General features: G+C 41.0%; 6 protein-coding genes and 1 long non-coding RNA gene across 21 annotated transcripts; 3 read left to right on the forward strand and 4 right to left on the reverse strand.

Annotated features, from left to right (window-relative positions):
• Window positions 1-5,865: 5,865 nt before the first annotated feature.
• PWWP2A (PWWP domain containing 2A) lies at window positions 5,866-43,480 on the reverse strand. 2 transcript variants are annotated; one of them, XM_067566568.1, is made up of 3 exons: window positions 42,591-43,480; window positions 26,447-27,414; window positions 5,866-8,269 (listed from the first exon to the last, which is right to left on the reverse strand). In XM_067566568.1, the coding sequence occupies exons 1-3, from the start codon at window positions 43,385-43,387 to the stop codon at window positions 8,256-8,258; spliced, it is 1,779 nt and encodes a 592-aa protein (XP_067422669.1). In that variant the 5' UTR covers window positions 43,388-43,480; the 3' UTR covers window positions 5,866-8,255. The 2 variants fall into 2 exon arrangements, with proteins under 2 accessions (XP_067422669.1, XP_067422668.1); XM_067566567.1 differs by lacking the exon at window positions 5,866-8,269 and having other exon boundaries at window positions 24,570-27,414.
• Window positions 43,481-81,562: 38,082 nt separating this feature from the next.
• Window positions 81,563-85,725, forward strand: FABP6 (fatty acid binding protein 6). The gene is made up of 4 exons (XM_067566694.1): window positions 81,563-81,668; window positions 82,606-82,781; window positions 84,603-84,692; window positions 85,598-85,725. Exons 1-4 carry the CDS (start codon window positions 81,602-81,604, stop codon window positions 85,649-85,651), a joined length of 387 nt encoding a protein of 128 aa, XP_067422795.1. The 5' UTR covers window positions 81,563-81,601; the 3' UTR covers window positions 85,652-85,725.
• Window positions 85,726-96,808: 11,083 nt separating this feature from the next.
• Window positions 96,809-137,412, reverse strand: CCNJL (cyclin J like). Of its 3 annotated transcripts, none has more exons than XM_067566561.1 (6): window positions 136,930-137,412; window positions 136,058-136,173; window positions 119,356-119,566; window positions 101,168-101,467; window positions 100,182-100,341; window positions 96,809-99,242 (listed from the first exon to the last, which is right to left on the reverse strand). In XM_067566561.1, exons 2-6 carry the CDS (start codon window positions 136,133-136,135, stop codon window positions 98,804-98,806), a joined length of 1,188 nt encoding a protein of 395 aa, XP_067422662.1. In that variant the 5' UTR covers window positions 136,136-136,173; window positions 136,930-137,412; the 3' UTR covers window positions 96,809-98,803. The 3 variants fall into 3 exon arrangements, 2 of the variants coding, with proteins under 2 accessions (XP_067422662.1, XP_067422661.1); XM_067566560.1 differs by having other exon boundaries at window positions 136,058-136,170; window positions 136,930-137,408; XR_010923330.1 differs by lacking the exons at window positions 96,809-99,242; window positions 100,182-100,341; window positions 101,168-101,467; window positions 119,356-119,566 and adding an exon at window positions 129,678-129,842 and having other exon boundaries at window positions 136,058-136,170; window positions 136,930-137,289.
• LOC137165327 (uncharacterized) lies at window positions 137,296-192,404 on the forward strand. 7 transcript variants are annotated; one of them, XR_010923334.1, is made up of 3 exons: window positions 137,296-137,417; window positions 186,096-186,217; window positions 192,201-192,404. It is a non-coding gene; the product is annotated as an uncharacterized lncRNA (long non-coding RNA). The 7 variants fall into 7 exon arrangements; XR_010923335.1 differs by lacking the exon at window positions 137,296-137,417 and adding an exon at window positions 142,538-142,602; XR_010923336.1 differs by lacking the exon at window positions 137,296-137,417 and adding an exon at window positions 169,664-169,807.
• Window positions 158,004-160,514, reverse strand: C1QTNF2 (C1q and TNF related 2). Of its 2 annotated transcripts, XM_067566697.1 has the most exons (3): window positions 160,271-160,514; window positions 158,740-158,766; window positions 158,004-158,544 (listed from the first exon to the last, which is right to left on the reverse strand). In XM_067566697.1, exons 1-3 carry the CDS (start codon window positions 160,512-160,514, stop codon window positions 158,153-158,155), a joined length of 663 nt encoding a protein of 220 aa, XP_067422798.1. In that variant the 3' UTR covers window positions 158,004-158,152. The 2 variants fall into 2 exon arrangements, with proteins under 2 accessions (XP_067422798.1, XP_067422796.1); XM_067566695.1 differs by having other exon boundaries at window positions 158,004-158,766.
• On the reverse strand, window positions 184,116-200,082 carry SLU7 (SLU7 homolog, splicing factor). Of its 5 annotated transcripts, none has more exons than XM_067566559.1 (16): window positions 200,013-200,082; window positions 198,353-198,535; window positions 197,453-197,606; window positions 196,208-196,288; window positions 194,861-195,025; window positions 193,710-193,778; window positions 191,690-191,737; window positions 190,938-191,069; window positions 190,355-190,452; window positions 189,422-189,489; window positions 189,088-189,227; window positions 188,254-188,415; window positions 187,693-187,797; window positions 187,473-187,547; window positions 187,031-187,144; window positions 184,116-186,195 (listed from the first exon to the last, which is right to left on the reverse strand). In XM_067566559.1, the coding sequence occupies exons 2-16, from the start codon at window positions 198,520-198,522 to the stop codon at window positions 186,016-186,018; spliced, it is 1,761 nt and encodes a 586-aa protein (XP_067422660.1). In that variant the 5' UTR covers window positions 198,523-198,535; window positions 200,013-200,082; the 3' UTR covers window positions 184,116-186,015. The 5 variants fall into 5 exon arrangements, with proteins under 5 accessions (XP_067422660.1, XP_067422658.1, XP_067422655.1 ...); XM_067566557.1 differs by lacking the exon at window positions 200,013-200,082 and adding an exon at window positions 199,760-199,908; XM_067566554.1 differs by lacking the exon at window positions 200,013-200,082 and adding an exon at window positions 199,341-199,883.
• A 183-nt stretch (window positions 200,083-200,265) lies between these two features.
• Window positions 200,266-205,781, forward strand: PTTG1 (PTTG1 regulator of sister chromatid separation, securin). The gene is made up of 7 exons (XM_067566563.1): window positions 200,266-200,303; window positions 200,622-200,686; window positions 201,843-201,949; window positions 202,610-202,788; window positions 203,422-203,515; window positions 204,736-204,888; window positions 205,604-205,781. Exons 3-7 carry the CDS (start codon window positions 201,862-201,864, stop codon window positions 205,681-205,683), a joined length of 594 nt encoding a protein of 197 aa, XP_067422664.1. The 5' UTR covers window positions 200,266-200,303; window positions 200,622-200,686; window positions 201,843-201,861; the 3' UTR covers window positions 205,684-205,781.
• The last annotated feature ends 82,577 nt before the right edge of the window (window positions 205,782-288,358 follow it).

Below are 288,358 nucleotides of genomic sequence, written 5' to 3' on the forward strand. Positions count from 1 at the left end.
TCTCATCTGGTGGTAAATTGGGAATAGCTCTTGACAAGAGTGATGCCAGTTTCTCACTGGCTGAGGTGAGATCTGGGTCCAAAGCATTCTGCCCAGACTGGGTGGTGCTATCAGACAGACTAACATTTCACTGTGGCTTTTCTAATGAGCTCTACCATAACAATACAGAAAGGAAACACGACTGGTATACAAGTTCCCAAGCTTTTATTTAGCTATGCCATCCCTAAGAGATTGGTCTGATAACAGTTCTAGCACTGGCTTCTGCAACTGAGAACCAGTTGCATTAAAATGCTACCTTTTGACCAGAAGGTGAAATTAGCACAGGTGTATTTAATGTGCAGCATTAATACATGGGTCATTCAAGGGCTTTGAGTCTGCTCTGGAATAAGCCCAACATGGACTTCCTTGTTCATGTTTAATTCTTTTTACGTGAGCAGACCTCTGCTCCAAAGGCTGTCATTGCTAGGGAGTATGTTTTTCAGCTCAGGCTGTGACTCGCTGTGGGTTTGTCAAGGAAACCGTCTCTCAAGACACAGTAAATTGTCAGACTCTAGCCTTGTGTGACTTTAAGCCATCAGCCTATCCTGGCAAAGCCACGCCTGTACTTATTAAACATTTAAAACAGTTGAAAACTATTAACCTCTCACTTCTAATTATGCATGTATGTGGTGGGTAATCTTGCCAACTATAACCATCACCGTTTTCAACTGTGACTCATACTTTCGTTTTCTTTCTCTCTTTAACAGTTGGCTCCTTGAGAGAGAATTTAAAAAGCAGATACTAATTTAACTGAACATGTGGCTTGAAATAGGAGGTTTGCCTTTTTTATTTCTACTAAGGCTAAGTCGTCAGTTTGTTCCTGGGGAGGATTAGAAAGTCTCATTAATTTCATTTTGTACTACTTGTCTGCATCATGGTGGGTCCTTCAACCCTTCTTTAGGCGACTGGATTGACTAGCAGTCCCATATAAATGTGGTTCCAAAACTACCAGCGTGACCTGTTATCAGCCAGCTGCAGTACAAGAAGCCTTTTCAGACCCCCAGCATTATCCACCTTGGTTGAGCTGATATAAGTATTTACACATTTCTTCAAGGTTTTTTTTCTAAGCAGCTTCTGGTATTAGAATGTAAAATACTGTGTCTCCTTTAGCTACAGCCTTGGCTGGAGGAAGATATGTTACATCCCGCAGTAGCTCGAGTAGTATAACACAGTAGCTTCAGCCTGACACATCAATCAACTGAGGGTGGCAAAGATGGGATTCTAATCTATTCATTAGCCTTTAGTCTGCTTGCTGCTTTGTGGTTAGCTGCTAGAATAGCTTTCTGAATGTACAGCATCTAGACCTATTTCATTCCCAGACTTCCGTTGACAGATACCCAGTGGCAAAATCTCCACCAAAAGCAGTATGGGGGTGGGTCGGAGGGGAGGGAGAGGCTGCATTCTGTTTTTCTCAGTGCATTCTCAGTGTAGCTTTTCCCAGTGCATCGTCTTTTATACTTAGGGCATGGGTTAGAAATATCCAAATAGTCAAATTTCAGTGTGGGGATTTTAGATTCTGCTGTTTCTCTCAGTGGGGATTCAGTTACCTGTAAAAGAGAGGGTGCAAGTTCAATCTTAACTACGGTGACTACTATGCACAATACAAATGTATAGCTGTATTCCAAAGCATGTTACGGAGTTAACTAACACAGGTAGCCTCCCTTCCCCTCTCCCACTGCATCTGCAGCTCACAACTTGCCCCTGTGCGGGTAGCATTGTGCCGCCTGAGGTAGTATCACATTCACTGGGCCAAGAAGCTGCTGCTAATGGATGGTTTCTGACGTGATCTTGCAGTTTTACTGGAAATGTATCATTTTGAATCAAAGTATGGCGCAGTGGCCCATTATGTGGTGCCTTTTTCTGCACCATTTCCCTTTCCCATGTGAACCCAAGGAGCGACAGTACCTGGATCCAGTGAAGCAATGCTGGTATTCTTATCTTACATTCCCCTGGGTGGATTCTTCCTGCTACACATTGGATTCCACACGTCCCTAACTGTTTCCCTGCTCATGTCTCAGGGCCCAGAGCATGGGCATTTAGCAAAATGTGGGCGTGTCCACAGCTCCTTATCAGTAATTATTTAGACAGCTGCATTTTGAAAATTAAGTCCAAGAACACTCAGCTGGAGTCAGGCTGTCGCTGAAGGACTGAATTTCAGAACTGCCACTGTTAATCTGGGGCTTTTGAAAATTCATCCTAATTTCAGAATAGCCAAAACCAAAAAAGCACATCTGCTCCCTGTTGCAAAGTCAAATTGCCCCCTTTGGAAATTCCACTGCCTGCCTGTGTTTCAAGCTGGGCTATGAGTCTGTGGCATAAGCAAAGACAAAAAGCACTGAAACCGGGGTATGGGATAGAGGCGCACAAAAAGGAGTTATAAATTAGGCTGCAGCCAGCAGAGAAAATATGATAGCTGCCAGTACTCCGTCTAAAAGAGGAAATCAGCTTGTTCCTTTTTCTTGCAACAAACAGTATGCTGCATCTCGACATCCACTTCCTTTCAAAAGTCGTCATTACAGCCTTGCTGCATGAAGAGGTAAGTGGGAAGAAGGTGACTGACAAATCCATCTGAAAACAACTTCAGGGAGGACAAGTGAGCAAGAAAAAAAAAAGAGGGAGTGGCAGTTAATAGGAAAGTTCACAATGGCCAGTTGCTATTCCAACAGCTGCTCAGAGGGCTGCTGCCCCTGCTATGTAGTTCTGTTGACATTCTGTTTCCTTGCACACACACAATATTTGGCAGCTTGTGTATTTCTCTGCTACCAGAAGGAGCAGGAAGAGAGAAAGATGGTTTTCTGGCAAGTGCTCGTCTGCATTAGGGCTGCCCTTCCATTGCCAACCCCAGGCTAAATCATCTTGAGGAGATGACGGAGGATCCTTCAAAAGAACAGGAGTAAGAGCTACTACCCTTGCAGCTGGAGGGGAGGGCATGGATGAGGAAAAGAGGGCATGGAAATGGCTTTAATGTATCTCTGCAATCACCAGGCTGAAATCACCAGGAGCAGATTGCTAGCCTATGCTGAAGAACTAGCCCCACCCAAGATCAGAGGAGCACAACTGTAATGTAAAGCCACCTTTGTACCTACTCCCTCTCCTGTGAGTTCCTTAGCTGCATCTGAGGGTATGCAGGAAGATTTCCATCATGCAAGTCTGGTACTCTTTTGTTTACCAGATGATTTCTAATTTGGTGCATGGAGGTCATGCAATATTCTCTGACTTTTACCATAGCCCCTCGCTTCCTATAACTGTTCCTGCATGACTGAAGGCCAGCATTGATGGAATCCATTTTCCCTCTTCCTTGCAGAGGAATCAAATTTTACATCCTTATATCTGCTTTCCACTAGCTAGCTGGCAAGTGCTTATAAAATCTGCCGCCATCATGAAGTTCACTAAGCAGCTGTCACACACACTACTCTGCCCTCATTTAGCATCACCTGGTTGATGCTTCCCGGGAGCAGTAAACGGTATTCCTGAGTGCAGGCATCTACACGACCTCATCATTGGTAGGGACTTTTATACCTTCATTACAGTCCTACTGTAGTGAGGATTAATCAGCAGAATAGCAGTAGAACTCTGTGAAATAGATACAGTTACTGCTCTCCTGGGTTCCCTGGCCATGCAGCATAAGCTCCTACAGTGAGGAGCTATAGAGCCAATGTCATAAAGGAGAAGTTATTAGTGACCAATTACATTTTAGCAGGATTTCGTCTCTACACCATGATCCTAATGAGAGAAAACCAAGACAGGAGAGACTGCTGCAAGAATGAATGACTAATGAGAGAAGAAGGAAGATGGGAGTTCCTGTAATCAAAACAGGAGTAGAAAATGAAACATTTATCAAAGGAACAGAAAAATCATATCCCCTATTTATGCTCCACGAGAGAGGAGAAGATATGATGCACTTCACAATTACACTGCGCACCAAAATGTCTGAATAGCATGAAGGATAGAGCCAAGGTAGCGATCACGACAGACTGGGTGCATCTGCACAATCATTTAACTCCAACAAATTCATTTTTTAAGAGTTAGGAAAGGTGTTTGGCTGACTCTATTCCCAAAAAGTCACCAGCTACACCCTATTACACAGTTGCTCTTTCACTTCAGACAAATTGAACACTTAAAGAGGAAAATACTTAGGATTAACATGCTTAATAAATATTTTTAATAGATTTCTTACCTGAACAGCTTGCTTAAATAAAAGATGTGCTAGTTTTACCTAAGTATGGACAATTTAATTTGCAGGAAGTGAGAGCATTTTTTTTTCTTTTACCAGACAGTGCAGCTCCTATAGATTCTGACATTTGAGGAGATATAAACAACTTAACCCTGCTTTGACCCCAATGCTACAAATACTGTGCTTTTTTAAATGAATTACCCATCATGGCATAACCAGTTCACCTCCTTTGGGGAAAATTAATACAACTCAGTGTGGGGAGTTTCCTATCTAAATGGAGAAAGACTCCATTACCCCTACCTCCAACAAGTAAGAAACCATTGATTGATCAGTTTACTGAGCTTTTTTGTCAAAGGCCTGCACTCTTTCCTGTGTTCCAGCTGCTTTGTGTGACGCTGTCAGCGCAAGCAGAGCTTTAGCTGGTCACCAGGGGATTCCCCACTCCATTGGCGGATTCATGGGTGGCACAGAGCTCTTATGCCACTCCCTATTGCTGTGGCCAAGGCAGGGGGTATAGTCATAAGTGTCCTCTGCTGCAGCAACTCCCATGCCAGGGTGTACTGCCATCTTGAGCTGTACCCCCCTGACTTCAGCCATGGATCACAGTCATCGTGTTTTCTTTGTCTCTGCCTCTTCATGGTGCACAGTATCTTTTCCCATTGGCTATGCAGGGGCTTTTACTATTTCTTGTGGAAAGCATCCCATGGGTCAAGGAAGATTTAACATGCCCAGCCACCATGGGCTAAACTCAAGGTCAGACTGAGTGTTAAGTCAAGTAGGAATTTAGTCTGGAGGATGCACACACAAGAACAGCATCCTCACTTAATTCAGAAAATGTAGCAGACTTAAGATGTAATCAAAACCTGTTGGTTTAGGAGCTCTGGAATAAAGGAAAATTATATCTTAGAAATGTTGTTCCACATCATTTCCCTGCAACAAGTGCTGAAAAAAATCAAGGCTTTATTTGAATAAATGTTACACAACATTCTTGAACATTTACCTCTGAGCAAACCTTAAAAGTGAATCATATAATTTTTTTCCTCATTCAAGTCTACAAAATGAAGGAGGCATAGTGACCATTCAATATACAGACAAAAAGGTAGCATGGAGCAAAGCTTAAATATTAAGCAACTGAAGCCAAAAAGTGAAAAGCGATACATTACTGTACTTCTCAATCATTAAAATATCCCTGACAGTTTCATTTCAAAATGAAAATCTGATTTCAAACAAAATGGCTGCACTACTTCCATGAAAACAAACTCATTTTTATGAGCAAATACAGTTAGCTACCTTGTCTATTTTTTAAGCTTTCTATTTGCTTAATTTACCCATATTCTCAAAGGCCGAGACCCGCATCTCTCACACGATCATGTTCTGTGTGCTTCAACGGATGTGCTAGTGCTCATGAAGGAGAGGCACTCAGAGCACTGGTTAAGAGTCAGATGTCAGATAGGCAGGCACTGCTGGCTTCCACACACAACATCAATCATTTCAATCCCAACATAGAATAACCCTGCTGTTACAGTCCTGGGCCTTTTTCCTGAGCAGAAACTGGCTTGTGCCATGTTGTCTGGTGTGGTTTTGTTTTCATGTGGATAAAAACGACTCCCCCACTGGGGATAAGACCCCCCCACCCTCCCCTCCATCTATTTGTAATACAATCAGGGTTTTGTCTCCAGAGGTAAAAGGCTAGCACATTAACACACTGCACCCTGTCCCCCTCGCTCTAAGACTACATCTACACTACGAGTTAGGGGGTGTGATTCCTAGATTGCCGGCATGTACTAGCACTGGCTGTCATCGAGCAACCGCGGGTAGAAATAGCAGCGAAGCTGTGGCAGCACGGGGAGTGGCAGCAGCGCCATGGCTTAGCTGTGCTGAGTACAAACATGCTTGAAACTGGTGAGCCCAACTAAGCGATGCCTCCGCTGCTACTAGCTGTGCTAGTGCGGTTACGCTGCTATTCATACTCATGCTAGCTCAATGAGAATTAGCACGAGCATGTGTTCGCAAGCTGGGAATCACACACCTGGCTCGTAGTGCAGACATAACCTAAGAGTAAGATGCCTTCATTTGTAATAAATCCTGGTCAAATTTTGGGCAGTGGAGCAGGACCAGTCTGCTGACCCTCTGCTTTGACTACACTAGAAAGGAAGAGTACTGTAGAACAATAATTACTACCCTCTATTTTTTAAAAAATCCTGCAGTTTATTCTAAAAAGTGGTACAATTTGAATCGACTGTACAACAATGTGCAGCTAAAATAGTTTTTGAAAGAAATAGGTGCTATGGATTCGATTTCTGGTTTTATAAATAAATTATGAAGTTACCACTAATCAGACTAAAATAAGTAGTAAATGTCTCATACAGAACTGCCTTCAACTATATGTACCACCAATATATCTTTCCTGGATATGGATTATGGTTTCCCCTGCTCTGCTAAAAGTATGGATTTGTTACCAAATACCAAAGCAAGGAGGGAAAAATATACATCTGTGGTTACCATGATTTGAAATTAAAGTTACTTAATTCATGATCCATGCACAGAGGTTATGAAACCATATTTGTGCTGGTAAAGATCCCTTTGGAAAAGGTGCTCTCTTTTCAAAGAATTTGTACAAAGATATCTTACATTCCCTGATGAGATCAGAACATTAATAAGTAGGAAAAGCGTTTAGTACAAGCCTTTGCATTTCCATGGAAAGAGGAACTTGTACTTTATTAGATCTTTAGATTATGTGCACATTTCAATTTCTCCAAAATAAATATTTACTCTCCCAAGTCAGGCAACCAGTGAATCCCCTTCTATCATTAAGACTAGCACAGGAAACCATACTGTCAATAAAATGTGCATACAATGTTAAAAACAGTCAGTGGCAAATAAATTAACAAGCCAATATTCTAGCAATATGCTCAACATTCACTAGCTTCAGATGAAATAACGATTACTAAACATCTTTTGGAGAAAAGGAGGAAGAGGATAAAAGATTTGACATTCTAATTTTGATTTAAAAGTATCCAAAGACGTTGATGCAATGCAAATCAAGGAGGGGGCTGGACTCTTGAGGTCCCTTCCAGCCCTACATTTCTATCATTCTATGAAATCAACTACCATTAGAAACACTAATGGAAACTTCTTGTACTAGCTGCCTGCATGAAATCTATTCTGTGCTGAAAGGGGAAAAAAACCCAATGACCCAACAAACGACTGCTATCCTATCTTAGTAGTACCCATTCTTGACCCCCATACTGCTATAGGAAATCTAAATGACTACACTGTCAGAGATGTAGCCCTTCTTCATACATATTTCCAACAAGCCTCAGTTCCCAAACTGTTACATCAGCATAAGTAAAGTACAACCATTTTCGCAGGGGAGGATTTTCCCATAAATTAGAGATATATAGAGTTGCTGTGTCATCCTGCCTATCATCTCTCTGGGAAACATTGGTCTCATATAACAAAACTGTTCATATTTTACAATACAGCTGATTTCAGACATGCTTTAGATCACAGGTTACAGCTCTGCTAATACCCACACTAAATACTAACTAAGCCTTGTGAATGGAAAATGCAGAGCTAGAGTTAAGAATCAAAACAAAAGTTCAAAAATCTTTCCAGGCAATTGGCTCCATCACTGGGGCCTGTCAAACATATCGATTAGACTGTCACATTTTTTTTTTAAAGTTATTCGCAGTGATTCTTCATAGCAATAATTCAAGTGGTTTCTTGCATGTATACTTCGTATAATCTCTGCCCATTTCATGCGTCATTTATTGCAAAAAAGTTCTATAAAATATTTCCTAACACATCTTTTTAAACTTCAAAGAAAATGTACAATAGATACAGGTGCCCCAGGAGGGTTTGTGAGGGTGGTTTTGTTTGTTTAACACATTCATCCTGCCCTCCCTACCCTCCCAATGTTTAATACTTGGTGAACATTTCAGAGGGAAAATATGACAATTCAGTTGCAAATTTCTGTCATTCCTGATGAGCTGGTATTTTTCCTGGCCATGTGGTGAGCTTCCATAAAAACAGCAGGTGCCTAGTGTCTCTGAGCTGAAAAGGGGAGAGAAAGGGAAAACGGTTAAACTTCTTCCAGGGTATTGCAAATTTGGCAAGCAGAATCTGAGATGATCGGAATAGTTATTGTTTCACCTATTACATTTTGTGCATTCCAAAGTAAGGGAGGCGCTGGGATGGGGGGAGGGGAGACGGCTGGACACACGCAAATATTAAAATTGTTATAAAACATATGCAAGTGAACAGACCCTTCATCTGTTTGGAATTAAAGCCCAGGCCATCTTCCCAGCCCATTTTAAATATCACCCACTTTCAATATCAAACATTAATTTAAACATTTCAGAGAAGCTTAGGGGTAGTTAATCAAATGAGAATTATTCTAGGACCACGTTGACTGATATATAACTCAAAGTGTCAATACATTTGTACCTGGAAGATATAGTACAGCTACAAAGAACTAAAAGTATGCAATGGAGCAGCGAAAATAAAGCTACTGAACACTCTGCCTTTCAGCAACCACTTGGTCTGCAGTTACCCAATATGACACACAGATTAAAATGGCAACTGAATAGGAGCAGTCCAAGCAACAAACAGTTCTTCTACAACACCATCACCAGTAGCTAAGCATTTAGAGTATTACAAAGATTCAGTGTTATAGTATAGATGCATTTGCCATTTCTGTATGGTTAGGAAAGCGAAGGAGGTTCCAGCAAAACCCGAGTGCCCAGTTGTGCTGACTCTGTTTACAATCCTGCTGGAGCTAGCTCAGTCTAGAAGAATTGCTTTAGATAGATATACATACATTTCCCACTTCCTCCAACACAATGCCTTAAAAAATACATCCTGTTTAACAGAAATGACCATGGGTGGGCCTAAGCCCGGAGGCTGTTGCTGAAAAGATGTAACATCAGAGTAGAGAGGGAATCTTGAGAAATCACTTGATGCACTGGGTGTGGGATGAGAAGAGAGAGATGAAAAACAGAAGGATAAAGATCCTGTCACAGGAGTGGGCAAGGGGTGTATACTAAAGAATTTCTCAGTTTGAAGTTGCTTACTGTGCCTGGAAAGTTGACTGTAATAGCAGCATGAAAGTTTGAAAAACAGTTCCTTTTATGTCCTCTGCCCTGCAGTAAAAAGGAAGTGATATGGAGTAGGAATTTGGGAGTGTTTGGGCACAAAGGGGAGGAAGTGAGGAGCAATTATGAGGTTTAACAGAATTGTGGGTCCAAGCTGAGATACATCCGATTGCTGCATCTTGGCATGTTGGCTAAAATTATCTGTTGTCTTAGTCTTAATATCAAATATGTCCTCCATTTGGGTACTATGTTCTGTCCTTGCAGGCAAATCAAGTCCACATACCCTTCAGAGATGAAAGAATTGAGCAAGTACAGCTCCTGCAAAGAAAAGGATGCTAATCTTACACTTCCACATAAGGAGCAAGTGCTGATTTTTACAAAGTGTATTTTACAACTGAAATCAAATGACATTTACTGTTGATGCAGGTCACTAGGCTAACCATTGTGCATGGAGTACTAAGAAAAAATTACATTTGCTTGCCAAAAATATTAAAAAATGACTTTATAATCTCAAAAATATGACAGGCTGCCTAACACCCAGTATTGGCCTTGCATTTCAGTGGCAGGCAGGCCCCGGGCAGCACAAGGTTTAGAATTAGAAAACCATCATATTAATTAGCATCACTGCACCCAGGAAATCTCTCTGATGGAAACCTCCATAAGTATTACAGAAACAAATTATTGTCAGAAATATCAACAATACTACCAAATGTTAGATTACAGTTTTACCCCACACGTCTAAATATCTTAGCTCAAAAAACCAACCAGCACAAACACATATGGAAGAGGAACCATGTGTCTTAAAATCAGTCAGTAGATGAACAGCCACTAAAATCCAGATTCCAAATTCAGCCCTCATTTACCCTTGAGCAACACTGCCACCATTAGTTAACTAATTTCAGGGGCATTGCACAGGAGTAAATGAGAGCAGCAGACTTGATTCAATGATTCTAAGCTGTACATTAACACTTCTCTTTGTTTAAAGTAAGTAATGGGCAGATGGCGTTTACAAACCATGTGGTTTTCTACTTGCCTTTAATAGTGCTACAGAATGTTAGTAGCAGTTCTAATTTAAATTTACGGCCATATGCTTCCTTTAAATGCTGCTTAACACAGCATTTCGGACGCTACAGGAGCACATAAGTTTGCCTTTCACTTTCTTATACCTGGCCTCCCAACATCCCAGGTGACATTTTCATAATATCTTATCTTCAGTTAGTAGAATGAGTTAATCAGAAATACATGGAGCTCATGCTACTGCACAAGTCAGCTCATAGAAGATACTTCCTAATTCCTTGGTGCTTACAAGTCGAAGTGCCAGGATGCCCTGATTAAGGGATGGACATCTTCTCTTGTCAGAGTTTACATGTCATTTCCAGTGACTCAAAAAGCATTAGTCTAGTCTCATGTCCTTTAGGATAGTTCACAGGCTTCTGTAGTACCAACAGACCACAAATATTCCTTAGATTATTTTAAAAACAACCCAAAGTATGTCTGGTTTACTAGACCTAATGAAAAGGGATAATATTGGATCAAACTCCTCCAAGTCCATAAACCCAGGGTGCCACCAGAACCCTTTTTCTCGTGAGGTAAAAGCAACGTACAAAATCAGCTCTATTTATAATGTCAGAAATGCTCATCAATGTCTTAAAAAAAATCTTCCTGAAAAAATGCATAAAAATATATATATGTCCATATCAAACATAAATACCTTAACAAGTAGCAAATACTAATTTAGATCTCAATTCAGGAAAGCACTTAAGCATCTGCTTAACTTTCAGCATGTGCTTTAAATTCCATTGACTTGAATGGGATTAAGGCACATGCATAAAGTTAAGTGCTGCCCTGAATATGGATGTTCCCCTGGATCAGGGCCTTAGAAAGAAAATTGTCAATTTTTAAAATGTGACAATCAAACATTTTCTTTGAGCAGTGGTTCCGAAACTGTAGTCCATGGACCACTTGCTAGTGGCTTTCAGAGATCTGGCTGGTCACATGTTTTTAATTCTCCTTCTTGTTTCCAGCTGCTAAATCACATTAAAGGCAACTTAATGACACTAAATACTTTCCTAATTTTACTTGTTCAGCTAAACCATTGCTGTAGTAGCCACAAGAATGTTATGTAACTGCCAATGGCCGGGGGAGGCAGTCCATGTCATCACAAACGGAAGGCAGGTGTCCATAACACCGTATCTATTAAGATGTGATCCACACTATGAAAAAGTTTAAGACCCTCTATCTTAAAAGACATAGTGCTCATTTTGTTATTAAACATTTCTACCTTTACCCAGATCTCTGTTGTTATTTTAATATGATCGTATAATGCAAATCTGGAAGCTAGTCTGAAAAGGAAGTTTTCTTGAGTAAATTGAAGCTAATATACATCAACCTTATCACTAAGTATATGCATCAGTGAAAAAAGCTGAGATGTACCGACTGTACATGAGGTACAAGTGCACCAAGTTCAAATGGAAGTAGGAAATTAATTAAATGATGAATTCATCAGCTCTAGCCTAACTTGTTTTGGGGGATGATTAATTGATGACATAATGCCCCATTCACTTTAGGCGGGGCTTAAAACAGACAGACCTGCCAATTCACTGTTAACTTCAATGCCCCCAATCTGAATCCACAGTGGTCTGTCAGATACTGTAAGGGAGCAGCAGGACTCGTCACTGTCTGATGTAATATGCTGCCATTTGTTGAGACCTATGGTAGAAAAAACCAAGTTAACAAAAAAAGAGCATTCATTCACGATGGTTTAAAAAAAATCACAATTTAGTTGCCTGTCCTCCTGAATTTCTTCAAGTAGATTTGTTTAGCTTTGCAGAAAGCATGAAACTACATGAAAAGGTATTGAAAACCAAATGGAAAATAAGGAGGAATCACCCACTTAAATTAGACTGGAGCTGTAGGGCTCAAGTCTCTCTCATAGAGATAACAACATTTAGCAAACAGAACTAGATTCTAGCAAGCGTATTTTCATATATTATACATATGGAAGGACTTTGTGTTAGACCCAAAGTGACCTTTTTTGAATTTTATATTAGATACAATAATTATCTAGAATAACAAAGTCACAGGGCTTGCTTCACTGTGGACCTGCATCTCGTGCTGTCATTTACACCTGTCAAGGAGCATAAAGCACTACCTGTTGATTTGGTAGCATTTTACACCCCCTTCGCACTGGTATAATTCACAACACAAGGAGCAGGACAGAAGTGAATCAGGCCCACGGTATTTTGGTTTTTCACTATATTCAAAAGCAGAGTGTGGCAATTAAACAGCTTATTTGCCACAGTGGCAGAGTGATTGTTAACCTGCATCCATGGTTAACCATTAGTATGCTCACTGTCCTAGATTCTTCTCGCTTCCTAAGACAGGACATTACAAATACATCTGCTGCTCTCCCTTGCAAGAGGGCCCACAGAAAGGACACTAATTTGTTTTTCAGACCTTGAAAATCCTATTTTAAAAAGGTAGGAAGCTGAGATTGTGTTTTACCAAAGGCTCTACATACATGCACACAAAACACTTCACAATACTGTACATTGTATTTGAACAAACCACCAAAACTTGTATCCTTAATTGTGGTAATTTGCTTAAAAATCAACAGATGGCAAAAAACTATATCACAGTTTCTGTATTTTGCTTCTCATTCTTTACTAAGAGAAATCATATAGAAAGCTCCATGATATTTATTTTTTTAAGAGAGCATGTGGTCCTTCAAACAATTCTTCAGTTGAAATTAAAAACGTTCTGCCTAGGATACCAATGTTTGTTGAAGTGAATATGGTCTGACAGAAAATTATGACCACACATGATGAAAAATCAAATGGGGCAGTTGCTCTCTTGGGAAACAGGGGCACAGATTTCAAGCAAAGATCCTTAATAACAAGACAAGTAAAGGAAAATCCAGAAAAAACATACTTACAAGAAACAATGCTTCTGAATACAGTAAAACTTTGCTAATCTACCCACGCAAAAACTGATGGCCCCACCTCACTCCCACTAATGATTTAATAGTAGGTGTTTTAGTGAGCTCTCATGTTACCACAGTAATATGAAGTACTATAATAAATAATTTGCAGTGTCATTGTTTTCTTAGGTTTGTTCATTTACTAATTTGCAGAGTTCAAGATTTTGCAATGGGTCTCCCAGTGGTTAATGAAAACATTTTTCAGTTTTCTGTGAAGTGATTATGATCCAGCCCAACTTCTAAATCAGTGTTTTATTAACCTCAGTGAGAAATTTCCCTTGGGATGCCTTATCACCAGCCCACCCTATGTACAACAAAATTATTATCATTATTAAACATGTATATTGCCGTAATACATAAAGGCCACAACCAGGTTGAGCACTACTGTGCCAGGTACTGTACAAACAAAAAGATTCACCGAGTCCATTCCTAACAAGCCAGTTATATCAAAATAATTCTTATCATTGCAGAGTTTATCTTCTTGCTGCCTCAAATTCTTATTCAAAAACATTGGAAGAACAAAACAGCAGTATTAGCTATACTGCCACCAGCATTACTGAAAAAATAGTGTAGACCAAACAACAAGGAAATCAGTTGTGATTCATTTTTTAGATCACTTAGTAAAAGATTCCTTATGCTCCAGCAAACAGGTTTAATGAGAGCTACTGGTAATGAGAAAATAGTGGAGTCAAAAGGACGAACTTTGGCTTTTTGTGGCCTTGTCTACACATAAAAGTGATTGATTTAGATTTAGAAACCAATGTAGTTAAATCAGGGCAACCACCTTATAAGGTACCCTTAAATTGGTTTGAGAGTGACTTACATTGATTTACCATAGGTCAATAAGGAATCTATGAGTTAAACTGATATAAGGACTTAAACCAATCTGAGAGTGTCCACACATGGGGGCTGCTCCAATTTAACTTTGCTGGTTTCTAAATCAATTTAGTTAAATCAGTACAACTTTTGTTTGTAGACAAGAACTGGCATAGCAAAAGTCACAGGCTTGGTTTACACTACAGCATTAGATTGACATAAGGCAGCTTACGCCGACCCCCTAATTATGTCAGTGTACCTAGTACAGCCTTACTCCCACTGATATAAGTGCCCTACTACACCAACATAACTTCACCCCCCCCTCCCCCCCAGTGGCACAGGGCTTATGTGGGTGGAGCTGTGAAATTGACAAGAAAGTTGGGGGGGGGCTCCCCGCTCCCCACCAGCTGCTGCCAGGCTCCCATCTCCAAGCCAGACTGCCCCTTGAGCTCTTGGCTCCCCACCCACCAGAAGGAGCATAGCTCCCCCTCCTTTGCTCTCAGCACCCCACTGGGAGCATTGCAGCTGCCCAGTGGGGAACTGAGGAGAGCAGCTCTGCTCCTAGTGGGGAGCAGGGAGTCAGGGGCAGCATGGAGCCTCAGGACAGCCTGGCTCCCAACAAGGCATGGGGAGCCCAGGGGGCAGCCTGGCTGGGCATGGGGAGCCGGGATCCTGGGCAACAGCCCCGCTGGGAGCAGGGAACCCAGGCAACTACCTGGCTAGGAGCAGGGATCCGAGAACTTCAGGGCAGCACCCAGTAGAGAGCAGAGAGCCTCGAGGCAGCACCCAGGCTCTCCGCCCTCCACACTGCATCCTGGTGAGGATGCACACCACCGACAGAAGAAGCGGAGTGTGGACGTGAATCACTACAGTAATTACTGTGGTGACTGCAAGTCAAGCTAACATAGGTTGACTTACGTTTTTAGTGTAGACATGCCCACAGTCTCTTTAAAACATACTAACTACAAAATGAAACCACATATGTGCAGTCATACATTTCCTGCTCTCCTTCCAGGTCCCCCAAAACAAATACCATAGAGGAACATTTCTTATTCTGAGGAATCACCTGTCATGAGTTATGCAAAATGCTGACTATTGATGTCAAGGACAATAGGTACAAAGAAGGGCTGAAAACTGGAGTTGCTGAAAAGAATGAAGTGTCATTGGATCCTCAGAGGACAATGCTTTTACACTTCTAAACTGTCTGTGTCCTTAAATGCCATGACCCCTGTGAATGCAGTTGTTGATCTGTTTTATCAATTATTTCATTCAGTGGGTTTCACTGCATCGTACAATCAGTGATTTGCAAATCTCTGGTAGCAAAGAGATTCTGACAGTGCAGCACTTGACTACTCTGTAGCAGACTTACAGTGGTCTAGACAGCACGGTGGGACAATTTCTGTGGACTGCTGGAGACTATGGATAAAAGTACACTATACTAGAAAAATTTAGTATCATTATCAAAGCAATTGCAAGCTACTGGTGCAGGACTCGTATAGACAGGGCTTAGGCACTTCTACCTCTGTATCATATGCACCTGCTCTACCTGACCATGCCTACACCTGTAGCTTAGCATTAGTGTAGCTGCATCACTGCTCACTATCACTGTAATACAGGTTCTAATTTTTTTTAATGTAGACTCTCTAGAGGTGGCCATGTATCTAATGATGGCACACTACTTATTCTGTCCTTCCAAGCTGAAGCAGAGACAATGGTAGTCAGCAAGGGGAAGAGGCAGAAAAAGCAGTTCAGAATGATGAGGCAAGTAAAAAACCTCAATATCCCTCCTACTGTGCCTGAAAAAAGGAGAGAGAGGATCTGAAAAGAGGAAGGAGCCCTGGTTCTCAAGTGAAAGCCCAAGAATTTAAAACAGCACTTACAATTACCAAATTGCTGGTTTCTGCGTAGAGACCTAACAGTAGTTTTGCTACACATAAAACCACACTGCAGGAGAAACAGTAAGCAGAAAAGGTCAGGCTGTTGCATTCCCTCCCCCACTAACTTAGAAAATGTAGTGCTTTTAACTAAATTGACAGTCAACCCACCAACAGATTCATATTTCCTTACTTTCCATCAGTTGTGACTCACTCAAACATACATACTAAGAAGAACTTCCAAAACAGCAAAACCAGCTCTGTGATATAATCCGAAAACTATACTGACAGCTAAAAATAAAAGCCTGGATTTTCCAAGGAGTCTAAGAGAGTTAGATGCCCAACTCCCACTGAATTTTAATGAGAGTTAGGCACCCAATTCCCTTAAATGTCTTGGAAAATCCCAACAAAATATCATGTTAGCATGATATTCAAGCCTACAAGTAATCACTGGCCCCAAACCATTTTTATTTTCATTCTTAAAGGCAGCTTGCAAAGAAAATAAAAGTGTTTGTGCCCTTTTTTCTCCTTTTTCATGTAAAAAGATAACATGAAACTGTATTTGTTTTTGAGAAGAGTCATTTTTCATATCAGCTTTTGTCTCCCTTGTTTTTCTGGAGGACTCAGGATTGAAGTGGGAGCTTCCTCAGCCCTCCACTGCAAAGCTTTCTTCCCCACTGTCTTCCAGGCAGAAGTTACATGAGCGTTATCAACACCACCACCTCTGCCACCAATCGGAAGAAAAATCTCTTCGCCTCACAATTGCTTATGTTTCACTCTCTTTTGATGTTAGAATTCCACAATCTACCAAAAAATCCTCCAGCAAAAATATGCCCCTATACGTAGAACCTCAGAGTTACGAACACCTCGGGAATGGAGGTTGTTCGTAACTCTGAAATGTTCATAACTGAACAAAACGTTATGGTTGTGCTTTCAAAAGGTTACCACTGAACATTGACTTAGTACCGCTTTGAAACACTACTATGCAGAAGAAAAATGCTGCTTTCCCTTTATTTTTTTAGTAGTTTACGTTTAACACAGTACTGTATTCTATTTGCTTTTTTTCTTTCTCTCTCTGCAGCTGCCTGATTGTGTACTTCTGATTCCAAATGAGGTGTGTGGTTGGCTGGTCAGTTCGTAACTCTGGTGTTCGTAACTCTGAGGTTCTACTGTATTTCTAATTAAAAAAGGAGAGAAAATAACTTTTCACATGGGAGAGAAACAAGGTAGGAAACTTAATGCATAAAAAAGGGCACAATGAATTTTTTCTTTACTTTGCCAGTCACCTTTAAATTAAGGTTTCACCGATGTCCCTGACCAGTTGAAACCATGTGACCTGTTAGCAAAATGCAACTGGTCCATTTCCAATTCCAGCAGCTACAATGAAACTTGCTGCACACATTCACACTCCTGTGAAAAAAATTCTCCTTTGAGAAGGTATAAGTTTCTTCCATTACATTCCAAACAAATAAATCTGAATCTCTAAAAGGTATTAAATCCAGGATCCTGTCCAGACAGTTAATTAAAATTACGTTACTAGTTTTTATAATCATTCGTTGATTAAAATAAATTAGTACATAAGATTAACTTTAGTGCTAGATATTTTAGAAAAACAGATTCTAACATGCACCTTATTAATATCGACACTGAAATGAGTTTTGGTCTCAAAAAGACCAAAGAACGTTAAATAATGTGCAATTCTTTATGAAGTGCTTATTCACATAGATGCCGGTGTAATCTGAAGATATAGTTTCTACCTTTATTTTTTATTGGTCCTTAAAAATAATTTCTTCAGTTCTTGATAGAACCACCAGCTAAGACATCATTATACCTTACACTCAAGCTAACACTTCTTAGACAATCACCTACAATTTGGCTCATCTTCAGAGGAACTATCAGAACTTGTTCACCTTATCTATAATTTTGAAATGCTGGAGGGGCATAATCAAATACCAACAATAAATATAAATATCTTTTCCAGAGCCCAGCAAAAGGTCTATGCACAGTTAGGGTCAGAAAAGCAATAATATAAAATGGCAACTTCTTACTCAATAGAGATTTGTGCTGTGTATAGTTAGAGTAAGTCAGTCTGCTCTATTTTATACAACTGTTACCACTGCAAAGCAAAATACAGGCGGGAGAGTAAACTGGATTTTGTTCATGTATCACCATCATTAAACTGAGTTCCAATTACAGAATCTATTACTGATGATAATGTAGGAGCAGGGCCTGAATCTGCTTCCCAAGAACTAGAACAGATCGTGGAGTTACCAACAAGCCTTGGGCTACCCGAGGACCACATTAGGGACCACATTAGTGATTCAGAGTCATCATTTGATCCCTGCTCCCCCATTGCTCCAAACTATACCTAATGCCGCTTACTTCCCCCTCTGCACCAGATTTTTTGGATTGTGGATTGAAGAAGAAAATAAAGTCCCATCCAGCCTCGACCTACACAGGAGAGGAGTAACAACCCTGAAGCACCAGCTCTCCCCCATCACACACAGACCAATGATGTGAGTACCCTACACAGATGAATATGGTGTCTTAGCCCCTTTACTTCCTTACAGGAGATATAAGGTGACTCACCACTGAGCCCAGTGTGCCTTTCAAATTATATATCTGTTTATATAGTGCCTTAATGTTTCATACAGATTATTCCTATCCGACCTCCCATCCTCTTGGAGGGGTTTTCCTAAAAAAAGCAGGATACCACTGAAATTGACCCAGGTCCAAACAGCATTAACATGTGCTAAGCTGATCCATGGTCTTCTTGGTAGCAGCAATGTCCCCAAAGAATAATTGTTCTACCTGCTGAACCTGATTCTCATGGAACACCATTTTGCTTGGTTTAGAGTTGGGGTGAGGACGTCATTGTGCTGAGCTGATAAGCCCTCTTCCCTCATACAAACACCTCCCTTCTGCACACCCATACCTGGAACTCCTGCCTCCTGTTCACAGAAAAGTAGAGCATTTGGGCCATAGTTTACTAAATAATAAACTAGTATTGTCAGCACTTCAAAATCAATATAGCAGCAGAGCAACTGTGTTATCAGTTAAATTCTGATCATAAAGTTGTAATTGTTAATAACATAAAATCCTAAGCAGTCGGGGGAAATAAGTCTCATTTTGACTTGTAAACCGTGTATTTGATGTGAAAAATACTGATACAGATTCATAATAGTTTAGATAATTAACATTTAAAAGAAAAGTGAATTAAAATGAAATTTCAGAGTTTGGTTTGGGGGTTGTTGGGTTGTTTGGTTTTAAAGAAAAATATGTCACTGCTAGGAGACGGCTACCATGTTAATGACATGCTCCTGTTCTTATCAGTGGAAAGGACCTCCTTACTTGGCAGATAGGACAAAGGATTCTGTTCCCATTAAGTCACTGGAAGGGAGAGTTTCAAAGTTGTTTTAAGTTCAGTAATAAAGAACATGCTCTAGCTTATTTCATTTGTTTAATTAGCCAACATACTTACATAAAATAGCAGTTACATTAAAATAACTTTGAAACATTCTGATTTCTAGTGGTTTCTAATAGAACCTGTATTTTCTCAGCTCTTGACTCATGAAATTAAAGTAACTGTCGGTTGGATAGCTAATAATTTATTTTTAACACTGTCAACTTTAAATCTACCCAGTTTAAAATAAGGTTGAATTACAAGTAGTTTCAGATACTACACCTATTCCTGAATTACCCTGCCAATTTTTGTGGACTTCTCAAACAATCACATTTTCACAATTTTAAAAAAAGTTTCTCTCTCCTTCCTTAATATGTGAAAGATTTACACAAACAGGGGAAATTCTATACAAAACATTGTCAATTTTTTCCTCTAATAATATAATAATCTTTAGTTTACAGTAATATTAATTTTTTAAAACAAATAAAATCTATTTTCAGGCAAAAGGCTGTTTTTTAAAATTGATGTCCCTTTGAAATATTTATACATTTAAGAAGAAACTGTTCAGTCATTTTTCTTCATAATTAGATGTAGCAACTGGAATACTACTACACAGCTTGCCTGCAATAATAGTTTATGACCATAGCTCCAAATACTGTCTCCGATAGTTTCTTCCATTGTTGATAAAGCAGCCCTTTAAAACGGTAAACTTGGTGACCTCCACAAACCTCCTATCAAACCCAAAACTACAGTGGCATTCCTATTAAGGACATTTGGATAAGCCAATTCATAAGAACACAGGTAAAGGACTTGTCTTCACTTGAGATTTTTTTACATGTAGTTTTTTAAACCTTGAGTTACATTAATTGCCAGTGTTTGTGGCTAGTTCTTAAGGTATATCACAAATGATGTAGCTGGAACAAACATTTGGTTGAGTGACTAGCCCAGCCTTTATAAAAGGTTTTAACTACCTGAAGTTAACTGTTAATCAAACCTCAAGATAAAAAAACTAATGAAGTGGCATACTAGCGCCTTGTTTTCACTAGGATTTTACCTTGTGTAAACAAACACACCTTTTTCCCCTAGTTAATGCACACCCACAGTAGCAAACTACTCCCCCACAAGCAACTCAAGCCACTCCTTACAATATAATTCCTGATCCTGTGTGCTATTCAGTGTTGGTCTCCTAGTCACACCACACACAGTTCTTATGGCTAGCCTTACAATACCTACATGAAAATAAATAGGAACAAGGACGCTCATCTCAACCTTTTGTCCTTGTAAATGTTGTGCATAAGGATTCTCACCTTCATGTTTACCAATTTATTGCACAAATAGCTAACTCCCCATAACAATGGACTGCTGATATACCTGTCACTTCCTGTTTAGTCATTTGCATGACAATGTGTATTTGGTGTTCCTGTTCATATAATTTGCCTATATAACATCAGGTATACTTTATGCCCCTTCTTGTAATTATCCATTTGAATAAGTTATAAATTGTAAATGAAAGGAGATGGGAGCTGAACTAACACATTGTGCTTCCATGTTTGTTCTTGTTTATTAGCTTCGGTTCCTGATCTCCTCAGGAAAGAAACCAATTCTATTTCATATACCACCACAAAACACCACTGAGGACAATGAGTAATGCTTCAAGAGGCCATCATGATACACCTTCTTACTGATACCCAGGTCCAATTGAGTGCTTCTATTGTACACCCATAAGCAAAAGCTGAAGCACAGCATGCAAGTAAAGTCATGTGGAGTTTCAAAATTTAAGGAAGTGTGTGAGCTTGCATTGTACATTGCAAGTCTCATGTGAATTTGCAAACACTTGTATAGTGCTTTAAGGTGAGAGTCTGTCTGGCTACATTGAGAACATGCCTTTTCCCCCCCAGATGAGGTCTTATCATACCCTGAAAAATTTTACTGAAGTTTCTTAGACCTGATAAAGTTTGGCCAAATAAAAATTCTTTCTATGCAGTAATTGACTGAAGAAACTGTTTTACTAGCCCAGTATTAGAAGATAAGTAGCATGAACGCTGTCTTTTAAATATCTGTTGCATAGTCAAAGTTGATGATCCAATTTAAATGTTGACATATATTGAAAGTTGTAACTCAGAGAGATTTAATGAAATAGAGCTCTTAAACATTTAATTTCCTGTAGAACTGTGCTCAGCAAGAGATGCAAACAACATTCACATTCCATTCCATATGCGGAAGAATGACCATTTTTTTACTCCAAACCTCTGAGGCAATGGTACTTACTGGGATGCTTCTAACCTAGTTTTAGAGGATTTCAAAGCAAAGTCATGTTTTGTCTCCACACTCATGACTGCCTGCCACCTATTTTCTCGCTTGAATTAATTTGGGAATGTACTGAATAAGAATGGAAGAACTGCAAACCCCATAATCCATTGGCTGCGATGTATTCTCTTAGCAGTGAGTTAGTCGACTCACCACTACCCTTTACTGCAGCACCACACTTTCCTTCATAATACACAGGTTACTCAGAGCTGAGCAAATGTTACATTTTCACTTCAGTGCTGGTTAGACCTCAGCTGAAGTACTATGTCCAATTTTGGTCACCCACTGTACAGAAAGGATGTGGAGAAACTGGAAAGGATCCAGAGGCGAGCAACAAAGATGATCAAAGGGATGGAACACAAGCCACATGAGCAAAGGCTGAAGGAACTGGGAATGTTTAGTTTGGAAAAGAAGGGGTGGGGAGGGACATGATAGTAGTGTTCAAATACTTAAAAGGCTGCTATAAAAAGATGGAAAAAATAGTTCTCTCTTGCCACAGAGGGCAGGACAAGAAGTAATGGGTTCAAACTACAGCATAGCAGATATAGATTAAATCTCAGGAAAAACTTCCTAAATGTAAAAATAGTAGGACAACTGAACAGACTGCCTAGGGAGATTGTGGAAGTTCCTTCGCTGGCGGTTTTCTAAAGGAGACTGGATAGCCATCTGTCTTGGATGGTTTAGACAACAAATCCTGCACACTGGCACGGAGTTAGACTAGCTGACCCTTCAGTCCCCTCTAATCCTATGATTCTCTGTGCACGGTCATTACAATTACATAGCTTAATTACACAAGATGCACCATCCTGGCACGAGAAACAAATGCTTCTACCATCAGTTATCTGTGAGTCATTAAAATGGTCTAAAATGGATTTAGAAATAGGAGATTGTGAATGTACTGAAAATCACAGGTACAGTACAGCATGTGCTCACAATGGAGACATCCATTGAGATCAGGAGGCATATGAAAATTTCTGGCAGTTACAGAGCAGGGGGCATTGGATAACCTCAAATTTTCCATCACTTAATAGTCCCCAATGACAGGGTAATAAGATAAGAGCTACAGCCGTCTACAGTTAAAAAGTTCACAACAATCCCTAACATTTGTTCCACCGCTAATTCAGCTAAAGCTTTGGACAGAGAGTACCCCACAGCTACTTTGTCATGATTTTAAAAGAGGACAGTGGTGAGAGTTAGAAGTACACCTAAGCAAGCATTTTAGGCAATTCATATGAAGTGGTGTGGTGCAAAGAACTGTTGCGTTTTAAGTTACGAGACCGAGACTAGACCAGACTAGAGAACAATTTTTGTTCTTAATATTACATGTGCTAGATTTGGGCTGTCTGTATTACAAAAAGTTGTTAATTACAGAGATAGTGTGTCATGCCCACCAGTCATTACATAAGACATGCACACAAAGGTTCTTGTGAATTTAAATTTAAAATAGATTGTTTCTTTCCCATCTCACTGAACTCTGAGCAAACTGACTATATACACTAGTACTATGCTAATCTTATATGGTATTACAGAAGATACTATTCAAAAGTTCTAAATATTTTTAAAAGTTGCAGCAGGTTAAATATTCAAGTATTTTACCTCAAATCTTTGGCTCATAACATCAGAAGGTTTTTATGTGGGATCAGTTCATTTTGAGCTGCCCGACAAACTAGGTATCAATTGGCTCTATGCATATAGAGATGTCTAAAAAACACACTGTGAATTTTTTGCTTCCGAAAACAGCCTGCTTTAAATAACAAAGTAAGGCTTATTAACTGAAATACTGTAATTGTTTCTGTTTGCAGGAAAGAATATATAAATACAAGAGTGAATCAGGATTTCACATTATGAAAATTTTTGTTGTGTGTTTATTACATTCAAAAAGCATTGACCGACCTCTTGGAATTTGTTTAGTTGTTCAGAGAAAAAACCTAGTATAGCTGGAAAATTATTTAGCATCTACCACACAAATTGTAGTAGGATCCTCATGAAATATGAGCAAAAACAATTTGGACCAGCATATGTAAGTGTGTGTGTGTGTGGTTTTTTTTTTAAAAACACTCTAGATATTCAATAGTTACATGAATTTGATAGAGTAACTGAACAAGATTGGAAGAAACTCAGTGTTTTGGAAACCAACTGACTTGACAGTTGCAAGGCAGCATATTAATCTTCTAAAATTACATCACAATAAAGGTTCTTTAATGGGTTCAATCATTAAATCCTTACACTGTGTATTTTAGTTTTACAACTAAATTCATTTTAAGTTTAAATTTGTATTCCTCATCTCTGCTTTGCCTATATGGGCAAAATGGAAAAACTTGGGATGGGAACTGTTCTGGAATGAAGGCAGCCAAATTCTTCACAAGATCATGCAAAGCTGGAACAGGAAAAATGATACTAACTCAAATAGTCAGGTAAAGACCAAAACTAGAAGGGAAAATGTAAATCAACTGCATGAAAATGCCCAACACTGAGCAACAGACATGCAAGAGTAGCTAAGAATAGTGGAGATTGGGTTTGATTAGCTTTTCACATATGAAAAAAAATGGTGATTGAAAACATTTCCCTAACGTGCAAGTCATATTTTCTGTCTTTATTCAAATCTATGGAACAGAACTGAATTTACGGAGAAATTACTTGACAAGCTTTACTAAGACGAGCCCTCTACAAGAGCCAGTTTTGGGGGAAAGAGATGAATGCTTACTCTCAAAATCAGAGCCTTAAGTATATACCAATAATACTTTACACAGATGATCTTTTTAAAGTGCTGAATGAGAAACTCTATAAAATGTAAATTCTATCTCCTCTAAATATTATGTACACAAAAAACTGAACATCCTAAAAAATTTTTCAAAGCTTTTTGAGAAACACACACAAGTAATTCAGACTTAGTCAATTTTATTTACAGTTTTTGTACATTTCAGAGCATTACACAATTACAGATTTTCATTTTCTGACCTGCAAACAGATACCTTAAAACGAAAATATTAAAAAAAATATGAAGTTAGATACATCCAAAATGCAACAATTACACATATGACAATTCACAAAGTGTAATTTACTAGGACGTATCCTAAGAATTTAGGAACAACCAGTCAGAAGAAAATCTGACCAATTTCGGCAATCAATTATTTACACATTCAAACAAAACCTCTCTTGCTCTAAACTCCCAGGCAAGTGGCCTGGAAGATTTTTTCAGTGGAAGAAAGACAGGAAGTTATGATTCACACCTATGCAGCATTAACAGCCCTTGATCCCAAAATACTGAGTAACTTTTCAGTTTTGCCTTTGGGCAACAGGCTTCCCCTCAGCTTGTCAGACCCTGAAGTGTGGTACTTGTGCCCATGTGCATAGAAAGGCTGAGTGTTTGGAAAAAAGTGGTCACCAAGACCCCATTTTATCTGGCCTTTAAACTCTGTTTAAAGTGTTAGTTAAATTGGTTTCTAACATGATTTAAGCTGGCCAGCATGGATGGAGCCAAGCACGTTTTTAAACATGGTTTGAACTCACTTTGGCCCCATTCATGCTGACCAGCTCAACTGTATAGAAGCTACTTAATGTAGAAGATCCGAAACAAGGTTTAAAGGCCAACATAAACAGGGCTTAAGTTTCTGCACTTTCCCTGGTGGGCCACCCAGGTCACAGCTACTACTTCCATCCTTTGTTTACCCTTTGCCACATAGTGACTAGGTACATATCGGCTAGAAACTACTAAAAATTCCCTGCAAATAAACTGCCTTTCAGCTGAGGCTATGGCTCCTACGCATGGGATGTTTAAGGAGTTTTTAATTTAAAAAAAGATTCTCTCACTTGAAAAATACTGAAGTTTTCACTTTAGGTTAATTTTGATTGCATGTTCAATTTGTTTAGTTTAACCTTTAAGAAACTGCTACAAATCAGAACAATTTTAGTATAAAAAGAGCAGCCAACTGAGTGCAACTTTTTAAATTGGCCACGTCCTTCATGGTAGTTCTCTAACTAGGCTATAAATTTTGTGGAGCCTCCAAATTCTTGCCTACCTTACTTTCCACGTTCACGTTTCAAACTGTGTCAGCAGGGCCCGAACTTCGGGAGTCAGCTGCTTAGCTGCCTTAGCGGCCTCTGTGATGGCCTTGCGGTAAAGGCCCTTTCTCTTCTTATTAAAGCGCGACTGAAAGTTTTCTAAAAAGGGGGATAGTTGTGAAAGAGCAAGAAAAGATGTTGTTGGGGACCCAAACCACGAAATGCGGGCCTCCTGTCGGACTAAAAGGCCATTATCTTTCCGGCTCACAGTTATAGTAAGAATACGGGCTGGCCACCAAGGGAAGCCATAAATCTTGGCCCAAACAATGTCCCCTACACATATGGTCCTGCCATCTGGTGTGACACATTTAGAGACGTTTTTGGAAAAGACTTTCATTTTCAAGGAATTACTGAGCTTTTTCTCTTCCTTTGAAGAGGAGGAGGAGGAGGAGGAGGAGGAGGAAGGTGCATGCATGCTGCCTGGAGGAAAATCAAAGCTTTCAGTAGAACTACACTCAGAGTTGGTGGATTTCAAATCATCTGTGCTATCACTACTACACACTGATGCACTGGAAGAGTCAGATTTCTTTTGATTAAGGGTCATGTAAACCGTTATATTGCTTTTGCTGCCTCTCTTGCCCAATGTCTGATGTTCATCCTGATCAACAGTTACATGCATTTCACTTGTGTCCTGAACCTCACTGCTGGCCTCTTCAGGGCCTTTTGAGGGGCTCTGATTTTCTGAAGGGGCCTCACCTGCTGAGCGGGTGGAGGAGCAGCGAGACTGGGGCTTAGCTGACATCTTGCCACTCCGTATTTTCTCAAGTCCTGTCTTGAGAGATGAATCGTTTTCTTCATTCCGGTACCTTTGTGGTTTTAAACGCAATCGGGGTGGGAGAGAACCTGAGCAGGTGTTCTGAAGACGCCGTGTGAAGTGGACCTTTGAATGTGCATTTTTGGAAGTGGAAGTTGCACTCTGTTTCTTCTGTGCCTTCTCTTTGGCCATTTTCAAAACTTCCCGAGCTTTTGCATGATCCATGTTTTTGCTCTGGAGAACTTTTTTAGTATTTAACTGAGCTTTCGAAGTATTTGCTTGAGCAGAAACTTTAACTACTTTGCTTCTGCTGTGGGCAATATTTGAAACTTTAACCACAGCATTCCTTTTCTGACTTTCATTTTGGTTTTTTCCATCTATTTTATGGTCAGTTTTAAGTTTTTTATTCACAGTAGTTACACTCTCATTTCTTCGCTTTTTATGATCCTCATATTTTGAAGAGTCACTTGCATTGCCACTTTTTTTAATTTCTTTTTTTTCTGCCACAACACTGTTTTTACATTTGTCACACAAGACCTGCCTGGGTCGTAGCTTGATAGCATTCATAATAGAAGTGGGTTCCTCCCTGTACATTTTCCGCTTGGGCCGCTTAATTTTTCGGGGCGGAGGCTGAGGTATTGATTGGTTATATGTGTCCCTGATAAATAAAGGAGGAGGATATGGCGCTCCCTCATGGAAAAGGGGAGGTGGTTTAGAAGTCCATAGGCTTTTAGTGAGGCTAGGTTCTGATGGCTGAATGGGAGAAGAGTCATCAGAGGCTGCACCACTGGCTTCACACTTCACCAGTGTCTCATCTTGGAATGGTTTACTTTGGAGCTGCATGGCTTCAGGTTTATCCTTGTATTCCCTTTTAGGAAATATGGTCACAGGGATTCCATGGGGTCCAAACCTTAAAGAAAAAAGATAATTTTAAGTGTTTTCATTTTTTATTACACTGAAAAAATTTTTTTTAAAGATGCCCATGCTAAGGAATTGCTATTTTAAGATATATTTTAGCTATTAGTCCAGAGTCTAGAATGTAGTTTTATCTCTCTTCAAAACAAGACGCTGGTCCTATAGGTTTAACAACATATAGTTAGTATAAGACACTGAACACAGGCTCCAGACTCAGACAAATCTTAAACCGTGGTAATTTCTGCAGTAGCTACAGTTTAAGTAATTGCCAAAAGTAGCCCCAAACACCCATTATAGTAGTCCAGCCTCAAGATCACACTAATGGAAACAGGGTATACTTTGTCATTCTACAGAAAATGAATGCTGAGAGATAGCTAATTCCAAAGAAGAATGGATTTATGACTTCTCCAGAAAGTCAGCACAACTTAAGTTTCATACTAATTCAACTGAGGCACATAATTCCTGCAAGTATTTTATGCAATACAAAAGTATTTATAACAACTTGAACTTTTTTTTAATTATCAAAGCAGATTCAGTATCTTTTTAAAGTATTCAATATATACATGCTAGTACATAGCATGCATTATACATGCTGTTATAGTGAATAAAATAAAATGTAAGTGAAAACAACCTTCATGTTTCATACACAAGTTTTCCTTAAGAACAATATTTGATCATTTGATGCAATATGTACAGTCTGAGACAGGATGCCAAGTGAGTCTTGATCTGTTCCGGCAAAGACATCCTTGTTACTTCAATACACTTGGTATAAATATGCTCTCCCTTCTCTTCCCCCACCTCACACCATGCCTTAAAGCCATTCTATTTTTCTCAGCTAACTCTATTCAAATGTTAAGATTTGTACCATAGGTACTGTTTGTACTGTAGGTACTGTCTGTAGCTTGCATAATTCCGGTTGACTGCCACCAAATTTCACTGGCAGTGTGGACCAGGCCTCTGAGGGTATTAACTCTAGCTAACAGTGCTGTTAACACAAGCCCACAGATAAGAGGCTATCATGCAGCATGAATTAGTGTTAGCTGAACCATTCTTTCTTTTCAATATGAACTAAGTGCAAAACTGCAGTAAATGAAGTTAGGTATTTATAGATCAGTGTCACTTACCAATACATTTTAACTAAATGCAAGTATGCAGAACACCTCAGACTGTTGTAAGTAGCAGGCTGTTTGAACAAATACTTATGCCTTCCATTTCTTGCTACTTTATTATGAAATGGGGCATTGTATATGATAGATTGACAGTGTAAACAGCACAAATCTTTACTGATTTACTCTACTACATACTGATTAAAGCTGGTAAAAAAAGTTGGAGCTTATAAACAAAGCAAATTTAAGACAAAGCTGAAATGAATATGCCCCATCCAAACTCACATGGGCCATTATTCCTGCCAGTTGTAAACCATATATAACAGTGCAGAGAAACAGCAATCAGATCAATGGAGTTTGGTTTCCACAAAAGTCAGTGGTGAAAGTAAACACCTGAAAACATACAGAAAACTAACATTGACATAGTCATGACTGTTACCGACACACCAGCTACTGTTCTGTTCATCTGACCTTTGAGCTATAAGGGAAGAGACTGAGAAGAGTACATGTTAACAGTTTAAGCACTACAGTGTACCTCTACACATGCTAGTACTATTTTCCCTTCCCCACAAAATAAACTATCTTCCCTTTGAAATTCAGTTCAGAGGGCTCACTCTGCTTATGAGATATAAAGTTTAGAAGCCCCTCCATTAATTCAGAATAACACTGTTTATTTAACTATTTCTCTGATGCATTATTAAAGGCTTCAGACACTATATATACACACCTAGGAAAGGACAAATACCTCTACAGTTTTCTGGAGAAAGAATACACCTGGCATAAATCCACCTCATTTTTGAAAACCTAAGCTTCTAACTGGCTTAAAAGGTCCACCAAATGGATTATTATGTTTATCAGTTCAAAGAATACTTACATTTACACAAGTAACACTCTGATCCTGTTGAGGCTTAGAGGCAATTTATTCACAGCAAAGTTCAATTTTAGGAAGATATTTAGAGTTTCAACTAACCTTCATTACATTCACAATACTTAAAATGGAATTTTTGACTGAATTATTTAGTCACTGCTATTAAGAAACTTTAATTTCTTCCATACCTGTAAGGAAGATCTGTGTACACTTTTTGATCAATTAGATTAAGATAACAGGGCTTGAAAAATGCATACAACAGATATTAGCCCAAGAAGTAAACCTATCGAACAAGATAAGGTATGACATTCAATTGCATGTCCTTGGTGCATGGAAGGTAAAATAACAAGAGAGCTGTACTCTTTATAATGCAACTAAAAGCCCTAGATAATTTTTCCATTTAATTATTTTTAAAACGTCGTTTTTCTTGAAGATAAAGGGTTTTTTCCCTGCATGTTTTCCAATATGTTCTCTCTTTACACCTCTTTCCCTACATTCTTGTAAAGGATTGGGGCTTGTCTTACAGCCCTCTCTTCTGGCTGGACCCAGGCTTACTTTTGCTGAGCCAGCACCCCTCCTGTGGGAATTCTGCCTGGAACCTTCTCACACAGTCTGGGGAAGGTCATATTTCCAAGCATTTTTTTATTTCAAGTCTCCTCAACAAAACAAGATCAAAACTTCCAAGTCTATTCCTCAACCCCTTAAATTCCTCAGCCCAGAAGTTCCTGGCTCTTATTTCAGAGCCTTTGTGATAACAGGACTTCACTTCTGTCCATTTTGTTTCTGATCCTCCCAACAGTAGCTCCAAACTCTACTGGATATTGCAGCTCCCTCTCTCCATTTTTTGTTCCTCCTTTTATGAGGATCAGCCTATTAAGCTCCAGGTCTTTTCCCAAGTATGGCAGGTGGGGTTAATCAGCCAGCTAGCTGCTGGCCTCTGACCCCAGAGGGATGGTATCCCTTTACTGTCATAATTATGCTCTTTACCACCTTTCCTATGTTTTGTCTCTTCTATTTCTTCCCTCCCAAAAAATTACCTGCACGTTCTTAAAAATCTACTTTTCTATCTTATACCATGAATTCCTCACTCTCTGTCACATCCATTCATTCCACATCTACCCACACCTTCATACACAGGTTTCTGGTAAATGTCAGTCCCAAAATGCTACTAGACCAGACTGAGATGAGAGACCACAATTGTCAACCAGCAATACCCAGACAAGAAAGCACCACAAAGTAGCCGTTTCTACGTCCCCCACCCCACCTACAATCCTGGGTCCAGATTTATATTTTCCTAGTCCCTAGTTTAGAGCGGCTTTTGTCTACTGCCTCAGTGAGCCAATAACCCAGCCATTTTTCCTAAAGAGGACAGCAGTTTGATGATATGATGCTGGATTATTCTTTCCCCAAACAAACAAAAACATTAGAGGGCAGCAAATTAATTTAGGAAGAACTATATTCTGTTGTGTTGCAGGGTTTCACTCCCCATCTGCCATTAAACTTTTTTTTAAAACTGGTGGGGAATAGAGGTCTACTTACCTCCAATTCCAAGCACACACCATTTGGAAACCTCCCTAACAGCTGGTTTTGAGCTGTCTCTCCTCTTAGTTTTTTTTGTTTCCAGCAAGCACTGCAGAACCATGGTAATAAACACTGAAAGCTAGCTTTTAAGTCTCATCCATTAACAGAGGTCAGTCAAGTTTATAGAGTTGAAAGATACGGCTCAAACTTAGACAGTTTGTAACAAATAAAAAAACCTCACCTACCGATTTCAATCACACTGGTTTGATCTTGTTGAAAGACGGTCAAAATAAGAAGCCTCAATTTAGGGTCAGCTTCACACTCAGTAACCCATCTTATTTTGGTCACCAAGTGCTTATAGGGAAGTATTCTATTTGCTATAGTATCCATCTAGCACCCAGAAACAATTATTTTAAAATGCCTTTGTAAAGTATAAGCTCTTCAAAATAGGGATGGTGCTTTTTTGGTTTGTCTTAAGATCACATATTACCTAGTCATCTGTGGATGATGCAAAAACAAGTAATCATGATGCTCACTGTTCCTACTTCACAAATCCTATCCTCTTCCCTCTATTAAAATTCTGTGAAACTTAAAGGCCAGTGACGCTCAGGACCCATAGGACAGTTCTGGAGAAGTGTTTTAAATAAAGGTACATGTCAACTTAAGAGCCCATTGTATTAACTCACTTGAAAGCTGTGGTTCTTCATTATAAAATGCAGTGCTTATAACCGATGTACCAGCAACTGTATTGCTTAGTATGCTGTAACTTTCTACTGTCAGAACTAGTTTACAGTATTTTAACATTAGTCAACATTTCTCCCAATGTTTTCAAGGAAGGCATAAGACAATACCATTGAAGATTCCACACTTCTAGTACAAAGCGTTCAACGGAGCCAGGGTTTGGCCCTGAACAACTTCAGTGATGTAGCTCCCTAGCCAGTTTGTAATAAATGTAGAGTAGCAAATACTGCAAGTGATATCTTTAGTTTATACTCATATGCAAATACAATGGAAAAGCTAAGCAAGAGCATTCCATACAAAAAAGAACCTGTCTCAGGTACAATATTGCTTTCTACTAAACAAAATGCCATCCGTCAAAGTTACCACCAGTTTCTATGATCTGCTAAATACAAAAATAAAATTTATTCTTCGTGCTATAATTGACAATGCAATCAATGTAATTATATCAAAATGACTGATAATCTATAATCTGCAATTACTCCCTAGGTCCTCATCTACAGAGCTGGATACATCTTGTGCTAGAGCTTCTTATGTAACTGAGCTGTGCTTGGCACAGGACTTGAGAAGGGGGGAGGAGGGAGGGCAAAAGGTAGTTTAAGAATATTTAAACCAGGTACTAATCTAGGCCTAATATAATTCAGAGCAGATCCAAAACTGTTCTAAAACATAAGGCCTATGGGCCTTCAAGATGTGTTCCAGGCCCTTCTCTGCCAAAAAGCCACCTATATCAGGAAGGGATTGATACAGAAAATGCTATGCCAGTTCATGCCACCTATCAAGGGATTCCCCTGAGAGGACTGATTAACCTGGCTTTACTGAGGCTTTGTGACATAGTAGGAACCATGATCTGTCCCTTAACCAATGTATAGCTGATGGCAGACTTTACTATTCCTATTAATATTTTATAGTAATGTGCTGCCATGTTTAAGGAGTTTGATATATCAGTCAGAAGTCATTTCAGTCTCAGAGATGATGAACTAGGTGAACTAGTAGGGATTTTATGGGCTGAGGGTATGGAGAGATGGCTAGAAGTGTTAAAAACAGGATAAATTGAGAGATTTAACTACCCCAGAGAAGGGTGAAGAAACATGATTCAGAGATGAAGAAACAGAAGCAGGGCACAGCCCAGGTTACCTGTACCAAAATAAAGAAACTTATTGGAACATAATCTGCCTTACTTTTAAAAATGAAGACCATTTCTGACATTGCCAAGTTTTTTGAAGTTATCACTGGTAAAGTACTTCCTAAGGTTTTTTTTGTTTTGTTTTGTTTTTTAAGAAGTCTTGTGAGCTGTGAAAGTCAATGAACATATAGAGCTAATTGTGTGGTCCTCTGTAATTATGTTAATTTTTCCTCTTCATAAAAGAGGATGAATTTAAGTTTTGCTGGAGTGAGCGACCACCAGTATGTTAAATATTTGAGCCTTTGCCTGTATGTGAATCAAGTCAGCATAAAGCAAGGAAGTGTGGGTTAATACAGGTTATAAAAGCTCTATGATTATGAACCTATTTAGGAGTTATTTGTAGTGTTCTTTAGCCTAACATATACACACAAGCATTTAAACACACAATGGAAAGGAGGTTTACTTGAATGGGTAGGACTTAAGTGAACTCTTCCTCCACTTGCAAACTACATTTGGGGGGTAGGGGAGGAAAAAGGAGAATGGAAGAAAAAAAGCCTGCAGAGAAAAGCCAACTAGGCCAGTTCTAAATCTAATGACTGAATGAGAGCCATGTTCTTCAGTCTCTTGAAAAGACTTATGATTTCATGTTGACTTGGCATAATAACTCTTATGAGAATGCATGATCACTAATCAAAATCAGCACAGGAAACTGAAATTTCAGGAAAGAATCAGATATGATTTAATTCATAATTTACAAGAGGAGTCTACTCATCTCGGATGTGTTATCACCAAATCAACCTAAAATGCCTTTTAATCATAAATTAAAATGCTCATTTATGGTTTTTTGTTCATACCAAGGACAGTATTCCTTATATGTATTCTGTAAAGCCAAGACAGGAATCATTTGGTTTAAGGTTCAAACATTGTGTAGCATATTGGCTGCTTGATAAAGTATTTAGCACCATTTTATTCTAAGCATCTTTGACTATTTCATGCATCATCTACCTCATTAATTGAAATATTTTACTCAGAATTTGAAGGAATTACAGAGTTTAAATAATAAAGCTCCAATTTGACTGTTTATGCACATCAGTATTCCACAATGGCTATATGTGTTATATATTATGTAAGCTATTTAACACCACACATACTACCCTGAACAGAGGTATTCAGAACATACCACAAATATTTCACTATTATTCTGTTTAGTGTAGAATTTAAGTGTCTACCTAAATATAGGCTAAGTATCCACCAGAACGGCTTACTGAATAGGTATTCACAGGAGCTGAACTATTTTCTCAGTAGTTTATTTCCATCCAGAGTAACATGGCACAAGAGTTCACAGTTCAGAAAATACAATATTTTGTTTGGTCAAAACTCCAGAACCATGGCTTGCACCCGCACTTGGAGTTATCTCCATCTCTGTAGAAACAAGAAATAGTGAATGGCCAATGCCTTTTACCATCCCAGACATTGCTTATTAGATCTGCTAGTAGTAATATGATGCATGTCCAATGTAGCCAATATTGGACTGATTAACTCTACATGTAAACAGAATACTTATGGGATAATATATTCCATTAACATGTAAATGACAATTACAACAAGTCTTTATTGGGTATAACTTCTGAGCATGTAAACATCTTCAAACTGATGTCAGAAGATTTCACAGTTAAATATAGACTTGAGTGTTTTAATGAAGTTACATCAGGGATTGACAGTTACACCGTCAGAGAACCTGAATCAATATCCAACAGGATTTTTTTTGAAGGTCCAGACTAGGCTTCACAGAGCACACTGAATTCGAGAAAACACTGTTCCACTTGCAGCTGCATGCTCGTAGCTCCCCTTAAGTACAGAGAAGTCAGTTTCTTTCACTGCATCATTCCCACCCACAGAAGATCCTGTGGGTCTGCTGCTGAAAACAAAGTGACAGGCAAGAAAGCTCACTGACCAATCAATAGAAAATACTGATTTAACCACAGCTAGAAGTTTTATTACTTAAGAGTGCAACCCTGAAGCTAGAAACCCCTCTTTGAAATAGGGGAACCCCATGGGCAGCCGCCAACTACGGTTTCATGAAACCGCAATCAGCCAGTATAGACACTCTCAGCCACATCCAGAAAAGTCTGAAGGGTCTATGTGCGGGGTTGGTCCAAACCTGATTCTTCCATAGCAGTGGGATCGTAGCCCCTCCCATCTCCTTCTAGAAGAATTTGAAGGAAGCTCCATGTAAAGTTTTCTGCAGCTTCATCTACACATCAGCAGGTCTGGATAACAGATTACACCAGGGTAAAAAATACATGCCAATTTTGAAACTGGTTTTTATTTTAAAACTTTAGCCTGGATACTAAATACAGCCATTATGTTCTGTCATGAGACAGTGCTAGGAACTCTGGACTGATATAAACAACCTTCACACCAATAAACTCAGGCCGTTTTTAAACTGGGGTTGCAGATTTAACAAAACCTTTTAGTAGACATTCTTCAGTTCAAAAGTTCAAACACATTGCACTGATTACAGCCATTCTACCAATAAAGAATCACTGGTGTATATGCTCAACCTTCACTTCACCACAGTGTAATTTGTCTGAGAATTTCCCTTTTTAGTTAAAATATCCAACACTAAATCAGAAACGCAGAAAACGCTACCATGCAGTATTTCTAATGATATGAAGATTAATGTCAACTGAAGTCTTTCCATTTGAACTTTTAGCACCATATTTATTTGTGCTCCAGAATGGCATAAAGCAGTCGGAACATACCAGGTTGTACACCCAACTTTCCCCTCCACCCTCCTGTCCCCACATTCCCTCAAGGAAAGTGAAGCCAAATTACCCTCAGGAACCATGGTGGCATCCTATGCTGTCAGAAAGCAGAAGAATACTATAAGAAGAAGATGTTTGCATTGGCCATATTTACTAAGGGCGGCCTGTGTCCTCAGTCCAACAAACAAGAGAAGATAGCAGTCTTTGTGGGGTTCTCTGTAGATTAGGCCAAGTCTACATCAGAAAATTTTGTCAGCACAGGAGTGTCCGTTAGTGATGTGATTTGTTTCTAAACCAGCTAAAGCCCTAGTGCCTAGATATAAAGTTCATTTTGCTTTATTTTGTATAGCTATCCCAGCAAAACTTAAATTCAGCCTCTCTCTTATGAAGAGGAAAAAGGAACACCCTTTTTCAAATGCAGTGTATGTACAAGATTCTAGTGAGTTTTTACTGTATGGGAAGCTTGAAGAGTCTGCATTTATTCAATTATTAAAATTAACTTGTCAATAAGAACAATAAAGAGGTCTGACAGAATACATATCTTAGGAGACTCATTTTAAAATTAATTTTATCTTGATAAATGGATTTATTTAAATTTCCAAAAATATTGCTCTATACTTGGAGGAAGTGCTAGAATTTTGGTGAGGATGTGCTGTAATTTTCATACCTTAGGCTAGAGAATGTCTTTTTTAACTGAAAAACTCAATCCAATCACAACTGATACTTCCATAATTCTTTTTAATTATTTGCATTACAGCAGGGCTTGACAAAGCCCAGGTGCCAGGTCGCCATGGCACCTAGCAATTTAATTCTGGTGCCTAGTATTTCTCCCAGTGAAAGACTGGGTCCCGGGGGGAGTGGCTGCCACGCTCCGGCCAGGGCGCCACTGTGTCCATGTGGCAACAGGGCTGGAAGGGAGCACAGCGGCTGCCGCGCTTCAGCCACAGTGCCCTGCTGCTGGGCCCACATTGTGGGAGAGGAGCAGGGCGGGGCCAGAGTGCTGCAGCTGCCACGCTCCAGCCACAGCGCCCCGCCACTGGGCCTACATTGTGGGAGAGGGTCAGGGGGAAGGGGCGGGGCCAGTAGGGGAGAGCAGCCCCCACGCTCCAGCCAGGGTGCCACTGCATCCATGTGGCGGGGCCGAGAGTGGAGAGCAGCTGCTGTGCTCTGGACACCGCTGGGCCCACGTTGTCCGGCTCCTAGCTATGATGCAAATTCGTCAAGCCCTGCATTACAGTAGCACCCAGCGGCCTGACTCCAGAGAACAACTGGGTGTTTCCATACTTTTAAGTCCCCAGAGAGAGATTGTGAACCTTAAGCTATGGCTACACTAGTGAGCTTGCAGTTGTACCACTGTAAGCTCTCTGGATAGCTGCTCTGAACTGACAAGAGAGAGCTCTCCAGTCAGCTTAATTACTCCAGTCCCCATGACTGGCGGTAGCTATGTTGGTGGGAAACGCTCTCCTGCAGACATAAGTGCCGGGGGTTTGGATGGCATTAAATCAGCATAAGTTATGTCACTCAAGGGGGTGGCTAATTCACACCTCTGAGCGACATAACTTGTGTACACTTAAGAGGTAGTGTAGCCATAGCCTAAGTAACATTTTACAGATCAGGCAGGGAAGGGAAGAGAAACAGTACTAGAGAGTCAAAAGATGTGCAGATCTTCTCCCCCTCCAATTTTTGAGACTGAATATTAACTTTGTTAAACTTAAATAGTTCAATAAGATTCAATAAGGTAGTATCAACCTGCACAGTAATTCCTTCCCACATCAAAATTTAAGCAGTTCTTCATGACAACATGAGATTTGGACAATTTGTTGTTGTAGTATTTTTCAAAAGGATATACATTGGTTTAAAGAAGCTGAATGGAGAAGATGCCTTCAGGGACAGTTAGGTAAAAAATCTCTCTAAAGACAGCCTGCCTACATTATTACCACAACCTTTAGATTCAAAGTTCTTCTATGTGAGTAGGAGCAGCATAAGCACTTCTGAGATATCATTGGAAGAGAACACCATAACAAAGCAACAATTATTAGTAATATTACAAAAATAATTAAAGATTTATGAAGTTCAGTTAACTGGATAAATTACATTATAACTCTGCTTTAAAATCATTCCAATTACCATCTTGTTCCTAACCAATAACCATTTGACATAACTTTGTCAGTCAATATCTCAGACTAGTAGAGATTAATGCTCTCTCTTCTAAATTCTGGTATCTAAAGCTTTCAAATGGCAGAAGACTGGTTTCTAGCTTCCATGGTTGCTTTCTCCAGAGCTGCCATGATAAAATTTAAAAAAAAAAAAGGGGGGGGGGGGAAGGGGGAACTACATCAAAATTGTGATTTTTAAGCTTCAGTACATCATCATATACCAGGGCTAGAAACAAAAGCTTGGCTTACTAACATAAATACTAAGAATTCTATCTATCTGTGATTGTTCATGAGAAAATAGAACCTAAAAAAATTAGACATGAGGGACAAGTTAAGACTTTTGGCGGGGCGGGGTCAGTGATGAAGGATTAGGTTTTAAGACCCAGCCCAATGTAGTTTTTAATTCTGCAATAGTGTTCCAGCAGGAGAAAAAGCACTTACGCACCCACCACCTGTTAAAATTTGGAAGTGCTATACTTCCTAATGTCTGGTTCCCCCAGATGCGGAGTGAGCCATGCGGCAATTCTGAGCCAGCAGGTGGCATTAATGTATCTATCACATACTAATACAGCTGCACGCAGTATCATAAGACACTCAGGATGCATTGCATTCTTAGAAATACATTAATTTAAAAAAAGCCTAGATGGCAATTGATATTACTATAATTAAAATGTTAGCGAAAACATTTCTATTCAAGTTCACCGTGTCCATAATCAGTTTCTATTTTGATAGTCAGGTGCACTGCCCATCTTATCCACTAGGATGATACCACCACTTATGCACCAGGAGGCGCTCTCATGCATGACCTTCCCCAACCTATGCAAATGATAGCTTAAAGGTAATGGCAGCAGCACTACTGGAATTAAAATCAGCAGCAGGCAGGAGTGTAAGCAGGAGGAGAGGGGGCTCAGTGATGCTTCTTCTTGAATTTCCCAAAAGACCTTTTAGAACATCAATAAAACTCCCTGTAATAAAATATAAGAACTAGGTCCTTTTGGGTATGAAGAATATTCAACTGGAATGATCTAGGGAATTGGACTGGGACCCAGGAGACCCAAGCTGAATACCCAGATCAGCTTCTGACCTACTATGTGACCATGATGAAGCTGCCAAATTACTTTGTGCCTCAGATCCCCATTTGTAAAAGTGGGTATAATATATCCTCACCTCACAGGGACATTATGTTGATAAAATTCACTAGTGATTAGGGCACTTGAACTACAGCAATGAGGGCCATAAATACTTAAATAGGACATACTATTTATAGGGTACACCAACAGAGTGTTGATGTTTGTCAATTAAAAAAATGTAATTGACAATGTTCCTTTTACAAGTGCACTGTTGACCTTGTTTAAAACTCTACTGGAATAAATACAAAGGCTAGCATTTCATTTCAGCAGCGGAAACAGAAGAAGTTCAGAGAACAACAAAAGTGGTTAAAGGCATTTTGGCAGTGCTTTCATCCCACAATAGAGTAAAATTTAGAGGGGCAATAAACCTGCCTGCAGGAAATACATATTTTTACATACAAGTTAACCTTCAAATTCATTGCCATATGATAATGAGGCAAACAGCAATCTCATTTCCATTCCATTAAGAATGCAAGTGCTATTAATCCCCACTCCGCAGAGCATCCAGGGGACTGGACTAGGTGACCTGACGAGATCCCTTCCAGTCCTACGATTCTATAAGCTGATTCCCCCAACCCATAGTTCATTGTGGGTAAGGTGAGATAGCACCTGTAACTGAAAATGTTGGTCACCATATTAAAAAAAAAAAAAAAAAGAAAAATTGACTAGATTGGCTTTTTCTATCTTTACAAAAATGTACTTGAATTTCATAGGAATTGCTAATTTTAAGATCTCTAGGCGTACCAGATGGTGATGGCCATGTCTGCACTGGGGAACTTTAGAAAAATTCCCAAATTCAGATGAACTAGTGGGAGCAAAGCTTCAAAGGCCAGACTTTTTCTCTATTAGGATTTCCACCATTTCAAGTGAACCCATGTTAGAACTTGTGGGGCTTTTGTTTTGGTTTTCCCCCAGTGTAGTGATTCTTAGAAGGCCTGTAAAAAGCTGCAACATTCAATAGAGATTTCCAGAAGCAAATTAAGGTTAGTCAAAACTAACTGATGTTTTAACAAGTCCTGCTACAAGGAATTATACATCTCAAAATGTAAATGTAGATACCATCAATTACATCATAATTTTCTGATATTGACAGCAATGCCCTTAGGCAGTAACAGGCCACCAAAGCATAAAAATCTAGATATGCTGATGCAGCAAGACAAAAATAGCAGAAGCTGAGTTTATCTAAAAAAATGTGTTTACAAGTTAAGTGTTCTATAGGTAAAAAGTGCCTAGCAGATTTCTAAAGTTAACTTACTACTTTATTCTTCTTTTGGTGATTTGAGTCCAGACCCTCACTTGCCCAGCTCACATTCACTAGCAAGATATTGCAAAGCCTGTACGTAAGGAAGCCCAATTCTCACTCCTAGCCACTCCCAAGTTTTGGTTTTAGGAGTCTGAACTGTATCTCCCACATCCACACGCAGGAGAGCCCATCCATGAAGTCCTGGATGCACAGAGGGGCAGACCCAGAAGACATATCTCCTCATCAACCCATTAGAAGAAGTAATACAACCTTTAGCTGTACTACCTTTTCCATAAAGCCCCTCTGTGATGAGGAATGCTTCCCCCTACCTTTAACAAAGTTTTTGGGGTAATCCTGGAAGCATGGATCCACTGAAGCCACACTACTAAGGAATCAAGGAGCACCTCCTCATCCATATGGAGCCACTGTGCTTCTATGCAGATGGCTCTGTGCCTCAAAGGGATATTGGAAATCCACATGTTGGAGGATCCTCAGTGATGAGACAATTTTTGTACAAGGAAACCCCAGGCATTTACATCTCAGGGGATGCACTGGGTAAAATGTAAGTGTTTAATAAGGCGCAAGTAATTTTTTTGTTTTGCAGGAGGGGGAAGAAATCAGATTTTCCTTACTCATACGTACAGGATCCAGAGTCATTTAATGGCAAATGCTTTGACACCCACATAGTGCAAGTGACTGAACAGAGTGAGAGCCAGCAATTCTGAGGGTCTGGACTTCAGATCTACAAAAAAACAGAATTAAAAAATAAGTTAATTAGATGTATAACTGAATGTGCCCATCACCTGTGTTTCAATATTTCACACTAGAAAGTTACAGGCTTACAGATCAGCCTCAAATCAACTTAATAAAATGTGAAGGTGCCTTTAGACTTTTCAAACCATAGAAGATTAAGTTGTGAGTTGTAGAATTAGCTTCCATCTTTTTTAAGATGCTTCTAACTGGTTCATGGAACTTAGAAGAAGCCGAAAACCTCTCTAAACATCGGCCCCAAAAGACAAGCTGGGCCCAGAGCATGAATGCATGAAGCCATTGGCCCCCTGTCTAAAGGAAACACTGAGAACAGCATAAAAATAGAGAACTTGTATTAATGTTAAGAAATTATCTACCTATGTCATGACCACTATCTTAGATTACTAGAGGTTAAACCTTTGAAAACAGAATTGCAAATGTTCTTATGTTGTTTACTTTTGCACTTCATTTAGCACATGCTAGGACAACAGCCCAGTCAGTTTTACTTTGTTCTGTACTTGCTTAATGCTGAAGTATTTAGACTACAAATACTGAAGAAGGGAAGAAGATTGTTATAGCTTTAAATACTTTTCTTAGAATTTTATGAACAATTTTTACTCCCGTCAAGTTGGGCAAGCTTCCCCAAAAATTCCAAAATGCTGGACTTGAATTAACAAAACTGTCTCTTCAGGCCCAGACTTACAAGGTGGACACTGGTCCCTTAGAAGGGAAAGTTTGGTTCATAGGAAACACTAAGCCTCTCTCTATATACAAGGAGCAATCATACTAGTAAACCTTTCAGGGCTCCAATAATCTTCAATTTGAAGACTGCTGTAATCCAAAAGGTGACAGTGTGCTTTTATAGGATAATATAAAGCGAATCGGACAATGCAAGTTGTGCGTTAGAGATGAATACCCAAAACAGAACTCTGGATCTGAACACCTCTATGATTTGGGAAAGCTCAAGCTAATTCTCCTCAGTTCAAACTCATGACTGTTACCAGCAGGATGGGATTCAGAAGGCCCAAAATGAATCCTGAGTTAGAGAGAAACGACCATGTGCTCTTCCTTCTTCCTGCCTCATTTTCCAATTCCTACTAGGCAACAACTTTTTTTTTTTTAATTTAAAAAGGCAGCACAAAACCGGGAACAGTTGTTGGTCAGTGACCAGATTTCATCCCATTCTTATTACTAAAAAGGAAAGGGCCTCTCCCTTACCTTTAACCCAGTAGTAAGGCCAGAGGACCAGACAGCGTGCGTGGCAGCAGCAGAGGCTACATCGCATCGGAACTGGCGGTCGGCGGAGGTGTTAGGCATTGTCTCAATGCAACGAGGCGGTGGGGGCACCGTTCCTGCCCACCAAGGCCCGGCCTGGGGCTCGGCCTGCGATAAGGGCCGGGTTCTTTAGCTAAAGAGTAATTAACACGGGGCCAGTTCCTCCTCCCTCACACAGCGAGACAGAGCTGAAGGGGTAAAACGGCTCCAAGCACCCTGCCTCCGGCTGCAGGAAGGATGGCGAGCCAAGGGCTACTTCTGTGCAGAGCCCCTAGGTCCCCTAAACTCCATCTCTCAGCGGGGAGGGAAGGAGGCGGCTGGCGCAGAGGTGCGGAGCCCGGGTCCCGCTCTCACCCTCTGCGGAAGTCCCTGAGGGCCTCGGGGTCAGGGAGTCCCTCGGGGATCCCCCCGAAGAGCTGGTTTCCCCGGCCGGGAGAAGCTGTTCTCCCGGCCGGGCGGGGCTCGGGCTGGCTCCCCAGCGGCATCTCACCTTTTGGAGAGGTCCATGAGGACCCCGGAGAAGAGCTTCTCCCCCAGCCGGAACGACACCACCAGCGCGTCCTCGATGATGTGATCCAGGGTGACCCGCACCTCCGAGCCAGGCAGCAGCGAAGCCTCCGCCTCCCCCCCGGCCGGGGCCACCGGGGACGGGGAGCCGGCGGCCGGGGACTCCGGCTTTACAGCGGCAGCATCAGCAGCATCCGGCTCCTCCTCCTCCGGCCGGCACGGCTCCTCCCCGGGCTCCGGCTCCGCGGGGCCCCCAGCAGCCGGCGGGCAGGGCTGCGGCTCCTCCTCGGGAAGTTCAGGGTGCCCAGCGGGCGGCGGGCAGGGCTGCGGCGGCGCCTCCTCGGGCTCCGGGCTGGGCGCTCTTCTGGGCTCGGCCTGGGGTGAACCCAGCTCCCGTTCCTCCGGCTCCGTCCTTTCAGCTTCCGGCTCCTGGGTCCTAGCCGGGCTCCGGGCGAGCTCCACGGGCGGCGGCTCCTCGGCCTCCCCCGGAGCGGGCTTTCCCCCGTCGGCCTCGTCCCCATCAGGCACCGCCGACTCCACGGCCTCGCTGACAGCGGGGAGGGGGTCTGCGCCGGCCTCGCTACCTGGGATGGGCTCCATCTCGGGCTCGGCCTCACCGGCTCCCCCGTCGCCCGGCACTGCTGCAGTCGCCGCCGCCTCCGCAGCCATGGCCGCCATTTTCTCTGCTGCTTCGCCGCCGCCTCCCTCCAGCAGCGGGATCGATAACCGCGGCCTTCTCCGCCCGCCTGGGAGGGAGAGCCCGCCCACTGCGCTCATCATTGATATTTGATTGGAGGCTGCGGCGCGATTCTAAGCTCCTATTGGAGACTGGAAAAGTCCATCAAGCCGAGCGGAAACTTTTCATTGGCCAGTAGAGACTTCATTCATTCAGAGGTCGGGGAAGAGGAAGAAGGGGCAGAGTTTTATACCTCTAAAGATCAAAGGGGCCGGCCTATGAGGCAGTTGTGCGTTCCCATTGGCGCAGAGAAGACTCCCCTTCCCCTTCAGCCCTCGGAGAGGCTGTTAATTGGTGGAGAGTTACATCCATCAAACTGAGATTGGGGAGCCCTAGACCTGGGGGTTCAATTTAAGGGGAGACAAGGGCAGAGAGGTGGTGGGATTCAGGTTCTGTTTAAGTCACTTGCAGTTAGACGGTGGTACCCTCATAGTCAATATTATGAGTCCATTGAGACAGGGATTGTGCCTTCCTGTCTGTAGAGCTCCTAGCACTTTAGTATCCCAATGGTGACTCAGGGCCTTAGGCGTTGCCCCAGCACAAATAATAATGAGCTCACCAGCTCTTGTTTCAAGGCACCCACATTGGGAGGGTGAGCAGGACCCATTGCAAAAGGGATGGCAGATGGAAAGAAATGGGAACAGAGAAGGAAAAAATATTGAAAGTCAAATTTGGGTGGTCAAATCGGAAAAGCAAAAAGTCTGGAAGAAAGAGGATTTAAGGGGATGAGAGAGGGAACTATAATATTTTCTAAAAGGTGAAAAATTAGAAACTAAAAGTGAAGAGAAGACTCAGTGTATCAAAGGAGAAGTGGAGAATAGGGAGAGAAGGGAGAAAAAAGCAAATAACCCTTTTATATTTTACAGACAGTTTGACTCGTGTGATACTTTGAATCAACACTAGCCTTTTCTTCCCAAAAAATCTGAAAATTTTGCCAGTTTTGGTCATTCCTTCCCAGATTCAACCCCCTTTGGATGCTATAAAGTGACCATCATATATTTTAGAAAATCGATGAGGATGTGGAGGGATGAAATGGAGGAGATAGCTGGAGGTTTAAAGGACAGAAGGAGAAGATCTGTGAAAGGAAGACAGAAAGCAAGGGGGGAAGAGATAGACCAGAGAGATGCTTAGCGTGAATGTAATTTGTAGGCCTTAATCCCCTCAAATGCAATTATAGGGGATAAACTATTGGCAGAGAGTGAAATTTGTGGAAAAGCAATGACCTGAATCTCTAATGTTTTGATTTAAAAAAGAATGTATGGTTTTCATAATACTTTTATATTTATTCTTTTTGAAGGATTATGAAGTGGTATACAACTGGCTTATAGCATCCCTGAAATACAGCCGCCTCTCAGCTGGAAGGCAGTAATTAGACAGGCAACTGACATAAAGCAATGGCGGTGAGGGAGTAGTGAAATTTTGGCAAAGGATACTGGAGCAAACTCCTTTGCAGTTTCAAAGCCTAGTTGTATACACTGCCTTTAATCTTTCTACACTGGGAAAATTGAGTTTCACGCAGTTATAGCACTACAGTAATAGAAGTAATAATAATAATCTTTCTTATAAAACCTTATAAACCAAGAGCTGGAGTTTGCAACCTCCCATCACAGCAGAAGGGGCTGGAGAGGTCTGTATGTAAACAGAACCTGATCATACAAATGCTGCCAAACATAATGCATGCTACCACATACGTAGTCCCATTGTAGTCCCAAACCTGATTCACCAATTGAGTGCCCTCCATCAGGTGTAGTGACTTGCACAAATGCAAGGAAGGCATAAAACACCATTCTGATTTGATAATGCTTTACACTCACTTTGCACTGGTGTAACTGCCTGTACAAGGTGCAGTGCAACAGTGAATTCGGTCCTAGTGCTTGCGGCATCAGGCTCATATAGTTTGTAAAGGGCTTATGCATACATAAATTTCTAGAGAAAGAAAAAGCCTTAAAAATGTAGGTCCTGAGTTAAATGAAATTTTGAATTTTGAAATTGAATAGCTCAGTTTTATACAATCTACTATGATCTCGGGTAATCTATTTGTAGGGATGTGTGGTTGGAACAAAATATGTGTTTGTGGGGAGGTTAGTACTACAGAGTAGCATATTGAATTGCAGTGTTTATTCTCCATCATGCATGGATCTTTGTGAGTCTCTATCAGGGAGAAACAGTAGATGGACTCATGATTGTATCATTTGTGGCTAAAAACAAAACCAAGCAGACTTGGGGCATTTCCAGAACCACCCAACATTAATATTAATGCCTAAACCATCTCTAAACATTTTGTTGGCCATATTTTTAAAGGCTGCATGCTGTTTCCTGAGGCCATCATGCTTTGAAAGATGGCAACCATCTAGGAGCCCCCAGGGCTGAATATGTGTGTTGCCAGTATTCTATAGAATAATGAGATTTGTATCTGAATTACCAATACCTGAACTTCAAAACCTGCCCCGGTGCAATAATTTCAATTTCAATTCAGATGTAAGATCTCAGTTTTGCATTTTAGAATTGTTCTGTATATTCTGGGGGGTGTGCTGGGGACAAAATAACACTGGCCCCAACATTCAAAGGCTATGAATGATTCAGAAACATCTTTTATTTCAGAGGGACCCAGGAGCAGAGAGTTGGTCACAGAAGGGGAATTAGGTCTCTGTTCTTCCTTCCTATTTTGTTGCAGCTCCCCAGGATTGTGACAACAGATGAGAGACTCCTAAAACACAGATACCCTTCCCCAAAATCAGGAACTGACCATCTTACTCAACTGAGCAATAGTAGCAGGGCAAGCTATTACTCCACAGTGAAAGCTGCACGGATTAATAATTTCCAGAAGCCTGTGATTGATACCCAGGGAGCCTGGCAATGGCAAAGCTGTAAGAACAGCACTAATGCAAGTGAGGCCAAAACTGTCATTGTTTTTATCTGAAAACAGCATGGTTAGTGTGGATACACTGTACCATTGGTGCTTCCAACAGTGAAACCCCATCAGTTCAGTTAGCCACAGTTCATTTCTGTAGTGTAGCCAGGGCCTAGTAGAGCAGGATGGCAGTAATTTCTAAGCCTACAAGAAGTCACCAACTAATACAAAGAGGTTACTCAGCCATTGAACTGATGGGACATTGAGCTCCAGGAGCTCAGCCCAGCAGGCTCTTTGTTATGTTAAATTGAGACTTGCAAAGGATGGGAGTACAATGGAAGAATTCCTCTTCCGAAAGGAGAGTTGCTTTCTGAAATCACCCTGCTTTGCCAGAAGTGTTGCTTATGGCATACAACAACCATTAAAATGCTAACAGTGTCATCATTTATACCTGATAGAGCCTCCAGCAGTCCTGAGAATGAATGTAAAAGGATTTTTTACAGGTTCATTTACATTTCAAAAGCCAAATATGTATGCCACTCTGATCTAATGGCAGATGCAGAAATACAGTAGCATAGGCTATCCCTCTGTTTGGAGGTATGTTATGCCAAAGGTTAAGTGGTGACCAGAAGAAACTTTGCTTATTATGAAAAGTTCCAGAGAGGTAGCCGTGTTAGTCTGTATACAGCAAAAACTTGCTTGTTTTATAATTTTTGTCCCCTCGGGTGCATCCTTGACCATCATTTTCCTGTTTCAGCCTGCTCTTGCATCCTGTCAGAAACCTAGCCTGTAAGATCTCTTGGAATAGGATTATCTTTTTCGTTACCTGTTTGGACAGTGGCTTACATAGTGGGGCCCCATTCTGTTCTTGGAGACCCTAAGCATTACCATAATGCAAGTAATATCGAATGGCAAAAATGGAAGGAAGAGATTCATGAATCTCAGGGAACAAAATTGATTTGTTTTTATGGGGAGAAGATAGAACCCATTTTTGCAAATCCATATGTTTTGCACATTGCTGTGAGTCACAATCTCGTATAGCAGGAGACGATTAATGGCCCTGCACTCTTGCATCACAACCACCAGTGGATTTTCGAACTCCAAAATGGTTTTCCGCTGACTGCTAGCAATCTGGCCTTGCACGTTTCTTCACTGTGATCACCACTTGCTTCTTCACTGCCTGTGAAGAAGACAGCTCTCACTGCGATGGAAGGCTGGGGCAAACTTGGCACACAGATCCAGGAATGTGGCTGGGTGCATCCAAAAGTTCTGCAGCCACTGCTTGTCATTTCAAGCCTGCGTTACGATGTGATCCCACCAGTTTCTCAGGTCCAGAAGCAGCACCACCATCTACAGGTGCTCGGTGAATGCCACCAGCAACCTTGAATTGGTTTTTACTATGTCCCAAGGCAATCTGTCCTCGAAGAAATTGTCATGTTCTTTGCTGATTTGGTTCTTCTTATGGTTCTGCAAATACTGGAGGATCATGCTTGCAATGGTTGTGACAGTAGTGTAGAGCTGTGCAGGCCATGGGATCATGGGATTTTTTAAAAGGGCATGAAAATTATGGGATGACATTATGGGATGGAGGCAGTTGCACGATGGGAAGTTGACCTTTTGCTTCCAGTCACTCCTGTGCAACTTGTTTCTGCTGCACCATTCATTGCCAAAACTTCTCAAAAGACAGTGAGCTGGATGATAGCACATTGCACACTGTGATACCTACCCATGCGGCACTGCACCATGCATCAACACAAGTGGAGAGTATGTGCAGCGCTCACTCAAAAAGCCACGTATACATGCACACAAGTGATATACTAATTGCAATGGCGTTATGTCCACAAAACTTGTGTCAACCATAGTTTGCAGTGTAGACTTGCGCTGAGTGAGTGAACATCAATGTAGTGTTGTTGTGAGAAACAAATATGAGTGAGTTTAGTGTGTGTGTGAGAAAGAAAGAGTTGGTTGTGTGTATATGTCTAGGAGTGTGAGAGTAAATGAGTTAATGGGAGTGAATGCATGTGTGTGAGTGTGAGTTTGTGTCCAGATGTACATACACTGTAGCAACACTGGCATAGCTTGTCATGACAATAAAGTATTACTGAATTGAACTGTATGTTGAAAAAGAAAGCTAAGGAGTGTGTGCATATGTAAGAATGAGTTACTGTCTGGGAAGTGTGTATGTATGTGCACTTAGGGCTTATCTAACCTAAGGAAATTTGTACTGGTATAACAACATAATTGCACAGATGTAAACCACTCATATAGACACACTGCACTGGGGTAAAACAGGGTGTGAACTAGTGCAATTTACCAGGGTAAATTACACTGATGCAGCACATCTACACATGGCAACATCACTGGGAAAAATACATCGGTGCAAATAAGACCAATATAGACAGGCCCGAGATATATGTATGGCTTTATAAGGGGTGTTTATGACGTGAGGCGAGGCAAGGCAAAGGGAGGTAATAGGTACTAGTGTCATGGCAAGGGTAGATTAGTAGATATTTTTTCTGGGGCATGATGTAGACTAGAGCTGCCTCTACACTGGGAGTTTTGCTGGCATAGCTACATCAGATAGGGTGTATGGGTTTTTTCACATCCTTGACTGACACAGCTATGCCAACAAAACTTGGTAGTATAGCCCTGGCCAACACTAGAAAATCTTTGCTGGCATAGCTATACTGTTATAGCTATACTGGCACACCTTCCTAGTGTGTAGATACAGTTTAGGATTTAAGGTGTGATGTTGGCACGATAGCTACCTTGCTTAGGCTCCTGTAGACCATGAAATTTCAGTTAGGCTGGGCCTACTTATAAAATTAAGCTACCAAATATTAATAAGTTGCATATTGCAGAGTATGTGAAATGGTAGCTGGAGTCCCTTTTGAAAAGGGGTGGTTGTTTCTCATTGCAACACACCCATGCGGTCTTTCCATTCTCAAAGAATGTCTGGTATTTCATTAAAATAATTGCTTATTAATTGCCTCTCTTGTCTGGACCATCTTCCCTAATGAACTTATCCTTTGGGAGTAACTCATCTATGCAGTAAACAGAAATGTGTTAAATGCAGGGCGTGCTAGACCTCCAGGGATCCAGATCTCTCAAAATATCTTATGATCAAAGCCCATGACTGGATGCCACCCCAGGTATTGCTCAATTTAATCACAACCACTCCAATATCCCTTTGTTTGAAGGGTGGAACACTGAAACTAAACAACAAATCTAGGTGGATAGCGCCTTTTAACTAAGTAAAACACATGGGTCTCTCCCTCTTGTATTGTTTTCCCTCTGAGTCAGTATTACATCAATTCCCTGGCATTGTATTAGGACTTGTCTACAGTAGGAAGTCGATTGGAATAGCTATTGCTGATTATAGCTATTGTAATCATTTTCCGCACATAAATAAGCTTTTAGCGAGCACTGTGCTGTTAGACTTGAGTTAAACAAAGGCATTTAAAGCTTTCATGGCATCTTCCACAGGAATAGTCATGTTTAACTTTGATGTTCTTTTTGGGTAATTGCAATCTGTCTACTTACATTGTCCTGTAGTTCAGCTGAATACTGTAGTCCAGATACTGAACTGCACCTTAGCTGTGCTCAGCACAGCTCAGGAGTGGAACAAAGATGGATTTTAGGGTGTCAGCCAGACTGGTCCTGAAGGCAGTTACACTGGCTGCTCTTGGTTCTAAGGAGCCATTCTGGTAACTGGAAATCACTAGGGCTTGAGGATCACCTGACTAAGTTCGCTTTTACCTAGCCCCACCCTCTGCATCAGGAGTTGGGAGGGGGTAGGCACTGGAACCACTACAGCACTTCTGCGCCACCCTCTACACCCTGTGATTCCCCTATACATGTGGCATGCTGTCGGAAGTCTGTAAAACGGCCTACTTGGATCAGAGGATCTAGCCTTGTATTCTTCCTCTGCTAACCTGTTGTGTGGTGTTGCTCTGCATTGTTGAATAACTCTTCCATTTCATTGAAGATTCAGCTGCATTTAATATTTTGTGTAATTTGCATAAAACACTTGTATTCTTTAGGATGAAAGGTGCTATGCTATAACTGTGGTGCTAATGACAGCTACAGTTAAGTTTGCCCAAAGATTTACTCTCTAAGCCAGAGGTTTTCAACCACGGGTATGTTTACCCCTGTGGGTACTTCAGAGTATCTAGGGAGTACGCAAGAGGATGGGGTCGACTGCCCCGTGCTTTGGGGGGCCCCGCTCCAGACCCGGCAGGCGGCGGGCGGCTGCAGCCCGCCTCACGGCTGGGAGCAGGGACTAGGCCAAAGCTGGTCTCTGCTGCCCCGTGCAGGAGGAGGTAAGTGGCATGTTCCCCCACCTGCAGGTACAAACAACCCCTTCCGGGGGCAGCTGGGGGTCGGTGCCATCTTGTGGAAGCTGGGGACCCCTACTGCCCTGTGCAGGAGGGAGGGGGGGGCACATGAAGCTTGGCCCCTAAGGCCGGAGACCCAGGATATGCCACTGGAGCTAGGCAAGAAAACCATTAAGGGGTACTTCAGGTGAAATCTTGAGACTGTAGAGGTACAGTTTCTAAAAAAGGTTGAAACCCCTGCTCTAAGCTTCAATTTTAAGATTCTCATAACTTTGTGAAACTTCCATATGCTGGATAGATTGTCTCAGGCCTGGTGTCTGCCTGAAGAGAAAGTACAAAGATCAAGAAAGATGTATGGGCAAGTGCTCAATAGTCAGATTGTATGCAACCTGACGTCTGCCCCCAATAGCTATGCAAAATAAATATATAGCTTTAGTTAAATGGTCACATACTATATTTCAAGTAATACAATATATCAGACTATTTCTTTCTGCAGCCTTGTGTATCCTGTAAAAAGCTTGCCTTGTTCTTTTTGAATATTATATGGCAAATGCTCAGTACTCACTGCATATCTTGTTTGTAAATCACTTTCATAATCGCTTTTATTTGGCATATACACTGTCATAGAAAATGCTATGTGTGTATCTAAGGTTGTAGAACAATGTGTGATATTGTAGTATTTGAAAAACAGTATGTGATCAGGTATTTAAAGACTATCGAAATGATCACAAGCAGAGGGACAGAGTTCTGGTTGCACATGCAACCTTAACTTTGGCACTGTCGGAGTGCTTAATATTGTAGCTTTAATGTTCTCATATTAATTTAACTTTTTAATTAATGGAATAAATATAATGATTACAACTCTGAATATATTATCTTGCTCCATTAATTTTTTTTTTAATTTCCTTAATTGTTTAAGAACACAATATGTGAGAGATCTGGAAATGTTTGTAGAGAATGATGCAATAAATAGCTATCAGGTATATTATATGACTAGCATATATTTATTTTGGGTTCCAAAGACATTACAGGAATCCAAGAAACAGTAATATTTATTCCTGATCTTGCATTTTCTTGTATGATATATATTGCCTCCAAAGAATTGCTGAGGATGTGTGGATATACTGCATCTTTGATTCCTTGATTCCTTGTAAAACATTGCTTTTTTACATTTTTCTCTAAAAACACAGTAAGCTTGATTTTCAGGTGGGCTGAGCAACCACAACTCCAGTTGAAGTAAATAGGAGCTGCAAGTACTCATGCAGCACCTCTGAAAATCAGGCCCATTACATGCTGGCCATCAACTATTACTTGGCAGGAGAAACAGCACTCAATGTTTTGCTAACTAAAAACACCATTATCAAAATAATAATCAGGGTGTGGCTGAAACACCAGATTTCCAAAAGCTAGCATTAAACCATGTTACTTGCCCGAGAATCCTGCATAAAGTGGATTAGTCTTATTTAAAACATCTGACATTTATTGTAACTATTATTTAACTGGTTAGTCAAATAGTTTGGTTTATGATCAGCTGTTCCCTGGAGTTTCAGTTGAACATAAATTACTCATCAGATAATGCTATTCACAGTTACTAAAATAGTCCATGCTGCTGCAGGTAAATAAATGAATAGGAAGCTCTCTGTGTGAATTGTCACCATCATCTACATTTGTAATGATGGGTTTACCAAAAAGCAGACAATCATTCAATAAGCTCTTGTGCCGGGTACCTCCCTGTAGGAAAATTCACATGTACACAAGTGGCTCCTCAGAAAGGCAGCATAGGTCTTTTTTGGTTTTGTATTTATTAATTATAATTCTTTATTCTGGTTTCCATGATGTGCTGGAAGGGGATTCTGGTGGCTCCTGGGAGCATCTTGAAAAAAATTCTGGATCACCAAATTGAAAAGGAGATTGGATACTATTGGACTAAGGTTGGATATTGTTAGACTATTAAAACACTTCCCAGGGAGGGACAGACTCATGCCACCCCTGCAACTTCTTCATCCTCACACCCTGCATCAAACTGGACACTATGTTTTATAATCAATACACTATCTAAATATTTCAGGAACAAAGCATAAACATTCCCATCAAAGTGCCTCATACTAAGTTTGTTTGGCAAGTGGTACTGCCTCCTTCCTCGGCTCAAGTTAAAAGAAAGCATTTTTGTTTATGAGATAACAAATTAATAGATTCCCTATTCCCTTTCCTTTCTGAATGTGCATGAATCCTTGTGGCACAGCCTCTAGGAGACATTTTTGTGGGAGCCCTTTGTTAAAACGTTGGAATTCCCAACATGAACATATGGATCACTTTTCACGCGATATTAAAACAAACATATGAGTGAAACCTCACCACATTCATGTGGTATAATACTCATTTAGCAATGACTTTATTTGGAGTTCTGGATGCTCAGCACTTTTGAAGATCAAGCTTCCAGTTGGCCACTGAAAATCATTGGCACCCAAAATTCTGGCCACTTTGAAAATTTAGGGCTAGTTGACTTGCCCAAAGTCATGCAGCAAATTGTTGACAGAGTTATAAACAATGTCCAGGACTTCTGGCTCCCAAGGCCAGCTCCTCAGCTGGTGTGAATCAGAGTAGCTCTATGAAAGTTAATTGACCTAAGTGGATTTACATCATCTGGGCCCCAGTTCCTTTCTCAGACCACTAGCTTTAATTCCCTTATTTCTGTCTCTGTACCTGAACCTCATTAATAGCTGTTATTAATTCAGTCTAGCATTTTGTTCTGTCTTGTTCCTTTTGTCATAAATATTTTTCTTAATCGTCTATGAATTATATTCAAGATAGTCATTAAACAAGCTCATCTTATTTCTAAATAAAGTAATTTGACCAAGGTCCTCAAGTATATTTAGTTCTGTTGCATAATTCTTGAGGTCATTTATTCACACTGTCCTTTTTGAATAATTCTTTTTAATTTTTAGTGGAGTTAGTAATTATCTGTCCCCCTATAAATGTTGCATTGAGCTGGCATTTAAATTGCTCATTACAATCACTGAATCTTAAAGTGCTTTGCAAAGCAATAATTTATATAATCCACATTAGTTAAATGTCTTCTCCACACCAACTTTATAAGAGGAGAAGAGAGAGAAAGGGGAGGAAGGGAGCATTGTTTAAATTAATACCTTGCTCTGGGTCTCCCAGCATGTCCTGTCTTTATCCTGGAAGTGAAATGCATTCACATTGGTATTCAATTAATGGAGCTAAGACTGATGCATGCAGAATTACTCTGAGTTGGAATCAGGGTAACTGGTATCAATGGATGGCCAGAGGAATGTCAATGAGAGAAAAATTTACATGGCAACATTCTTCCCAGCAATGGAACAGATCAATCTATTGATCTGTCTAATCTAGACAAGGACTAAGACTGTAAACTCCTTGGGACAAGGGCTTCTTATCTGTTTCCTGTATAGGGCCAAATACATTGTTAGCACTTAAGTAATAATGAGTAATTTTAAAATATTTTGGGGGAGTGGCATATGGCTGGAGGGACTGATAACAGAACAAAGCCCTTAATCTCTAGATCACAGGTTAGAATTCAGCCTAGTAAATAGTGACCAAAAACTGTAAACAGTTAATGGTTTATGGGAAACGACTTTGAGTCAGTGTTTTCAATCTATTCCCTAATGGACAGATGTCCACATCACCAAAACTGACCCACTTGTTGGTAGTTTCAGCAAATAAATCAAAGATTACCTGGACATGATACAGGTAGGTACATCCCCTGACAAGGAGGAGACACATTAGCACTCGAAAGGAAGCTTGCACTGCTCATTTCTGTGATTTCCTTCTTTTGTAGTTACAGAGGATTTCACTCTCCAGGGCCCTGAATCTTAGACATTTCACCAGAACGAAATTCACCAAAAAAAGAAAACTTTAGAGAAATGTGTGCACTTCAGGATGATGCCACTGCCCAGCTGGGAGTGGACATATTGATGTATACCCTACTCATTGCTCTGCAATATGAGCCTTCATGTTGTAATGTCATTCCTGACAGTGTTACCTCTAAAAAGTGATTGTTCTAGGAATTCTGTTGCTGAATCAGCCAATCAATCTCCTGCTGCTGACGCATCCTTTTCAGAAATAACCTGCTAGAAGTAGTGCTTCGAACATGCAAAGGACAAGCAATGCCAAAGTCAGGAGTCGTATTTGTAGTAAAAGAGTCTCTTTGGATCTCTGAATGTCTCCCTTTTTGACTGACCTGCTTCCCCCGTATCAAGTGGCATATTAACTGTTTAATATCACAGATCTACATTCTGTCCTTCAATGAAACGAGAGGGCAAGAACCACTGACATTGCACTACTCTGTCTTTTATTTATTAAACTACTTTGTGTGTAGGTCAACTTACTTTACATGCAGTTTTGCATGTGTGTGTGTCCATGCGTCAGTTTCAGTGCTGGTCAACAGAACTGTATCAGACTTAAGTTCTCTATTTTGCATAGAGAGGGCATGGCTCAGCACTGCAAGATTGTACTTCAAACCTGAGCTGGAGGGACTGCCCTGTGAGTGAACTTCAAACTCATTTCACATAGGCTGCCAAGCACCCATCAGATGGGGGGTTTCACTGAACAATTTATTATTATTATTTCAATCTGCCTTTAAATATAGGTGCAAGCTCTTGGAGCAGGGATTGTCTCTCATTATACTTTTGTACAGAGCGGGCCACAATGGGGACCCAACCTTGGTTGCGGCCTGTAGGTGCTATTAAAAAAAAAAGGCGTTGAAAGGTTGTGCACAGCTTTCATTGTCACACAAGTTTGTTTGTACCGTCTACTGAAGTCTTGGTTTATTATTTCTTAGAGAAGCCCTCTCAGCAAATTACAAAAGCTCCTTGTGTCCTGAGATCACTTTTCTCTCCAATTGTGGAAGCACATAACTAGAGGTTGTAGTCTACATCTGCAGTCTCACTTTTTTAATATGGAGACCAATGGAGCCTGAACTTTTGGCTGTGTCTTCACTGCAAAAGAACGTGTATGTTTTACATTGAGATAACTAACCTGAGACAGCTATCAGTGTAAAATCCTAGTGGAGATAAGACACCTTAGTTAACTTGATGTAGCTAGTGGATGCTAACCCTAGGTGGAAGGGTATAGTGTTGACCATGACTGACTACATCAGGGAAAAAATGACAGTGCTTTCTCCCCTTTCCACTAAGATTTTACAGTGAGATAGCTATCTTGAGGTAAAAACACATCTCTTTGTAGTGAAGACATAGCCTGAGAGTCCACAATTAACATGGTTAAAAATATAAAATGTAATAAAATCATGAGAAACCAGATGAAAACACTGTACTCAGCTAACTGGAACTTGTGGTCTGAGCATAGGACTGTGACCTAGGAACCCATCTCTGACATTGGCTTTCTCTGTGACCTTTGCCAACTTATTTAATGGCTGCCTCCGTTTCCCCACTAGTGAAACAAGGACAGTAATGCTTCCGTCCCCTATAGAAGCATTATGAGGATTAATTATAGTTAATGTTTGTAAAGCAGCTTGAAAATGAAAAGCGTTAAGCATTACCATTAGCAAAAATCCAGTAACTGGGTAACTGGTCTTTTAGGTGCAGCTAGTTCTATAAATTACAAATTAATTTCTCTTTAAGTTTTTCTTTAAACTCTCATCTTGCTTGCTAATTTCAATGTGTACAAGACTGGCCAAAGTAAATCTGTTCTCTCTGGCTATCTTAGCCATATCAGCCAGACTTTGTAGCACTACAGTTTAAATGTTACACAGGGACTGATTACAAATCAGAGAAACAAGCACCTGAGCAAGGTTTAAAAAATATTATGACAAAGTTCATTTTATTTGCCTTTGCCAGCAGATTTTCAAAAGTATTTTTACAATCAGTCACTTCTGTGTTCATTTTGACTCTGATATTCACACATATTAGAGTGAATAATGTTGTCTATGCCATTTACATACTGTGCAGTTTGGCATTTTTCAATTAGTATATTTTGTAACTGGATCTTCTTCTCAGTTCACAACCTGGAAATCATTTTTAGTTTTTTGCAAGTCATGCAAACAGACAGAGAAGTGGTTGATCTAAATGTCCTTTGCATTGCTAAAACTCCCTGCTACCTTGGCTAAGTGCGTTGTCCAGTTAGTCTACAAGTTATAGCATTGTCCAAATGGATGGGGGAATGATGGTGTGTTCCACTTTTTTTTTTTTTCAGGCTTCTCTCGTGACCTTGACCTCTTCCTCAGACCCTTCCCCTATTTTCAACCAGCAGCAATGAGAAGTGTGGCTATAAGATAACTCTTGACAGCCAGCACTAACCAGTTCAAGCACTGGGTTAAAAGAAAAATAGCTGGCAGTTAGGACTGAGACAACTATCATGAAAGGAAAAAAAAAATCACTCTGAGTTGGATGCTTCCCATGCTATATAGTCACAGTGACACAAAGACATTTAGGATCATGTTCATCCCTTCTGTAATTCCTCTGACTTTGAGTTACACCAGGGATTAATTTGGCCCTTACAGTCTCTGCAGCCAGACAAAAAGTTTGCAAATAACAATTGGCGAGGTCATGGCCCATTTGTGCACGCTAGTGTCTCAGTGGTGGATGGACAGATTTAATCCCTTTATCAGATATCCCATTGTCCTGGCTAAAATTAGAATGAAAACTTGCAGTTCACAGTGTTCAAAGACCCAGATATTTTATTTCTGCCACTTTTTTTTAAAGAGCACAAAGAGTCCTCTTTTTCCCCTTATGTCCTCAGGCTTCATCCGACATGTATGATTTACCAAGCCAAGAAATTATGATATTATGACAGACAAGAACATTCAGCACTTTTATGCTGAAAATATACATCACATTTGCTCCTCTTTTCTCACAACTGTATTTTTGTGCTCTTAATGAAAATAATAAATGGTCGCTAACGTGCAAAGAAAATGCCTAGCTTATCAATCTAAACTTACACTTGTTACGGGGATATACCTGTGCACTTTGTAGGGAGAAAAGTTATGAAAATTGCTGTGTCAATCAATGGATTTTGCTTGTGGAGGGTGCTATTCCTTTACCTCCTTTGATCAATGGTAACATCCTGCTGGACATCTGAGACTAAGAGCCTCCCAGTTCTGGCCAGCTCAGGGCCACACTAGCATCTTGTCAATCAATACCCTGAAAGTCTGCATCTAATAGTCATCAAATGGAACAGAATACAGCTACCCCCATCGTTAAGAGAGAGGTGGATCTCACAAAGACTGTGCAATGCCCTCTCTTATGCTGAGCAGCTTTCCGCTCACATCAAGAAGTACCATGCTAGAAGTTGGCATGTCTAGGGCCTCCCCTCCTTATTAAAGACACAATCTGATATAGTGAAATTCTTGCAATAGTAAATGATATTTCCCCATGACACGAATTCAGTGTAAGAGGGTTTCATTGTGCATAGGTCTTTTCCACTCAGAGTTAAATCAGATTAAGTAACTGACACATTCTTGGTTTGGCAGCTGGGATCCCAGATAAGTATTGCTTATCCATTTAGATCAAAGCCCAAAAATCTCTTGTCAGGTCAATAGAGAGATTTTTCCATGATAATTTCACCATCGGCATGCTGTTTCTACAATAAACTCAGTTTGATTCTAATTTCCAAAGTTGCCCAACATGAGTCAGATCTGGTCAAGCCAAATTAAGATCTGGAATTGATCCCAAAGGATGGAAAAAGATGAGTCAGTTTACAGAATCTTAAGCAAGTAGAGATGGCTGTCACAGGTTGGTTGCTTGAGAGAGAAGGCCCATCCCCTGAGACTTGGTCTACACTTACCTCGGCAATTCGGCAGCAGTCAACGGGAATTACACAAAGTACGCAAAGAACTTGCGTAACTCCCGTCAGCTTCTGTGCCTCTCTTCTGCGTGCCGTCTTCACAGCACTGCGCCGATGGGAACCGCGTTCCCATCAACACAGTGCTACGCCACTTGAGGAGGTGGTTTTAGTACGTCCACTTCAGGATTGACTGAGCGGGTCTTCACTGACCACTCAGTCGATCCAGATAAGTCGATCTGACAGCGGCGACTTTGCTGCCGTCAGTGTAGACATAGCCTGAGTCAAGGTCAAGTGTAACAGGATGACCGGAATCTTCTGTGACCCACTCTGTTAGCAGACATTGGAGTAGCTCTCTGTGGAGATGGCTGGAAGAGGACTTGGAGGGAAACCCTAGTGCCACAATGTGCCTGATCCCTTTTAGAGGGATCAGGTCCAAGTCTCCTCAGCAAACCCCACCACCTGCTCAGCAACTCCAGGGCAGGTTCACATAACCCTTTTTTCTTAGGAAGGGGCTTGTGATCAGTTTATCCTTACAGTTCTGTATGTTCATTGAAGAGTGAGTTCACAGCCATCAATCTCAGCAAGGTTTTAATTTGACCTATGACAAGGTTCCACCCAGCTTTCAACCCAGCATAACGATCTTCTTTGCCCAATGAAACTAAAATGGTGACAACTGGTACAACCCATCCCAAACAGAAAGAAAATAAAAAATTAACAAATTAAAAACTATACAAGATTAAACTACCTACATATATACAGTGTCCTTTTGTCAAGATATTTTCCTAGCACAAACCCAAATGGATTTTTTATTTCCACCCAAATCTCTGTAGGGTTATTCACTCCCTGGTGGACTTTCTTTCAAGCAGCAGGGAAGGGTCCTTCTAATCAGCTCCTGAGGAATGCCTATTGTTTCTGTGGAATTTTGTGGTTGAGGCAGACCCTGCACATTCTGTTTGAATGGTGGATTCAGCTGCGTAACAACTTTTCCAGTCTCAACTTCCATGGCAACATTCTCAGATTCGGGGAGAGGGAGGGACACCTCTCTGACGTTCTGTTCCTCATCCTGCAAGCACTTTCATCTGTGTCCAATACGTAAGGGGTTTGAAATAGGCCAAGACAGAAGCAGTCCCAAGAGCATTTTTCAACTCTGAAAATGCTAAATCACATCCTGCTGAGCACTGAAATGGTGATTGGTTTGGTTTGTTTTTAAAAAAATGATTTGCTGCTTGTCAGAAACATTCGCAAACAAATAGGGATCAGTTCTTCAGATCCACAAGAGCTTTAGCAGCTAAGATTCCCCCAAGACCTGGTTCTCAAAACGGGATTCCATCATGCCACATCTTTTCCTTGCTGAAAAGCTACCACAGCATATAGTGGTTACATGGTTTCTTCCCCTAGAGGCAGGACAGCTCATCCACTGCAAACCAATTGCCTACAAACCATGTGTCTCACTTGAGCCATATCTTTTAAGGGAATTTCTACAGGCTGAATTTGTAAGACACTTTTCCTGGCATTGATTACACAGTTATTATTAGCTATAATGAAATCCAAGGCAAATATGAACTCATCCACTATTTCAGCCAACCCAATTTCTTCCTCAACTTCCAGAGGTCCAATCTTCAAATCCAATTTTCCCAGTTTTCGGACAGGTTCCCTTGTCAGTCACTATCTCAGTCTGAGACCAATTAGGTGGCTTAGTTCTGCATCCTTGATTCCCTAGCCTTTTTAGCAGTCTGGTTTAATAACTCTTATATTTGAGCCAGTGTCAATCACTGCTGAGCATTTTACAGACCCTATTACACACTCAATAGCCAAACTCCCATTACTGTTCAATTGTCCAGATCAAAATGAAAACTGTGGGGCTAATTCTTGTACCTCCATGTTTTGCCCCTTTAGCTTGGTGTTTTCCCATTTCCCAAACAGGCTTTCATTAGACCCCTGTGACAGTCTGTCTTGGTCTGTTTTAAATTTATAAACAATCCTTTTTGTGGCCAGTTTTGTCACAGCACTGACATTTAACTGAATTGTTTCCTTTAATTTTTGCATTATTGCCAATTTTCCTTGTTTTACAAATCAAATTTATCTGTTTTTCTAATCATTCAGTATGCTCCTGAACCAAATTAGACTGCTCTATTTCATCATACATATCAGACACAGAGCTGAACATACAGGGCTAATGGTAATCAGCTTCTGTCTTCCTCTCTAGCAACTGCTTCCTTTCCTGGTATATTGCTGCAAGAAAAGACTCAAGTTCTGTGGCAAATCCCACTCTCGGCACATCTTTGGCCTCCTTTTGCTGATGTTCATCTGCAAGTCCAAGTCCATCTGAACATCTGTAAATTGGTCCATTGCCAGTTCACCATGGAAGACCTTGTTGACATCTGGATGTGCCAGGAACAGAAGTCTCTGCAGGTCCTCTGCCAGATCAAGTGGGGTTTCTTCCTTTATCTTCCTTCCAGCTCTTAGCTGTGCCCTGGCCAGCTCAGATTGATGACTAGCTCCAACCCTCATGTCAAGGGCTCGTACCAGGTCTGGATAACTCAGTCTCTTTCCTGGGGTTAAATTCTGCAACACCATCAGAGCTGACTTTCTGTCCATCCCTTTCTGTCCATCATCGCAGCCATTCATTTGAGCTGTAATGTTGAATTGAGAGACCAGCTTCTCCTCTCTTGGCCTTGATGGGTTCCAAACAGGATAGAAAACTGTTGCAAGTGTCTAATCTTACCCAAGTTCTCTGACTGGTCCAATTCCAGCTGCCTTCCACTGTGGTCTGTGACTCTTTGATTTCCTTTTACAGCTGAATTTTTAGCTCAGTGAGTCCTTGCTGCGGCTCATTTCAGTCAGCAAGTTCCAAATTGGCCGAAGCCTGTTTAGTCTGTGCTGTTTCATAGGAAATCTTCTGGTCTGTGGCAGTCAGTTTGCTGGTGACCTAATCCATCTGTTTTACCATTCCAGCCTGGCTGTATTGCAGCTGGGGTCTCTGGCTAAGGGGATGTTTAACTGTGGTGTAGACTTTTGGCCTTGGGCTGGAGGCCAGGCTGTAGGACCATGCGAGGTGGGAGGGTCCCATAGCTCAGGCTGCAGCCTAAGCCTGAACTATCCACACCACTATTAAACAGCCATTTAGCCTGACCCCAAGTCAGCTGACACTGGCCAGCCACAGGTTTTTAATTACAGTGTAGGCATATACAAAGAGATCTCATCTCAGTTTGCAAGACATCTCTGAGCCCTTTCTAGGAAACCTCCAGCTCATGTTTTAGATCTTCACTTAATTCCTTTTGCAAAGATTCCAGCTCCTGTTTTAGATCCTGTTTTAATTCATGCTGGCCATTTCTGGTTTCTGCAAGTACTTCCATTATTTGTTCCATCTTGGTTCAGCAGGAGTACCAGGCTCACAATCCCTTTCCTCAGTGGAAATTGGGTCCCACTGCTAATACCACTGTTGTTCCTTTTCAATCTGAGCAGCTAGTCAAATTTTGAGGCCCGTGGGATGTTCCAGTTGGCAGTAGAAATTGATAGAGTCTGGTATTTTTTTTGATGCAATCTTATTTATTTACAAGGAATGCTTAAAGTCCTGCTTCTCCAGACCCCCCTGTCAAGAAGAAAAGAGAGCAATTTCTTAGCTTATAGTCAGTCCCACGCCTCATCAGCCAACAGACCCAAAAGCGCTCTCTATAGCTTTTTCCAGGGTCACACTGTCTTTACAAACTGCCACTTGGCTTTCTTGCCTTTTGCCTCTGCCTCTTTCTGTGTGCTTGTCTGTTCTCAGTTTTTGTGCGTTCTGCTCACACACACAAACTCACATCGATCAATCTCAGCAAGGTCTTAAATCGACCCATGACAAGGTTTCACCTAGCTCACCACTAGTGTAATGAGCTATGGGATATCCTCCCACACAGAGACCTAGGAGACAGGAGGACTTGCTAGCGCAATGACACAGCAGAATCTTGTTAGAAACTGCCTAGTGCCTGACAATCATGCTACAGCCCTATTTAGGAGCCAAGTCAAAACAGAGCACTCACTCACACATTGGGTATTGTATGCAGAGTCAGCTACGTTACTGTCTGATTACAACATTTGGCAGAAATCTGTAATGCAATGACAAATCCTCAATTATAACTTTAATTTTCAGTCTGGTTTCTTACAAAACAAAATCTATTGCTTGCAGCACTTTTCACCTTACATTGTTGCCACATCATTACTTACTGCTATTCTTCACTAATGCAATAAATCTGACGACTTAACAGTGCATAAATCCCTTTGAGGACAGCACTGACTTTTTAAATATTCATTTCTATGCAGATCAGGGACATCCCAGTCTGGCTGTAATCAGAGGAGGAGGAAAAGAGACAAATAATCTCAGAGCATGACTATTCAGGAAGCAATTTCTCTCAGAAAAATAATCAAGAGTGGGTCTTAGGAAGACTCAGTACTATTTGTAGCAAAGTGGGTCCGAGTTTAGGGGCCAGGCAGCCCTTAACACAAGGAAGAATGATGTGGACTTCTTTGATTCCCACAATTGTATAACTGCTCCTTTCTATCCCTTCATCTTCCAAACAGCTGCTTCTCCCCTGCAATGCTGAAATGCCAGTTGTTTCTCTCTGCTAACTGCTGAGTAATGTAGTGTGAAAGGAGCCAGACTGACAAATGATTTGCACTTGTCTGTTTATACCCACAGTGCAGGTACAACACACAGAGTGACAGTGCCTCTTGTCAGGAATGTGCTTCAACCTTGACCTGCAGGGACAAACCAGAGGGGTTGGAACATCCAGGGCTATTATTCAGTTCTTGGCTGCTCTGCCGACTGTCCATTAGTGTCCGCCATGGTGGTGAGTTGGGAAATTTGGAAAAGCAATATGTATCTGGGTTTCAGGCAGACAGGCCAGCTAAGGATTAGTCACATAGCCTGTTTTTACTTTGAATAGAAAAGACCTATGTGCTATGAAGTCTTTTCCCAGTGAATCCATGCCCTGGGGAATTGGACTGATACTACCAGACTTATCTCAGACAGACTACTGAAGAGCCATCTGCTAGTAAAGTTTGTGCCACCTGGGATTCAAAGGTAACTAACTTATAGTTGGGTGAAAGGTTCTATACCCCCTTAGCAATTCCCGGGGCCAGTCAACCCTCCTCAAAGGGACTATGCTGTATCCACACAGAGGCAGGAAACTGACGCCCAGAGTTCTATGCTTGCCTGAAAATGATGCTAATAAAGCTGCTGTCAATCAATGCTGTCCCCAAAGTGTGAGCTTCCGCGGGTATTTTTTAAGAGAAACACTTAAAGGATTCGTTTGGTTAGTGAAGGGGAAAAAGAAAACAAACCAAACAACACAACCCTTCACTAAACGCATGCCTGACCCTATGAGGGGAAATGAGAGGGAGGCCAGAGAAGCCTTAAAGCTGGACCTGATAAGCAACGCCACATGAAAAATTCAGGAGAAAAAGAGTGCGCTGCTTGGATCACACCTGTATGTAGGTCACAGTGACTTAAAACAGGCAAGGCACTGACTAGGTAAAAATAAACCTCTTCAAACGCGCCACATACGTAAGTCAAGAGTTTGATCTCGGGCAAAGGGCTCAAAATACGCTACTGAGAAGATTCATTGTATAGTGCGGCTTCGCTAGCTTGGTGCTTCCCTGATGTCACTCCAGGCAGCAGCAGAGAAGCCTTGGACGTGTGTTCGCTGTCCTATCAGTGTCTGCATCTGAAAACTTACTACCCCTTTTCAACAGCAGCAGAGCAGCTGCACTGGTCCTAAGCTGCTACCAGAGCCGTTCACCTGAATGCTGCATAGGAGGCAGGGAACTAGTTTGCCAACATCCAATGCGCACAAGGTGTCTAGTTGCTGGAGGACCATACCGCGGTCAGTGTGGTGTGTGTGTAGAGCCCAGCGGTAAGATCAGGTGGGGCCTCAGGCCTTGGCTGTCTGACTCAGCATGTCTCCCTCCTCTCTTTGTCACACATACAGCGAACCATTCCCCCAAATGCAAGGCCAGGAAAGAGCACAAAGCTGGGTTTTAGCTCCTTGGGCTTTGGCTGCCTCCATATCAACCAGATCCAGCTTAGATCTGGTCAACCCAAAAAAGTTAGATCGACCCAGCTACATCACTTATGGGTGTGAAAAATCCACCCCCCGGAGCAACATAGTTAAGCTGACCTAACTCCCAGTGTGGACAGCGCTAGCTACTGTCTCTCGGCGTGCCTACACTAAAGTGCTACAGAGGTGCAACCTCAGCTGTGCCGTTGTAGCATTTCAAGTGTAAACAAGCCCACACGCTCCTGAGCATTAAGCTAGCTTCAGCTGCCTCTCTCTCCATCTCCCCATGTTTGCCTACAACTCTGGCATCCCTCGCTCCCACGCTGCAAGACCAGAAATATTCCCCAGCTGGATTCCACTTCTTTGTGAACTCTGCTTATTGACCCCAGTCAGTTTCGCAGTCCCAGGCTCCCCTGCAACAGCTGCTGCTTATGGAACTATGCCATGCCTTTTAGGAGAAAGTGTCTTTTTGAGGAGGCTGAAGGCGATGGAAAGCAAATCTTCTCCCTGAGCCTCTGACTGCCTCAAATCAGGTGGCGGGATGGGTGCATGCACAAATAATCCAATAAACTCTCCATTGCAGGAGAAGCTGGAGACAAAGATGCAGCTGCACACAGGCAGGCGCGGAGAAGGTCTAAACGCCTCTGGCCATGGGAGCCTTTTCTACACGAGGGCTAGGCCCAGTGGCACTGCACCAACTGCAGCAATGGAAAGAAATGTTTTTAATTAGAACAACAGCAACTCCCTCTCACCTCCCCCCGCACAAGTGTGGACAATGCTTGAGAGTGTAAATTACTTGTAGAAAAGCCACATGTCCAACACAGGAAAAATGCAGATTGCTGCTGCTGAAGTCAACAACAGAAAGCTCCTGTACTTCCGTTTAGATTTCGCCTGAAAATCCTTATTGTGTGCTTAGGGTTACACATCACTCTCAATGCAAAGCTATTTGTATGACAAACAACGTATCAATTGTTTCTAGGCCAATGCTTGGTGATAGCAGTGACTTGAAAGGTTTGCATAACAAGAGAGGTGGGGCATGTGTGTGTGCTGAAACATTTTTCAGATTCCTTTATTTCATTTTGTGTGTGTGTGTGTGCTAGATTTAGTTCTGTTTAAGATCGTTTTGTATAATGAGATAGAATAAATTATGGGTTTAAAATGACAGGTTATAATAATACCACATTCTCAAAAAATGGAAGTCCTGTATATAAGAGATGGTTGACATTTTCCAAAAGGTTTCATAGTTGAAAAATAGCCTCTTTTCTCCAAAAAGGAAACTGTTTGCAAAAATAAAATACAATTTTTAAAAAATTGACAGGATTGAAATTTTGAGTGTTTTTGTGAAATTTTCCACAATATTTTTAGCAATTTTTAGTCAACATTTTTAGTAAGTCATTTTCGAAACCATTATTTAAAATTTTCATTTTCCAAAAACATGAGGGTTCTGGTAAATGAAAATTTTCAAAAACGATTGAGATAAAACATTAAGGAAAATTTTGCAAAAAATGGAAAATGGCTCCCTTTTGAGCCCTGCAAAATGGTAACAGATTTGAAATGGCAACATGTTTGCACATTGGTTTTGCAGTTTTTGGAGTGTATTACTGTTCCTTCTATAGACAGAGGGACAGGGCAGAGAAGAAGAATCTATTGTTGTCACAGTTTCAGGGTAACTGCACCCACACTGCCTCTCTGTGGTCCACTCCAAGAGTGCCCTGTCAGGTCTCAGGTCTCCAGATGTCACCTGTCTGGATAGGGATCATTGTCCAACTCCCTTTTGGCAAGGTTTTTAAAGCTGCCTAGCCCCCTGCCATGACCTGAAGAAGAGTTCTGTGTATGCTTGAAAGCTGGTCTCTCTCACCAACAGAAGTTGGTCCGATAAAAGGTATTACCTCACCCACCTTGTCTCTCTAATATCCTGGGACCAAACCAACTACAATAACACTGCATAGCCCCAGGAAGGCAGTCTGCCTAAAGGCCAGTGCCTGTGCATTGCTTTCTCTCCGAGAATGATGACAGCATTTTCACCAGCAATTACAAGTCACCATGCAGCTCTTACTAAGCAAGCACATTTATGCTTAATGTAAAACCATTACAGAGAGAAAACCTAATAAAAGCAAAGATTTAAACACACATTAAACATACCAGGAGTCACCTATCAGTCTTATGGGGTCCCAGCAGGCCAAAGTCTTTCCAATCCTTCTGCAAGGCTTGGGGCCCTTGCTGTCCTGTCCGTTTGCTGAATCAGAAAGAAAGCCTGTCAGTTCAAGCTCAGCTTTTTATACCAAAAACTTCCTTTGAGGCCTGGTCTACACTGCCGGTAGCTGTCGTATCTCCCATCGACTTACTAACTTTCACTTACCGCGGCGTCTCCACTGTGCTGTGCCGACGGGAAATGCCCTCCAGTTGATGCAACCTTATGCTTTTCACGGGTGGATTTACGACATCGACTGGAGCGCACTTCCAGAATTGACTGAGCGGGTCTCCACTGCCCGCTCAAATCCATCCCATGGAATCAATCCTACAACGCCAATACAGCCCCGGCAGTGTAAACATACCCCGAATCTCTGGAAAACCCATGCTGAACCAGTATATACAAACCTCCAGCAGGTGGTGCTTCTCTGGATGGTTTACAATCCCAGAGATAATCACCCCCACTGTTTTTAGTTCCTGGAGGAGTGATGGTAACTCTCCCCTATGGAACAGAACACAATCGTACATAAACCAGTCATAAATGTAATGCAATGGTCCCCGGAGATACCACATAGGGTTACAATATTTCTCACAATTGTGTCCCTGCATCTTCCACCCATGCAGGTGTCAAACTCATTCTGTGGATGAGGCCATTTTTATGACGGTTCATCGGCTCAGGCATAAATGTAGGCCTCTCAGTGCAGAGTACAACTCCCATCTACGACAATTGGGGTCTTGCACAAAAATCAAGGACCCAAAAGGGCTATGATAGAGTAACTAAAGTCAGCGTTATTGTCATTGTCTAATGGTTTGGTGTTTTGTCAGTAACACTCAGTGGGAAATATGCTCCGCTTTAGGAACACCTCTGTTTCTCTCCTGTGTGTCCCTTCCTTTCCCATCCTCCTTTCTCTGTCCCACTTCCCCTTTTTCCCCAATTCCTCTCCCCAATTCCCATCTCATTCCCTGTTTCATCTGCTAAAATGATCAGCAACAAAATACTTCATGCTGACAATTAAAGGATCATCATTAGGCTTGAGAGAATGTGATCATAACAGCCCAGAGAGATGAATGGGGTGGGTAGGGAAGACGCTACCTATGCCAACTACAGAGCTTTTCCCATCAGGGTAGGTACTCCTCCTCCCTGAGAGGCGGTAACTTTGTCAATGGGAGCAGCTCTCCCATCACATAGTGCCATCTATACCAGGAGTTCGGTCAGTATAACTGCACTTCTCAGCAATGTAATTATACCAACATAAGTAGTGTAGACCAAGCCTAAGGCACACAACATGGCGTTGGTGTATGCTGTGTTCCCATTTGGAAAAAAAACTTCAAAAACAGACTTCAAAGAGAAACTGCTGAGCTTGAAATCATCTGCACACTTGACACAATCAAACTGGGTCTGAATTGGGATTTGGAATGGTTATCTCATTACAAGAAGTAATTACCTCTGATCACCCATTCTCACCTCCTACTCAATGGTTGTAATTAGGCCTCAAGTACCCTGCCTTCATCCACCTCCCCCATTGTTGTCACTTCCCTTGGGTATGTATATGTTGCCTCCTATATATGTTGCCCCCAGTATGATTTCTATTACTTGCATCTGAGGAAGTGGGTTGGAGCCCACGAAAGCTTATGCCTGCTGAAATTAAATTTGTTAGTCTTTAAAGTGCTACAGAACTCTCGTTGTTTTTGCTGTATACAGACTAACATGGCTACCCCTCTGGAACCCTTTTGGAAGGTTATCTTCGCAACCATGAGGGCTGGAAATGCAAAGGCCTGACTTCCAGAGGTGCGAGCACCAGCAGCTCCAAATGACTTCACTGTTGTCTGTGGCATACATAACTAGCTTCACTTCTCTGTGCCTCAGTTTACAAATCTGCAATGGGACATTATGAGGCTTCATTAATTCATGTTTTCTAAAGGGCTTTGAGAGCCTCAATGAAAGGTGCTTTCGAACAACTATTAGATAATAATCCCTTCCTCCTAGGACAATGAGCACAACGTTATTGGTCAATAACGCCCATCCTGTGATTTGATCCTATAGAAAAGACTCTATAGAACAGATCACAAGGATGCCTTTGCAAACGTCTTTGCCATGTTACCCACCTGAGGAGGGTTACCACAGTATAGTTTAGCCCCTCCAAACCTGGCAGATCCTCAGATATCCATGGGAGGGTAGGGCATCTGTATGGAGGCCCCATGTTTCTGACAAACAGGGAAGGCTGAAGAAAAGGCAGCCCACATGGAACTCGGGCAAAACACTGCTTCCATTGGCAACCTGGAGCCAAACACAGCCTTTTGCCACCGTTAAAGAAGGTGTCAAAGTGGGATGTGAGTCTCTCTGATTCTCAGATGCCTCCAAAGCATCAAATAAAAAAAGAAGAAACCTCTGAGTTAGCTGTGAGGCTGATTGCTCTTTGGTAAGGGAGCAATATAACATTATAAATAAATGTGTTTCAACCAGCAACTCTGTTATGAACTAACAAAACTCCTGCATTGTGCAAGGACAGATCTTGCATTCTTTTGGCCCATTTTAAACCCCAAGAGCCACTGCAGTGTGGTACATGTGGCAAAGTAAGCTGCAGCCACCTTACAAGTGGCAAACTCATGCACAGCAGTAAAGCTGTGGGGCATTTGAATGTTTATTAACATGCAGAGTTATAGTTGTACCATTAGATGGCACTATTGCCTATAACACACATTCTCTGAGCAGCTGTTCCTAAGGTGGTGGCCACCCTGAAGAAATTCCCCCTAAAATCCTAAATCTCCTTCACAAGGTTTAAGTAAGCGACTTAGAAGGACAGTTCTGGCCACGTGAGCCCCATCTACATGAGGCTCTATCCCATTTTAAAAACCAGCTTGAATTCTGTGTAAATGTTGCCTGTGAAGACTAAGATTTTCAGAAGAGCTCAACACCCATGTAGGCACCAAAATAAGTGGCCAGATTTTTAATAGAGCTCAAGATGTCAGGGCTCCTCCAGTGATGTCAAACTTGAGCACCCACATCTCATGAGAGTGGCGTAAAGTCATTACATTTTTTTAAAAGTAATAAATGTAGGGTGCTTTTTAATTGCCTTATGCTTTCTGAGCATTAGGGTGCACTTGGGTCCCAGTTTCAAGCTTTTCTTTGAAACCATGATGGCTAAAAACTTTTTTTTTAAATGAAAGTTAAGATTCCCATGTGGTTGCCTGATTCCAGCAGCAGGGGCTTTAAGAAAAACACCACTTACCGCAAAACTTGGCAACTTAGAGGTTAGCACCAGCATTGTTCCAGTCACAGCAGTGGAGTTATTCCTGACTTACACCAGAGTAAATGAGAGCAGGATAAGCCCCTCCATGGAGATGACATACAAACAATGATTAACAGCATGAGCAGATAGCATTACCTGCTGGCTTGGAGCAGGTAGGGAAAGAAGAGTTACATAGGGTGTATGTATTCTCCTCATTACAGAAGCACATGCATAACTCCCATTAAAGCTTGTCCATCAGGGGAAAATATAAATGAATTGGGGATAACGTGCAATGACATGCATGCATATGTTCATGGGGATATATGCATAAACCCAGAACTTAAGACAATGTTTAGAAAGAAAGAACTTTCCTTTGGCTCTGCTACAGAAAGAAATAAGGATATATTGCTTTTTGCATCACGTTTTCAAACTCTTTTCCCTCCTGATTAATTAATTGTGTTGCTATTTTAAACCTGGCACAATATTAACATTATGTCCATAACTTGCGAAAAATGTACCTGTAAATATACTCTCTTGTCTGTTGTTGAGGTTGGCTGTCATTCCAAGGCAGAACCCTTTTGCCTGGCTTCTCAAGACAGCAAATGGCTTGTTGTTACCAGCAAGTAGCTGTCTGCTTGACCCTCCACTTTGAATGAGCTGGGAGGGGTGAGGTTAGTGAAAGGCTCAGGAGAGACTAAAGAACATCGCTCAAAAGTAGGATGATGGTGCAATCAAAAGAAGGAGCAGATAAATAGACAAAGATTTTTAGATATGATAAGGCTGATTGCAAAACAGATATTCCTTCAAATGAAGGCTAACAAACGTAATGTTAAACTTTAATATTCCTCCTTAATGGGATGCAGTAAAGTGCAACCTAAGGAAACCTTCCCTAGTGTGGCAATTTTAAGTATGGGGTTTATATGCACAAAATGCCAGGCTTTCCAAATGCAGTATGTGTAGGTTACTATGCTGCACTGCAAAAAAGTCAGTTCAGATGCAGGGCAATATGTTGGAAATACTGTTATATCTATGGGAAAGAGTGTTATCAAGGAATTAGAGCAGGCAGCTGTGTGTCAGGATTTCTGGGTGTTATTCTGGTCTCTTTGTGACCTGGTGTAAAGTACATAACCGGTGTTTAAAATACAGAGCTATCCCTTTAATAATGAAGTGCTGGGGCAGAGCACTCTGGAAAGCATTATGTATATAAATATGTTATGTTAATTCCATTCATACTGAACTCTGAGTGACCTTTACCTTAGTGTGAGCTCCTCTTACATGCTGAGTGGGTAATAGGGCCTTTCCTTAGCTTTGTGTACTTGCTTCAGTAACTCTGGGTGACCTACATTTAGAGATATTGAAGATGCATACCAAAAGATTTGGGCAATCCAAATATAGAAATAGAACTGACTGAAATTCAGAATTTCCCTGCTGAAGAAAATTCTGCCATTTCAACATTTGTTTTCATCCCATAATGGGACAAAGTTGAAAGTTCAAAATTATTTATAAAGTCTGAAATGTTATTTTGGAAATGTAAAAAATTATTTCATTTTTATGGAAATAAAGCACTTCAATATTTCTGAAAATGAAATGTTTTGGACCCAGAATGCTTCCTTTTGAGTTATTTCAACATTAAAGTGCATTCCTTCCCCCATTGCACAGTGGGTCAGTGACTGAGATGTGGGTGCTCATGCTTCGTGGGTAGAGCAGGAGCCGGTAGTCAGGAATCAGAGCTCAGAGTCAGAAGCCAGATGTCAGAGCCAAGGGTCAGAGCTGAAGTCAGAAAGTAGCTCTCAACCTTCCCAGACTACCGGACCCCTTTCAAGAGTCTGATTTGTTTGGAGTACCCCTAAGTTTCACCTCACTTAAAAAACTACCTGTTTACAAAATCAGACATAAAATGACAAAAAAGTCACAGCACACTATACTGAAAAATTGCTTACTTTCTCCTCTTTAATCATATAATTATAAAAGAAATTAATTGGAATATAAATATTGTACTTACACTTCAGTGTGCAGTATATAGAGCAGCATAAACAAGTCATTGCCTGTAAGAAATTTTAGATTGTGCTGACTTTGCTAGGGCTTTTTATGAAGCCTGTTGTAAAACTAAGCAAATATCTAGTTGAGTTGATTTACCCCCTGGAAGACCTCTGTATATCCAGGGGAACATGTACCCCTGGCTGAGAACTACTGATCAAGAGTGAGGCGAGACGAGGTAAGGTCCAGGGCAGGAGCAAGCAGGTGCAGGTACTATCACAGCCATGGGCGAATGCTTTGAGTAGCCGCTGAACAGCTGCTGCTGCTGCTGCTGCTAGCCTTAAGAGCCCATCTGCTCCCTCTATTGAGAATCCAGGGATGTGCCGGCCCACAGAGAAAGGCCTCTCCCCCAGCCTAAGGGGAAGAGCTACCAGCCTCCGATCCCACTGCTCTCTCTTCCAACCAAACAGATTGTGCAGTCAATCAGATAGCCTGCTACAGGCCACCTGTGTTTGTTAGTATCCCAGAGAGCGGCAGTACTATAGACCCTGATTCCTGACACATCGCCTTATGGAAGTTGTCACTTGGGCTCCCACTCTCTTCTATGGGCAAGATCAGGTGCCAGGCTGGCAGTCTTAGATCTAACAAGGTGATTTAACAGTTAGCACTGTTAATCCTTGATTTCCCTTTGTGTACTCCTAGCCAGTGGGTAATAATACAAATAATTGACTTAAAAATAAAGAAAGATAGAAGACCCATAACTTGTTCTTGATCATTTTTCAGACCTCTTAATTTGCAATGTATACTGTATATATATTGACTTTTATATAGCTGGTAGCATTTTTTGTTACATTTTAAAATACTGATTAGCATGGCTCTGAGTAATATAGCTCCCCTTACTTTCGTTTCTATAGCTAGAGCAAGTTAAAGCATGTTGTTATGTACCGTTCTTCCTGTTCATAAAGTTAGTGCAAGACTGGCTTTGTGCATATGTGCCTCTGTAGGGTACAGCATCTCTCCAAGAAAGCCTCAAGCTACCAGAACACAACATCATGCAAAGCGAACCATCAGTGTTGCCCAGGGTATCAGGTAGAGCATAACATTCCCTGGTTATTCCACTTAAATGTTCTTTGCTGGAATGCTGCTGGAGGGCCCCACAACTGCTAGAGAGAACTAGCATTAATGCCATTAAATGTGTGAGTGAATTTAATGCCCATGAAAATGCAGCACTCAGAAGGCTGGCTTCACGGGGCTGTCAAACAACCATGAAGTCCCTGGTCCTGCTGCCGCTGAAGTATATGCATTGTGGTGGGAACAGGATTTGGGTCCTAACGCATCACAATCCTGACCTGTAATTTACCCGACTACCCCAGTGCTAGGTCTCTCTCAGGCACAGGCTACTGATCAGATTGTGAGCAATTTCAAGATGCTGAAGAAAAGTGAAGAAAAGCTGAAGAAAAGTGAGATTCAGAGACACAGCACCAAGCACATTGCAACCAAGACAGAATATGAATCTGCTTCAGATGTCTAGAGGTGGTGAACTAATCCTCTGCATTCCCTAGCCTTAGAGGCACCTAACAGTAGCTGAAAGTGCAATGCATGCTCACCTGAATGACTCTTCAGTTCTTGTGGTCATACAGTCTTTGTTCTTTTGGTGATAATTGGACCTTGCCTCCCATCAGAAGTGTCTGCGCAAACTGAGATTTCACTGAAGATTAGCCCCCATTTGTAGCTGACTTGTTCTGATGTATCAGCAAGTAATATTATACAGATATGATCAAGTAATAAAATCTTTAGAACACATCATGTGCACTGTGATAAAGAGGGAAGGAGATCAGTATTACACCTTATTTATGGCAGAAGGAATGGGTCATAATGTGTTATCTTAAAGAATCTCATACGTTAACTTCATCTGACTAGAATTTTGGTTGCTTTCCATTAGGTACCTCAGTATAGTATAACAGTTCTAGTATAACAGTTTGTGAAACAAAATAAAAAGATCCAGAAGTTGCATCTCTCATCTTATTTGCTTGTGCTAGTAGAAACCACTACAGTTAAGGTTGAATTTTATCTTCTGTGCTAGCTGACCCTTTTCAATTATTATAACTTTATCAAACTAATTCAACCTTTTGGGTTGAAAGGTTCCGTATTTGTTACCAATTCAAAGATTGGATTTTTTCAGAGAAATCTATATAACTTGATTTTTGGTTGCTCTTGTAACTCAAATTTGTACTCCTATTGGGCATTTCCTGGTTACGTGACTCAAAAATGGTTCGGGCTAGAAACTGCAAGTCTGCTTGTGCTGCAGTTGTCATTGAAACTTAAAAATTAAGCTAAGCCCATTCTTGCTTTCCATGCGCAACCAATACAGTACTTTCATCGGTTTGGATGGGTATTTTAAACGTCTAAGGAATGCAGACTCAAGCCCCCCCAGGGCCAATTCAATTCCCAAAGAAGTCGAGAGGATTAATTTCTTTAATTTCAGGGGACTTGGATTGCACCCTAAATTTGTAGAAAATTGGGTCAGTACGCCTAAAAAATAGGCACATTATTAGCTCAGTTTAGCAATATTCCTGTCTTTCAACTCCAGAGACTTGTTTACATTTGGTGGTTACCACTGAAACATTAGACTTTTTCTACTCTTTTGGTATAATTAGACTGTTAAATATGCCTCCATTAACGCTGCAGTGCTAAAGTGATTTTGCAGGGCTGAGAGGACTTTAAATATCTTTAGGAACTTTGAGATACATCTAAACGCTCTGATCCAGATGGTCCCCCTCAATGGAACTTACCTCTGTGGGGGTCTAGAAACAACAGGAGGTTCCCTTGGTATCAGTGTGTGGTAAGGAATGAGACACATTTCCCTTTAATCCTCAGGGAACAACCAGGGGCTTGGTTTTCTGCGAGATCTGAGCCCCAGGTTTCTGCATTGTTTCCCATTTCCTCCTAGCTCCCTTTTCCAGTTGCTTCCTTTGGACACATCCCACCCTCAGAGAGCCACATCATGAAAGAGGATGGTAGGTAAATTGATGCTGACCTTGTCATTATTAATTTACCCACAAAAATCCTGCAGAACGGGCTAAAGCATTTTGGTAAAGTGCACAGATTTTGCACAAACCATAGCTCCTACTAATTTAACCACATCTCAATAATTACTTTTCTACTGCTTATGAGTTTAGAATAATAACAGCTAGCACTAAATTGATACTTAATAAGGCAAAATTATAATTGGACTCCCATGGAATTACACATTATATTAACATCGAATGAGTTCATTTTGAATTCATTATGAATTACTCTGAATACCAAAGGAATTAAAAATCATTAGCAATTGACGATAAAGGGTTGTTGAACTACAAGATACAGTGGTATTAAGAATGTACATGTCTTCCTGATCAAACTTCATGCTGACAGAATCATTTAAGGGTAACTATGTTTTCACTGGAGATTTCCCAATTTTATTCTGAATCTGACCTCCTTTGTTCAATTGCCTTTTGCACTTAAAAAAACAATCACACGTCCTCCTTTGCTTACTAATGGAACTGCTTTTCTTATCTTTGTTCTGCCTCTGAGTGTATCGAAGATGGCTATAAAACATATCTGAAAGGTTAATAAACCCTTAAAACACAGGGGGAGACATTCAAGGGCATGGTGACTCCAACATGAAAATAAGAATGCAATGCCGTTATTTTTATGGCTTTGTGGCAAGTAAATTCTGAAAGTGAAGATATGCCAGGTCTTTGATTCAGTTGCTGAAAGTTCTCTCAGTTCCCAATTGAATTTATATTCTGTGCTGTTTTGAATATCATAGGGAGCTATGTTGGAGACAGTAGAAATGAATCGCTTGCTTCATTTCATTAGGCACAAGCTTCCACAGCAATGTTACTTCAGAATTCCCATTCCCACCAACTGCTGGCATTGTCCACACATAATTTCAAGTCAGAGGCTTCCTTTGGATGACAAACTCAAGCAAACTTTCTGCAGACCCCAACCTGTATCACACTTATTAACATTTTCAAAAGTATAGGCCCAGATTTCCAGGCAAAGTGAATGACACATCCACACTGATCACCTAATTGATTAATCAAATCCATCCTGTGCTGAGAGACAGGACCAGGCCTCTGCACCACTTAAATCCCTTTTAAACCCCCTTGGGCTTAATCCCACTTAAACCTTGTGCTGTCTCTCTGTCCAGAGAGGATTTCAGTCTGATATGCCCAGGCATATCAGTATTTGTGTTCCCACATGACCAATCAGACTGCTAGCTGGGCATGAGTTTCACAAGCCCCTGACTCACACTGTCAGGTTAGATATTGTTATAATTTAGGTTCATCTGATTGTTCATGCTTCACTTTAAAAATTCGGGGCAAAATCTCGCTCAGCTGAAGCCAGTGATAAAATTGCTATTGACTTCGGTGGAGCCAGGATCTTACCCTGACCCCATCACATTTGATTAAATCCCCATGAAATTACCATGTAGTTCTTGATTTCCTTTCCTGTCATTGCTGATCCCAAGGTATTCCATTAGTGTGTCCATTGAGGTATTGCCTTTTTAAACAAGGGGTTGTCCTATCTGATGCTTAGTGATGTCATCATCCAGTTTGGTGACATCACAGTTACCAGGGGAACAACTGTCATCTTTGAAATATTCTCCACCTCTAGCTTAACTCTGAGACAAGCAAAAAAGCAACTTCCTGCTGTGTGACTCACAAGTTTAACATGGCTCCTAACCTCTTGGCCAGAGGAAGACTCTCTTTAGCTTAGCTGGGAGAGTTGCTACCATTAGACAATGATGATCCCACTTTGAGATTCAGCTATTGTACTGTGCCAAATGCAAATATTCTATGCCAAATGAATTCCTGCTATCATTCCCTTAGAGTCAATGGTGTTATACCCAGGATGAGTTTGGCTCAGGGAGCGTGAATTGACTGGGTGCAGGACTATGCTAATTGGTTCAGTCTTCTCTGATAGTTGACCACCAGATGGCAGACACAACCTCTTACAGAGTAGGATACTCTCCAATCTACCTAATGAACAACAATAACTAAAGCCAAGGGCAAATGGAAGGTAACAGCCAAATGCTGGAGACCAATCTTCAGATTTTACAAGAAGCAAATAAACTGACAGAACATTCTGCCTAACTCCATAGTACTCCAGTCCTATGGGTGATACAGCACGTCCGTCTCCCTCCATGGAATCCACTCATCTTTCCGTTGGGCTAATAGCAAATTATATCCAGTTGTATTTGATGGGGTTCTAACAATGTGAAACAAGGATATTTTTGTCGGATGGTACAGAGGTCTAGATTATGAGGGCTGGGCATGCAAACTGCCTATATTCCTGAATAAACAGCTGAATACATGTAGGGTAACTGATGTGTGTTCTGATAGGAGCATTAAAACATGCAGAATGTTATTTTAAGAAATATTTTTGCCATAATGATGATTTCTGCATCCCCTGAGACGTTTAGTAGAGCCCTGCACGGGACTATTGTTTAATTCCGCTCCCACCTGCTCCTGCTATTATGGCAGCAGGTCTTGCAGAACCACAGGATTCCAGTCCCACTGCAGGGCTCTACCATTTTGCTCTGTGTTCATCTCTTCAAGGATGAAACTCATCCCTGCACAGGGAAGTCAGAACAAAACCAATGCAGCATTTAAGTCCCACTAATGGCCTTGGGGGGTGGGGGCAGGAATCATAGAATTGTAGGACTGGAAGGACTCGAGAAGTCTTCTAGTCCACTGCATTCCAGGCAGGACTAAGTATTAGACCATCCCTGGCAAGTGTTTGTCTAACCTACTCTTAAAAATCTCCAGTGATGGAGAGTCCACAACCTCCCTAGGTAAATTATTCTAGTGCTCAACTACCCTGACAGAGCATTGTACATCGTCTAAATCTAAAATTGTTACCTGAAGCTAAAGGGATGGAAACTTGGATGACTACATTTAGCAATGGTGTGAGCATAGCTGTGATGCTGGAAGACCAGGGGCCAGCTCATGCCAAGTTGGCTAAGCCTCACTGGATATTGATAAATACATAGCTAGAAATCAGTCTGCCTCATCTCTGTGTTAGTATTGTTAAAAAAGATATTAGAGTTATAAGAATGTGTTTAGTGTTTAGACTTTATGAAATGCTTGTAGGATGAGGCATGTATTAATCTTACTTATGTAAATCTGTGCCCCATTTTATTAGGTAATACATAAGTGTTTGCTCTAAAACTGTAAATCTCCACAGTCAGGTGAGAAGCATTACCAAGTATGAAATACTAGTTTACCACAAGAAATTTCATCTTTGCTCCAACAAAAAAAGGCCTATAGACACCAGACAAGCCATTGTGGAACTTCAGGGGACAAAAGCCTTTCTTGATTTCTCCCCCCATACCCATCAAGTGGAAACATGCACAAACACTCGTCTCATCAGCTTGAGCTCCAGGGGAAGGGAATAAAAGTTCCTGTCAAGGAGAAATTGTTATCCCTATGCTGCATGGACTTCAGGGAGAGGGCAAGACTTCTGAGCATAAGCAAGGGATCCCTGGCTCTTTAGGTTTTGTTAAAAGGACATAGAGCTTGCACATTACAGCAGCTTCTATTACTTTTTGAAGCCTAAGACTGTAGCTCATTAGTGTGTGCATGTTTACCTGCTTTAACCTGGTAATTAACTCTCTTTTCTTTTTCCTAGTTAATAAAGCTTTAGTTAGTTTATTATAGGATTGGCTACAAGCATTATCTTTGGAGAGAGCTCTAAAGTGCAATTGACCTGGGCTAGGTACTGGGTCCTTTGGGGCTGGGAACAACCTGACTGTTGATGTGATTTTTTGGTGAAAGGGACCATCTATCACAAAGGCAGGCCTGAGTGGCAAGATAGACTGGAATGCCCAAGGGGACTATGTGACCCCATGTTAAAGCTGTTATAATGCCTGAGGAGTTCATACTTGGTTGAAGTTTAATTATAGAAAATACAACCAGTTTGGGATTTGTACCCTGATTTGTAGCAGTCTGCCCTGAGGCTGGCACTCATATTTGTGAGCTGCTCTAGCCAGCTTGACAATAGTGTCGTTGAATCAAAGGTCCTATGCCCTTTTAATCTAGGAATAAACGTGGACATAACTCAGTATTTGGGAGAAGATTCTTTTATTAAATGCTTCATTCTCAAATGCAACTGCATTCAGAGGTGCTGGAACAGCACTCCCAGTTCTGGCCCCTATGACTGCATTTGTTTTGTTGCTCTGTAAAAATGAATAAAGATTTAATAAAAATAAAAAATCTAGGGCCATATGATACAGGAAATCCTGTGCAGTTATGTGGATGTCAGCATTGTATATAGCATGCCAAGAGTTGTAGAAAGCTAATGATATAATTTAATGTAAGTAGAGATAGTTACTCAAGGAAGTCATGTACTATATAGTCTGGTTATCTTTCCCAACAGGTTCCTAGAGCTGGAGTGCTTTTCTTTATCTGTCAATTGATCTGACTTCCAAGGTCTTTATAGTATTACTACACTAGTGAGATTGCTCTCATAAATTGTGTGCAAACAGAAAAGGTTCATGGCTTGAGTTCATTTACCTCATCCCTTGGATCATCCAGAGGAGACTTCCATCTAGAACAGTGTTTCTCAATTAAATTTGGCCACGGAACCCTTTTGAACTCGATAAATAATTGCGGAACCCCCCAAACTCTTAACAGCATTTTTACATATGGGGCCAAAAAAAATGTCAAAATAAGCAAATTATATACAGGTCAGCGTTTCTCAATTAAATTTCCCCGCAGAGCCACTCAGACTCGATACCCTCCGCCGAAAAATCCGGGACATCTTCCCTTTTTCGGAGGCGCAGAGAACAGCTGCTCTTGGCAGCGCGATATCACTTTCTCGCGGAACCCAGTTGAGAAACACCGATCTAGAACATGGAGGAGGAGCATGTGCAAGACAGAAGTCTGAATGCTTGGCTGTGTCACTGAATGACATTGTGGAAACCTGGAACAGCCTCATTAGCTGGGTTTTTGGAGAGTGAGTTGACAAATCGGATGGGGAAAAATACAGCTCCTAATCAATAACTATTTTCCAATTTTTTTCCATTTATAGAGCACACAAAACATATAAGGAGAAGACAAGAGCCTTTACTGAGGCACTTGCAACTAAGATGCTCTAAACAGTCATTCAAAACAGCACCGAGACTAATGCAAATTCCCTGCATACCAATTTGAAAGAAGCAGTTCCTCCAATGGTCTCATTGTCATTTTCCATCATATTAAGGTCTTGTCTTCATCAAAAAACTATGCACTGGTGCTGCTATTCTAGTGCAAACCCCTAGGCACTGGAGTTGGATTCAGGAGAGCTGGGTTTGACTCCTGGCTCTGCTACTAGGCTGCTATATAAAACTTTGGCCCAATCACTTCACCTCTCTCTGCCTCTACTGGTGCAGCTGAGTTAAAATTACAATGAACAGGGGCAGCAAACAGTTACAGCCATCTCACAGAGCATTGTTGCTATTTTTGTGTACTAGAAGGGCAAAGGGAACCCTGGCTCTCAAGCAGAGCTTCCTCATTATTTCCATGAATCCTGTGTTAGTAGACCTTACAAATGATATGAAAGCATTCAGTCACTCACTCGGTGTTCTCATATGCCCCTGTGTTTTGAATGCTAGCAACAGAACATGGAGAAAATTCACAGAGGAGAAGGACATGGATAAATTCTCTTTCTCATATGGCGACATACTTTTTTTTATTACACTCAGACAGCAGATGGCACATCTTTTGTGATGACAAGAACTTTACTAACCAGTCACTCCACAGCATGGCACAGTTTGAAGCTGAGTGAATACTGGGGAGGAGGGAACGGCCTATGCGGAAGAATTTCTAAAATACTTGTTTGAATGTTTTTCACAAATTCACTTTGATTCTATTTATGCCACTCTCATGTTCACTTTTAGCATCTATTCTAGTAAATTACTTTACTGATAGGAACATCATCCAAAGTAAGCAATTTTAAATGGGACTTCAACTTGAAAAGTCACATTTCCATCTGAACGTTTTGTATTTTCCATTGTTATAAATAATACTTAGCATTACTCTCTATCAGACTTTAGCGGAGGAAATAAGTGATTAAACCAGAAACAACCTGAATTTCCAACTAAAAAGCTTGATTATCTGCTGTGTAGATATTTATTGCGTGTTCTATATTCCACTTGATGTCTATAATACATGAAGAACAAAGGCAGAATGTGTGAGATCCCCTCCAACAGAGACCGAAGAGGAGAATTTTGCTCGCAAATGGTACAGGCCCTTACAATACAAATAGCAAATATATTTAAGGAATAGGACCTGATCCAGGAGACCTTACATTAACCAAACGCCTTAAAGGACCGTAGTGTATAATTTCTGACACTGGCAAATTAGGATTTGTGAATTACTAGGGATGATAGAGGGAGGTTGTCATCAAATTATTATATTGTAGCAATATTGCCAACTCTTGCAATTTTATAACAAATCTCATATTTGATGTTTTTCTTAAAGCCTCAGCTCCTAGCGCTATGACATAAAATTACATGATAATCTGTTTTATTAATTAAAAAAAAAGCAGCAAGGGTCAGCATTTTCTTGCACTTGAAATAAAAACAAGCTGTATAAACCAAGGACAAGGAGTCATAATGGAATTATAAACAGGCACTTTCATGAGGGTCAATAACACCCATGCTAGTGACTCACACACTATTTCAATCAGAGGGGTGTGGACTGGTGGAATGATCAAGGGGTGGGATAAGTAGCTTGGGAAGGTTTATAAAGTGAGAGCTTTTGAGCCTGTGTGCATCTTCATCACAACAGCTGCTCTACTGTGCCAACCACATCTTGAAGGTAAAATGGCTTTCACAGGCAAATATGAAGTGGAAAGTGAAGAGAACTATGATGACTTTGTGAAGCGTATTGGTGAGTATGTACTGGCGACTTTTCTCAACGAATCCTAACAAGTTTTAATAAGTGACTAGATAAACAACACAAAGGTTTGAGGCTTGCTCCTGCAAGGTGCTGAGGTCAGTGGCAGCTAAGGGTGCTTGGTTCCTATTGGACAGTGCTCAGCACCTTATTGGTCAGCCCCTTACTGCCAAGCAGGTTATACCTTCATTGATTTATTTTCGTCTATGCAGCTTCAATCACATCTTCAGAGTATCATCTACAGCAAAGCTCATTCCTACTCCCACAAAAGTCTTATTGAGTTTAGTGGGAGCAGAATCAGGCCCAAAGGTACTGGTAATACAATGAATTAGGGGGCGCTGATATTCAGTCCTCATGCTCCACTTGTGCTGGTACAAATTGTGACTGCCCTCTACTGGAGTAGGCTCCTATGTGTGCACTACCCCTATGAACATTTAAAAAGCTAAGGTTGGTACAAGCACCTGCAATATCCATTAAGATTACTGGGTTCTGTGAGTTTAAATGTTTGTTTGTATTCAGGCACTAGCACGGGTGTTTAAATGGCATATGCAAACATTAGACTGTAATAGGTGCTTGTTCCTACAAAGTACAGACCCAAGTTTGGGCACATGTAACTTCATGCACATACATGGGTATAGACTGGGTAGATACAGCTGAAAAATTTACCACCCAACCATGAACACTTTCCAAGGAAACTTTCTTGCACTCTTGAGCTGTATCTAGCTGCAGGGTTGAGGTTTCACTGCTTCCAGAGTATGCTTCCAGCATTTTGAACTATAAACTTTGACACCAATGTGAAAGAGTGGGGATCCACTATAATCAGTCATGAATTTCTCAGTAGAGCAAAACACATACCATTGTTTTGCTTAAATTCAGAAGAATATATGATTAATGGGCTATAGCTTTTAAAAAGTGTGTTTCCATTGGGTAGGTATTCCTAGTGATGTCATTGAAAAGGGAAGGAATTTCAAGATTGTCACAGAAGTGGTACAGAATGGAAATGAATTCTGCTGGTCCCAGCTCTATCCAGGAGGCCAGTCCATGACCAACAAATTCACCATTGGCAAGGAAGCAGACATGGAGACCATGGGAGGTAAAAAGTTCAAGGTAAATTAATTTAGTCCTTTGGTTTAAACACTGTTTCAATAGTAACTTAGTTGCCTTGTCTATTCCTTAATTTAGGGGACAGGGGTCCATAGCATCTGGTACCACATCTGAGGGATTTTATTGTTGATGCCATAGCTCTGATATATAAGAAGGGATGCCCCATATTGTTTTTCGCCTACCCCCTATATTTTTTAACATAAATCTATTTCTAAATATCCCATAGAAGCTTCTAAATCTCTTGATTTTTGAATTGGCTGCCCATTAGCCTGAAAGAGTTTAGTTAGTACTTGAACATTAATAGTCACACAGGAAAAAAAAAGGGGGGGGGGGTAGAATGACTGCCCTAGCAAGGGCTTCAGGTGAGGTGCCTCAAGCAGGCACTCTGCCTCTCTTAACTCATAGGAACAACTGCCACGCCATCCTTCACAAAGGTTCATTACCATCTGCCTTCCACGCTAGACTCCCTCCAGTGACTGGTGCAGTGAGTGGGGGAAAAGTCATAACCCTGCCTTCTTTCCACTGCCTAGTGCTGACAGAAATGCTAGCTCTGTGGAGTCCATGCACACTCTCTCAGCACCAGGAATCCCATGGTGCTTGGGCCTTAACCAAAGGAATGCATGGGTGCTCTCATTTTCTTCTTTGTAAATCCATGCAACCTGGCCCTGTACACTCCAATGCATTTCACTATATAGACTGCTACTATAGTAATGATTATTTCTACTTCCTAACAAAGGTGACAAAAATTTAAAAGAGGCACAAAGTAAGCCTCCCATTGATTAGATAGGAAGAAGGATGACCTGGTCTTCCAGGTAGTCAGAAGATAGATTTAATACCTGGCTTTGTCACAACCTTCCTAAATGACCTGGAGCAAATCACTTGCCTCAATTCCCCATCTATAAAATGGGTATAATATTTTCTTGTCTCAGAGAAGTGTTGAGAGAATGAACTCATAATATCTGAGCATCTCTAAAACAATGACATAAGTACTGTACCTAGATAGAAGCATTATTCTTTTTAACAGATGGGAAAGCCAACTATCACATGAGAAAATCTATGACCAAACTGGGAACTGACCCCATATTTATGGGTTTGTCAGTCATCACATTGTTTCCTCTGCATTCTGACTTGAGCTGTGCAAGAAGCCAAACAATCCTGGCTTTACATTAAAATACTGCAAATTTATATATTTGGATGAAATGTTGCAAATTCTGCCCTTCCCCCTTCTCTTGTACTACAGGTACTTTAGCCTGTGGAGTCTTTTAGGGTGCCAAAGATGGAAGTGGGGAAGTTAAGACAAAAATGGTTTTCACTTGAGAAATGCTGCCTTCAATATAACACAAAATGCAAAGCTGACAGGTGGTTTCCTCACGTCTGTCAAAGAAGTCAGCTTGTTTTTTATTTTGCAAACCACTTTTTCTAATTATGGCTGACTGGTCTTAAGTCACTTTTGTGTTACAAGATTGGACAAGCCTAGCCATCGGTAAGAGGCCCACACGATGAGGACTGGCTATGAAAAGAGTACTCCGTAGCCCTTCTGTCTCTGTATATAATGTTTCCGTTCAGTGATTGGCCCAAAGAGAAGATATGTTTCTTGCTACTAGTGCTAGTTTGCTAGCTTGCTACTTTGTCTTAAGCTCTGAAAGCTTATATATAGGAGCTATATTATTAGGATTCTGGTCTTGTTCGTGTCTGAGAATATATAATAGTGCCTGGAGCACATGAATTCACTCGCATATTATTTTCTTTAGAGGCTGTTGAAAGGCAGTTATGCATGATAAAGGCCAACAAATCAAGACAATTAAAAACACATTTCCTTTACAGGCAACTGTTTACATGGAAGGTGGGAAAGTGGTTGTCGATTTCCCTAACTACCATCATACTGCAGAGATTGCTGGAGGAAAACTTGTAGAGGTAAGTCTCTAACCATCCTCTAGAGATGCTCCAGGAAACTTACAAGAACATTACCAGGTTAATTACAGCACAGAACATTGGGCTTTATCTTTACAAAACCTACAGCACCACTAGAAGTGTTTCATTCAATTTTAGACTTAAAAAAACCCTAAAACACAAAAGGCAGGATTTTAAAGCAAACCTTCCCCCTGCAGTTTGTGTAGCATAAATCTCAGAACTGAAATGGGAAAGTGTTTCATTGTTCCATCTTAATGCAAAACAATTTTTTAAATTTCTTTGATGGTGTATTAGATTTTTAAAGTGTCATTATAGGTCTATATAACCCAGATATTGTTAAACACAATTTACATTTATTTTGGACTTTTTAACCTGATTTTTCTCAAGTTCACAAGTTTTTTCTTGACTAACTTAGCTGACAACATAAAGAACACATGCTTCAAGAGCTGAAATGGAAATAACACTGACTGAAGTCTTCTATCTTAATCGTGAAACTTTCTGTAGATTTTTTTTTAAGACTACCTATAGCCCACTATGTCAGGACTATATGCTATATTTCTGGCATAGTGTTCCACACGATGGTTTAAAAGTTCTACAGAAAGTTTACAATTTACTATTAAATTCTGTAGGGTTGTAGAGTAATTTTTGTAAAATGATTTGTTTTTCATCCCTATTAAAGTCTATGGGAGCGTGTTATAATGGGAAGAAATAGTTTCAACCAGTTCGGAAAAATCCCAGTATCCCAGGATGAAGTGTATTAATAATTTAGTTTTAGGTACATTGTTTATTAGGTGACGATATCTTGTCTCAGCGAAGGGTATACTACATGCTCTAACAGGTCTTTTCCATCAGTAACTCTGCAGTTCTAGTTATCATGTTCAGAGTTTTTGGTTTGTTCTTTATTCCAGATCTCTACAGCTGGAGGTGTAACGTACAAAAGAATCAGCAAAAAGCTGGCTTAAGGAGGAAAACCTATCTTCCAGTCCACTGAGAAATGAGTATCAAGACAATCAATAAACAAGTTTTAGAAACCCCATCTCTTTCTATGTCTTTATTGCAAACAAATGAGGGAACAGTTGTTTAAAAGGGAGACTTCAATTTTTCCATTTAATATTTTTACCCTTTGTGTAGCTAAGGGTTCTGGTACACACTTCTAGCCAAAAACATAAGATTTAAACCAGAGAGCTCACACATGTATAGTGACTGTGCTTCAGCCTAATTCTTTCAGGATTCATTTTGCGCATGACATATGCAAGTGGTGTCTACAACCATTTGGTAGCTTTCTTGTTTGACCCCTGACTATGCCTGAAAGGCAATACTCTGTCCAAAGCCGCTATCCCGGTAAGAGCAGAGGAAAGATTTACCTAGTCTGTGGCTAAAGAGCAGAAATGCAGGAATTTTACATACCCGAAAAGCTACATTTGAGCAGCCTCATTATCAACCCCTTCAGTATCAAAACACAATAATTTGGCTAGATACAGTGGCAGGAATCAATCTGCTAGCATTGCTACTATGCTTACAGTACTGTTACTCCTCTTTACCCAAGTGGTTAGCCAATAGTAGTAGGCTTGTGGGTTGTTGGGGGGCGGGGTTGGTTGGTTGGTTTTTTTTGGTTTTTTTTTTAGGAAAATGTTTGGATTCCCTGCCCGCTCTTTTCCACATGGTTTATGTAGAACACTTTGTCCAGTTATGGGCAAATCCGTTATCTAGTTCTCTAGCATCCAAACAAACTTAGGTTGACTCCAGATTTTGTCACTCAGCTTCCTTTATTTGGCATACAGCAAAACTGTGCTGAGTTGATCAGACTCAGGCAGAGGGAGTGGGTATAAGGCATATCACACATCCAAAGTTTCACATCTCATTGCATTTATTACACATCACTTTGCAGTAACCAATCCCTGTGCTGCATGTTCTGTCCATGCTTGATCCCCTCTTTACATTCCTAACTTATCTTGTCCATTGTTAGTAAATGGTTCCTTGGGTGTTCTCCCTCTTTTCTTAGCTGGCTCAGACATTCTATGATTTATCATTCCTAATTCTATGCTCCAAGAAATGAGACCTCCCTCCACGTGTTAATTATTCCTGTCAGGCGAGGTCTCAACTACTGAGGAGTAATTGATAATGGAGTCAGATATTTTTTATGCAAAATCCTGTTTCCATGAACTCAGTAGGAATTAAAGACAAGCCAGGTTTTTTGGTCACAGTTCTAGCTAAGCCCTCTCTTGGCTTTCTCTCAGGGTTGCACTGCAAGTGCTTCTCCTGCCAGCTCCTTGACTTTTTGACTGCTTCTCTTCACCTGTTTCTGCGCATGCACACATACACACTCCTCAGTAATATTCAGTCCCCTGTGTTTCCATTCTGCCCTCAGTGAAACCCCCAACACCCAAGCTTCTCCCCATACTCACCTTTGGCTCTTACTGTTTCAGCTCTCATACTGCAAAAAGCTTAATTACTACTTACGTTCGTCCTGAATGAAGAGTTCCAGAGGGGTAGCTGTGCTAGTCTGTGTTTAGCAAACCAGCAAGAGTCCTGTGGCACCTTATAGACTAACAAATTTATATGGGCACAAGCTTTTGTGGGCTGATGAAGTGGGTTTCTGCCCACGAAAGCTTATGCCCAGATAAATTGGTTAGTCTTTAAGGTGCCCCAGGACTCTCACTGTTATCCTGAATGAAGGGTGTCAATCATACCCCCTAGCTTCAACGAGGTTTCACCCAACCCCCATCATAACACTTTTCAAGAGACCCACAGATTTTCATGGCACAGGCCACATGTGGCCTATGACCGGGTTTTGCTCACATGCGTTACTTAGTCTGTTTCCACGGCTGAAGTACACCTTGTTAGAAAAGTTGAGGAACTTCAACTGGTGAAACATGAGTTACAGCTGAAAGCAGTGCATGCATGCAACGTTCTTCTACTGCTTACAACAAATAGCGGACTTTACAAGCTTCAGTTGAAATTCAGTCTCTTCGATCATACTGTTAAAATGATGGCAGGGCACTTATTTATTCTCCCCCTCACTAAGAATGGTCCTTCATATCCTCACTATCCTCCACCCCCCAGCCTGCAGGCTTGATTTCTGGAGGCAGCTCCTCAGTTTCAGAGCACAACTATCAACAATGGGGACATAAATCACCATCACAATTTCCCAGGGCTCGGGGGGTCAGCCTTCTACTGCAGGTCCCCTGAAGCATTCACTCAGACACTCTGTCAGCTGTACAAAGCATTACTTAACTTCATAGATTGCTGCATGAAAACTTGTAATTCCACAGGGGCTTACAGAAGTAAGTCCTTGAATAATGATTTCAGTTTTTATGCATTTCACTGTCAACTAGCTATTAACTAGCAGAGGGGAACAAAAGTTAAAGGTCATATGATCCACACACTTAAATAAGTTTTAAAGCTACTGAAGACTGAGAATAGCTCACATTATTACTGGAAAAGAATGGTATATGAGCATAGGAAATACATTATGTAAACATGAAACTGAGTCACACAACATACCTTAGACACTTGGACATGGATACACATAGAAATACAGTTGCAGAGTGGTGGGAGTTAAAGAGAGAACTCATAGCCACATTATGCGTTCGGATCTTCATGGAAAGTTAGAATCAAAGGGCCACATTACCTTCACATTGGCGTAAATCAGGTCCATTTATGTTGATGCTGCTTTATCAGGGTAAAATTGATGTGAGAGGGTAAAGGTGGGCACCTAGCTCATGCTTCTCTCTTATTTAGTTTGGAGATAGTGAGAGTAGGTAGTGTTCGTATTTTCCAAGAGGTTTTAGGACCTGATACAAAGAACCTGTTGTGAAAAGATGCCCAAGTGAAATTAACTTTTTGATCCAACTTAAGACAATTAGATGAATTTGAACTCTGGTTAGGAATATTTGGCCAAAATTCCAGTACTGGCAACAAGAAAATGTTATGTCAAGCTAATTATAATTCCACTCACTCTAACCACAGATTCTGGAAATGACACTTTATTAGAAACAGATTGAGAACCATGAAGGAGGGAAGAAAATATACTTACAAAAGAAAAATTAAAAATTCCATTTTACACGCTAACGGGCTGTAACCAGATGAATGGAAAGGCAATCACTATTCCTACCCTCTACATTCAAAGATGGTTTTATATTTTTAATTTTGATGTTTTATTAGCCATGTGAAGGCTCCTGCTATTGAAGGAACATTAACATGCTGTGAAGCAATTAAGAAAGGGACTAGCAAAATCCCTGCAGGCGATTGATCCAAGTGTGTATGGGAGAAAACTACCTCTGAGAAATGTTACACCATGGGAAATCCACTTTAATTCTGAATACTAACTTCTTTGGGGGGCAGGAGGAGCAGGGGAGAGTGCTTGTTCCATGCCAGGGGCCGTGGGATTCAGATTTGACCAGCATTCTCAACAATGGAATTGGAAGCATTGGTGGGTATACTAAGTTCAGGTATTGAGCATCTAAATTAAAACTTGGAACAAGTTACAGTGCATTTCACAAACATTACGTTTCATAACATACCTCTTGAAGGTGGTTAAATATCTCCATTTTACAGGTGGGTAAGCTGAGGCATAGTGTAGCAACTTGCAAGCGGGCATATAGCATGATATGCCAGATGTCTCAATCTCTGTTCTTAACTGACCCAAGACAACTAATCAAATTCCTTAAATCTGAGATATCAGACATTTGGCAAATTATGGTCTCATAGTGAGAGTTAAGGTTGCATCTTTTTGTTATTGTTGTTTTACGTGGTCTGTACCTCAGTGTCTCTCCTTTTTTGTAAGCATGCCAGTTTTTAACTCAATTCCAGCCACTAATTAATGTGTGCAGAATAACCTCCAATTTGTACATTGTTGAGTGTTTTGGAAGTTTGGGAAAGCCAAGACATTGGAAAAACCTAATTTCTCTCTTCCCCCCTTCCCCAAGTGCACATTTGTTGCCTCCCTGCTGCTGCTGCCTGAGCTGAAACATTAGGACACTTGACACAATCAAACTGGGTCTAAACAGGGACTTGGAATGGTTATCTCATTACAAGAAGTAATTGTTACTGTTCACACATTCTCACCTCCTAATCAATGGTTATGAATAGGCCTCAACTACTTTCCCATTGTTGTTCCTTAGCCTTGGATATGTATATATATATATATATATATATACACACCTGCTATCTGATTTCTATTCCTTACATCTGACGAAGTGGGTTACAGCCCACGAAAGTTTATGCCTGCAGAAATTAAATTTGTTAGTCTTTAAAGTGTTACAGGACTCTTATTTTTTGTTTTTAATTAGGACACTAGAGATAATCAGCCACTCCTAGCCTCCTTCCCTCCAGGTCATTTGAAGACTTAGGGAAAGTCATTATTGCCCTGGTTGTCTTGGCAACAGCTGCCTCTGATAACCAATTTCCCCTCAGACTACCATAATGTTATTAAGAAGGGTCGCAGGAGGAGCTGTAATCATAACAATGTAGGGCTGGAAAGAACCTCAAGAAATCATCAAGCCCAGCCTCTCGCACTGTGGCAGGACCAGGTAAGGCATAGGTACTAACTACTTATGCTCCAGTGGTTCTCAACCAGGCGTACACGTATATGCAGATGTCTTCCAGGGGGTATGTCAACTCATCTAGATATTTGTCTAGTTTTACAACAGGCTATACAAAAAGCCCAAGCAAAGTCAGTACAAACTAAAATTTCATACAGGCGATGACTTGTTTATAACTGCTCTATGTACCATACACTGAAATGTAAGTACAATATTTATATTCCAATTATTACTGAACAATTGCTTACTTTCTCATTTTTACCATATAATTATCAAAGAAATTACTGTGCTGACACTTTTGTATTTGTGTTTGATTTTGTAACCTCCAGTTCCTTTTCAGCAGTACTTACCCCCTTGCCAGTTGGCCCTAATTTTGTAGTTGTGCGTTTTTCCTTCCTAAGTAAAGAATTTTGCACTTATCTTTATTGAAATTCATCTTGTTGAATTCAGATCAATTTGTCAAGGTCTTTTCGAATTCTAATCCTATCCTCCAAAGTACTTGCAACCCCTTCCAGTTTGGCATCATCCACAAATTTTATAAACATCCTTTCCACTCCATTATCCAAATCATTAATGAAAATATTGACTAGCACCAGACTCAGGACTAACTCCTGCAGGACCCTCCCAGATTGACAGCAAACCATTGATAACTCCTCTTTGAGTATGGTCTTTCAATCCGCTATGCACCCACCTTATAATTAGCAAAACGGACCATGTCCATTTTTGGTCAATTTCATAGTCAGAGGATTAAACAAGTCAATTTCAGTTTCAGGTGTTCACATCTGAAATTTCATGGTGGTGTGACTGTGTATGTGGAGGTCATGACCCAAAAGGGGTTCCTCAGAGCTGTTGTAGTGGGTTCACGAGATTGCCACCGTCACTTCTACACTGCCTTCAGAGCTGGGCTCTTAAGGAAGCGCAGCCGTGGAGCTTCTTGCAGACAGGAGAGGTACCTGGAGAGTGGCTATACAGGGGAAGAGGAAGGCCATCCATCCCCACACCCCTGGGACTAGTAGCTGGAGCCCAGTGCGCAGTAGACATCACCAGCTGGGGTGCCCCCAGCCCTGCCCTTCCTCCTCCCCTCAATAGCTAGATTTCACAGGGGAGATCTGATTTCATCATCCGTGATGCATTTTTCATAGCCATGAATTTAGTAGGGCCCTACTCACAATAATGACGGCAGATGGGTTGGATAAGTTTCTGTTCCATGCTTTTGGAGTTGTAGTGTGGTAAGTTACACTGTTTCTTTTCAAAGGGTAATTGTTTGGTGTTTTCCTCAAAACATGTTACATGAAAATACCTGAAGAGCAGCTGTAATTTTGGTGTTCCATGAGACTGCAGTATACATCAACCATGGTCACTCTGGCTTGCAGAATGATCCTCAGTAGACTATAATGAACCATATCAAACTCAAAGAAGCATATTGTTTATAGGCTTCTTACCAATTGAAATTGCTTGATTGTGTAGCTTTAGAAAAAGCAGGAAATTGTAAATATGAATCCCTATTCAACTTTGAGTTCCTTTTAAATGTCATTCAGAAGTGGAAGTAAAAGAGTTTGCATAAAAAAAATCATATTTTGTTTGAATGCAGTTTAATTACTTTCAAAACACTGGTTGGCCTGACAGTGAATAGTGAAATATGGAGCTTCACAAAGATACTGGCAAGAATATATAGTGAAGACAACAAATGTGTAAGTGCTTTATTTTTAAAGAACTAAGGACATCCACAAGCAGAAAAGCTTCAGGGAACATTAGTTAAGGTTACTCACATGGATGATCTATACAAAAATTAAGAAACACAAAATTAAGGATTAAAAGGTTGTTTGCAAGTGTGTCAAGCACTCTGAAATTAGGAAAGGCCAAGATGTACATTAGTGTTTTGATGAGAACAACCTTAAACCACGAACTTTTGTTTGTGAATCTAAAATAGGATTTGATTTACAGAGGGCCTGTGACAAGACACAAGTGATTGCCCAAGATTCAGGGTGGCAACTGCAGCTAAACAGCATAATTTTGTGCAGTATAAGGCCTCAGGGTCTTGAGCATTGCAACTTGTTACTATTGAGAGAAGAGGGGATCAGCTAGGACAGTGGGATTTCTATCCCATTTGTTCCCCAAAGTGCCATTAGGTCTATATGCTTCCTAGTAAGCTAGTAGATTATGGTCACATTTTTAGGAAGATTCTATTAACAATTATGCTTGCTCTCCACTCCCCACTTACTACTGTAAAGTGGTGGCAATAGTAGGTCTGAACCCAGATTGTGTTGTATTGCTTGAACCTGTAAGCTGCTCCAGCAGAGAGAAAGGAAGAATGCACCTACCATGTCATTAGTGGTCTGAGCACAGGACAGGTATACACCAGCAAAACTCCATTCCAGTTCCAGCTTTCTCGTTGGCCTTGGGCAAGTTATGGAACCGCTTTGCTGTAGTTTCTGTATGTGCAAGATGGGGGTTTAACACCACTCGTACACCTCACAGGGTAACTACGACGAGGGACGATTTAAGTCTGGAATCAACAGAGCATTTTATACTCCATGGCAAGACAAATTCCACAGCTCTCAAGAACAGAAGTTAGCAGGAGACACTGTAACAGACAAAGCTGAGTGAAGACAACAGCAACTCGTTATTGGAAGGGTTTGGCCATTAGTATATTCTATCGTCCAGCAAAGCTCTAAAAACAAGAAAATGATTTTCCAAAGCTGCCCCTGGCCTGTTGTAGGAAACCATATGCTGGCATGGGAGCACACTCAGCTAGTCACTTAGATTTCATGTATGGGGTGGGGTGGGGATGTGGTTTCCGTTGCTAGGCAATGACTATGTGCATTACGGATAATGAACAATTTTGCCAGTTTTTGTGCTGATGCTGTCACATTTCCATCTGGAGTCAGACACTTCGCCATATCACGTCTAGCCACATGACTAAGCCCAGGTGTTCGTTTTGTTATGCATTTACATAGCTTCTTTCCTTTGAATCCCCCCCTACCCCCACTGACTGCCAATTTGACACTGCACAAAAGTAGAAATGGCTAAAACTGCAGGAGCCTAGTACTCACTGTCCAGTCATGTCTTCAGAGGCTCTAGGCCTATGTGATATTCCAAAGGCCTAACTCACCACCCCTGTTCTCCCTTCTCTGCAGTCCCATCTGCTTTTATACCAGCAGGCTGTGGCAGACTAGAGGTTGTATTCCTTAACTGCTTTCCATGCTTGGCAAATTAGTCTTCAACTCCATCTCTTGGTTTTCCGTCCATGTAGAAGGGTCACCAGAGGCTACAAAGCCCCAGAAATAGGCTTGTACCACAATCCAGAGGTGAGGGAGTAGGGTCACACATACATAGAAGGGAGCTGCGGGAGAAGTTTAGGCAGGCTCGCTACTAAAAAAGATTTGCCAATATAGCTGTTCTGGCAAACCCGCCTAGTATTGATGCAGCTTGATGTGCTTTTGCCAGCATAGCTTATAAACTATAGCTATACCAAAAAGCACTTGTTTTTCAGTGTAACTCTATCCACAGCAGGACATCTGCCAGTATAAAAATATCACAAAAAGCCTCCACTCCCCAACTGACACTCCTATACGGCAAACGTTTCTAATGCAGACCTGATCTTAGTGGAACGGGGCAGTTGCAGGAGATCTAGTTCATCATAGCTGAGAGAAAATGATGTAGCCCTGTCCATGCCACTGAACACCATTTAGAAGGTGTATGGAGAGGTGATTTTCCCTTAAAAGCAGAACATTTGCTTCTGCTGAGGAATAGTAAAACTAAAAGTAAGAGCAAATTAAAAGCTTAGTCTCAGGAATTGATTCTTGGGATCCATATAGGATTGTGAGACTATTTGAAATTGATTTCTTGGGGATCTGACAACATTGTCACCCCCTACCCCACTCTGGTTAAAAAACACAGCTCTGTCTCACAGTGAAGGTGGAACCAAATGATGTCACTGTATTCACAATTCTGTTGGTAGAACCTTGCCACAGTAGGGGGGGGATCTGCTTCTGAATGAGTCCCACCAGCTGGATATACAGGACCATAAAAAGATGCAAAGAACTGATGCTCTTTCATGCACGAGTTGGGAGAATGCAGTATGGAAGTTTGAACACCGTCAAGGTAATTCCACACACAGTTATCCTTGCTGGCTCTAAAATGTGTCTCGTGAAGACAGAACTGCTTGGGAAGTCACACAGAGCATTTCACCCCCACCACAAAATTAAACCCATTTTTTTAAAAGTTGTGGTTTTGAAGAGACCTTGTAAAGTGCATACCCTGCCACAGATCAGGGAGCAAAAAAGTTTCTCCTGTTGACAAAAGATCAGATGCTCAGACCCTTTGCAAGGCAGACTGATTTGCCAGGTGAATAAAGCAGATTTGAGGATTTATTGAAGTGTTTTTTAAAGCAGGACACTCACCTCACCTTGTCTTTTACACTAAGGAGAGACACTTGACACCTGCAGTAGTACTCAGTAATTCAGTGCCACTATCCAACTTCAAAAGAATATATAGGCAGGTGATGAGGCAGTAGAGAGATGCTCGTTAGAGGGTGACAGAAGTTAAATTCAGGGAGAAGGAAATTTCTTGCTTATTATGTTTCCTGTTGTGACTTAAGACTGCCATGAAATTTTACCAGCCCAGGTACACATTACAATTCTACTGCCCCTTCTGTGGAAATTGTCAAGAGTGAATCTCACCTATCAAAAAAATGTTCTTACCCTAAATGAGGGGTAGGGAGAATTTTGCCAGGATGATTTAACAGATGACCAAATTTGAAATATTCCAACTTCCGCAAGAAGTTGTTTAAAGACATTATGTTTTTAAAAGAGTGAATGACAATGAATGAGATATCTTTATCCTTTTGCCTTCTCAGTGCTGTCAGTCAGTAAGTACCAAAAGTACCGTGAGGGACAGATTCTGACATTTATAAGAATTTAAAAAAAAAAAAAAAAAAAATCAAAGACTTTATTTAGCAAAAATATCGCCATGTTCAAGCTCATAATAAAGCTATAGCCCTTAATATCTGCTGGTAAATTAATGCCACGGGTTTGATGAACATTATTTTTGATCAAGGCATATTAACCAACTTTTAACGAAATAACTTTATATGAAGTATTTTGGACAGTTGCTAGGAGAGAGAGATCAAGCTGTGTTTGGGAAGTAGTCAAAACCATTATCTCAAAACATTAGCTATTATAGACATTCCTTGTTCAGTTTTCTATGTTAGCTCCAAAGCATAAAGATCTCTATTAGTGAACTCATTGTAGTCTTCCGTGCTTGATAACTATTGGAAGGCTTTTCCACGTATACACCTACTGCAGATCAAGATTCATAAGTGTTTCAAGAAAAAAGAGCTAACTTTGCAACTCACTTCTATCTTAAAAAAATTACCAGTGCCATTTCCTGTTTTGTGAACCAAGTTATCACTTTCTATTCACACTCAAAGCCCTTTTGAGTTTGCATTTACAGCAAGCTTCACTGCTACCTCTATGCGACATATGCTTGGAAGTTACAACTTTATCAGCATGTGAGTATTTTAGTGCTTGGATAAGTTGTGACTGACTGCAGTAAAAGGCACAGGGTGGGCTTTGAAGAAGCTGTTATATTCATTGAGCTTTAAAAACTCACCCAGCTTTTTGTGCACCTATGTAAGTTCCTTTAAGTGCCATGACGACAGAATCAGATTTACAAACCACATTACAGTTGATTGAGTTTCCCTACTTTAGCTATTTCCAGAGGTGGCATGTTTTCATTAAAGACAAAAGGAAATTCAGACACAAAATTAAGTGTGGCTTAAATGCGCACTCTCCTGGAAATTAATGGCACTCCTGCCAGCATTCAGAGGCATTGCAGAAGATATGTCCTCCCAAAACAAGAGGCAATGTTGGGCTTCTTAGCTCATGTCTTCCAAGAAACATCTATATGCTTCTTCAAGAGAGTTTTGTTTTGGTGCTTGCACTCCTCCATCCAATGCACAGGACACAAACAGAGCAGAACTGAAAGAAGCCACGGAAAGGACATGCATCGAGAATAGTGACTATGAAGGAAAGTAAGAAATTGCAGAGGCATTCTCTCCAATTCAGAATTTAAAAAACAAACAAAAAAACAAACAAAAAACCCACAAGCAGTTTAATAGGGTACCCAAGAAATGTATTGGTCACATCAAATTGAACAATAAATTGTCATTTCATCATATGCCTGCAGTCCCTCTGTATCATTTCTAATTGGTCCTTAGGTTGCTTCCCTGACTCATTTCTTGCCTCCTTGTATGCTGACACATCTTACACTTGGAACAGTGCCTCACTTCCCGAGTAATAAATAGACCCTCCCTGATCCTTTGCAATTTTTTTTTTTGGAAAGCATTGCTGCGTACGTTTCCTAAACTATGGAAATACCATTTGTTAATTCATCTTGTGTATCACACTTGTCAAAAGTACTTTTCATTTGTGTCCCAGGAAGCAATGGCAACAGCTATAGCTTCTAATCATAGATAACTGACCAAGGAACTACTTTTTGAAAGGTATGGGCAACAGTTCACTGGCTCCCCTTAGGAGAAAAGGACTGAGAATGCAGACAGTATTAACAAATAAGTATGTGTATGCAGGTCTTTTGTTTATTGGACAACCTTCAAGTTAGCAGTGGAAATGGTCACTAAAGAATGGCTGCAGTGTAACACAAGACTTCATATTACCAGCACTATACAGAGGTTACAAAAAAACCCACACTGGATTCCACAGTCAGAACTGCAATAGTACCACAATAGTCTCCACACATTTAAGAAGTTCTGTACAATCTGCTGAATGGCCAAATGACTATAAGTAATTAAGATATTTCTACAAGGTTTTAGTGTAAGTTTCATATAAATACACAAAACAGCAGAATAAAAAAAAGTGAACTAAATTCTCTAAGTTGCAAACTAATTTCTGTAAGGCATTGCCTCTTCAGTTTTGTTAGGATTTGTAGTTTTGTTTTTTTTTAATTAAATGAAATAGATTTAAAAAAAAACTCTCCTGGCCTGTTCTGCTAAGGACACAATCATCTTAATGTGCGACATAAAACTGCAATATGCAACATTTTAAAGGAGGAGACCACCATACTTACTAGAGAGATTTTCCTTCCATCCCAACACATTCCTTAAAAATTAAATTACCTAAAAATATAACTTAAACAGCATTGTCTAACATGTGATATTTAAAAAACACAGCATTTGCCACAAAGAGTAAAAGCATATTGCACATTGTCTATACTGCTGTCCTGAGAACCTTTAAAAACCAATACTGGCTTTCAGCAACTACAGGATGGTGGTTGCATATCAAGTGAGTGTTTTACACCCAGGTAAAAGTCTCCATATGTTACTTGTCACTATCTACATTATTACACAAATCCTACATTGAATTTTTAACCAAAACACAAAAAGTTCCAGCTCAAAATGATTTTAAAACAAACCTTTGGATATATGGTATAGCAGGTGTAGTTCTCATTTCAGTTAAATGACTAGTACTCTTAACCCAGTTTTGCTACATTGCTCCAAGATGGTATGTAAAGACCAAAACTCTGTGCAGCATATCATTGCATCCTTAGAATAAAGGCATAACCATTCCTAATTTTATGGTAGAATTAACCAGTTCCCCTTCTCCACCCCATCTTCATTAGTACAAGTTCTTCAGTCCTCAATTTCACTTTGTTCACAAGACATTAAGCCCAAAAATACTAAAAACGGAAGGCAGAGTCCTTCAGTGTATATATAAAGAAGTTTTTCCCAAGGGGATTTCTTCAAGTAACATTGGATCCCTGATGTAGCTTGTAAACAATTTTACTAAACAAATTATATCCAGTCATGTAAGGCAGCAGCATCTTAAAAACCCTAAAGGTGATTTAAGATTGAGGTGTTTTTTGTTTTTACATGAAGGCAGGGCAAGGTTTTGTTCAGTGGCATAGCACCTAGTTCCAAAAGGTCTTTAAGGCAAAAGAGGATTTGACGGTCATCTGGGTTGCTTTCACTCCAGGTCAAGGAAAAGGAAAGCAACATCCTACGTGCAGATTTTGCACAGATTGGGATTATTCATTCAGACAGCATCAAGAAGCTTCTGTATCATCATTTTTATTGGTAGTTTCCAGTGGGATAAGCTGCCATCAGAGAGACTTTTGAATACACACCCACTTTCAACAGTATGCTCCAACAAGAATGTTATTTGACCAGAAGTCCCTCCAGGCATTCCTGCTCAAAATAGTCCTTTAAATCACAAGCTTTAGTATTTGTAATTTATTGGAGTCCGCTGTATGGAAGACGAAGCCAGTTAGCCCTGCAGGTTGTAACTTCTTACACAAGAAGCTTTTCTAAGTGACAATCTAAAGTGAAGTACGTTATTGCATTTCTGTTTCTCTCAGTCTCATTAAAAGCCAACAGCCCAATCCTTGCAGGAATGGCACCCACACTAAAAAGAGCCTCAAGAGCAAATGTCTTTTGAATGAACGAGTTGTAAAGATGTTCTGTTCCTTTATGTGGTTTTCGCTGCAGATATGCATTTGGCTCACATACCATGGGGCCCTTTGTTCAGACTTTACTCACATCATTTTTCTAGAAAGTCATCTGTCAAAATACCTGGCTGTGTATGAGTGATGTCCACTGAAATAGCTATTGCCATAGGACATGGAGATGCAGTGTCTAGGTTCTGTTGCTATAGCCACCTGCATCGTGATAGGTGCTTGGATGGGCAGAGTCTGCACAGAAGGTTGAAGGCTGGCCTGCAGAGCAGAGTAAGAATGCAGGGAGGTGCTAGCACTCCCAGAGAGCAGGTTGGTGGGCCTGTGAGCCTGTAAGGAGTCACGGTAAGCAGAGCACAAATCCTGCACTGGAGTCTGGAACTGGGAAAGAGCAGTTGAATGCTGGGCTAGTGGGTGATAACTGGATTGCTGAAACAGGACCTGAGTAGGGGTTTGGTGGGTCACACTTCCCACGACTTGCTGCTGCAATGTTACCTGTTTTTTCACCTTGCTGGCTTCTTTGACATCATTCTCATAATATCTAGAGAAAACAAAAATTAAAGCACAGTTTGGTCAACCAAATGCATGCTATCGGAACAGGATCTAAATATTTGAGGAGTTTCTACAAATTGATTCTCAATTGTCCCCTTGCCAGCCTGTTCCTATACGGTCAGTAGGAGTTTTCCCATTGACCCTAATGGGCATAGGATTTGGGCGCTTGTTAGCATGCCCCAGTCAGAGATAAAAAGAACTTACTGTGCTCAATGTTTATGTCTTGTATGACCTGTAGGCACTCTGAATAGATTTTACCATTTCTATCTACTAATGGTCATTCTGCACCATTAAAACATTCAGTGGGCACCTTGATATGCTTTGTCTATAGAGTGAAGATATCTTTTAAAACATGCAGCCATATTGTGTATCAAGGCCCCATAAATGCATAGTACTAATAAGGGAATCCTTTCCAGTCTCTGCTAGCAGAACTTGCGTGTGTCCACATAGATCATGACAGGGGCCCACATGTCATGATCTACCACAACAGTGACAAGTGACAATCCTCTACTGGAGAAACGGAGAGGAAGAATAGTTCTGTAATGTCTTTTTCAGTAAGGGGCATATTGTTATCACTTTACAGCAATATTTCATACACTAAAAGTGTTATAACATTGCAAAGGATGGATAGCTATTTTCACATAAGCTATAGTAGAAGTCAAAACTTTGGGTGGGTAGGCCACACAAATGTATGAACAAATTACCATTCTGGTTGATGCAATGGGTATACTATCATTGCATCCATATTTAAAAAGTTTGCCCCAATCCCCAACTCTTCTGATATTGTTTGGAATGTGCTAATCTCATGTCACCTTGATTACAGAGAAACTAAATGCCATTTGGAGTCTTTTCAGCTCTACTTTTTTGAAAAGTAATAGAAAGTCTATTAAGAGTTTGAAGAATAGTTACTTTGGTCCAGTAGTCTTACATTAGCATCATTTCAATACACTGTGCAAGATGCTCCCATGAATAACATGTTAGCAGCTGGAGCTGTGTGGTCCAGGAGGGAGAAATCTGCATACAGATGCGTGAGGCGCACACACAAGCAGCAGCAATCAGAGATGGTCGAAAACTGAGGAAAGCATAATCTAAAGAAATTAAAAAGGAAGTTATGCTTTGAGCTATCACCATTCACTACAAGTTCCATTCACTCTGCCCACATGCAGCAAGTTGGACCAAGTTAATCCTATAGGCCAAATGCCCACAGAGTAGACAGTTAAGTCTTCATCTCTGATGACGGGTCCTCAGAGTGGCAGCTTGTGCCCAGCAAGTGCCTCCTCAAATCAGGATGGAACATTTCAAACTATGACCCTGTTGTGGACTTGTATCCCTTGCAAGCCATTCCGATCCATTTCATTTCATGCAAGTTGAGTGCATTCTCTGGCTCCTAAATCAAGTTTCTAGGGAAGGACTCAACTGGAACAAGGTTGGGCCACTTTACTTTAACCCAGTTTTTCAAGTATCAAAAATAAACCTTAGTTCAAATCCTGCAGCAGCCAAGACAGCGAGACCCAACTTTCGCTTTTTAGCAACTCTCCAAAACACCTCACTCAGCCTCAGAAAGGAAGAAAAAATCCACAGCCCCCACGTCTAGTGACTCTTGCTAGGGCATCAGAGAAAAGTTCTAGGCTGGGCAATCCCAACTTGTTTACACATGCTTGCAAAGAGGGCCATAAGGACTCTTCTAAGGGGAAGAGTTCTTCCCCCAAAAGTGCCTTTGATAATATATGCCATTTGCAGTCTATAGCACTACAAAAGGAAAGAATGCTCTGGGCAGGTATTTTTATTGCACCTTTATTGTGCCAGTTTTAAAAGCCTATGTCTGCTGTGGATTTTTGCCTTTAGCCCACTGGAAGACCACCCAAAGGTAAAGCTCTACATACCCCAGTTCTCACAGTTGGACTGAGAGATTACCTTGCACTGAAAAATCAAGAAAGTAGTAAGCATATTTCTCCATGAAAGCTTTGACTTTGGTCAGGGATGTGATGGGCCAGCCATTGTGAAGGTCATTCTCACCAACGGAGGCGAAGAGGTAGTAGTCAATGTAGTGTGCTGGAGTTGGCAGGCACAGGTTCCAGTTGAAGCTTTCCAAGAGTAGCAGTTCCATCTTGAGCAGGTCTTTTTTGTTTAGCGCCACATTCACGTTGCACATGTAAGCCAAGTTATTTAACTGCTCCAGCTTTGGAACGCGATCCTCCTTTTCTTCAAATTTGCCTTTAAAAAAAAAAAGGAAAAAAGAAAAAGAAAGATGGATTTCAAAATTTACTGAAAAACTCACCCCCGGTCACCAAGATTCAAAGGATCCTGGCACTAGTTGTGCATTCGTAGGCATGTAGAATCACAAATCCATCATGCAGCATGGGAAACCTGCTCTTCTAGCAGGGCTAGCCAGTTTTGTGGACTCAAACCCAAAGCTCAGCAGGGGTGTGTATTCAGACTTGCAAAGGTCTGTGCAAACATTGCATTTGGTCTATCTGTGCAAAACAAAAGTGTGCAGCTCTGGTGCACTAGGAGCTCCAGAAACATTTATTGGGGCAAGGGAAGAAGGCAGGAAATCAGGCCTGATCAAATCTGGTCATCTGAACAAAAGGTGTCTTGCAATCTAAGCTTCTTTATCTTTAAAAGCAACTTTAAAATGCCAAATATCAACGCTAGATACATGCAAGTCTAGGAGGCGCACACAATTTAGCACAAGAGCAACAAACTTTACAGTGATGGGTACACACCTGCACTGTTATGAATTTGTGTCACCAGTGTTGTCTTTCCTTAAAGACTTTGTGAAACTGACCCAGACAAAAGTACTGGGAACCTGAATTAATCTCCTAAAGGATAAGCCCACCTCCCCATGAGGACTTATATCACATTCAAGGTTTCGGAACAGAGTCAGACACAAAAAAAGTGAAGTTCTTTGGCAATTGAGTAATATTTTCCCTTCAAGGATCTCAAAAGGAGCTGGTTTCCATAATACTGAACATTTAAGATTTTTTTATATTGTATTAATATAAATCTATAAAACAAAAATAAATTATAGAGATTTTTAAGTAGCGCATCTCAGCAAAATGCCTAGCACAATGGGACCCAAATCCCTGGATGGGTCCTTTAGGTGTTACTTCAGAAGAGATGATTGTGGTAGATTAAGAAGTGCTTTAAAAAGCAGCAAGAAATGTGAAAGGGAGGGAGAAAAAGCCTGAGTAAATTCCTCTCCCTCCAAATCCATCCAAATAAATCCAAGCAGATTTTAAGTATGCTTTTTAGAATAGTGCTGAACAACATCACTGGCCCTTACCTACACTTGCTGCTGTTATCCCATATTCAGCTGTACCCAGCACTGACTCTTCTAGTCAGCAATGAGTAGTTTTTGTAGTGCAGATCAGGTTCAGATGGTTGTAACTGTTTAGATACAAAAACCCCACCTAAAGAAGTCACCATAAAGAGGTTTATAAAAAGAAACACCTACAAAATATAATGCAAAATAAGAGGACACAAAGTGCAGTGAGAAAAGGGAAAAGAACAAGACTTCTCTATTTGTTCTCCTCCTTCTGATAAATCCCTACAATTTTTATTTTAGTATTCAAACAACTATCAGTAGCTAAAAAACGTGCACAGCAACCCTTCCAATCAGAACAGCCTCAGGATATGGTTAGACAAGAGCTTTAAAATTTGATCCAGAGATCAAATATCAGCAAGACCTGTAACACAGTTCTTCCTTTGGATACACGCAGGCAGGTCTCTGCAGTGCAAGTGCAGATAATCTAAGAAAACACTAATATGCTTCTGGAGAAAAGTCTCAAGACACCAGAGGCCTCTTTTGTTAACTGAAAAACAAACAAGTGGTCTAAACCACTTGTTCCTTAAGTTTAACCATCCATCTACTTTTCTCTGCTTTAGCATTTGCTTTCTGCTTTAAAATGAAGTAATCCCATCTTTCAGCCATCTTGAATTAGATCAACTGCATCTGCTTAACAATAATTTATCTACTGAACATTTGTTCGGGATCTTCTAGAAGCAGATGTTGGAATTCATTAACATGTTTATTCATAGCAGAAAGCTTGGCAGCACATCCTGGGAGATGCAAATGCATTCTGGAGGAAAACCGTATTTCAATATGAAAAGAGACTCTGCCCCTATTTCAAGACCCTCAAAACCTTATTTAAACTGCACTGGATTTCAGGAGTGATCAAAAATCCAACATAAGTGCGTAGCTGAGAAAAGTAATCTGCTAAACTGTGACATTTAACTTTTCAGATAGACCTAAGTTTGTTTAATTTCTTTGGATTTCTCATGGAAGAAGACAGTAAAACACCTCAATGCCTGAGCATGCTGCAGTGTTTACACAGACCTATCAGGAAAACTATGACATTACCTGAAGTAAAAAATTTGCTTCAAGAAATCAACTAACACACATTTAAGCCATTCTTTTCATGAATAAGGTGTTGAAGATGAGTGCCTGTATATCACGTTAGCCAGAATTACAGCTCTTTCTAGCGCAATGTGTCCCTCCTGTTTTCTTCTCTAGCAGCACTGTGATTCTATGGGTCTCTGAATAAGTAGGTACCAAAGTATACTTAGTCCCTTCTGCAGTGCTGGCCACCTAAATGAGAGAAGCTCAATACTCCAGCTGCTACATTAGGTCAAATTACAAGCTTAAAGACAATCCCGTAAAGCCCTCACTCAACCTGTCATATGCCCTGCAAGGTGCCCTTGTCATGGTAAAGGGCCAGAGAACATCCCCTCCACATCAACCTGAAAAGACAATACTTCACCACTTCCCTCTGCCCCATGGATGAATAGCTAGAGTGGGAAAGAGACCCAGATATTTAAAATCCATTAACAGAGCTTTAGAATAAGATGCATTAATGAAATGTTATGACTCAGCCTCATGAGAGCTGGAGTGTGTGGAAGTACAAAGTTAAAAGAAAAGCAGAGGCCAAGGACTGAAGAAAACCAGTCAAAAGAAGTTTTCAATCAGAATTGTCAGTACTACATGAAAGATGTATAGCAACAAGCTCAAGGTAATCACTGAACAAACAGCTAAAATAAAATTTTGCTACTGTACTCACAAAATACTGAACATGTAACTGAAGTGATGTAGCTCATTCTCCTACTGTTTCTCATTTGAATTTCTATTTTGGATTTTTTAAAAGCCACTTATGCTAAGAGAAAAAAATCTGGGACAAGCAAACTTATCAAGAAATGGGTCTCTCCGTACTAGTGAGACCTGCTTTTACTTCATAACGGAAGAGATTCAGATGCCAAAATTTCCAAACAGGTAACTAAAATTAGGCTCCTAAATCCACTTTAGGACTTAGATAAGTTGCTTATTTTCAAACATGTTGATCACGCAGAAGTTCCCCCTCTTTGCCCAAGATGGTCTTAAAGACAAATGCACGCATCTTGCAGTGGAATTCTCCTCCTCCTCCCCCACCCCCTAAAGTGACCTCTGAGTTAACTGGTAAAGATCTAATGACATACACTTATTTAGTGTGCCAAACTGCAATACAATAGGTAACCACTCACATCTCCATAAAATACAAAATGCCCAATAGCTGTACTCAGGTTCAAAATTCTTTAAACACCTACAAATATGCTAGCTTGCATTTTAACCAGTGTTAAGGCCTGCCCTACTCTAGGAAGAGGTGTGTGAGCTAGCCAATTTTTAAATAAAAGCCTAAGCGTATCCTAAGAGGGCTTTTCAGTCATGTTAAGCCAACTTCATGGTGCTAACCTGATTAAAAGCCATATCTCCCCTTGCTGACCCATCAAGACAGGGCCATAGTGACTTTCACATGAAGTGAGGCTTCAGAGCCAAGACTGAAATGTAGTAGCCCCATATCCCAGTTCCTTGTTTCCAATAGCCACTAATTTATATCTCCCTCCCCCTCTGTAAGCCATTTAAAGGCCATTTATTCTGACAAATTGAAAGGGGCTTGGTGAAAGGCCTGCAGTCAAGTGTAGAAAAACAACATTTGGGGAAACTCAGCAATTAAAGAAGATCCAATATTTAGAAGGAAAATTTCTTTGGATATGTTATATGAAAGCTATATGCACATGCTACAAAAGGCAAGAAACAATTAAAGCCCTCAGGCAGCTCCAACTTTGCCCTGCTTTTGCAGAATTTCTCTGTTTCTTCCTGTCTGGTAGGGCCTCATTAAGATCAGGTCATTGAAAGGTTAGGAGAAGTATACAGTAACCCAGTAATTAACATAAATAATTCCTATGGGATTAGGAGAGAGTATTCATTTTAAGAGCCAGGATGGCTGTGCTGCACTCAACTTCTTTAGACTACATTTACAAGTGCACCAGATTGTGGCTTTCCCTAGAATTAGTCATCTACTACTCAAAAGTAGTTATAAAGAGCACTGCACTGCCACTAGAAAAGCACATTTCCAGAAAGGATGCCGTATCTCACACATTTAATTCTCAGTATGTGACCAATTAATGGATCCATGACTAATAACAGAAGGGTTATTTTGGTGTCAAGTTAAGATTGCAATAATTAATGCTTTCTGCACTGGAAATTTTAAACATAGTTCAAAGGCAACAGTAAACAGATTCACTTTTTTTAAAGTCTCTCTCTCTTGATAATTTGTTTGCTACAAATTCAAACCAACTACTTTGATGTATGGTTACACATAGAGATCAATGCTTCTACATACCCTAGTATCTTCCCTTCACCAATCCATTTTACAAAATATCAGGAAGAACCTTTAAATATCAAATCTGTATGCTACACAAATTTGATTGTTATTTTATAGACAAAGAACGTGTTATAAACCATGTTATGAACACTTTAGGAATGTCTATAGCAGGGGTGGCCAAACTTACTGATCCTCTGAGCCGCATACAACAATCTTCAGACGTTTGAGAACTAGGGTGAGCCAGCCAGCCCTCGGGGCTTCAATCCTGTGGCGAGGCTTGGGGCTTCTGCCCCACGGGGCGTGCCTGCTGAAGCCCTGAGCCCCAGCAAACACCTCCCACAGGGCAGAAGCCCGAGACCCCTCTCCCTGCAGGGCTGAAACCCCAGCAGGCCTGCCCCATGGGGCAGGAGCCCTGAGCCTCAGCAGGTGTCTTCCTGCTGGGCAGAAGCCTCTAACCCTATCACCCCACTGCAGGGCAGAAGCCCAAACTTCCCATCCCAGCCTGGTAGGCGGAGTATAGGGAGGGGGCTTAGAGACATACCTAAAAAGCATCAGCAGAGTCTGTGCAAATTAAAATTTCATACAATTACTTGTTTATACTGCTTTATGAAACAGATTTCAGTGTAAGTATGATATTTATATTCCAATTGATTTATTGTATACTTATAGGGTAAAAAGGAAAAAGTAAGCAATTTTTCAATAATAATGTTCTGTAAACACTTTTGTATGTTTACATCTGATTTTGTATACAAATAGTTTTTAAGTGAGGTGAAACTTGGGTACGCCTCCTTCGACCTCTCAGTCCCAGATGTTTTCAAAAGGTTGTTTCTAAATTGCAAAAATCCATGACTGTACAACCTGGAAGGGATCCAGAAAACAAAGTTCTGTCCTGTTTGGCTTTAATCAAGATGATTTATTACATGCTTTAAATTTAAATGGTAGCTAAATTCAATTGTGATGTTCACATTTCAGCTGTTTTGAATACTTTCACTTTTGGTTCTTTGGCACTGGTAGTTTAAGTTGGGTATTAAATAATAAGTAGCCACCAGAACAAATCCATGACCTACAATATATGGATGTTAGCTGGAGGAGTTGAAGCAACATTCTAAAGACAGCCCTTCAAATTGTCACATTGCAGGTAGATAACATGGCAGAAAGTTGAAGTCAAGGCAGAAGTCCTATAGGAAACAATATTCTGTAATATTAAGTTACTTGAGCTACTCTCCAATACAACATCCCAGCAGTTGTATCAAATCATATATAGGTATGTGTTCTCTTACCCTAATTTCAGCCTGACCCATCAAAGTGGCATCTCAATTCATTGAACACAGGGAGCAGTTTACTTCCACTCTGCAGCACTACATTAGATTTATTAGGTCACAGTCAGGGTGAAAAGTCACAATATAGATTTAAAAAAAAAAACAACCCAAAAAAACCTGTTTATAAGTCACTAATCCTAATTTTTTCCCTCTCATAGCCTTAGTTATTGATGTACATATTTTGTGCTTGTCCTTTAGTTTCATACTAGAACCACAAGATCAAAATACAAGATTTATAGGTAAACAGCCTGGGCTAGATTTGCAACTAAATGCCATTTTTGGCAACATTCAGTACCTACAAATCAAGAAAGCTACAGTGTTTCAACCAGGCTATACTTCATCACTTTGCAGACAGCCAGTGGTACTTCAGCTCCTGTGTCACTTAGGCCTGGTTTACACTAGGAAATTAGGTCGGTATAACTACATTGCTTAGTGGTGTGAAAAATCCACACCCCTGAACTACATAAAGCGACCTAATCCCCTGGTGTAGATAGCGCTAGGTCCATGGGAGAATTCTCCTATGGACCCAGCTACCATGTCTTAGGGAGGTGGATTACCTGCACTGACAGGAGAAGCCCTCCCATTGAGGTAGGAAGTGCTTACATTGAAGTGTTGTAGCGTTTTAAGCATAGACAAGCCCTGAGGCTAGCACTTATTTTGGCAAAACTTTTGTCACTCAAAGGTGGGGAAAAAAAAACAACACTCCCAAGCGACATAAGTTTTGCCGGCATAAACGCTTGTCTGTGCAGCGCTATATCAGTGGGCGAACGTCTCCCACCAACATAGCTACCGCCGCTTGTTTAGGTGGTTTATTACATCAGTGGGACAGCTCTCCCCATGGCATAACCTGGTGTACAAGTGCTCTTACAGTGGCACAGCTGTACTGATACAGTTATGCCACTGTAAGCTTTAAGTGTAGACTAGCTCTAAGATACCTTTGAAAATCCCACTCTGCAGTGCCTAAATATTTGCTTAGAAGCCTGATTTTAGACTCCTCTTTCTGAAAATGTTGGCCTGTGTGTAAAGAGTTCCAATTCCTTTGTTAATGCACTGAAAAACCTAAACAGCCTTTGATCGTTAATCCCAAAGCAGTTTTATTTTGAAGTGATAAAAGTTTGATGCCTCTAAAGAAAAGATTTAATTAAAAATACAGTGTTAGTCTCTGATGCTGCAAACACTTATGCACATGCTTAAACTTTAAGCACATGAGCAGTCCTATTGAATTCATAGAACTACTTGAGTGACCAAAGTTACATACCTGCTTAAGCGTTTGCAGGATTTGGGCTTTAATTTTCAATATTTTGTTCTTTGCCTATAGCAGTTTTGTAAAATTCAAAGAAGATGCCCTACCAGCAGCGTTCTTAAGAAGCAGCCTGTGTAAGTAAATTTTAATCTAAAGTTACAATAGCACAAATTGTAAATTAGGTGGATAAAAGCCTCAACCTGATTAAATCAGATTTAAATCACTCCACTCTGTTCACAATCAAGGGGTTTTCCCACTGTGAAAAACTTGCTCTCTCTTAAAGAAAGAAATATGTTCAGCTAACTGGAGTGAAAGCCTAATGCAGTGTTGCCAAGAGGAACAGATTTAAGTCAAAGAGAAATGAACATTTCATTAGCTCATCTGTCTGCCAAAAAGGATTAAAACTGCCTACTCATGCTGGCTTTTAACTAGGAAATGATAAAGGTTTAAAAGGGGCACCACAGTTGTCAAAAGGTACCCTGAAGCACTGACTCCTCTATTATAGGAAGCAACAACTGCTACGCAATCCTAGCTGTAGTGCACAGTTCAGAGTGTTTACTTGGGGGACTTGCAGGGGGAGAGGAGAAGGAAGGTGTTCCTGGGGTTTCGCACCGTGACAAGAATAAAAGAGGACATACAGACAATTAGTTTTATTAGAGTTTAAGAGTCCAACAGAGGAGTGGGGTAAAAAGGACTACTGATTGCCAGTTTAAAGAGTCATTAAAATGTAAGTGCTTTTCATCCCATAAATACCCAATTCAATGAAACCAAGTGGGGAATACCCAGATCAAGCACATCCAGCCAGGCCCAAAGGAAACACTCCTTCAGTGCTACCAAGTGGTGTGCATCTGAACACTGATTGACTGCATTTTTACTCCTATTCTGACCTACTAGATGATGATACACACCTGAATGCAAGTTTTCCCAACTACTCTCTTACTGGCAAGACAGAGTACTAGCAGCTCACAATAAGATCGCTACTTATTGTAAAATAACCTGCTCAATTTAACATTTCTGCCTCTTCCTCCCCCAATGCCATTTGTCTCATTTTCCTGCTGCATCATGTCATAACCTAGATCAGGGGTGTCAAACATCCAGCCCATGGGCCAGATACGGCCCACCAACCTTTTTGGTCCAGCCCCTGGCAGCAGCGCATGCTGCTGCGACATCTTGCAGCGTTGTACTCTCTGGCAGCGTTGCGTGCTGCTGCCAGAGAGTACGCCAGCATGAGACCCTGGCTGGGATTATTTAACTGAGGTTAGTCCTGCTTTGAGCAGGGGGTTGGACTGGATGACCTTCTGAGGTCCCTTCCAACTCTATGATTCTATGAGATCTCACGGTGTTGCACGCTGCCATGACATGTGTACTCTGGCGGCAGCGCGTGAAGCGCTGTGTGCACGAGACACAGCGCTCCAAAAGTGCCTAATATTTCGATTTATGATATGTATGGCCCACTTGAAGTACATTTAATTCAAATCTGGCCCACCATAGCAAATGAGTTTGACACCCCTGACCTAGATGGCAAGCTTTCCTGCCTATCTGTACAGCATATGGCACAATGTGGCCCTGATCCTTGTCTGGTGCCCCTAGGTGCTAGAGAAATACAAAGAAGACAACAAAACCCTATGTAGGGATAGAGCTGCTCCTTTTATGGTATCAGGAAGATTTCAGGTTTATAAATATGTGCTGACTTAGAAAGGTGAGTGAAATCATAGCTTGATTTTTGCTGTGAGAAATTAAATGTGGAGGTTCCCCAGAACCTTTGTTTTATTGTGTGCTTCTTGCTACCCTTCTAAGTGAAGATACTTCAGTCCCATTAACATGCAATGTTTCCAACTCTCATGATTTTATCTTGAATCTCACGTTGGCTGTCTTTTTTTCAAGGCCCAAGCTCCTGGAGTCAGGTGAAAATGTCTGTTTACATAATAATAAAAAAAAAAGTTATAATCGTCATGGCTGTGGTGAAAAAGCTTGAAAAGGGGAGCCCTAGACATTCAAAAACCAGAAAGCACACAAAGAGATGCCAAAATGTGTGCGTGGGGGGAGGGGGGCACACCAAGAGGAGGAGAAGGTATGTTAAATCTCAAAAATTTTAAGTCAGTCTTCGGATGTCTTGGGACCTGACTCATGATGTTTGCATGCCAGAGGCTGACAAAATAGCTCCTTCAGATACAAGCCTCCAACTTACTGGGTTCTGCAAAAGTCAGAGCAAGGCAAGTGCTCTTACCCCCTGTGAGATGTCCTTCCTCTCAGCTATATCCATACATCCAATTGTTATCTTTCTTCAAATGCCTAGTGTGCCAGAAGCAGGGGTCTATACAGTTATTTCTTTGAGTACAGCATGTACCTTCTTCTACTTTCAGTAATCAGCTCCATGCACCTGGTGTTGATTACAAACACAGAACAGCTCTTCAGCCAAAACTACCAGGCCAGCATTTGGAAGTGTGTGTATCAGTCTTCTGGAGATGTGACTCCACCCAGTAACCTCAGCTCTAATCATTGCTCATGTTGAGATTATCAGTGTATTGTTCCTGAAAAATCATTCAACTTCCTGCATTTCCTTATGACATTTTGGGGTGTGGAGGTGTTAAGGGATAAATTGTGTCACTGCAAAAGACACTCCATCCCCCATCTCCTCAGGAAGTGTCATCTTGGGGAAAAAATAGAACGATAAATGAAACATGACATAGAAATTTGATTTTGTGGAAGGAGATAAATTCCAAATATTTGGAATTTATCAAAGAGCTGTAGGGGCCGCATAAAACATTAATACCTAGCTCATAAATAGCACTTTTCATTTACTCTCAATGTACTTTACACATTAGGTCAGTATCATCCCCCTTTTAAAGATGGGGAAATGGCTTGCTCAAGGTCACACAATGAGCAGAGCTGAAAATTCAACCCACATCTCTAGACTCCTGCTCCATGCTCTGTTCAATAGGCCAGTTGTTTCCCCACCTGGGATGAGAGGGGGGATACAGCATCACTTTAAAATGGAAACATACGCTTGGACAGTTTGTGCCTAACTCGTAAAATTTATTCAAGTTGTTAGCAAACAGGTACATGACAAGCGTCACTCATTAAGGAAGAGTAATATCTGCAGCAGCTGTCATTCAGCCCAACAGCTCCTCCTGTAGAACTCTTCCTTCTTACCATAGTACACAGTAATGCAGCACAGGCAGGGAAGCAGGAGGGGCCAGCACCAGTTACAAGTCACCCACCTGCTGTCTCCTAGCCCTGAATCAGAGCAGGAACAGCATGATCTGTTGATGACTTGGGGAGGAAAGTGTACACACAGAGGAAGACTACCTGATGATGAAAGAAGGCTGAAACGTGCAGAGGATTGAGGAAGACAGAGGACCAGGAGTGTGACAAAACTGTAGATAAAGGAGAGAGACTGAGACAGAAAGGAGAAACAAGTAAAAACACGGGGGTGGGGGGAGGGGCTGAATCAACAGCAGGAGCATATTTATGAAACACACAGAGCTACGCAAGATTGGGCAACTATGGAAAGCCGCCCCCTAATACTGATAGCCACCACTTAGCTGGGTAATTCAAAATAAGACTCTGGTGCCTCTGCATCTCTCTCTCTGAAGGAGAGTGTGTTTCACTCCTGGGAAGGAATTTAAAGCCTGGCAATTCTAAACTTCAGTAAAGTAAGGGCAATGAGGTTGTACTTACCCCAAAAAGGAGCATTAGTACCCTCAGGGCACCACTGCATTTAGTTAGCATTTTCCAGCTGGGCAGCAAAGCTAAATTTTCATAAGAATGGAATGTTTATGGGGGGATAAACTAAAGATAGGGAAGAGAATCAGGGACACAGGCGGCGAGTTATATGTGCCTGTGTTCCACCAACATTAAGGATGGTGGGCCTGGCTCCACCAACATTCATGTGGTGCTGGGGGGCCGGCCGCAGAGCCTCCAGTGGTGTTTGGCTGTGGAGGTGCAGAGCACAGCGGCCCCCTGTGCCCAAGGCAACCCGGCCTTCCTGCCTCTCTTCCCCACCCCGACACATGCAGCGGCTGGCCAGGAACTGCTCCAGCGCTGGCCCCAAACAGTGTGGTATGGCAGTAGCTGCTCCCCCCTCCCGGCCCCAAGCCTTCTCCTGTCCCTCCCCCACATGGCACAGCGCCCTGGCCAGGAGCTGCTCCTGGCCCCAAGCAGTGCTGTGTCGTATGACAGCACTCCCCCTACCTACTGGCCTGGCCCCTTCCCCTGCCCCTCTCCCACATGATGTGGGCCTAGCACCCTGGTCAGGACCCCTTATGGGCCCCACCAAAAATTACACAAACCTGGTGCCCATGGCTAGGGATGGAGAACACTAAATGAACTTTATTTACCTATGTTTATAAACACTCTGCACCTTATAGGCTTATAACAGTTTGACTATAATGAGGCTGGATGACCTATTGTCAACACAAATTGTTTCCCCACTCGAGGAAGCTTAGGATTCTCCTCAGAGTCCTTGACATGCAGAAGTCATCCTGTGGTGAACACACTTTTTTCTGGTTGGTGAAGACTTAGCCAGAGTGGTAGAGTTAGGGGTTGTCTACATGGGAAAGTTTTACCAGTTATACAGATACAGCTATATTAGTGTAACAGTTTTATCTTCCAGCATAAGAGTGTGGGGTGTTTTTTGGTTTAGCTTAAACCCTCTCCTAATGGAGAAGCTAAACTAAAAAGCAACCACTTACACAAGAACAACACTGCTCACATGAGGGGAGGGAAGAAAGGGAGATGTTATACTGATAACTATTATTGGTTTAAATTCACACCTTGGGTTATACAAAAAAACACCATCACCATGGTTTCTTTTTTAAATTCACCCAAACAATTTTGGGGGGGGGGGGGGGGGGAAGGGGACAGGACGGGGAAGAAGAAATTAAATTCACAGTGAACTCTTATGTGCGGTCCTACCTAAATTAATTTCTAACCAGGTCCAAAGGGCAGCAAACAATTTACTGCACTTTTATTTATATCGCACTAGCACCTACATGCTCCAATCAAGAACTGGGTCCTCCTTGTTATATCTGTTTGTACAGTACTTGTCTGCACTCCCAAAGAATTACTGTAAGTGAAAGAAAAACCACACAACACCAAACACGTTAGAAGCCAAACAGACTGCCTGACCATGTGTCAATAAAGCAGTTTTGCCAACTGGATTGAATAGGGCCTGTGGAAGCTTTTCTTCAGCTCACCAACAACATATGTCAGGTGCACTGAAAAGCGAGCCTCACTGCCTTAGAGCACACTCATGAGCAATGCTCTTTCTCAGCCTTTCAGTCAGAAAACAGCTTTCCCTCTCACCCACCCCTCCTTCCAATCGCAACAAAAGAGTCTGCAAATGCATCTTCCCTCAGACAGCTGAGACTTGCATTGCTCTAGCTTTTGGAAGGCAGCCCAAAATCCTCCTTGCTGAAAGCAAGCAGCTGAGCTGCCCCCAACAAGGCACAGGGCACTTATGCATTCATGATGGTTGGTTGCCATGCTGTCACTAATTACTATTCTCCAACTTTGCATAGCAAGGGCGCCACAAAGCAGAACCCACTGAATGAACTGCCAGCAGCTCTACATGTGCAGCAGGGTGGGGAAACATTGCCCATATCTGATCTCAGCTCAGGTACTGTTAACATGTTCTCCCCTTTTGCTCCAGTTTCCTCTATTTTCTGTAGTGCTAACTCAGCTCTTGGAAAGCACACTGGAGGAGTTAAGAAGTTGTGTAAACTCTGTAATATGGTAACAGCATGTTAAACAGAGATTTGATTACTATTATTCCTGTATCATGTCTCCTTAAACAAATAACTCACATTGTAATGATCGTTTTGTTTCTGACATTTACATGGCAACGATTTGTGAACTTGTTTCTTAAATAAAAATAGTAATAAAAGAAGTTGGGTAAAAACCCCCCGAGAAGTTAGTGGAATGTTCTGGAAGCAACACAGCACTGAATATAATGGAGAAGCCAACAAGAGATTGCTCAAGGAGTTTGGCTAAACAAAACAAGTTACATTGCAATAAAAGCAGAAGCCTCAAGAGGAAAAAGAGGAGCAATAACTATAAATTGTATGGGCGGTCAAAGCTGCCCTGTGTTAGCTCATGGAAGGAGAGCTGTTGCCTAAAGCCAGCTGTTGAGGGTTAGCTCTTCAGGGAAGAAAGGAAAGCAGGATTTTATACTGATAAAAGCAGAATTCTCTTTAGGGATAGTCTAAACACAAGAAGTTGTGCCACTTTAACTCTACTGGTATAGTTAAAGCTGTGCACCCTCCTTCCCCTTTACTGGCGAGGTAGTTACACCAGTATAGTATCTTTATGGCAGAATAACTGTGTCCACACTAAGGGCTGGGCTAGTATAAATTAATTATATTACAAACAAACAAACACAAACAAAAAAAAATAATCACATTCCTAATCAAAATAGCTACACTGGTATAGAAATTGGTGTCTGTAAGCCAGGCCTTAGTACACTATGGAAGACAGGTTTTTAGTTTATGGTGTGGTTTCGGAAAGTGTTGACTAGTTGTTTCATTTACTGCAGCCAAGACAACAAAAGCAATCTAGAAACAGGGCCAGCCTCAGCCGGAGTTTTATAGAAAAATCTTTCCCAGTCCTTGCACTCTTTTCCCAGAATAAGGACCACTGCAATGCTGTCTGAATGGGCACCCAGGCAGACTGATGCAGGAATCAAGTGCCTTTGATTCCATTAACTGAGAACTCTGGAATAGGTGTCAATTTCAGTAACCCTAGTGCAGGAAGGCATTTAACTGCTGCTGAAAGCCATTTTTCGGCAACAGGCTCCCTGTAAACCAGTCCTGAAGGAGTCTCAAAAATCACACTTTTAGAAAGTGCTGTGAAGGTTGTGTCCCATTTACACTAGTACTCATTCGTTTGCAATGCTGACTCAAAGGGAACAGCAACAATCCATGTAATTAGCGTGCACAGGGCTGAGTATTAGCCCCTCAAAACTGCAGAAATCTTCTCCATCTCTCCCACATTTGAAGCACAAGTGGCAAGCAGGCTACAAACTACTTGATTTGTTAAGGGACACGTATTTTTGGTTATAGTGATTTCAGGTTCCAATACAATTTGGCTGAGCAGAAAATGGACTCATTGTTCTGGAATTGCAAGATCCTTTTGTTAAATGTCTTGTAACTAGAAAGCTACTTTATCTGGTTATAAACACACAGATGTAGGCAAGTGTGCATGGTCTACATAGTTTTGTTTCCCCCTCCCTCCCCCCAAGAACTGCATCACTTAAAGTGCTTTTCATTAAAGCTGATAGGAATTTTTATTTATTTATTCACACAATATTTACTATAAAAATGTGCAGGTTTTTAAATCGATGAAAGAAACCCACAAGGCTCTCTGTTTATGGCAGCCTAAAATCCTAGCCCAAACTGGACACTTTCCACAGAATGTCCATTTTGATGAAAAAGTTAATCAAAAACACATTTCAAATGAAAAAAGTTTTGACCAGCTCTACTTTTCATGCAGATTAATTATCTTTGCTTCATGCAGTCATTTAGACTCCTTTGTTTTGAAGCAACAACAGTTTTGCCAGATGGACTGAAAAATCATCTTCTCATTGTTTCTTTAAGCTTCTCTATTCTCTGCTGAAAAGCTGTGCAGCTTCTTACAGCAATGCTCTGCTGGAAGTTATAATAGAGATTACCACACCTGCAGAAACAAGCCAAGGGAACAGTTCTCTCTCTTCCTTGCTACAGTGGTCTGAGCTTGCCAGAGGTCTAGATGTAGCTATACTGATATCCAGAGGAACCACACTACAGGGTGGTTTAGAAGGTCAAAGTTTCCTGAGATTGGTGGGGAACTACTATCTCAGGCTGATGCTTTTAAAGGGTTTGTCCACAGAGGAAAGTTTACTGCCATAACTCCACTCATGGAGGAATAAGAATACCCTTTTCCTGGTTTAGCTTGTGCTACTTTGACGATGATTCAATTTAAAACAAAAAAAAGCCACTTTTATTCTAGAAGGAGAGAGTATCCATAAGGGAAGTTATGCCAGTATACTTTTGTGGGTAAATTTCCCCCAGTAGACAAGCTTAAGATTTTAGTCATTTAAGGCCTCATCAACATGCAGATTTTGTTCCAGTATAACTATTTTGGTAAAACTCGTGTAGACACAGTTAAACAGGTATAAAGGTGATACACCAGAATAGCTTATTCCTGTACAACTATGCTGACTCTGGAAAGGGATTGTACTGCTTTACCTATATTGATAGAATTGTTACATTTAGAAAAAGCACTTACTTATGTAGGTTACTCCCTCCTTACAATGCTCAGAGGAGTTGCAAAAAATTTTCCTCTACTGCTGTCATAAGGCAGCTTGCAGGTTTCCTTTTGCCTGACTACAGCTGTGATGACCTGCAAATATTTCCCCCTCTTCCTGGTTAGGTGACCTCTGTTTTGCTTCTTTACATAAAGGACAGCGTCAAAAGTTTCTCTGCTTGTTTTTAACCCTAGAAGTTTCAGGACTATGAAGTCTAATCTTTCCTGCTTGGGGCAGGAAATGAGGTAGGGGTTCTTGCAAGGTATACATTGTTAGCAGTCACATGTTGAGTGAAGGGGTGAGTATGTCAAATCTCTCCATCCGGTCTCCATAACTTCAGTGACTACCATTAAATGTGTGAAGTCTTTCCCCTAAATCTGAGTGTAGAACTATTGAAATGATGCCTTCCAGGCTAGACAGTTTAAAAAAAAGGCAGAAAAAAATCAGAGCTTTGAGACCTTCATCCATCACAAAACAAAAGAGCTATTACTATATTCTCTTACCCTCAGATTAAAAGGTGACCTGCAAAGTATGTCTTCACTGACAGCAGCAAATTTGCCACCACCAGATCGATCTATCCGGATCAACTGAGCGGTCAAGGAAGACCCACACAACCTATCCGGAAGTCGACTTGTTAAAAACACCCCCTCAAGTGGCACAGTGCAGTGAATATGCCATGCACAACCAAAGTTAAGAAGTCAACAGGAGTTACACAAGCTATGCAGAGGAGCTTGCATAACTCCTGTCGAGTGCTGCTGAATTTTAAGGTAAGCATAGACCAGACCAAAGTGCTTCAAACTGGCAGAACTTCAGCAGTTGCAAGCTCCTCTTGCAACATAATGAAGTTATGCAGTACTGGCGATTAGAAAAGATGTGTTGTGAAGTTCAGTCCTGAGCTTGCATAAGTTCTCAGGGGTATTTGAATCTGCTATTTTGTTTCAAACAAGTTAGACTGAACCAAAATACCAGGTTCAAAGAAAAAAGGTTGAACTAATTCCATCCAATACAATGGATTCCATGGATTCCAATACAATCCATTCAATACAATGGATTCTTCTCCATTCCAATTGTAATCAGCTTTTTCTGTAAGGTCAGTCAGCAACAGAGTCCATCATTCACCAATTTCAGTACTGTATTTGTAAGATGGTACAAACCTTCATCTTTTTCAGAGCTAGGAAAAAGGGCAACACCTCTCACTAGATTTAGAAACATATACCAAAGTCTGTGGTCTGTTCCACCACAGATCGGGCCCTACCAAATTCACAGTCCATTCTAGTCAATTTCACAGCCACAAGATTTTCAAATTGGTTAATTTAATGAATTCAGATGTTTTCATCTGAAATTTCATGATGGGGGTCCCAACTCAAAATGGGATTGGGGGAGAGCAGGGTTGGAAACCTGTTGGGGGAGAAGCGCACGCGGGTGGCAGGATTGCCACCTTCACTTCTGTGTTGTCTTCAAAAGCTGGGCTCTGAAGGTAGCAGTGAGATGAGTCTGATCTTTTCTGTCCTGCTGGGAGTGCCCCAGCCCCACTGGCACTAGCAGCTAGGGGCCGTCCCAGCAGCATCAGGGAGATCAGAAGTTTCCTCCAGCTGCAGGATCTTTCGGGGCTGCTGCCCAGGCCCAGAGCTTCCTGCAGCATGAAAAGGTACCAGAGGTAGGTCAGCACACCCAGGGCTAGCAGCTAAAGGCCCCAGCAGCACAGGGGAGATCAGATTTCACCAGGAAGGGCCAATTTCATGGTCCATGACATGTTTTTCATGTCCTTAACCATAGTGTTATGCTATCTTATGTCTCCCTTGTAAGGTAGAATTATCCTAGCACAATTCATTTCAGGAAAAACTATAAGTAGGATCCTAGTGGCTGCATCTGTGCCATTCATCATTTGCATAGCCTTGAGTGCAGAGGTGGTGCTGAACAAATAAAGCTATCTTTGTCACAAGCTCATTTTCAAGACAGACCAAAAAACTTAAACAAGCATGACAGCTCACTTAAAATGTTACACAGCAATGAATATCCATTTGATTATAGCACATATTATGTTCTTATCATTTTTCTAGCCAGGTTCTGACTCAAGTCTCCAGCAATGCATCTATGGAAACAGCACTGTGAGCAAAAATTCTCCAATAGTGCAAGTGTTTAGGATTTATGTAGAGCTATCGGCCAGGAACCCTGAACTTCCTTGCCAAGGAAAAAATCACATTTTTAAAGATGGCTTCTTAATTTCCCTGAAATGCAAGAGTTTAACACTTCAACTTGTTCTTTATTTGGTTACTAAACAAAGCTGCTTTAAACTCTTAATATGGTTCAGAGGTACACTGGCAAGCACCTACTGCTGCCATAGAGTGCTTTGGTAGCCACCTTCAGTTCAGACATTAGGAGGTCCTATTCTCCAATGTACTGACTGGTCCCAGCTCGCCTTTGGTCTTCATGGAAGCCAAGCATTGCACAATTTCAGATCCAAACTGACCAATTCTAGGAGAGGTATTCTTACATTAAAATTATTCCCTGAATAATTGAATGGAGAATAGAAGTGTGTGTGTTACATAAACAAAGCAACCTTCTGCTTGATCAGAAAAAAAACAAACAAACATGTTAATAAGCAGCAGTTAACTTACTTGCTAGGAGAAGGCAGGCAATCGAAATGACATACAGTTGCTTGACAGTAATATCATAGTGATCCATAAAGAGGTCCAGCAAGTAGACGGCAAGGTGCCGTGCCGTAGGGCAAAGATTACAGCGGCAGCTGAGGACAGTCAAGAGGTCAGTAAAGTAGCGGCGCATCCCAATCTGTGGTGAATGGGCCTTATAGACAGGCAGTTTCAGTTCCTACAGGAACACAACAGGAGGAGAGAGGTATTAAAATAAGTATGTGTGTTTCAGTGCTAGAATGCCCAAACCAACATCTGCCACCTGCTATGGTAAGTGCTTGGGCATTAGTGCCAATGTGTTTTGAAAGTCAATTATCTTCTAATACATTCGAGTCATTCATTCACTTTCCTTAGTTATTGCTGGGTTAAACCAGAATTTACAGTGCACAATTTAAGTATTGCTTTCCATAAGAGAACTCCAACACTGTCCAGACTTAGTGGAAAAACTACCACAAGGAATAACTGACAAGGGATATTGTCAGGTCAAATTTTGCACCAAAGTCAGGTTCTGTACTGTATTTCTTAAGACATAAAGCTAAGAACGGTCTCCATGATCATTTTATTTTTTTTGTGTGCACACACATTCCATAGAGCACCTACACTTTGCTATGTCTTTTGGAGAAGAGAGTTTTGTTTAATTAAAAAGCATTAAAACCAAAATATTGCATAGTTGAGGTAGCACGCAGAAAGGAGAACATTGATTAGAAAGAAAATAGTTTATTTTCATTATGCAAGGAAAAAAAAATGCAGAGAAGTGGCATTAATGGTGAGTGGTTAGAATTTAAATCTTTAAAGTTTTACAATTTGGGGTGTTTTCAGATGTGAGTAGTTTAATGTTAAAGAGCCCCTTATATTTTATTTGACTAATGTTTTCTACCTCATATATCATGTGTAAAGTTTTTATATTACTCAAACACCAAGGCCTCACATGTAGTTCTGTCTTCATCTATAAAAGGGAATGCCATACTGCAAAATCAAGTTACATGTTCTGTCTAGTTCCAACACGATCTATTTTATTAATATAAAGAGATTTTAAATAGGATTCTGCACCCAGAATAGACAAGGGAAGTGTGATGAAGGGTTCACCACATTTTTCAGCCAAACACATTTTTCCTAGTTTAGATGTGGCCACAAGGTAAGAAGGTAGAAGTTGCTGTACTCAAATCAGAATGGGATGTGTATTCAATGGATGGGAAACTGACATTTCAGTAACAATGTACATCTTGTACAAAGTGTCAGCTTGTTTATACAGTCTGTGCCACTTAACATCTGTTTAGAAACAGAGGCACTACCCTATAGGGCTGACGCAGTTATACTGGTATAAAAAGGATTATAATAGGATAGCTTATTACCCTAAATTAAAATGTGTGAACTAGGTCTTAGAGAAGCATTTGTAAGAAAACACATACTCTGGTAGAACTATTAACACCTACGGTATGTCTACACTAGAAATGCTGCAGCTGTGCTGCTGTAGCATACACACTTACTACAATCACAGAAAAGTTCTTCTACTGCTGTAGTAAAATCCATTTTTACAAGAGATGGGAGATAGAAGAATTCTTCTGTGATCCCAGCAGTATCTACACCAGGGCTTTGGTCCACTCTACTACATCACACAGGGTATGCAGTTTCCCACAGTCCTAAGTAACATACTTAGATCAATCTAACTTTGTAGTGTAGACCAGGTTTTAGTCATTTTACAAGCTGTATCCTCACTTAACACTTGGTGGAACACTGGCTTATAGGAACTGGTGGCTTGCTGAAATGTGTAATGGAATCCTTTGTACCTGATTAAATCCTATTGCCTAATAGCCATTGTGCAGATTTACCTGCTGTAACTATCCTACCACCATGAAATTGCTTTATAATCTTTAATGGACAGCATTAAGAGGGACTAAGACACCAACCTTCAAACCCAGGATAGTGACTGCCCCACATGCCTGCCTTCCTCACTGAAAGGAGACATTCCTTGAAGAGATTCTACTTATCAGAAGAAAATAGCATGACAATTAGCCTCAGAGGGGTGCATATATCTGGAAACTAAGAAAACTCCATACCAAAAAGCAGCTTACAAAGACAGCTAACCAAGTCCTGTTATGGATGGTTGATTCTCATGCCTTTCTAAAGAGAGGAAGCAAGAAACTACATTCCAAACTCAACAGCCACATGCTGTGGACAGGGAAGTAGCCTTTTGAAACCTGGAGCAAACCTCATTGGAGGATTATAAAAATATCCCCGACCAGTAACGATTTTTTTTTTTTTAAAATAAAAAAAGAGAATGCAACTTTTTTCCCATTGTTTTATAGAAATAAAAAAAAAACCCACCAATGAGAGTCCACAATTTTTTTATTCTGGGATTTAAGGTGGCCTATACCCAGTGTTTCTCAACAATCGGTCTATGGACCAGTGCCAGTCCCTGAGATCTTCTTGACACAGTTTAGGAAGACAACGAGCCAGTCCCTGGTATCAAAAAGGTTGAGAAACACTGGTCTATATAAACTACGTCTGGTCCCAGAACAGAATCCAATACACTCAGATCAAGTGTTTGGTTTCAATAGCCATAGACTCAATTTTAATACCAAAGAGTAGCTCATTTTTTCCTGAGAGAGACAGACAGAATGGGTGAGATAATATCTTTTATTGGACAACTCTGTTGATTAAAGAAATTTTTTTTTTAAAAAGTTAGTCACAGTGCATTATTCCAGCCCAAACAATTTATAGGAAGCCTGGCTACATTTCTAGCTATCAAGGTTCAGTGTTTTTCTTCATATAAAGAAAATTGTTTCAAACAACTAAATCTCTTAGCAAAGTTTTTTTGACTATGCATATTGAAGTCTTAATTTCTTGACAAAGCAGAATCGAATTTCAGCAGAATAGAAGAACAATGGACACAAGACAGATAAAATGTGAGCAGCTGGGGTTACCAAAGCATTTACCAGAAAGTTATTGGCATGCCCAGAATTTGCTGTTGTTTAGTGGCAGAGTACCAACAAACATATGACCAGGGTTTTGACCTGTTCAAGACTCCACCACAGTCGAGCCAGTCCTGCCAGGTGAGCATGGACAAGCCCAAAGAGGAGGAAGAAACCTTGCAAAAGCATGTGCATGCATTTTTCCTAACCATATTCAAACCTAAAGATGCTGCCCAGTCCCTCCCCATCATAAGATTTAGGTATTGACTTTTCATTCTTTTGCTCACATAAGAAGAGGTAGTGGTACAATAAACAGGTGCAGTTGGCATGTGCTTTTTATTCCTCTGTTGGGTTAGGTGCAGCACTTTGTTTATGTGAATCCTCCTGAGAGCACTCAATGGGGAGGGGAGGGGGGGGGGGAAAAACGACACCACGACGATGACGACTTTCACTCTGCTATCCTCTCCTGCGGGTTTCTAGGGTTGACAGCCTTGTTTCTTCTTCCATGATAGGACACTTTCCCATGCCACTCTGCAAGTTCAGCTGGCATCACTGAAGCAAACAGGCTAGCAGCATATGTACCCAGGTGGCTTTAAGATACCAGGAAGAGCTTTGCTCTGTGCCTGTGTCTAGGGAGATGTCAGCTAAAATCCTCACATCTGGGCTGCCAGCATTCACTGCCATTGCCCTAACCACATAGCCATGGAATGGAGGCCAGAATTTTATAGCTTCATGCAACAGGAAACCTCCCCTGCTAGGCCTTTTCTTCCCAGGGTTGGAGCTGGAGAGCGGTGCTATCCCAAGGCACTCCAAAGCTGAAGTGTCAATAAGCACCTCTAATTAAAAGTTTTTATGGGAGTATGGGAAGGAAGTTTTGAAATGTCTTTCCCTTTCTGTTGTGACTGTAAATCCAATGGTACATCTGTCTGTTTTTATTAGCAACTTCTGGCATGGTGACTGTAAAGGATGAACCCTTCACATCTGCAGAACCCCTCACTTGATGAGAAAGAGGACGATGACAACCTAGGAATTTTCTGTGGTCAAAGGGCTTGCAGGGACTTGCGGCTTGCAGGGACAACACTACTGACAGCAAGGAACAAAACAAAAACACAACACAAAATGAAGAACATGCAAAAGGCCCAGGAGTCCCAGCACGACAAGGAGCGAGAAATGCACCAGAAGGTAATGGGTCTCTTCAGACAGCAAAACCAAAACACTCCAGAACCTGGTTGACCTACAGGTCCAAACATTGCAGACAGCCTTTGCAGTCACTGGAGAACTGCATGATCACTGCTCCCCAACACATCACGTGGCATTACGGCCCACATCCTTACCCCTACCACGGCATGCGGGGGGGGGAAAGCAAGGAAACTACAGCTTTACATACCGGTACCGACCTGAGAAAACCAAATTGGTGAATGCGTAGCCACAGACTACACTGAACTACCATTTTGTTTTCACAAACAGACATATTTACTTCCTTTTCAATAGTAATTTTAAAAGTTTCACTCTTAAGTTATATTAGAAATTTATAAGACATGTATTTGTCTGCACTTTGATTTTGCAAACTAAATTTTTAAGAGTTCTGTTTTTGGAGAATCAATGTCTTTTCATTAGTTCACAACAAATATTACAGAATATACACCAGCAGCCAAGAAATAAAATAGTACTTGTAAATGCACATGAAGCACCACTCAGATCAGAGCAGCAGGAAAAGCCCAGGGCCAGGAGTCTTTACAGTGTTCAAACAGGCTCAACAAAACAGATACCAGCAAAAAACAAAAGACATGTAATTTAAATTATCTGAGACTGCAGGAGAGAACACCACTGTGGCTAACTGTGAAAATGAACCTTTAAAGCCTCCCCCAAATGCATGGTGCTCCATATTGGGCATGGGCTGTCCAAATTCAGCCGACAGCCTCTCCACTCATGACAACTTTTCTTGCTTTGCCTCACACATTATTCAGTAGACAATATACACCTGTAGCCATTTTTTTGGATTTTTTCCACAGAGATCTAATTTAGTGAGTAACCACCACCAGCATTCTGCACCTATCCAGCCAGTAGATGAATCTTTCCTTGGTGCTATCCAAATATAGTGTGTACTATGGCTTTATGAGGTATCAATGGGTAGGCTGGTTTCCCCAAAAATCACTATTGGGTATTTCCACATTGTCAATGGTGAGCCGCTAGTCAGGAAAGAATGTCTCAGTTTTCAGCTCTCTCAGCCGTCGTGTTCTTAAAGATGTGAGCATCATGTGCCTTCCCTGACCAGCTCACACAGATAACAGTTAAGTGTCCCTGGTGATCCATTTGTGCTTGCACAACTATGGAAAAATATCCCTGTCTGTGGATCTATTCAGTAGCAAGGTGGGCTGATGCCAAAGTAAGGATAATGCTTTTCATTTATCACCCCACTACACGTTCAGGAACTTGGTTGCTGCAAATCCATCCACTATTGCTTGCACATTGCTAAGAGTCACAGTTCTGCTTAGCAGGAGATGATTAATGGCCCTACACACTTGCATGAAACAATTCCAAAATGCTGCCGGTCAGAGGAAATCAATCTGGCATTACAAGCGCCACAGTGTGATCGCTACTCGCTTCTCCACTGTCATTGCATCTCATTCTGGTATCCCTGAACTGGAGAGTTGGGACAAACTCAGCACATAAACCAGGAATATGGCCTGTCGCATATTCAAAGCTCTGCAGCTACTGTTCATTGTCCCAAACCTGCATTATAATGCAATCCCACCAGTCAGTGCCTGTTTCTCACACCCAGAAGCAGCAGTCCACTGTGGCGATCACCAGCAACCTACAGTTTTTCTTCACCATGTCCATCAACAAACTCTCCTTGAAGGTATCCTCCTCTTCTTCGTTTTGATCCTGGTTATTGAGGTACTTCCTGAAGGTCTGCAAATGCAGTAGAATTGCATGTCCTGTATTTGCAACATTCATGAGAATAGTATAGAGCTCCGTGGGCTTTATGCTTCTGTGATGCACAGACTGAAAAGCACCGCGTGGATTTGAGAGGTTAAAAAAAGAAAGTGCATAAATCATTATAAGTGGAATATATTATGGGATGAAGAAAGTTGCATGCTGGGTACTTGAACTAGCTCCCAAAATTCTCTGGGCAAATCATTACGACCCAACAAAACATTGCAACGGTCCCAAAAGGCAATGAGCTGGACAGCAGCACATGGCATATTGGGAAACCTACTGCACTTTGCATTCATGCAAGCGCACTCCCGATGAGCACACGCTGCACTGACGCAAGAAACCAAGCATGCATGTGCTTGAGCAATATACAAACTTTGGCAGCTGTACAACAATGTACATCGACTGAAGTTTGCAGCATAGACATGGACTTGGAATCCTGAAGTTTTAACAAAACTTGCAGTCTTTGGTATTGTGTGTGGAGCAGTTGCTGTTTGTAAGGGTGTATCTTCCCTATGAAAAAAGCCTTTTTTCAAAGGTGTATTATCGCCTGGTATTAGCCAACACTGAACATTTGGGAAATGGGAATAGTTTGAGCTGGCTTCCCTCCACACATATTTAAGTATTCTCCACCCTACAAATTTACGAGTTTTCTACAGTCTAGTAAAACTTTTCTTTTAGATGCTGTTTCTTCATATTCTTTGACCTGTTAATTTACGTCTGTTCTGACAACTTTGTGTTTTGGCTACCGTATAACTGTTAAGAAGCTGCTGCTTTCAACATTTCAGTGGCTTAAAGAAGGTAACAGACGGCTTGAAAATTATTTAATTATCTTTGTTCAACATATTTATCAATGTCATTCTCTGGAAAAGAAAAAAAAAAAAAAAAGTGGTAAAATACAGAATGCAAGTGTTTCAACGGGATCACTGACTAATCTTGAAATCTAAGAACACCATCTGTCTTGTCTGCTGGTCCACTAAAAAGCTAAAAGTCCAGAATACGAGCAAAGACAGTTTATGATCTGACCTTTCAGAGAAGGAAAGCAATGAAAATATTTTTAAGTGACGTTAAAGAGGACAAGTCTAGGTAATCACATCCAAAAAACAACCAGCTTGACTTTAACCATTCATTCATCATGGAAATACAGCTCACCACATGACATAACCAGACTGCTTCAGTTGACACCACCCGTTGTCTACGGGCATATTTACACTTAAACTGCCACTGCACCTCTTCAGCGTAGACACTACCTGTGTCAGTCACGGGAGAGGCTCTCCCATGAGTGTAGGTAATTCACCTCGAGAGGTGGTCGCTAGCTTGATGGAAGAATTTGTCCATCGACCTAGTACGGTCTACACCGAGCAGTAGGTTGGGATAGCTACCTCTCTCAGGTGTGTGGATTTTTCCAAACCCCATGAGACAGTAACTATGCCAGTGTAAGTTCCCTTAGCTAAATAGGAGTCAGGTGAAGTCTTGCCTATCGCTGTACTGAGGATGGAGCGTTAACTGGTCTGGGCTAAGGCACTTCAGAACAGATTACAGAAATAAAAGAGCTAGTGCCTGAGTTGTAATAAAATGAGAAATCCCAGTGGGAAGTTTGTCTCCAGAGATTTTTGAATCACGATGTCAAATTTAGCAGTAAGGGAGTAAAAACAGACTCACTCTGCACCAGTGTTAGCCATGTGCTAATTACATTTATTTCATTGGGAAGAACCTATCTATATAATGATAGCAAAATGCATTTCTATGGTGAATTGGCACCACACAGTTCGGTCAGTTGTGACAACATTAACAGAATGAGAGCAGAGTACAATACTTTTTCCTTTTCAAGAGCAGCAGCATCTGGATTTGCAGTCAATGAAAAGCCAGATAAACAGTGAGAGATTTATTCCAATTGAGGTATCTGCTTCTTAGACTTTCCCCACATATCAAACACCAAGAGAAATTTCCAATGTTAATTCCTTTGCCATGCTCCTTTTCCATCCTTTCTCCCAACGGTACAGATATTAATGAAACATCCAGCAACTGACTCAATACCAACAGACGATTTAGCGAATGATGTGATGGTTGCAGTAGTAAACCATTGCTCAAGAAAACAAAATGGAATTCATTAGGCTGGTTTGTTTAAAAAAATAAATTGACATATTTCCAAGAAACACTCATAGCTATCATCTCTCAACAAATGTACCAACAATGTGGGGTGTTTGCCTTCGTAACAGAACTTGGTTTTCTATAACGTTAAATCAATGTAACTGTCAAAGCAGTCAAATTGGATAGCAACAAGGCCCTGATCATTAATACATGAATAGCTATTACACACAAGTTTTAGTGAGGACAAAGTTCACAGTGGTATCCTTGTGATTCCTGCATTGTTTTGTGACAGGCAGAAGGATGGCATCCATTGCTCGACGTTTGCTGTAAGAGTCAGATATTAAGAGAACGGATACTTGAAAGAAGATTTGGCTTCAGTACTATGTTTCTAAAATGTAGTTATGGAAGAAACAGCAACTACATTTGAAGGATGGTATTTAATCCAGTGAAAAAGTTACCTAAATTTACAGTGTCACCGCCACGTCTGAAAACCAACAATAAAGATTCCCACAGTGTATTCAAATCAGGGAGCCAGCAAGAAACAAGTCTTCACCAATTTTTTTAGTTCTCTGTATGCTGGCTTTTCCTGTGCACGGTACGTCTCAGTAAATACTCTGTTGCACTGGATTCTCAGATTAATTACAACAAGAATCTGTGTGTCATAAGAAATACTGTAAAACTGTTGCCAATTAAGAAGCAGAAATGCTTAATTTGCAGGTAAGGAAAAAATCCTAGATAAGGTTATCTTAAAAGTTCATCTTCAGAATAGTTCAACTTCTTCCTGTTTTCTATCTTACCCAGCTGGGGGAGAAGTTCTAATTTTGTCTCCTTGAATTCAATTTCTGCATAGAGCATGAGCACAAAAAGTCAGGGGTGAAAAGTTAACTCCTCTGTAACTGACACTATTTAAACAAACAATCCTCTTGTCAGGAAATGTTTGGAGAATAGCACAAAGGCTTCAAGGAGTTGGGGATCTTTTGTTTCTGTTTTTGGGAGGTGGGTGAGCATGATCCTTAAATTTAACCTAAGCTACTTGTCTTCCAAACTCATTTTTGGCTAATATTTCAATATTAAGTGTTGCTTGCATGCTTATTTAGAAAGGGCTATATAACATGCCATCAAACTCAAGAGGGTGCTCTGCAATTGATGGCATACCATTTCCTACCAAAACTAACTTTAGCATCTGCATAAATTGCAATGCTGCGCCTTTAAGTTACAAAAACATTTACAGATGCTTACAGAAGCATTCTGGTAAGTGTTTCTATGATTATAAAGTTGGGAGTAGTTTAGTGAATAGGTCAGTAAGGTTAAGAGTCAGATAACTATGTATATGAAAGCTTGTTAGTGGCTTGCAGTTGATGCTTTTGGATTTTACAGGTCACAATGCAGAGATTATGCAAACCATGCCCAATGGGAAGAGACAGAGATAACTGACAGGTCAGTGACACTTCAGAAGGGACCATCAGGATTTGTTTGGTCAGAAGGCAGGAATGTGCATGAAAATTCCTCCAAAAAAACATGTTTTGCCCTTGTCTGCATCAGACTCCAGCTACATTACTGTTCTATCAGTTCACAGCTGTAGCACAGACAGGTTCTAACCATTTTAGGGGGACAGTGCAGGGTTTTTACCTTATCATGGGGCCACAATTAGATACTTTCTGCACTTTAACTTTTAGCCTTATTATAACTAAGTCACCCATTTGTTGTAGATTAGATGGGCCTAAAGGGCAGAGAAACAGTACTGTCACTTCAAATTTAAAGGAGTCCTCCAGTTCCATTAAGAATATTTTTAGTATTCTCCCCCCCAATTTCTAATCAAGCAGAGTTCTAGAAGACTATCGGGTTAAAGCCTCATAACAGGACCTGAGCTCATTCCCATTGCCCTCACATAAGCAAAGGACTGGGAGGGACACTAAGCTATTACTGTTATCCCTTAAACAGGATTTCAAGCACAGCTCTCTTCTGTCCATTTGTGGTGGAAGTTTAAGATCCCATGGCACATTTTGACAAGGACACTGACCAACATTCTCCCCACTTCAACAGGATCTAATAAAGGGTAAGGTTGCGTGCAAGCTATTGTTCAACAACTACCCTTACTGATTTGTGAAGTGTGCCACTCATATCAATAGAAGTATATAAAAAGATTCTATGCAGCACTGACACTCCTACAATTAAAAGAGAGGACAGAGACATCCTTTTGAAGAGTACACACAACTCTTTGTGAGTAGACCAGAACTTCCCACATCCAATAATAAGCAATGACAAACAAACGCATGAACCTACTGGTTTTAAAATTAAGACAGACAAGCTCAATTTAACGAAGAGAAAGTTAGTCAGAGACAAATGTGGAAGAATCTCAAAAAAACTTTACTCGTGCAAACATGTGGTTCTTGTCTAGTGACTTCAAATGGCATCATTGGAGAGGGATGTTCCATGTCTAATGTCTCAACTCCACATCAAGTAGCAGATTCAGGTTTTTTCCTAACTGCCAGTCCTTCAAACTCAGCCGGACCTCTGGAGAAACAAAAGCTGAGTTCTTTCCAAAATGTAGTTACAAGTTCTTAACAATTCAGTACTATGCTATACCACTGCCAAACCAATAAAGCTAATATGTGTAAATATAGGATTTGAAACCCATCTAGCTTTTACACAGCTCTTTTCATCAGTAGATCTTAAAGTGCTTTACAAAGATAGTCTCAGTACCATGATCCCCATTTTACAGGTTGGGAAACTGAGCCACAAAGAGGGAAGTACCAAGCCATGATCACCTAGTAGGTGAGGGGCAGAGCTGGGAACAGAATCCAGGTTTACTGAGTCTTAATCCAAAGCTCATTCTACTGGATCACACTGCCTCCCCTTTGGTAAGAAGTTGCCAATTTACATAGTCACTTTAAGAACAGAGCCATACCTTCAGAATTCCCTTCCCCCTCCCCCCCATTCATCTAGCAGAAAAACTACCTCAGATCATAAGTATCATGTTTTTCACTTCAGATCTGCACAGTACTGCCAGATTTCTGCCCATTACAAAGCCTTTCAATATACGCAATTAAAACTGCCGACTCCACTGCTTGACATCTATGCCAAATACAGACATTTAAAAAATGAATTTTTGGCAGCCTACTAAAGACGACAGACAGACAAGGGTTAAAACATTGTTCTTATGTAAAAGAAGATATTTATGGTTGAATGCACTCACACAAGGAATTTTTAAATTACAATATTACCAAACATTCTAATTTCAAAGGACAGTTTAATTGCTACTATGTTTAAAAATCCACCACTTCATGAGTTCCACTTTGGTATTTTAGAGAGAGTGTTTCATTACATTCTCCTTGCTTAGTTTAAATTATTCAGACACTCTGCAGTTAATCTGAGGCAGAATTAGAGAAAGGAGTGTGAAAAATTAAAGATGAACTTTGAGGAAAGATGAAAGAAAGCGAGATCATGAATAACCATGTACTTTAATAGGACACCTGTTCTTTTCAGCTCCATACATATGCTGCCATCTATACCATAAGCAAACTAAAGCTAGCAACCAGTAATGCTATTGTTACAACTTTCAAAAGCTGGAGGAGTTTTTAAAGTGGACAGATTACATTTTTGTTGCTTGGCTGACAATCCTTTGAGAGACCCTAACACTAGGAGTTGCTCACTGCTGATTATGCCTACTTTCATTCCACAGATGATTTAAATTAGAGGGGCATGTTAAAAGCAAATGTTAACATTTTTTCAGTTCATGGAGATGAACAGAAGAGACACAGTGTGTGTCAGACATGCTGCATCCTAGAAATCCTCTTCTAGATTTTGCTTTTAAGATCTGGAGAAATTACACTGCCTTTTGCAATGTCTTAATGTCTGCCAACCCTTCGAAAAAAAAAGGAAACAATTGCCTGGCTTATTCGGTTGTGATGTTTGAACCACGCTGAATTCAATTATCTGTGCCAAGCACCTATAAGTTATTAAAAAAGCACCTATCAAATAACGTTAGTTAAAGGGTGAAAAGTACAATAGTGGATTTAAGAGGCTTCAAAGTTGAAATGATGAATTACTGTAGTCTCATTTTTAGCAAGATCTTGCATAATTAATAGAATGGGGAAGCCAAGTGTTTAAAGATTCCAGAGAGTGTGTGTAAAGAACACAGGGAAATATTCCCTCCTATTCATTGGGAGAAAGATGAGGGCAGTGTGTTTTTCATGAAGAATGATGACCATAAACCTGCTGCTTGCAATACTTCTGACAACTTATTTTATTACTATCAGGGTTATCTGTTAGCTGGGGAAGTAACTTTTACCTAGAGGAAATAGCTATCCCACAGACACTGTAAAGACACAGAACTGTTTGTTTTCAGCAGAAAGCACCAACTCTGTTGAACTATCCACCTGGCTGGAAAGTCCACAGACCACTCATTCGCAAAGCAATTAAGACTGCCTTTGAAGGATTAAGTTACAATACAGGCTCTTAAAGCTTGCATGCTCAATGGGCTTTGTGAAATTCAACCCTGCTCTTACTTACACTGCTTTGAGAAGCCATGTAAGAGGTGAATAAAGGAGGAAATACAAGCAGATCTACCGAGTACTTTTAAATTGTAGGAAATGTGCATATCCTGGAAGGAAGAAAGCCAACATAACCACAAACATTGGAGGTTGAGGGACAACTCAAAACTGTTTCCAAAACAAGCTCAGATCATCTTCTAAATAGAATTTCTCCCCCTCTTTTCTAGCATTTAAGATGCAAGGAAAAATACTGACTTGCTATTTAACAGTCTTTCTAGAGTAGTTGTTCTTAACCTTTCCTGACTATTGCACCCCTTTCAGGAGCCTGATTTGTCTTGTGTACCCACCCCTAGCATCACCTCACTTAAACTACTTGCTTACAAGACATAAAAATACAAAAATATCACAGAACACTATTACCGAAAAATTGCTTCCTCTTTCATTTTTACCATATAAAAGTCAATTGAAATATAAAACATTGTACTTACATTTCAGTGTATTGTACATAGGGCAGTATAAACAAGTCATTGTCAGTATGAAATTTTAGTCAGTACTAGTGCTTTTTATGTAGCCTGTTGTAAAACTAGGCAAATATCTAGATGAGTTGATGTACTCCCTGGGTCAAGACCCCTGTGTACTCCCAGGGGTACGTATACCCTCTCTGGTTGAGAGCCACTGTTCTAGAGTACTTATTACTCCTAAAGCAGAGGTACAAGTCTACATAGAATTGAAGCATCAGAAGGCCAATTTCTACAACATTCTATCCATTTGGCAGATCCCAAAAATCTCTTGCAAGCTGAAAGAATTAAAATGCAAGTTAGTCTGCTAGCACACTTGGTGTCAGTCCTTCCACTGACTACCACTGCACAGGCCCAAAGTGACTTAAAGGTCATGGACACCAGCACATACTCTCAACTCCCTGGCACAATGCTACAGATGAACAAGGTAGAAGAGAATGCGGAGGAATGCAGGGCAGAATCTGCCTTCTATTTCACCAATGCTCCCCCACCCCTTCAAGCAGCGCTCCATGGCACAATCCTGCAAGTTGTTAAGTGTTCCGACTCCAATGCAGAGAAGCCATTAAACTTGTAGTTAACGTTGATTTCAGTGGGACTAGTAGTGTGCTTTCAAGTGTTCTGGATCAGGCCAGAACACTCAAGACCTTGCATGATCAAACCCTGTGTAGCCTAGCAAGATACAGCAGATGCCTACCTCCAGAGCAACCAAAACATTGCTTCTTGACCAGCCAGCCAGCCAACCTAGAATGCCAACTCAAAGGATTTTTTTCCTCTGCCTTATGAGAGCCCATCTCTACAGCACAAAACTTCCCAACACCTCTAAACCCAATTTACACTGGAAGACTTCAGGCATGCTATGTACATCAGGTGCCTGCCCTCAAGCACAAAACATTACATACAGCCAATGAATACACAGCATGGACTGTAGTCCTTCATGCAGTAACACCAGCTTTCAGAGGCCCTAATTATCCTCAGAGTACACTAATTCCAGTTTGATTTTTTTTGTACATTATGTACAGCATGGTCATAGGTATACTATGCTAGAAAAGTTTTTGTGCTTTTATACCTTCCAAAGAAAGGCTCAGTTAGGTTTAATTTTAAAATCATTTTAAAACAAAAAGACACAGGGAGAGAAGTTAAAAATCTTCAGAAACTTTCCTTCAGAAATCCTCATGTTTCTGAAATGGGAAATGTCTTCTCCACATTAAATACAAACTACAAGTGCATTGTCCTGAAGAGAGGATAATCTGCCAAGAAATTTGCACTGCAAGTCACGTGCTACATAAAGCGTGTTTCTTCCCAGTGCCAAATACAACCTTTACTAAATTTAGTTTGTTTCCTTCTCAGACTCACCTGCCTAGACCAAGACTGATTTGTTGGTGTGTTCTTCCCTCCTCCTCCATCCCATCCATGACCAGATTAACATGCTGTGCCAGACCACAATACTGGAAGTGTTTAGAAAACCCCTCAGTAGATCAAGAGGGAAAAAAAAAAAGCTTTGTTTTGTGGTCAACACCATCTGCTTTACCATTTTCTACAGAGTATACCACTAGACTCACAGGAATCAGGTTGTCACAGAAAAGCAAGATAATATTTATGCTTTCTTTGTTCTGTGCTACTGTTGAAGATTTTCCCATCACTGAAAGTTAATTAGTTAAATGCACTGTTTTCTTCCAGAACAAAATTAGATGTGTCTCATCTATTTGACTAGAAACATGCTAAATCTAACTACTGTTATGTATTTAAAAAAAAAAAAAATTCTCTTCCCAACTCCCACCCCAAAAGTATGAGGCAGTGACATCACATCCTACTTGCAGGGTTGACACATTCCTAGTTTAGATTTCTCTTTAAGGGATTTTTTTTTTTTTTAATTGCAAAAAGGCTTGCATCCTATTTACTTCTTTATTATGTAGAAGGAAAACCTGAAAGGTTGTTTGGGGGTGGGGGATGGATATTTTTCTACTTAAATATCATGTATAGCCACTCATCTTTCAGGTTATTCTGAAGGACCTTTTGGGGGGCTCAGTCTGTTTTACTGTGAGCTCTCATTCCTTTCAAGGATTAATTTTTCCAAAATGTTAAAAGACAAAATTGTACACACAACAGCCTTTTTCTTTCTCAATACACTCACACTCTGAGCTCTTAAATATCATTTAATTAAGTTTTTTAACCAGAATCTTTCAAGCGAGACAGGGCCTGAACGTCTCATGCAAAAAACACAAATACACAGGAGAGTTCAGGCTGTCCTTATAAGTAAGGTAGTGAAAGAAAAGTACAAGCCCATTTTCCCCCTTTGCAGCTTCACCTGCAAACTCAAACAACCAGGCCTATTCCTGTCATAGCAATTGGCATCTACCTAGTACACATGAACAAAGAAAAGATGTTAGCACTCCAGGACAGTCCAATGTAACTATGTCCCAAAAGTAGGCTGAAGTATACTTTCTAAAGACAAAATTATGCCACTTATACAGGAGGTAAACATGCAGGCTTCAGAAAAAATTGACATAGCAAGTAGTGTGGGTTTCAGTAAAAAGCTTTCAGACCAAACAGAATTTTCAATGGATGGCCTGAAAGCTTGTGTGGTAAAACTCACTCTGTTTTCTAATAATAACCTATCTACTTTGTCCATTTCATAAGGAAATAGATGGCTGACACTGGGAAATTAGTTTAAGAAGCTTTACAAACAAGTTCAGTGGGTTTTTTTCCCTCCCAGAAAAGAAACAGCTGTTGATCTAGATCTATTTGTATCAATTATCTCCCCACCCCACTTCAGAATCAGGACCTGTCCCACAATGTGACAGCATGAGAACAAACAACTCACTTGCCAAAACCTGACAATGATTAAGTCACCTGATGGAATTTACTGTTAAACGTCTGCTGGAGAGACAAAAGTAGTAGAATATCCAAAGTGTTAATTTTGTTAATGGTAACTTAAAAGGGAGTCAAGTGCAGATAGTTAATCTTTGCTGTGATCTCTCTTTCATGTTACCCAGTTAAATGCATTTAGCCATTCTTTAAATGTTTGAAGAGTACCTAAGGAAATGCAACATGTAAATAGACAATGCCTTTCTAGCTACTCAAAGCAAGTGCTTTTTTAAATTAAGACGCAAGACAAAACACAGCATAAGTCCCTTCAAATACTGCCCACATATTGTTCATTTAGATATTTTAATACCGCACAATTTTTATCTTCTTTAGGATCACACATGTAGATGCAGTACTAGCTTTATCAAAGCAGACAATTACAATCTGTTATCTCCCAACTCCTCTGCAGTCTGCCAAGGAGCAAGTGTTTGTAGTAAAACTGCCTCTCAGCCTGTATCTGTTTGAAAACAAGTAGAGCTACTTCTTCTGACCTTAAGATCTTTTGATTGCATGCAGCACAGTACCAGTATCCCCTTTTTATTTAACACACTGAGTCATCAGCAGCTTGCCTAAGTTAAAACTGCTGAACAAAAGCAGGCAGATATTTTTAGCCTGCACATAGGTTTTTTGCAGACTTTAAATTATGATTAAAACATTTTTATAGGACAGATAAGAGTTAAGTGTAGCTTCTCCTTTGATTAACTGAACTAGTGAAGACAGTTACTTCAAAATTTAGAGCCACAGCTTTAATATTTAATTGTTTTCCTTACAAATGCTTACTGGTGCTGCCACAGCATTTTTGCTGAATCGAAAACAAGCAGGGGAAGGTGAGGGACAGGGACTGAAGTCCAACCTTAATTCTCAGAGTCTGATGAATGTCTGCTGCAAGCTCTCCTTTCCACCACTGCTCTTCCATCCTCATTCTTCCCATCCAAAGGTGTGGAAGAGAGGGATTTAGTAGTAACTCTGCTAGAAAGGAAACAAACCAAATCAATCAAGCAGATTGTACAGACCTATCCAGTGCCATCAGTTTTTCGTAGCTGTTTAAGGTTAGTTATTCGCCATCAGACTGACAACAGAAATAAACCACTTGAGAACAACCACTGATTGGCTTTTTGTTCAGAGAGACAAAAATACAAGTTATTCAGGGTCATCAGGAGGCCATCAAACTTCTGATCATGCTGCGACCTGTAGGTTCTGCCAGTTATAGGCCACTGCCAAATCCTTCCAGAGGGTTTTGGCTCCAAAAACATCTCAGAGCAGCACTGCCCCGGAGAGCTTCTCCAAATACCCAATAGCAGAAGTGTTTCATACACTTGCTTCCTTCCTGTAAAACAAACCACTGGTGCCTTTACCCTCAGACACCATTATTCTCCCATTTTTAGGCTATTAAAGGCTTCCTTCTAACCGCCTTTCCCAGGTAAAGTTTTGGGGGTTTTTTTAAATAGGGTTTTTTGGGGAAGGGGAAAGGGAGACAGAAGGAGTCCCTGCTGGAGAAATCCTAGGGAACTTCTTCCCACCTGATGAAATCAGGGCAAGAAGTGCCCTGCTGCCCCTGACTTTACCTCTCCTGGATGTAGCCCTTCCCCCAGCCGGTTGTGTAATGCAATCACACTGGGGTTTCCAATACTCTTTCAATGTGCATTTCCAGCCTGCGGATTGTCTTTTAATTAATAATGCTGCAAAACTTCAGGAGCGGAGCCTGAAAAATGCAACTTGTGTTACCTTCGCTGTCTGCCTCCCTCCTCTTTGGCGCACACAACACCCTCTGGTCAGCAGCCTTTGTCCTGCTCCAACATCCTGCTGCTGCAGTGGGAATTCTACAGCCAAGAGAGAAAAACAAACAGCCCAGACCCCAGCTCCTGGTGCTAAGGGTCGGAGAGAAAAGATGGGAGGGAGATGCACCCTCCCCCCCGTGCACCACGCAGGGACAAGAGATACTCAGCCTGCCCAGCCCCTTTTATTATAGCGCCCAGCCTCTCCCGGGCCGCCTCCCCCGTTGTTCTCTTGCCCCCACTCCCCGGGCTCTGCTGCAGCAGCAGCAGCAGCTGCTGACACTCGCAGCGGCGTTCGCGGGGGATTACAACACCGCCCCGGCCGCGCAGGACGCAGGCGCCAGCCTCCACCCCGAAGGACTCTGGGGACTGAAGTTTCCTTTGCTCCAGCACCCAGCCCGCGCGCTGGCGGAGGCTAGGGGAACGGCAATCGGGCAGGTGAGGCGTGACGCGGCTCGGCGCGAGCGGCGGCGGCGGATGGCCCCGCTGTGCACGTGCTTGCTGCTTGCATCGCACCCCTGCTCTCCGCACTGCAGGGCCGCCAAGCCCGGGTGTGTGAATTTCTTGTGCAAATCATGCGATGAGCTAATGAACTTATTTGCGAACAATCCGCATCTGCTCACGGCCTGCAGTGCCAGTGCGGGCTCTGGGGACTCTGTAAAGTCAGCTGCAGGGCACACACTCTTTTGCCAGCCGGGAGCAGTCGGGAGTCAGCCAGCCCCTCTCCCCGTTATGAAGTTGGCTTTAAAATCATCAGGGTTTTATGATAAACGTTGGGCTCTTCTTATTAGCCTTCTGGTTTTTGAGACCGTAGGACTCATGTTTTGGTGCTTTTTTGGGGGGGAGGGGAGCCATGATGGTGAGAGTGAGAACCTCCCCCCACCATGGGAGCTGAGATTTTCACATGATCACATGACTCAACAAAAAGCACCAGGTATCTCTAGAGCTGGCAATAAATAGTGACTGTCCTGCCTCTACTATGATCCGAGCAGAAGGGAGAGAAAATTCCTCTAGAGATATCAGGGCTCGCTCAGTCTCTGAGGTTCCATGCTCTTCTTGACCTCTGTGCAGAGCCTGCTTGTGATGCTTACCAGCAGTACCCACGGGCATGAGGTACCTCGCTAGCACCTGCCCATCGTGTGAGGAAACCTTTTCTGTGCCTGCCAGGGGTCAGCGCCACAACTCCACCAGCTATGGGCAACACAAGCACGCTGCTCCTGCCATACACAGACCCCTCTGTCTCTTTCCAGGTTAGTGATAGGCACGCTCAGCCCCCGAGCCCTGTCTGGAATGCCCAGCCCCTGTTCTGCTGGACACTCACAGAATTCGCAGATTGGCTGCTCCCAAAGGAGCTGCACCCCAATTTACCAGGTACACCTCAGGTCACTGCTCTGCTTAACACACAGCAACTAGATATATTTAGATTGAAAACAAGTAAACATTTATTTAACACAGTACAGAGATTCAAGTGATAGCAAGTATCGCTACTGGCAACAAATAGTTACATATAAGAAAATCATAACATGCATTCTAGAACCTAGACTTACTTAACTACATACTTTCATGTCCTATGCTCACTCAAAGTCCCTCCTGCATTTTACAGCCAGGTTTGGCTGTGACCTTCTATTAATAAGAAAAACACGCTGTTAGCTTGCCTCCTCAGTGAAGTATGCAGGGTATACCTTTGCTCCTCCAGATGTACCCCAACAATTCATTGTTTGTACTCATAAACAGGATTCTGTCCTGCAGTTTTTCTTCCTGTACATTTTCTGCCTTGAAGATTTCTCAAGCTCTTGATTAACATTTGGCTCACTATGCAAACACCCAGATGCCCACTGTGAGACATACAATGTCCAGTACACACATGACCAGACAGGAAGGTCTGTTACCCCCTTCTTGAAAGGAACCTGTCTATGACAGGTCACTTCCTGGTTACCTGCCTTAAGAACATAATTTGTGATTTCTTTCTGGAAGCAGTGTCAGCTGAGACTTAGCTAGGTTCTAGTCCCAACTCTCTCATCAGTTATCTTGACCCAGATCCTTAAAGGTCTTTAGGTGCCTAACTCCCACTGAAATAAATGAGGGTTAGGTGCCTCAATACCTTTGAGTATCTGGGCATTGTAAAGTGAAGGTAATAGAAATTGTCTGCCTCAAAGAGGGGAGTATAAGGCTGTATAGATCCGGTACTGCAACAGCTACCAAAGGATTAATGGATAGAACAACTATTTTCCACCTGTGGCTAATTATTTGACTAACATGCTGCAGCTCAGCCAGGGTTGGGCTGGTACTAGTCTGGGTCAGTATATGCAGGAAGTGTGTGACCACTAGAACCTCTAAGAACTGCACTGGAATGAGCTGTTCTTTCAGAGGGATTTGGAAGTAGAGGAAGGTAGAAAATTCAAGTACCTTAGGGAAGCAGCAGTACATCTGAAGGAGCAAAACTTAGCTACTTAGTATGGGTTGAAAGCCAGAGGAGTAGGAGGGTCTGGGTTCCCCTACCTGCCTCCAAGGAAAAAGATTTAAAGTTCTCTTGATGCAGAATGAGATTGAAGACATGGTACAAGATCACTAGCCTGTTATCTGTTGGATTTCTTTTCCGTCTGGAATGGGTGGGAATGTAAGTGACCTGGTTTGGGGGGAGGCTGAGTTGTGAGAAGGGGCACACCACTGCATGCCCTGAGTGGGTGTTGATAGAGGGTTATTGTTGAAGAGACACCACACCTTGTCGTAAAGGGTGTTCTAGCTGGTAAGTGACACCTCTGCAGAGGATATGAAGGCTTGCTCAATACTAAGGGTTATGAAGTATAGGAAAAATATCAGCAGAAGTAGTGAGCTTTGAATTTATTTTCTTATGGTTCCCAACTTGGGGCATCTTTCCATAGGCTGCAGGAGAGAGAGCTTGTAGGGAAAAGACTCTATCTCCAGGTTGGGTGTGGCTGTTTCCCCAGCTGTAAAATGGGAATAATTATACTTGGCTTCTTTTATGAAGTGCTTTGAAATCAACTGATAATTGTTATGAGGTGGGTTTACTTGTTATACACTTTTTTCTTTTATAATGCCAAGCACCCTGGGGTCCTGAATTGTATCTGGGGACTATAGGTGATGATATAGCAATAACACAATATAGGGATTTTGACTTTCTTTAAGTTCAGAGATGGAACTGTCCCACATTTCTGAGAGACAAGGTGGGTGAGGTAATATTCCTTATTGGACCAACTTCTGTTGGTGAGAGAGACACGCTTTTGAACATATGCAGAGCTCTTCTTCAGGTCAGCTCTGTGTAAGCTTGAAAGTTTGTCTCTTTTTTCCAGCAGAAGTTGGTCCAATAAAGGATGTTACCTCACCTATCTTGTCTCTATAATCCTGTGACTAATACAGCTGCAACAACACTGAATACCTGCCAGATGGCAACCATAGGTGGGGTTTGGGCTTGTAGTCCTGGTGCAATGTCCCACATCCAAGTGGGTGGAGTTCTATCCCCAGGTCCTGGAATTCCATGTTCAGGGAGCTGGGATCTATTCCTCAGACCCCACATCAAGAAGCTGGGATTTTACTTACATTCTAACAGACATTGCAACTGACAGCATTAAAATCCTTCAACTTTATTAGCTTTCTGTTCTACTGGCTTCAAGGAAAACCAGTAGTTGCAGCAACCAATAAATCATTAGTTTATTCCAAAATCTAGTTCCCAATCAAAATCATATAAAACATTTTATTTCTAAGTAGAAATTCTACTAGGCCAGGCAGTGAATTCTCACACTTAGGGAGATGGGGTTCCATTCTTACAGCTAGAGCTGGCTGGAAAAACTCCAGTTTTTCATAGGCAATTAAGGGTTTTTTGTGTGTGTCACCAATTTTTTGTTTTTTCCATTGGAAAAATAGGGGGGTTCGTTTATTTAAAAAAAAAAAAAAAAAAAAGCTTTCAGTAAAAACTATTTTTGAAAATAAAACACTTTATTGAAGGATTTTCAGTTTGACATCAGAAATATTCAAGCAAAATGAAACCTCTGGTGAATCTTCACTGTGGTTGAAAAGTTGTTTTTGTTTTACAAGATGTTTCAGTGGAAAAGCTTTGACCAGTTCTGTTTAAGACAGTTGGTCCCTGCTGTTCTTATGCTAAATATTGAGCATACTTTGGCTGCTTGATTTTAACTTCCACTGAAAAACAAAAGGAGTCCACTAGTATTTAGTGAAGTTAACTATTAATGGCCTGTAAGAGTGCAGTTGAGAGTTGGCTGCTAACTATCAATCAGAAATTCACCCCTATTTTTTTTTTTTAAGTATCTCTAAATCTGCTGAATGAATCTGAGTCATTCTGTTGTCACTGGCTTAAAATTCAGCACATTAAGGAGCATGCTGAATCAGCACCTGAGTTATCTTTTTCTAGTGGTACAAATGTGAAAAATTAAGTACTAATAGACCTATTTTCCTTCATCAGTACTTTGTAAATAAAACTCTGGAGTGTCTGTCTAATATTTCCATCAGTACTATTTTACCTTTTTAAAATCTGGTTTTATATAGCTATAAAGGTAAATAACCAAAATCTCTAAAGATTCAGGATAAAAATTGTTCTGTAAAATGTTTCAGTCCAAACTTTCAGTCCAAACAACTGCCCTCCTCTCGCAGGGGCAATTTTTAAGGGATAAGGGATGCCTGGACAGGAGCCCTGCCTACCATGCAGACATCATAGATACTTTCTAAGCTGTAGCTCAGGAGCCCCTTGAGGTGCCTGCATTTCTGCTGGCTGGCACTTTCAAAACTACCCAAGCATTGCTGTCACCCTACAGTTCACTAATGGCTCAGAGGCCTAGTTCAAGTCCATGCCTGGAGGCCCTTAAGTGGGATTTTTAAACTAGGTGGAGGAATCCATATCTTGCCACTGAGCCCCCATCCCACAAATGCAGTGAGCACACCTAAGATCTGATACCAGTCAGACCCCCAAGCAGGAGCGCTGATGTGAGTTTCTAGCATGGGGAGGGGCAGCACAGCACCTGCACAAAAGACAACCAGAGGCACAGGGATGGGCAAGCATGAGAGGGGTATTGAACGTGAGCAGCTGACAGTTGGTTTCAGCTGCTATTGCATGGACTACATAAACAGCTGATCTGGCTTAGGTACCTAATTTGAGGAGAGTGTTTGCAGCTGAAGCTCCTCCGTAGAGGAAGGCTTCTACATCTGACCCATCAGGAGGCACCCTGGGTCAGCTGCTTAGTGACTGAAGTCCCTAGTCTTTCCTTGGTATCATTCTTGGCAAGTTTAGGCAGAGCCCCTCTCAGCTGGCCAATTTCTGAATCTGTTTCTTATTCACTTACCTATTTCCAGGCACTCTACACTGGAGTCAAGCAGCTCCATGCCACCTAAGTTTGGGCTGAAAATTCCAATGGGATGTGGGCTACCTATTAGTTAGGCATTGCTCTGGTCAGATGGGCAATACCTTAATCTCTTTCAAAACCTGGCCCATAGTCACTGTGTTTCACTCATTGCACTTGGAATGGAACAAAATGTGGGACATAGGAAGACAATCAATACAAAATTAACTTCAGCACAGTAGGCAACAGACCAGGAAAAATACTGTTGCTCTTATTATGGTAGGATTCTTTGCACTCGTTAAAGGATCATCAAGGTAATTCTCAGTTCCATGAGTTCAATTATTATTGAAATAGAGTAGCATAGAACTTGGTTTTTAAATAGTGTATTTGGTGTTTCAAAGTGTTCACTCTAACAAATTAGGCAGCCATTATGTGCTTGATACTAGTTCATGCCATTGCCTAGTCTTGAATGCTAGAGCTGTTTTAGTAAAGAAGATGAGGGTCACATGAATAAAATAATAGAGAATCTGCCTAGATCCTCTCAAAGATTAAGAAATCCTAGCAGTTCATTTCCATCTGATAGTAGTTGAGCCAGTCAAACAATATCCAAGCACTGTACTTTGGTCCATTATTTTGCTGCTATAAATGTACTGCATGTATGTGATATATTTTTCATCAGAATGTTTAAGTGAGAGTCAAGTTCTTGTGTGTTGTCTAAGTAGCACAATAGTTTTGGGTTACAACAAAGGTATTGTTTATATTCAAAGTTGTACTATAACTTTTTAAATAAATTTAAAAATTAACTTGATTAAATTAGTGCGAAACCCCACATGGACACTGCTAAATGGATTTAAACATGGATTATAATAATGTAGCATATTTTATTAATGTGTATTATAGTGGTGTCTAGAAACAGAATCAATGTATGCTAATTCAGTTTGAGCCTGGTTTGTTAAAGAGTGTGGATTCTACTAATTTAATATAAGTTTAATTAAATCAGTTTACAAACGTAACATTCTAGTCTAACCAGTGCAACTGGGAGTATAGACAAAGCTAGTATTTTATATGGTGCTCTGCAAAACCCTTTACAACAAAAGCTTTCCACAGTTATGCTGAAACTTCCTCCAGTTACCACTCTGGATAACTGTGTGCATGCATCCTGTATTTCTCAGTCTCCACATCTTGCTCTCCCAGAGCCTGACTTCCTTATTCTTTCCTGTGAATGCTTCTCCTCAGACCTTCAACTTCTTACTGAAGTTGACTAATAAATCAAATTTTTACCATTGACAACAACCCTTTAAATTAACAAACCCTTTAAACAACTCTTTGACTTTTTATTTAATGTCATTCCTGATATGCATGTTATTTTGCAAAGGTAATACAGGAAAAATTGTACTCAAAATGCACTGAAAGCAGCAGAGAAGGAAAAAAAATGTTAATGCCTTGAGGATATTGTACTGGACTGGGACTTTATTCCTGGCTCTGCCTCTAGCCTGCTGAGTGATCTTGGGCAAATCATTTCACCTCTCTGTGACTAACACCATCTGTAAAAGGGGAATGATGCTGACCTTTGTAAAACACTGTGGGTGCAAAGCATTCTGTAAAAGCTAAGTGCAATCATCAAGAAAAGACAAGTTAAGCTCATTAAGGAGGGAATATGCAGCCTACTTCATATTTGACACAAAAAAGAATTATCTATATTAATGGAACTGGGAGAATACTGCAAAATAACATAAACATAAAGATCAGTTTGACCATATGAGTCTTACTAGGACTAATATTTACAGAAAGTGACTTGTTTTCCAGAGCATTTGCATCAGAAACCTGATTCTAAGAATTAAACTCCTCCGGTGGGGTGGAGGAATATCATGGGCTTATCTGACCATAAGTATTTAGCTTGAATTTCATGGTTCAAATCTTGAACCAGGAGTGAATGAATTAAAATGAAATATCCATGAATAATTTTAATCATATATATTTGAATAGTCTGCAAATAGTGAGATGAATTTCACCTAGTAATGATTCATAATAAAGTGAAGTGAATAGTTCAACAGACATTTTCTGTATGCCTGCTGTTTTCATTTAAACTAAATTATGTGGAAAGCTCACTATGTAGAGACCAACTCAAATAGAAACCTATCAATGCAAATAGCTCTTTACAATTGTTCTGGCATTACCCTACTTCATATGGGGTGAGGTCCTGCTTTTCAAATGAGCATTGGTATGCAGGGAGGCAAGAGAAACATTCTCATCTGGGCTATCTGACAGTACATTTTTCTGCATCATTTTTTGCTTTCCAGAAGTAGAGCAGCTTGATTTCATTGTTTTCTGTGTCTCAAAAGGTGTCTTGACTCAGGCTGAGAGCTAGTTACCCATCTTCTTCATGCTAGTGGAGTGGATTAGCACAGAGAATGTAGTCCTCACTCCACTTTGGGACTGTAGACATTTGTGGTGCATAGGTTTGTGCAAGCTCTTTGCAGTGGGCTGGGTGAGACAATTAGCCAGGAAAGAGTGCTACAATGCTATAGGAATCTGATAAGGAGCTCAGGGTAGGATTTGAAATCTCTAGATGGGAAGTAACGGAAATGGATTTAACACTGAGGACTGTCCTGGTAGCGTCAGGGCACTGGCCCTCTGAGGAGGGAAGAGGCCAGTGCACCTGTGATTAACTGCCTCTCAGTTGAACTCGAAAGGGCAGCTGAGCTCTAGGGAAAGACAGGAAAGGTGGCTGAGAACTGCGGGAGAAGAGAAACTGACCTGGTCTAATTTATAAACTGCGGTCAATACAAGGAGACTTATATTGTCCTATTTGATCATGTGCCTACACCCAAATTTGTCTTTTGGGGCATTTGTCTGCTATTACAGGGATGCAGTAAAACCACCTCTCTGAACGGCATGGAGCCATGGTCAACCTACTGAGGTTGACACAGTGTATATGTAGACCCTGCATGACTTGTGTGGACTCTAACAGTCCTCCAGAAGCTATCCCACAATGCCTAATTTCCTGCAACTGTGACTATTCTGATCACAATGATAAACTTCACTGCCCAGGGGTCAGACCACAAATAATACACCCCCTTCAAAGCTGGTTTGTTTGGTTTTTTTTTTAAATGCCTTTTCCTGATTACCTACCTACGTGAGCACACCTAACAGCTCTCCCTTGTTGGGTGCAACTGACTACACTGGCTCCATGCACTAGTAAGTGCTCCTGCCTGGAGTAGACAGGAAGTTGGATCTCCTAGCCCATGGGAAGAAGAGGCTGTGCAAGCAGACCAACTGTAGGAACATGGACAACTATGAACAGATTGCACAGGGGCTGCAAGCAAAGGGGTACAACCGATCAGCAGCTCATGTGAAAAGTAACTGCAGAAGGCTACCAAAAGGCCAGGGAAGCCATCAGTAGATCTGGTGCTGCCCTGCAGACCTGCTGCTTTCACAAGAAGCTGCATGCCATACTTGGCAGTGACCCCACCAGCAATCCTGAGACAACTGTGGCTCCTTGGAGCCTGAGACAGAGACCTCTGCTGTGAAGAGCAAGAGGATGAGATAAGATACAATGGGGGACTTCAACCATCCCACATGACAAGATCTGTTCAAGACTCCTCTATGGTCTTAGCAGGTGAGTGTGAATGAGTCTGATGAAAGGGGAGAGACCTTGGAAAAATGCAATAAATGAATAAAGAAAAATGCATTGTGTTTAAAGAGAGTGCCTGGCCTATCGCCAAATTAACAAGACAAAAGTATTGACTCTTTTCATTGTTTTACTTGTACAGAAGAGGTAGAATTGATGTCTGCTTTTCATTCCCTTGTAGGTTTAGGCTGAGAGGGGGAGGGGGAAAGGGATGGTCTTGTGAGTCACTTTATGTGCCTAAGGATCCTTCTATCCTCCTGAGAGAGAGACTGTAATTCTGTCCCCATATTTTCTAGGGATGGTTGCTTTTATTTCTTCCTCTGCGGTAGGACAGTCTCCCACACCACTCCTTGATGAACTCAGCTGGTATCATTGAAGTAAACAGGCTAGTGGCATACGGGCCTGGGGGGCTTGGATGCCAGGAACAGCTGAGTGGTCTCTGCCTTTGAGCCTCAGGAATGAGACTGGCTAAAACCGCCAGTGTTTGTGGCGAAATAGTGCCAATATTCAGTGCCACTGCCCTATACTCATACCTGTGGAACAGGGACTGAAATCTGATAGCTACCCCTGTGCCCCTTAAAGTCCTTACTCATTGTGGCTGGAGCTGAAGAATGGTGCTGTGCTGAGGCAGTCCAAAGCTGAAGTGTCTATAAGCATTTCTTATGTAAAATGTTTATGGGAACAAGGACGGGGAGTCCTGGAACACATCTTTCCCTTTCTGTTGTGACTGTAAAAAGACAGATGAGCTCCTGGATTTGTCAGTAGCTTCTGCTGTGGTGGCCCTGAGGAGTGCCCCCTCATAGCTTTAGTTAGAACATCTGAGCCTGAGGAGGAGGAGAGAGAGGACTATTCAGGCTGTGATCGGGGAGATTCTGTAAGCAAATTGTGGCTTGAGAGGCCCAGGAGTCTCAACAGGACAAGGAGAAGGAAATGCATCGGGACACAGGCTCAAAAATCCTGGTCTTAGTGGCCTTTGTACTCCTTGGAGAACTCCACGGTCAATGCTCTCTATGCCCTCAAACATACCATGTGGCATTACAGGCCCATCCTTACTCTTACTGCTCCACGCCAGGGGACAGCAAGGAAAGCCACAGCTTCACAAATGCTGACCTGTGAGAGCCCAGTTGGGTTGGGAAGGGCTTGTAGCCAGAACAGGCTACGTGTGCACTTAAATGGACAAATGCTTAATCGCTTTCCAGTTTTAAACTTCCATCCTTAACTTATGTCAAACTGAACAATATATTTTTTGCAGTCTCTCTGCACTTCCCCCACTCAATTTGATTTTCCAAAAATAGAATTTTGTTTTCTGTTTCACAACAAATCTTGCAGTCTGAATAGCTGTACTCAAAGCATGCTGTACTTGTAAATGTACAGCCAGCACGCACATCATAATTCACGGGCTCAGGAATACACCCAGTTGTATTTATAAATGTACAGCAAGCACTTCCCCATGCCTAACAGCACTCAAAGGTCCAGGCCCAGAGAACACTAGTGTGGCTAACAAAGTGCTCTTTCAAAGCCTCCCTTAAGAGCTGAAGGTGAAGGTATGTGGTTGTGATGGCCCTAGTCTCTTCAGTCAGCCGACACTCACTGCACCTCTACCCTGCTGGCTTCCCTTTGCTTCAGATACTAGGCAAGATACAACAGCCATCTATATAATCTGTGGAGTGTAGGGAGAAAAAATCCCAATCTAGTGCGTAAACACTACCAGCTTCCTCTTTGTCATATGCAGGCCCACTGCACCTGTGTTTCCCTCCAGTGGTTCAGCAGGGGCACCCGCTATTGGCTTCCAGCTCCCAAGCTGTTGCCTGGTTGGGTGACGATGCCTGTCTCTCCTTTTTCACTGGGTATTCCCAGCCTACACCGCTCCTTGCCTCCATTTTGTATTGCTGAGCACGCCCAGGTTGCCCAAGGGCATCTACTTGCTTTCTCTGCAGAGACTGATTACAGAGTGTTTGTCCACAGTTATAAGTTACCACACAGCATCTATGCAAACATACTTTATTAAGGTAAAAAAAGCATTACAGAGAAACCCTCTTGGAAAACAATAAAAGAATCTACATGCATGCTTATAACTTCCAGAACTCACCCCAATTTGAATGTGGACTCTGCTAGGCCCAGTCTTTCCACCCTACCCTGAAGATTGGGATCATCTGTGGAGCTGGGGTCCTGTCCCTTTACTGAATCGGCCATGAGTCAGTTCAAGACCAAGCTATTTATCCTAAAACCCTAGCTTTGGCTTTTGGTCTCTGGAGAATCTAGTTTGAAATAATATAGGTGGACCTCTCTGAGGGGGTGATGCAACCTGTGAAGTTGCTTAATCACCCCTGGCTGTTCTCTTCTTTACCCTTCCCAGGGAAATACATAAATAACACATGCACAATTTTGCTTTTAATACAATAGACCCCAAAAGTATTAACCTAATTCAGTAAAGTTTTACTGAAGTCAATGAAGTTAATTCAGGAAATTGTCCGTCTGTCACTCCTTCACTCTACTAAAAGCACATTCAGCTGCTATTCTGCACCTGCGCAGCCTGTAGATAAATCTTTTCTTGGTACTGTCAAGGTGGCCAGTGGATGGTTTCCTGACCAAGGAGTAGGCTGGAATTTACTATTGAAGATATTGAATCTGCTACATGGGAAAGAACATCCCAGGTTGGAGCTTTCTGAACAGTCCTATGTTCTTAAAGATGTGAGCAACAAGCATGTTCCCTGACCAAATCACACTGATACTAGTGAAGTATTCCTGGTGATCCACCAACACTTACATAATCACAGAACAGTAGCCCTTTCTGTTGTTGTGCTCTGTGGCAAGATGGGCTGGTGCTAAAATAGGGATGTGTGTGCCATCTATCATGCCACCATGGTTTAGGAACCCCATAGCTGCAAATCCATCCATGATGTCCTGCATGTTGCGATCGCAGTCCTGCATAAGAGGAGTTGCTTAATGGTCCTATGCATTTGCATGACAACAGCTCCAGCTGGATTTCCATCTCCAAAATGATTTTCCACTGACTAGTAGCAATTTGGCACTGCAAGCTTTCATACTGCAATTGTCACTTGCTTCTTCATTGTCAATTCAACTCTCATTTTTGTTTCCCTGAACAGGAACAAGCTTGGCACACAGATCCAAGAATGTAGCCTTTTGCATCAGAAATTTCTGCAGCCACTGCTTGTCATCTCAAACCTGCATTATGATGCAATCCCACAAATCTGCTTGGTTCCCAGGCCCAGAAGCAGTGCTCCACCATTTGCAGTTGCTCTATGAATGTCCCCAACCACCTTGAATTGTTTGTCGCTACGTCCCTTGGGAATCTGTCTTCAAATGAACCATTGTGTCCCTTGTTGTTGTGGTACTTGAGAATTGTGCATCTTGTATTTGCAACATTCATGAAAATAGTGTAGAGTTCTGCAAGTTCCATGCTTCTGTCAGAGATGGCAGACAAGTGCCATCTGGGTTCGTTAGATTTAAAAGATAAAATAGCAAAAATTCTAGGCTATGGATGGCATTATAGGATGGAGAAATTTGCATGCTGGGAAATTTGCATGCATCTCCTAGGTCCCAGAGATTCTATGGGCAAATCATTTCTATTAAACACATGAAAATCTTCCAGAAAGATTTTACACAAGATGGCAGGTCGTAGCACACTGGGATACCTCCCTGTGGTGCATCAATGCAAAAAGTGTGGTTCAAGCATTCCTGGTGAGTATGCAGAGCACTGATGCAAGCAACCAAATATGCATGCACCTGACTGATGTTCAAATTTTGGCAGCTGTATGCTGAAATAACTTGTGTCGACCAAAGGCTGTGGTGTAGACAGTGCCTCAGAGAGAGACAGAAAGCAGCAGGATAGAGCTGTGAGAGACAGGGAGAATTGGTAAATTTAGAGAGCTGGAACACAGAACTGTTGGGAAGACGAGAAGCTGAAGAAAGTTGTTGGGGAGCTCTGGCCGGAGCTGGGGAACCCTGCAGAGTTGCTGGAGAGCTTATGCAGAGACTCATGGGCAAAAGGAAAGAAAACCCTGGAAACAAGAGGGTTGATGCTGGAGGGTGTATCCCAGGTAGGACTTATAGGTGAGGTGTCTTGGTGCAGTGGTGCACTGGTCGAGCTCTCTTGCAGTAGACCTGAGTGGAGGGGGCCAAGCTTAGAAACAAGGGTTGACTCTGGAGGGATATTTCCTGAGCAAGGTTGGACTCCTGGGCAGGAGCCCTGAGGAATGGAACCATGTGAGGAGCTCTTCTGCAGGAGACCTGACTTGGTGTCTGTGGTAGCAGAGTTGCAGGAGAGAAGTGACTCTGGCAACGCTCAGGTAGAAGGCCTAGAGAGAGGGGCCCTGGAACAGCAGAAAGGAGTTAGGAACAGCCTGGGCACTGACTCTCAAGTGGGTGACCTGGGATCTATGGGGGTGGCATGGAAACCTGTTGTACTTCAGGGTTTGGGGAAAATGCTTTTTTCATGAGGGTTTTGCAGATTACGGTACAGATGAATAAATTATGCCAAAGGCAGGCCACTGAATGGGACAGACTGTATTCCTTTCAGCAGGCAAATGAAGGGGAAACTGAGGCAGGCACACTTTTTTCCACAGTCTGCTGCAGGAGGGAACTCCAGGAGGGAGGGCTCAGCTATAGGTATGTGAAGTACTATGGTGGTCTCAGTGCAGTTGCTAGCAGCTGAGTGTCCACACCCTAAGAAAATATACCAACCCACTTTGGCATCCTTACTTGCTAGAGAAGCCAAGATCTGGGTGGGACTGGAGCGTGAACTCACTCCTACAAGTGTTGCCTCTGGGTCACTGTGGAGGCTGATAGGTGGGGTTAAGATGGGAAGTTTGCATTGTTGCTGCCTAAGCTATAAATTGCTCTGGGATTTAAATATCCGGGGCTAACAAATAGATTAGGCTATGCATAGTCTGTGCAGGCTGAGTTTACTGCACATGCTAGGGGCTTCTTGCATCCATCTATTCCCCCTCCCCCCTGCCCAAGCGCCCAAGATACCACCTTCCCATCCCCTTCTTTCCCAGGGGCTTCCTGCAATCTCTTCCCCCTCATGCCCCCCGCCAGGGTTCTGTGTGCCCTCAGTTTCCTGTACCAGGGACCCCCATTCAACTCCATACTCTGTGTATCCCCATTCCTACTTCCTCATGCCCTTCCATTTTCCCAAGGAATGGACAAAATCATACTCTTCTAGTCCGTATCATGCAGAAACACCCACTCTGTGAACAGTGTAATACATTCCTCTCAAGAGTTCAGCGGGCACTTTCCCATCACCTTGGGTTGTTTGTAACCATCTCTATTGACTTTCATCCCATTTTGCCATGTGCATAACCCACGATGCAGAGTTTCTGATCCGAGACACAGTCTTCCCCTGAGCCTGTTATTTGTGTTGGAGGACAATCGCCTGGTTTGAATCAAAACTCTCCTCTTTTACATTGACAGTTCAGATAGAACTGCAGGCTTGCAGTTGTCTAGTATGTTCCTGAAAAATTCAACAGGATGCCAACTTACAGGAGCTTTTAGCAATGCCTGGAGTAAGGGATTGCACACAGGCAGATAACTAATACAAAAGGATCTTTAGTCAGGGTTCTTAGGTTGCTCTACTAGCTGTGCTAAGCTGTCAAGTGTTAAATAATTTACATTGAAGGTGCACTAACACAGAATAGTACTGAAACCCCCGTGATTGTTAAATAATATATATGGCATCGCTCTTTGTGATCCATGTCCTTTTTTCTCTTGAAGATTGTAAGAGACTGAGATAGGAAGGCCACCCATCAGCCTGTTTGTTAGCAGCAAAATTCTCTAGTGTGATGCTTTAGAGCGGAGGTTCTCAGAATGTGGTGGACTGGAGAAAGCTGGCTGGCTGGGGTTACTTCTTGTTACATTGTATCATGTTCAAGCCTGCCCACATACATTAAATCAGTGGTGGGCAACCTGCGGCCCATCAGCCTTCTGAGTGTGGCCCATGAGACATTTTGTTAAAAGTTGCTCGCATGCATGAAAGAATCGTACAAGAAGCGTACTGATTTGACAAATTTGTTGAATTTTTGGCAATTAAAAATTACAAAAATACTTAATGTTATATTATTTAATGTTATGTAATTAATATTAATTACAAAATTACTTAAACTAAATTCCTTCATTTAATTGAAGCTGACAATTCTATTAATATATGAATGAATAAGCATATTCTATGACTCGTTATGAAATACTCGGCCTGTAATAAATGTATTTAATTTTATTCGTGGGCTCATGGTTAGTGCACATGCCTGATTTCAATCTTGCGGCCCACTGAAATAAAGGAGGGTCACTCATGTGGCCCACTCACTAGCCTAGGTTGCCTGTCACTGCATTAGATACTTTGCTTACATGCTACAGCTACAGTTGCTGTAGTTTTTCATGTTTAAGTGAATAAGTGCATAACAAATAGACACTAAAAGACCAAAATACTTATGGTGTAGAATGGATCTGGGGGAGAAGGGAGCATGAAACTTGGGAGATGGGCTAAATACTGGGATCCATGATCTGGGCTGGGCAATGCGGATGAGGTTAGATCTGCATTCCACTGGGGGTTGATCATCCTTAACTCCTATTCATGTCAGTGCTGATTGAGGATGCTCAGTACCTCAGAGGATCAGATTCCAGGGGAGCCAGCAGGAAGATCTGCTTCCCAGCCTTGCATCCCTGTCAATTTCTCTACTTTCTAATTATCCAGGCCCTGCTCCTTGGAGATATTAAGCCTCAAAAGCAAGAATCCCAGTCTCATAGACATGCTAAGTCTTGTCAAACTGAGGATCACCCAGGTCACCAGATGGAGACACTACCTCTAGCAGAAGTGCACTCTTCAGGGCAATTCTGGGTCCAGCTAGTCCCTACCTTTGCCCTCTGTTGCTGATAGGGGCCAGGATATGATGGGTGGAGAAAGTTGAAGCCAAAGTAGGGTGACCAGATGTCCTGATTTTTATAGGGACCATCCCAATATTTGGGGCTTTTTCTTATATAGGTGCCTATTACCCCCATCCCCTGTGCTGATTTTTAACACTTGCTCTCTGGCCACCCTAAGTCAAAGCTGCCTGACAAGTGGAGCTTCTCCATCGGGTGACCCTACTGTAGTTTGCCAGAAAGGAGCTGTGGTGTGTCTCAGGGACTCCTATAGCTGAAGGAAGCAGAGTGGAGGGGATGTGTGTGGGGAGGAACCTTGAAAATGCAGCTACCACTTTTTTTTTTTTTTTTTTTTGGGGGGGGGGGGCGGTTTTTTTGAAGCTCTGGTTTAATTCATCAGAGTGTACATTGTTTTGGGAAATGGTCACTGAATGTGTCTCCCCCACCCTCGTCTTCTCTGTGCTTCATATCAAAATGAGAAAGAAACACTTTTCCTAAAGTGTCTTTTCAAAATGGAAGGATCTGGTCTTTTGATGTGCACAAGATGTTAGCCTCTTAGCCTAGCTTACCCCACAACTCTGCCAGTAAAATAACCCATGTGCTAAGTTTTCACTGCAACAGTTATCATTTCATACTAAGTCTTAAAGGGGGAAGAGAAAAAGCTGTAAAAACCTGTTTAAACATATCAATCTGTATTGAATGAATTCAGTATAGTGCGTCAATCTAAATTAAAAATACCCTCCTCTACTAGGTTTCAATGCAAGTGATGATAGCATTTACTAAACAACTTATATGCTTGAATACAAAAGCTTTCAGTCCCTTCAGAAAAAAAAGTTTTCTAATATTTTTATTGCATGACTATTTAGTTAAATAATATAACAAATAGGAGGGTGCATTTTCATAGATCGTGTTTCATAATACACATGCAATATGTGCCAGACATCTTATTATCCTTATGTATTTTCAGCCTGAGTTAAAAGAAAATCTAACACTAGAAAAATAGGAAATCAGCTGATTCTCCTCTCATGATGAAAAGGGGTGAATCTCTGTGACTGAGAGAAGAGCGACCCCTTGAGTACAGATGTAAGATTCTCAAGAGAAATGTATTTGCTGAGACACAGACCGGGAAGGTGTGCATATTAATAGACACGACCAGGGAGAAGTATGGGGCTTTATAGTGGATAACAGTGAACCAGATCAGACTTTCTATCAGGAGAGAACAGATCCTTATGGAGGCAAAAGCTGATCAGAGTAACTGACATAGATGCAAAGCAACAGTTCCCTCTCTAACCCCCCAGTGGAAACATAAAAGCAGGACTCTCATCCACCCCATAACTCAATTCAGAAGACAAGAGGAGGGACATCTGACAGATCGCAGCATTGCCAACTCTTGTGATTTTTATGAGTCTCATGATATTTGATGTTTGTTTTTTTTCTTAAAGACCCAACTGGTGAAATCAAAAGATGGCATGCCAATCTCAGACTTCATTTATTATTTGAAATACAGTACCACCTAGGAGTCCCAGGCATGGACCATAGCCACTGTGTGCTAGGTGCTGTACAAACACAGAACAAAAAGACACTCCAATGTGTTTGTGGGTTTGTTTTTTTTTAAATACATTGTTAGTCCTTTTGGTTGCTGAGAAAATTTTGAAAACATAAACCAAGTATAGCCTAAAGGCTCAGGAAACAAATAAAAAGAACCCAACATTTATTATTTGTAAGCCAATCTCATGCTCTTTCGGGGCCTAGCTCATGCCTTTTAAATAATGGGGATTGGCATTGCTGCAGATACATTTGCCACCATGCCAGCTGCTTCTCCACTCCCCGTGACAGGTGGAAGGTGGGGGGGCGAACACCTCTGCTTCGAAGCCACTCCTTATTAAATGCTGCGTCTGATTGGTTTTTCTATATGTGTCTGACTCTCCTGTGATCAAGCCTTTTGTAAATAAGCTTCCCCCCCCACACACACAGGCAAGATAGTACGATTGTGTTTAAACCATTGTGGGTAAAATTCACCCTGTTCAGAGGAAACCACACAAAACCAAATACTACGCTTAAGTGCCTGTGTGTGCGTCTCGCTCAAGGACATTTCACACAGACACTGAATTGGTTCAAAGGGTGGATCCTCAGTCTGGGGTGAACTTCCTCCTCTGTGAGCAGATCATTTCTCCCCTTCTTTGCCCTCTTCAGTTTGTTAGTTTCTGGGTTTTCCACTTCCCTTCTGTAACTCTCAAGTTCCGTACTTGCCCTAGGCTCATAGAGCTGCGGTTTGTGTCATGCCGACAAGCCCTTGAAATAACTTCTCTGTTGTATATAGGAAGGCCTGCAGACCTGAACTGGTGAGCATGGAATTGTTATTGAAACATGATTCTGTGTTGTTGGAAAGAAAGCACTCCTACTCCCATTCCTTGGATGAGGAGCTAAGAGCCCAGATTTTTTGTTAATGTTGGAAAGCAAAACCTAGAGTACTGTACTAACTCCAGTGATCTGACTTTCATTACAGAGCAATTGCACTTGACAATCCTGACCTAAATATTTGCATTCAATTTTCTCATTTTATTAGAGGGGAAAAAAATGAATTTTACAGGTAATTACCCATCTCTTCCGAACCAAAATATGTTGAGATAGGTATGCATGAGATGTCCCAGGAGAATCACTGTTGTTTTCAGATGAGAGCTGGGGACTGGAAATTAATTCTTAGGTTGTGTGACCTTGAGCTAATTACTTTCTCTCTCCATGCCTTAGTTTACCCCAAATGTAAATTTGGCATAATACCTCCTAACTCTCAGCAATGTTGAGACTTAAATAATTAGTGTCTCTAAACATGGCAAGATCCCATATGAAGGGTATTTGAGAAGCAAAAATTATTTGGGCTTCCACTGAAAATATGAGTACATTGTCCCTTTAAGTGATGTCTCATGGGAAATATGGAACTGTATTCTCCTGTCCCACAAAAATTCCTGCAGAGAGAACAGAAAACTGAGCTTCCACTTGCAGAATTTTCTGCTCGCTCTTCTGCCGAGGGACCCTCCCGGAACAGGCGAGCGGTTCAACCACCCAAACCAATAGATCTCCCCAGACCCTGTGTCTACATGTGCCCTGAAATTTCAGAGCTGCAATTGACAGAGTCCCCTCAATGAGTGTACAGCAGCAGGTGGGGAAGGCAGTCTACAGGCATAAGTGCTGCTTCAAGGAAATGTAATACACAAGTGCATTTCCTATGGGAATTCTGTTGGGTGTGGAGGACAAAATGCTAAACCCTGCTGTGCTCCTTTTTTTTTTTTTTTTTTTGCAAAGTTCCAGCCAGGTGGAAGAGTTTCTATGTGATCCAGAAGGAAAGGGGGAGTGTGCGGTGGGGTCAGTATTCCCCTTCCTTCATGTCTCCTCTTCTTGTTCCTCTCCATTCAGGGTATCCTATTGCCTATGGGCCTTGAGTCTTTCGGGTTCAGTGATTCAAGTTGCACACCAGTCTAGAGATACTTTCTAATGGGAAAACTTTATAATACTAAAACCACTTCAGCAGCATTTGAATTCAACTTTATTTAAAAAAAAAAGGCAATTCAATGATCTTGCAAGATACAGCACAGTTACTGTAGCTAATAGTCATGCAAACATTGAGACTTGTAAAAGTTACATAAACATCTTTCTAACCTTGTGGAATTCCCTTTCAATGCATGAGAATTAAAAGAACTGGAACTTCATATGAATTTTCAGCTAGAACGATAGAATAAAGGAGACTAAAAGAAATGACTGGGGGACATGAGTACATATCTGAGAAGAATTTGGCCCAAGTTTAATGGGAATGAGGTAAAGAGTTTCTCTTGTCTGGCTGTCAAGATAGACATCTATGTCATGAATATTTTACAAAGGGATGTTTGTAATAGACATTTCTGGGGCTCCTAGCCAGATTGCAGCAGGATTATAGCAGGATTGCTTTGGACTGCTACAGTGCTTCTAACATTAGAGAGCCATATACCTCTGTTATCACCAGCTAATATGCTTATAGGTAAAGGAAGAGTGTGAAAAAAAAATCTGTTTATAACTCTTGACCTTTTTATTACCAATACAAAGCGGATTGTAGCTGATTCTGGAGCATCAATAATATTTTAACATGGTAAACTGAAAAAAAAAATCTTTGTAGCAGTGGGTTGCCATCCTTAAGAATTGGATGTGTGTGTGTGTATATATATTAAAGCCCTAGACGAGAGCCTTAGCAGCAGCATCCAACTCTTGCATAGCCAAAATGAGGTGGTAGGGATAGGGGCGTTAACAAAACTGCTTCGGGATAAAGGTTTGTCCTCTATCTGAGGCATGAGGCCAAGCTCCAGATTTGGATCAGAATTTCCCTGCGCCATTTGGCCTGTGCAGCCCTGAGATGTGACACTTGGATCTGGATCCAGATACCAACTTCACCAAAATTTGCATGGAATCAGATCCAGGATTCCAGTTCAGGTCTCTCTCTTAAAATCTGATTTTGTGCATACTGGATGCATTCTGAATGGGAGTTCCGATGCTGGCTGCTCTCACAGGAAGCTGTACCCCATTGACTATGATGGGAATAAGATGAGGTGTTTGTACCAATTCCTATTTTGGCCAGACTGCTTTGCTCATTAATAATGCACTTATGAGGATGTTAGAATCTCAACTGAGAACTGCCTGATTCTCTTTAATGGTTATTTAACTTTGACTTTGCATTAATGAAGATCCTTTCTGCAGGGGGATAGATATTGTCTCTAACAGTAACAGTACTTCCAGTATGAGGTTACAGGAAATAGATTTTTGGCTCACTTTTTTGTAATTAAAAAAAAAAAAAATCAAAATATAGATTCTGTATTGGTGTTAAAGAAGTAATATGACCACAGCATATTGGCTTGATAGAGAAAAATATAACAGACAACTCCAAGGACTGTTTTTTAAAAAAAAAAAATCATTAAGGGTATTTTAAAGTGGTTCCCATTGATCCTAAGACTATTTGTATTACTGTAGTACCTAGGAGCCCTAGTATGGACTAGGAGCCTATTATGCTAGGGGCTGTACAAACCCAATAAAAGGACAATCCTGGTGGGAAATACCTGATACCAACCAAGTGATGATTGCTGCCTACCTCCAAGTAAACTAGATGCCAAGTATCTTCCCTTTTTCTCTAGCTAAAGGTTATAGGAAAGCACAGCAACTAACAGCTTATGCTAAAACTTAAATGACCTTCAAATACACTGCTCTAATGGGATGGGAGACTTCCCACTTACAGCTCTAAGAATGCACTCTTATGATTATCTCACACATGCACACTTAAAGCTGTAATTTGCTTGTATAAGCGCTCAAACTCACTTTCTATTTTTTTTAATAGTCTCTTCCTATATTTCATTGACATAATCCTGGTCCACATATATCATAAAGCCAGTAAATAAGCTGTCTGTCCAGTAGGGATCATAAAAGAGCCCATTTTGTTCAGAGTAGAAGATCTGCAACCACACCTCATCGTCCTGCTTCAGGGAAATGATGGTTGATCCGGAGGCCACATCGTGGTTCCCAGTGTTGGCATCAAAAGTCTTTATTCGGTATTGCCCATTGTGGACTAATCCAATGGCCAAGTGTTTATTGGCCAAAGTGATATCGTAAGTGAAGTAGTAAATACCAGGAATGCTGCATATAAATTTTCCACTGGAAGCATTGTAATGCCCTCCTTCATTCATAAGGATCTTGTCAAATTTGATGGGCAACCTCTCTCTTGGGTAGCTTTTGGTGACTGCGACTGAAAAGGCAGATTTGGCTTTTTTGGCATCACAGCTGCAAGGTCCTGGCATCCCAGTATCTCCCTTTTTCCCTTTGGGTCCTTTTTTTCCTTGCGCTCCATTTTTCCCATGATTCCCCTTAATGCCCTTCGGACCTCGTGGACCTGCTTTGCCGATGGCTCCTGCTTTCCCCTTTGGTCCTGGTTTGCCTGGGTTTCCTGTTCTGCCTTGAGGACCTAGAAGACAAATTGCAATCAATTATGTTTTCAGTGAAAAATGTGATCAGATGTGAGGGCGATGTTATCATTACAACAGTAAATTATCATATTAGAAGAAACCAGCTGCCTGGATCCCCATTTAGAGGCAATTCTAATAAAATAACACCTAGGTCTGGATGGGTACTATGATCTGGTCAATCATGTTGCCTTTTCTAACACAAACATTGATCTTGTGTATCATAACAAAGGAATCCCTGTCCTGCTCCCATTTTGAAACACATTTAAATTAATACTGCTGGAAGGGTGCAGAGCGAGACTGACAATATTGGAAAGTGATTTTCTCCACTTATCGATGGACATTACAGATGGAAGTAGGGCAAGCTCCCCTGACACCATCTTCTCTTGGTGCCTCAATCCTCAGTTGCAGAGACCATCTGGAGCCCTACATTTCTATGATTCTATGAAAAGGGTCTCACTGTGCAGAACAAGGTGAGAGAACAAAGCCTAATTTAAGAGAGGATTCAACATGTGGGTGTAACAAACAAAAGGAAATCACAAGGGAGGGAAGGTGACAGTGAGGGAGAAGGGGGGAACGTGAGCCTGTCTTACATATGGATCTTGCTTTCATTACTATAATATCTGAATACCTCACAAATAATGTAGTGATCCTCGCAGCATCCCTGTGAATGCTATTATCTCTGTTTTACAGATGGGGAACTGAGGCAAAGAGAGGCTAGGTGAGTTGTCCAAAGTCACAGATGAAGTCTGGCAGAGTGAGTAGGGAAACTAATATAGGTTTCCCAAGTCCCAGGCTAGCCCCTTAAATGCTGCCCCATCCTTCCTCTCCAACCACGTAACATGCTGTCTCATGAAGAGAAGGCTTTACAAAATAAAATGCTCCTGCAGCCGCTTGGCTGTGTTTGGAGTAGTAATGAGCTAAGAGGTAATACAGAAAAAAAATCTCACTTTGGGAAGGGGCAACAATAAAAGATGTCACCTAGGACTTTCTAGAGAGGCATGAAAGAAAAAAATCAGATCTCAATTAGTGAGACTCAGTTAGTGTGAAATAAAATTCCACCAGTTGTTTAATATGACCATGGAACAGGATGCCTCACTTAAATCAGTCACTGTTTAATCTGATCTTCCCTTTAATTTGCTCAGAACCTACAGAATCAGATCATCTGTAGGTAAAACAGAATGACTTCCACTTTTATTTTGATCAGCTTTAGGCAGGAATGCATGACTCACCCTGTCTCTGAATACAGAAAGATAGTACTGAATTTGAGTCAGACCTGGGCCCCATTTCTGGGAGCCGCTAGATGCAAGACGGAGCTGGAATTTCTAGACCAGAGAGTTGCATGACAGGTGAGAAACTTCAGCAGAAACTCAGAACTGGGACAATGACCTGAGTGTGGGTTTGAGAGCAGCTGTTTTGGATCTTCCTGTGTTTTCTGAACCTCTCTACTCTTTACCAGGATACCCTGAAGTGTTTTTAAAGCACTAAGAGGCAGTTTCTTCTTACCTTCCTCTCCATGCTCTCCTTTCTCCCCATCCTTTCCATCTTTTCCATCTTTCCCTGGAAACCCCATTCGCCCAATTGTTCCTGGAGACCCTGGTGCTCCAGGGGGGCCCGGAGGGCCCTGTGGCCCAGGCATGTTGCATATGAGCTGCTGGGAACCTTTCTGAAATTCTCCTTTAACCAAGCCACTGACAAGATGATTAGCTACACAGGGCACAGTCCAGATGAGCAGAACCACAGTGATCATGGTGAAACCTGTCATAATAAAACAGAGGGCTTTATTGACATGTACCATGGCAGGCCAATATATACACACACGTGTCCCTACCCACCTCAGAAATGGGGAGGAGAGGGAGTGTTTCAGGTTCTCCCTCAAAAAGTGGGGCTAGCTGTATTATTTAGGCAGTTGGAGGAATAAAGTGAACCACCCCATTTGGAGCTGGGATCCCGTATTGACATTCATGGTTTTTCCCCCTTACCTACACATCTGCTTTCCTCTTCCCCTCAGTGAGAATGGCCTGGCTTAACCCCTCTTTCTTGTTCTCTTAGGACCTCTGCATTGAAATGTGCTGGACAGCTGAACCCAAGATCACCCCAAATTGGTGTTTGCCAGTCTGGGGGAAGCAAAAGGTTGGGAAAGCAGGATTTGATAACAAACAGGACTTTTGTTTCCTCAGGCCCCTCTTTCCCCAACTCTTATTTTTATCTCTCTTTCTTTTTCTTTTTATTCTTGGTCCCCGAAAGCTGTGAAATGCAGAGTAGCAGTGATGGTGGTGGGGTGACGAAAGTGTGTTGCTTCACATTAACAGAACTAGAATCCTTACTGCAGGACTCCCATGTTTCTCATTACTCAGGGGTCTAAAGAAGTAACTCCTGATCCTGAATACTTCAAGAGATTCCTGAACTGTCAGCAACCCTTGTGGTTGAGAACTCTACTAACTTTCACTAGACAGCTGATTTTTCAGTTCCACTTACTTTCCAGTCTGCCAAAATCTTGACTAAGATTTTTTTTTTGGTTGACTTGCTTTTGCCCAAAGGCTACAAATCTAACATCCACCTCTCTTCACTCTTAGACTGGCTGAGCAAAGATGTCTGTCTACCCTTCTGATTCCTTACCATGTCTCTATTTATTCCTGTCCAGAGCAAGCAACACACTCTGCAGCCTAATAGCACACATCAGAATTTTTCTCTCATTCTGAATATAGGCTGCAGCTGTCCTGTCCTCACAGCTGTCAGAGCTGGCAAGACATCACGGACATTCTTCAGTACTTTATTCTCTGCCTCTTCATTTCCCTCTGCAGGCTCCCCCATCTTACTTTTCCTCCTTTATATTCTCATTCCCTGATGTTTTCCTAACCTCACACCAAGTCGGCTCATTTTCCCTCCCTCTGGTTTTTGTGCCTCCGTGTTGTTTGGTTAAGAGAATTTTAGCTCAAGCCCCATTGGAAACATGTACAACTAACTAAAATTCAAATCTTGTCGTCTCTGTTTCCTCCTCTAGTTCCTCCCCTCTCCCTGACTATTTACATTAAGGCAAATTTTGCTCTTAGTTAAGTCTCTATAATCGTATTCACTTTCTTGATGTTTCATAGAATTTAGCCCATTAGCATATAAAACACATTTAAATCAGTTTAATAAATAGCAGAGGAGACTACTTACTTAATCTGGTTTGAGTATTCCAGATTCTGATATCCTTTAGTGATACCACTCATGGAGTGAGGAGCAATGCTTTGTGAGGGAGAGTGACAGAGGGACCTAGTGATACAATTTAGAGACAATTATGACAACATGTGACTTAAGGGCCTGATCCTGTGAGGTGCAGAATGAGGGTATTGAGCACCTTGTAGGACTGGTTCCTTTACTGTGCTTATATTTCCCTCGGTAAAATTCTTTGTACATTAAATAAGGTGAAAGCTGAATTTTAGAAGTAAGGGGAAGAAAACAGAAACTCTGTATACCTGTTATACAACGTAAGGGCTGGTATGTAGGGAGAAATTTAACAGTATAACTACTGTGAATAAACCATTCCAGAATAGCTCCCCAAAATTCTGTTCCAGAATAAAAGTAACTCTTCTAGGATAATTATTCCATGCACAAAGAAGTTAAAACAGATAGCGATAGTTACATGTTTAACTTGCTTGCATGGCCCGTTACCATAGCATCTGAGTATCTCACAATCTTTAATGTATTATCCTCACAATGCCTTGGTGAGGTGCTAGTAGACCCATTTTACAGATGGAGAACTTAGATGTCTTAGATGTCTAAATACCTTAGATGTCTTAAATGTCTTAGATGTCTAAATACCTTTGAGGAGCTGGGCGCTAACAATTTGCCCAAGGACACATAAGAAGTCTGTGGTGGAGCAGGGACTTGAACCAAGGGTCCCGAGTCCTAGATTAGTGCTTTAACCATTGGACAGTCCTTCCTCTATGTTCAGCAAAGTACTTAAGATGTACTGCTGTATCGCTTCACTGTAGACACTCATTAAGCATCAGGAATGGTTCTCCCATCACCATTGTTAATTCACCTCCCTGAGAGACAGTTGCTAGGTTGACGGAAGAATTCTTCTGTTGACCTTTTGCTGTCTATTTGGGGGGTTAGGTTGGTGTAACTCTGTCCCTCAGAGGGTACATTTTTTCCCCACACCCCTGAGCAATATAGCGGGGTCGACTTAACTTTTTAATGTAGACCTGGCCACAGTTAGATAACGCCAACTGACTCACAAGGTGTTATTTGCTCTGTGAATATCCCATAGGTGATTGAGTGAGATAAATACCATCATAATCTAAAACCAGAATATTTGGCTTCATATGTTGTTAATTTTAAACAATAAAAACCACTTAGTCTCCACTTTTGAATAATTATTAACTACAGAAGCTCCTGAGCCAACCCACCAGATATAATCGCCCATTTACATACTGCTTAACCTGGTGATAGAACTGATTTTGACCCCATTTTGTGCAGTCATTGAATAAGACATTACAGTCCTTTCCTGAACTCGTGTGGAGATCGAATGAGCACTGCAGAGTCTCTAAAGCCAAGAGTCGGACTTCTTAAAAGTAGAGCTAATACTCTGTTTTGATTACTAACTCCAGGCTGAGAATAAAATGCTAGCCAAGTCAGAATTCTTTAACCATTGTATTACTGTGTAAACAACATTTTTGAAAAATCTTGGGGCTTCCTTTCATAACTTCTTACCATGAGTTTTTAGGACCTCATTTGGTTCACTTAGAAACAGGGCCTGGAGCTGCCCCCTTGTGCTTAACTGATGCATCTGTTTTCCTCCTGTGGGTTCTCTATGCACCTGGCATGCACCATACAAGGCTATAGACATCAGCAATTAAAGGTATGTGCAGGTGGGATTTGCAAAAGCATGTAAAGCTTTGCAAAATTTCCAGCATGGCTGTGTGTTTAAATCTACAGAGGGGAGGAATTTGACCATCCCTTATTCAGAAACCTTAGAAAATGTTGTTTCACTAAATACTGCTTGTCTCCTTCTGTGCTAAAAGTAGGTTGAATGTCGCAGATGTAGAAATTGGGACAAACCACCTACATTCAGCCTGGTGTTCACCAGGGTGCCCTCTGTAGTTATTGGGAGCTGCAACATAGGGCCTCAGAATCCATGATACCTCATTTTAAATGCCAATTTACCTCCGCCCCCTACAAATCTCTAGTTATTTCACCTTTGCTATTGAACATTATTGACAGCAGAGAAGACAAGTCACAAAAGGGGATGTCTAACTCCCATTGAAATCAATGGCAGGTGGGTGCCTAAATAGCTTTGTGAATCCTACCTAATGAAATTAAAAAGATATCACTTTACTTTTCCTGAACTATGGTATTTCTTGTGCAGGTTAAAAGGCTCAATATGCTTAATCAATGGACAAAGAGAGAGATGCACATAAGAACACCGCCCCTTCCCTCATCATATAGCTTCCTCCCCTAGCTGTGACAGATGCTTCTCTCTCTCTAAATATATATAAAGTAAAAGAATCATTAATCATCCCACTTGGATTTTCTTGTCAGATGCTTAAATTCTACTAACCTAATATAAGACTGGTTTTTGATCAATCTAAGCAGCATCCAGATAGTTCTCTAGCACTCTTCTCTGAGTATCTAGCTAGGCAAGGCAAGCATAGTTAAATGAACACAGATACAAGCTAGAATGTTAATTGTTACAGTGTGAACTCTGTTATCTGTTACCAGGCACTTTTAGTCAATAAGACCACAGCAGTCTCCTGGGGCTGTATCCAAAGCCTTTTGAAGGCAAGAGAAAGATTCCCATTGACTTAAAGGGGCTTTGGATCAGGTCACTGATATTCTAATTAGCCTATCTACTAGAAACTGAGATTATTATTGAAGTATTGTGAAAAACAGACATCTAACGTCCTTCCCCAGTCACTCTCTCTGATCCTGGAAGGAAGGGACTATGTAGTATTATGTCCTCCAAGAGACACGTAACTTCTTATTTCAAATCCATTGGAAAAATATGTTACAAATTAACGTTGTACTGAGTGCCCCATATTTTTTCAATGTATATAATTAAGAACATGCAGAGGAATCAGACATGTAAAACAGATTTCTGGAAAGGGTTCAGCTCCTGACCTATTTTGATCATCTCATTCCTACTTTCTCTCTTGCTTTATATATATTTAAATTAATTTATGGCTGGTGAAAGGTGTCAGATTAATAGCCTTGGAGATGAAACCACAGAACAGGTATCACTATACAGATGAATAAAGACCTTTGCTCAGTGTCCAGTAGCAATAATAATAATAAAAAGGCAAATAGAATGTGATGGAAAATAATGCTGAAAATATTATAATGCTACTGGAATACTGTGTTCATTTATTTTCACCCATCACAAATAATAGAATAGGGCTTAATAGAAATAGAGATATTCCAAGCTGAACTGGACAGGGAAATGGTTTTCCTTTCCAGCAAAAGTTTTGGAGATTTAAAAAATGTTCCCACCCTGCTTTGGGGCAGACCCAAAACCTGTTGAGATAAACCCTCCCAAACAGCTGAGTTATTAGGTCACTCAGCAGGGATGTGGGAGATCTAAACTCAAGTCTCTGCTCTGCCTGATGGAGAACTTGAGTCTTCCACACCCCAGATGAATGCCCTAACCACCAGGCTATTGCACATCTGGGGCAGAGTTCTCTCTCAATGGATCCTACACCTGAGAATTCTTCCTGTGAAAAGTTGTTGAAAAATTTCAACCAACTCTAATTGTGAGACTGGCAACAGAAATAGAGGCATGGATAAAATTCCTTATGATGAGAAATTGAAATAAGGTTGTTGAGTTTAGAGATGAGATGAGTAAAAGGGAACAATATGGAGTTGTATAAAATAACGAATGGCCTAGAGAAAATAAATTGAGCACTTTGGTTTACTTTGTTATAATACTAGAATAAGGGCAGAATGGATGATGAAAGACAGCAAAATTAAAAATGATAAATGCTCAATTATCCTGTGGAACTCATTGCCACAAGCTATAAAAAAAGAAAAATTTGACTTTTGGAAGGGATCTAATGCCTCATGCTTCAGAACGTAAGCCAATCACTTCCTTGTGAAGTTTAGAAAGAGAGTCTCTCTGGGGACAGGTTAGATGCCTACTGAGGGATTCTTGACTGTACCTCTGAAGCATCCAGTACTGGCAACTTTTGGAGAAAAGCAATTGGACTAGATGGACCACTGCTTTGATGCAGTTCTTGTGTCACTATTCATTAGAACCTCAGCAGGAATGAACTCCACACTGTATCACAGTGGCACTAATGGGATGAGAAAAAAATGACATCCATAAAAGAGAAGAACTGACAAATATTTTTAATGGAAATCTTAAAAAAAAAAAAAAAAAAAAATCAAATCATAGAGGAGAATCACTCACCCCGCACCCCCACACTTCAAAAAAAGCATTTTGGAAACAGATCAACATATGCCCCAGACCTCCTTAAACTACAGGCAATGGTTTCAGTAGCAAAGGTCTGAAAGAAAAAGTTTGGCATATTGCAAGGTTTCAGTTAAACTCTTTTATAGTTTGAACAACTTTTCAATGAGAATGTCTTCTGTGTTTAGGGTGGTGTTGAACATTTGATCAAAAATACACCCACTGTGTAATAATACTCAGCACATACATAGTGTATGACAAACATCAACTAATTATTGTAAGCCCTTCAAGGCAGGGACTATCTTTTTGTTCTGTGTTTGTACAGCACCTAGCACAATGGGGCCCTGATTTGTGACTGGAGCTCCCAGTTGCTACCCCAGTACAGGTAGAAAATAATAATAATCACCTCCTTGCCTCTTTAGAGTAGTAATGTCGTTTTAATACACTGATTTTTCTGGAGGAAAATGAGAAGTGACTTGCCTAAGGCTATGAAATGGCTCAGTGTCTGAGCTCTGGTATTCCTGCTTTTTAGTTCTGGGGGCAGACTGCCAGTGGCATAGTGTGGGTCTCTGGCACCTGGGACCCATACTTACATTGGTGTCCCCTCCATTGGCAGCAGCGCCCTGCGGGAATGGGGGGGGGGGGGTCTGCAGGCCCGTGTTCCACTCTCCTCCACTTCCCCCCTGTTGGAGGTAGTGGCAGCAGCGGCGGCAATGCTCCGAGGGTGGGGGCATCGTGGTTTTTGTGGGTCCATTTCCTGCTCTTCCCCAACTGTGGGGGCTGCCTGGCAATGGGCGGGGGGCATGATGGCCTCTAGTTCCTGCAGCTTCCTCCTTGCGTCCAAGCGCAGGGGCAGAGGGGCTGGGAGGATGCCTTGGCTGCCTGTGACCGAGAGCGGCTCCTCCTCCGAGGGCCTGGCTGGCACCTCCCCCAGGCCAGTGCCCGGGGACATGGCCACCTCCTGGTACACCACTGCAGACTGCTAGCCCTCTCTGAGCTTTAGTGTGTATGTAGTTTACAAGACCTCATTCAGGCAGAAAACATTTTCATTCCCAACTTCCAGAAAATAAACCTTCCATTAATTGACTCACTTGTAAATTATAAACACCAATAGCAGCATGTATTCATTATTGGCAAGGCTTTTCAGCTCACTTATTCAAAAAGAAAGGGAAAAAAATCTTTGCAGATTTCAAGTGAAAACGTAGATTCAAACACGGCCTCCGATTGTGCTCCTGAGATCTGTGCTTCTCCTTGGCCACATTCACCCTACCCCCCTGACCTCAGGAGTCCTCTCTGGGATCCACACATGGAGAGGGGTGGAGTCAGAATGCTACCCCCCCCCACAGCGGCCTTCCCTTGATGGTACTTTGCTGGATCACTGGGAGCCACTGCAGCTAGGAGTCCAGTGCTGCAGTGGGGGTAGATGGTCTCTGTACCTCCCCCGGGATCTGACAGGTTTGGGAGGGTATCCTTTCCAATGAAGGGTGAAGGATAACCTGCACTCCCAGTTCTCAAGGGGATGATGCAGGGGAATCTCCATGAGGAAACCAACCAGAGGGGAGATTTCTTTGCACAAAAGTCCCTGTCCAAGCTTTTCTCACACAGAGATTCTGGAGCATAATTATTCCCCAGATTCAGTCAAAAATAAAGACAAAAGTGCAGCAGTTTACCTGCTCTGATAAGCATGTTACTCAGAGCCATGCTGCTAGAGGGCTATTGAATTCTGCCTTCTTACTTGCTGAAGTCTATCAACAATGCCTCTTATAAAGATGCACTTCACTGTAACACAGAGACCTTTTCTGGGGTTGAGGTGAGCATGTGGCTCTGAAAATTGGGCTTTCCTCTAATTCTAGTTCCCTCCCCTCTCAGTTCCCCATTTGCAGGCCCCCTGAATCCTCCCCATGAGCAATTAACCTCCAGGAGCCCTTAAGGTCACTCTCCCCTGCAGACAGGATAAATTCTACAGGGAGTGGGGGGAAGGATAAGCAGGGTGTTGCTTTCCTCAGGGTGGGGAAGAGGCAGCGGTGGACACTCTCTGTGTCTCTCTCCATCCCTAAATTGTCCCAATGCTCCTGTTTGTAACTAACCCACTTGGGCAGTTAGTGGGATTTGAACCCTGAAATACTAAAAACCTGTTTTTAACCACTTGAACTAAAAAAGCAATTCTCCACATGGATTCTGTAGTAGACTCATAAACCACCTTATGTGGACCAACCACCTGAAAGGAACATAGACCAGTACTCTCCTAGCATCATTTTCACATGTGCTCACTTCTCTGTGCTCAAACAAAACCATTTTCTGTATGCTTACCACAACAAGAGTCCTGGGTTAGCTGCTTTGAAACTCTAGCTACCCTCCTTGGCTTATACAAACAGCCTTACAAAAGGCAAACACTGTCCTTCCAGCCCAGAATCTTGTTCACGATGAGATTCCTGAGCAATTTTGCAGTTAGGGAATAGGATACCACAAATATAAATTAAAATAAAAAAGAGGAAGTGAAAACAGAATCCGGGCAAGGGAAAGTTTTGGCCAGGACACCAAAAATGAGACATGGATGAATGGTTGGAAGAACATCCTTTTTTTGTTGTCATGTAGTGTACATTCTTTTTTGCATTTCAGCTGCCTTGGAAATGTAAAATCAGAGGAAAAAATCCTAGTAGGGGTTTATCTGAGTAGGATAGTGGTTGTGCAGTGACAAATGACCTGACTCAATGGTAATTTTCCATCAAAGAAGCTAAGTAGTACAAGTTTGGAGGTGGGGGTGTTTGAAGGGTATAGGTGGGAGGGAACCTTCACCACTCAGTGATTGACAGATGAAGATGAAAATATAGGGTATTCTGTATTGCCTGAATAGGGACTGTAAAATTTGACCATGTAGTCTATTAATTGATAATGCCTGAATTATATTTCCTCCTGGGTGTCTTATGATCTTACATTGATTCCTAATGCAGATTTGTAAATTAAAAGATTAGCTGTATCATTGCATTCCAGTGTTTCCCATAAATATTTGAAGAACTGTTAAAACAACAACCTCCCCCCTCCAGATTCTTGCAGTATAATTCAAAAGATCCTAATGTTCTTGAAATGACTGATTTTCCCTTTGATTATCATTCTCGTTACTGGTGATTATATTAAAGTATCACCCTAATGATAGCAACAAGGCACTCTTCCACACAACAGTAAACAATTATTTGGTTTAAACAAGGTGTGTCATTAGTAACTATGGTGACATGTTCAAAATGGATGCATTTAATCACTCATGTACTCTGTGAAAGTCAACAGAGTTACATCAGATCTGAATTTGGCCCATCATCTCTTGTTCGGAAAAAATGCTGATAACTGTACACCTCAGAAAAGGGAGAACAATAGCTCTTACGCTTTGGGTTGAATTACTGTCCTTGCCATTAGGCAAACAGCTGATGCCTGTGGCAATCTCTCAGTAGCTTTGTGTAGAAAACCTTACTACACAAGCCACCAGTTAAAGAACAGAGAAAAAGATTGGAGTTAAAACTGTACGGGCTGGTTGAGCCCAGAAAACTCTGATAAGCATTTTCCCACTGGACTATTTCTTTTACTTCAAGACTGTTGCCATTAAGGATGCCTTTGCGTGCCTTAGAAACCTGAGTGCTCATTAACTTAGACCTTATTTGGTAAGTGTTTCAAAGTTAAGGTTAATTAAAGCAGAAAAAAAAAAAAAAAATGAAAAGAAGGAAATTCTACTTACCAGGACTAATCTCTTCAGTAAGATCTTAATGTGTGCTGGGAAACCTACTGAATCTTAAGCAGCTGTTTTACTGCAAATCGTCACACAGTTTAGCATGAATCCCAGTTATGCTGCAGACAGTTTCCTTTCTGAGAGTAGCTTGAAATTTCAAGCCCTCAAACTGTGTTTTAAAAAGTTTATTCCCTTTGCTTCTATTCCGAGCTTCCTGCAGCAGCTTCAGGTTTTGGCTCAACTTTGCCAAAGGCATATTTTTATTATTGTGTAATGGGATTGAGCCTCTTCCTTGTGTCACGTGATATGGGAAGAAACTTTTTTCACACACATGGCCAAAAAGCTCTTGATGCTTGGGATTCCCCCCCACCCTTTTCTCTTTCTCTTTCTCCGTTACAGACTAGTCTAAAAGGTTCAGGCCTTGTCTGACTCATGTGTAAACAGTTCAGAGTTTGCCTGATGCAGAGACTGTCTGTGTAAAGAGAGTTTATAGGGAGATAGATTAGCTTAGATTGACCCAGGGGAAAAAATTCACATTTGATCCTTAACATATTGGCAAGAGAGGAAGATCTTACCCTGGGAACTAAAACTCTGCAATCAGTTCTAAAATGACTTAGGCAAATTGGTGGCAGGAGACTAGTCCCAAGCCTGGAAGTGAAATAAGTTATTCCACTGCCATCATTAATCACTGACATCATTGTTAATCAGACAGTGCAACTCTACAGCTTTACAAACCTTAATCAGGTGTGCCGCCTCATTCTCTCTTACTCACCTCTGCTGCATACACACACACGCTACAAGAACAATGACAATCATTCTCTACTGTTTTATTTATTATTGTATGGTGTATTCATATTTTGAATTTGATACAGTGATGGCAGGTCCTTGCAATTCTCTCGTCTTTCCCTTTCTTTAAAAAGTTTGTTTGCTTTATAATTTTCAAAGTGTTCACAAGGAAAAGCAAACACAGAAACTTATCTGGTGGATAAAGAAGAAAATACTAACAGCAGTATAGCAACCTTAATTTATAAATCTCAAAATGCATTACAGAGGTAAGAATTTTCATCATCCTTTTGTTTTATTAAAGAGACAGTGTCTGGAATGACTAGGGCCTGGTCCACACATAAAACTTAGGTCAACATAGCTGTGTTGCTCAGGACTGAAAATGTTTGTGCCCTGAGCACTCTAGTTAGGTTGACTGAGCCCCTGGTTTAGACATAGCTAGGTCAACAAAAGGATTCTTCTGTCAACCTAGCTACTGCATCAGAGAGCTGGACTAACTACAACTATGGAAAAGCCCTTTCAGTTGACATAGGAGGCATCTATGCTATGTGCCGCTAAGGCAGCTGTAGTGTGGATGTGCCCTCAGACTTTTTCAGGTGGGATTTAGAACGAGTGGATGACTGTGACAACTGGATGTTTGAAGAGCTTTTTTGCTGGAAACAGGATGAGTAAGAAGTTGCTCCCCAATGCACACAGTAATCTTGTGCATCTGATGGCAAGAAGCGGACACAGCCTATAAACAAGTATCTGAATGTGGGTTATTTTCAGACTTGTTCATCTTTAGCATGGAGACAGAAGGGGTGGCTTTCAGGGAAAGTTGTATACAGACCTTTTGCTCATCCCTGCATCCTAGATACTTTTAGACCCATTACCATAGTAACTGAGCACCTGGCAATATTTAATGTATTGATCAACACAAGATCCCTGTGAGGTAGGGCAGTCCTATAGACCACATTTTGCAGATGGGGAACTGAGGCACAAAGGGGCTAAGTGACTTCCCCAAGGAAGTCTGGTGCAGAGCATGCACTTGATCCAGATCTCCTCAAGCGCCAGGCTGACACTCTAACCACTGGGCTGACACTCTAACCACTGACACTCTAACTCAGTGCAGCTTGCTGGTACTTCACGTGTCAAGAAACGACTCTCCCCAAGCATCTGGAATTCCATGTTTTGCCTGACATGGGGCTTTCTGAGTCTTCTGCTGCTGGCATTGATAGAATGACACTCATGGTGACAGCTGGCAGCATGTGTGCCTACCAGCATCCAACTTGTTTCACTGCTTCCCAGTGCTGATTTAATACATCAGGAGAACTGAACTATTGACATTTTGCAGGCAACTGGTACCCTTCTTCCAGGGTGATAATGTGAAACTGCTGTTTGCACTGAAAATAAGAAAAGAAAATCCACAAATACAATCTGTTCTTTACTCTTAGCCTCTCTTTCTCCTTTCGACCCCATTGCTCAAAGTTAATCATCTGGTGGACATATGGCATGCAATAATACTATTAAATTTTGTATGAGTCCATCAAATAGTGTTTGTGATGAGAGCATAGGTTTGCTAGGGACAATGAGGGAAATTCATATAGCCACGTAGATAGCTTAACTAATTATTTGATTTTTTTTCATGATAAGGAGAAAATATAGCCTTTTGATGTTATACTAGAACTTTTTTTTCTCCCATTGACGTCAATGGAAGGTTTATTATTTAATTATATTACCATGGTGCCTAACCAAGATCAGGGCTCCATTTTGCAAGGGGCTGCCCAAATGCACAGTGAAAAACAGTCCCTGTCCCACAAATTCCTACTGATTTCAATGGGAGCAGAGTTAGGCCAACACTGAGGGCTTTTGAATGTCCCACCCTAGATTCGCAAGCATGGTTTTAGTCTGTTTGAGGAAAGAAGGCAAAATTGGTTGGTAGTCCATTTCCATTTCCCAGTGAGACTGAAAGCTGTCCCTACAACACTTTGGCAATCTCAACACAGATATCAGGCCTAGCTGGGTATGGAGATCTGTGGTGTATGTAGCTAAAATGCCTCTGTGCAAAGGCTGGAGATGACACCAGTGCTGTTGCAATACATACGTCATTTACTTAGAAGCTACACTGCTCTTTTGTGTATAAAGGTCAGAGTACAAAGTAAAGACCTAGAGACGCAAATTTAAATTGAACATACTACTACCCACATATACTACATAGACTCCAAGCAATGCAATGGGTGCAGAACTAACTACCCTCTGTCCCTCATGGTCTCCTCCATGTCAGAGGTGGGGTAGCAGAGGGCAAATCTGCATGTAGCCGCCCAGGCTATCTCTGGACTTAGGATAAATAGAGGCCTCCGGGTCCTGAGTCTGTTAATGTAGCCCTTTCCATGAGTGCTACATTAACTATTTCCTCACACACCTCAAAATGGTGGAAGAATCTGTGTACGTCAGACAAATGTGTCTCATTTACTTGAAATCACCTCAGTCAAAACATAGGCTTAAATCTGCTGCATTTATGTGTTTGTGTGATTAACCTTGAGGTGTTTGCTATCTAGTGGAGATTGTCAATGAGTTGTGAGTGCTCTACTAGAATCATTTCCCCAAAGCGCTCTGATTTTCTTAACTTTGACTTCCTGCTGCTCTTGGAACATTCTGAGATTGGGTCCAGCTGTGTTTTTTTATTTTAGAAGAATAAAATAATATTTTGCACTTCTATAGCACCTCACTAACCTTAATTAATTAAGCCTCATAGCATCCTAGGAGGTATGCAAGAATTTTACAGATGAGGCACAGAAATGTTCACAGGAGTTACTGAAGGTCACACAAGTGAAACTAGGACTCTAATCCAAGAGTCGTGGCTCCCTGTTCTCTAGATGCTAGACAACGATCCCTTCCCATTAAAAAAAAAAAATGCTTATTTAAAAAAAAAAAAAGGCATTTGATTGCAGAAAAAAGTACCGTATAGGCATGGAACACTCATGGGATTCTTGAATATTTAGTAGAGGGGTTCTCATGGTGGGTTCCTGTTAAATGAAAACTGTAAGGTGATACATCACCGTGCCCCATATGACTCAATCAATTCACACAGAGGGTGGATCACATCTTGTCAAATAAAATGACTCCCACCAACCCAATTTAGCTGCCATAATTGCTCAGCTCTGCTTTCCTTGCATTGAAAATGCTCACATAACATCACCACCTCAGGGCTTAGAAGACCCATGTCAAGCTCTTGCTTTGTCTGTAGGATTTGCACACGTGGCTGAGGAGCATGCTGTGGCTGTCCTGTGAACTAGAAAATCATCTTTGAAATAAGGAAAGTAAGCCTTTGTGTCAACTAAGGTGAGAATGCACATTTATAACCTGCTTTGAAGTCACTAAGGGCAGGTCTACACTAGAAGCGCTACATCTGGTGAATTCAGTGTATGCTGACGAGAGAGCACTCTCTCTCTATCTTTTTCACACCCTGAGTGACAAACGTTAGAATGACTTAAGTGGTAGTGTAGACCTGACCTTAGACTTGAGTCAGGCACTCGGATACCATAGCGACGTATGTGGTATAGGTATCTGCTTAGATAGCACTTCCTGAAGAGATCAATGCAGTGAAATAAAGCTGAGAGGGTAAAGAGATAAAGCTAAAGACGTCTTCGCAGTACCAGATGAGAGAGAGAATTTCAGTCTGCCTCATTATCATAAAAACTAGGTTTCTGTGCACACCTGAGATGGAGTCTAGCTACTAACTTCCCACTTTCTTTGACCTAGCACTCACTGTAGCTCAGAGACCCTTCTCAGAAAGGACTTTGAAAAAAATTCTATATAATAAGATGGTACCTAGATTGGTCTCTGCCCCAAAGGACTTACAAACTAAGTAGTATTAGTACAATCAACCATTTTTCTGTTCTGGGTTTGTATAACACCCTGCACCATGACTAAGCCCATTAGATACTACCACAATACAAATTAATCATAATAATATGCTAGGGTATTAAAAAGCCATTAAAATGATAGAATTTTTTGTGGGGATCATTTTTTCTTGTAAAATACAAAATAAGACTGCCCCACTGTAAACTACTTTGCAAATCCTTATTCTTCTTGAACTTCCCCCAGATATTGCGTCAATGCAGAGTGTCAAAATGTTGTAAACTATTTCTTGTTAAAACTTGCCTTAAAAATCCCCTAGCGATTGTGAGTTCATACCAAATATGAGCTAAATATTCAGCTGTTCAGACTGGATAAGTATTATACCTAAGCCTTTTACTTTGTTCCATACATGAAGTAGGCCAAGGGCACTGTGTACAGGGGAGGTAAAAGAGACACACTCAAAGGATATAAAAAGTAATTCTGGATAATTCAAAAAGTTCAACAGCACTTAAGGAAAAAGAAAAGTACAGTGTGGAGATGGGTGCTCTAATATTTGGTCCAGGACATTGTTAACAATATCAGTAGTTTGCTATTTTGTGATCAGATATGCCGTACGTCAGATGCAGAGTTGAATTCTGACCTACTAAGACTATGTGCAGAGAGATGAAACAGTTCTGAGTAGTCATGCCTTTCTCTAGGACTTTATCTGCAGGTGGAAAATAGGTCTGTACAGTAATGCTGAGCCTGGGATCAGCTCATTCTGACTTACAGGATTTCAGAAAGCTCTGCTGGAGCACATATTTGGCAATGTACTTGTACTAAATAAATAAACTAGCCTTTCATAATATGGAACAGAATAATCTTGAGAGTTAGTTTTGTGAATGTTTAGCCAAAGTCACTGCTTAAGAGTTACACGGGGAGATCAAGGCTTTGTCTACACTAGGGACATTTTAGAAAAAAAAAATCCCACCATTGCTATACTGGTTCAGTTGGTTGGTGGCTGCCGACACAGTTTTCAACACTGTGTCACTGAGAGCAAGTCTAATCCATACAGTGCTGAAAATTGCATTAGCAGCTGATACCCCATCTACACTAGGGCTCCCAACATGGTTAACTTTGCAACATTGCTGAATGAGTATTAGTGAGGGTAGTAAATATTCCTAGTGTAGACAGTGCCTTTCTAGAGCCTTGAATTTGTAACTTTTTAGTGAGATTAATGGGCAGACAGACTAATTGTATGACAAGAGGCAGGGACACAACCTGGGGCAGGGTTAATTTCAGCTCAGCTATCTAGCCTCTTTTAAACATTCTCAGGGGAAGGGCTATAAATGGCTGCTTGTGAGACAGCTGGGAGAGAATGCTGGGTTCCGTACTCAGAGATAATAGGCTTGAACTGAATCTTAACTATGGAGGTGGGCTGTGTTTTGTTTTGTCCCTATTGACACTCTGATTGTTAATATATTTTACTGTCCTGTTATAAACACTGGCCTTGTGGAAAAGACCTTGTTGACTGCAGCTCTTTTTCTTTTGCTGAGTCATTTCACTAGCTTACAGATGGATTGCAGCTACCCTAAAATATAGATGTATGGTATAGAATGGGAAACAGAAAAGGAAGTGGGGAAGTGTGTGTGTTTTCAAAGATAAACGGGGGGATGTGGGAGATTAACATCTGCAGATAAAAAGTCAATGTGGAAAAGCCTTTTTCTGTCTGCGGGACTCAGCGTTGAATGTTGATTCAAGTCATTTTTTTATTGTCCTAGCTAAAAGGAATTTAGAGGTCTCTGAGCAGTCTTTAGTGAATGATTGTCTCTGTCTAAAAACCCTTACAAAGTGAGTTCAATCTCTGTTTTAACTTAAGAGATGCCATTGTGACTTCCAGCTCTGCTATTTAAGAACTGCAATCTTAACACATTTAGGCTATGTCTACAATGTGAGCTAGGGGTGATTCCCAGATCAAGTGCACACACTTGCACTAGCATGCTAAAAATAGTAGTGGAGCTGTGGTAGCATGGACAGTAGCAGAGGCACAGGCTTGCCATCCCAAGTACATATCCACAGGGTAGAGGTGGGTTTGTACTCAGGGGTGGTTAGCCTGTGCTGCCTCTGCCTATGCTATTGTGACTACATTACTACTTTTAGTGCACTAGTTCGATGAAAGCTAGTGCAAGGGTCTGCATGTGCTGGGAATCACATCCCTTGCTCATGGCGTACACATAGCCTAAGATAAAAAATAATGGAATTTATTTTGGGGAGAGATGATAGTGGAAACCAGACCAACAAAGGAGTGAGGCAAGGCAAGCAGGAAATGCAGAAGACAATGAGTGTTAGTTTGTGTGTGTGCTTTTTTTTTTAGTTGTCCTCTTTTCTCTGTGTCCCTGCTAGTTGCTTCAAGGTGAATGCATTTAGATATCTAATCAAACAACTAAAGACAAAGCTTTAAGGAAATGCCCACATTCTTCACCCTCATTTAAAAAAGGTGGTTGCACAATTGGAAGGGGTCAAAAAGAGCTACTAGAATGATTCAAGATCTGGAAAATGTGTTTTGTAGGGAGAGACTGAAGAAGCTAAGTCTATTTAGCTTATCCAAGAAAAGGCTAAAATATGACAGTGACAATCTACAAGTACCTACATGGGAATAAGTCTGATGGACAGCTCTTTAATCTAAACAGAAAAAGGCATGACAAGATCCAATGGATGGAAACTGAAGGTAGACAAATAAAGTGCAAGTTTTTAATAGTGAGGATAATTAACTATAAGAATAAATTTAGTTAAGGATGTGGTAGATTCATCATCACTTGACACCTTTAAATCAAGACTGGTTGTCCTTCTAAAAAATATTCAATAGCTCAAACAGAAGTTATGGGCTTGATGCAGAAAATTATTGGGTGAGGTTCTATGTCTTGTGTTATGCAGGGGGTCAGATTAGATGATCATAATGGTCCTTTCTGGCCTTAAACACTATGAAGAAGAAATTTCTTTGGAGTGATATCATAATGTTTGCCCCTGTCTGGTCACCATCACAGTGTTTATGGAGAGATGGTGATGGTACAAATGAAGCCAGTTGCAGAACTCAATGGGGGAAGTTGGATCTATAGGTGCCAGACCTCAGCTAAATAGTTGCTGAGGCACAATATTATTTTTTTAAAGATAATTTTGGTATCATATTCCCTACCATCCCCTAAAGGTCAGGAGTTGGGATGACCCCAGCCTGGTTGCTAATGCAAATGTAATCATCAAATGCGGATATAAATGGGAAAGGGTCAATTTTTCCTTGCAATACTCAAGGAGTTTTATAAACAGCTGTCACTAATTAGTGAATTACACACTCTCCTGGGAAAACAGATGTCTTACTGTGAAGTGGCGCCAAAGTTAAGAAACTTATAAACATATTAACTAGAGCATTTGGCCTGATTGTTGAAAACTCAGAGTCAGTAATAGAAAGATGGAGAATTCCTCAATACACTGTGTGGGTGAATCCAGTTACAATGGTAGCATTCGGACAGTCCAGTAAACCAATGAACTCATGTCACTAGTCCATTGTTATGGTAGAATCTCTCTATCCTTCAGGCAACAGTGGAGTCTTCAGATTTCAAGAAGACATTTGAAAAGTGACAGTTCAATTGGTAAAGGAAGTCCTTACAGATAATAGACAGTCACAAATGACTGTCCAGTTGCTGCTCTTTTTCTGTGGAACTCAGCACTCCCCTTAAGTACATCACAATCCTGTTTTCATTTAGGGGCACTCAGCTGTTTGTCCTGGCACAAAAGCTAAAAGGCCAAAGCCCTCTCTAGTCTTTGGCTATGTGCACACTACTACTTACCTCGGTGTAAGTTATGTCACTCAGGGGAGTGAATAAGCCACCCCCCTGAGCGACGTAAGTGCCAGTGTGGATGGCAGTAGGTCGATGGGAGCCAGCCTCCTGGGTTTGAAGCAGCCAGGCTTCTTGTCCCACTCCCAGCCTGGATCAGGAACCAGCAGCTAGGGCTTCTGCTTTCTTGTCAATTTCACCGCAATGCAGAGAAATTGACAAGAATAACAGCCCCACCACCATTGTAAGAGGATGTAGTATCTACATTGACACTGTGTTGCCCTAACTGTGCCGACAAAAGCCCTATCTATACCTCTTGTCGAGGTGGCTTTATTTTATCGAAAAAGCAGGGCAGTTTTGTCGGTGGGGGGGAGGAGGGGTGATTGCAGTGTGTACACCAGCCCCTGTTTTGTCGAAAAAGGTTGGGTTTTTTTTTTTTTGACAAAACACTTTAGTGTAGACCAGGCCTCAGTCTGACATACCTTAGCAGACAGTGTAATGGTTTTTGACTAGGCAGTGATGATAGGTTACATATCGGCCTCTAGTTGTTTGTGGAGTCAAATCTCTGTATTCATTTGAAAATAGCTAGTTTTGTATTTGTTAAATATAAACTTGCATACATGTAATACTGGCAAATACAAACCTGAAAATAGCTTAATCAGGAGTAAGGCTGTGCGTGGTTACCGAGCTGTAAGCCAATGACTGAGTTCAGATCCTAAAAGCACCGTATAAATAAGATTCTGGGTGGTTGTTTCTGAGGACTGCTGTGAGCTTAGTGCCTAGTGGCTGGGTGTGTTTGGTCTCATTAATCTGCCCACATAACTGACTAAAGTCTATTATTAGGCAGAGTGAGGTTATTACAGTTCCACTGAGGTTTAAACTGTGGTAATATTCTGCACAAGCAAGAAAACATCTGTGCCTAATATTTCCAGTGGGATTTCTGGTTGGACCATGTAAGGGATGTTAAAAAAATTGTTTTTAGTACAACTGTTTCCCCCGATTTCTCTACATTATGTCTAGCAACATTAATCTAAACTGAAGTGCTAATGCAGCAAAAGGGCAATTCTTGCTTCAAAGTACGGCCCAAGATGTTTTGGTTCTCTCCCACCCTAATAATGCAGATAATTAAAGCTGTAGCAAGAGGAGTATGGAGAACTGGAGCAATTGACTTAGGCTAGAGAAATCTCTTATTTTACTTGGCAGAGAAAGGAATGCTTTTGCAGGCTTTGTGTACCTCTTTTTTCCTCTTTCTTAGAGAACTAACCCCATTTCATCGTTAATTATCCTACTACTGCCTTTCCTCCTACCAGGGCTCTCATGGCTTACCCAGAATTGTGTTTAACCCATCCAGCTCTGAATGATTAGATATCACATGAAGATCACCACACATCATACTTTAATTTCAGAGCAATATGGGATATTGGTTGCTATCTGGTGAGCATCACCAAAGGCTTTGAAGAAGTACCACATTGTACTAGATTCTGCTCTTTTGTTTTGGTATCAGCAGAAAATGAGTCCAGTAATATTTTTACCTGGCTGTTACACATTCCCCTTTAAGTGAACCAGCAAGATTCCTATCTCCAGCATTAAATCTGGCTGACTATTACTAGGAGGTGGCAAATTGGCAGAAAGTATCTGTCATACTGGCAGACCAGGTGCCAACTTTTGCCAAGACTGCAGGCATTAGCTGAGAACTGACAAACTCATACCTGGAGGCCAGACCAGTTCACCTGTATTTGTTCAAAATAGGTATTTGTCTTATAAAAATGTATTTAGTGTGTACACTCATGAAATGCTTGTAAATTGCTGCATGCATTAATCTCACTTGTCATGTCTGTATTTCATGCTATAACGAAATATGTAAGTTTTGCTTTATAACTTTAAAAATGTTTGCTCTGAACTTGTGAACTCAGATGGGAAGAGTGCTCCCTTCCCCTGCTCACCCATCCAGAAGAACTATCAAAATCAGACGGGCTGTTAAAGAACATTGCAATACAAAGGATTGGTTAATGGCCCTATCATGCCTATGGAGAAGTACAGAATGCCCCATTCTATTGCTGGAAGAGGAAAATAAAAATAGTTGATATGAAGATTATTCATCTCTTTGCTGTTTGAACTCTAACAGTGACAGAAAAACCAAACTAAAGCCGGAGGTCCCCAGGGGTTATCCAATGGGTCTGACCTGAAAGACACTTTGAATTGACACATCACTATAACTCTGTTGCTCTTAGGATTTAGATGGTAACTTATTTGTGTGTATATATTTGCTTGCTTTAGTCTGTAAATAATTCTCATTTCTCTCTCAGTTAATAAAACTTTAGATAATTTATTACAGGATTGGCTACAGGCGTTGTCTTTGGTGTAAGATCTAGGTACCAATTGATTTGGGGTAAGTGACTGCTCTCTTGGGACTGGAAGCGATATGAATATTGTATGATTTTTGGTATAAGTGACCATTTATCACTAAACTCCAGTCTGCCTGGGTGGCAAGAGAGACTGGAGAGTCTAAGGGGACTGTCTGTGACTCCATGGTGAGGCTGTTACAGTGAGCCAAGAGTTCACATTTGTTACTGGCTTGGTGAAATCTAATTATAGAAAATACCACCAGTTTGGGGTATCTGTGCTGTTTTTGACAGTCTGCCCTGAGGCATGCACTCATGGGCATGAGCCACTCCAGACAGGGTTATAGCATGGAAGGAAATTGAGGGAGGTGGTGCAGAAGAAATTGAGAAATCATGCTGCTAGTCTTAAGAGTTTTGCCTAGAGCCAGATTCTGTCCTGTCTGATGTGTGCATCTTACTCTTAAGAAAACAAAACAAAACAAAAAAATCTGTGACTGGATTGGGTGGAGTGCTGGAAATTCATCTAAATAATATCTGAGTACTTCACTAGTCTGCCTCAACAAGCTAAGGGGTATAGTCCCCTCTCATCACACCTGTCATATCTTTAACATACTCAAAGAACACAGCATCAGTCCCCAGCTTTTGCTGCGTGTGAGAGCAGGGTGAATAATTTCATATTCTGGCTTTGTGCAGTGTAATTTTTTTCTGACTAAACCTACATGTAAATTAGAAACAAATTTATTTTGAAGGACTAAATCTGCCTCCGATAGACCATTAAAGGTGATTTGATAGACATGATCCTATATTACATACTAAAGCCAAGAGGAGGCACGTAGAGAATTAATCCCTACATTGCCATCCATGATGTCCTTTTGCCATTGGACTTCTATGCTATAAGTAGAACAGTTACACTTCTATCTATTTTTTTTTGTTTGTTTAAGTCTCTTAATTTGTTGAGACAGATTTAGAATAGATTTGTCCTGCAATTCTCATGCTCTCACAGGCTTGGAGTCTAAAGAATAATCCTACAGCAATAATCACAGCGTTGTCTAATGCTCTTCTCTACTAGAGGGAAAGTGGTCCATGACCTCTTCCAGCTAAATAAGGAGGGCATGCTATAAAGGAAGATATATTCATGTCTTCAGAAACTTAAAGCATATTCATCCATGCAGGGGTGCTGTAAGGCAGATTTAATTTATAACATTATTTTTAAAAGAAAACGTGTTATTTCCCTTCAGTTTGTCTTTTAACTTATTTGGCACAGCAGAAAATACATTGTTATAATATTATGAAAAGCTAACATTTTAAAGCCTCTAGAAGAGCAAGAAAATTTAATTCTGATCAACTATTTTCCTTCATGTGCAGTATTAAGCGAACACTTATCAACACAGTCACAAACCTCAGAGGTGGACTTTCAGCACATGCTTTTTTGGCTTGATTAGGACTAAATTGGACTTTTTAATGTTCTAGTGTAAAGGCCAGGTTAGTCCGTTTCCCTTCCCTTCCCTACAAATCATGAAATCACTAGGTGTCTGAATCTCTTTACCAGACAGTTATAAGGACTCTTCATTCCTTCTGAAATGTATCCTTACTTCCAACTGCATTTAACACTTGCAAAATCAACAGTGGTAAGCACCAGGGCATCAGTCAGCTGTGCTAACTCATGATTAAGGTTAGGATTTTGTCACGGTTATTTTTAGTGAAAGTCAGGGAGAGGTCACGGCCAATAAACAAATATTCATGGAAGTGGGAACCTCTCCCTGATTTTTACTAAAAATAACTATGAGAAAATGGGGCTGACTGGAGAGTGAGGGAGGCTGTGATGAGAGGAGCAGGGCAGGGTCCCCCCTGCTACCTGCACAGGCTGGGACCTGGGAGCTCTGAGTCTGTGGATCCCCTACTGCCCTGTGGGGGCCATGGCTTGGAGCTCTGGGGGCTGCAGGGAGCTCCAGGGATCCCCTTGGGGGTCTCCTGCTGCTGGCTGCGGCTTGGAGCTCTGGGTTGCTCCTTCCTCCTGCCCATGGAGGCAGGGAGCAGCTGACTGCTCCCGGCTTCCCCTCCCCCTGCCAAAACAGAAAACTTCAGTGGTTGCAGGGAGTCACAGATTCAGTGACATAATCTTAGCCTTACTTACCCTCCTGGGAAGGGTTATGCTTTATAGCAGGGCTTGATTTGGTTCTTGAAGAAGTTATGGTCAGACTCCTACATACAGATCTACATTGTAAATCTGTGGCATATTCTGCACTATACCTCAAAATTGAACTTCTATTAATGTCTAGTGGGAACTGTGTGTGACATTTAACGGCAGCGCTACAATGTTGATTGCAGAGTGGAATTTTGCTCAGTGTTCCTGTACAATAAATCTTAGTTTCTCAACCTGTGATACGTGTACCCCTGGGGGTACGTGAGACAAAGGCAGGGGGTATACAGGGAAAAACAGAGTGAAGGGGAGGCGGGCGGTAGTTGCCAACTTCTGGGGAAGCCAGGCGGCAGCCCACCGTTTCCCACCCGATCAGAGTTCCCAGCTGGGAGGCAGGCAGCAGCCGCTAGTTTCTGGGGAAGGCGGGCAGCAGCCCCCCCCGCTTCCCAGCTCCCAGGTGGGAGCCTGGTGGCAGCCACCTGTGTCTCACGAGCTGGCCTCGCAGCTGGGTGGCAGCCACCCGTGCCCTGGCTTTGAGCCGAGGGACAGCCTCCAGCGCCCCTGCTTGAAGATGGGCAGCAGCCGCCTGCCCACAACCCTGGGTTCCAGCCTGCGCGGAAGCCTCCTCTGCCCCAGCTCGGATCAGGTGGCAGTCACCCATCTCCTGGGCTGGTAGCCAGGTGGCAGCTGCCTGCACCTTGCCCAGGTGGCAGCCCCCATCCCTGGCTCAAAGCCCAGTGCCCAGAAAACTTGTCAATTTCACTGCTCAAGAAGCTGACAACTATGACAGTCCCAGATTTCACCAGTTACCCTCTCTTCCTGTCTCTCTCTCACCCCTTCCTCCTCTCACATCTCTGGCACAAAATCTGGCACAGCCCTTTATATTCCCCAGCATTGGCATGCCGCTCAAAGCCTCCTAGCTTTGGCCAACATCACCTCTAGGCCAGGTACATATTTGAGTTGCGCACCCCTGGGGTAAAGGTGGTAACCCTACCCACACTAGAGCTGACATCTGTCATATCACAACCTTATATACTCAGCCCTTCTTCCAACATATGGTTCCATTAGTCTGCAAATATAAAATCCCATGGAAAATTGAGTGTTGGGGGTACTTATTAAAATTTTCAGAAGTTATGGGGGTACTTGCTACTTAAAAGGTTGAGAAACACTACAATCGATCATACGTATGATACTGAGACATTTTAAAAAGAAACCTATAAACTATCCTATACAAAGCAAAAGCAATGGTAGTATATATTTATAAAGTATGTAAGGAGAACACATCATCTTCAACGAAAATATTATGTATACCAGTTACATAGAATGAAGTCAAGAGATAGCCTACAGCACAGACCCAGCTGTCTGAGGTCTGATGTTTTGGGCTCTCTGGCTGATGAGTCAATACATGAAAAACATATAGAGTCACTGATGAAGTCTGGGAGGGGGAAAAAACCTAAATACAGAGAGGATGAAAACCTTTCTAGGCTAAGGCAAAGTTTGACTTGCTAAATCCATCTGCCCCCACTTTAAAAAAACAAAACAAACCCAGAACTTAGTCGTTATAGCTTTTCTTTTCTCTTGCTTGCATTACTTGCTAAGGTTCACCTCCCACCCCCTTAGCTACATGCAGTTTGTTTTATTTTTTTATTAAAGGTTTTGTAGGGGTCAGAATGGTCTGACGTGAAAGATGCACCAGAACCAATAGGAATGTTAAAAACAAGCAAGTAGAAAAATGCAGTATAAAATAGTGACAAAAAAAATCAAAAAAATGCAACTGTATACTTAAAGATGCATGATTGTATCATACCATAACTTTCTTAGTTGTTTGAAATGGTATTATGCCACAGAGTATTTCTTTCCCCATTGCAACTGGACTTCTAGTTATAAAAGATTTTAAAAAGGTATGGCAATAATATGGTATAAAGATTTTATTAGCATGTGAGTAGGAGTCACACCTGTATGACTATTTGATTCAAGGGAGACATGCATAGCTCAAAGAATACTAATAAAGGTTCCTGTTTCACACCACTATAGCAATCAATATACACATTTAAGAGAAATATGTAGTATCTTTTACTTTCTTAATCCTTTCAGATATAAAGCCTGGTTCTGTTGTTATTAATCCAACCATACAGACTTCCGAGGAAGAAAGATTATATATTTGTTATAAATTTCTAAAAGTTACACTGAAAGAATCATGACTGCAAAAGCCATCGAAGGACAGAAACAAATGGTGGATCTCTCCAGAAATTTGGTAATCACAAATTTCCAATGGTGTAGATAGTGTTTTTAACTGAGGTGCCATAGGTTTAAGGTCCAAGATCTTGTCATTTAACATTGCACATTGCAAGATGGGCTTTTGAGAGGAGCACAGGGTTAAAGAAATGCATATTTAAAAAATAAAAAAAAAAAACCCAGAATAATAAGGGTGGTTGTTTGAATTGCTCAAATGTTTGGAATATAAGACTGAATTTTGTTGGGCATGTATGGAGTAGTAAAGTGCTCAGTTTCATGATAAAAGCAATTTATGTCATGGGATGTCAGCATTGTATATAAGTGGTGCCTCTGTGTAAGGCTACATTGTTGGTAAAAATGCATGAAGAATTTCAGAGCTCTGTGCAGAGTATCAGCTTCTTGTAACCTCTTCAGGACAAGAGAATCAGATGTTCCCAGTTAACTGACAAAAAACAGTTTATTACATTCAATCAAGTCTATACATTGTCACATCTGTTTATATATTTTTGCATTCCTAAATTACCAAAATGTTGGTAGAGAATGACTATTTTCCCCTATTGAGCCACACATAAGAGAGGTCTTGAGATGTTAAAAGTGGTAGACTGGGATGGTTATGTTACATTCATCAATTTAATGAAGCAACAGTGACACTTGCTGGCCAAATGGTTTAGATGCAGTTCATTTAAACATAGCAGTTCCTTTCTTCTGTTGTTACAATGAATTCTAGCAGGTATCAATTTACCCTTTCAGTAATAAAAAATTTGTACTAAGTATACTTTAAGCATTTGTGTTCTTTTTTTTTTTTAAAAAAGCATCTGCCATTAATGTCATTCAGATACTTCTTTTTCCCGACAAAAACGCTGCCATTTCTTCAAAGCAGATTTCAGTGATATTTTACAGAAATGTGAAAAGAAAGAAAAACGTTCCAGTTACTTGTTTACCAAGTATTATATACAATAGCTAAGTACTGTGTGCTAGAATGTCTTTTGCATAATTATTGTCCAAGAAAGGAGGCCATGGGATCATCAGGTCTTTGACGTTTCATTCTATAAGCTTCCATTTCCTCTTCTGTAGGCTCCCGTGTTTCATACATGCTATTATATGGCCTCTTCCTCTCATCTAACTGCATGATTTCTTTAACCTGGAGGAGACGTGCCTCTTCTGCATTTAATGCCTGAAGTAAAAGCAAAAATGAGGTAAGATTCATGACAGATTATAGTACTTTAACTAAAATAGCAAAGGCAGAATTGTGGGATTCTATAACCTGCACAATTTAACCTCCAACTACAGTCCCAAATTAGTGTTTATCAATGTTTTAATTTTGCTGTCAGTTTCTTTGTTCACAGTATTGTTTAAATTTAGTGATTTTAAAATTTGTGTAAACATAGAATGTTGGGTGTAGTAATTTTAAGGATTCCTGAATTTTCAGCTAAGTTTATGTATTGGATGAGATTCCCAAAAGCATCTTAGTGATTTAGGAGCTTTTGAGAATTTCACCCAGACTGAACAAGGATCCTTTTCCTTTTCTTTTTTTAAAGATATGAATTATTCCTTCCCTAGTGTTTGCTATTCAGCAGAAGTGGTGGTTTATCCAAAAGATGGCAGAAGTACAATATATCAGTATAAGATTCCCATGCTATAACTGATAGTACATGGACAGACTGCTGTAGTTCTGTGGAATCCCATTCAGTGACTTCATTAGGACTTTGTACAGGTGCAGAAATCTACTCATGCACTCTATCAATTGCAGGATAGGACTTAATTTTCTCATTTAGGATAAAAGGCACTTTAAGTAGGGGTATTTTTCCCCCCCCTTCACACAATTAACTAGCAGAAAAGTGGAACCCTAATCTATCACCACCCACTGTTCTAACCACTTACTTCAATGCAGCTAAACAACTCTGTCTAACACAATATACAACACCACAAGAACTATGATTTCGGGACCTTCATACTACTGATCAAATATTTCTTAAGAACAAGATCATTGTCTGAAAAACACAGTGCACCTTTTTCAGTTTTTCATGTTTCTTTTTCTCTTCACCCTCACTATCTGAATTTGGACTCTTCTTGGGCTTCTTCTTTTTCTTCTTTTTCTCATCTTTCTGTTTTTCTTGATGCATCTAGAAGTAGAAAAACAGCAGAAGTTTTAGACTGAAACACCAAGGTTTATGTATATGCACGTCCAAGGAACTTATCTCCAGGGTCTATCAACTCTATATCTGAGGAGTTTAGTAAGGAACATGAATATCTCTCCATGTTCCAATACTTTACAAATCTCCTAGTCAAGCTCAGAAGAGATGGCCCATGCAACTTTGTGGTACAGTCACTACACGACTCCACCTTTTAAAACTCCAGATAAACAGAATGTAAAAATCTTCCTTCCCACAATCTTCTAAGGTAGCTATCCCTTTCTAAAGCGAAGACAAGTGGGAGAAGAGGGTAACCTACCTCCATCAATGTTTTGGATTTTGTCATATACTCTTCCTCCGTAGGTTCTTCCTCTGGTAAGTCTGATGCAGTATTCTACATAATGAAGATTAAAGAAAAGGCATGAAAACTCACTATGCATGTTCCCAAAGGGAAAGACAAGTTGAACTATTAGCCTTATTTTGGATATTTTATAGCAGTATCCCATTGTTCTAATGTCTAAAAATGAAATGATACTTACAGCGATTTCTTTCCCAGCTTCTCCTGTACAATAGGAAAACTTGACAAATGAGTGGCAGCATTTATATCCCCATCTGCCTTCTTTCCAATATGAACCCCATATACACTGCAAGACAGAGACAGTACTGAAGCAATCACTTACATAACTGGAACACTGCAAGTCATATGAGATTTTGTTTAACTTTTTTCAGAAAAGTAATAGTTTATCCAAAAATCGTAGAAGGGAAAACTGATGAACTTTGAAATTCTACAAGAATTAGCACATGGGGGAGATTTTCAAATGCGGGGACAGCTAGGTGCCCAACTCTCATTACAAATCAAGAGGCGTTGGAAGCATAACTCCCATTTGTGCCTTTGAAAGTTTTCCACACTCCCCACTTGATTCACCCATAACTTGTATTAGAGGTAATTAAATTCTCCTGCTTGGAGGGAGAGACTTAGGCAACAAGAGATATATTCACTACTTTAGTGACAGTACATTTGTCCTCAGCACTTAGTCATATTTCCCCTGCTTTACCAGGAAATTTAGCATTTGCTATTGTTTCTCAGTCTAGGTGCTTACTGTGTGATTGTTAATAGTTACATCCTCTTCATACTTAGAGCGGACAATAGCTTTCTCTTGTCCTTTGATGACCGTTCCATGCCTGGAATACTCCACATAGTCTTCTGTCTGGGCTAACAGCAATTCGGCTGGTGGGGCGTCTAGATGTTCTTGTCCTCCATACTACAAAAACATAAGCAACATTTCTGAAGATCTATAGCAAAATGATTTGCAACTGCATCTGCATTTCAAACTTATCACCTCACTGCTTTCTCTGTGCTTTGGGTGCACTTACAAGCACTTAGAACAATGATCACCTTTTTCTTTTTAATATTTTGTGCTTCTCACTGACTTGCTAGCTAAAGATCCTGTTTTCTGCTACAGTAGTTATACTTCAGATGTTTTTCTGTTTGGAGAGATGTTACCAGGTCCAGTTATATACCACAAATACAAAAAAAAAAAAAAAAAAAAAAAAAATCTTGTTTAAACCACCAGAAGATTTCAAAACAAAACCAGTTAGAAAAACAATCCAAGTATAGAATTAGACAATATATTGTTTGTTATTGTCAACTTGTGCTTTAAAATGTCGGAGTTTTCATGGGTGATTTATTTTTACAATATTGTTTAAGTAAAACTACTAGTGATACAGTAAAATAGAAAACGTTTTTCTAAAAGAAAGCAGTGCTCATTGTGCCCAATACCAAAGTCTGAAAATTAAGATTTTTGAAAAGCACTTATTTTGTATGAGCTGTGAAATATATTTACAAATACGTAGTTTAAACTATCCCAAGTTACCTTCTTCCAAAAAGATCAATTTTACCAATACAAAAGTCTATGGTCATTTATTTTGATTACCTTCTCTAGGATGCTTTCTTTCTGCTGTTCTTTAAAATCTTCTTTTTTCACCTTGAAGGATTTGTACAGAAGCTCCAGTTTTGTAGGGTCTGCTTGAAGATGAACTTCAGAGCCTTTGTCATAAGCCTCCCAAGCAAACACTATATATAAAAGAAAGAGGCCTCACTTAATTTAATGATCATTCTGAATCCTATAAATGCTTTCAAATACCATCTTTAATCTATTCTTTGTCTTCTAAGAGTCATCATGAAGCCAAGTCTATTTATCTATAACAAGATAGAAATAGGGCACTTAAATTTTTAAGATCTGATTTTTCTGACAATGAAATACTTACACTGAGTTTGTGCCATTGAAATAGTATCTCCAGTGTAACGAACAAAATTGTCACCGGCATAACCGACTCTACAAAAAATAAAACAAAACCCAGAACACTTATTACGTAAGTAACGTGCGGCACCCTCACTCCCTGTTAAGCACGTAAGTTCTTTCATTCATTTTTGGCATCTTGTTAATGTCACAACTGTGGATATCTCTTGCTTGAAAAGGATATGTCATCAACACTCCCAAAATGGTAACACCCTCCTGCAACAGTTTCTAGTCCCTACAGGGAAACAGAAGAACACCATAAAAGTCAAACAGTTCACTACTCTCCTGCTTTCTCCCTGGGAGTTAAAACATTAGCTCTCCAACGTTCTGAATGCTTGCAGATCTGGGGAGCAAGAGGCCAGGCAATGGATTCCAACAAGCCTTTGACAGGGTAGCATGAAATTCAATTTCTGGACTGGGTGCTATCCGAATCTGGGAGTTTTCTGCTGTGATAATTGCAGGTCAAGAGAAGAATAGCTGCAAACATCCAACTACTGCAATACATTTACATTTACACTGTGGTCTACAGATACACTCTCTACTATAAAGGGGCTTTGCTATAACCTGCAATTTGCTGTTCCACTCACTTTACAATTTGTACTAAAAAACTGAGTATCAAGCCCATGATAATTAAATTGACAAGATCACTAAGTATCAACACTCAACAAAATGATCTTCATCCACATTGTGCATGTAACTTGTAAGATAGAGAGAAAAACAAAATAAGCAGAAGAACATAAACATAAAAGTTTTAAAGGCTCCCTCCTCCATAAATGTCTAGTGGCTCATTAGTGGCAGGACACACAGGACGGCAAAGAGATAAAAGGTTAACATCAAGATAATTTTTATTTTATCTAGTTGTGCTATGCATATGTAGCTAAAATCCCAGTTTCAAACTTACTCGTCTGGATTCTTGCCTGCATTGGCATAGGGATTCTCCCTCATTGCTCTTGTTTTGGGATCGTAGTAGGCGGAATTTGGATCTAGATTCCTCAAGTACTAAAAAAACCAAACCACACATGCAATATGTTTATTTAGAAATTTGGGATTTTAACAGAACTGAAAATATTACTGTAATCCCTTCATAAGTACTTTAAAGTGTTAGATGATACGCCTCCAACTGCTATTACAGTAGTTTCCTTTAAATTGGGATAACCAAGATAATAGTGCTTTTCACCTACAGAGCATCAGGTGCTTTACAATAGGTAGGCAACTTATCTAAAAGTCAGAATTTTTATATTTTAACAGACAGGGAAACTCAAAGAGAGGCCATGAGTTGCCCAAGGTGACACAGAAACATCAGAGGCAAAGCTGGGAACAGAAACTAAGCCCATATGTTCCAAGCCTCATGTCGAGTCCACTAGTAGTAACTACTAGTTAAGAGAACACAACTTTAGAAACAATAGGTTACATAAAAAAAGAAAAAGGGGGAAAGCGCAAGAGAAGCCACAACAATATAGCCCAGTTCATTTGCTCGTGCTTACTTTAGCAATGTCTTCCCGAATACGCAAGTTTCGGACTGTAATGCGTCTTTTGGAGTCAAAATTCTGTCCAGGCATGTCAATATCATCTGCATATTTATCTTCATCCTCATCTTCACTGTTATGATCTCTTTCCTGAAAAGAAAGTAGTTTTCTGACTAAGTAAAATGATGGGTATTCAATTTAGAAATAAATACAACCTGACCATTAGTTTAAACTGATTTTTTAGCTCATCTTTCAAGAATCCCGCTCTTCTAGTTAGGAGTTTGCAATGTAACTTCTTTAAGTGTCTTAATCTATTTGACAGTTACATTCAACAATTCAGAAATTAGTCTGTTACAGGATTTCCATTTCTACTAATGAGACCAAGAATTAAGACACTTAAAATACAACTGCAATATAAATTATGGCCACTCTATTAGCTATCGTCTGATATAGCATGGATTTTCTTTACAAGTCAGTTATTCTCTTGCCTGACAACTTGTCTTTAAGAGTTAATGCCACAACAATATTCCAAGACAAAGAGCCAGATCCTAAACCCCAACTCCAGCTGCTTTGCACCACTCTGGCAGCACAAAGCAGTTGCAAAGCCAGTAAATCCAGGCCTTGCCCCTGCTGAGCTCCCATTGCTCAGGGAATCCATATATGGCACAAAGCCACCACTGTAGCTCCTATGCCAGCCCCTTCCAACACCTGGTACAATGACTAATTCTTTTTTCCTCCCCACTGAGTGATGCATTTGATAAGAGTCTTACTGTTTGTGAATTTGGTTCCTCTTCTCCCCATTGGTGTCTTGGGGAGTTCTGCAGCAAACAAAAAGCACATGAGGAGAGAATATAAAAATTTTAGGGTGGGAAGTTATTTGGGAGGGGCAAGTAAAGTGGAAATTGCTGGACAAACAATCAAAACAGGTTTTACTCAAGGCAATGTATGCCAAATGCAATAGTCATGGAACTAACTATGTAACAGACCATTGTGATATACATTTTTGCTTAAAAGTTTACAAGCTCCTCATTGCATGGAAACAGAAATATTTTCATTATTTTCACATCAAACCACTATATATCTTGCAAGAGTGCTGAGTTCCTGAACTGTGAGAGAGTTGCATAAAATCATTAGACATTAACATTTATTAAGCTATTTTTTTTACAAATGTTTTGAAATTGATGATTTAACCGTAGTCATTTTTGTTTAGACACCAGAACCTGTAGTTTAACACAGAGGAAGCTAGCTGGAGTGTTTTAAGACGGACTGATTAACTTCCAGGTTGAGATGACCTCTAGAGTGGTGGAGGAGGAAAGATCCATGGACATTGAAGGAAGGACCAGGACTCCAGGGAGAAACCCATCCAGTCCCACTTCACATTCCTTCTCCAATAAATCTTTCCCTGAATTCTTAATATGCTCTGCTTCTATCATTTTCCTCATGGCCAGCAGTCACCAGGGGGAAGCTGAAGGAGATATGGCACTGGGATGAAACTAGGGAGAGAGAGTCTGACCACTAAGAGAAGGGAGACAAAGAGCATGAAGTTCTCCACCCTCATAGAATGGGGGTTGTTGTGGGGAGTGACAGGGCCTTCCTTTTGGCTTTGGGAGGGAGATGGAGGTTCCTGTTGAGGAAGGGAGAAGGAAAAAGATGGGAGCGATCTTTAATTAGCTCTGGTTGTTCCATTTAGTCCTTAGGAAGAAGAGTATATTCTGTGTCAGGATTAGAGACCAAGTTTATTCTGCCATCTGGGGACAAAATTTGAGGTTACATTTCCTAAAATATGGAGGACAAATGACAAATTCTTTGGTTTGTTGTTTATCAGTAATAGAGTAAAATGCACTGTATTCTGAGAACTGTCCCTCCCTGATAGCCATCTCTTTATGTTTAATTTTTTTTTAAAAGACATACAAAGTTACCATTTAAACCCTCTTACAATCAGATGAAAATTAATTTAATTACTTGCAAAGACCCTAATTATAAATCCAAAAGGCACTAATGAGAAGGAAAATGGAAAACTAAAGCCATGGCAAAGAGCCTTGCAAGACAAGGGGAATGTGTGTTGATATTCCCCAACCTTAAAATAAATTGTAACCAAAAAATTACAAATATTGGCACAAAAAACTGAACAAGATGTAAAATGTGGGTTTCAGATAGTGAACCAAGTTCATACTAACCATTGACAAATCAATCCATGGGAAGATTTCATAGTTAGAAATGTTAGTAAAATAACATAAAATCTTGAGAAGTCTAAGTATTTCACTCCCTCAATAAAAGCTACTAACAGAAAGCAAGGTTCTTTAAGCTCTGTTTTGCATGGCCATCAATTATCAGGACTGGAACAGGGGAGATTTACCTATGAAGCAAAGAATAACCCATTTTCACTTAATATGGAGTATTTTAAAGTACTTCTTGATACATTTTTCTTGTTAATGTACTTACCTTATAAAAAGGATTAGACTTTTGGACAGTTTAGGAAAACAGACTTCATAAGGATGATCAGTAAGTTACTTTCACCCAACAGACAAGAATCACTGATCTACCATTAGCCTGAATGCTAGGTGCTACTCCTACCAAAAGTATATGCTGAAAAGCCAGCAAAAGCAAAACAGGAGCTTCAGATTTGCCCCCACAAAAATTTAAGACAGCAAATGAAACACGTATTTGTTGAAATGCCCTCTACACCAGCATCTGAAAGCAGAGATGACCTGGCTCTATACAGAGGAGGGAAAAAAGGCACATTTTTGGTTCAGTTTTAAGAAAAAAATGTGTCAGTTTTGGTTTACTTACCACCTGCTCCATCAGTTTTCCTGAAGCTAACTCTTCCTGCAACTTCTGGGCTTTCAAAGTACGTTTGGCCTAAATGTGGAAAGACAGTATTTTTATTTTATTAAATAAAAGTGCTTTATTAAAAAACACTCATCACAGGCACCTTTGGGTGTATTTAAGACTTTAAATGCACTAGTTAGGACCCAAATTTGTGACTACCAACTAACTGGTAATTGTCTCTAGCTCTGAGAGCCACTCTAGGTATGTCTACAATGCAATGAAACACAAGCTGACTCAGGCTTGCAGGACTCAGGTTGTGGGGCTAAACAATTGCAATGTAGACATTTCAGCTTGGGCTGGAGCCTGGGCTCCAAAACCTTGCAAGGGAGAAGGGTCGAGCCTGAGGCCAAATGTCTCCACTACAAGTTTATAGCCCTACAGCCCAAACCCCACAAGCCTAAGTCAATTGACTGAGTATGTCTACACTGCAATAAAACACCTGCAGCTGGCCTCAAAGGATCCAGTGCCCCAAAGTTTGTCTCTATACTGCTAATCCAAATCCCCACCTGCTGACTAAACCATTCTATTCTCTTGACCCCTACAGGGACAGAGGAGTATCTAAAGGCCCTCTTACTATCACAATCAATTTACTTAATATAAGCAAGTTTACAGAACCATACTAAAATACTCTGGCTCATTAGGCTGATACAGTTAATGCATATCCGTTTCACTGAGTTAAAATTCAAAGTGTCTGCTTTCAGCATTAGCATTCCTATCTGCTGTAGAAAACATCTGAAGTCCAGCTAAACTCAAAGGTTTTATTAATTCTCTTGTAAGTCATTATCAATATTACCTACCCCCGCACCAAGTGTTTATTGTTGGCAATTATACATACAGCAAAATTAAATCAACAAGATGTGCCTGCAATAGTGTCAATGCAACTCTAATCTGCAGTTCATTTAGAGGTTAGATCCCCCTGAGATTCCATTTTGATTTTTGAGCTTTTAGTTCAACAAGACAAGACATCTAAGCAACCAAAAACAGAATCCACATATCTTTTGCATTATGAATGCAGCACATGCTGCAGAATGTTTAGTAAGTCTATTCACAAAAGGGTCACAAAAGGGCCGCTAAAGGAGCCAAAATATCAACAAACCAAAATATCTATATACCAAGTCAACTTTGGAATATTCTTCTACAATCTTCATGTGCTCTTCTGGGTTATAACCATTCCAACGATCTCTTTTCCCATCATAATCAAACATCAGTATAGGCTGCACATGTTCATCTGGTGCAATATTAAGGCCTGTGAATTTTGCTCCAACTTTCCTAGGTCTCTGAAAAAGGCAAGCCATCATTACCTTTACATTATTTTAGTCTAAAGGACAGCTACATTACTTACCTATATACATCTCTTTAAAACAGAGTTCCTCTTTGATACCTTAACAATATACTATTTGTAACCTACAGCCCTAAACGTATGTCTATTATTATTTCTAGATTTTGTATACTGAAGTCATCTTAAAAAGATATGGACTTAAAACAACTGACAAACATGTAGCTGCTTTTATTTTATCTACTGCTGCCAGTAACACCTAAACGAACTCTAAATGGAAGATTAGTTTTCAATTTTTCACTGTATATTTCCCTGTTTAGGGACTGTTAGGCTGCATCTATAAAGGTAGTTTTTTGGGAATACTCCCACTATTGGATCACTTCTAGAAACTGCAAGCATGTAGTATAGATTAACAATTGTGTTTTTGACTACTAAACACCAGTCAGAAGAGATTTGGAGAACACAAGTAAAAATGTATATGATGCCGTTTACACTAGAGCTGGTGGAGCTGTACCAGTGCTAGAGCAAAGATGAGAGGATTTCAGAAAAATCATACTTGTGAGCAAAGCCTTTGTCAGTTTCCCCTGTTTTGTGGGTCTTACACTCAACAAGAGCGAGAGAAAAAAGTTTTGTTTTTAAATAAAGCGTGATTGTCAACTTTTGTGGTTTTTACAAGGAGACTCAGAGGCAAATGTAGTACATGAAGTTACTTTTTAAACTCAACAGATTTTAAAATGGTGTCCCATTAGAAGACATTTAAGAGTACTTTCAAGAAATCCCATTTTCACAGATTTGGAGCTGACAAAGGCATCCTGGGCTGAGGTTGAGACAAAGCAGTGTAAAACAATTACCACAATGAATTATACAACAACAGAAAAAAGCCTGGATGAGATGTGGTAGATTGAAATGACTATTTCCTTATCCAATTGGCAAAAGTTTTCATACATATGAATTTACCCATAATATCTTGAAAAGATAACTGAGTTTTTTCCTATTTATTCCTCCTATATAAAACTTGTTTGAACGCTGTTGAACCAAACATCTCAAACTGTATTTGACAGATTGATTAAAATCAATTTTAAGAGCCAGTTTAGATGCGTCAAACTACATATTTTCCATCAATGTACAATTCACAGCAATATTTTCCAAAGAGCATTCAGACACCAAAAGTAGTCAGGTTTACCTCCAAGCAGTCTTTCTTTGCATGAGTCAATGAACCACAGTTTTCACAGGCTCCTTTGCGGTACCTAGTTGTAACAGCATTCTAAACATAAGGGAACAAACATGGTGTGATATAAAATAGAATGAATGACACATACTCCCAATAACCAGCTTTGGCTAATGTGCATTTATCATTAGCCTGATTAAGTGAAGGTAAAAGTGTGTACATAAAATCAGCACTACAAAGCCAAAACACATAATTGCAGTGGTTTCCAAATGCTCTGGAAAGCCTATTGGAACGGTTTCCCCTTACTCCCCCCCCTTTCACAAAACTAGAGGAAATAGATATTCCAGAAGAATCGATAATGGGATACAGGGACAAACTCTCACGGATTTAAATGGTGCTGGATTGAGCGCTCAGATTTTCTCCTCTAGATTTTCCAATTAAATACACTCAACTTTGCATGTGAATTAAAGTAATTACCAGCTGATGGCTATTTGATAACTTATTTTGTGACAATGGTCTCATTTCAGTTCCTATTAGCAATTTTTACATTACCAAGAAAAGTGAAAGAAATTCCACCCTTGTTGGATCTTCATACAGAGGCAGAGACTCAAATAGCAAAAAAGACTGAACTATATTCACTGTTAGAGACAATCCCTCTAGTCAAAGATCTGAAGCCCATTAGTGGAGCACTTAATGACGCACGCCTCACCCATTGTCTGAATAAACTAAGAAATTAAATCTCTGGATTACCAATCCAACACCATTTTAGGGTTAGTGAGAGATTACAGGAAATTTTACATCTCTTTAATACAGTTAAGGAAACCAACAGATACCAGAGGAGATGATCAAACCTGTTTGAGGCCCTCCTTGGCAATTCTTACACTAAAATACAGTACGTAATCCCAATTTTTCTCTACAAAGAGATATTAATATTTTGCTTAAACTTTTTCCCCCAGTACTCAGATAAGATCACAACAGAAAAACAGACTAGTTATAAGGTTGTTGCTCTTCAGTATTGGTGTGTATGGGTGCAGTTCTTCCAGGAAATGAAAAAGAAGGAACAAAATGTGGGATAAATGGGGACAAAATTGAACACTAGAGTTACCAAAACTTAGATTAATTATAGTGAAAAAAATCTCATAATAAAATCATCACAAAGATAAATCAATTTTCATTTAAAGAAGATTCTCTTGTATTTCTGTCACAATTCTTCCCTTCCCAAAACAAGTGTCATCTTTGCCTAAAGATATTTTTACATACCTCTTGAACCCCTCGTTTGTACCATTCCGCAGATGAAGTAAACTCTTTCTGCTTCTCTGGCTGAGGTCTCTGGTGCTTCAATGTAGGTCTTTTCGAAGGATCTATGTACCATGGTACGGAGGAGATGTATTGAGGAATATGAGGGTTGATATCTCTGTAAAAAGATATAAAAATATTTAGACATATGCAAATGATGTAAACAATGTGGCATAAGTGGAAAATAGTATAATATCTTTTAAAGAAGAGGTCTTATATTCAGCATTAGCCTTTTTGTAACAAATAGGCTGTAGTAAACATTGAATATCTTACTGAATTTAAATTGAACTATAATTGCCAAAATAAGTGAACAATGATTTTCCTTGCTTTTTTGTTCTCGTCAATTCACACATGCTCACATCTTACCTCCAAATCAAATAACTTGGTTTGGTGCTACAGTATGCCATGGGACTATAGAGACAGAGCAATCTCCATTTCTGATGTGCAAAACTAACCACTACACCATGACTATTACTCTAGCCAAAAGTAGTGAAGTAGCCTCTGGTATAGATTAGAGGTAGAGGAAAAGAAATGGAGAATCCGTCTAATAGATTCTCCAGTCCCACCCTCTGCATACTGCCACTGTATGCAACCATAAGAGCCCCCATATGCAGATGGCATCTCCACCCACTGTACACCAGATTAGTACCAGTTGTTTGTTTGTTAAAGGAACCTCTCTCTGTAACTACAGAAAAGAGGACGATTTAGGCCTCAAAAGCTAATTCACAAATTTCTGCTTTTACAAAGGTCTCCACAATGTTTGTGGAATTTAGACATTTTCCTCAACATTTTCTTTAGTAATAAGCAGGCCAAGAGTGTTTTATTTGTAACAGCAAATCAAGCATAGAATTAGATGAAACTTACTTTCCTTCCTCATCCACTTCAGCTGGTGCATTACCCAACTTTCTCTGTTCTTCTAGTTCCTTTTTCTTCCTCCAATCCTCTCTTGTCATCTTCTTTGGCTCCTCCAAGCTTACATCGTTTGACCCTCCCGAAGGGGTGGGGTTAATTATTTCAACAGTCCCAGATGCCATTGTCTTTTTTATTCTGATATGAACACATATGGTATATTGAAGAGGACAATAGAGTTACTATTCCAGAATACTATTAAAAATTAAAGGAAAATCAAATCTTTAATATATTCCAATTATTTTTTGCCATTTAACTGCACAGTTCTTTATATTTTTTCACATTACTTAGTTCCTTTCAATTTTCTAGTTAAGCTAACATGCTTAACAAAAGTCATTGGCATTCATGGTTTATAACCATGTTAAGCAGTTACATAAATATAGACCAGTACTGAAAAATGCAGAGTCAATACACTATACTTTTTATCTCTTGCAAATGAAGTAAGAAAGTGTATAAAACATTTTTTAAAATAAAACAGTGTAAGTAGTTTCAGGACTATGACTAACATGTTAATGTGGCCAAGTAGACCACAGATCTGTAGTTGCAAATTACAGTTCTTGTAAAGAACAAGATATTCTTTTGAGGCAGGTTATATCTTTTATTGGACTAACTTCCGTTTTAGGAATGCTAACAAACACCTTGCCCTGCTGCAGTACTTTTGCAGAGACTTCAGGGCATTTTATGAATATGCATAAATTAAGCATCACAAAAAAATCAGGTGAGACTGATAAGTACTATCCCAATCTTACAGCCAGACAAACACCAAGGCACAGCAAAGTTAGATAATTTAGAATCATAGAATCATAGAATATTAGAGTTGGAAGGGACCTCAGGAGGTCATCTAGTCCAACCCCCTGCTCAAAGACAAGTCAGGAACAGAGCTGGCTAGAAAACCCAGGAATCCAGCATACAAGCTGCCTCGGAAGAATCACGAGATAGTCACCTGGTTTCGGTACCAGCTAGTCACTGGCCCCTGGATGGTTCCAGGAGGCTCACAAGAACCTTTCAGGCAGCTCAAGCGGCAGCAGGGCAGCTCTTGCGACCTGTCTGTCTCTGCCACTTCCTTCGCCCGCAGCGCACCCAGCGGTCCTAACCTGCCCGTCAATGAACCGCTGGAGGCAGGCAAGGGACCCGACGCCGGTTCTCGCCTGCACTGTTACTGGGGGCCCGGGGAAGCGCGCACAGCCGGAGCTCTAGGGGCTCCCAGCACCGAGGCCGGGGGAGATGCCTCCATGGATCCCTTCGCGCATCCGGCAGGGCGGCTACCACCCCGGTGCCTCGGCCTGGCCCCGCTGTTCCCTAGGCGACAGCTGCCCCTGTTCTGTCGCCTCCGGATTGAGAGCAGGACGCAGCCGGATTTACCCGGAGAGCCGAAACAACAACACAGGAAAAGCGCCGGCCCGGCTCCGTGTTTATCAGCTAGGCCTCTGGCTCATCCCCCCCACTGTCCCACAATGCACCGCGCCGCCGGCGCTGGCTCCGCCTCTTAAAGGAACCCGTCCCCTTGATGAGGGGCGGCTGGCTGCTAGTAGTGACAGTGCCCTGTGCAGCCCAGTGGCGAGGCCTGCCTGGGACGGGGAGGGAGGGAGAGAAAGAAATGGATCCGAGGCATTACGTTTTAGCTGTACACGGTTGATTCTGATAGGCCAGAAACAGCAGCTGCTGCGGCCAGACTTCCGGCAGCCCCCAGGTTGACAACCGCTTCTCCTTTCCCTATTGGTGGAGAGCGGCCCAGAAACACCCCGTCACCCATTGTTTTTGCAAACCCCGCCAATCAGCAGCCGATCATTAGCCCCGGTGTCAAGCAGCCAATGGGAGAAGCGGTTGACGTTTAAAAACGGCTCCGCGAGTTACTTGCGCATAGTAGCGTGAGGCTCGGTGTGTTGGTGGCTACGTTACCCAGCTGGTGAGTGCGCTGGCGGGGGGCGTGCATCGCCTTCCCTTAGCTACGGGTTAGTCAGCCTGGGAGTGGTGCAGGGGCTCTGAGTTGTGGCTGTGTTTCTCTCAACGTGCGGCCACCTGCCTAGTGAGCTACTGCGCTGCGGGTAGCTGACATGAGCTCTCTCCCTGGAGGGGCTCAAGTAAGAGTGAGGGGGAGCAAGAGCTTGAGTTCGCTTTTTCTCCCCGCCTTCACTGAGTTAATCTCCGCTTCCCTGGGCGTGGAGTGGAGGCTAGAGCTCCTTCTGGACTGAGGCTGCGGCTAAGCTTTGTTTGCTCTCTACAGGTTTGTCTCCCCTGGGACTCGCATTGTTCTGGCTCCTGCTAGTGCCTCTTGGGGACTCTAGCCAGGTAAGTGCAGGCTGCTCTGAGAAAGAGAGTTCAGTGTCCATCTAACCCCTTCCTAGGTTCTTCAGCATAATCCCTTACAAATAACATCTTATCCTTGACAATGTTTCCTTAGTCGCATCCCCTGAGAGCACAAATTGCATCCTCTCATCCATTGTGGGTAAATGGGACAAGTACTACCTTGGCTGCTGTTCGGTGTGTCTTCCTCAATGTGCTGCTTCTGCTTCCTCTGTCCCCCTTCATATTTAACAAGATGCAGAATGCTAATGTTAGTGCTGGTTCTGTTACTGCCACTTCATTGCATGAGCTATGCTGGTGCAATAACACTAATTGGAGTTAACAGTCTTCCAGAAATGTTTTTTCCCTGTTCATTAGACTACCACAAGATTGAGGAAACAGACTTATCTTCTATTATCTCCTTAAGTTATACTAAAATTAGGTGTGCTAACCATAAGCACAAATGATGCCAGTATGGGATGTTTTCAGGCTGATGACCCTCTGAGGTTCTCTTGCCTTCAGCACTTGCAAAGCATCTAACTATGGAAAACTGCCTTTTTCTGATCCTCTAACATGATTGGGAGCTGATTGCAGGCTGGGAAATCATGTAATTAGGTTTCCAAACTTGACAGAGTGCCACTTCAGGCATTATAGTGGATACCTTTGTTCACCTATTAGCAAGACTACTTGAAAGTGCAAACTAACAGACTGCATTAAGATGTAATTAGTCAACTTGATTAATGTTAACTGGTAACTAGGAATAAACCTGTGTTCTGTAAAAGTAATCAAGATCGGGCAGTGAGACTTCGTACAATAGTATGTCATGCTTAAAGCTCCACAAAAATATAGTGCCCAAAATCAGGTATGGGCATGTAGATTACACTAACATATGCACATAACTTCAAATGCTACCTAACTGGAAGTTTTATAGTTAAATACATTTCTAAAGTACTCCTGAACAAAAGGGGGACAGGTCTCATTTAAACCAACTCTCCTAGGAAATTTCTAAAAGACAGCATGGTCATAAATGCTCCATTTAAGACAGAATCCTACAGTGCATGCTTGTAAAAGAAGAGGCAACAAAGCCATAACTGTCCTCAGTGCTTGTGTTTGCAGAGAACTTGGCAATAACTCAAACAAGTATATAACTTTTTTCTTGCAGTGGTCCTGTCACACTGAAGATGACCACCCTTATTTTCATAGACAAAGAGAATGAAGGAGATGTTGGTGCAGCTTCTAAGGATCGGCTAAGGTTGTCCTCCGCATCTTGTGAGTATACATCGCTATAGAAATTAAACTTTGAATCTGGGAACCAAAACAAGATGCCTAGTGAAATAAACCAGAGGTATGCTTGGTTCACTGTTTCTTCAGAAATTAAGAATAGCATGAACGTTGTGGCATAATTCAGTTTTGTAGACACCTGTCCTCAGAACCCCAGTTGAGTTACTCTTGCCTGTCCAATTCTCCCTTTTAAAGGGCCTGTGAAGGGCTCTGAACTCTGTTGCATATTAACTGCCTCTGTCCACGAGTTGGAATCTCCCTAGAAAAAGAAGCATTCAAGACTATGGCTTTGTTGGCCTGGCCCTAGTGTAGACACAAGTTATGCTAACAGAGGGAGTCTTTCTGGTGGTATAGGAACAGTACTTCACCCAAATAAAGCTAGCTGTGTCAATACTGTTGTCAGCATTGTTGTGTTAGTCTGGTTGTGGAATTTTTCTGTACCCCTGTCAAGTGTAGCTATACCAATATAAGTTGTGTGTAGACCAAGGTTCTGATTCTTAATTCTGTCTAGAAGCATTTGACTGCAGCTAGGTCATGTAATCCTCTAACTAGACAGGAAACTCAAAATAACTAAAGTAGCCTGTCTCAAGCACTTGCAAAGCTATGTACTGACTCATTCTAAGTAAAACTCTAAATTTCTCCCTGCAGCAAAAGTCTTATCTGACAGATCACAGGCCCAGACTCCACTTGTTGGAAGAACAGTTAGCGCAACTCCATGCATGTCTCAGTCTGTCAGAAAGGCTCTGGGAAATGTAAACCGGACTCTGGGAACCACAAACAAGAAGGAAACTCTGATACAGAAAAAACCAGTTTTGCCTGCCAAGAAAGTACGTAAATGTTTTTAGCAGGAACTGAACATGCTACTATAGCTCTCTTCCTAGCTAGGTCCTGGAAATAAGGGCAGAGGCTGGATATTGGTAAATAGTGTCTGAAGGCAGTAAAATGCCATGTTTATGGAAGTCCTAAGAGCCTATTACTAATAATCCAAAAATCTTCCCCAGATTGGAAGGAGCTGGTGTTGCCTTCTATGTGGAATACTAGTTTTTCTGGTACAAAAGCAGTTGGGAAGGAAATGATCCTAAAATCCCAAGTAATGGGATACAATATATTACTCTGGTTGAGGTCTACCTGATCAGCTAGATCCTGCCCCATCTGTCTGGCCTGTGTAAAATGAGCTGGTCTTGCTCATATCTAGTGAACTACATGTCGTCTGGCAGATATGGAGTCCACTGCCCTTTGCATCAGTATGTTCCTACAGTAACTACCAATCAAATGGGAACATTAATCTCTTATTAATAGCAAAACTAGCTAAGTGTTTTGCTCATGTGCACAAATTCTGGGATTCCATTCATTTCCAGAAACTGTTTCTGCACTTGTTAGCAAGTAAGGACTGCTGGATAGAGGAAGTACACTTTAGTCATCCTCCAGTAGTCATAACTTAATCATAAACTCTTTCTTAGGTTACTGGAAAGACCACTAAAGTGGAAAGCTGCAGTGTGGTCCCTGAAGAAGCCTATCCAGAAATTGAGAACTTCTTTCCCTACAATCCTCTAGGTGAGAACTAACTGATATAAATATAAGACTTTTGTCTTTAAACTCATCTTAGCCTCTTAAGTAGACTAAAAGGCCTTGACTTTCAGGCTAACCTTGCTGTCCATAGGAGGGTTTTAGCTGGGCTATTGTAGAACTAGCTTTGGGCGCTGCTTTTGAAACCCTTTAGCTGTTAATGCTTATTAGAACAAACATAAGGGAACCTGGGTAGAGATTGGACACTACCTCTGAAGTAGAGAGACCCTTCAAACATGAGAATGAGATCATGTTAAAAAAAAAAAACCCCAACTTGCTTATAGGGTTCCATGTCTTGTCACACAAAATATGAAAGGCATGCTAAAGTTTTCATGCCAGCTCTGAACCTTAATTTGTTCACTGGTGGTAGACGTTCATTACATTAAAATCTCTTACAGGCTGGGCACTGGATGGTGGGTCATGCCTCATGCTAAATTGTATTTAAATTCCATAATGAAACATCCCACAGCAATGTACTGCAAACACCAGTGAAAGTGTAGGCCTTTGGTGGGAAGGTGGACCTGACATTCTAGGTTCATAACTAAAATGTACTACCCTACATCTCACTGTATCTAAAATTCCAAATGTTGGGGTTTTAAATTGTCACTGTAGGTGCTTGATTACTAAAAGTGGTGTTCTTTCTAGTGTATTTGGGGGGGGAAAACACCTCAGTCCCTTGGGGGGGAAGGGGGAGAATCTCAATGCTCCCTTGAAGGTGGTAAAACCTTCTCAAGATAACATGCCCCTTCTGGGAAGCATATGCTCTATTTAATTTTGATAGTTACTTATTTCAAATAGAAACCCCTTGCTCTAGTTAAATCTCTTAAACACACTCATCCATGGATGTTTTTCAAATGCCAAGCAGCCTAATAAAAGGGGACCCCTTACTACCTCTGTCAGTTGCTACTCTAAATCTGCTAGATCAGGTAGATGTTCTAGTTCATAGAACATCACTTCAAGTTTTGTATTGCCTAATCAAGAGGCAAATGTATTGTCCAGTCTTTGCCTACATGATTCCATATGGTATCAAGATCTTAATACCTGCTATCTTGAATTATTGAGCAAAAATTCTTGTAGCATCTCACCGCCTATGAATTGTCAGCCTTTAACACATGTTCTGGTCTAAGGGCCTAGGCTTCTCATGAACAGCAGTCGGATGGAAAGTTGTACAGTTCTATCAGATTTGAAATAAATTTATCTCTGAACAGACTTTGAGAGTTTTGAAGTTCCTGAAGAACATAGACTAAGCCACATGTCCCTGACTGGAGTTCCTCTAGTGATACTTGACAAAAATAAACCTGACAGATGTGTAAACATGATCCCTTCACCTGTGAAGCTGTCACCAATGTCATGGGAATGTGGTAAGTAAAGCTTTGGCTGCATTTCAGTGCGACTTGTTTTGTTGTGATGGGTGCATGAAGGGATAGGGAACCTCTGGGTAACAACCCTTAACAGTTACTGAGACTCTACCCTACCAAAATACTTTAGTACTGATAAAACTAGTTCTGGGATACATAATCAAGCCTAGTCTTCATTCAAATGAATGATTGCCATATAATGTAGTCCCTTAGAAAACTACAAAACTAGATTTAAAAATCTAGGCCCCTTAGGTGTTATAGCTATGCCAACCTAATCTAGTCTACTGTGTAGACAGAGCTAAGTTGAGGAGAATTCAAGGAGGTGGATGGGGGAGACAACCATTTCTGTTGCTGTCAGCTGTAGCTACCTACTTGTGTCTTGCAAGCGAGCTACAGTGCCATATATATGTTGCTAGAATCCCTTTAGCATATAGATGGCCTTAGTGTAACAATTCCGTGATAACGGAGCAATCTAATTTCCTTAGCATAAGGCACCAGAATCAAGGTTTGTAGTTATAGTTCAAACAGACTAAATTGCACAAGACCACTTACAGACCATAGTTCTATTAATTCAAGAGAACTAAACCACTAGCTAAAGGATTTATTGCTTAGAAACATTAAATTGCCAACTTTTCAAATCCAGTAAATTCTGAGATCTGAAATGACTTAATGTGGGGTTTCAAGAGAAACTGACTTGCTCCCTTTTTAACTCTTCCAGACTTGCTACAATCGACTACCAACTTTCTCTCTACCTTGGATGAAATCATTGACTTGCCACCTTTGTGTCATGACTTTTAAAGAGAATTTTTGGAACTTTTTTTACTGAGCTCTGACTAACTTTGAATCTTTTTTGTATATCTTAATAATAAACTAAAGAATTAGACTAACTTGCATAACCTAAGGCTTGCGTCCAATCTATATAGAAACAATCCCACCTACCTATAGCAGAAAGGTAGTCTCCAGAAACAAGAGAGCAATGGATTGTTAGTCCAACAACACAGGACTGCAGCAAAATTACAGGTTTGCTCATTCAATTGAGCAATACCTGAAATTTTACCAAACCAGGCTCCTCTCTTAGCAAAGGAGAACTTTTAGCCAAAATCTCTACTTGAGTGCCTAAATTAACTTTGTTACTTAAGTGACTTTATTCCTGGGCTGTGGTGGGGACAGAGCAAACTGCTTACCAAAAGAAGTCACCTGGGCTAAAGACCTGAAGGTTACAGTGAAGGCAGTAGGAGCTATCTGCCAAGTTTAGAAACTGTCTTTAATAATTGCTGCATTTCATACTAGTCCATGCATTAAGCATCCAGTTTCTTGTTCTCTGTAGAAATACTAGCCAAAGCCAACTGGGTGAGCTGGGTGAAGTAAAGAAATGCATATATTTTTACCCTCTTCTCCCTAACTTTCCCTTGAAGAGCTGTGCTCAATTCTCCCTGCAGTGAATATCCAGCCTAATGGATTGGGAGTTGGGAAAGCCTGGGTTCATTCCTGACTCTCTGCCATGGGGCCTCCTGGGTGACTTTGAAGAAGTCATTTGACTTTTGTTCCTCAGTTTACTCGCCTCTAGTGATATGGAGCTTCAAAAAGCACTAACTGAGAGCTAGATATTAAGGCAACTGCACTACATAGAAATTCCATTATGGGAGCAGACCATGATCCATCTAGTCCAGTAATCTGCCTGAATAGGGGCCAGCACCAGACTTTTTATAGGAAAGTATGAAAACCCTTCAGTGAACAGATGCTGCATTGTTCCAGCCCATGTCCATCTCCGGGATGGAGACTAGATAAAACTAGCAGGCAATTCTCACACTGCTTTCCAAACCCTTAACTTACAAGAATAAGAACATCAGCTAAAAATGTCCAGTCACTTATGAAGTCCAGGTGGGTTCTTGGCCTCTACTTTCTGCATTACATAAAGAATTTCCTTCTATCTGTTCTGAATTGGTCACCTCTCATGCCCTTTTTTCTTTTTCTCCTTGCTGTTGCTTTAAAGAATGTCTAGCTTCCACTGGCTCTCCTCTACCTTCTTATATACATTTTCTATAGTCATCTCTCAATCTTCTCATGGTTCTGTGTTCAATCATTCTCATTACCCTTCTCTGGACCCCCTAATTCTGCAGTCTCATATTGAGATGCTGTGACCAGTACTATTCCAGATGAGATCCTAACCTTGTGATGCAGAAGATACTAAGCAAGTGCTGCTTCCTTTTAAAAAAAACAAAACCCTAATATTTGTAAAAAAAACATGGTGAGAGATGGACTCTGAGCTGCACTTAAGGCAAAGGCTGTAAATGACACCTCTTAGTACCAGCTACACAACCCAATGAAAACAATGACTTGATTCACAACATGGCTTTCTCCAATAACCATTTAAATTAAACTCCGGTGGCTAATTGGCATGGGGGAGATTGCAGCAATTAGTGAAATAACTGAGTATATCTACAACCGAAGCCAAACTGTCTTGCTATTAAAAGGGTTAAAAAGTAAAAAATTGTATAATAGTGATTGACACGCCTTTCTTCAGAACACAGGGAATGATAAAAGGAGTGGGCTGACTGCCCACCCACATTCTTTCTAGGAGAAGCAGTCTTAGAGGAGGGCTGTAGAAAGCTGACTTGAATCAAACAAGACTGCTTACTTGTCTGAGGAGCTCCTGCTGATGCTTGCTTTTTGGGGGGTCTTAGTATAGGTTCCCATGTTAAGTGGTAAGTCTAATTTGTTACTTTCACGCTTTTGTTAATTGTCATAAATGCCAATGTAATAGCTGGAGAGAGGTCCTCTGTATCCCTTAACTGAAATGGAAATGACCTATGTTCAGCAATAGGTAAATGACTGTAGTACTACCATCACTCTGCTTAAAAGAGAACAGATGACCTAGAGATACAAGGTACTATCACATCTGAGAAATGCAAGGCTTGGAGTTGAAGTGAAGAGAATAAGTGGGTAATTGGTTATGTTTGATTTCTCTGTGTGAAAATACCTTGTTAAAGGACCGAAAACAATCAAACTGGGCTGAGATCAAGTTTTAAGCAATTTATACAGTGAAATTCACACATTTGGTGTAGCTAATTCCTTTGCTTTTCCTGCTAGCTTGTCATATAAGCATTTCTTAAACTTATCCCAAGTATTATACTGAGCTGGCTTGCTTTATTCAATCTCAAATCCAAAACTAGTAATCATTCTTCGCTACAGTCTAATTATCTCATTTAGGGGTTGAACAGTTTTCTGCTACAATCTCCTGTAACATTTACTTGAAATGTATATGCAAATGTCATTTGCCCCTTTTAAATCCACAGTGTAAGGCTTATTGCCCTGTATAGAGTAAATGCTTATATGACTCAACTGTGCCTAGCCTCCGAAGTAGTAGGTTACCTGTCTGATAGCATTTGCCCAGTCAAAAGCTTTAACAACCCAGTATACCCTGCCTTAAATCAGTATTACATTTAACTTTTGTAGGTTTGGACAGTGACTATTTTGCATATGTCCCTATGACAAACAACTTTATTATAATTAGCCCGTTTTTTTATAGTCATAAACGATTTAGGCAATTCTTGGGGACCGTGTTTGATTTTAATTAGTTAGGTAACCTAGAGATGTTCCTTTTACTATTATCCCAATTTAAACCATACAAAGCTCAAATAATTAGATGAACATTACTTCTCCATCCCACTCCCTCTTCTGACCCTCCCCCGCAACTATAGCTGCTGCCAGGGAATAGAGCTGTAGCAGAGATGCTGAAAAAGAATATGGATTGAAACAGTGGGTTCAGCCCTTTTGTACCACTACCATACAGTGTTAAGGCCACAGGGTCAGTGTAATAACGAATATTGTGGTTTGCTCCAGTCACTCTTTGCAGCATGCTGGTAACAGATCCTGTAGGGCAGCAGAGTTCCTTAAAAGCCAACCAAAGAACTTGAAACTAGTGTTAGAAAATATAAAATCCATCACTGGGAGAAAAATGTAAAGGTGCCAGGCTGCTGCCTGACCTCTGTAGATGTGATTTTTTCCTTCTTTCTATAGCTTGACCAGAATCAGAGCTTCATAATCACCATCAGGTAGCAGAGTTTCTCTCCAGACGTTCCCATCTGAATAGGTCCCCAAGCAGTGACCCCAAAAAGCATCTTTATTTTGACCAAATCCAAAAAGGTTCAGTTGCATCAACAGTGGAACAGCTGATGGCAGTGGTAGGAATAAGAGAAATTGAAGTGTATCATTAGGATTTACATGTCTCACTCAATCCTGACATTGCCATATGTAGTAGAAATATGGCTGACATCGAAGTCTTTTGGTTTTAAGAGTTATCACCCTTTATCTCTTGTTCCATTGAGTTCTAAAACTTCTTACTAGTGTTTCCTCCTAAGTTAAGGAAAAGTGGTGATCAGCAGTTGACACTTACCTCATCACATAGATGCAAGACAAATATAGTCACAGCAAAGCCAGTGGATAGATACTGGCCATAGGATTTTGTCCAAGTTTTCCAGACATTTCAGGAACAATGGATTGTACAATAAAATCTACTAAACATTTAGGTTGTGGGAGATCCCTTTAAGATTTGTAACTGGAGTTTAAATGCACATTTTCAACAATTAGGAGCAACGTACAAGCAAAACCTCTTCAGTAGAATCACAGGTTGTCATAAAACTTTCACTATATCTTACTAAGAAAGGGTGTCCTAGATCGATATTGCATGTTCAACGGGATTCAGTATGTCACACTAATGCTTTACACTTACATAATTTCTTATAGCTGAGGAACTTAATCTGGTTAAACATTATTTTATCCTCACAAGACCCCTCTGAGATTTTTATTTCATTTTACAGATGACATACAGGCTTAAAGCGTTTGCTTCAGCCACACCCATTCCCTTGACATAACCTCCATGCAGAGATTTTTCTGGGTTCTTGTGTGGCATACAGCTCCCTTGTGTAATCTATTTGTGACAACACGGAGGCCCCAGGAAATCATGAATTGGGCTTATTTTTTTAAGTTGCAGGATGCACTTAATACTTATGTTTACATTTTCAAATCACTACACTAATAACAAAAGTTACTCTTCCTCCCTTTGCCTTTCCTCTAAATTAAGAGAGAAGCAAGTATCACTTTCTAAGAAAAGGAAAGTAGAAGCTCAGACTGTAACATGCCCATGACTACAAATCACAATCCGTGTCTGAGACAGCATTAAAACCCAGGTCTTTTGATTTCCATTTTTGCCAGTACTCCTCTATCCTTCCCCTGAATCCTGAGTGGGGCAAAGCGACAATAGAAAATTCCAGGTATGCCTGTCTATGAATTATTACCTTATGATGATCAGCATTGATGAATATTTTCACAGATTTGTAAGTCCTGTAGAATATGACGCTTGTGACTGAAGTTTATTGTGTTGAACAGACTCAGTGAGTTAAGAATTGATTGAAAAATTACCTGCTGATGTTGCTAGGGGTGAGTGCAGTGCAAAGTCACCGAATATCCCAAGTTTTGTAGAGGATAAAAATAAGGCTGAGGTTCTTTGGCAAGTTGTTAGCACTTTCCTGATATTGGAAACAATGGGTGGTGATAGATCCCACGTCAAAACTTGTGATGTGCATTATTCTACACCCACCAAAAGGGCTATAATGCAAAAAATCACACCAGATATATTTGTAATGAAAGGCAGATTGTAGCATAGTAATAGGGCAGAGAGAGTATACCTATTTATAACAATTCTCATGATGCAATAGATCTGTTCCAGTAGAGAAAGCAAATGTATTTGGGTAACTAAAATAAGACACTGCAAAGGCACTCTAAAATTTGTCAAACACAGAACATCTGACTACTATGACCTTTTCTAGGAAGAAGGGTAAGGATGTCCAAGAGGTTGAGAGAGCTACTGAGTATATAACAGCTATGTTTGCCTGTACAGTTCCAGTAGCGTCCAGGTCATCGTTCTAAGAATCTCATATCTAGAGGATGAAAGTCACTATAGAAAAATTGTTTTGTCCTTACAACAGTATATCTATAGGCATTAAGATACAGTAGGACCTCAGAGTTATGAACTGACCGGTCAATCTCACACCTCATTTGGAACTGGAAGTACGCAATCAGGCAGCAGAGATTTAAAAAAAAAAAAAAAGCAAACAGTATAATACTGTGTTAAACTACTAAAAAAAAAGTTAAAAAAATGTGACAAGGTAAAGGAAACTGTTCTGTCCTTATTTCATTTAAAGTAACATGGTTAAAAGCACTATTTTTCTTCTGCGTAGTAAAGTTCCAAAGCTGTATTAAGTCAATATGCAGCTGTAAACTTTTGAAAGAACAACCATAATGTTTTGTTCAGAATTAAGAATATTTCAGATTTATGAACAACCTCCAATCCTGAGGTGTTCATAACTCTGAGGTTCTACTGTATCTGAAGAGTTAAATTTAAAACATGAACAGATATGTTTTCCTCTGTAACTCCTCCAATCTGCATTAGCAGATTGATCTCCTGAAGCCAAGATACCTTTTAAAAACTCTGCTCTCCTGGGACAAAGTTGGTAAGGAAATAAGGAATGAATCCTCCTAATCAGGACTAGTCTGTGACTTGGATGACATGCTTGCACAGTAAAAATCTCCTTTACACACTCCTTAATAAACTATGCCATCCTTGGGCCTTGACACGCAGGAATAAGCAAGTGCTGCATATATTTACTTATTCTCTTCCTGGCAGAGGTGGTTATGGAGGAATGGATAATTGCGGGGGGTGGAGCCTTTGTTCCCACCCCATTTCTACTCACTGACCAGCACATCTGAGCCAGTGCAGCTGTATTGCAATGGATAGCAAATAACTACCCCACACCTGTAGCAAGGGGGAAGTAAAGAGGAAATTGATTCAGAGGGGTGGCTTCAGGGACAACTAGTGGGGTAGTACAGTTCACACATCATCCTTTGCTCATGGCTGTGCCTAAAGGCATAAGTTAACTCACAGTGAAAGCAGAAACTGCCAGGGTAGGTGGACAGAGAAACTTTTAGTTAGCCAGTCTCATTCTTTCAATGAGTTAGCTGAAAACATAAGTGTGTGTCAATGAATTTTCTATAGGCAGATCCTTTAATATTGTCAGAGTTTCCAACCAATGCCCAACAGAGACACTTTTCCTAATGTTCTCTCATGAAAGGACTCCCGCCCTGGGAATAACTTTGAACGGGGATTTCAAAGGAAGGTGAGCACAAGTCACAAGTGTATACTGTATACCCTGGGAGCAACTAGACAAAAGGCATCAAAACTGATTGTCGAATACAGATAGCAAGAAAAATGAGAAATCTCTAGAGAAACCGCACAACAGCCAAGACCCCTGCCCAAGGGAGCTTCTACGTTTGAATGTTTGCTAACCAGGTCTATTGTGATTCATATGTCTATTGGATTATTTTAAACTAGCAAGAGTTATTTTAGGCTGGGATTGTCTAAGGGACCTAAAAAAGTCAGGATCCCAGCTACCACTGAAATTCAACATCTCTTGCCACTTTACAATAATACGTCATAGTAAATGTCCTTGTGTTTACCTATTTAGATCATTTTAAATGAATGGATCATTTGCTTTGTGAGTTGTTAGTCTGTTGTATTAAAGAACAGTTCGTCTCCAAAAAGTAGCACTGTGATAATGGCAGTGTGGGGTGGAATGTTCACTGGGTGTCGGTGAATCCATTTCTGCACTTTTCAAAGGTGGGTAAACATTGTTATCCCCATTTTACAGAGACACAGAGAATTGTGTCAAAACACATGTAAATGAGCTAGTTTTCAATGGGTTTGTTCAGGTGTGACTGAGGTTATAATATGACCTGCAGAGCCTTATTACTGGTGATGAGCTCTCTCTGAGGAGATAAAAAAGCTTGACTTTCATATCCCATCAGCCTTTACCTGTAAATTGATCAATATGTGATGTGGCATCTCTAATTTTCAAAGAAGAACCTTTTAAAATGTTCATCTTACAAACATACATCTAACACATCTGCCCTTGGAAAGCTAAGTGTATTTTATGGAAGTTTTTTATTGACACTCTGAAATGGGTTTTGGACCTAATAGATCAGAGTGGTTTTCTTTCTTTAGAAAACTGGGCCCATTTAGATCGGTCATCTCTAGTTTTACATGTTAGGCTAATGAAGAGCTGAATTTTGGCTGGACATTTTGTAATGTGTGGCATCAATCCAGACTGTAATAGGCCCAGCTTATAGTCCATGTTGCTATATAATGCAATGCCTAAAGCAACAAGAAATGTTACTCTGATGGAGCCCCCCAGAAAACTCTGGGAATACAGTGCCTTCTTCACTCTCCAGCATGGGCTGTCCCTCACAATGCCTTGCTTGTGACAAGCAGCAAGCCCCTACAGGTACTGTTATCACCAAGCCCAACAGCATGCAAACACCACATCCAGCTAGATCGCATGAATGTTACCCGGGTTGCCTCTCACTCTGTCATGCTGTCAGCAAGCTACAACTTACACAGCCATCTACAGGCAGACACACACCAAACTTAGATATACGAGTGCCTTGCCTAGCCACTTAGGAGCCAACAGTAGAGAGGCACCAGCCAATTCCCCCTCCCCAGTTTGTAAGAACTGCACCAACAAGAATCTATCCCCAAAATTATATTAATAGGTCTGCTGCTCCCTTGTTGTAGGGTAGACATGCAACAGCTTTTGTTACTGTGCTAAGATTCCTGGACACTCTAATTTGAGACCACACTGGTTGAGATAAAACACTGAACAAGTTTACCTACGGGAAAATAGATTTTAAGTGATTATAAGTGGCAAATGGAAGGAGATCAAAAGTAGTTACCAAATGAAATAAACATAAGATCGCAGTGTAAGTTCTACACACTACCAATATTTAAAGTAGCAATGTCTCACCTTTGTTAACTGGTACAAGCAGTTTCTTAAATGCAGCCAGGGCAACCTAAGTCCTTCCTGGGACTCCCCTTCCCCCTTTCCAAGTCCTTTTGTCTTCCAGATGATCCTCAGGTGTTGAGTTGGGGAGAGAGAGAATGAAGCCAATATGTCACACTCCCCCTTTTATAGTCTGTTTCAGCTTGCTAGAATAATCGGGACTCCTGAAGTGTGGGGTCATTCCCATTGGTCAGTCAACCCCATTGTGAACGTGCTTCCGCCTTCATGGTAAACAATTCCTGTTAGTGGAATGGGTGAGAGAGAGCCTATCTAACCATTCCATGGTTGTGTCTGAAAGACAGTTTGTGGGAGTTTCCCACCTTGCAACATGTTCTAATAGCAAGTTCAACAATGTTTAATAACTTCACATACAATAGTAGCACATACAATCTGACAAGATATTAATGTTCAGTAGATCAAGACTTTTAAAATAATACCAGACAAGGCATACCTTGTACAGAACATATCATAATTTTATGACATTGGTGAATATGAGGTTTTTGGGGTGTTTTCAGACACAGGGTATCAGAGCTACTTACCACCAGTTATGAAATGTCAAAATCCTGAAGATTCTTCTGTGTAAGAACAGGCTGAATTTGGGGCTTGAAATGGTAGTCAAACCATGAAGATGGCCTTGGACTTGAATTGGTGGCAGACAGAGCTAAAAGAAAGTCTGTTTTCATTGCTACCAGATGGATGTTTACTGAATGTGTATTTAATCTCCTCTGTTAGATTTTTCAGGAAATCCTTGAGGTCTTTAGTTACATTCCCTGCTGCAGTCTCTTACCACTATCTCTGTTTTTTCCAGAACATCATCATGGCCTGCAAAATCTTCTGTGGCATCAGTTCTATTTTCTGGTTCATTCTCTGAAGTGTCTGGTCTTTCAAATATTCACTCTGTTTTTCCCCAAGGTCTGTCAGGCAAATATCCAATATTTCTGACTTGCTAGAAATTGAACTTAAGGATGTTTTTATACCTGCTTTACCTGTGATTTCTCATATTTTACTTTCCACTGAGTAATTTATCTCATGCAGAAACAGGTCAAGCTGTTCTTCATCCTTAATTGCCTTTTCATGGCTGTTGGTACTGACATAAATTGTCTGCAGTTAATTAATGTTGCAGTTTGCTTTAGGCGACACAAATAAAGCTTTAATTAATTTTAACCACGTGCAATTAAACGAGTCAGTTAGACAATAACTTAAATTCCATTTAGGTTTTGAATTTTAACTAAGAACTGGATGTATAGGCTAGAGGTGACTTGGAAAGCAGGCCAAGCAAAGAGGTGTTAAATCTTTGAAAGTTTCTTCAAAAGGCTGACTTTGCTGCCCTAGAGCCAAAAATGTTAAGCCTTTCCATACAATAATACAAATAATCAAAAACGCAGGACTCTAAGACTCCATCTATAGTAACTAGATTCTGCTTTTATCCGTGCCCATCAGTGAGCAAGAAATCAAAGATAAAGACATTGCAACACAATGAAGTAAGGCAGTTCATATGTTGCATTGCAAAAACTACTACACTATAGATTTGGGATTAATTCAAATAATAATCAGACACAGACTACAGGGTGAAGTTTTTGCATTAACCAAATGATGTGTTAACCTTTTAGAATTAATTCACTATTTAGCAATTAATTCACTATTTATTTTCTGGCAGTGGTTGTAGATTTTTTTACTTGCATTTATGATAATCTTGAGTTCAATAACATTTTTTTTATTCGGGCCCCAAAATTAAGGTGCATCTTATACATAGCGTCTTATACATGGGGAAATCTTTTTTCCTGAAGAGGTTAGAATTCCAACTCTTGGCCCCAGTTCTCCCACAGCCTGTAGTGTTGTAGAGCTGACACAATGGTTCTACGTAAATTCCCCTCAGATGCACACTAATTGCAGGGATTTGGCCACGGAGGAGGTGTCATGGCTGAATTGTAACTGCGTTCTAGCTATTTTTGACTCATCGAACAGCCCTTCGAGGCTGCGGTCAGCTGAGTGTTAGACAGAGTAGCCCATCCTAGAACAAAGGGAGGCGTAAAGATCATTCTTGCAGACCCTGCCCCAAGCAAACCTTGGGAAGAACTGACAGTTAGGCCCCTAGCATCTATGTATTCTACCAAATAAGTCTCATAGGGACTCTAAAGTTAGAAGTTCTGATATTTATTCCATTTAGGTTTGATGCTTAAAGATACGAATGAGTTAGTGTAGATTATACTAACATAGCCTTTCCAGGTGATGGTCACCATCACAACACAAATGGTAGCTGGCTGGAGATGCAGGGCTGGCAAGCAGCTTCTCTTCTGCCTCTGGGTCAGTTTGGTTTCCTGTCCACAGTCTAGATTTGCCTCAGTCACTGGGGTCAAGCAGCTCCCCCTTTGGATTTGTTAAGTGGATCAATAGAAATAAATGGACAACACTCTTGTGCCCAAATTATCTTTCTAAAGTGTAAAGAGAGCTTTCTAGCCTAGGGGTAATCTTGCCCTGCACTGAAATACTGAGTTAACAGTCCTCTGCTCCTGTTTCCCAGTGTAGACATTTTCACTCTGGATTTTCCTTAATAGCTACCTGCAGAATAGCTTAGTTCTGCTGTAGGTCTACATTTTATTTTACTCAACCACAAATCTTCACAATTCTACTTTTCTTCTTCTAACTCTTTTTTTTCCCTTCTGCCAGAGGCGTGTCTATGGTTTTCAAACATTTTAAGCTGCATACTCCTTTCCAAATAATGTAGTCTATCACATACCCTATCTGAGATAGGGTCATAATATACCTACGATTACATTGCCAAGTCTTACTTAATAAAATGCATTGTCCACCTTTATAGGATTTTTCTCCCATACCCTCTGATGAGACTTGTGCAGACCAGTTTGAAAACCACTCGTTTAGTCCACTACAAGTTTTTTGCCACCAGTGGGCAGACAAGAGCCAATGTGAATTCAAGGCTTGGCAGCGTTATGGCTGGATGAGATATGAAAACTTCTAGTCTTGCCTTATTATAAAGGCTGATCTTGTTTATTAACAATCAATATTTCAGTCTTTCAAAAGAGACCAAAAACAATTTACTCATGCACTTCTTCTTTAGAGGGGCATATGAAAAATATAATTTATTGTTCTGTGTTATTAACATTTCCCATACTTATAGGAAGCGTTTCAAATATTAAATCTCACAGTAAAGTTAGCCACTATAGGAGTAAATATTACTTTTTTTTAATGGCACATTTACTCCAGCAATTAAAAAAAGTCTGAGAGGGACACCCCATCTACTTGAAATCTAACCAGTTCAGAAAAATGAGTTAATAGTTTCAGTCTTAACTAGCTATAAGTTGCCCTTACCTGTTCTTGTTCTTTTGTACTGTCGTTTTCCTATTTTAAGAAATGTTTCTCTCCTGATTGTGCTGACCCTACACAAATGCACAAGAGTAACAGTGTAATGGACTACATGCAGTACATAATAAGGGCCATACTGGGTCAGACCAATGATCCATCTAGCCTAGTATCTTGTCTTCTGACAGTGACCAATGCCACGTATTTCAGAGGGAATAAATAGATCAGGTAATCATCAAGTGATCCATCTGGTCAGGCGTTCCCAGCCTCTGGCAAACAGCAATCCCTGCCTGTCCTGGCTAATAGCTATTGATGGACCTAGCCTCCATCCTCTAGTTATCCCCTGTCCTCTAGTTATCTTGTTCTTTTTTGAACCCTGTTATAGTCTTGACCTTCACAACATCCTCTGGCAAGGGGTTCTACAGGTTGATTGTGCGTTGTGTGAAGAATACTTCCTTTTGTTTCTTTTAAACTTGCTGCCTATTAATTTCATTAGGTAACCTCTAGTTCTTGTGTTATGAGAAGGAGTAAATAACACTTCCTTGTTTACTTTCTTCACACCAGTCATGATTTTATAGACCTCTATCATATCCCCCATATCATCTATTTTCCAAGCTGAAAAATCCCAGTTTTATTAATCTCTCATATGGAAGTTTTTCCATACCCCTAATCATTTTAGTTGCTCTTTTCCGTACCTTTTCCAATTCCATTATATCTTTTTTGAGATGGGGTGACCATATCTGCATGGAGTATTCAAGATGTGTGCATAACATTGATTTATGAAGAGGCAATACAATATTTTTTGTCTTATTATCTATCCCTTTCCTAATGATTCCCAATATTCTGTTAGCTCTTTTGACTGCCGCTACATATTGAGTGGATGTTTTCAGAGAACTATCCACAAAGATTCCAAGATCTCTTTCTTGAGTAGTAACAGCTAATTTAGACCCCATTATTTTATTTGTATAGTTGGGATTATGTTTTCCAATGTGCATTACTTTGCATTTATCAACATTGAATTTCATCTGTCATTTTGTTGCCCAGTCACCTAGTTTTGTGAGATCCCTTTGTAACTCTTTGCAGTCTGATTTGGATTTAACTATCTTGAGTAGTTTTGTATCATCTGCAAATTTTGCCACCTCACTGTTTACCTCTTTTCCCAGATCATTATGAATATGTTGAACAGTACTGGTCCCAGTACAAACACCACTATTTTCCTCGCTCCATTCTGAAAACTGACCATTCCTACCCTTTGTTTCCTATCTTTTAACCAGTTACTGATCCAAGAGAGGACTTTCCCTCTTATCCCATGACTGCTTACTTTGCTTAACAGCTTGAGTGAGGGACCTTGTCAAAGGCTTTCTGAAAATCTAAGTATACTATATCCACTGGATCACCCTTGTCCACATGCTTGTTGACCCCCTCAAAGAATCCTAGTAGATTGGTGAGGCATGATTTCCCTTTACAAAAAATGTTGACTCTTTCCCAACAAATCATATTTAAATATGTGTCTGATAATTCTTTTCTTTACTACAGTTTCAACCAATTTGCCTGGTACTGAAGTTAGGCTTACTGGCCTCTAATTGCCAGGATTGCCTCTGGAGTTTTTTAAAAAAATTGGCATCATATTAGTTATCCTCTAGTCATCTGACACAGAAGCTGATTTAAATGATAGGTTACATACCACCATTAGTAGATCTGCAATTTAACATTTCAGTTCCTTCAGAACAGTGTAAAATGTGCAGAATAAGATGCATTTTTTCCTCTTGTATCTTTCAGTTATAGTCAGGTAAACTCTTTGGAGCAGCACAATATGGCCCTGATTGCTGATGGGCCTCTAAACACTAGTGGAATACAAATAATGAATAAGAATAATCATGATCATAGGTATTACTAGTAAGTAAAAAAAAGTTCAGACGGAAATGGCAGCAGCACAATCACTTTGGTATTCTGTACACCAGTGGTTCTCAAAAGAAAAAGTTTTTTCAGACTCCTCTCCCAACTAGTCTTAAAGAAAAGGAAGGGTGATTGTGACCATCTGGATGCATCCAGGACCTTCCTGGATGCTGTGCCCTACAGATTGACAACCAACTCTCTAATAAATAGTTAAAAAAGAAAAAAATTAACCTCCTTTCTACCAGTGGAGAATGAGGCCCTAAACAACTTCCACTGAAGTCAGCAGAAAGACTCCTATTGACATCAATAGGATCTTTTGCAGATGCAAAGAAACAGAGGAAACTTTGCACACACTAGAGAAGAATTGTTTGCAAACATACATACAAGCAACCAACCAGACTTCATACAGGCAACCATTGGTTGGCGTTTAGTTTGCAATTTCTGATTGGGGTTGGATTGCTGGATTAAGTTTGTAGCACTTGAAGGTGTGTTCTGTGAGGAACATGCATTTTGTGTGACATTCTCCTTGGAGGTTGACTCACATCTTAGCTGTTTGTGTCTGTGTTATTCAGTGTTTGTGTTGGCCGAGTTATATGGAGGCTAGGAACCTTATGTTTCATGCAATGTAGGTTGTCTTTTGGATGTGAATATATATTCCATTGGTTTATGTAGCCAGCCAAACGCATTGAGTATGGCATTAGAATTGGACTAACCTTTGCTTGAAACAGGAGAAACAGGTAGTTTTCCTGAGAAGGAATCAAAGGATCACAGAAATGTAGGGCTGGAATTTGACCTTGAGATGTCATTTAGTCTGTCCCTTGTGTCCTGAGGTCAGAGCAAGTATAACTAGAGATCATCCTTGGCAGGCGTTTGTCTAACCTGTTCTTAATAACTCCAGTGATGGGGATTCCACAACCACCCTGGGTAACCTATTCCAGTACTTAACTATTCTTATAGTTAGAAAGATTTTCCTAATATCTAACTTAAATTTCCCTTCCTGCAGATTAACCCCATTACTTCTTGTCCTACTTTCAGTGGCCATGAAGAACAATTGATCCCCATCATCTTTATAACAGCCCTTAACATATTTGAAAACTGTTATCAGATGCCCCTTCAGTCTCCTTTTCTCAAGACTAAATATGCCAAGTTTCTTTTTTTTTTTTTTTAATCTTTCCTCATAGCTCAGGGTTTCTAAACCTTTTATTATTTTTTTGCTCTCCTTTGGACTCTTTCCAATTTGTCCACATCTTTTATAAAGACCTGGCCAGCCTAAGTCATGATTTGAACTTGCACAGCTACAAATGTTATCAGTGGTCACATAGATAGAGCCCTGCCCAGATACACAATTTGTATCGGCATCCGGTCCGCAAATGATTCGCGGATATCTATGGATATAAAGGGTACCTGCGGATGTGCAGGGCTCTAGATATAAAATTTGGATCCACATCCATCCACGATCGACCCACAAAAATGGTCTGCAGATATCCATATAGGGCTCTATATATAGGGCAAGATTCAGGTATAGCATATTAGAGTTAGAATATTAAAATCTGGGCCATAACTATCAAGAGTTAGATTTAGATTCTGCCACTCTGAGTTTGATGAGTTTATTCCACAAGAAATCCTATTGAATTCAATGGGGAGAGCCACTGAAATAAATGGTGGAAAACAAATGTGGAGTAAGATTCTGCTCAATGTGAGTAATGCAGAATCTACCCCCAAATTAATAATACAGGTTAGTTACAGTTTCTAAGCTTCCTTTTTATTAACATGAACACATATACAGGCAGTCTGAAATATGCATTTAAATCAAGTGTTGTGAAGTGAATGAGAAGTGAACATTAGGCAAATGCAGGCATTGAATGAGAAGAACCAATAGCTACAAAACAAAAGCAATAGATGGATTTATAACAATAATTTGCAGACTGACTGCATTGTGGGAAAGGTGATTCTGTTTATCTCTATATTAAAATTAGATTGTATTTATTTAGCACTGTTCAGAGGGGAGGACAAAGAGCACCACAGAATTTCCATTTGCTTTGCTAGATATAGGAAATTTTGTGCATAAACTCTGCATGCTGATTTCTGAGCTGCATAAAAATTGTACTCACACACTAGTCCTCATTGACATGGTCTTGTTTAATCTCTCATACGTCACAGAAAAGCACATCTTTGTTCTGACATTAAGAACTCTGAACATGCAATTAACTCAATACCGTACAGTACATTGTTATTTTCACTTCTGCCACTTATAAAACTTATCTTCTAAAACACCTTCTTCTGAATTCATCCTTTGAAACCTAAATCTTCGTACAGGATGCTTCTTTGTCTGCATGTGAAAAGAACGTTACAATCCACCACAAGTAGAACAAAGGATTTTCTGTGAGATCTCATGGGTCCAGTGTGAAGTTCTATACCTGTGAATTCATCATTCTGAAGCAGGATGGTGTCACTGGCAGAACCTGCTTATTTCTGATAGGATGAACCTGACCTCCAGGAGGCCATTTCATTGTTCAGAGTAACAAGGTTGAAACTTCTTGGCTGCAGAACAAAAATACTCATTTACACTCCTACACCCATAGATTGAGTTAGATTTGCAAGAAGATAGTTAATGTCAAACCCCAAAATCTTGTGATTGTGATAGAAATCACAGGAAATGATTATTTAACTGTGTCAGAAAATGACCTGGATCTGGTATTGGTGATCTCTGCAAAGAATGTATTATTTTTAGTCATCCCCCTTCCCCTCTGGAATAAAAGAAGAGAAGTCTGTTATCTCTTACCATTTCCCATTTCCCAGATCTCGTCTTATCTCGTGTCCCTCACCTCCAGCCTTCTCATCTCTCTTTGCCTCTAGGACAGTGAATTGTTTTCAGACTGTCTGATGCTCACAGTCTATGACCTTTGGAATGCAGGCACAGAACACAGTCACTTAGGTACGAGAGGAACAGGAGGCTTGAAGGGACACCTTCCGTGGGAGACACGTCCCTACCTGATTACTTTTCCAGATTTAATCAGTTGTGCTAACGTTGTGATGGTTTTGACAAATAGAAATGTTTTTGTCAAGTAGAAAAGATTTTCTTTTCCCCTTGATGTGTGATCAATAAAGCAGTGCAAACACCATGAGTACAAGTTGTCAGGTTTAGTGAACCTTTCTGCCGGGTTCAACTGGCATTGGCTTGAAATTAGTGAGGTTGGTCTTGGGCTTGCTAAAGGGCTAATAGCAGAGCAACAGCACCTGATGAGCTCAGATTTTTCTGTAAAATGAACTTCACGCCTGCTCCTGGGAAAATTTACCCTGTGCAAGGTGTAACCCTTCCGTGCCTAGGGTAGCCACCTGAAAATGCCAAAGTCAGGGCAGACTGCAAAAGGAGAGCAGATTCTCCCAGCACTGGTGGGTGGCACTGAAGCCAGACTTCCCAACCAGCCACAAACTGTACTTTTGATTCCCCACACTGGTTATCAAGAAGCCAGTATACAAATACACACAGCTTTACTGCATTTCAGTCTCCGGCTCCCAATCAGCCACTAGGTTCAGTAAAGAGACCAGTTATTTAAACTCTATGCTCTTTACTAAAAAGGTTCCCTCTGACCCCAAAGGATCAGCCACAGTACCAGATCAATATAAGTTTGGATCTTACCCAAAATACCATGCTGCCAGCCAATCCTTTAGTAACTAAAACTAAAGGTTTATTATAAAAAGAAACAAACAAACCATAAGAGAAGTGTTAAAGGATTAAAGCAATCAGATACATACAAATGATTTAAAAGTCCGTGTACGTCAGGTTTTTAGAAGAATTGTGGAGGTTGCAGGCTAGTATAGTTCCTCTGGTATACATCCAGTACTTGGATGGGTCTCAGTCCTTTGTTTCACAGCTTCAGTTCAGTTATAGATGAGCTGATCCAGAGGTAGGTTGGTAGCTGAAGCTGAATCCCGACTGAAGAACAAAATGGATTCCCAGGCCTCTGCCTTATATATCCTCTGGCCCCTGCCATGCTGTTTGTGGAATTTTACAGGAACCAAAATGGAGTTTAGAGTCACATGAGCAAGTCCTGGTGACTCATCAGGTATATCTCTGGATTTCCCGCTAGGCCCCTTGCATCTGTGAATGTCTCAATGGGCCATTAAGCAGGCTATTGTTTTGCTGCCACTCTGTCTAGGGTGTGTTTCAGACAGAACAATTTGAAATACAGATATATCAGATATATCCATAACTTCCATTACACATATAACACATGAACATAAGTATTCTCATCTTACTTAGCATATCATAGCCTTTCTAACAGTACCTGACATGGCATATCTTACATGAATACTTATGCAGCCAGTGTGACACAAGGAATGTTGAAGAGGTCTTGGGATGGAACCCAACTTCATCTGCAGGAAGGCATAGGCTTGCTCCATAGTTGGTATTCCAACCTCTGGGCTGGAATCAGAGCCATACACCATGCATCTCTATTTAGAAGTTTGTGGCCACTAAATACATGTAATTATTAACTCAGGCACTATGGCTCAGCTCCTTCCCCAGGCTGGCTCCACAACCCCGCCTCCTCGCTGGATTGTGCACAACTATTAGGGAGGTCACTAATCCACAGGTTGGGGCATGAAGTCACTCTTCAAGTCTTCTCCATGGTCACCAACCTCCCCACAGAGTGGTCTTGCCATGTCTGTGTTTTTTTCTGCATATTGTACTACTTATTTATGGATCACTTTCACCCAACGCGGAGCTACAGTAACCGGCTTTTACTAAAAGAGCACTACTTAAAACCTGTGCTTGCTTTAACTTCAGAAAATGAGCTTCCATTTCATGGAGGAGAAAGGAACAGAGATGGAGAAAGGAACTCACAGATGGTAGTTTTTAATCTGCCACTAAAAAACAAATAAAAAAACATGTTCTTTGACAGGTCAGTGAAGACCTGCTCAGTCAGTCCAGAAGTCAATGCTGTTAATCCACCCCCGCAAGTGGTGTAGCGCTGCATCGACGGGAACGTGGTTCCCGTTGGCACAGTGCAGTGAAGACGGCGCGCATAAGAGAAGTACAACAGTTGACGGGAGTTACGCAAGAATCGCCGGGGTAAGTATAAACCAAGCTGAAGATGATTTTCCACTGGTGAAAAAGAATTACAAATAATTATTTATGCTAGTGGGATTTTCAAAAAATGATTATAGTTTACACGTGGTTACTAAGCTTATAAGGCACTACCTTAAAGTAATTTCTATTCTATTCTCCATTTACATAGCCTGCCTTAGTGTTGTCTTTTTTGCTCTTTACACAATAAAAACAAGATGAAGAAATCACATAGGCACAGATGGATCCCAAGTAACTCTTTACTGACATACTGACACAGAAGCCGAGACTAGCTACATACATATTGCTGCTCTAACTGGTTTCTGGCTGCTCCTAAAACATAGACCCTGGTGAACACCACTAGAGGGCTCACAAATATTTGAAGAGATATTACCCTAATACTATATACCAGTGGTTTTCAACCTTTTTTTATTTGCAGACACCTACAAAATTTTGAATGGCGGTGCAAACCCCTTTGGAATTCTTAGTCATAGTCTGCAGACCTCCAGGGATTCACGGATCACAGGTTGAAAATCATTGCTACACACTACACTTACTTTACTGAGGAATATCGATTTGCAGATCTGAAGTTAAAGACAGGTGCTATGTTCCAATGTTTAAAGAGGTGGGCAGTCTATAAAGAGGTAGGCAGTCCACTGACTTGAGGTCTTAATCTGGTGGATCTGATCTCACGTGGTTGGAAAGACTGTGATTATAAAATGGATATTTCTAAGGAAACAAACAAGTAGATCACTGCTCCACTTTTTTGCAGAAGGTGTGAGAAGGGCAAAACTTTTAATGCCTTCTTTATACGTTTAAAAAAAAAAAAAAAAAAAGAATCAAGACCTTAAGGTATTTAACTTAGAAACTGGTTATATAGTACCATCATGTGGCCATGTTTATGCACTACAGCTTCCTGGTTTTCAAATAATCAATATCAGGTGTGACACATAACTATGCCAGTATGTAATATCAATAACCAGCCCAATGTTTTCTATTTATACAAAAAATATTAGTGTCACAGACCAGCAGGTTCAATTAGATTTGTATCATTGGAACTGAGCTACCAGGGTCTTGGACACCCTAAAGAAACGTACCTGGCTAAAAATGGTGGTTTTAAAATGATTGAAAAATTCATAAGGTCTGAGTTTCAGAGGTGATGAACACCCACAATTCCAGTTGACTTCACTGGGAGCTATGGGATCTCAGCACCTTTAAAACTCAGATCCATTATGTATATCACCAGTGCTCCTTTGTAGCATTTGGACTAGACTTGCTTTCAGCAGGACTGAATACTGATTTAGTTGGAAGCAGTTCAGCCTGAATCTGCTTAATGCTCACATAGATGGCATTGGAATTGTTCTGATAGGTCTGGTGCTACTGTCCCACAGTGCACCTTTGAAATCTTCCAGAAGCTCCTGCTTCTGGGAACTGTGGGGTACCAAGAGCATTGCAAATGCATTGATTAGATGCATTGCTGAAGTGGATGTGTGGGGCAAAACTGCAGCATTTCAGAATATGTCAGCAAGGCTAGATTGGAGCCAGTGTGTTTAAACTGGTGCAATCTCTCTTGTCATTTAGGAAGGTCTTAATTACCTAGTAGCTCAGGAGAGAGAGAAACCAGAATCCATTTTGTAAATTCTGGTGATTGTTCCCACCTTTCTAGGAATTTCATTGCTGAAACTTTCTCGAAAGGTGTAGTAAGTCTGGAATTATTGCAAATGAACTTTTCCTCTGGGATTCCTTTTTGGATTTTTCACCCTGTTTTTCTGGCAGTACTGTCACCCTACAGTTGTGCATAGAAAATAGAAACAAGTCAGTGTTTTACCAGAGTAATGACTGAGTAAAAAGTGATCAAGGATTTTAGGAATTTGCCCATAGAAATTAGAGATGAAATTATATCATCTAGCCAGTCGCTGTGCAAATGCTATGGAGTGTTGCCATATCATTTAGATATGGAGTTTAAATTAACGTTCAACAGCACACCTGATGCAAAATGAGACTTATTATTATTAATGATTGGTAATTTACAATCATTAGCTTTTTATTCTTAGACATGACTATTTTGGGTCAAAATACAAGATATCCTCCACCAGTTTTAGAGACATCCAGGACAAAAACCAAATTTTTGAATATAGAAGGCAATATTGTACAGCAAATGAATAAGGAAGTTCTTTTCAACTTAGATATCATCAACTGTTTTGTAATGGTCTTATTATCAAAACCATGTTCCAGGCAATTCATATTTTCTTTAGCATGCTGTTTCCTAGGGAATTCTACCTCCAATTCAGCTTCTAGTTTTCATTGAAGTTTCTGCTAGATCAGGTCAAAATGTTTTGTTTTTCCAAAATTTTGACAAAAATGTTCATTTTAAAACTATTTTTCTGAATTTTATCCAATTTTCAGGTGGGTTTGCTCAGGTAAAAGGGAATCAGTTGTTTGCCCAAGGTCACAGAGAACATCAGGTGCTAGACCTGAGTATAGTAATGGGTTGAACTGGTCCACCTTCTGGTAACTTGGTTAGATGGTACTTTCCTGGAGGCTGCCATCTTGTGCTCCAGAATCAAATTTTTCCTTGAAAAACCAAACACCTAAATCTCTAGGATTTATGGCTGTAAAGATAACCTGTAGCTTGAAAACGGAGTGTAAACAGGTACAGTATTTTCTTCCTGAGTCTGCAGAGAGAATTCCCATATCATGTAAATTGAGTGTTAACTCTTGAATCCTAAGGATGAGTTAAAATGTCAAATTTCCAAATGTCTATTTTCACTGCTGATAAAAGCACACAAAAAGTGATTATCATATTAGGAAGCTCTAGGTAGTCCACTGTGAGTGGTATCTCAGGTGGGTGTCACTTGGATTTGAAGAGTGGCTATTTCCCTGACTACCACAATTTGATCCCAGATCACAGTTCAGCATTCTCTTGGTTCCTATTTTTTTTTCTGATTCCTTGATCACTTTTTTTTTTTAACAATTTCCTTTAGAAAATATGATCCCACCCCTTTAAACTTGCAGCTTCTGGATATTAAACATTTAAAATCATGAATCTAATAGTTCAATCTGTTGGTTGAATGTTTTCTTTTTCCTTTGAAATATCTCTGATAAAAGCCTCTGATAAAGTTTGGTGAGGCTAGGAAGCCCATGGATGCTTGATTGTAACATAAGTACATATGTCACATGTCATCTTAGTTAGTTATCTACATGTAAAGTGTCTGTTCTGACAGTTATTTTAGCAGTGAGAATCACTTCAAGTAATTACCTGGATTTCTCTACCAGGAATCCACAACTGCATATAAAAACCCATCTCTCTTGGGGACTCAATAAAATTGCCCCATTGTACATCACATAACTCATCTTATTTGTAATGTTCTGGATTGTGGGAGGAAAAGCACCATGGTAACAGCATGTGTTATGACTTCTCACTCCCCCAGTCCAACTACTGTGGTGCGATCATGTTTGCCTTTGCATGTCACGCACACTACAGGCATCTGTAATGGGTTTCAGGGCTTCATTAGTGTGGGATGCTGGATGATAACTGTCAGCACTTAGGAACGCATTCTACCTTCACCCACTGGCTCCTGTGAACAGTATACCAGCCAAGGGCATTTTATATTTCTTCACGGTGAAAGAGAGGAGCACAAATTTAATCGCTAAAGGCAATAGATATCTTTAGGGTTAATGAGGCACTGAATCTTGAAGGCTTCAGTTTCATTGTAGAATCGGTAGTGTTAGTACTGATATATAGGAATAAGATAGTATCCCTTTGAATAGTTTGAGAGTCCTCTAGTGGGGCTCACGGTGTTCTAGAAGGCACCCTAAACCAGCCAGAGCAATAGTATGTATGTAACTAGGCCTTGCAGCTTTGTACAGACTTAGCTATTTTTAGTAAATACAGTTATTTGGGACCCACCTCTGCCAGTGTGGCTACTCCATAGTATTTTTGTTGTGTGAAGAGTAAATGAGACAAGTATTATTATTTCTGATTTGTATTTGGTAGCACATAATGGCCACAATCAAGTATCACGGGCCTATTGTGCAAGGTGCTGCACATAAATGAGGGGGGAAAGCTATGTGAATGAATATAAAATGTTGATTTCTATTTTCTCACAATTAAACTGTGAAGAATATAATAAAAACCAAACAAATCAGGGCCATAGAGAGAACTCAGTAAGAAATAGAACTTCACTATGCTGGAGAAGAAAGGTGCTGCTGGAGGAGAGTAACAGGTCTTATTGTTTAGTTCAAATATTTCTCAGGATCAGTGTTACTGTCATAGAACTGAATGACTCAGAGCATTTGGGAAGTTTAGACCTGCTCCAGATCTGAACTCTGTGTTTTACGTTTATCTTTGGGGTGACCTGAGTCAAAATATGAACAGCTTGCACTGTAATAGGTGGAAGTTTAAATTGGGATCTGGATCTGAACTTTGCAGCTTGGCCTTACTGCTGCTATTAACAATGACTGTTTAGCTACGACTGCCCAGTTTGCCCAGTCTTGTGAGGTGCTAAGCAACTCCTGGGAGCTGCTGAGTGCCCTCACCTTGAAATAGTACGTGGGTAGCATAAATGATAATAAAGATGAGGTAAGATCAGGCCCAAGACTTCCATCCTGAGCATCTGAAATGTATGATGGAGAGGCTAATACCACAAAAGGAAAGGAGACCTCCTCAGTGATAAAATCAAAGTTTGGGGAGTTTTCCACAAGAAATTAATTTTACTGAGGAATTTGAAGGAGGGAAGAGGTAGGACTCTGCTGCAAGAGATGTTGGAGGCTGTTCTAAACATGACATAATGTTGGCATTGGGGGATATTTACGTAGGTCCAAATTTTGATCAGTGGGAGCATCACTGTAAGTGTACATAAAATATCAGACCTTTTCTACAAGCTCTATAGATTTTTAAATAGCCAAGGTCACATTCCCACGTTCCCTCTGATAATACAGTCATTCCTGTTATAATTGAATGTACTGACATTTTATTACCTGGATCGTATTGCGCTGTGGAGCCTTCTGGCAGTGATGCCCTAATTAAGGCTGAGATGACACTTCCATTCAAAATCTTGATTTTTAGATGCTTATAACATTTTCAGGAAATTGACTCCAGCACAGTCTCGGGCAGAAGGAGAATGTTAGTGAAATTTTTATGATAAACACTCAGCTATTTTCGAGCTATCGGTGAACGTTTAGAAAAACCCATTATTTCTTTTTCAGGTGCTTGACTTTGGCTCTCAGCTTAAACCTGACTTTGATTCAACACTTCACCCAGTGTGGAGTCCCATTGTGCCTTTATTGGAGCTGCTTTGACAGCGACTCCTTATATGTGGCTACTTCCTTAAAGAGGGGTTTTGCCCCGGTGTGGATGGTTGTTCCCCAGGAAAGGTGCACCCTGGCTGTATTACCTTTCCCCCCTGATCTCTGTGGAGCTGATGTGAGGATGATGCCCATTTTTCCCTCAGCATGGATCCTGACCTGACAAAGAATCTTCTTTGGGTTGTTGAGACTGCATGCAAGGGGCAGTACTGGAGAGGCAGTTGACTCCATCCTCTCTCCTCAGGACTAGATCAGAAGGCAAATCAGCAGTGCATCAGGTGGTGGCAGTTATGGTATTTATAAATAGTGCTCTGTGCATGCATTGTCTAGGCCCAAACCTGCCAGTGCTGAGCACTCCTGAGAGGGGCTGAGTGCTCTCCCCTGCCACTGAATCTCCAAAGTAGAGGGCACTCAGTGGTTTGTGCAAAACCAGGCTCTATGTTTCCCTCCTTAAATCATTTTCCTACCCAAACAAGACAACACTAGTAAATCCCCAGCACAAGACCCTGGTCTGCTGTGTAAAAATCCCTGACCCAGGAATGACCACTCACTGCCACTCTGCAGGTGGGGGGCATGTATGCTAGTGTACTTTGGTAGGGAGTTGCTCGGCTTCCTAGCAGCAGTCCATGGAATGGCATCACCATGGAAAGAGAAGGGCTTTGAAGAACACAGAAAGCTAATACTGGCCTGTGTTTGGGGAAAAATCTGGATGAACTCATGGGGAGAATCAGATGTTCCATACCTGACAAAGTTTAGATTTTAGAAATAATTGAACTAAAATCAGGCTTGACTAAAATATCAGCTGGTTCCTTCATTAGAAAATGGCTTTGGATAGTGCAAATACATAGGTGCTGCTGGAAGTGGTGTGTTTTTATTCAGTGTGGATGGCTCTTCCAACCGATTCAGTACTGGAGCTAAAGCCCCAGCAGAGCATTAGGGGTTACCGTGGTATAACGGTACCATCTTTCTGAGAGGATGCCAAACAAAGATCCTGACAATCAAGAAAGCTGAGGTGTTTAATGCCTAGTTTGCTTCAGACATCACTAAAAATGTTAATGGTGGCCAGATACTCAACAGGATTAATACTAACAAAAAGGTGGAAGGAATGCAAGCCATAACAGGGAAAGAGCAGGTTAAAGAATATTTACATAAGTTATATATATTCAAGTTGGCAGGGCCTGATGAAATTCACCCTTGGAACTTAAGGAAGCAATCTCAGAACTGTTAGCAATTCTCTTCAAGAACTCATGGAGGACAGGTGAGGTCGCAGAGGACCGGAGAAGAGCAACCTGAGTACCTATCTTTTTAAAAAGGGGAATGAAGAGGACCCAGGGAATAATAGACCAGCCAGCCTTACTTCGATACCTGGCAAGATACTGGGACAAATTATTAAACAATCAATTTATAAGCACCTAGAGGATAATAGAGCAGCCAGCATGGATTTATCAAAAACAAGTCATGTCATACTAACCTAATTCCTTCTTTAATGGGGTTACTGGCTTTGTGGATGGGGGAAACAGTAGACATGCTCTATCTTGATTTTTATAAGGCTTTTGACACCATCCCATGTGATATTTTCATAAGCAAATTACAGAAATGTAGTCTAGATGAAATTACTATAAAGTGGGTGCACAACTGGTTGAAAGACCATGCTGAAAGAGTAGTTATCAATGGTTTGCTGACAAACTGGAAGGACATATCTAGTGGGATCCCGCAGGAGTCAGTCCTGGGTTTGGTACTCTTCAATATTTTCATTGATGATTTGAATAATGGAGTAGAGAGCATTCTTATCTCATTTGTGGATGACACAAAGTTGGGAGGATGGGATGAGAATTGAAAACAACCTTGATAAATTAGAGAATTGTTCTGAAATCAAGATGAAAGTCAGTAAAGAAAAGTGCAAAGTGCTACATTTTGGAAGGAAAAATCAAATGCACAACTACAAAATGGCCTTCGTGGCATACTCCTGAAAAGGATCTGGAGGTTATAGTAGATCACAACTTGAATATGAGTCAACAATACGATGCAGTTGTGAAAAAGGCTAATATCATTCTGGGGTGTATTAACAGAAAAGTCATATGTAAGACACGGGGGGAAATTGTACTGTACTACTCAACACTGGTGAGGCCTCAGCTATAGTATTGTGTCGGATTCTGGGTGCCACACTTTAGGAAAGATGTTGATAAACTGGAGAGAGTCCAGAGAAGAGCAACAAAGATGATAAAAGCTTTAGAAAACCTGACCTATGAGAAAAGGAAAACAAACAAACAACCTGGGTACGTTTAGTCTTTAGAAAAGAAGACTGATGGGGGACCTAATAAGAGTCTTCAAATATGTTAAGGGCTATTATAAAGAGGACTGCGATCATAGGTTGACTTATTTTTGTAGTGTAGCCTAAGTCACCTTTAAAAATGGAAGTTAGACTGCTAAGTCACTTGCGCTCCCTTGGGCTGTTACAGAATTTTGTCCCATATGCATCAAGAATAAACATAGGCCTCTCTTATGGTAGTAGAGCACCGGGCTAGAACACGATTGTGGTTGTAGTATGAACAGGCCTGTAGTGGAATGTGATCCCTTCTCAGCATTACCATCTCCAAGCACTCAATAATCATGAATCAGATCCCCCCAAAATATCATGAGATTGGTTTAAAAATCATGAGATTTTTATAAAATAATACATTTGGGGCTCTTTTTCTTTGTGTTCTGATGTCTGAGCCTTTAAGGTACTGGGATCATGTGTTCAAGCTTTTCTCTGCAATCATTAGGTCAAGAAATTTGCATTTTTTAAAAACATGAGATAAGAGTCTCATGCAAACTATTGTTTCAGGCAGCTGGAGCTTTAAGAAAAGCACCAAATTGTGAGATTCTCACTTATATCGTGTGAGTTGGCACCACTGCCTTCCGTCTTCACCCAGGCAACTCAGGTGATGCATACCTGTTGATAGAGGGAAGGAGACAGAGCGATGGCAGCAGCTTCAGCAGATGTTATTGAGCATGCTCAATCCATGTAAGCATGCTCAGTACAAGCCAACCAGCATATCTGGGGGGGGAGGGCCTGTGACCCCGCATACCCTTCCCGCGTTGCCTCTGTCAGGCAATATGAGAACACCTGCTTATTCAGAGCTTACAGGAAGACACTCCACTGCTGCCACTATTTAGGACCTGTCTAAATAAGAATTCTCCTTTTCCTTTCCCAACGATTCCTTTACAATGCCTCTTTTATCTCATATCATCTGTTCAGTTCAACAGCCCACTCGTTCCATTCCTCCAGTCCTGCTGGCCTCCTCTTTCTCTTCCTCCTTCACTCTGTGCAATTGAAGGGGTTGCAGTTAGCTGCCCCCTCTGCCTAGAACTGCTTTCCACTGAGTCACTTCCTGTCTTCACTTTTAAACCTTCCTGTTTTCTAGCTATGGCTGTAAAACATTCAGCGAAGCCATGTATGAAGGATGTTATCGAAATTGTATTGTGCTAGCTCGTATTGCTGTCCCTTGCAAAAAAAAAAAAATTGTTTCACTCACGCTGGCTAAGAAAAGGGATAGGTGGATTCATGTGTCTATTTTGTGCACCATTTGCCCTACTGTATTAGTCTCTTTTACAAAGAGTCAGTTGTCCAATGGCAAACCAATGCACACCACAGTCAGTAGCAGCATCCAAGCAGCTATGAAATAGTGAAGGTGGATAAGGTGCAGGTCAGGATTGAGGGGCGTGGGTAGATCTCATTGGGCATGGTAGCTGCACAGCAACTGATTGCAGCGTACCTGGCTCATTCCAGTGCTATTAGCAACATGTTGCTTTCATAGATATTAAATCCACTCATGTATTTTTCACAGTAGAATAACTGAGGTAATTTTATAAACCCGAACAGGATGCCGTTGGCAGGGCTTTACGTTCGTAGGGCCAGATAGAAAGGCCTCTAGTAAAAAGGGTAAAACTTTGCTGGAAAATCCACAGAGCACAACTAATTGGGTCCTTGCCGATTCTGGACGAGGCCGGACCCTCAGTTAACTGCAGCCCTCCCTTCCCATGACAACATGCCTCCTTTAATAAGACTGGCCACAGATTACACCCATGCCTTGGAAGGTAGAAGCTCTGGAGGAGGGGTAAGACTGTTTCTGTATTAATCTTGTAGTAATTTCTTGATGGGAACATTTCTTCTTTTAGGAGGAGAAGATGCCATAGAGAACAGCTATTCTCCAGCTTCTCATCTAATGTCTTGGTATGATCCTCCTTCTCATTTATGGAGCTGTATCTATGTGCAATGAAATGGGACTTTTGTGGACTGAAAAGGGGGAGGAGAGGATGCAACAACACTATTTCCCCCACACACTTCTATGCTGTGCTCCGCCGATTCGCCTCCTGTCTGTTTCTATAAGAGGTGGGAGCACTGGGTCTTAATTTATAAATGGGTCTTAATTTATTAATCTGTGACAAGCAATCATTTGCAAATCACTGCAAAAGTAATAATTTGCAAATCAAATCTTAACTGATTTGTGATTTGACTGTAAGTTTTGTAATTGTGCAGTAGGCTCTGCAAGAGGTGCATGATTTGCAAATAATTTCCCAGGTTTTTAAATCAGCAGAATGTTTTGAATCAGGTGGTTGAATTTAGCATAAGCACAATGGTCTATAAAGCAACAACAGAGCTCTGATGATTTGTGAATCAAAAGGGAGATTTGCAAATTCAGCTCTAAAATAAATTGACTAGAAAATAAATCTCTAAGTAATCATGTGTAGCCACATATCTCAGGATGGAAGGAGAAGGAAGCCTCAGGGCTCAATTCCTATGGAAAGGAAGCAAGAAAATAATCTTTTTAGCAATATGATTAGGGAGAAATTCCAGTTGCATTGAAGATAATGGGAGTTTTATCATCCACTTCAAAAGGATCAAGCTTTGGTCCTAGTACTATTCATAACCCTATCTCATGGTGTTATCTCCCAGTACATCTCAATGAAACATTGTAGGTAGCAATAGGAGATTTATGAAAATACTACAGAGCTGCCAGCATGTTCACTGTTCTTTACTGAAGGATATATTTTTGGAAAAGGTATTTGAGATATTGGGTCTGATTTACTGTTTGCTTATAATCATTTTACACTGTGAAACACCATTGGCTTTTGTAGCATTAATCCTGAGAGATGCCTCTAAAAGTGAGAGGAGAACCAGGTCTATTATGCTTAGACAAAGTGCAGTGAGCAGCACTAAATAAGCTGGAGGAGCTACTACTCGCTGCCAATGACCTAACTTCATCACCTGGACTGTGATGTGTTGCCTTTGCAAAGCACTGGGCGGCCATCCATTGTCTTTTTGATAGTGTTTCAAACAGGGCTGTAATGTTATCTCGTTTGGTGTAGCATAACATAATGTTGCCTCAAGAGCTTCTAATCTCCGAATAAGGTAAACGCTAGACTTCCTGTCAAAAAATAAACCCTGTAAGTCAAAACTTTCCAGATGAGATGGTAAGATGATAACCATCCTGACTGATGTAAGCTCTTGAGAACAATGCATAATGTTTATATTTTGTTGTCCCACTCAACCATCACGTGCATGTGATCCTTCTTTTCCTCTTATCTTTGCCTCAGATGCATGATGCAACTGTAGAACTCATGCTAGCAGCCTTGTTTTTTAAGAGCTTGCCAAAATGCTCAGGTTTACTGGACACTTTCCAGCTCATGTATAGTGGTGGTAGGTGTACTTAAAGGACAAAAATGGGGTATTTTGGTTCTCAAACTGTGTACCCCTGGATGAGTGGCTTAACTACTCTGTGCCTCAGTTTACCCATTTCTCAAATAGGGATGATAACAGTAAATAATCAGTATTTTTAAAGCATATAGAATGAAGGATACTAGAAAAGTGCAAAGCATTTAATATTTTTATATACTGCAGTGTGATAATTGTTATACTGGAGCAGGTTAATGGTTCTTCATTCTGTCCAGCTAGTGCTGGATGCTTCCATGGAAGATGTAAATCCACTATGATAGTGTATTTCACTGCATTTAATTGTGGAGCTGTACACACTATAGTGAGAATTTCTTCCTGACCCAACTGATATGTTCTGAAGCATGAGGACTGATATTGTTCCCTTATCAAAATTATCTGTTTAAGTCAGAACAATCTGAGAGTTGCACCAGTACTCTGTGAGTCATGGGCAGCTGACAACAGTGAGAGCCTAGTATGAACTAGCCATGCATCTCCCTCCTGTAGCTTGCCTCTAGCATGTACCCTATAACAGGGACTTACCTCAGAGCACTTCTGGTAGCTCTGTGCTGCCCAGGGAGGCCTATTGCACTGTAGACTTGTTCTGACAGTGATAGGATATGTTGTGCTACTGGAGTGGAAAATTAAATCTGTCCCCCTATCTCAATCTACAATGGACTATGTCAAAATCCCAGATCCAAACTCCTTTCCAAATTTTGGGACACTTCCGATCTGGATTTGAAGTTTGTGACATTGGGCCCATCTCTAATTCTTATTAACTATTGTTGTTATCTATTTATTTTAATATAGATCATTTTAAGCATCTGAGTTGGAGCTGGTGGTGTGTCTGGACTCTCTGCAACATGCATCTAAGATATACAGATGGTTCTAAGATATACTTTGAGCATGGTTCTAGTCCCTTCCAACTCTAATATTTATGATTCTATGATTCTATGTGCGAACCAGCTCTGATAAAGTAAGAGACAACACAAACCTTTGCCCAAATATGAACCAAATTGAACTGAATACAAAAGAATTTTGTCAACTTAAAAAAAAAATTCTTTTAATTTTACCTTCTCTCTGAACTGCCTGAATCAACTCAGGGTCAGGAGCAGAGTTTTTAAAATACCGTGCACAAGTTTGTTCTTGTGGTAAACCCAGGCCCAACCAAAGAGCTCATGTGAGAGAAGAAAGCGTGCTTTTTTTTGTATGGTTTATGGCCTGGGAGTGCAAGGGCTTAGCGCTTTTAAAAATCAGGCCATTACTGCTTGGCTTTGCAGGCTGAAGGACTTTGAATAGTTCAGAAAATGTTCCCAGATGCATCTGAACTTTTAGGTGCCTCTCTGAGCCTTTTCTGAGGTTCTCCATCATTGGTATTAACAAACGAATGAGCTGTGAAACATCCGTGAAAAATTCCCTGACCTAGTAAGATCTAGAGGGACCACTGGCTATGGATTAAGAGAAATGTCCTGTTCATTAACATTGATTTGGTACTGATTTGAAATAGCACTGTTGGTGGGGGACTGGATAGCTCAGGGGATCAGTACTAGTGCTATACAATCTTTCACCTCTAGATTTCTGGGTCAAATCCATGTCAGTAGTAAGCGACAACTGTTACCATATGACTGCTGAATGTGAAACAGATTTGGTGGTCTTTGTCCAGTACACAGCAGATAGGTGTCCACATCACTTACAACCAGCACCACCACAATTGCGAGCCATAGCAGAAAGGCTGACGAGGACAGGTCACAGAGATTTAAGTAATCTGTCTTTCCTAGTAACTATCTCTCCCAAGTCAGTGATGTCAGAGTGCAGTAAGGAAGCTATGCTACTCCTGCCTTTACTATACTTGTCCTATTGATAAATAAAGGCCTTTAGTTAAGTAGGGCTGTTACTCCGACATCTTTCACAAGCATTAAATTCACACACGTGCACAGAGAAATTAATACTGGTATGGAAAAATAATTGCATATGTCAATTTTAAATAACAGGTGAATTGTTTTGGTGGCCAACAGTATTAGACTCAAAGTCTAATCTCTTCCTGATCAGAGTCTAACTTTTTTTATTTATTTGTTTAAACTTATTCAAATCAAGTTTTGGCCGAAACTGAATTACTAGGTACTTGAAAGCTAAGGAGCTTATCAGGCATCTTATGTTTTCAGGATTTCCCCAGATTAGACCGCGGAGTGTACAGACAGGAAGCTGAAGTATCGAGCTCCTGACCAGACCTTCCTTCTTTGCAAAAGTGGGGCTTTCTCTAACTTGAATTTTTAGCTCAAAATGCATGGTTTGAACCATGAAATCTGCAGGGGAAAAAAACACCCTAACTTCCCAGTTGGATCTTGAATAGAAGGAGAATGAAACAGTTTAGTTTAGCCTCATTTACAAGGTCAGCCAAACATTTCTCACCTCTCCCCCTTGTTGTGTTACTTTCCTGGCTCTTTATCAATCAAGGAATCAAAAAGGGACTTTCCAGATCTATAAACATATGAGATGAATAAATGGAATGAACCCTTATGCAAATGAGTTTTGATTCTCTTCCCTTTATAAAGTTAAAATGTGTTTGAGAGTGAAACAGATCCTCCAGAATGTGGATATTTGAGATTTTTACCCGGGACCTTTCTTTCTTTCTTTCTTTCTTGCTTTCTTTCTTTCTGTTGCGCTGCGTTGTAGAGCACGAAGTGGAGTGTGTAAAATAGAAAATAAGAAATGCACTGAAGAGGAGGAAAGAAAATGAAAGCGAAAAAGCTGAAGAATGGAAAAAAGATAAAATAATATGAATATTTAGGATTCCACTGTGAGTAAGATCTGGAAAAAAATTCTAAGCTTATTTATTACATGCTTATCTTCTATCTGAGAGCTGGGAAGCTTTGTATATAAGAAATTTGAAGAGTAAACTGCACATTAAAGATAGAATCAAGAATTCTGATTGTCCTCTCAATTCCAGCAGTTTAAACTGGTGTAAATCTATTGGCTTCAGTGGATTTAAATTTGGTTAAATGGGAGGAAGTTCAACTCCAAGAAGTTTAAGTCACACTGAATTTTATTCAAGCTAAAGCAGATAAGACTTTTAGAATGATTCATAAATATAAATAAGTCAGAGAAGCAGCACATTTTCTAGTGTATCTGTCACCATATGAGTTAGTTACATAGTCAGAATGGTACTATGATTTTTTTTCTGAATACAATTATATTATAAGCAGGTCTAGGTGATAAAGTTATTTGCTTGAATATTTTCCTTGAGATATGATTTATGTGCATTCATTTAGATATTGAAATTATATCTTAACCAGCAATGTAAGTCTAAACTTTATATACTGAATTGAAATATTTAAACATTTCTTTATTCGAGGGACACGTTTATTAATGTAGCAAATATTTTTGTCTTTCATTCCTTTCTCTTATGACTTCTAATTAGGAACAGCAAAGTTACATTAGTTAATTATTGCTAGTTATTGCCTATGTAATTTTAATTTTGCATCTCCAACAAATGCCACTGATTTTGAAGAGGTACAATGTAATTGCAACCAGTAGGTCTGAATTAGTTTTATATGGTTTTCTTTGTCATTGGACTTATTGTTTGGAGTTGGTTCATTTGTTTGTTCTTCCTCCTAGTTCTAGGACATCTAAAAAATTGTCTTAAGTTATGAAATGAACAACAAAACTGGCAAGAGGGGTCAGGGGTCTCAGGAAATTCCACAAAGTTCACCTGGTGACATTTCTAACCAATCTCCAATAGGCTAGGAAGGAGGGAAAGGATACATATTCTGGGGGTCTATGGCATAAGGAAGCTGCAGCCTTGTCTTGCAGTGTGCTGACCCATTTCAGCTATCCAGGCAGCACCAATCTTCCTCTGTAGTACAGATCCCTTAGAAGATGTGTTCATGCCTGCTCATTAACTTCCCTCTTGTTGATGAGGAGGCAACCCCCTACATACGCACCTCTTTCACATCTAACATATGATGGAATACTGGCCCTATTGAAGTCAGTGGCAACACTCCCATTGACTTCAGTCAGACCAGTATTTCATCCATGGCGTGGAAGTTCATATTGCTGGGAGTAGCATTAAATTCTGCACAGATATCCACAGGAACTGGAGGGGAGCATGCAGTGTACAATGGCTGCTATCTGGCCCTCCACAGACCTCACACAGTGTGGAATTTCACACAGATGTGATCCCATGGAGAGCTGGTCAAAAATATATTTTATTTTCTGTAGAAAGTTTTGAAGAAAATGAAAATTATTTTGATTTTTTTAAAAAAAGTTTTGCCAAAAATTCAAATACCAACTCTTTTTTTTTTTTTTTTAATTTTTGTCGTCAGGAACCAAAATATTTTCATCCCTTTAACAAGTCCCTCCCTCAGATTTTTTGAGGAAAATGGAAATTTGCATGAGAAAATTTCCATTTGATTGCTTTTTTTAAAAATCAAAATGAAAGATTTAAAAAATGTTTTTGACCAGCTCTACTTCCCTGGAGCTGCTCTCCCTTTTCTATCACCTTTAAATCTTCCTCATCCCATTTTATTTTGAACTATCTTTCTGTGTCTCAAAATGGAGAGGAGTAAAAAGCCTGTAGTTCTGAGAAAAGTAGGGCCTCAAATTCCTTCTGGGGTTGCAGGGTTCGCAGGAACGCCTGACTGGGCCCTGGGACTGCAACATGCAATCTTCATGTAAAGTAAAGATTTTGATTATGACAGTAGCTTTCTATGTCCTCTGTGAGAGAATAACTTAGGATGTGGAGCAAATTTTGGATTCTTGACTTGGAGGAAGGCACTTTGTTGATGATGTCAATTTATGATGAATTTATACTTATAGAACTCGCAAGATCCACAGAAACTAGAACCATGGTGTGTAGGCAGTGTATGCAGTGTAGCAATGCTTCCTGTGTTAAAGAGTCTTATCAAGGACATTGGATCTAGATGTTGTTGTAGGAAAGCTCAGGGCCCACCTAAATAAAGACTTGAGTGCATAGTTCTTTGAGGCAGTTTATTACGAGCAGCTCGGAGAAGTGTCGGTCACTCTAAGGCTCCCAAGGACTTCTACCTTACAGACTCACATCACTAAGTTTTATACAGTATTCAGACAAAGAGAACAAAGAAAAAAATGATGTATTGCAGTACATTTCCATTAGCTCAACATTTTCTACACTAAGATATAGTAAGAAATTCCTCCATATTGCTAATTGAACAGGGCCCCTGATTACCATAACAATTATCTTTTGAAGCTAGCTAGCAATGTCCCGTTATCTACTGACAGCTGCAAAAACCTGCAACATCTGCAAAATGTATCTGTTTCAAGGCTGAGAAAGCTACTAAAAATCCAAGATGGAATCCTTAGCATACAAGATGGAGTCTTAAAAGCTTAATACAAAATAGAATATATAACTAGGTATAAAAGTAGAATACAAAGAATAAAGTATATAATACTGTTCCTTCCACAATGTACAGTCCCAGTAACACTAGTGTGAGAAGACCTACAGTATTTGTATGAGTGTATATAGAGTAAGGGTGGGCTTTTCAAAGCTGCCTAGAGGAACTGGATCCTTTACTAGGAACCCTTACGCAGCTTGAAAATCTCATTTGCAATGTCTGTATAAGTTTCCATACTTTGAAGCTTACTTTACTGGACTCTAAATTTGGACACACTTATTCACAACATTTGGCTACACTGATAAGCTTCCACGTCAGAGCTCCAAAAGGGGGAAAGCTGCCATTGAAAGTTATATTTCCTAGGGCCAGGAAAGTCTGCCTCAGTGGAAGGTTGCTGCAGGCTCCACCTTATTTTGCCTAAAAGGTTTGGAATGACTACTAGCGGGTTCCTGCACATGAGTTACAACTTATCATTTTAACTCCACTTCACTGAATGGCTATGCACATTGCACTGCTTTGCAATTCGAATTAAGCGTGCTCAGTGTAAATGCAGGAGACCTGCGCAAACAGCGTAGCGTATACACTCTGCTGCGACTTCTACAAATCGGCTGCTGAAAGTCGACTTAGAGTAAGTTGACTTCACTCAGCAGTGTAGACGTGACCTATGTCTGAATTCACTAGAAACAGTTTCCCTGGTATTTGAGCTCAGGACAGACACACACACGCTCACAGATTTAATTACAAAGGAGTCATCTCTATTTTTTTAAGTGAGCATATTTTGAACCTGTTTTAAGAAAAATATTTCTCTGTCTTGTAATGAATTCTACAGTTAGAAGTCAAATTCTACAGTTATATGGTGCTAGTTAAAATAAAATACTTGTTGGGTTACCAGCAGATTCAAGTTTTAAATAATGGGTGGATTGGAATCAATTGTTAAATTAGGATTTGTTTGTTTGTTTAGTTAAACTGAACATATTGAACTTAATAATTTTAATAATGCTAATGAGATATAATGCAGTAAAACTATGCAATGATGAGTACTGTAATTATTTTGTAACTTTCAACAAGTAAAAAAAATGTTTATCTGAATGATAAAAATAAAATTGGAAGCTAGAAGGGAGACAGAAAAGGACACAATCTAGCCTGGCTTGTTGGGCTTCTTTTCCTTCCTGTATGCTGATATATTTACATCAGTTCTTATAGATACTTATCAGGCTATCATTTTGAGGGCTTTTGATTCCATCTTTAACGGAAGTTGGTTCAAATCGTGGTTAATCTTACCATTCTATACTATTACACAATGGTAGAGAGTACAGGTACCATATACATATGTTGTGATCAGAGGTTCAGGTGAGTGAGAAGGTATCACTAGACTTGGAAACTACCCCATATTCTACCGGGTAAATCTTTTCCTTGTTGTATATTTTTACAGTCAGTTGCTGTGAGATTTTTTATTAGTTTAGTTAGATTAGAAGTTTATTGCAGAAAATATACTGCAAACAGAGAGGTGCATTTTCATAGAATTGTAAAGGCTTTTTTGGCTTCTCAGCTTTCATTAACTTTAATGGGAATTGCTTGCTAAATCCCTTATTAGCACTTTGAAAATTAGTCTCCCAGTTGTCCTTGCTGTTTCCTGCAAAGCCAGCATTAATACAGCTAATTGTTTTTGTGAATGTTTCAAGGTGCAAAATCCATGATTTTTAGACTACCTAAAATGTGTTCACACACTTTGGTGTGTGGTGGCTGCATTATATCCTGCCACTCGGCCATACATAACATATAGCAGCAGTGCTTAGACCCCTGAATGTGTGCCTAAGAAATCCGCGGCTAAAGTTGCCTCTCCAGATTTCCTATTGACTTAATATAATATTGTGGCTTAATATAAATGAGTCTACACACAATGCACTAAAAATTAATATTACTGGAGGCCTTTGGGGTTGTTATACCTGCAATGTGCAGTATGTATATTACAGCTGGTCAGAACCTTCTGATGAAAACTCAATGCTGATGAAAAATGAAAACTTAATTTTTAAAGATTTTTTATTTTTTTGGCAATTCCACCTCCCACCCCCAGTTTTCAACCAGCTGTAATGTATAGGCCTATGTGTCTCTGTACAACTATCTCTGTGTACTACCTATTAATTTAGACACAGGCTGTCTTTCTCTATGTGATTTTATTCAGAAAGTACAATACCAGTGAAAACCTAAAAACTATCAATAAGTCTTAGGTGGAACGCAAATGAAACATTATTTGCAATTTCTTAATCTCTAGTGAAGGAAATGAATCTATTGCATGGAATATTAAGTTATTAGCATGTGAATAAAAATGGGATCATAAGGATTTTGAGCCTCCTGGTAAACAGAGTAGAAAATACTACATGGGAGGAAATGGAACCTTTACGGTTGATGACATTGGCAATAAAAATAGAACTGCTCATTGGAAATAAATGACCAGCGGGGTGCTTGAGTACTTTGATTTTTGCATATAACATAGTGGGAATAAACAGTCCTCTATGCCAAGTCCAAAATCTGTGCTTGACCCTACAGTGACTGATCATGAGGTATGCTGATTTTTTCAGATGCAAATAATATTTCTGTCTCTTCCCTCCCCCCCCCCCCCAAAGACTGTTGAAAGGTTTTACTTAGTTCTTGGGCTGAGAGTATTGTAGGGGGTAGCATGTTCAGCTTCTGGGAGAGTTGAAGCTGTAGAGAACCTAAAGGCTGTTTTTACTCTGGCAATAGCAGGAGCTGTAAGTAATCCAGTGGAAGATCTAATGTAGGTGGGGGCTTAGGCAGTTTTAGCATCATGTTACCTAACTCTGGTCTGAGCCAGAGGGGACATTGCAAGTGGGTGGAGCTTGGGAGCTCCATTTGTCCCCATTTCAAACCTTGATCTTACTTTGTTTGCTAATTGGTGTTGCCTCCTTTGTTAGTTATGAAAAAGCATTTTTGTTTAAATAGGAAAAGAGATTAGTAGATTTCTCAGTCGTTCTCTGCAAGCACACACCGCTGGCCACAACATGGGGGTTATCACGGCATAAATAAATAAATAAGTGGAAACTCTGTGTTAAAATATTGGCAGCACTTCGCTGGTCACTAGACAGCCGTATCAGTCCGATAATGTGATCAATTCTGTGGCATCACCTTGGAGTAGTATCCTATCTGATAATTTAATGAGGTACACTCAGCTAGCAAAACATGCAGCCTATTCTGTAAAGCATACAGTACAGAATGGTGTCACTTCTAAAAACTCATCTACTACAATTCTCAGGCCCTGTAACTGTTCCATGCCAAGGCTGCTTTAAATCCACAAACTTTAAGCAGGTTCAAAATGTACAAATGTCCAGCTGTCTCTTCTGATTCTTTTCATGTTGTGCTCCTTTCTGAAGCTGACTTTCCTTTGCTAAAAATCAGGATCTGTAGTATGACTTTGTTTCATTTTATCCTTCAGCTTCCACTCACCAGATGTCCTTATAGTTGTGATATATTTTTTCCCCACCTGCTGTGGGAAAATGAATATAAGTAAAAATGCATAAGGAAGGTACATTATGTTCCTAATGGGCTGTAACCATATTTTATTGGAAGCGCCCCATTACTGCTAATTAATTACCACCTATGATGAACTCATTTAGATAGTTTCTGAATCTTACATGAAGTTGTGGTAGAAGAATAAACACAGGTTAGTTAGGAAGGATTTCATTTATAATTTCACTCCTCACTATAAATTCAGTGGCAGATAAACCTAGAAATAATATATGCAAAAGCAAGGTAGTAATGATGGCAGCACAGTGGATAAAAATATGGGGTAACAAAGAAAATGCTGAGAGTTTACATGTATCATTAACTAGATGGCTTTGGGATCATTAAGTTCATTTACTATTTAAACATATCATCATATTTTAATTCAAAAGGAACCTTATGGAAGAATAGTCTTCAGACACTTACCATTACTTAGTCACGCTAAAAAAGATTTGCCTTTTGATGTAGCAGTTTATGTAAAACTGTTAAACTTTATAGGATGATTGCCTGTTAAGTATTTGTCTGTAGGGATAGTTATTTTCACTGTAATAAGATCTCTAAGCTATAAAGTTACTAAGTGATCCTGGTGGAATATGAAAAAAAAGGGTCTGCAGAGAATAGATTTGTGGTTTCACAGCCTGTTGAAGACTGCAACGAAAGATTCATCTCCTTATGGATCTTGCAAAGGTAGGACAATATTATTTTATTGTTTTTTTTTCTTGTTAGCAAATGCACAAGTTTGAGCCTATAATAAAGAGCTCTGTAAGGAAAAGGCCATATTGAGAATGCCTTCAAGGGATAGTGCATGTGGAGGTGATAATGCAGGGTCACTACATAATATATCTTTAAGACAGAAGAGAACTAATACACAGGGACTGTATTAAACTCACCGAGCAAATTGAAGGAAACGTTTTAGCCTTTCCTTGCACTTGGTTTAAAAATAAAAACTCTAGCTTGAAAATAAGTGTGGGACCGCAATGACATACCAGTCAATGTTTGCTGTTACGGAATTTCAAGTCAATAGCTGTACTTATTAGAAACCCATCAGGGCAGTCTTCCCCAGTAAACCCTATGTCCACGTCATCATATTGTGCCCTCATTGAAGAGTTTTTCTTTTTTCTGCTCTTGGTAGGGAAAAGAAAAAGCCATGATTGGGGGTGGGAAAGCCCTGGAAAGAGCATGTTCCTGACAACTGGAGAGCATGCTGTTTTGCTGAAAGCAAGCACCCATCTTCTCAGTGAACAATACTGTAGTGACTAAATCAGCATAAACAGATGTGTTTTAGGGGGTGGCTCTTTTCAAGGTTGAGTTTCCCATTTGCAAACAGGGTTCTTTTAAAAAAGTTTTTGATACAGTGTTCAATTGCTTATTGATTGAAGGAAACCACAGTTTTTGAAGGATTGGGAGACTCGGTGACAAATGCTTCCTTTAATACTAACAAATGAAGAAGAGAGGTTGTTAAAAGGAATTTTATTAGGCCCCCCTTTTTTATTTTCCTTAAATACAAATCTTACAGAATCAGCAGACAGATCAGCAGTCTTGACTTAGTATTGAGTACCGCAGGGCTATTATTTTGCAAGGTTGTATGTTCTGAACTCTGCTTTGCAGCAAGAGAGATTGTTAAGGAAGCATATTTTTAAATTCCTTTGTTTAGTTGAGTGGTTCAATGGCCTAAAAAAACAATTACCACACTAAAGACACAAATACATTGTTGGAGAATATAGTAGTTGAGTTGTTGGACAGAGTGCCAAATAATACATTCTATGCTGCATGCTTTGCTAATTAAGCTGCAAATTACAGTGACTGCTATTAAGTACAGTATATTTTACTTTTTGTATGGCATTTGTTGTTAATTTGAGGTTCAGATGTTAGAAACCAACTTTAAGTGATTTCTACAGCTAAATCAAGTTAATTAGAAAAACATCCCACAATTGCTACCGCTATAGAATAGGATGTATAATGGGCTCTATTGCCATGTCCACTCCATCCCATAGTGGCTCTGTGGGTGCTTAAATGGGGTCCCTTCATGATGTTGCCTGAAACCATCTTATTCAGTTTTACTGGTCAGTGCCTACATCCTTGTGATGGAACTTTGAACACTGACAGATGGGCAGAATATTGTGTGTCATATAGTTGAGAGTTGAATGACAGTGGTGCCTAGATGCCCTAGTCAGGAGAAGGGCCCTCTTGCACAAGAGTCTGTCCAGACACAATACCTGACTCTGAACTCTGACTCTGAACAGGTGATTATGTAATTTCCTTTCCATGTAGGAAGAGAATGTCCTCAAAGAGCCCAGGCTTCTGGGTATGAACCCTAAGGAAGGTAGTGTCTTCTATGTCTGTAAGGCCATATTGGGTGTCACTTGGACAAGACACTTAACCTCTGTGGCCCAGGTCCTCAAACATATTTAGGTGCCTAACTCCCATTGATTTCAATAGGAGTTAGGCACCTAAATATATTTGAGGATTATGGCCTGTGTGTCTAGGTTTCCCCATCTACAAATGTGAATAGTAATATCTGCTCAGGTCTTTGAAATCCTCAGATGAAAGATACCATGTAAGTGCACAGTATTATAATGACTGTATTACTTTTTAGTACAATGAATAATAATATGAATTGAGGCACCACTTGTGAATGGGTGGGGCCAGCTCTTGTGTAAAACATGTAAAATAGCCCATTTTCTAGTCCTGATGTCCCACAGCCATAATTGCATCTATGATCCATAGTCTGGTTGGAGTTGCTTTGGCTGCAGTGAAGATTTCATTCTTATATTTTACAGCCCTTGGAAGAATGTCAGGCAGCAGAGAGAGAAAACAGGAGTGTGCATCAGAACTGTGTATTAGAACAGCCTTAAAACGAACATCATGTAGTCTCAGCTTTGAGAACTGAATTCCATGGGTTGTAATTGAATCTCTGTTAGACCCATGGGGCTCAGTTCTTCAGCTTGGATATCTCTGTCTTCACATGCACAGAAAATCAAAGAACCACTTGATCATGCACTGACTCTTCTGGATGGCAACAGCAGAAAACGGGAAAGAAAAAGAATAAATGATGTGGCACATTTTGGCAGAGAGGTTTCATTTCAGGGGCCAGTTTCTTTTATGTTAGAAATTAATTGTGTAAAGAGTGAATCTTTCAAAGGAAACCTCTACCTTATTCATTCTTTGTTGCTGTTCTCCATTTCACCCCCCGCTTCATTTTATTTAGAGACATATGTTTATCTTTTCTGATTGATTCCACTATAATCCCTACTTCATGTCTTAAGATGTGGAATACAGGTGTTGTGCTCTTTAAAACAGCTGCCATGTTCTGCACCAGAAGTGGCTGCATTTCAGTGGAGAAAATAAATGTATACCATCTACAGACTTGATACTGCAATGACCTTACAAAGCGGCTGTACTAAAGTCATTGGGTTGGATGCCAGTAGTCGTAGCCTTTCCTCTCTGGAGATGTGAGCTAAAATTATGGTTTTGGTCACAAGTGAAAATGAATTAGGAGGCCTGCTATCTTGCAACCCGCTTCCCCCACCAAATTACACTTGTTCCACCTCATACAGTGGATCATGACATTGCTTTTGTCACCGTGATACAACATTCTTAAATGTACAGATGCATAAAGCCAGTGGTGTCAGAAACACAAATGTGTAGAATTTGGGATAGTTTTTTACTATATAGGATATTTATTTGAGCCTATCTAATTGCATTCTTTTTCTTTTAATGGATCATATTTATTGAAACTAAAAAGAAACAGTAATTGCTGCCCATGGAAACATGCATGCATTCACATTGATGCCCTTTTCACAGAGCTTTATATTCTAAGGATGGAGGGGTTTCTCAGTGACTGTCTGAAGTGTACTATTGTCACCAGTCTAAAGAATACTATCCTCTGAAGAACTCACCAATTCCACAGCTCATACACAAATGGGACTATCCACTAAACAATAAGGGGGAAAAATTCCCCCACATAGAAAAAGAGGATTCTGAAGTTTCATTTCGTTTGTCTTTCATGCCTGCCAGAAATTTTAGGTCAGAGGTATGAGCAGATTCTGCAAAGGCAGAGGAGGAAACATTAACTCAATGTCTAATGCAGGCAACACTTAAATTAACCTTTTTAAAAGATGAAGGTACAAAATGACTGGACTTCGTTTACTAACAGGCACAGCTTTTGAGTGCTGAGCTAGATCAGCTGTTGTACTGTGCAATGCTAAGCCACACAGGAAGGCTGACAAAGTCTTTAATGCAAAAGTTGTTGCAGTCATGTTTCTTCAAGTGAAAACAAAATAACATAAGTGATTGGAAGGGCTCGGGCATTGCAGTAATGGGGTCCATCTAAGTACCTGGATAGATAAATAAGGAGGAAGGAAGGGTAATGAGTGAGTGAGCAAAGCCAGTTGGATGAGGGGGATTTGTTATAGCAGCAATAATGCAGATCTCCAGGCACTTGCATTTATTTTTTGCACTGCAGGAGAGTAAGGTGAGGACATTCCTTTCTGTCTCATGCCCTGTTTTTCTCTCCTCCTTAAGGCTCTGTCTTTTCTCCTCCACGTGTGCCAGTGTTGTCTAGTGAGTGCTGATAAGACAACACTTGGTGAAGGGAGGCAGCTATTTTAAGCTAATGATCTGGACCCTTAAAATAAATGTGTGCATTTGGTAAGCCTCAAGCGATAGATGCATTTTTGTTACCCATCAGTATCCTAGGGCAGTATGCTTTTTGCCTGATGTCCATCTTTTCAGATACCATTCTCTTTGCTTCCAGGAAAAAAGCAAGTTTATTTCAGGTTCAGTAATCCTGATGCCTGCACAGCTGAGGGAAATAGCTCTATAGTGCATGTTCATCTATATATTTCTTTATTAATGGAAACCATAGCGTTGACAAGTCTGGGCATCAGCCTTGGAAAAGGAACAGCAGGGTTTTACTGCTGTGGAGTCACAGTTTGCTGACTGAGGTCACCAGCTTTCAGTGACTCACAATCTGTCTTTCTGGCAACTCAACTATAGAACAGGTTGGACTTGTTTTGTTTTGTTTCTCTAAAAAATAGTCTGTCAGAAATGCTAATTCTTGGCCACATCTTGGAAAATCTCATGATTCACCCGTTTGACATTGTACATGTACTGAACTATAGCAGTTCTCTCTAACTACATACCTCCTTGGATCCGCTGTACCAACGAATCTTCATACTGCAAAAGAGAACATATTTTAATTTACAATCAAATCATATTAATTCTGAGGGACTTAGCTAGCTTTCCACCCTGGAGGCCAGTAGCCATCTTCTCCCTCTCTTGTGTGAAAGCTCACAGCCCCCTATTTTCTCTTCCTAAAGAACTGTTGGCCAGACTGTGAACAAATACACACATTTATTCACACCCTACACACCATTGCAATAATCTTTGTACAAAATATGCCTTGTGAGATATTGTGTGAAAACTAATAAGTTGCTGGTCAATAATATCATGGTGACATGTATGTAAAACATTATATGTAAAGTTATGAACATAAGGTAAAATCATGACTGAAGTGTGTTTACTAGACAAATCTGGAGCGTGGGAAAACCTGTTTCTCAAAGATAAAGGACAAGCTGATGCCTCTAGCCTGGTGTCATCAAAGCTGATGGATAATCACCTATCAACTGGCCATTCTTTGGCAAGAAAGTGGGGTAGGAACAGATTGATTTGCATTTTAGCGAACAATAGCATGGAACCTTTTTTACCACCAGACTCATCATCTTTGTCCTCACAGAAGGAATGAACTTTATCTGTGGGTAACCTTTAGGAAAAAGCATTTCAAAGGGTGGCTGAACTATAAAAGTGAAGGGCAAAACACCCCAAGTAATCTCTCCCTAGTCATCGCTCTCTCTCTTACCTATGAAGACAAAAGAAACTTCGGGAGCTGAGAATTTGGTCAGCAATTTACTGGAAACGTGGTAAAGGATATCGCCATGAACCAAGTCTAGTTTAAGTTTTAGTGCTTTATTTTTAAATGTATTTATAAACTTTCAAGTTTATCTTTATTTCTCTTTTAACCATTCCTGACTTTAATGCCTTATACTTGTACTCACTTAAACTCTATCTCCTTGTAGTTAAATAAATGTGTTTTATTTTTTAATCAAAACGAATCCAATGTTGTGAACTGTGTGGGTAACTCCATTTAGGGAAGCAAACTGTTGTATGCTGATCCCCCTACAGGGCAAAATGGACCTAATACATCACGACTGTCCAGGAGGGCTGCACAGTGCAGGACACGTGTTTTGAGGGAAATCCAGGACTGGGAGTATGCTGGGGTCATCCTGAAAGTGGTAACTCAGGCAGGCAGAATGGAAGCCAGAGTGAGGCTGATGTGTGGCTGGTAGGCTGACGCTAAAAAGAGACAAGCAGAGTGTGGCTTGCATGCTAGAGGGTTCTTTTTGAGCAGCCGAGGTGGGAGCTAGCGCAGCAAAGCATTGTGATGCACTCAAGTTTGCAGGGCAGGTGGTGACACAGCCGCTTACTGGTCTGGATTGCCCCCAGGAATGTCAAAGAGACCCAACAAAAATAGGTTGTATTCACTACCTCATTTAAGCATTCAAGCATTTCTGGTTGCCAAGGGAAATCTCTGCCTCTAGACTCTATGGTGAGGAATGGATTGTTCTCCCTTTCTCTGTGCAGGGGACTGGAGCGCTACAGTGCCCTAAGTCAATAATAATAAATGGAGCTGGTGAAAAATGCCTTATGGCGGGGGGAGGGAATGTTGAAATAACTTCATTTTAAAAAATTTCTCATGAAATTTTCTCAGTTTCAATAAAAACCCACTAATTTCCCCCTCCTTTCTTCTAAAACATTGTTTATTTTTCACTATTTTATTGAAAAATCAATAGGTTTTTAAAACAAAATTTTTCATTTAGGAAAAAAAGGCCATTTTCTGTCCAGATGTAGTGGGACATTTCCAACCAGCTCTAAGAACAAGAATACTTAGCTCTTGACTTGCTCATATGCATTCTTTATCTGTACACTCTAATCTAGCTATAGTGGAGACCATGCATGAGTCTTAATATACTGCTGCAAAGGGAATCCAAAGTAGGCTCAGCAGCAGTACTGGAAGCAATGACTCAGGTGAGTCATAATATTTGGTAATTGTTGGTGGGTGATAAGTAACTGAACCAGTTTGGGTAAGAACCGAACCAAACTTTCATCAATACTAATTAGTTTTCTGTTAAAATTTCCACTTCTATAGTGAGTTTCCTACATTACCCAGAGCACTTTACACATATTAATTAAGCCTCCTAGCACTCCTTGAGCTGAGCATTGTTACCCTTACTTTACCGATTAGGAAGCAGGTGTACAGAGGTTGTTTCTTGGCCCAGGTCACTAAAAAGTCACTGCCTGGGCAGTGTGGGAAATTTCACCTGTCAAAGGGCTAGCAGAGACTGGCCACCAGCATTTTAACCACCATGTTGTTTAAACTTGTTCTGAATAGGTGTGGTGACATGGGGTAGAAATTCCCTGCTTTGCCTAAGTGAGTGCTCCCACCAGTCCATTTGGAATGGGGGAAGATTTTAAGAAAAATACTAGTGGTGATCAAGCATCTGAGCCAGTGAGTTGAATAGAACCCAGATCTTTTAATTCATATCCCTTGTGCAAAAGACTCCAGATAACTTTTTACAACTGTAATTATGTTTCACATTGGCTCAGCTCTGCACTTTCTAGCTCCAACTCAGACTGGAAGGAGATATACCACCATAAAAGCTGCTCTTGTGGCATATTTGGCCCAACATTGCAAATCAACAGCTTCAGATAAGAAGGGAGCTAAGGCCAAAGAAAAATCATTGCACAGTGAACATTTTGAGCAATGAAACCATTTTAGATGGTTGTCCATGGAGATTTTTACCTTCTGCATCATGAACAAAAAAAATCTTTTCTTGACTTAGACAGTGAGCAGTGTAGGCATGTTCTGGGTCATTGCCAAGAAGTGAAAGTCAATTTCCCCCCCCCAATATATTACAAGTTCTCAGATACATTCATGAAGCTGACTCCATTCTTTGACTGAACAGTTCCAAGCCCCTAATCTTCTCCTGACGCCCACTTCTCCCTGGTTTGTATATGATATTGCAGCTGTTCTTATGAAATGCAGTTATTTAAAAACTTGCCTGTAACCATGGCAACCTGTATGCACAGTATTTCAATTGACAATTTAAAACAGATGCAGAAGCTAAAGTTGCTTAATAGGATATTTATGATCTCTTAGCCTTTGTGCATTTTTAATGAAAATGTTCCATTTAAGTGGGCTTATCAAAGTGTCATTAATTTTAGGGTCGGGTTTAAGCTGTCTGGGCTTGTGTCCAGGATGATTTTTTTTAATTATAATTTTCTCATGCCTGCTTCAGCGCGCTGAGAATCTGGAATTTCACTTCACCTTCCAAATGATAGCTGTTCCTGCCCCGATCAAAGCATGTCCTGATCTAGCTACTTCTGGGGCACTGCTAATTTTAAAATGAACTATAGTGGTGCTTCATCTTCTTGGCCTTGTAGGTAGATCTGGGCTGAATTGAACTCACAAACATACTTTGATCTCTCAAGCAGTAAGGGCTATATTTCCAAAGGACTCTTCAAGGGTCTACTCCAATTCCCATTGACTTCAGTGAGGTTTGGATCAGGCCTCACTTGAGTCTGCAAAACTGTCAGGAACCTCTGGCTGCATGTCTCAAACCCTTCATTTGCTCATGCAAGCTGGATAATTACACATGGAAGTAGGTAGCTAGGTGCCCACGTGGCTATTTGCACATACAGTTATCTGATATGTGCATGTCAATTTTGGCTTTTTGAAGGGGAGCAAATGGATATGCTTGCATTGGTTCTGCCCCAGGAACAGAGGACTGGCAGTTGACTACTAGCAGGCGATGAGCAAACAGCGCTCAGCTATCTTTGATTATTGGCTGGATTTAAAAAATATCAGGTTTATTAATAAGCTCTGTTAAGGTTCATTTCACTATGATATCAGCTTTTCATTCATCACTAGAAGGATTTTCTTAAGGGACTGGGAAATCTTTATCCCCAGGTTAAGGAGCCTATTCTGACTTGCAATCTCAGCCTAGTACCTAGATACCTTATGGGCCCTCTGTTTGAATCTACGGTGACATGCTCCTTGCTTCACTTATCTACGAAGAACTTTCTAGTACCTATCACATCAGCCCACAGGATTGGAGAAATTGGAGCCTTGGTGGCAGATGCCCCATTTACGCTATTTTTTAAGGGCAAGGTCTCCTATGACTGCACTCGAAGTTCTTACCTACGGTGCTGTCAGATTTCCATCTTAACCATTTTATTCCTCTTCTGGTGTTTTTGTCTAAGCCACATAATACGTTGGATGGACAGGGGACCTTGGCCTTTTATCCAGATAGGATGAAGCAATTTCAGAAATCACCTACATCCTTTGTCTCCATCACAGAAAGATCAAAGCGGCCCACGATCTCTTCACAGAGACTGTTGAGCTGGATCTCCTGGTGTATTATTGGTTCTCTGATGCAGCTGGTGCTTTGCCTCTCCAAAGGTTTATAGCACACTCTGCCAGGCCACAAGCAAATTCCGTAGCATTACTCAAAACATTCCAAGGGCTGAGATATGCAGTGCTGCTACATGGGCTTCAGTGCTTACCTTTTCTAAACACTATGCCTTGGTCCACACTGCTCTGATGTGGGGCTTGACTCTATGGTACTGTCTTCCGTCCTGGACTTGATTCCGAAGCTCCCTCCTCCCTGTGAGGATACTGCTCGGGAGTCACCTGAAGTGGAGCAACATTTCTTCTTGAAGAAGAAAATAAATGTTACTCGCCCTGTGAAGTAACTGGTTCTTTGAGACGTGTGTCCCTATGGGTGCTCCACTCCCTGCCCTCCTTCCCTTCTTTTTTGGATTATTTTTGTTGGACGTTCAGTTAGAGAAGGAACTGAGGGCGGTTCACCTGTGCAGTCCTATGTACTCTCAGAGTGTGATGTGATGTTGTGTAGAGCGCATGTGCGGGCCAAACGATCACTGCTAGCAGAAAACCTTCAATCAAGGACTCGAGAAGCGCATACACAGCTGAAGTGGAGCATCCTTAGAGGCATATGTCTTGAACTGCACAAGGTGAGTCACCTTGTTTTCTCAGCTCAGCTATGGGCTAGATTCTGTTGCAGGGGTCCCCCCCACTATGCTGCACAGGATCTGCTAAGGGAGTGTCTATACATGAAAATCTGATAGCTGTGGGCTTGGTCTACATAAGAAAATGTTACTGGGTTTGAGTTGTCAACACTTGTGTTAATTGACACAATACTGAACATTGTTCAGTTTAGGCCTTGGAGAGAGGGATATGCCCCGGGAACTTGAAAACTACTGTTCTAGCGTAACCATGTAGGGACTTTTCTGTCTGATTTTGGAACTGGCAAACAGTTGAGGTACAGCTGTGCTTATGATCTGGGAAAGCCCGAGGATTTCCTCCAGATCTTGGCATTTCCTTTTTCTCTCTTTTCCTTGTAATACTGACCTTCAGAAAGATGAGGTCAGTGAGTATGGAATGACTCATTAGATTATGCAAGCGTTTGCAATAAACTACAGAACAAGAGAAAATCTGGAACTACTTAATAAAATCAGTTTCACATCATCAGCAAAGGAATAAAATGAACTTTTAGTATCTCCATCACAAAATAATTAATGCATAACCCTCCCTGAGGCTTGCTCTGTCAATATACTTGCCTGCAAAGAAACATCTATCAAAATAAAATACATTATGCTAATAACTTGTAGCTGCAACCCTTAGTTCAACTGTTGAGTCTAAGAGTGGCAATGGGCCTATAGAAGCCTGAGGTGTTCACAGACCACAGTCTAACCTATCCATAAACATACTGATGTGACAAATATAATAAAACTACAATTTACAGCATCTGATACATCTCAAAGAGCTTTACAAACATGAATGAAGTAAGCCTCTCAATAGCCCTGTGATGTAAACAGGTTATATAGGTCAAACTTGATTTTCCTTTGGCTGATCAGCAGTTTGGTTAAGCAGAAAAATTTGTGTCAGCTCTCCTTACTGTGCTGTTCTTTCCCCCTCCTTAGATGACCCAAACATCAGTTTCAGGATACTTTCCTGTGTTTTTTTCCAGCCTGCCAGTCTTCCAACTACTGGTTGATACAGCATTTCCTGTCTCTTCTCTTGCCTTTAATGTCCCGAAAGCTGGCTGAGTGAAGCTGGTCTGTGCTGTACTGGGAACATAACTTGGTAGACATATCTGAGTTTTGGATAACCAAATTTGTTGGTTAACAGCTGTTCAGATAATCATGTTTGACTCCATACCTTCATTCATGATCATTGTGTCAGAACTGACTCTTAAGGCAAAATGCTTAAGTGGCTTAAAATAGATTGTGTAAACTGAACTAAGGATGAGATACTGGGGGTTGAAGATGCATTCGAAAGGGATAGATGTGTTTCTTTGTTCTGCAAAAGAGGAATTTTGAACAGGTCACATTTCTGGCAATATTTACATCTACAAGAAACAGTGCAAAGTATGTTGAACTTAAATTTAAGAAAAATTGCCAGTTCTGAACTGACAGACACTCACCACCAACATATACTTCAAGGGAAAATCAGACACATCCAACATCATGTTTAATTTGTAGACTTTGTTATTAAAAATCCAGTGCTGTATCTGAAAGCGTTCTACGAGCAAGCCACTGAGCAAGAATATACAGTTTCAGAGGACAGGACTCTGGAAATTTGCAGTGTTGGGATTTTGCTGCTGTGATAGAGGTCAAATTAAAATGACAAAACTTTACAATCCACTGAATATACCAACCAGCATGTGGTTCAGGTTTGAGACACACTAATTGATACTGGAAAGGCCAAAATGGAGGTTGGAAGTATGATAAACATTCTGAAGTTATAAAAATCCTCCGTGTATTGGGAGGAAATAACTGTCTCAAGAGATTATAGAAATAACTTTCAATGGGCCTTCGTATATTACCTGGATTCAGATTTGGGCCCATGCTCTGGCACTTGTGTTGTAAAGGCTTCATAGAATCATCATAGAATCATAGAATATTAGAGTTGGAAGGGACCTCAGGAGGTCATCTAGTCCAACCCCTGCTCAAAGCAGGACTAACCTCAGCTATATCATCCCAACCAGGGCTTTGTCAAGCCTCACCTTAAAAACCTCTAAGGATGGAGATTCCACCACCTCCCTAGGTAACCCATTCCAGTGCTTCACCACCGTCCTAGTAAAAAACTTTTTCCTAATGTCCAACTTAGACCTCCCGCCCTGCAACTTGAGACCGTTGCTCCTTTTTCGGTCATCTGCCACCACCGAGAACAGCCTAGCCCCATCCTCCCTGGAACCCCCCCTCACGTAGTTAAAGGCCGCTATCAAATCCCCCCTCACTCTTCTCTTTTGCAGACTAAACAAGCCCAGTTCCCTCAGCCTCTCCTCATAAGTCCTGTGCTCCAGCCCCCTAATCATTTTGGTTGCCCTCCGCTGCACTCTCTCCAACTTGTCCACATCCTTTTTGTAGTGGGGGGCCCAAAACTGGACACAATATTCTAAATGCGGCCTCACCAATGCCGAATAGAGGGGAATAATCACTTCCCGTGACCTGCTGGCAATGCCCCTCCTAATGCAGCCCAATATGCCATTAGCCTTCTTGACAACCAGGGCACACTGCTGACTCATATCCAGCTTTTTATCCACCGTTACCCCCAGGTCCTTTTCTGCAGAGCTGCTGCCCAGCTCGTCAGTCCCCAGTCTATAGCTGTGCATGGGATTCTTCCTTCCTAAGTGGAGGACTCTGCACTTGTCCTTGTTGAACCTCATTAGATTTCTTTTGGCCCAATCCTCCAGTTTGTTTAGGTCCTTCTGTATCCTATCCCTACCCTCCAGGGCAGTGGTTCTTAACCTGGGTTCGATCGAACCCCAGGGGTTCGGTGAGTCAGTCTCAGGGGTTCGGCGGAGGTGTGTGTGTGTCCATTCCGTTCACCAGGGTTGCCAGGTGCATTAATATACTTTTGGCATTCACACAATACTTTTATGGCATTTTCAATGTTTCACCATAAGAAACTGAAGGATATTGACGAATATTTATGGCAAATTCTAAAATTTGTTGCGTAATTTATGGCAAAAAATGCCATACATGGCACGACCTGGCAGCCCTGCCATTCACCCCACTCGTATGATTCGTGACGTCACGCTCCGCACGGCCATCATTGGCTGCTCGCTTGGCCTTGATATCTGTGCTGCAGAGAACTTGGTCGCTCAGTAGTCGACTTGTGACTGTCGTGATTGTACATCATTTGTGATTTCCTTTTTAATATTCCAATCCCTTCGTACTATGTCGAGCAAAAAAAGAAAGTGGTCAGACGAATACGTACAATATGGATTCACGTGTATAACGGAATGTGATGGGAGTCAGCGTCCTCAATGCATGATTTGCAATGCCAAGTTGAGCAATTCTAGTCTAGCACCGGCAAAACTAAGGGAACACTTCCTAAAGCTGCATGGAAATGGGAAATACAAGAACACAACGCTTGCTGAATTCAAGGTGAAGAGAGCCAGATTCGATGAAAGGGCTACTCTGCCTGTTCTCGGCTTTGTACCCATCGACAAACCGATCTTAACAGCATCATACGAAGTTGCGTACCTGATCGCAAAGCAGGGAAAACCACACACCATTGGTGAAATACTCATAAAACCAGCTGCGTTGAAGATGGCGAATATCATGCTGGGAAAAGCTGCTGAAAATAAGTTGTCCCAAATTCCTCTTTCAAATGACACCATCAGCAGCAGAATAGATGACATGAGCAATGACATCTTGGCTCAAGTAGTTGCAGATCTGATATCAAGCCCAGCAAAATTCAGCCTCCAACTCGACGAGACCACCGATGTTTCCAGTCTAAGCCAGCTTGTTGTATTTGTGCGCTATGTGAAAGACGACATGATAAAGGAAGATTTTTTATTTTGTAAGCCTCTTACAACAACAACTAAGGCAGCCGACGTGAAGAAACTTGTGGATGACTTCTTCAGAGACAATGATCTTTCGTGGGATATGGTTTCTGCAATTTGTTCGGACGGAGCTCCAGCCATGCTGGGACGAAACTCTGGTTTTGGTGCGCTGGTGAAAGTCGATGCTCCACACATCATTGTTACGCACTGTGTTCTGCACAGGCATGCGTTGGCAACAAAAACCTTGCCTCCAAAACTGGCAGAAGTATTAAAAATTGTAGTGGAATGTGTGAACTATGTGCGAAATAGTGCTCTGAAGCATTGCATCTTCAAAGAGCTGTGTAATGAAATGGGCTCTGAATTCGAGGTACTTCTGTACCATTCTAACATTCAGTGGTTATCCCGGGGAAAGGTGCTGAATCGTGTTTTTGCCATGCATGTGGAATTAGCCCTGTTTTTGCGAGAGCACCAACATTGTCATGCAGATTGCTTCAAAAATTCTGAGTTCATTCTCATTTTGGCGTACATGGCCGATATCTTCGATGCTCTCAATCATCTCAATCAACAGATGCAGGGGGTGGAGTCAATATCATCGAAGCGGAAGAAAACCTGAAGGCTTTTCAAAAAAAGCTACCGTTATGGAAACGACGAACAGAGAATGATAACTTCGCAAACTTTCCCCTGCTGGACGACTGTGTAAGTAAGATCGAAGATGTGTCTGGAATCGGAGACATTTCTGTACCCGGGGAACTGAAGCAAGCAATTGCCATGCACTTAGATGAGCTCGCAAAGTCTCTCGACGGATACTTCCCCACCAGAGGGTCATATCCAGCATGGGTGAGACAGCCGTTCACGTTTAGTGTTGCGACAGCAGATGTCAATGATGAGTACCTCGACGAAATCATTGAACTTCAGCAGAGTCAGGTTCAACAGCAGCTCTTCAGAACAACAACGCTCTCAACGTTTTGGTGTCACCAAATCGTATCGTACCCTCTTATTGCTAAGAAAGCCCTTGAGATACTCATACCGTTTGTTACAACATATCTTTGCGAGCAATCCTTTTCGAGGATGGTAGACATAAAAACGAAGAAAAGGAACAGACTTTGTTGCGAAAATGATATGAGAGTGGCACTTGCCAAGGTGAAGCCGCGCATTTCTGAACTTGTCTCTGAAAGCCAACAGCAAAAGTCACATTGATTTGCAGTAAATATTCATTGAGTTATGTTTTTGTTTTTGTGTGACATTCATGTTTTGTTGGTTTTGTTCTTTGAACACAGTGATTTTATGTGCAACTGATGCATGGTTCATTTTGTGCATTAATAAAATATATATATCTATGTTTTGAATTTGAAAAAAAAAACATTTTATTTTTCCAACTATGAAGGGTTCGGTGAATGCATGTATGAAACTTGCGGGGTTCAGTACCTCCAACAAGGTTAAGAACCACTGCTCCAGGGTATCTACCACTCCCCCCAGCTTAGTGTCGTCCGCAAACTTGCTGAGGGTGCAATCTACCCCATCCTCCAGATCATTAATAAAGATGTTGAACAAAACCGGCCCCAGGACTGACCCCTGGGGCACTCCGCTTGTGACCGGTTGCCAACTAGACATGGAGCCATTGATCACTACTCGTTGAGCCCTATGCTCTAGCCAGTTCTCTATCCATTTTATAGTCCATTCATCCAACCCATACTTCTTTAACTTGCTGATAAGAATACTGTGTGAGACAGTATCAAAAGCTTTGCTAAAGTCAAGGTATATCACATCCATGGCCTTCCCTACATCCACAGAGCCAGTCACCTCATCATAGAAAGCAATCAGGTTGGTCAGGCATGACTTTCCCTTGGTGAATCCGTGTTGACTGTTCCTGATCACCTTCCTCTCCTCCAAGTGCCTTAAAATGGATTCCTTAAGGACCTGCTCCATGATTTTTCCAGGGATTGAGGTGAGGCTGACCGGTCTGTAGTTCCCTGGATCCTCTTTCCTCCCTTTTTTGAAGATGGGCACTATATTTGCTTTTTTCCAGTCGTCAGGGACCTCCCCCTGTTCCCACGAGCTTTCAAAGATAATAGCCAACGGCTCTGAAATCACCTCAGCCAACTCCCTCAGCACCCTCGGGTGCATTGCATCCGGCCCCATGGACTTGTGAATGTCCAATCCTTCTAAATAGTCTTGGACCCGTTCCTTCAGCATTGTGGGATGTTTGCCTCCTTCCCATTCTGTGCCACCCAGTGCAGCAGTCTGAGAGCTGATCTTGTCTGTGAAGACAGAGGCAAAAAAGACATTGAGTACCTCAGCTTTCTCCACATCCTCCGTCACTAGGTCGCCTCCCTCATTCTCTAAGGGGCCCACACTTTCTCTAATCTTCCTCTTGTTGGCAACATGCCTGTAGAAACCCTTCTTGTTCCCCTTCACGTCCCTTGCTAGCTGCAACTCCAATTGTGCTTTGGCCTTCCTGATTTCATTCCTGCACGTTCGAGCAGTGTTTATATAATCCTCCCTGGTCATCTGACCAAGCTTCCACTTCTTGTAAGCTTCTTTTTTGCGTTTAAGTTCGCCAAGGACATCTTTGTTAAGCCAAGCTGGACGCCTACCATATTTGCTATTCTTTCTGCACATCAGGATGGTTTGCTCTTGTGCCCTCAATAAGGTCTCTTTAAAATACAGCCAGCTCTCTTGGGTTCCTTTCCCCCTCATATTAGCCTCTCAGGGAATCCTGCCCATCAGTTCCCTGAGGGAGTCAAAGTCCGCTTTTCTGAAGTCCATGGTCCGTATCCTGCTGCTCTCCTTTCTTCCTTTTGTCAGGATCCTGAACTCGACCATCTCATGGTCACTGCTGCCTAGGTTGCCACCCACTTGTACTTCCCCTACCAAATCTTCCCTGTTTGTGAGCAGCAGGTCAAGAAAAGCACGGCCCCTAGTTGGTTGCTCCAGCACTTGCACCAGGAAATTGTCTGCAACACTCTCCAAAAACTTCCTGGATTGTTTGTGCTCTGCTGTATTGCTCTTCCAGCAGATGTCAGGGTGATTGAAGTCTCCCATGAGAATCAGGCCCTGTGAACTGGAAACTTTCCCTAGTTGAGTAAAGAAAGCCTCATCCACCTCGTCCTCCTGGTCTGGTGGTCTGTAACAGACACCCACCAGGACATCACTCTTATTGTTCTTGCTTCTAAGCTTAACCCAGAGACACTCAACTGACTTATCTCCAGCTTCATACTGGAGCTCAGAGCAGTCATAGTGCTCTCTTACATACAGTGCAACTCCTCCCCCCTTTCACCCCTGCCTGTCCTTCCTGAACAGTTTATACCCATCCATGACCGCGCTCCAATCATGAGAGTTATTCCACCAAGTCTCAGTTATTCCAATCATGTCGTAGTTTCTTGACTGTGCCAGGACTTCCAGTTCTTCCTGCTTGTTTCCCAGACTTCTTGCATTTGTGTACAGGCACTTGAGATAAGTAGCCGATTGGCCTACTTTCACAGTATGAATCGGGAGGCCTCCCCTCCTGCACCCTCCTCCTTCTGCTTCCTTGTGGTGTCCCTCTTCCCCACTAACCTTCGGGCTTAGGTCCCCGTCCCCCGTCGAAACTAGTTTAAAGCCCTCCTCACTAGGTTAGCCAGCCTGTCTGCGAAGATACTCTTCCCTGTCTTCGTTAGATGAATCCCGTCCCTTCCTAGTAATCCTTCTTCCTGGAACAGCATTCCATGATCGAAGAATCCAAAGCCCTCCCTTCGACACCACCTGCGTAACCACGCATTTACTTCCCCAATGCGACTGTCCCTACCTGGGCCTTTTCCCTGAACAGGGAGGATGGATGAGAACACCACTTGCGCTTCAAACTCCTTTATCTCTTTTCCCAGAGCCACATAGTCCGCAGTGATCCGCTCAAGATCATTCTTGGCAGTGTCATTGGTGCCCACATGGAGGAGCAGGAAGGGGTAGCGGTCTGAGGACTTGATAAGTTTTGGCAGTCTCTCCGTCACATCCCTAATCCTAGCTCCAGGCAAGCAGCACACTTCTCTAGTTTCCCGGTCCGGACGGCAGATGGATGACTCCGTCCCCCTTAGGAGGGAGTCCCCGACCACCATCACCCTTCTCTTCCTTTTTGGAATGGTGGTCGTGGAACCCCCATCCCTAGAAGAATGCATCTTTTGCCTTCTGATCAAACGGGTCTCCTGATGATCCATTTCCTCTGAAGGGTCCTCCAAATCATTCTCTGCCGTAGTACTTGTGCAGAGAGGATGAAAACGATTCCTTACTTCTATCTGCATGGTTGGCACATGGGTTCTCTTTCTTCGGGAGGTCACATGCTGCCAATTTCCTTCCCCGTTCTTCCTTTTCGCCTGCTGGGCGTTCTCTGAATCTTCCTTACGCTCTGCCTGTGCCTGATGGAGAAAGACATTGTTTTCTGTAGTGCACCGCAGGGTTGACATTTGGGCCTCTAGTCCTTTAACCTTCTCTTCCAATAAGGAAACCAGCCTGCACTTGGTACAGATGAAGTCATCTCTATCCTGTGGGAGGAAGACAAACATAGCGCACCCAGTGCAGGTGACAACAACGGATCGCTCCATCTCCATATCTCTGCTCTGAGAGCCTCCTCAGGTGCTCAATTTCCTGCTCAGCAATGCCTGAAAGGCAAAAACCTGCAGTGGGCTCTCTCCGCAGGCGAACTCCCAGGCAAACTCCCTCCTTCTCCTTCTGTTAGCCGCCCCTCTGTTCACCGCTCAGCTGGCTGCTTTTTATAAGGCTGGGGCAGTTGCCCCGCCCCTGCACTTACCCCTCAAAGCCCCACCCCTGCAATTAGCCCCACCTGGATCCAATCAATCACTCAAACAGACAAACCCCCAACTGCCAAAATGGTGCCTGTAACTGCACCAGTCACAAGCACCCACCCACAGTCAGCTGTACTTGCACCAGTCACACACCTGGTCTCTCAGGTACTCCCCCCTCTAGCACAGCACACCCCACACAGCTGCACTCACTTAGCACTCACCTGGGACAGCTCCCAGGCAAACTCCCTCCTTCTCCTTCTGTTAGCCGCCCCTCTGTTCGCTTCACTACCATACAATTGAGGATTTCCAGGGCTTTATGTCCCCTTGTTGTAAAGGGTATACCAGTGGAGTATTGCTCCTTCCCTGGCCAGAATAATGGCTCCTTAAAGCCATTACAAACCAACGCAATTTAATGCAGCCCAAAGGCACTGAGGGTTAGGAGAGCACAAAAGGGGAGCTTGCAATCGCTTTTGTTTCCCTTTTCCTTGGATCCTGTGTCAAGAACAGCTGGGTCTGACCCAAGGATCAGAGCCCCTTTTTTTCTCCTTTTAAAATATAGGCCCTGATCCTGCAACATACAATGCATAGATGGATTGCTACACCCATGCAGAGCTCCATTGATTCTGCATGGGAGTTGCAGTCCATCCATGTGCTACACATTGCAGGATTGGAGCCAAAATGAGGATTAAAATAGCTTTCACGCTATCTGCTTCAACATATTGTATTGAGGCTCTAGTAAAACAAGGCAAAACTATCTGGTTTTAGAATGACCATTATCCCCATCTAGCACAGCAGCATCCAAGAAATTATCTTACAAACTGTAGCATAAAATGGGCTGTTTTATTTAGTGACTCAGCTTTAAAGAAATATTGGCTTCTTACATAAGTTATTCATGCAGAAATAAAGCAATGCTATAATTCTAAAGATGTTTGGTTATTTTGGAAAGGCTGATTGGGGAAATTTGCATGGGAATAACATTTCTGGAATTATTTAGCTTTTGGCTTGTTCACTTTTGTTTTAATTTTCATTTTGTTGTTTACTTTTTGTTACATATCTGGTATGTGCATGGAGCTATCACTCTCTATGAAATCCAGAGCTTGCTGAAAATCCTTCTTTGGTCCCCTTCCAAAAATTTTTGAACCACCATTTCTTGTTCAAAATGCTTGTCTTTTAGAAATAACATAATTAAATTTTTTTCCTTTGGATTCAAATTAAACATCTTTGTTTCAGTTTTTCAAAAACCAAAACTAACTGAAAAAATGCAATTTGAAATGAAACAAAAATACTGATTTTGTTCAAAGATTCCCATTGAAAAATCAAAATATTTTAATCACAAGACATTTTTCTGCAAACTAATAAAATAAAATGTGTTTTCTACTAAACCTGTTTTTGGCAGGAAATGTTTTGCTCAAAAACATTTAATCAACTTTAATGAAACTTTATGTTTGCAGGGAATTAGCGAAGTGACTGTATAGACATAAAATGCACTTTATGGCAGTTTCTCTCTTTTCTATGTATCACAGAAGTACTGAATCATCCCATTGCCTAAGAGGTCATTGTAGGTCATCCATTCAACTACTGGTGCCTCTTGACCCTACTTAAGTTTATATGGTCTGGCGGGCTGACAGCACAATGGGGAGTGCTAGATCAAGCACTTAAGCAGACTTTACACTTAAAATGACATAGTTTAAGATTTTCAGAGCCGTCTGTGGGATTTAGATGCATAATTCCCATTATTTAATTGGAGTTGTGCATCTAGATCCCCTAGCCACCTTTGAAAATCTTATCCATAATCTCCACAGTTGACCTCTGAAGTTCTATTCCCACATCCTCCCTGGTGTAAATAGGTGCATCTCCCCTGACATCTAGGGTGCTCTGATGATTTATACCAGCTGAAGACCAAACCGCACATTTCTACTCTCCTTCTCCCCGACCCTTTTATTTTTCCCTTCCTTCAGGGCCCTTCTTTCCTCCCCTGACAAATGCTGGAGTTTTATGGAAACAAAATATTCCCTGAACCTCTTCCAAAATAAGCCCTGTCCATATAAAAGCCTTTAAGAAGTACAGAAATCTTGTGATGAAACCTGTTTCATGTTTCTAAACCAGTTACTTCTGGCTGAAATTGTGGATATTTACCTGAGCTTTTTGAGATCTAGATCACCACCTGGTTCCCGTTTTCAGAGGCAATGAAATGTCTCCAACCTATTTTGGCTCTTCTCTGTGTTTTTTTTTTTTTTTTGTTTGTTTTTTTTTTTTGAGGGGTGTCCATTCCAAACTCTTAGCTTAACTCAGGCAATACGATCCTACTATTAAATCATTTTCTGTTTTGTTTTTTCCTCCCCTCAGAATAAAGTGACAAGCAGCAATGATGCTTTCCACTAGAGGGCAGAAATGTAACAGCAAAGAACCTGTGCAAAATGTCACTGGTGAGTGCCTGCAAGAATGTCAGTCTGAGAGGGAGAGATAATTATGGATAGACAGAGCACCATGACAGCAGCCTGTTCAGAACAGATCACAGAAACCTGGACTACAACAGCACAGGCTGTATATTCTGAATTCAAATTGGCATTTGGTGCATTTTTGTTTTTAAAATAAGGGTCTTACAGAGTTTTAGAAGGAGAAAGAAAGGGAGGGGAGCATATATCAGAAGAGAGGCATCTTGGAAAATATGATGCTAAACAATCATACAGACATTCCAAAGGAAACAAGAGACTGAAGGCTTTGGCATCTTATTCTGTAGATAGCATTTGTGTAGTGGTAAGCAGTTCCTCTTAAAAACATTAGCTTTAGCAGCAAGTTTACAGGATCTGTTGAGTCCACTGGGCATAGCCAGGCAAGGTGCTTACAAAATCACAGATTCTACCGACCAGCCATGAGAAATTTTTTTTCCCACTCCCTTCCTGGACTCAGCAGTAGAAGAAATTCATAGTGTGATCCTGGGTTTGTTTAATCAAAACAGCTCTGCAGTCACTTTTGCTTCAAGGATTGGCTGTTTGCACAGAAGATTGTTCAGACAAAGCTCTCTTAACATTTCTCCCTTCAGAAGAAGCTTGGTTTGCAGCAGTGTGTAGTGTGCTTTCAGACAGCTGACTGTAAAGCTACTTGGGAAGCCAAACACAGCACTCCAGGTTTATTAAAATGCATCACTTGCTTTACTTCAGCAGTGCTGATGTTGTTAGGAACAACAGGGCAAACACCTTTGTGGTCAGGCCAACAACCTAGGAAATGTTTCTCTCTCTCTCTCTCTCACTCTCACACACCCACACACCGAGGTTTGATATAACTCAGATAGTGTTCCTCAGGTGGTGGTTGTGTTAGTTTTTAACTGGAGGGGAATCAAATGAAAATGGGCCAGACTAGCTGGAAAAACTTAGGGCTCTGGCTGGCTTCAGAACTTGACAATAAAATGCAGAATTATTTGCCTGTAACTTGCTAGTCTGAACTTGCACCTCATCAGTAGGATTAGCAGGACGTTGTTACCGTGCCGTGACCTGTGCAAAGGTTCTTTGTGGTTCCAATCCAGGCCCTAGGGTTCAGGTACTGACCTTGCACAAAACTGCTTTCTAATTGGCACCAAGTGTTAGAAACCCAAGCAGAAGGGACATGGAGACTGAAGGCCCCTCTGAACCCTACAAGTATTCCCTCCGAGGAGGGGCATATTGAAAGGGTAATGTGGCAGGGGCTTCCACTGTGATCAAGACCAGTTTCATACCCCATCTCAAAGATAGCACCCCTTTGCTTAAGCATGTCTTCAGTAATGACACAGAACAATGACTGCAACCTATTAAATTATCACTGTTACTTTCCACTGCATATAGGATTTTCCTTGCAGCTCTTCCATTCAGGGAATAAAAAGGACCAATCATGTGGAATATGTGAGGCCTACCAAGGTCACACCCCAAATGTCGCTTTGTCACAAACCACACCAGCACAACAGAGTCCAGTGAGGAAATTCTGCAAAATGGCAGCACATATTGGGATATGCAAACTCGGGTTGAAATGGGGCTGGTACAAGGAGTGGAACTGTGTTGCATCCACATTTTGTGCAACTACCTTGCAGACTTCGTTGATTTGACACTGGAAATCTTGACATTTGATGTAATGCGGAGGGAGCCCTGTTGCTCCGGTGTGGCTTGGCAAACAAAGAGGGACCACTGAATTAGGCAGCCAACCTCCATTGCCTGTTTCAGGGGGCAAACCCTGCCTTTTTCATCCACAATGGAATAATGAGGAGATAACTCTGTCGACTGGTAAAGCTTCCTGCTCCTTCTAGGAGGAAAAATACCCATCGGCAAGACTACAGCTATGTGTTTGGGCTAGACATTGTGACCTAGATTCTGCTGCCAGCACTCATGTTGATTTCACTGGGACTACATGTGGAGTAATGTACTACTAAGCATGAGTAAAGGTAACAATGTCCGGCCCTGAGTTAGTATTAGGACTCATCACTGAACTTTTCTTTTTACATATTGGAAAATCACAGATTCATAGTTTTTAATGCCATATGAGACCATCATGATAATTTAGTCTGACCTCCTGCATAACACAGGTCATAGAATTCCACCTAGTGATTCCTGCATTAATCTCAGTAGGTTATGGTTGAATTAGAACATATCTACAATCACAGAGGATCCATCTTCAATTCTTTCCAAAGTGTTTCCCCCTTTCTAACATCAGCCTTTTGTAGGAGTCATTTGTGATTACACAAGATTCCTCCCTTGCTAATGTATTCATGGTTGATACTGAGAATTAGAAGCAAAATTCTGCTGTCCTAATGGCTGTGCTTATTCAGATAGTGTAATGTCTGCTCTATGATATAGGAGTACAAGTTTGAATATTCTCCGTAGCAAGTTAGCATTTGTTTGGTTTTGTGTAAATTCATAGTGTTTCATTTGCAGCCAAATTGCAACAAAATCCACATACCAATTAGGAGGCTTTGCACGTAGATATAGAAAATGCAGTCACAAGATTGCTAAATAGAAACTGCTCTGTCTGTAAATGATCACGAGCTGTCAGCTGTTTCTTTGTTCAGATTATTATAGATACTGTGGCGTGGGCAGCTAGTTTAGCCCTCTCGTGAGTACTGTGCCCTCTTCGGCTACGACTATTGCGTGCCTGGGTGGGAGTGGGGGGGGGCCGGTCCTGCCCTCTGTCCCGGGCCCCAACCCAGGGACCCTGTGTGGAGTAGTCTTCAAACTGCCCAGTCCATGACTTACTCTCTTCCCTGGGTCGCCTGTCTTTGGCCCCACTGCTCGCAGTCTGCTTCCTGGAACTGGGTGGGGAACTGGGTGGGGTTCTCCCTCAGGCCTGTGCCTGGGGTCCCTGGCCATAGCCAGGCAGGTACCCCCCCCCCCTTGTCTCTGGTACCTTTGGGGTTGTAATATGTGGCAGTGGTTGCTCCAAGTCCTGTAGCCACACCACTCTGCTCCTTCTCCTAACTCCCTTCCAGCTACCCCTGTCTGCCTGACCGGGAGGCTTTTAACTGCTGGGGCAAGCTCCTTGATTGGCCTCAGCTAGCCTAATTGGCCTAATTGCCCCAGAGTAGCCCCAGCTGGATCACCCAGGGAACAGGGATTTGTTCATTCTGGGGCTAATATAGACCCCCTCTACTACTCTCCTGTAGCCATCAGGTCTGGCCCTGTCACAATACATATACAACATTTGATTGAGTGCTCAAGTTTTTATCATCTAGAATCCAGACGGTTGGCTTATAAAACAACAAACGACCCCCCCCAAACCTTCCAGCATTAGTTTAATTTCTTCCAATATCAAAGCAAGTACCTCATGGGATAAACTGGACAGAGCAAGCAAAATATCTCCCCTGCATTGATTTCCAAATCAAACCAGTGTTAATCATATCAATATTCCCAGCCCCTTCAATGGTTTCTGAAGCAAGTGATCTATATCAAACAAACTCCTCTACATGAAAGTCATGAAGTGTTCTGTGTGTACTGCTGGGTTTTGGTATTGTTTGTAATTTGATTTTTCTTACCTTTTTCCTCTCCCCAATTTCTTTCACTATGCAATGAATCATTCTTTGCCTAGATTTAGATTTCTTCTCTCTTTCAGACATGGTAAGGGGCAGCTGCCCAGTGTTAAACTATTGATCTACTTTATCACTGACCTGTCTAGAAGCACCTGAAATACCTCAGCCTCAGAAAAGCCTGATGGACAACTCTGTGTGGCAAGCAATATAAACCAGGGATTAGTCTAGGCTCTCCTATAGTACAACATCAGAAGCTTCCCTGGAGAGCACCAGATGATGGATTAGGGGAGAGTTAATTGGCTTTCCACCGTTTAGGTCACTATGATTCCAAACCAAAACTTCCTTTGACTTCAATGGGATTCCTCGCATGCTTAACTTTGTGCCTCAGTGTTTGAAGCATGCAGGGGAGGGAGGTTCAGCACTCTTACTTTTGTTTGGCAGCTAATATGAAATGAGTTGATGCCCTCTGTCCAGTTTTGTAACGCAGTGGTGTTCATAGGTCTCAGAAAATCATAACAGATCCCAGAATTATCAGTCAGTCTCAAAGGGGAAAGCCGGGATGAAATATTCCTGTAGACTCAATTAACTTCTTTCTTTTGGAGGCAATCCTTCCATGGGAACCTGGGCATGGGCACACTGGTACAGATGAGAGAGGAAGCTTGCTTTACTCATTTCCCATGTAATAACCTCTTGTGTGGATATATAGAAAACTTCAGTCTCCAAGGCTGGAACTGCAGGTCTGGGTTCTTAGACCTGATCCTGCAGTGAGATCTCTAAGCACACATCTGTGTCTACAGGGAGTCCCTGTGAGGTCAGTGGCCAATGTGGTTCTCAGTTCAGGACTGAGGCTTTAATGAAGAACAAATTTGATTAATCTCCTAGAGCAACGCTTGCTGTTCAGGCTAGCCATTATTAACAATGCTGAGAGGAGAAGCTAATGGCCTGAACATCAGGTTTGAAATACCTACCCTCTGTGGAGCCACCTTAGGGCCAAATCTTGGTATGGTTGACACATCCTTTTCTATAGGTAAATACAGTGAATACCATGCAGTTTACAATGCAGAGGTCTTTTGAAAGAGACCTTAAAGACCTAGGTTCAGTTTGTTTTTGTGGCCACTAAAGATCCAGCTGCCATAAGAGTAAGAGTTTTCCCAAATGTCCTTACCCAGAATTGGGCAAGGATTGGATGTAGTCAACTTTTAGGCCATTCTCTGAATAAAAGAGCAGGAAAGCAGACCAGCCAAGTCACCCTTGAAGAGCAGAAGTTGATTTTGGAGGGTAATTTCAAGAGCTCCCTTCATAAGAAGATGACTCAGTGGGTAATGGAGAATGTGGGCCAATGAGATCGGGAAGTCTATAGGAAGTGTCATAAATTCTCCTGGTGGGATTGTGCTGGGGCTAGTAAGGATTAGTCACAAGGCTTGTTGGAGGGCACTAAAGTTTCAGATAAATGGTATCCAAACATTTCAGTGCTTATCCAAACTGCACAATTTGTGTTTCACCCACTACTACTGCTGTCTTTACCTAGACAGTAGGGCAGCCTTAAGACTGCGCCAAGAAACTGATTAACTCACAGCAATTAATTTCACATCTGTCATGACTTGTGATTTTCTCTGCCACATGCTATTGTTTCCTATGGAAGTGACAGGGACCATCCTTTTACACAGTGTACTCCTCAGGAGATTTCATAATGGCTGTGAAATTAACCCACATTATCAATGTACTGTACAGGTGGCTTCACCCAGTAAGAACCATCCTTTTTTTGCTCCCTATCACATTTTCCTGTCTGTTCACTTGTAAGTCAAATTGCCATGTTCTCTGTTGGTAGTGTTTTCCTCTTCCAGTTATTGTTTGAACAGTGGCATCCGTGCAATGCTATTTTTCCTTTGAATAAGAGTTTTAGTATTCACTGTTAACCCAAGTTAACCCAAACAACAAAGTGGAAGGTGGAAATATCTCTGTAGAGTATGTTTCCATAGACTCTGCTTAAGTTTTTTCATTTATATATATTGCCTGTGGCTCTTCCTGTGGGGATAGCGCTGGGTATAGTTATTCGTTTAAGCTTCTGACTATTGACCACAAAACTTTTCCTAGGCACCATACCAAATGGAATGATAGTTCTGATGTTTTAGCTATTTTCTGTTTTGTAGAGATGATAGTCAAATATAGTGATGTCCCTTATGAAAAATAATTACATTATTCTACAACAGTAGCTGAGAACAATGAAGTATTCCTGTTGTACTATGCAGTGTTTGGATCATTACTCTAGAATATGTTAGCACTTTATTCATAGTAAGTTTGGTGGCTTGAGTAATATAGGTGCTGAATATTTTGATGGTAAGATATTTATTGTAATTCCCTTTGAAACGGAAGCAAGAAGTACAGACATCTTGCAAGAAAACTTGTTTTTGTGACATTGGGAGCACAATTTTCTAGATTTAGGTAGTTTAGCTGGTTCTAACAAGTATCCACACTTCTAAATGCTAGCTGAAAACATTAGCATATCCATACCCTTTTTTTTAAGGTTGGTTCCAAACTACAGATGGATCACTATCTATTAGGTGAAGCAATGTTGTTATTTTCAGCTCTGGCATGTGTTTTGAGCTCATGGGGAAATGGAATGGAATTTGGTCAGCACCATGGTCAGCTCTGTGGCTAAGTCTGAAATACCACCAGCTGTCCAGTAATTATCCTGGTAAGGACCCAAGTGTGAATTATGCAGTTGCCTGAACAGGAAGGGGAGGAGCAGATGTGACTTTTTGCAAAGGACCAGAGTTTATTGGGCTGCCGTGGAGTAAGTGAGCCATTGGTTGGCTCATTATTGTAAAACGTGGAGCAATAATCTATGGTAAATGGCCTTATAAAAGGAAGACGTTTGAGAGACAGATCCCAGTTTCCTATGAGAGCATATAGTCCTATCTCACAATGGGGCCAACCTGAAATGACACCATCAACTCATATTACTACAGTACTACTACTACATTAGGCCATATGTCCTTCCATGTTTATTGTTTCATCTCATTGCTGTTTTTAATGAAATTCTCAGTGCCAACCATCAAAGGATGCACTATTGTCTAACAGCAACTTCTAACAATCCTGACAAACTCACTACACCTGGAACATCTCATTCCTGGTACTTATCCATAAAAGATGTCATGTGAGGTCTCTAATAAAAGCTTATGTCATGCGGATCCTTGTAATTACTGCAAGATGCATATTTGGATAATATTTGAGGAGTCATGTATATGTACTAAAATATATATTTGTCTGTCCTCAACCAATGAGAAAAACAATTTTCTTCCTGATGGGAGGTAAGATGTGAATCTCTGTCAAAATGTGTATTACACACTGTAAGTCATCACAATGGATGACTCATTTACATACAGAGTCAACGGGAAAGGAGCATATCGGAGACTGAACCACAGCAAGTTGCTCTGCCTTGGGAGCAACAATTATTTTGGGGTATGTAAGGGGAAGGCAAAAAGATACCCTTTTATCCGGCACCTGTGGAAGCAATCGGGCAGTGCAATGACATTCATGAAAACGGATCCCAACCTGCCCTGACTGGAAACACTGTAAAGGACTGGGTGATATATACTGTTTTAGACAAGAGGTTAGCCTGTTAAATTTAATCTCTAGGAAGCATGTTATGATTTTGTTTTATATGTAACATTTCTGTTTCCATTATCCTTTCTCACTACCTCTTAGATCTTAACCTTAGTTAATAAACTTATATGTATAGTGAAAACAATCATAACTCAGTGTTGTGGTGTTATACAAGAACTGATCCTGGGTTGAACCATTGAAGCTGGCTTATGCACTGTTCCCTTGGGGACAGCAAACCTTGTATAACTGTGAGAGTTCAGTGGATAAGGGGCTGAACCCTACATGATAGTGCTTCAAAAAGAACTCAGGGACTGGTGTGAACCTATTGTTAACCTGCAAGGCAAAGTAAGGGCTGACATTGTCCCAAGGAGATTATTTGGATGGCTAACAGGCTGGTGGGGTCAGGGAGCTGATACCCAGTTAAGCACAAACAAGTCTTCCTCTCGCTGGAGGAAGGGGTGTAACAAGGTAACTCACTGTGCTGGCTACCCCAAAAACCGTCATATAGGGATTAAGCTATCACTGGCTTTTTCCATTCATGACACCTTATTAGAATATTAGAATGTGGCATATTAGAATGTGGCTGAGCCGAACAAGACTAAGATCTTAGGTCTTTGTCTAAAGTTGGGCTAGAACCACAAAGTCCAGAGCCAGATCTGACCATTCCCATCATCTGGGCATGCTCAGATCCAGGATTTTGGTTCATCCATTATAGAGATAGGAGCTAGCTGAAAAGTTTGGATCCAGATTTGGATCTGAATTTGCCTAAAGCTCAGGGATGTTTGGATCAGGGAGGGGTTTGGTCTGATCCTGTCTCTGCTCTGGCCTCACCCCAAGTGGCAACACAAGGGTAGTGTCATTTGGGAGCCTTTATTAATATATCTCAACACAAAAACTTCATTAAGTTGGAGTTCAGGTTACTGAATTGCATAGAACATTAATGTCAACCACTGAAATGAAATAAGAAAGTAAGTGCTGAACCTACACTCTATCATCAACCTCAGATTCCTTACACCTTTCAACTCACACATCTCCGCTCCCATGCTGAACATCAATACAAGGAAGCGGGCTGTGGGTAGCCCTTAGTGTATCAATGCTTGGTGCTGAGTCACTTGGCTCCCCTGGTGATCTGGGCAGCCAAAGCAGCCATCGAGGGGTCCTCTTTATAAGCACCAAGCCTTGCCAGACACTGGGGACAGACCTTAAATATATATTTTAGTACATATACACAACTCCTTAAATATCTTTCATCCATACATCTGACAATAATTAAGAGGATCAATATGACATAACCTTTTATTAGCGATCTCACATGACACACACCCAACACCCCAGGCATTTTAAACCATTCCCTCTGAAAAAGAGTCTGTATGGATTTTACTAAGAACAGTCACACAGAAAATCAAGTTGTCCCCTGAAACTGAAAATTGTCCACAAGTGTGATGTCAAATTTGGAGGTGAAATTCATCTAATTAAGATGTAAAACAGTGATTTTATTCCTGCATTAAATGCAAACCTCAACTCATCTCCTTCAAGTTATTGTCCATATTCCCATTCTATGCCTAGTCCACTGATGGGGCGCATGAACCTCATTTCTCAGAGCTCAGAGCCTTTTTGGCCAGCAGTACCTGCAGGGTACTGCCAGACTTCATGTCTTCACCTCTGTTCCTTGCAGGGTTGGCTGATGTCAGTCCACACACCCTCCAAATATCATCTAGACACCCCCTCACCATGCTGCTCTTGGTCCTGTCCTCACTGAAATGGCGGAAGGAACCTTCAAATAGTTCCCATTCAGAGCACCTCTGTTTTCCAAAGCCATAGTCTCAGACACATCTCTACAGGGTTGGGGAATCCAGTGGGAGAACTAACAGTTCAAGGTCTATGATCTTGGAGAGAGAGGTGAATACATATCAACCTCCTAGAATTCAGAGCTGTATGGAAGGCTTGCAAGTCCTTTCTCCATTTACCATGGGAACAGACCGTTCAAAATCAGACATGTAAGGCAGCTAGTTGGGCATCAATTCAAACATTTACTCTGCATTATGCCTTGACAGAAGCCTCAAGATGAGATTCTGCATTTGGTAAAGCTGTCCTTCAATCATTATTTTGTTAATTACTCTGAGCTCCCACCTCCTTTACATGGTAACTGCTTGGGAGTCACCATCAGTAGGATGAACATATGGGCAATCAGTTGAAGAAGAAAGGAAAGTTACTTATGGTGTACAATAACTGGAGTTCTTTGAGATGTGATGTCCATATGCACATTCTGAATTCACCTTCCCATTCACTCTACCTTGGAATCTTCTTCTAGGGGTTATAGTATCTGTCAGCAAGCATGTCTTGGTCTTTTATACCTTTGTGACAAAGCAGGAGGACAGAAGAACACATGCACGCCCTAAAGTACCTACAGGTTCTGCTAACCCAACTCTACCACATGAAGTGCATGTGTACCATCAGTGGAATGTGAATGTGGACAACACAACTTGAAGAACACGAGTTACTGTACACAGTAAGTAACTTTCCTGTTTGTTTTGCATGGAAAGGCCTAGTGTCTAGGGATCAGATGGGCTAAACATTTCTTGGCATTTTCTCACAATCCGTTATGACCCACCATTAACAATGAGTAGAGGAATAAGAGGATGCAAGGTGAACCTTTACTCCAGCCCCTGGGCAGGCTACCCACGTTGCAAACCACAGGATCAGTTGGAGAGCAGTCTCCCCAGAGCTGTGACTCCTTCTCCCATGTAAGTGTGTGGCCAGGCGTGAAAAATAGGTGGAGCCTTGGCCACAGGCATTTTGGAGAAAGCAGGGGAAAGGACCAAGGAGAGTATAGTGTCTCAAATTCCTCTATGGTCTGTTCTTTGAGGGATGAAGCTATGTATTGCTGCATAGTGTGGATTGTAATGATACACTCTATGTTCAGAGATCCATAAATTTTTAAGGTCAGAAAGGACATTTATGATGATCTAGTCTGACCTCTTTTAGTTATTGTTCACCTCACATCTGGAATTGAGGCAATAGACTCATTCTGGATTCCTGCTATCTCTTTTCTTGTGCCTGGCTAATTCTTTCTGCCTTTTGCATTGTTGGATGGTATAGCAACAGGAGACGTTGCATGCCAGTTGCAAGAACATTTAATCTTATTTTGTAGAGTGTTGTCTGTGTGAGGGATTCAAACCCCCATTGTGACAAAAATGGTAACAAATACTGAAAAAAGCCCAACACAAATCTATCCTTATAGCAAATTAAAAGGACCATCACTGTGATAATTGAGAATTACAGTGGTGATACATTCAAGCTAACATGTAATGGGTTTCATCATAATTTCCCAAGTGGCATTAATGACAATCTATTTAAGGTTTTGAAACGTCCCTCAAATATAAATGGTTGCACAGTGTCACTACTTATGACAGACAATGCCAGCTCTGGTGAGCAGCCTCCACCTACCCTTTAGTGTAATGAACATATTAAATGCAAAGGAGTGGGGGGAGAATTCTTTCCATTTGCTCTCTGCTTTGTATGCTAGTTTATGTAATCAGCCAGAATGGATGAAAATAAAGAATGCTGATTATACATGATGGAGCACCTAAATCAAGTTCTCTCCTTCACAGAGCTGTACTATTCTGTACATTAGCCAGCAGGAGATGCCTATTAAACAATATTATATTTCCTGTCTAGTAGCCACCAAAACCTCCCATTGCACTGTGGGAATCTCTCAGAGCCTGTCTTCAAGGGATTATTATTGCATATTCCATAGACATTTAGGGTAAGCAAACATTTCAAGTTGATGAACTGCACTTAAGACCAATAAATTACAAGAAAATCTCTCAACCTTAAAGCAGCTTATGGCTAAAATGCTTCAGTTTTAATATGTCACTATCTCATAAAGTCTCATTATTTTAGGAGCTGGTATGTGTTGGCATGGCTGGTAAAGGGGAAAATGAGAGCCTAGGAGATGGTTTCCCCTCCCTCTCCTCTGTATTTAGAGACTATAACATGAGAATGGCCATTCTAGCTCAGCTGAATGGTCCAGCTATACCAGGATCCTGTCTTCTGACAGAAACCAGTGATAGAGGGAATAAACAGAATAGGGCAATTTCAAGTGATCCATTCCGTGTCATCTAGTCCCTATTTCTGGCAGTTAAAGGTTTAGGGACACCCAGAACATGGGGTTGCATCCCTGACCATATTGGCTAATAGCCATTCATGGACTTATCCCCCATGAACTTATCTAATAGAGGAATGGCTTCTTATTAAACTTAGTCTTGCTGTTAACTTTGCTATACTTATTCAATGGAATTTCCTGCCATTACTAAAGCGATTAAAATTGTAGTCACTTCTTCATTTCTATTTCAGCTACAGTATAATTAAAGCTATTTAATAAAATGTGTAACCCACAAGTGAAGGTATTTTGCATGTTAAATGCTGCAAAGGTTGATAAAGGTTGAGGTATTGATATTCAGCAGAACTTGACTCATACCATAAGTGCTACAATAAGCTACCTTTTCCATGCACTTCTACTAGATCATGGAAACAAGCCAACTGCTGGATTTTGATTCTCTATCTTGATTAAATGGTTGTTTCAATTTGCTATTCACTCCTTTCACATCCGTAATTGCTTTAAGATTTTCATCTTATAATATTCACTTATTTAACTGCTAATTTCCTGCTAAGTCTGAAGAGGAAAAGGCTTTTTTCTGCTACTGGAGCTGCATTAAAAGCAAAATAGTTAAATCATGTCTATAATTAGATTCTGATCATGAAAATCTTTCCTTTCTTTAAATGGTCAGGGCTGTGGAATGTTATAAAGCAATGATTATTATTGTGAAAGGTAAGAAGCAAACAGTGGAAGCTGGTAATGCCTGAGAATAGGTGGGCAATTCTGATACTCCTTTCTGGCAGGTGGGAGGGATTCTGCAATGATATTCCCCTACAAAATATTAGGGATTTTCCATTGTAGAACATTGGTGCGATGTGGTTCTTCCTCAAACATGTTTATGTATAAACGCTAACGGACGATGTTACACAATGGATACCCAACATGGAAGCAATGTGCTAAGGGCCAGAAAATTACACCCTGAATAGCCACATCTCAGTCACTCCCGCTGACTGGAGAAGGGATAGAGAGCAAAAGAAAAAGAAGCAGCAGGAAACAGAAGAAGCAATTATAAACAGAACATGTGGCTGGAAAGGAGGTATAATGGAGATTGCCCAACACACATCCCTCCCATCTTTTTTCATTAAATAGTGTTATAATTAAACCAATTAAATATTTATTTCTGTATAGATTCCCCCCCCCCCATAACTTTGGTCTCTCCTTCACTCTTCCTGCACCTTTCCTGAGTGTTCTTCAAATTCCCCACATCGCCTTCCCCTTATAACCACAGTTCTCTCCTACCTCTTCCAACCCCCGAGTCCACTTTGCTTTCTCCAATCCCAGCTACTCCAGTGCTGGTGTCCCCTGGGCGCCATCACTCTCACTTCCTTCAAGCCCAGAATCCATATTTCCATGTATATAGTGCCAGGAAAGACAAACAAACAAAATCTTTTAGAAATGTTTGAGAGAGAGATTTAATGTTTTCTTTGGTCTTTCTTTTCTTTCTTTTTCATGTCTCTTAGTCTGTAAAGCCAAGCTGCCTTAGTACCATGACCCCATGTACAGGCCTCAGTAGGAGGGGAAAATGATAACTAATACATTTTTAAAAGTGCATAATCCTAAATAGCTTTCTTGTAAACCCGAATGTGATGCATTTAAGATCCAAGATATCACTAACTCCTCACATCACTAGAACAGGGTGAGGAGAAGACGGGTTTCCAACTCCCCAGCGGCACACACCACCTAGTTCTAGCCCTGATGGGACTTAGGGTGTTGGGTTTTGGCCATATTTTGCCTGCCGTGCACCTCAGACCATTTTATTGACATTGTCGAGATAGAAATGCCACATTTATTGGCAAGGAGGAAACTTTCTTTTAACTTTTTGTTTGTTCATTATTAACATACATGAACCTTGCATACAAGTATCAACAAATGCTTATTCATAACCAGTATTTAAGACACCCAATTTGTGTTTTGTCAGCCTCTTTTTCTGATGAATGTTGTTAAAGAAACTGCAGTGGTTTGAGTTGGTGAAGTGGTCCTTGAGGACATGGCATAGTGAGGTGGTCAAAATTGCACAGCGAATGCCACAAGATGTCGCCTGTTTTCAAATGGCTATCACCTTCATCTGTCTTTTTTTGTAGCTTGAGTTGTTGTGAAGGTGAAAGGGCAGCAAAGTAGTGGAGATATTTTGTCTAATCATTTGGCAAGGTTTGTGAAATGATTTGGGATCCTCAAAAATAACAAGCACTATATAGATTTTTTGCTCTTGTGATAATTGGCTTCAGTACACACATTGGATGGGGCAGAAGGAGCAGGGGCAGGAAGGCTGGCTAAATAGCGTGCCTACAGAAAATTAAATTGCACTTGTATATCAATTAAATTGCACTTGTATTTAGAAAGATTGGACATACACAAGTCCATGGGACCAGATGCAATGCACTCGAGGATGCTGAGGGAGTTGGCTGATGTGATTTCAGAGCCATTGGCTATTAATTATCTTTGAAATCTCATGACAATTGGGGGACGTCCCTGATGACTGGAAAAAAGCAAATATATTGCCCATCTTCAAGAAAGGGAGGAAAGAGGATCCAGGGAACTACAGACCGGTCAGCCTCACCTCAATCCCTGGAAAAATCATGGAGCAGGTCCTCAAGGAATCCATTTTAAGGCACTTGGAAGAGAGGAAGGTGATTAGGAACAGTCAACATGGATTCACCAAGGGAAAGTCATGCCTGACCAACCTGATTGCTTTCTATGAAGAGGTGACTGGCTCTGTGGATGTGGGGAAAGCGGTGGACGTATTATACCTTGAATTTAGCAAAGTTTTTGATACGGTCTCTCACAGTATTCTTATCAGCAAGTTAAAGAAGTAGGGGTTGGATGAATGGACTATAAAATGGCTAGAGAACTGGCTAGAGCATAGGGCTCAATGAGTAGTGATCAATGGCTCCATGTCTAGCTGGAAGCTGGTCACAAGCAGAGAGCCCCAGGGGTCGGTCCTGGGTCCGGTTTTGTTCAACATCTTCATTAATGATCTGGAGGATGGGGTAGATTGCACCCTGAGCAAGTCTGCAGATGACATGAAGCTGGGGGGAGTGTTAGATACCCTGGAAGGCAGGGACAGGATACAGAAGGACCTAAACAAACTGCAGGATTAGGCCAAAAGAAATCTGATGAGGTTCAAAAAGGACAAGTGCAGAGTCCTGCACTTAGGACAGAAGAAGCCCATGCACAGCTACAGACAGGAGCCACAATGATTAGCTCACGCAGGGGTCCAGTCTGGAACTACATCCCACAATTTAAATTTCCCCTCAAACAAAACAAGGACAAGTGCAGAGTCCTGTGCATAGGACAGAAGAATCCCATGCACAGCTACAGACTGGGGACCGACAAGCTAGGCAGCAGTTCTGCAGAAAAGGACCTGGGGGTAACAGTGGATAAGAAGCTGGATATGAGTCAGCAGTGTGCCCTTATTACCAAGAAGGCTAACAGCATATTGGGCTGCATTAGTAGGAGCATTGCCAGCAGATCGAGGGAAATGATTATTCCCCTCTATTTGGCATTAATGAGGCCACATTTGGAGTATTGTGTCCAGTTTTGGGCCCCCCACTACAAAAAGGATGTGGAGAAGTTGGAGAGAGTCCAGCGGAGGGCAACAAAAATGATTAGGGGGCTGGAGCACAAGACTTATGAGGAGAGGCTGAGGGAACCACTAGGCCTGTTTAGTCTGCAGAAGAGAAGAGTGAGGGGGGCTTTGATAGCAGCCTTTAACTACCTAAAAGGGGGTTCCAGGGAGGATGGAGCTAGGCTGTTCTCAGTGGTGGCAGATGACAGAACAAGGAGCAACGGTCTCAAGTTGCAGTGGGGGAGGTCTAGGTTGGACATTAGGAAAACGTTTTTCACTAGGAGGGTGATGAAGCACTGGAATGGGTTACCTAGGGAGGTGGTGGAATCTCCTTCTTTAGAGGTTTTTAAGCTGCGGCTTGACAAAACCCTCGCTGGGATTATGTAGCTGAGGTTAGTCCTGCTTTGAGCAGGGGGTTGGACAAGATGACCTCCTGAGGTCCCTTCCAACTCTAATATTCTATGATTCTATGATCAGTAACATTTGCCAGAGAAAAAGGCATCTAAGACACAGGTTCACTGTGGCCTTTTACCAAACAATGGGGGCTTAATTTTCATCTTGATTGTACTAGCTTACACTGCAGTATACATATATAAAATGAGGTGCTGAATATGCATCTGGCATATGGAAGCATTCTCTCTTGTTACTTTTTAACACCCAGAGAAAAACAATCACCATAAAAAAATGAAGGCAACGTTAACTGTTGAGTATTTGAATTGGTTTAAAACCAGCTCAGATCAGGAGAGTGGATTGCTCAGGACATTGATAATAGGATACAGAGAATTTCACCTGGTCATTTACTGGTACAAATCTTATGGGAGTAAATGGGTGAGAAGACTGTTTTCTAGTTTTTTTCCCCCATATGAAATGTTTCTCTGAATTTTATGTATGTGTGTGTGTGTGTGCACCCCTGCCCCTCACACACACACATTCTCCCATTTTTTGCTATCATGATGTAAATAGCTCTAAACTGCTGGACTGTAACTTCTGAGGTTCTTCTATTTCAGCTTCCTACTACCCCCCAAGCAGTGGTGAAAAGAAAGATCAAGTGTGAAACAGATATTAAGAAGGAAAGCTAAAATCTTCAAAGAAGCAGTTTACTTCACAATAAAATAACATGCTGGAACATTAGGTTTCCTTAAAATGTCCTGTTTATCACTTCCTAAAAGGAATGGGGTATTTATGGCCTTGATGGTTTCTGAGCCCCAGAAAACCTTCCACATCCTTTGTATGGATTTCCTTTAGCTTTCTAAAGCTTAGTGATATGAATCAATTGTTACCAAAAGCCGCTGGAAAAAATCTCACATTCTGTCTACTTTGAATTCCACCCATCACTCCTTTTATAATCAGTAAAACAACTGCAACCTTCACCCGTAATTGGAATTGAAAAGTTTTTGAGGTTTGAAAGGAGAGAGTTCTGTAAAATTAGCTTTTTAAAATTTTTTGCCCTTCTTTTTTATCTTTGTTCAACTCTGCGTTTCTGGGTTCTGGCCAGGATAAGATATCCTGAGAAAGTCTGTTGTGCTATTTCTGGAATAACCAGGAAGCGGAAGTACCTGAAATCTCATGAGAAAGTCGATTTTCATGAATTCCATACCAGTTTTGAAGACTCAGAAGATTTGGATGAGCAATCAAACATCAGCTCGTTTCTCTGAACAAAACCTCTAGATCTTCTGAAGTCCAACCATCTCTCAGACAAAATGGAATTTCTCTCTTTCCTTAAGACTTTTTATTCTCCTGCTCACTTCAAATTCTACTTGGATCCACTCAGAGTGGAAAAGAACTTGGTTACACCAGACCCCAAGTAATATCTAATCTAATTCAAATAAGAGACAACAATTCAAGCTCATAAAGATTCATAGATATCTCTAGTGATGAGATCAAAGTTTCAAGGCTTTGTGACAGAAGTGGGTTTTAAGGAAGGATTTGAAGGTGGACATGGAGGGTGTAGGACACATAGACAATAGCATAGCAGGTGGCATGAAATAGTAATTTATATTTCTACAGTGTCTTCCCTCCAGAGACCACAAAACTTTTTTTCAAACATTAATCCTCCAACCCCTTCTGTACAGTGAACATGTATCTTTATAAACATTTCTGAGGAGGAGAATAATGGTTTTGAGTTTAAAGCACAGGGAAAGGGAGTAAGGAGATTGGGATTCTGTTCCAGGCTTTGCCACAGAGTTACTGTGTGCTCTTGGGCAAGTCCCACAGCAAGTCTGTGGAGCAACCAGGAACAGAAGACAAGCTTCCAGATTCCCAGTCCTGTGCTCTGACCAGTAGGCCATGCTGCCTCATAAAGTGCAAAGCTAAAGTGGCAGGAGACAGAGTGAGCAGAGAGGAGGGGGAGTAGAATAGGGGACTTGGGGAGCTGTAGGAGGAGATGAAAGCAGAGGGGTGATTAAGGTCGGAATTGTGCAGTCCTGCAGATGAGAAATAGAAACTTCAGTCTTATTTACAGATTAAACTTTAGCCCTTAACATGCTTTTAAAAAGAATTCACTGCCAAAGATATCAGTATGCAAAATAGGTATGCAAATTATCATAATCAAATACAGTATTAATAAATACATTATTCATGGCCTTTCTTGTCCTCTGCCCTACCCCACAATGAAGTCATCATGCTAAATTATGTTATCATTGTCACTTGAATGGCAAGAAGCTGTGTGACATCACAAACCCAGGATTATGATTTCACCACAAGCTCAGGCAGAGTGGCTTTGCTGGGTGGCAATGGGAGTGAGTGGCTGAGATGCACACAGAGGTCTATTTCAGTCACAAAAGATACATTTATACTGCAGTTGGGAGCAGGCTTCCCAGTGTGGGTAGACAGCCACATCCTCACTTTGCTAGCGCTCAACAAATCACAGTGTAGCTAGAGATAGCACTGGCAGCAGCTTGGGCTAACTGCATGAGTACAAACTGGCCCAGCTCTCTCAGGTATGTTCTTGGGCAGCTATCCTGAGCCAATGCTCATCCTATTCTTGGCTATGCTGCTATTTTTAGAGCACTAGCTCGAGCACAGGTTGTGTGTGTCTGTCTGCACGTGCTGGGAAGCGTACACCCAGCTGCACCCAAAAGGAGCATGGAAAATTACCAGCCAAGCCATTTGCTTTTTGTAGAAATATTCTCCTCCCATTTTGTCCCAGTATGAAAGTTCTTGTTAGATGCATATTTCTGCCGGCTGTAGGCAATTCCACTTCTTTTCCTTTTTGCAGTCTCTCCTGTCCTTGAATTTGACTCAACAGAGTTATAACTGACCTGGTTCTTAGGCTTAGAAAATACATTTGAATGAGAAACACTGTGAAATTCAGGTCCTGGCCCCCCTGAGTAGCAGGGCTTGTATTTAGTTTGGGTAGTTTTGCTATTTTATGCAATTTTTCTCAAAGATTGATTTCTGTGAAGTACCTCTGGGTATTTGCCAACAAATGCTGCTCTAGCAGCACAGGTTGTTTGTTTAATTGATGGGAGGAAGAGAGCCCTTCTGAACAGAACTTTGATCCCCCTCCCACCCCCCCAAAAGTTTCTCTTCCCCAAGAGCAAAACCACAGGCAATACTGATATTTGGTTTGTAATTCAGGACCCATTTCTGTACATTGATGTGATGATGCATAAACAATTTGCCACTGCTGCATGGACTGTTTACTCCTGAAGTCATTGATATGCATAGCATACTAAGGAAACTGAGAGCTTCTCTGGGAGGGTATTGTCAGATAAGGTGCCACATTAGTCCCTAAAGAGACTAATCAGACACACACAGAGCTGACGTTTCTAAAGACGTTTCATTTTGTCCTTGCAGTGCACGACATGCTGTTACACCGGAGCTCAGGTTGAGTCAGCACTTCCATTAGAAATCCTTATTTTCAGGAATGTATAAGTCATCTATGAAAAGTTACAAGGTCTTAGCCCAGGATATGAAGCTGGGTTCACTGGTGACTTTAAAGTGACTGGAGTGAGGGGTTAGTTGCAGATGCTCCTTGTTTGTACAAAAGCATCTGCATAATTTTCACAATGAAACTTTGGAAACTGCAGACCAGTATCACTGGGTATTTATGAAAATTAATATGAACAATCAAGTGACTTATTTAGAAAAGGGATTATTGTGCCAGGTGCATGGTGACATTTCCCCCCAAACATTGTCTTCTCTTGACTTTGTATAGTTAATACTGTGAAAGGAACCTATCAGAGGCAATTGTGGGCCACAAAAATTCAGCACCCGAATCCCATCCAGCTAATGTTTGAAGCAGATTACTATGACATTTATGAGCAGGAGATATTAAAACCAAATAAAAACAACTTGAGTTCTGTAGCACTTTAAAGACTAACAATTTTAATTTCAGTAGGCATGAGCTTTCGTGAGCCTCAGCTCACTTCCTCAGATGCAGTTGGTAGAAATGATACAGCAAAATAGGAAACATAGAAAATATATAGAAGGCAACATTTACATATCCAAGGGCACAGATAACAATGGGGAAGCCGGGTACTTGAGGCTTGAAGACAACCATTGAGTAGGAGGTGAGAATGAGTTATCAGAGCAAATTACTTCTTGTAATGAGATAGCCATTCCAAATCCCTCAAACACAAGTTGTTTTTGTTGTATACAGACTAACATGGCTACCCCTCTGGAACTCTAAAACCAAATAGACACTCTAACGTCTTTATTTGAGCTGCGTGAAAGAAGAGTTGCCCAGGTATCATCTTTGCTGAAGAGCTCATCATGAGGCATAAAACCACCCCATTGTGAAGGGGTTATGAAGAGCCTGACCTTCCTCCCATTAATTACAAAAGTCTCATGAATTTCAACAGGAGTAGGTCCTGAAGGTAATCTTTTAGAACCTAGATCACTCAACATAAAGCAGGACATTCCCACATCTAATAATGTAAGGAAAACCCATGTAAGGAAAACATAGCTTACAGCTCATGCTAAGTATTCAGTTAGTTTTTTTGGTATGGGAAAGTTTTACCCCACAGAAATTCACCATTAAAACTGCATTGAAATCTGTAGAGAATTTATGATGCATTTCATTGGATTTGTGGATGTCTGCCATAAATAAATGCCCCATCACTGCAGCTTCCTGAGTCTTTAGGTTGGTACTAGCTGCCACCACTAGAACCAGTTGAAATTTTCTGTCAATAAACTGGGTTTCATATTCTGATTAAATTAATAAATGAAACATTTTAAAAGGGGGACAGAATCATTTTCTTATCTATTCACCCTTTACTTCACCCTCCCATCTCTTTTTCAGTGGGGAAGGGGAAAAAAGGACACATTTCTTAACAAAATAAGAGAAAGCAGGATTTTTTTCCACCAAAACAAAAAACAATGAAAAATTTTAAACTAACTTAAAAAGAATCTATTTAACTTGCTTTCTGTCTTTCTTTCTTTGCAAAACATACTTATCTTTGTATTAGCAGCCCTAGTTGTTCCATTAGTTAGTACAATTTGATATATAAGGCTTTTTGTGTCTGTGTCTCCTTACCTGGCAGATATATTATGCTAATACAGTATATGATCAATTATGGAAATCAAAGCTAGCAAATTACAGCTAGTGTTGGACATGAAGGAGCCTTATTATTTGAAGGGCCACAAGCAACCAGAATAGGACATTCTGATCCCATTGCCAGAGGGAGCTGTAGGATGGGGTCTGGCAGTGAGTTGTTGCCTCCCACTTCTGGTCCTACTGTATGGGATGGGAGCACCACCCAGCAGGTAGACATTTGCTTTGCTCAGGAAGAAGTCAGCTATGTCTGGACAAAGTTTCTGGTTTGGATGTTGAATCTTTATGCAAAATTAAAACATTTCCTTCTGAAGGAAACAGTCTATTGATGTTAGCAATAGAGCTAAGCAAATGGTTTTTTACCAGAAATACACAACTCCTTCTAAACTAATAGAGTTAAGGCAGCAAACCCCTAGCTTTGCACCTGCTAGCTTGACAGGCTCAGATTCAGACTTTATATTGCCAGGCTTAGCCTGCCAAATATCTCAGTAGATTTTCCATGAACATATGACATCCTCTACATACCCAATCAAAACTAGTCAGCACAGCTTGAGTTTCAACCATCAGATACTTGCAACTACTTCGGACTGACACGCAGGCAATGATTATACACAGAAGTTATTTAGTGAAGTGCATCAAACAACAAAATGCAAGAAATCTTTCTCACAGAAATTTAGCCAACAGCAAAAGAGGTTTCACTGGCTGAACAGTATGTCACTGTGACAATAACTCAGAAGAGCCCTAAGCTCTGACAGCCATTGTCCAAACTCCTTTTGTGCCATCTGTGCTACATGCCTGGAGGATGAATGCTGTAGGTTTTGTGCTGTTCTGGGATAACATTTTCAGTTCAGTGGGGCACACACAGCATTTGAGCAGAAATCTCTTCATGTCATGACAGTGTCTATGTATGGAACACCCTACTTTTACTGGTTCATCCTAAAGGGACATGAGAAGTCTGTGTTGTGTTCACAGTTGTTAATGCCAAAAAACATGACACCCTGGCTGATACAACAAACCACTTCCTGGCAGGACTACAACCTAATCATAAACACAAAAAATTTTGACATGTCAGTTTTTTTAACATTCCAGTGGAACTTCCAGATAAGAATCAGTCCCCTAGAAATGCATCCATGCGCTTTCATCACATTCAGTCTTATGCTAATCGTATCATGTGAATTAATTTTTTTTCCTGTGAGCTGCAGTATTTGTCTTCTCACGTTTTGGAACAAACTGAGCACGTACCCAGGAGAAGTCAGGAAGCAAAATTTAACAGGTTGATGGTGGGAATCAACATACTCTCAGATATTATAAGCGAACCACATCAATTACAAGGTATCATCAGCAAGGGACAGCACCGAAACGGCTGCTCAGCAATTGATACGGCAGACCAGCTGTTACACTAACTATGTACTCTCAGCCTTCAGCTGGTCAAAACATCAACCTGTGCCACTAGGGGTGATGTCTTCATTCGAAACACAACACAATCCACCATTTTGTTAATGTTAAGCAGTGGATTGTGAGGACAAAGGGCTGCAAATAATCAAGCTATTGACATGCTTATCCAATTAGCCATTCAATTTGGAAAAAATAATGTCAAAAGAAATATTAAAGGGTCAATGGACCCATAAAAGACAGTAAATTCAAGCTGACATCTTGGGCTAATGCAGTCTCCTGAGCACAACTTCATCTCTTCCCTGACCCTTTTGAATTAGTTCTGCTGGTGTCAAGGCTACTGAAATGTAAAGGAAACATTGTAAAACGATCTAAATGATTTTGTTACGATGAGGAGATCAGAACATTTATTTTTATGGTACCCCCCTGCACTAGGCAAGACTAGCTAGTATATTTGAGAAGCTTGGTTTCTTAGGTCAGGGTAGTAATGACCTGGCTTGCGGCATTCATTAGTAGAGGTGTGGAAATAATCGATTTTTTGATTGATCTGAAAAATAATTAAAAAAAAATAGTTTCAGCTCAACCTGAAACCAAAGCTTTTCAGAATTTTTGGCAAATCAAAATGTTGGGAAAAAATGTTTTGGGTTGACCAAAACTTTTGTTCAACCTGAAATGAAGTGTTTTAGTTCCATGTCGGGGATTTTTAACCATTTTTTAAAATCAAAATGAAGTAAAGCAAATTTGGAAACACGGCTAGATTCACAAAACCTAAGGGTTAGGTGGTGCTTTTTCCCAGTGGCCAAAGCACTTACCTGGGCTGTGAGAAACTCACATTCAGATCCTTACAATAGAGCACCAACATCTCCTACTCCTCGTCTCCCTCAGTTTTGTGAATCTAGACATTTCTGAAATTTTTTGATCAAAACAATTAGCTGAAATTGACATGAATTTGTAAAATGTTTCAGTTGGCCCAATGCTGCATATTTCCCAGGGCGATGGAAGAGGTGAGGAGCTCTATTCATTAGCAATTGGATTTGATGCCATCATTTGGTGGTGTTACTCCACAGTGCCTCTAGCTCTGGTGAGGATGTGTACACAATGGGTGACACCATGCCTCTGACAACAATTTTAAGTATTATTGGTGAAACTGTTAAAAAAGACAAAGAGAAGTATAAACTGAGAGGATCAGGAGGAATATGACATTAGATAAGTAGAAGGGGCTGAGATTACATAGGGCCTTGAGGGTTAGGACAAGTAACGTACCGTCAGTATGGTAAGGGACAGGAAAGCTTTAAGAAAATCTCTCATTGTCAATAGCTATTGTTCTAAATTAAGGGCCAAATCGTCATCTGGTGTTAGAACTCCACTGACGACACTGACGTGACAGACACCATGAGATGGAGCAAAGGAAGAGATGGGGGTCAGAGATGGGGAGACAGGGAAATGGATAGTGATAAACATAAAGAGGACAACCAGGGGAGAAGTGAAAAAGACAT

This window comes from Emydura macquarii, unplaced genomic scaffold, assembly GCF_026122565.2.
Source record: "Emydura macquarii macquarii isolate MOO-44397 ecotype Brisbane River unplaced genomic scaffold, CSIRO-AGI_Emac_v2 contig_2768, whole genome shotgun sequence".
In the NCBI taxonomy this organism is placed as follows: domain Eukaryota; kingdom Metazoa; phylum Chordata; order Testudines; family Chelidae; genus Emydura; species Emydura macquarii.

What these genes read in the sequence shown, in the direction of transcription:
- PTTG1 (XM_067566563.1), top strand. Translation starts at nt 201,862, where the DNA reads ATGACCACCCTTATTTTCATAGACAAAGAGAATGAAGGAGATGTTGGT. An exon ending in CAGTTTTGCCTGCCAAGAAA is followed by an intron (nt 202,789 to 203,421) that starts GTACGTAAATGT and finishes ACTCTTTCTTAG; the next exon opens with GTTACTGGAAAGACCACTAA. An exon ending in CTTTCCCTACAATCCTCTAG is followed by an intron (nt 203,516 to 204,735) that starts GTGAGAACTAAC and finishes ATCTCTGAACAG; the next exon opens with ACTTTGAGAGTTTTGAAGTT.
- SLU7 (XM_067566559.1), bottom strand. Translation starts at nt 198,522, where the DNA reads ATGGCATCTGGGACTGTTGAAATAATTAACCCCACCCCTTCGGGAGGG. An exon ending in GAAGTGGATGAGGAAGGAAA is followed by an intron (nt 197,607 to 198,352) that starts GTAAGTTTCATC and finishes ATCTTTTTACAG; the next exon opens with AGATATCAACCCTCATATTC. An exon ending in CAAAGAAAGACTGCTTGGAG is followed by an intron (nt 195,026 to 196,207) that starts GTAAACCTGACT and finishes TGCCTTTTTCAG; the next exon opens with AGACCTAGGAAAGTTGGAGC.
- PWWP2A (XM_067566567.1), bottom strand. Translation starts at nt 43,387, where the DNA reads ATGATGAGCGCAGTGGGCGGGCTCTCCCTCCCAGGCGGGCGGAGAAGG. An exon ending in CTCATGGACCTCTCCAAAAG is followed by an intron (nt 27,415 to 42,590) that starts GTGAGATGCCGC and finishes TTTTTCTTTAAG; the next exon opens with GTTTGGACCCCATGGAATCC.
- CCNJL (XM_067566561.1), bottom strand. Translation starts at nt 136,135, where the DNA reads ATGGGAAGAATGAGGATGGAAGAGCAGTGGTGGAAAGGAGAGCTTGCA. An exon ending in ATCAGACTCTGAGAATTAAG is followed by an intron (nt 119,567 to 136,057) that starts GTTGGACTTCAG and finishes GTGTTCCTGTAG; the next exon opens with GAACTGAAACTGCCTGTCTA. An exon ending in TGTATTGAAATGATGCTAAT is followed by an intron (nt 99,243 to 100,181) that starts GTAAGACTACTG and finishes TGTTTTCTCTAG; the next exon opens with ATATTATGAGAATGATGTCA.
- C1QTNF2 (XM_067566695.1), bottom strand. Translation starts at nt 160,514, where the DNA reads ATGATCACTGTGGTTCTGCTCATCTGGACTGTGCCCTGTGTAGCTAAT. An exon ending in AGGAGAGCATGGAGAGGAAG is followed by an intron (nt 158,767 to 160,270) that starts GTAAGAAGAAAC and finishes TTTGTCTTCTAG; the next exon opens with GTCCTCAAGGCAGAACAGGA.
- FABP6 (XM_067566694.1), top strand. Translation starts at nt 81,602, where the DNA reads ATGGCTTTCACAGGCAAATATGAAGTGGAAAGTGAAGAGAACTATGAT. An exon ending in TGGGAGGTAAAAAGTTCAAG is followed by an intron (nt 82,782 to 84,602) that starts GTAAATTAATTT and finishes TTTCCTTTACAG; the next exon opens with GCAACTGTTTACATGGAAGG. An exon ending in CTGGAGGAAAACTTGTAGAG is followed by an intron (nt 84,693 to 85,597) that starts GTAAGTCTCTAA and finishes TCTTTATTCCAG; the next exon opens with ATCTCTACAGCTGGAGGTGT.